Below are 243,226 nucleotides of genomic sequence, written 5' to 3'. Positions count from 1 at the left end.
TGCCTTGTAACCTCTGCATACTACAATAGACTTCTAGCGGCTCTCCCCACTTCAGATCTCTTCCAACTCTTTTCCATCTGCCCCTTGGCTGTCCAGTTAATTTCCCGAAAGCACAGATCTGAGCATGTCATATGGCTCCCTGTTATCTCCAGGATAAAATAGAAAATAATCTGTTTGAGGCAACTAGGTGGTACAGTGGAGAGAGCACCAGCTCTGGAATCAAAATGACCTGAGTTCCAATTTAGTATCAGAGGCTTAAAAGTTATGTGACCCTAGACAAATAAGTCATTTAACCCCGATTTCCTCAACAACCAAAAAGAAAGAAAATAAACAACCCTCTGTTTAGCTTTTAAAGTCCTTATTAACCTTCCCTTTTCCTAACTTTCCAGTCTTCCCATATCTTATTCACTTCAAGGCAGTAACATGGGCCCGTAGCTATTTCTTGCACAGCACACTCCATCTTCTAATTGTGCATCTTCACTGGCATCCTCTCTCTCTGAAAGGCTCAACCTTCTCATTTCTGCCTCCACATTTCCAGAGATTCCTTGAAGTCCCACCTTTTATAAGAAACTTTTCTCCATTCTCCTTAGTGCTAGTGTCTTCAATCTGTGGCGGTCTACAATCTATTCTATATAAATCTTGTTTGCACACAGTTCTTTTTTTAGATAGCACTTTATTTTTCCAAATACATGTAAAAAGTGATAAATTTTATCCCTTCCTTCCTTACTCCCCCTTCCCCAAGACAGCAAGCAATCTGATATAGATTAAATATTATACCTAGTTCTTTGCATATTTTCCTCCCTATTGGGAGGACTATGAGTTCCATGAAATTAGGGACTATTTTCTGTCTTTTTTAGTATCTCCAGGTCTTAGTATAATGATTGGCTCACAAAAAGCCTTTAATAAATTCTTGATGACTCAACAAGTTCTAAGTTCTGACCAAACTATACTCCTGGTTGATCCTAAACTTAACAGGTCATCTTCTATCTCCCCTTCAGTCACATCAGGAGTCATCCCTTGTCCCTCCTATTCCACCCCATGACTGGAATGAGTTTCCTCCTTATCTCTACCTCTCCGAACCCTTATCTTCCTTCAAGTTACAGCTCCTAAGCCTCTTCTCACAAATTATCCTTTATTTATCTATGTAAAAACCTTATCTCCCAGTAAAATGTAAGCTCCTTGAGACCAGGGATTGCTTTGGCTTTGTCTTCATCTGCCCATTATCTTGCTTAGGGCCTTCCTGTGATTTCATCTTCAGAGAACTAGTAACATAGATGAAGATCAAGAATTTGTGTATAATTTTTCTTAGAATGTGGCACACAGTGTCAGTGTAACTTCATTGGTTGATTTTGTTTAGCTGTTTTTCTTTGTTACAAGAAAGGGTTCAGTGGGGTGGAGGGAGGATGTTTAAAAGGAAATGACTATATTGTGTGTGTGTGTGTATTTTTAAAGCAATAACAAAACTAAAAACAAAAAACTTTAAGAGTGATTGGGTAGACTGATGGAGAGCCATTTGCACTCGGAGAGAGAACTGTGGGGATTGAATGTGGATCACAACATAGCATTTTCACCTTTTTTGTTGTTTGCTTGCTTTTTGTTTTCTTTCTCATTTTCTTTTCTTTTTGATCTGATTTTTTTTGTACACCATGACAAATGTGGAACTATGTTTAAAGGAATATTGGATTACTTGCTGTCTAGGGGAGGAGGTGGAGGGAAGGGAGGAAGAAAAAAATTTAGAACACAAGATTTTGCAAGGATGAATGTTGTAAACTATGTATATATTTTTGGGAAAAAGAGAGAGACAGAGACAGAGACAGAGACAGAGACAGAGAGACAGAGACAGAGAGACAGAGAGAGAGAGACAGAGACAGAGAGACAGAGAGAGAGAGAGAGAGAGAGAGAGAGAGAGAGAGAGAGAGAGAGAGAGAGAGAGAGAGAGAGAGAGAGAGATTGGGGACCCTAAGAGGATAGGTAACTTAGTTATAATCACAAGGTTAGAATGTTTTAAAGTACTAAGGTTTTTCTGACTCCAGAACCAGCTATCAATCCATTACTCCATGCTGTTTTTTTCAGCCTTGCCCATAATAGATGGGTGCTTAATAAATGCCTGTTGATTTGAAATGAAATGACATGTGTAACCTGTGCTCCAGTTCTCCTCTTCCCCTTACCATGAGGACCAGGTTAAATCTTTGGGGCTTCCCTGATAGGGTCTTCTGACTAGTTTATGGAATCTACTATAAAAAATGTACAGTTTCAGCTTAAGTCTAATTGGTGTATAGATTTCCTCAAATGTAGATCACAAGTTCCCCAACTTCTATACAAGCGATTAAGATAAAAAATAAATATGAGTAGGACAGCTTTCAATTCATTTTACAGAATATGAAGAAAGTACAAAGGTCTCACAAGAGCACATAAAAAGAGAAATACATAAAATATTTTAAAAACCCCCAAATTTTCCCCATCAAAGTACACCAATTTGAAGCTGTTAACAAAGCAGCAACCTCTTGATATTACAGTGGATTTCACTTCCTTACAAGATCCTATCCAGAATTCCCAAGATCCACAGTGCCCCTCTGATATATAGACTCCCCTCAGGAGACAAACACACTGTGAATGTCTCACAGATATGCCTTTCACATGCAGTATCCAAACAGCTCATAGTGACAGCAGGAGGTGGAACGATCGAGATCCCTTGCTCCCCAAATCATGTGCCCTACACTGTTTTTACATCCTCAGGCACTCTTAGATGATTCTCCTTGCTCTCCTAAAAGGATAGTACTCAAAAAATCCTTTTCACTCTTTAGAAGTCCATGTCTCCATACTTTTAAACTTGTGGCTATTCCCAAGGCAATCCCCAAGACTCACATTGCAAAGAAATCTCTCTTCCATTGCCAGTTTAGGTCCTGCCATCATAATGTCTAGAAAATCTCCTGTCTTTAGCTTGACATCTAATTTCTCAGTATCTTCAATTTGAAATTATCTAGCTAGGGAATCCCTGAGACTGATGCTACCCAAGACTTTTTTACCTTTTCTGGGACAACTTTGCCAAGGGAATCAAACCCTCAATACCTCTACACAGGAGAGGGAAGTTCACAAACATTGTGCACTGACCTAGCTTCTCAGGGCATTTGGGTGAGCATATTATTTTTGTTTTTGCCAAATGCCTCTTCAGGAAACTCTGTTAATCATCTGGCTGCTGCCATCCCTTGTGCTGGGAAAATAAAATCTAAGAAGCTCTATTTATAAGCCAAGCTCTGGACCAACTATATAATGCCTATGTGCCTCGGTCCTATAGCACCCATTATTGATTACCAAAGGAAGGTCTGGGCATACGTAAGCTTTCTCTACCCCTATAAAAAATTTAGGATTTTTCTATTTTATTTAGTCTGTTCTGAACAGGGAAAAAGCCAAAAAAGACACTTTTTATAATAGAACAGAAGGATTATTCCTAGGCAAGTGTCCATCTTCCTCAGCCATAACTCGCCAATCATTCTGAAAGAAATTCCAGTCTCTGGAAATCAAAAGGGAATTATACCTTTAACAAGGTACCAATGCACATGTTCATACTCTGTAGGGACAAAGATGCTAGGCTCAAATAGGTTGCAGGAAAGCCCTCTGACTTTTACACTTATACCAATAAGTAGGATAGAAAGTAGAATGGCATAGAATCAAGTCATGACTCAAAGTTCTCTAAAGAAATTTGATGAGGAGGAAAGCACTTTCAAGTAGGGGCACCAGAGTCCATCTATTTTATTCTCACTTCCCACCAATGATTCCCACCAAAAGTTTAATTCATATTGATTATGAATATTAACTCCAGAAGGGATTCTAAAGGCCACCTACTCCAACTTTCTCATTTGATAGATAAGAAAGGAAGCCTGAGGAGGGAAAGTGGCTTATTCGTGGTCAGAGTCAAAAAGTACCAAGCTGAGCCTCAAAGCCCTGTCTTTTAACTACAAGGACAGAACTCCTTCTCTTACATTAAGTTGTGGCAAACACTGGAAAAGTCAAATTAACAAGCACTTATTATTGTTTTGTTTGTATTTCATTTTTGAAGATGACCACTTGTATTCTCAGGTGATGTCTTAACTCATATGTTTGAGCTAGCATCTTTCCCCCTATAGAGTATGGACATGTGTATTGACATTTTGTTAAAGGAATAAAGGAATAGTTTTATTGGGATACTAATCTCATTCAGAAGGAACCATCAAATATCAAAGTGAGTGATATGGACTATGCTTGTTATAACAGGTCAAGGAAAGATGAGACAATAAAAACTCCTGTTTCTATAGTACCTTATGACTTACTTGCCTCATCACTACCTGGTAAAACTACCTGTTAAATAGTAAGGCAATTATTATTTCCTTTTACAGCTAAGGAAACTGAGGTTCAGAAAGTTACAAAGTCACATAGCCAATAAGTGTCAGAGCCGATACTCAAAGTCCTGGGCACTTTAAAAAATAATGATAATAGTTTTTTTTATTTTTCAAAATACCTGCATAGATAATTTTCAACATTTAACCTTGCAAAACTTTGTATTACACATTTTTCTCCCTTCCTCTCCACTTCCCTCCTCTTCCAGACAGCAAGTAATCCAATAAAAGTTAAACATGTGAATTCATCTATACATATTTCCACATTTATTATGCTGTGCAAAAAAAAAAATCAGATAAAAAAGGAAAAATGAGAAAAGAAAAAAAAAAAACAAGCAAACAATAACAACAAAAAGTGAAAATACTATGTTGTAATCCACATTCAGCCCTCATAGTCTCTCTGATTGCTGATGGCTCTCTCCATCTCAAATCTATTGGAATTGGCCTAAATCCCCTCATTGTTGAAAACATCTAAGTCTATCAGAACTGATCATCACATAATCTTCTTGTTGCCGTGTACAATGGTCTCCTGGTTCTGCTCACTTCACTGAGCATCAGTTGTTGTCTTTCCAGGCTTCTCTGAAGTCATCCTGCTGATCATTTCTTACAGAAAAATAATATTCCATAATATTCATATACCATAATTTATTCAGTCTTTCTCCAATTGATGGGCATACACTCAGTTTCCAGTTCCTTGCTACTACAAAGAGGGCTGCCATAAACATTTTTGGGCATGTGGGTCCCTTTCCCTCCTTTAAGATTTCTTAGCAATATAAACTCAGTAGAGATACCACTGGCTCAAATAGTATACACAGTTTAATAGACCTTTGGGCAGAATTCCAAATTTTTTTTTTTTTTTACAAAACACACGCAAACATATTTTTCAACATTCACCCTTACAAAACCTTGTGTTTCAAAATATTTTTCTCCATCCCTCCCCCTAGATGGCAAATAATCCAATATATGTTAAACATGTGCAATTCTTCTATACATATTTCCATAATTATCAAACTGCACAAGAATTGACCATTTATCAGTTGGGGAATGGCTTATACTGTTATAAATTTGAGTCAATTCTCTAGATATTTTAGAAATGAGGCCTTTATCAGAACCATTGGATATAAAAAAATTTTCTCAGTTTTCTACTTCCCTTCTAATCTTGGATGTATTTGTTTTGTTTTGTTGTACAAGCCCTTTTTAATTTAATATAATCAAAATTATCCACTTTGCATTTCATAATGTTCTCTAGTTCTTCTTTGGCCATAAATTCCTTCCTTCTTCAGAGATCTGAGAATTAAACTATCCCTTGCTTTCCTAATTTGCTTATAATATCACCCTTTATGTCTAACTCATGAACCCATTTCGACCTTCTCTTGGTATAGGGAGTTAGGTTTTGGTCAATACCTATTTTCTGCCATACTGTTTTCTAATTTTCGCAGCAATTTTTGTCAAATAGTGGGTTCTTATCCCAGAATTTGGAGTCTTTAGGTTTATCAAACACTAGATTACTATAGACATTAGCTATTTTGTCCTGTGAACCTAACCTCTTCCACTGATCCACTACTCTGTTTCTTAGCCAGTACCAAATGATTTTGGTGATCGTTGCTTTATAATATAGTTTTAAGTTTGGCACAGCAGGGTTCTAGACACTTTCCATGATTGTATACTAGCTCTCATTTATACACGACTGCCTAAACTTTCTGTAAATGGCTATAGTCAAGGAAAGCTTCCTGGAGGAGGTGAGCCTTGAGCAAGAAATTCTTAAAGGAGCCTTTAACCTTAGAGCAAGAAGAGATCACCAGCCCAGGCCACTAGGATGGGCCCAGGACCATCCCAAATTCTAGACATAACTGTGGCTATTTGAAGAAGCCAGGGGTTGGAGCCCTGAGCTCATGTTGCTATTTGAGAATGCTGTTTGCTCCCGGTGGCTCCAGATTCCAGGGGAAGCAGAGTTGTTTTCTCCAAAAGTACCTGGAAAGATTGAAGTTCCAGAATCTGGGTTCTTTCTTCCTCAGAACCTGCTCCAACAGGGTAGACTAAGGATGGGTGGGGGTGGAGAGAGATTTGGAGAATATAGTGGTAAGGGAAATTAAGGACATCAGAAAGGTAAGAAGAGAGGAAGAATAGAGAGGATAAGAAGATGGGAAAGTAGGGGAAAGCCATAAGGTAAAGAGAGGGAAAGCATGGGGGAATGGAAAATGTGTTTTCAAAGACCTGGATTTTAGAATCTGCTACTTACTAACTGCATGACTTTGATCAAGCTTTTGCTCTTTTCTGAACTTCTGAAGTGACAGGCTCAGAACAGATGATTTCTATTCCTTCTGGATCTGATATTCTAAAAGTGGAGGATGATGGGATGAGGATAGGGAGGGAGAATGGAAAGACTGGAAGGAAAGAAGTTGGAAGAATGGACAATGAAGAACTAATTAATTTTTATTTATTTATTTAAAATTTTTGCTAAGGTAATTGGGGTTAAGTGACTTGCCCAGGGTCACACAGCCAGGAAGTGTCTGAGGAGAGATTTGAACTCGAGTCCTCCTGAATTCAGCGATTGTGCTCTATCCACTGCACCACCTAGCTGCCCCTGACTAATTAATTTTAATTGACTTTTTAGGGTTCTCTAGAATGTGTAGTTTTGTCTCCTCTTTACTTATATTCAAAATTTTTTTTGACTCCTTGCTAATAGAGATCTGCAATTTCCTGTACGATCTTCCTTTGCTATCCAATTTTGTATATCGAAATATTCATTTCATTTGATGTTTGTTACACTCAATAATTGTTTTTTTAAAAAAGAAATTGGAGGAGTGGGGAGAGGGGGAAGATGAAGCATGGAGAATCGAGAGAGGAAGAATAGAGGAGGGATGTAAAGAAGATGCTGGGTCACAAAGCTTCAGAAACAGGCATAGGTCAGGCTACTATTTACAGCTTTTCAGTGCATTATGGGCGCTCACCACATACCTATTAGCAGAGACAACAACAAAAACAAGTCAGAAACCCAGGCAAAATAATGTGCAAGCCACAAACTTTGAGGGATGTATTAAAATTAAATACTGTGGGATCAAACATGAAAAAAATCCTCAGGAAATATAGGAGACAGATAAAGAGAAAGCCACCAGGAAAATAATTATGGAATGTACAGTAGCAGCAGGAACATCACAATAATAATAGCTGATATTTCTTTGGGAGTGAGGCTTGCAAAGTACATTGTCCCATTTAATTCTCACAACAATTCTAAAATAAGAAATAGAAATATTTTCAATGACAAATTTATAGATAAGGAGGCTGAGGCAAAGAGGATAAATGACTTGCTTTGTAATTATCTTAGACTAAATAAAACTCAGATCTCTGACTTCAGGTCCCCATCCCACCTCCAAAGACCATCCTTAGAAGGGGAGGGGGTCCTGCCCTCCCTGCTTACATACCTTCATTGTTAGAAAGCAGAATCAGGGAAAGTCCATTGTGAGAAACAGGTCAGCACAATAGACAGCAGTTATTGTGCTTGTTGAACTAGGAATTAGAAATTAGCCTGGGTTAAAACCATACCTCTAATACATTAGCTGGATGCTAAATCTTTCTCATCCTCAGTTTCCTCATCTGTAAAATGGGGATGATAATAATAGCTTGGGGGAAGGAGAGGAAGACCTCTAGGGGACCCAGAGAGATGATGTTAGAAACCCAAGGTTACACAGCATGCCATGACCAGAATTCAGGTCTTCCCCCAAACTAAGTATCTCCCGCTGAACTTGTAACTTCTCCATCATTCCAGGAGAAGCGTAAAAAGAGTTTATTAATGGCTAAGAAATGTGACGCTGGCCCCTAAAATGCACCCCTCCCACACCATAATCCTGCTCCAAGTTCTACATGGCACCTTCCCTCTAGTCAACCAGGGCCACAGCTGGTCAACCGAGTTGGGTACTGGGAGCACTTGCCCATGGGCAGGTCCAGAACGTGGATTGTAGCAGAAAAACTGATTCCTGCTGCCCCTTCTGCCCCACCTACCCCATTATCACTGGCTCTAGGACCCTGACAAGGAACAGGGGTGTGTGAAGGGGAGACTCTCCCCACCTTGGAATGCATCAGAAAAGAGGACCAGGAGCTGAGGGTCTTGGGCCAGTGGGGATGGGGGCAGAGGGGGGAGGATTTGGGAAAGCCTAGGAGAGGAAAGTGAAGGGGGCTGGTTATGGGGAAGAGGGAAAAGAGTAAATCTCTGAGAGGAGAAAAGGGATGGACCCATTTGGGAAAGTAGTAGTTTTCTTGGAGGAGGGAAGAGAAGCTGGTCAGTCAGGGAAAGGTTGTCGGGTAGGAAAGGAGGGCTGATTAAGGCTGGAAGAAGAGAATACTCAATCCTAGAGTAGTGGAGAGATGTCTGGGGAAGATGCAAGGGAAGAGAGAGGGAGTGAAAGGTCTTGGTAAAGGGATGGGATTGGTCAGATTTGGAGGAGTGGGGGCATTCAGCAAGCAAGAGATTACAGGGAAGCATATAGGGGAAATTGGGGCTTATTAGACTTATTTTTTTTTTGTATGATCTGGACTTCTTTGGCACTCTGGTGAAGCTAGGGGTCTCTTCAGAATAATGCTTTTAAATAAATAAAAATAAAATACATAGGATTGTGGAGAAAACCAATCACATGAAGATAATTAACACAATATTTTTAAAAACAAGTTCACAGAAGCCCTAGTAAAAGAAATTAGGGGAGACTGGTCAGGGCTGAAGAAGGAAAGCAAAGGAGTCTGGGGTAAGAGAAGATGGCTGGAGGGAGGGAAAAAAGTCCGAGGGAAACACTGGGCAGGCCATAAGTCATTCTGGGCAGTTTGCACCAAAAACAGCTTTTCTGTTTGCCAATGTGTAGGAAGGAAGAGGCTGTGAATGCCTCTTTGTGATGGCTCTGGCACCAACAGAGGCCCTGTGAGGGCAATGAGAATGTGCCCATTGAGAGGGGAGCTGCCCACTGGCCAGGGGGCTACAGTCCCTTCCTGTGGGCCCTTCATTCCCCCTGGAGACAGAGACCCGCTCTCAACGGCCCCTTTCTTCTTCCTCCTTTGCTCCTCCCTCTGGGCCCAGGCACCCAATGGACACAATCCATACTGCTGAGCCTGAGGGGCCATCCCACAGACTTTCCTGGGCTCCAAACTCACGAGAAGAGAGGGAGAGGGGGATCTACCGTTTTATCAGAAGCCCCTGGGACCCTGGCCCAGATTATTAGCTTTTTGAAGGCAGGGAACTTATCCTATCTCTATTCTGTTGCTTCCTTTTTATTTTTATCTCTAAGCTTCCTAGTAAAGGCCAAATGAAACAATAATCACTCAGATTTTTCTATAGCATTTTGTTAAATATTTTCCATGTAGCAACCATGCAAAGGAAGTACTGCAAATATTATCATGACAGGCAGTGTAGTGAATAAAGAGCTGAATTTAGAAATAGGAGAGAGCTGAGTAAGAATCCCCTTTGCATTCCTGCTAGCTCTCCACTGGCTAGGCAAATCCCTTAACCTTGCTAAGCTTCCTACCCAAATGGAAAAGGAGATCCTCCTACATGTCAATGCACTCCCTATCTCCAAGGGATGTTGTGAGGAAAGTGCTTTGTAAAGCCCTAAGCACGACATAAATGTGAGTTAATGTTAGCCCCATTTTACAGAGGAGGAAACAGACTCAGAGAGAGAAAATGATTTGTGAAAAGCGATATCACCTAATAAAATAAATATCCAGAAGGATAAAAATCACTCACATTTCTAGACAAAGCACTAGAGTTCGGGGCCAAGCTGCTAGGCCTGCCTGCTCTAGAGAATCCCTTCCTCTCTTCTCCTAGGACATATACATCAGCCACTTTCCTCTCCCTTCCTTCCCCAATCACCCAATCCAGCCCAGCACCTCAGTTTCATGATAAATATTTTCTCCGGATGCTAAGGTTAGGGATTCTTTCCCTCTTTTTAAGCCCCCCCTTTTCTTTATTAATTAATTTTTCTGGTTTTATATATATATAATATTAACTTTTAAAATACACATTTCTTTATGAGTCATGTTGGGAGAGAAAATCTGAACAAAAGGAAAAAACCACAGGGGGGAAAAAAAAACAAAAAAAGAAGTGAATATAGCATGTCTCTTGATTTATATTCAATCTCCATACTTCTTTTTCTGTATGCATTTTCTATCCAAAGTTTATTGGGACTGGGGCAGTTAATGGCACAGTGGATAGAGCACCAGCCCTGAAGTCAGGAGGACAGTGTTCAAATCTGGCTTCAGACACTTAATACTTAATACTTATTAGCTATGTGACCCTGAGAAAGTCACTTAACCCCAACTATCTAGCCAAAAAAAAAAAAAAGTTTATTGGGATTGTCAGGCTAGGGGGTCTCAATGAGATCTGGAACCTGGGTGCATCTTCCTGAAATTATCCCTGCTCCTCCCACTCTTCCCTCTCCCAGAGGGGCCATCCATCCATCACAAAGCACAAGCCAGGATGTACTAAAGCCTGTCCTGCATGATGTCAATCAGGCCTCTCAGTTAATTGGTAGTCTGGGTGGGGAAGTGGAGTTGGAAGAAGAGGGAGCTTCTGGCTGAGGACTTTTGACATGTAGAATTTTAAAGTTAGAAAGGCTCTTAGGACATAGAACACTGATGATTTTTAGAGATCCTTTAATCCAGTACTCTTTTACTGGGGATGAAATGGAAATCCAGTGACTAATAATTGACTGACTATTGTCAGAATTAGGCTTAGAACTCATGATTCCCTAAATTTGTAGGGATCCTGATCCTGATCCTGATTTTAATTTTGATTCTCTCACTTTTGGGTTGAATTCAATCCTGTTTCTCATTTTAGTCCTGATACTGGCATTGACTTTTCTCCTAATCTTAGCTCCTAGTTTAACCTTGACCCTGACCCTGACTCTGGTCTTTGTTTTGGATTTTTGTTTTGTTTTTGATTTGGAAGCATCAGGATTAATCAACTTGCTCAAAGTCATACAGCTAGTAGGTATTTAAGCTGGATTTGAATTCGGGTCCTCCTAACTCCAGGGCCAGTGTTTTTATCCACTTTACCACCTGGCATGGTGATGGCTCTGACACTAACTCTGGTTTTAAATCTTAAATTGAATCCCTTCTTTTTTTTTTTTTTTGAAGTTTATTTGTAATGGTTTATTATTATTACCATTATTTTAATAATAGCTTTTTATTTTCAAAATATATGCAGATATAGTTTTAAATATTCATCCTTGCAAAAGTTTGTGTTCCATTTTTTTCTTCCTTATTTCCCCCTTCTTCCTTCCCTAGAAAGTAATCCAATATGGATTAACCATGTCCAATTCTTCTAAACATATTTCCACATTTATCATGCTGCACAAGAAAAATTAGGTCAAAAAGGGGAAAAAAATGAGAAAAAAAGAAAGCAAACAACAGCAACAACAAAAAAGGTAAAAATATTATATTTTGATCCACATTCAGTGCCCATAGTCCTTGCTCTTTATGCAGATGGCTCTCTCCATCCAAGTCTATTTGAACTGGTCTGCATCATCTCATTGTTGAAAAGCTAAATCGAAAACAGCTGATCATCACATAATCTTGTTATTCCTGTGTACAATGTTCACTTGGTTCTACTTCACTCAGCATCAGTTTATGTAAATCTTTCCAGGTCTTTCTGAAATCATCTTGCTGATCATGTCTTATAGAACAATAATATACCTTGAATCCCTTCTTGACCTTTTTTTTTTTTTTTTAATTAAAGCTTTTTATTTTCAAAACATATGCACAGGGGCAGCTAGGTGGTGGAATGGATAGAACACCAGCCCTGAAGTCAGGAGGACCTGAGTTCAAATTTGACCTCAGACACTTAACACTTCCTGGCTGTGTGACCCTGGGCAAGTCACTGAACCTTAATTGCCTCAGCAAAGCAAAACAAAAACATATGTATAGATAATTTTCAAAATTCATCCTTGCAAAACCTTCTGTCCAAATTTTTTTCCTCTCTTCTCCTATCATGCTGTATAAGAAAAATCAAATCAAAAAAGAAAAAATTATAAAGAAAACAAAATGCAAGCAAACAACAAAGTGTGGAAATGCTATGTTGTGATCCACACTCAGTCCCTACAGTTCTCTCTCTGGGTATAGATGGCTTTCTTCATCACAAGATCATTGAAAATGTCCTGAAACAGCTCATTGTTGCAAAGAGCCACTTTTGTTAGAATTTATCATCATATAATCTTGTTGCCGTGTATAAAGATCTCCTGGTTCTACTCACTTAGCATCAGTTTATCAACTGACAAATGATGTCAATAAAAGACAAAATTGATCTTTTAAAAAATTTTAATAGCTTTTTATTTTTCCAAATACAAGCAAAGTTAGTTTTCAAGAATCACTTTTGCAAAACCTTGAAAGTTCCCAATCCAGAATGTCTCTGCTCCTTCTCTCCCTCACACTGATCTCCTTTCTTCTCTCAGAGGATTTTCTCCCTACACTTCTCTGTTGCTTGCTCTCCTCCTTCTCCCTCCTCCAACTCGGCTGCTTGAGGAGAGCCCTGTCCCCCCGAGTGCTAGGGCAGAAGGCTCCTTCCTCAGCCCACAGGCTGGACACTAGACATGGTCCCGAACGAGTTCCCTCCCTCTCCCAGGAGAGCAGTGGGAATATCTCATACAACCAGCCAGTGCTCAGGCTCCAAACCACAGATCAGGAAATGGGATGGCGGAGGACTGGGGCTAAAGAGGGAGGGAGGAAGGGAGAGAGGGAAGCCCAGACCAGATGTTGTGCAAGTCCATGTAAATCACTCCTGGCAGAAAACATCTGGAGAAGTAGGTCAGCCTAAAGCCATACACAGAAGCATTTGGGAGAGTTTCCTGACTTCAGAATCACCCACTTCCAATCCCCTCCACTCTCCCAGATCCAAACACATCCCAAACACCCCTGTGCTTACATTTCTTGTTTCACAAGTAGAGGACAGAGCAGCCGGATCATCTCACTGGCCATCCTCACTGCATCGGAGCCAGGGAGCCAAAAAGTTCAAAGCCTGGGGTCGGAAGAGTTGGGTCAGAATGCTAGCTGAGGCACTGGCACGTCCTTAACTTCTCTGAGACCGTTTCTTTCTCAGTAAGATGGGGAGAACCATGTTGGTACTACTTTCTGCTTCACCGTGTCACAGAGGAAGATGTTTTATAACCTTAAAGGACATAAGAAAAAGCTATTATTATTATTATTATTATTATTATTATTAATCAGTGTTGTTATTATTTTTCCTGAATACTACTATGCTAACCTTTTTTTGAAGGGGCAGAGAATTTAATCTCTTATTTCTGAATTCTCTCCTTACCCCTAGGGAAAGGAGGATATGGATATTCTAGCTTAGAGTATACAAATATAACATATCAGGCTATTGCTGACTCCTCTGGAGCTTTCTCTTCTGGACCTTTCCTTTCTTCCTTTTACCTTTTCTACTTTCCAGAATCGCTGCGTTAGCTAGGACAGAAGATTCACTATTGTCCTATCCCTCTTGCTTTGATGGCTGTAGAAAGGTGCCCTGTGAGGAATATGGACAAGAGCCTTGGGATCTAATCAAATCAGAAAGGAAGAATTTGAGGGGTAGACTTCTTGGGGAATTTTAAGGAGGAATCCTACGGAAGGAGTCCTAGATGGAAGGGAAGCAGCCCTCCTGACCATTTGGAGGGGACAGTGAACACTGTATTATGACCTGCACACTGACCTTAGGGGATATTGGACTGGCTCTGGGTATGGGGGATGGAAGGAGAGGAAGAGATGCCTCATTGTAGCCGAGAAAGAAATAGCTTCAGATATTGAGTAACCCCAAACCAGACTGAGAGGTCTGTCCCTGTGGCGATTATCACTTTAAGACACATCTCATACCCTACACTCCACATCTTCCAAATGTTCAGGAAAAAGAACTGGAGATGTTTAGCTTGAAGAAGAGTAACATGTGGCAGAAAGCAAAACAAGTTTTGTTTTGTTAGAAAAAGGTAGAACTGGGACCCGATGTTGAATAGTTCTGAGTCAATTCAATATAAGGAATAATGTCCTACATGGCTCTTTTCAACAGACAGGTGATTCAGGGCCGTTCCAGTGATCTTGTGATGAAGAGAGCCTTCTACACAAAGAGAAGATCGTGGGAATTGAGTGTGGATCACAACACAGCATTTTCACTCTTTGTTGTTGTTGTTGTTTGTTTGTATTTTGTTTTCTTTCCCATTTTCCCCTTTTTGATCTGATTTTCTTGTGGAGCAAGATATTTGTGGAAATATTGGCACATATTGGATTACTTGCCTTCTAGGGGAGGGGGAAGGGGAAGAGAGAGAGGAAAAAATTTGGAACACAAGGTTTTGCAAGGGTGAATGTCGAAAATTATGCATATATTTTGAAAATAAAGAGTTTTAAAAAAAAAAAAAAAAAAAAAGGAAGAATGTCCTAACCATCAGTTAAATAGGAGTCTTCCGGAAGGATTAAGCCCTATCATAGGAGGTGTTCCAAGTAAAGGCTGGATGATCACTTTTCTATGATATTTAGAGAAAATCCACAGTGAAAATGGGAAATGAAGTAGATGATGCCCCATTTCCCAGACCACCTATCAGACTTCCCAAAGACCTCACACCCAACTCTTTAACAGTCCCCAGAGCATTCTGATTCTTCAGCTAAAAGGAGCATGGTCTGGGTCAAAGAGAGGAGGGATTCACAAAAGCCTTAAAGCCTTTGGATTAAGTTTAAGGATTGGAGTGGGATGGAGTAGGGAGATCCAGAGCTCCCCAGATAAAGAAAGGACACTGTACTTCCTGAAGTCATTGCTTGGAACCCCTGGGAAAGTCAAGGGTTTGGGTACAGGACTATGGCTCCTTTGCCTACCCAAACTGGTTCTAAATCCCCTAAGTCCTTTCCCTGGGCTCCCTGCCAGAGCCTGATCTTAAAGGGGTCAAAGGTCTTGCTTTTCACATTATTTTAGCTTCCTGTGGTAGTGACAATCAATTTCTTCTCAGAAAGCTTTTTATAGTTGATTTTTAATAAGTAGCCTTCATTCTGTAGTAATTTTAAGCATTTATAGTTGCATAGAAAGTCTCAAAAAATAAAACTTGCCAGTCTAAACTCTATCATATTCATGTTTTCTGATTTGTGCTGATCTCTCTCTCTCAAGCCTTATCTCTCCCTATTCTTCTCTAAAGATTATGCTCCAGACAAACAGGCTTCCTTGTCAATCCCCCTCCTAATGGCCCAGGCCTTCCTGTTTCTGTGACTTTGTGCCTAATTTCCCTTAACATTGTGGTATTAGGAAAAGACCAGAGGATTTGGAGGCAGAAAATCTGGGTTTGATTCCAGCTCTGCCACAGACAACCTGAATGACCACAGGCAATCTCAAATGGATGACATGGGTAAGATCCAGGAAGAGCCTGAGAGATGTCCTTGAGCAATAGTCTAAATGGAACGAAATTCATTTAGTAGTTACATCAACATTAAAAAAAAAAAAGAAGAAGAAAGAGACCATATATTTAAAGCAACACTTCTTATGATAGCAAAGAACTGAAGTGTAAGGAGATGCCTGTCGATTAGAAGTTGCTTAAACAAATTATAGTTCATGAATGTAATGGAATTTATTTATGTCATAAGAAATGATGAATGTTATGAATATAGAGAATCATGGAAGGATCTCTACATGTCTGCATATATTTCCACATGGTACCATCCATCACAGTCACATAACACAACTTGCTGAGCCAAACTCCAGATGATGGGCATCCCCTTAATTTCCAATCCTTTATCATCACAGAAAGAGCTACTCCAAATGCTGTTGTACAAATAAGAACTGGGGCAGCTAGGTGGCCCAGTGGATAGAGCACCAGCCCTGAATTCAGGAGGACCTGAGTTCAAATCTGGTCTCAGACACTTAACACTTCCTAGCTGTGTGACCCTGGGCAAGTCACTTAACCCCAGCTTCACAAGGGGGGGAAAAAAACCCCAAAAAAACCCAAATAAGTCCGTCCCCCTTTTTTTGATTTTTTTGGGGATACTGACTTAGTAGTGGTACTGCTGGGTCAAAAGGTGTGCTCAATTTTATAGCCCTTGGGGCATTGTTCCAAATTATTCCCCAGAATGGTTGGATTGGTTCGCAATTCCACCAATTGTGTATTAGTGTCTCAATTTTTCCACAGGGCCTCCAACATTTTTCATTTTCCTTTCCTGTTATATTGACTAATCTGATAGTTGTAAGGCCGTACCTCAGGTAATATATATGTTTTCAGTCTTTTTTCAGTGTATTCAACAGTTATTACTATTTTCTCATTTTTGTCTTCAAAAAATATTATTATTATATGGCAGTGGTTGTCAAAATGTGATTTGGGGATCTCTAAAAATCCCCAAGACCTTTTCAGGGGATCCACAAAGTCAAAACTATTTTTATAATAATACTAATATATTTTAATCGCTAATAGTAGAATAATTCTTATAATATAATCTAAAGATAAACTCTGAAAGTCTTAAAAACTATGACCAATGTAGAAAACACCTATAATTTCATAATACTGTTTATGAAGCTTGCCATTTATCTCCTGACAGAGGCCAGTGCAGAATGAGATCATAGCCTATGTGAGAATTTGTTTTCCTTGACTATACATATTTATTATACTAGTTTTGTTTTTCTTGCTCTTTTCAATGAAATGGGATAGTAAGTGGGAGAAGAGAAGGATAAGGATAGGTTTTCCTCCCAAAAATGAAAAGAAAAGAGAAGGAAGACTAGCAGAAATTACAGACAAGCACATAGCAAATGTATTATATACTTTAAAAGAAAAGCAAATTCTCCATGATGGAATTTTGTAGTTTCATGTACAAGCTCCTCCTTTTCTACAATGTATATAGAAATACTTATTTTATTTGGTATTTATCAAATTCAGAATAAAAATTATTTAAAGTATTTTAAGGATTACATTGAGTAAAAATAAATTAACATTCTCAACTTGGGTTAAAAAAAATCAATTTCACAATTACAAGATTAAGGAGCCAGCTTAAAAAGTTAAGGAGATGATAGGCCATATATAAGTATATAGAATCTATACAAGAAAGGATAGCTATAATTCCCCCCACATGCACACACACACATATACATACATAATACTTCAGGGGTGTGTGTGTGTGTGTGTGTGTGTGTGTGTGTGTGTGTGTGTGTATAATGGGATAATCAGACAAGCTCCCCACATCTTCTGAACTGTAGCACATCCCCATACTCAGGCAAGGGGCTGGTCTCCATCATCCATACCACTTGAGACTATCAAAAATGATTGACAACTGACCAAGAAGAGTTACCCATTCAGTAAGCTCCAAAAGAGACTAATTTCTATTCTGGATCTCTACCTCATCTTTTGAGGCAGTCTGTTGAGACACAGCCAGTACCAGGCTTCTTGGACTTCTCTTGGTAAGGAGAGAGCATTTCTCTTCTGCCTTTCCCAACCCTCCCTCTCCCCATTAGCAGCTGGGGTAGTTACGTACATATGGTGAGATGGATAATTATAAGCTCTCAGTGGTTACCTCCTGAGGTTAAGAGGCCAGAAGTTCCAGGGTGCTGATGTCCCCAGGAGGTATGTTCTGAAATTACACTCTTCTCGGAGGAAAATATCAGTTAAGGGGATGTGCTGTGCACATCTGGCTGACCAGAAGATTCAGACCTCGAATTGCTGCTCAGGAGGAAGTGCAGACAAGGGAAAGTTAAGTCTGTTTAGCAATCCCACAAGTCTCCTGAGAGTCTTTATCTCCCAAGAGAATATAAGAGAAGTGATGGGTAATGTGTTTCTGTATCTATTTATGGGTTTCTGTGAACCCTTTGCATCAAATCTCCCAGATGTCATTCCTAGGAAAGAAGACTTTAGGAATGATAATCTCCATCTTTTAAGTACTTGTCATTTGTGCTGGAGGAAATAAATAGCTATCTAGTTGTACAGTGAGTAAGTTTCAAATCTGACCTGAGATATTTACTAGCTGTGTGATCTTGGGAAGTTTCCTCCATTATAAAATGGGAATAACAGCACCCATTTTCCAGGGTTGTTGTAAGGATCAAATGAGATAATATTTGCAAGATGCTTAATAGAGTGCCTGGCAGGTAATAGTATTTAATAAATGCTTATTTTCTTCCCAATTTGCTCGATATTAAAATATAATCAATAAGTTATATTACTGTCAACAATAGTCTAAAAACTGGGATTCCTAATATTAGTACTCTCTGCCATCTTGTCTACCATTCTGCCACTAACACTGAAAGGGCACAGTCTTTTCAACCCAGGACCATCATGCCATAATGAAGAAGAGGAAGACAACTTTGTGGGGCCTAGTGGCATAATAATATAATAATAATAATAATGGGAATCCTAGCCTCCCTGCCTTTTTCCTTTTTCCTACTTTCCTTTGAAGTAAAAAACCCAAAATATATATGTATTACATGAAAGGCTTAACAACAATCAACACAAACATTTCAATATACAAAAAAGAGCAAGAAAAGAGCTTAACAATCATGAAGTGATTCAGACCAATTCCAATAGACTTGTGATAGAAACAGCCATCTACCTCCAGAGAGAAGACAATGGGAACTGAAGGTGGATCACAATATAGTATTTTGATCTTTTTTGTGTTGTTGTTGTTTGCTCTGTTTTTTTTTCCCCTCACTTTTAAAATCTGATTTTTCTTGTACAACATGATAAAAGTGGAAATATGTGTAGAAGAATTACACATGTTTAATCTATCTTGGCTTACTTGCTATCTAGTGGAGGGGGGGAAAAGGGAGGGAGAAAAATATAAACACAAGGTTTTGCAAAGTTAAATGTTGAAAATTATCTTTTCATGTATTTTGAAAAATAAAAAGCTATTTTTTTTTTAAAAAGAAAATCAATGTCATGAAAAAAGAGCCTAATTTTATTTTTAATATGCACACAGAGAAACTCACTCTGATACCTATTCCAAACCATTCACAATGGAAAATCACTGTGCTTGGGTCTGAGAGAGATAGCAAGATAAAAAGTAGAGTCCCTTTCTTCGATCAGTTTATAGATTAGTAGGGGGGAAAAACCACATACACAAATTACTATCATAAGAAATAATGTATGATCGATATTGTGATACAAATAATGGACTCCTTGAGGTCTAGGGAAAGAAAAACCATTTCTACAACAAATATAAAGGAAGGTTTCAAGGGAGACTGTAGGAAATGACACTTGAATTCATCCATCTTTCTCTCTCAACTCTCTCTTTCAAGTATCCATCTATTTATTAATTTGTTTGTTTGTTTGTTTGTTTTGCATCATCTTCCTGGCCTTTGTTTTAAGCCCTTGCCCATCTCTTTGCTAACGGCATGGAAAATAGTCAAAACTGAGAGTTTCCAATCTCATTCCATTCTTTGTGTTCCAAAAATGTAGAGAACCATACACTAACAAAGCTGGAAAGGACATTGGGACATAAAATAAGGAATGCTGGAGTTAGAAGGGACTTTAGAAGGCGGAACATTATTGGAACAAAAATATGGAATATTAGAAATAAAGAAGACCTTTCAACTGGTTTTTCCCCACAGGTAACAGTAGCTACATCATTAGTTATTTGTTGATTTAGAAAATATATCATGACAGAAAAGTACTATGAATTTAGAAAGTCAACCTGTACTTTAATCAAGTCATAATAGGATTAACAGAAGTTTAAAAAAAAACAAAAAGCAGTTTGGAAACAGACTAAATGAAGACCTGTTGCTCCCCCTCTTAATATGAAGCCTTAGTTTTATTCTGAAGCCCTTGTTCTAATTTGAAAGAGAAAACCTTATCAGTCTTTTTCTAACTTTCACTTCTGAAATAAAGTCCAGTTAGATCCAGGCAAGACCAGTAGCCTCTTTTCCAATAAATTAAAAAGATTAACTATCCATCTTTTTATCTGGAGAGATAAGGGAGTAGATTAGAGGAGGGAGTCTCCTAATTTAGTTCAAGGGGCTCACTAAGAAGAGGGAAGAATACCTGTGGGGAGTAGTCACAGAGGGATTGAGTGGTTTTAGGAAAATGAGTCTCCAAGATTCAGTTACTGTTGTTCTGAAATGATGAAGCAAAATGTTAAATTTTAGCATTTAACCCTGAACTCTGTTAATATTTTATCACACCATAACATATTCCTTGTTCAAGAATCCTATAAATAAGGACTTCAAAATGATCCAGGTAGAGATAAGTCTGAGGACACGAAGGGACTTTGTCAGTTTGGATATCTCTCAAACAGAACAATGCCTGATAATAAGTTAATGAAAAATGTTTCTGTCACTTACTTGCACCTACAATGCAAAGTACAGTATTAATTTTTTTCAACAATTACAATGCATAAATAGTATATGGGAAAAAAGATAAACAGTACCTTTGCTTATACAGTAAATAGGTTCTTACAGGCCATGTCTGTATAGAGATGCATGCATGTGTACACATATGTATATCTGTGCATATGTGTCTATACAGTCTTATTTTATATCTAAAAGTGGTATGTCCTGCAGGCAATCATTTGAGTCATCACCCTTTACACTCTCACTTAGTCACCTCTTCTGGTAAGTTGGGCTATTAGCAGTCAGTCTGAGAAAATTCATAGCTAAACAACTTAATTGTCTTAATAAGAGCTTGGTGATAGCAGCAGCAGCAGCCATTGTAGCAAATGCCAATCCCTATTCTACCATCTTACTATGGCATTTGACCATAGAGAAATGTGTGTATGTATACACAACACATACATAAACACACAGACTGTATATATATATATATATATCCCTTGTGCCATCTATCCTCTGAGAGGAAGGTAGTGGCCCCCTGTCCTATGCTAGAAGGAAAGGAGAACTACACACCTAGATGGGGTCGTGTTATTCCATCCCTTCCCATGCCTCTGTTCCTTTTTCTTTCCACCTTTTTGCCCCTCTCTTGAGTCTTATGTTATGATTACTAACCATCACCAATGCAGGAGGTGCAGACAGCAAAGACCAACGGCAAATGTTCCAGTATTGATAGTTGGAAACATTTATTCCAACAAATACATTCCCTACACATATTTATGGATTTGTGAGTTTCTTGCAAAACTTGTGTGGCCAACAGCCTGGGAATCACAGCCCTAGATTAGAGAAAGTCAGAGACAGAAGAGATTTTTTTGCTGTGATTTAGTTCTATATAGATTAGGAAACAGGTACATGAAATCACCTTCCTCTTCGGATGCCCATCCTCTTTCCTAGCCCAGACTCCTCATCCCCAAACACTCAGGCTTTTCTGCTGCTTCTTGGGACCTTCATTTTTCCAACCATGGAAAGGGAAGCTCACAGAACTGACCTGGTACAAACTATTCTACACCCACACCCCCAAAACTGGGCCCCACAGGAAGGCAAAAGGAGAGGAATTGTTCCCAGCAGAATGGGGCTGCTGGAGGAGAGGAAGGAGAAGGAAACCCAGAACAGGAGAAGAGAGTGTTTACAGCTTCCAGAATGGTTATATTTAGTATTGGTGAATTTATGACACATTGTTTGGCTTTCATTCTGCCCTTCTGCACCCCCCTTCCCCCATGTGCCCCAACCTAGGCCACTCTGTTGACACAGGAAGTCAAATAATCATAGCCTACTGTTTTCTCCACCAGGTGTTCTCTTGCTCCACCTCCTCTCCCCCTCCCCAGTGCCCAAGTTCCCCTTCTCCACAGTTTTTCTGGACTGTTGCCTTGGGCCCCAGGGCTGGGCCCAGTTGGGATAGAAAGATAGAAAAGTCCCAAGGTATAAATCCATTAGATTTATAGCTGGAAAGAACATTAAAGAACATCTAATTTGACTTCCTTATTTTATTTTTCTCAATAGTATTCCACCTCTCCAAATACATGTAAAGATAGTCCTCAACACCCATTCTTGCAAGATCCTATACTCCAAATTTTTTTCCTTCCTTCCTTCTCTCCCTCTCCTCTCCTCAAGACAGTAAGCAATCCCACACAAGCCAAACATGTGTAATCTTTTTAAACATATTTCCATATTTATCATGTTGTGCAAGAAAAATCAGACTAAAACAGAAAAAAGCATGATGGAGAAAAAGCAAACCAACAAACAAATAAAGCCGAAAAAACTACTTCAACTCGCATTCAATCTCCATAATTCTCTCTCTGCATTTTGCAGATGGCATTTTCCATCCCAATTGTCAAGGAATTGCCTTGAATCATTGCATTGCAGGACTCCCTCATTTTAGGGATTTTAGGGCCCAGAGTTTTGTTCTCCCAGTCCCCAGTCCTTTTTCTCCATGAAGATGTGGAAGTTACACAGGCAGAACTTGGTGTCGTGGACTTCAAGTGCCAACCTACTGAATTGTAATTTACGGCAGGGGAGACTAAGAGTGAATAACTGAGTAATATAGGAAAGCTTCAACTAATGATGAAAAGATCTAAAACTTTGGAGTCATTGGATCATAGATTTGAAGGAACTGAGAGATCTAAGCTCGTTTTACAGGTGAACAAAATGACACTTCAAAAGGTTGCAACTTTCTCAAGATTACACAGGTAAATAGGTAGGTCGGGGCAGGACCAGTATTCAGACCCAGGGTCTTTGCCTCCAAATCCAGTATTCTTTCCATTTCCATTGTACCACACAAAATGTGGGCTGGCAAACAATGGGTTAAAATCCAAATTTGACTCCATTGACAATGGATTTCATTTCCTGCCCTCTGTAGTAAGAACTGCAAGTAGACTTCAATTAGGACATTCTGGTCCTCTCTTTTCTCACAATTAATTATTCAGTAGGAGGTTCAGCCACTTTTCCACCCAACAATTGGGCAAAATGGGCAAAATTTATGTCTGGTCTGGGATGCCCCAGGCTACATGGGTAGTTTCAGCTTCTCTAGGAGTCAGAATTTGGACTCCTGGTCATTACATAATTTTCCCTGAGAGGAGGAAGAGATGGTATGGAGAGGAGGAAGGGAAGAGAATGCACAGGTCTCTCACATTCATCCACAAATGCCCCATTTGTATTTTATTTACATGGACCCACATGAACTCTGAAGACTTATCATAAGACTATTACATTAAAGCTGGAAAAGATCTTGGAGATCAAAGATGATCAGATTTTTTTCAAAGGACTTCAGAATTACCGTGGAACTAGAGACTGTCATAGATATAAGAAGAAATGACATTTACGAAGTACTTTAAGATCTACAAAGCACTTTAGATATGCTGACTTGTTCAGACTTCACAAGGACCCTGAGGAGGAATGGCAGCCATTATCCTCATTTTACAGGAGAGGAAACTGAGACTCAGAGAAGCTAAATGACTTTTTCTACGGTCATATACCTACAAAGGGTGGGTCACAGGATTCCATACAGAATATCTGACTCCAGGTCCAGCATTCTTTCCATTATAATATTAATCAGTATTTCTCAAGTGCCATAATATTTACAAATATGATCTCATCCTCATAAACAACTCTAGGGAGTTTACAAGTTACAGATGAGGACTCAGAGGTGAAGTGATATGTCCAGAGCCATCTAGCCAGTATCTGAGATCAGATGTGAATTCATGTTTTTTGGACTCCAGTGATTTCAAGCCTCTTAAAATCTACTCTCTTCTCTGGACCACTATTCTTCCTTGAAAGAAGCAAACAAACTAACAAATTCTGTTCAAGAAAGCAACCAAAATTTTTCCTCAAATGACAAATATGCATCCAAACTCTTAGTTGCCTTTTGTGCTAATATTAGTGCCTCCCTTTCTCCACTATCTCTCCACACTGAAGCCATTCTGGACAGCCATCAAATTCTGGTCTGAATAAGGAACTTTGATATATACATTTCTTTCTGGAGTCTGTCAAGCGAATGCTGGTTAATTATGTATTCTAGAGGGGATTATTTTTCAGACACCATTTAGACTAAATGAATCTCAGAACATTATAACATAAAAGCAACACCTTATTTCTACAGTTGTTTCTATATTTAGATTATTTAATTTCTTTATTTCCTTACAGCCTCACTTCTTAGATTAGAAAATGGCTCATAGAATGCCAGAAATAAAAGGAACTTTGGAGATCATCCAGTCCAAATGCCCCTTTTACATATGGAAAAAGTGAGGTTTGGTGAGGGGAAACAATCTGCTTTGGGTTACACAAGTTGCTTCTGATGGAGCAAGATTCAGATCTAAGTTTCCTGAATCCCAAGTCTGTGTCTCTTTACTATAGTTATACTATAGTACAATTATAATGTACTGTCCTGAACAAACTAAGTGTCTTAAACTTTTACTCTGTCCTGTCCCTGTTCAACTACTCACAGCCACAACCCAAAATCTGTCCTCCCACACTTTGCCCTGGGAATAGAAGGGGGGATGTACTGTGGGGAGGAAGGTGGGAGTGGGAGGAAATGAAGTATAGTAGGGAAAAAGAAGGAGGGAGGAAGGGAAGAAGCCTCTGGCTCTGATCAGGTCCCCTGAGTTTCCTTTTACAACTTATTTTCTCCCTGCTTGTTCTATTATTAGTTTTTAACTCCCCTCTGACCAAAAAGCCCTTCTAAGTCTATTTACATCCTTCATTCTTCGAGTCTACATCTCATATTTAATCCCAGCACCCAAGCTTGCCCCCCTCACTGAACATACACACACACTTGTGACTTTTTAAACAGCAAATATCACATCCTGCGAAAAATCTGGACCTAGAGCTCCCTCTCCAATCTTCCATTGTTCCTTTCTCCTCCTCCTTTCTCTCTCTCACTCTTTAGCTTCCCTAGACCTGTTTATATTTCTCTAGGGCCTGAGAATAGGGCTTCTTAAGCATTTTCCACATGTGACCTCTTTTTGCCTGATAAATTTTTATGTGACCCCATGCATATAGGTATATAAAATAGGTATATCAATCAAACATTTATAGATAGTAAATCAAAATTTCACAATCCTCACATTCAGTTACAAGATCCCATATGGTTACAAAATCCCATAGTTTAAGAAGCTGGGCCTCGGAGTTTACATTTGTGCTTCATCCAGTCCAATGCTCCCACCTATAGTGACTGCCCTGTCATTGGGTATTAGTGGGTACAGCTCCCCTCTTTCAGTTTCATCCAATGGACATAAATTGGCTCCTATTAATGCAGGCCTCTATACTTGGCAAGAACTTTCCCCAGCCATGGGATTAGGTTTATGAGGGATTATTTTGGTATTCAAAACTGTCTTTCCAAATGGAGCAGACTAAAAAGAACTTTTCTTACAGGTAGGTGTTCAGATTTTCCTTTTATTGTGTGCTTTTTCACATGAGAACACTGGAGCTCAGAAAGGTTAAATGATTTACCCGTTGTCAAACACTACGTACCAGAGTTGGGATTCAAAAGCAAACATACTGGACTGAGTGCTATGTCAGTTAGAAACAAGAGACTGCTCTTGGTTCCCTCTCTTGGTAGTATAAGATTTTCCATGAATGTATGGAGAGATATCTTTCCCCCAATCCTAAGCACCTAGGGCTGCTCTCTTATACTACCAGCTGATAGAACAAGCAGACTCAATTAGGTGAGTTTGCTCTGGGTCCCTGACTGGCTTTTGTGATTTGTGTTTCCTGAAGAGGTTTGATCATTGATTTCATAATGGGCTTGCCCCAGCTTCTCAGTTCAAGAGGCCCCAAAGTCCTTGGGTCCATTACGTGGAACTGATTGGTAACAATGCAAAGGGAGTTTCTTCATCAAAAAAGATGTCTGGAATACAGTTGCAATGACTGATATAACCTACCAGAAGACAGCTGGGGAACAGTGAGGGGAAGAGTGCAGAATAGAAATGAAATATGGAATGCTTATCTGATCGTAAGACCAACTGCTTTATAATCTGAAGCTTAAAAATCAACTCTCTAGGAGAAGGTATTAGTTGTAAGTTAAGTTACAAAATCTTATTTTTAAGTCTTTTGTGACAATGCATATTTGTGTTTTATGTTGGCATTTTTTTTGTATACAAGAAATAGAAACCTGCCCTATACCCAATTCATATTGTACATTGGTTACCTTTATACTCTTTGCTTTGGGGAGATTTTAGATATGAGCCAAAACTTAAACTGTAAGTAGTTTTTTGCCCTCGGGTAGGCAGTTAGCAAACTAAAGTATGTGAGAAAAGGGAGTCAAGCTTCTTCAGGACTGTCAGATCCAAAACACTTGCAGAGGGTCAAAGGACAAGAGCCCCTTAATAGAGAAGGACGTTTGCACAATGTCATAGTCCCTTGGGCCCAGCAGTGGTTTCTCAATGTCGTAACAGATTGGAACCAGGTTTTTAAAAGGCCTTAAAAGCCGGGCTGAGGAGTTTATTTTTTATCCTTGAAGTAGCTAGGCAGCCAGACAGAGTTTTGGAGAAGTAGAGTGACATGGACAGAAGGGTGTTTTGGAAAGATTACTTTGGCAGCTGGTAAAGAATGGGTTGGGGAGGGGAGAGACTGGCAGCAGGAAAACCAATTAAGAGACTATAACAACAATCCAGTTAATAAGGATCAGAATTATGATTATGTGAGTGTGGAGAAGAGGATGGACACAGAAGATGTGGAGATGGAACTGACAAAAATTTGCAACTGATTGGATGTGATGGATGTGGGAGAAGAGTTGAAGATAATCCTGAGATAAAAACATGGGGGACTGGAAGAACAATCGTGACCTCAACAGAAAATGGGAAATTTGGAAGTCACTAATTTTATGATTAAGGCAACTGAAACTCTAAGGTTTAGGAGGGAGATGATAAATATTGTCTTAAATATGTCAAATCTGAGATAGCAATAAAATCTCTATGTGGAAATAAACCAGAAGTTACTTTGGAAGACAGAAATGAGTGGAGATTATTTGATGCTCCACTTTCTCTTTACAGAAAAGTGGGAGTGATTTGTCCAAAGTCACTAAATTTTTCAAGAACACATCTATAACCATCTACCTCCATACACATTTAACTCTACAGGCAAAGAAATAAGTAGGGATTTGGAGTCAGAAGTCCTAGTTTCTGGTCTAGGCAATGCCATTTACAAAACCTTAAGACCTTTGACATTTGAGAAACAGTATGGAGAAATAATCAGTCTAAGGTCCAGGAAAACTTGGGTTCAAGTCTAACCTCTGGCACATACTGACCTTAGGTAAGTCAACTAACATTTCAGAGCTCTTGGCCAAGGCTTCTTAAATTTTTTCTACTTGAAAGCCTTTTTTTGCTGAAGAAATTTTTATGTGACCCCAGGTATAGGCACAAAAATCAAACATTTACTGATAATAAATCATAATTTTGTGTCTCCACATTTAGTTATAGACCCAATATGAGGTCAAGAACCACAGTTTAAGAAGCGAGGCTCTAGGCAAACCTCCAAGATTATAAATTACAGAAAAAGTGTCAACCCGTATTGGAATAGGGTATTTCCTTATTGGAAGCTCCCTTTACTAATGATATCACAGGTCTACCTCATATCCCTAACCTTCATTAAACTATGATCCCCTTGAAAACAGAGACTGTTTTGAGCCTTTTTTTTTTTTTAATTCCCCAGTGCTTAGCCCACTTCCTCACACATAGTAGATACTTAATAAATACTTGTTAACTGACTGGCTACAACCTTTAGACAATAACACTCATTGAGAGGATAATAATCACACTCCCTTTCTCCCGGAATTATTGTGAAGAAAGAGCTTTGTAAATGATAAAGCATGATTAAAATATGAGCTATTATTACAGGAAGGGGAATGGGCCTTCCTTAAGATGAAGAGTGCATTTAGGGTTAAAAGTGTTGTGGGACATTCTTTGTTAAGGAAGAAGTCCCCAGGGAGTCAAGGCTTGGTGCTTAAATAAAATTAATACTGCGGTTCCCTAGGAATAAAGCAATCAGCTCCCAGTGACTTTGCCTCAGAGGTCACTCTAGCCTGGAGAATTCCCCATAGTACCACATCCTGTATGGTGGTAGCAGGAAGGCTGGGCTCAGTGTGTGCCAGGATCTGACCACTCTCATCAGCCCTGCCCACAGGGCAAGAAGCAGGAAGGCTGAGGGGATCTGACTATTTTCTGAGTCTGTGCATGACTATGTCTGTGTCTATAATTATGTGCAATCTGTCTGACCAGTAAGACCTATAGAACTTTTCACTGCCTACAGTCCAGAAAGATAGAGTCAGAAGAGCCAGAAGACCTGAGTTTAAATACTGGTTCTGTCTCCCTGTGTGACCAGTCACTTAACTTTTCTCATTCTTAATAAATACTTGTTAACTGACTGGCTACAACCTTTAGACAATAACACTCATTGAGAGGATAATAATCACACTCCCTTTCTCCCGGAATTATTGTGAAGAAAGAGCTTTGTAAATGATAAAGCATGATTAAAATATGAGCTATTATTACAGGAAGGGGAATGGGCCTTCCTTAAGATGAAGAGTGCATTTAGGGTTAAAAGTGTTGTGGGACATTCTTTGTTAAGGAAGAAGTCCCCAGGGACTTCCTTAGCTCTTATTGAGGAATTTGGCCTAGATAATCTCTAAGATTCCCTTTAGTTCTATTACTATCTATCCAAATTATCAAGATATTTAGAATCTGGAAAATTTTTTTTTTATTATTTTCAAGATGATAGATAAGATGACCGAAAGGTATCTTGTATTCTAAATTATCTACATAATTGTTCTCAAATCTACAGAATCTCAATTTCATAAAATTTCAGAGCTCAGAGGGAAATGACACTGTAATTAAGAGTGAATTTATGACAAAACCTGGATTTGAAGTCAGCCCTCTGGACTTCTGGTCTTATTTTCCCCTCTTTCTCTATCATATTGTCCCTATTAGTGAGAAGAGGGAAGAGAAAATAGAGATTTGATATTTTTGAGAACCCTAATTCTAGTGTTTCCTACATAGGCTTAGTTAGACAGGGAGAATGGTGTTTCCCCAGAAAAAAACGGCGGATGGGCATACTTCTTGGATATGTCTCCTGGCAAGTAGTTAAACAGAGGGGATCATGATAGGCACAATATTATAGTGGAGAGAACATTGGATTTGGAATTAAAGTCCTGGGTGAGAGCCATGTGCCTCAGGGAGGTCACTTTACTTTTCTGGGCTTTATTACCCTTTTCTCTAAAATGAGAGGGTTGGAATAGGTAATCTAAGTCCTCTTCGGTTCTAAATCTGTAATTTAAATTCAAATCTCTGACTCCAAATCTAGAGCTCTTTCCACTACAATGTGTCTATGAACCACAGCCCCTTAACTGTAAAATTAGAGAACTGGATCAGTCGATGTCCTGGCCCTACCTATCTAATTTTGTCCCCTCATTTCACCTGAGAAAGGGAAGGGTCAGAAACCTCGGTCCCAAAGTCACTCAGCTGGTGAATAACAGAGCCAGGCTTGGGACTCCACATTTGGTCTTCTTTCCATTAGGCTAAGAAGGCCCCTTCTAGCTGTAACTCTTACGGTCAGACTAGGCCAGGAAGGGGAGAAGTCCAACTAAAGAAAGATGTGGAGAATCAATGGGATTATTCCTGAGGAGAGTTCCAGGTTGCAACTCTGTAGGAAGGAAGAAGAAAGAAGAATCCCCTCTGGGAGAGCCCTACTCTGGGATTGGGAGAGGACACCAACTCAGAGAAACTGCGTTCCTGGACAAGAATAGGGAGGAGATCACCAAGGTGGCTGATATTTTCGGCTCCAGACCATTCCTTCCTTCCTTTGACCATCTTCAAATGTCCCTCATCCAGGAGCCTGCCTTCCTGTGGGGGCAGGTTCCTCCCACTCTGGAAGGAGATCTTTCTCCAAAGTTAAATACATCCATTTCCTGACATCTAAGAGGGGGAAGGGTTGGGGCTGCCTCTAAAGTCATTTCTCCTCTCTCCTCACTCCTCCCTCCCTCTACTTCCTCTCTGCGGCTTGCTTTGATCCCTTACAACACGGAAAGACTCTTACTGACAAAGTTCTCCTGCCTTCTCCCCTCCTTAACATCTGGATCTTGCTGGGGGTGGGGATTTCCTCTCTTACTTTGCTCCTTAACCATGACCCTGTGAAGGTAGCTTGAATACTGCCTTGGAACTGGAAGAACAGAGTTCAAGTGACTGAGTCTGAGTTTCTTAATCTGTGAAATGGGCTAATAATAACACCTGTACCAGATTGTGGAAAGTGCTTTACCTATAAAGCATCATAGAAATCTGAGTTGTTATGATCATCCTGGCTATCACCAATAATAATGACAACTGTATCTCATGCTTTGATGATATTTTAAAACTTTCGAAATGTTTTCATTAGTACCTGTGAAAGGGCACTGGAAGTATCAAGCCCATTTTATACATGAGGAAACTAAGGTCCAGAGAAGTCAGGTAACTTCCTCAGAGCTACTATTATATTCTTACAAGAATTGTGCTAGTCAAAGGATGCAAAGACAAGAAGAAAGAATCCTGCTCATTCTATTGGAAGAGAAAATACGTGTGAATAAGTACGCACAAAATATATACACATACACAATACAAGATGCAACATGTAATTGTACTCATGCACATAGACATACACACATACACATGCACATGCTCACACACACAGTGTAATTGGGTAGGGATCAGGAAAGACTTCCTATAGGAGATGGCTTTTGAACTGAGCTTTGATGGCAGCTAAAGCTTTTGAGAGTTGAAGGTAAAGACATTCTGGACACAGGGATAATTTGTACAGGGGAAGAGATAAGAGATGTTTTATGGGAATTACAAGCAGGTTGGTTTGGCTGATTGATAGGTGTGTGAAGGGGAAATCTATGTATAATACACCTGGGAAGGGGGAAGGGGAGCCAGGTACCAGATTTTGAAGGGACTTCATGTCTAAAACAGGAGCTTATTATAGTTTAACCTTAAGACAAGAGGGAACAAATTGAGTTTTTTGATCAGGCAGGTTAAATGCCAAAGTCAGATAGGTTTTTGGCAACTATGCAGTGGATGGAGCAAGGAGGAGAGAACCCTGAAACAGAGAGATTTCTCAGAGGCTCCTGCAATAATCCAGATGAACAGTGATAAGGGCTGGAACTGCACTGGTAAGCAATCTACTAGACCTGGCAACTGATTGTATGTGACAAACAAGGGAAAAATATGGAATCCAAGATGACTTTAAAATTGGGATCCTGGGTGACTGGAAGGATGGTGGTGTCCCTAACAGAAACAGAGAAAGGAATAAGGAAAAAGGGAAGTTCTGAGGATATGATAATGAGCTCTCTTTTGACATGTAACTTTTTTTTTTTCATTAAAGCTTTTTATTTTCAAAACACATGCATGAATAATTTGATCCTACTTGGAGTCCAGTGCTTTTATTATTATATTATTATTGCCATCCTGTCTCACTTCACAATTTTAATAGCACTGTATAATTACTGTGGGACTATAGTACAAATATTATCATTTTACATATGCAGAACTGAGACCTAGAAGAGTCAAGATCATATAAGCAACAAGTAGTAGGATTAGAACTCAAAACTGACAATTCTGCCAAAGGTGTCAATTCTGACAGTAACTTTCTTTTATGTATAATTTTAATGATCTTTGCCCCATATATATGTATATTTCTATATTCTCTTTCCCCTTATGAATAAATCTGGAAAAATTTATTCCAATGATCTGAGGTATGTAGAATTGGGGCTCCAATATAAGGAGAGGAATGGCAGATTTAGTATCAGGCACCCAGACTCTAAAGTGGGGGGAAAAAAAAGGATTTTAGTATAATTCATATGTGAATTCAGGGATCCAAATAGTTTCAAAGGCTAAGAAGGTCAGAAAGCAAGATTTCAGGAATTCAGTAATCTGGGAAGTTTAGAAAGCTGTGAAAGGTGAAAGTATTTTAGTTAAATAAAAATGCTAGGCTTCAGAAGGTGGTGCCCTAGAAAGCTGATTTGAGTGAAGCTTAAGGCTCAAAATAGATACTTCACAGATTTTGAAGAGGTAAGATCATATGTATGGCTGAGACACGGTCACGTTAGCTGAAGAGATTCTTCCATTCCTTAGCACATGAGTGATGGAAACTTAGCAGTACTCTTCTAGTACAGACCTCCTGTCTGTTCCTCATATATGACACTCCATCTTTTAACATTAGGCATTTTTTTAAAATCAGTTGGACCCCATACCTGGAATTCTCTCCTCATGTCTATGTCCTACCACTCTGGCTCCCTTTAAATCCCAGCTATAAAAATCTTTTCCAATCCCCCTAAATGCTAGTGCCTTCTTTCTGCTGGTTTACTAATTTATTCTTTACATATCTTGTTTATTCATTGGTTTTTTGGGTTTGTTTGTTTGTTCTTTTTGCGCACTATTTTTCTGTTAGGCTGTGAACTCCTTGAAAGCAAGGACTGTTTTTTTGCAATATTTTTAACACCTCTAGTGCTTAGGACAATGTCTGGCATATAAGAAAGTGCTTAATAAATGATTATGGACAGACCAATAGCAAAAAAAAAAAAAATTAAAAAAGCATCCACAAAACACAATTCCCTTTGTGAATTTCCCAGTCTACTTCATCACACAGAGGAAGAGGTTGGAGAACATGGGGAGAAGTCTGAAAATATAGTTAGGGCTGGCCCTGATCATGGAGGACAAGGAATATCAGATGGAGGGTATTATGATATAATGAAAAAAGTAATAAATTTGGAGGCTTCTCCTCAATTATTAGATTGGTAAAGAAATGTTGGAGGGACTGTGATAAGACAGGTAGAATAATGTTATTGGAGCTGTGAATTGATCCAACTGTTCTGGAACTCAACCTGGAATTACATCACAAAGGTAACTTTGTAGTATAATATCTCCACATACCCTTTTATCCATATATCACACTACTGAACATATACTCCAAGAAGGTCAAATACGGAGTAGAAATGTCCCAAATTCATTCAAATTTCATCGTAGCACTTTGTTGGTAGCAAAAAAAGGAAGAGATTAAAAGAAAAACCCTGAAACAAAGTTGATAACCTATTAATTGGGGAATGGCTGAACAAAACGTGTTCTATGAATGTAGGGGATGAATATTATTTTATTATTATGAATGTAGGTATGAATAAAAAATAAGAAAAATACAACAAAACTCGGGAAGACTGATATGAATTGATGAAAGTAACATAAGCAGAACCATAAACCTCTCCAACAATTTACACAATGATCACAATAAGTATAACACTAAAAAACATCAGAATTCTAATGAATAAAATGACCAATCTTGATTCCAAGAAGACTTATATTGAAATATATTTTCAATCCTACAGCAGAAGTGGTAAACATTGGTACAGAAGGTACAAAAGGATACAGAAACATTGCCTGATGTAGCCAACACGTCAGTTTGGCTTAATTTTGCTTTTTTCATAAAACTCTATTTTCATGATACAAAAAGAAGATTTTCCTTAAGAAGGAAGAGTGATTATTAAGAAGTAATAGAGAAGTGAGAAAAAAAATCAATAAAACATGCATATACATATAAATGTTTTAACATTTTTATTGATCTTTTTGTTTTACATTGCTTTCATTTCTAAATATGTTCCTCCCCATACCCCTACCTAATGAGTCATTCCTTCAGCAATGAATATTTTTTAAAAAGAAAAAAAGTAGTTCAACATGACCAGACAACACCTCTATGAGTTATAACAAAGTATGTAGTATTCTACTCCCAAAGTTCATCACCTCTGCAAAGAAGAAAGGAAGTGTATTTTTTTGACTCTTCTCTAGGGTCAAACTTTTTTGGTCATTATAATCATAGTTTTCACTTCAATTTTATTTTCAATTTAAATTGTCACAATCACTATATATGTGTGTATGTACAAACACATTTGTATATATAGACATTTTTATAGTTTATATATAGACATATATATGTCTTTCAATGTTTCATATTTATTGTATCTTATAGTCCACTATAATTCTATTATGTTCAAATATCATAATGTGTTCAGAAATTCTCCAATTAATGGGCATTTTCTTTCTTTCTTTTTTTTTTTTTTGCAGTTTTTTACTATAAAACATGCTACTATAAATATTCTGGTGTCAAGTACTTTCCTTTCTTTTTTGTGACCTCTTTGTGGTATATACCCGGAAGTGAGAGCTCAGGAATAGATGTTTTAGTTATTTTTTATGTATATAATTTTATTTGTTGATTTATGTTTTCACTTTTGACTATTTGGTTTAGTCATTTTTAAAAAAGCATAATTCCAAAATGCTTTCCAGATTTAGCTTGCCTAGTTTCCTATAACCCTTATAATATTAGTTATTTCCATCTTTGGCCATCATTTCCAATTTGAATTCCAATTGAGGCAAAACCTCAGAATTGTTTTGATTTTTATTTCCCTTATTGGTGATTTGGAACCCCCTTTTATTAGTTAATAGTTTGCAATTATTTTGAGAACTTTTTTATACCCTTTGAATCCTCGTCTATTAGTTAATAGCTGTTATTCTTATATATCTCTAATATATCTTAGATAGCAGACCCTTAAAGATATATGATGCAAAGATGTTTCCACAGTTAAAATTTTTCCTTTTTTTCTAGCTATATTGACTTTGTTTATGTGAAAAAAATTAAATTTAACATGACTGAAATTATCTATTTTATCTTTTAGAATTACCTTTATCTCTTATTTGTTTGAGAACATATCCCTTATTAAAAGTAAAATATAAGACAAAAGGTACATTTTTACAACTACCTTTATGGGAGAAATTCTTTTATTTATTTATTTATTTGTATTATTATAGCTTTTTGTTTACCAGATATATGCATGGGTAATTTTTCAGCATTGACAATTGCCAAACCTTTTGCTCCAAATTTTCCCCTCCTTCTCCCCACCTTAAATGGCAGGTTGACCAGTACATGTTAAATATGTTAAAGTATAAGTTAAATACAATATATGTATACATCTCTAAACAGTTATTTTGCTGTACAAAAAGAATAAGACCTTGAAATAGTGTACAATTAGCCTGTGAAAGAAATCAAAAATGCAGATGGACAAAAATAGGGGGATTAGGAATTCCATGTAGTGGTTCGTAGTCATCTGTGGGAGAAATTCTTATAGAAAAAGGAATCCTATGGACATGGAACATTTCATACACTTAGAGACTTGATCTATTGGGTGGTTAGTTTCACTAACAGGATCCCCCCCCCTTTTTTTTTTTTAATTCTTTATTATAAAGATGACTCTTTGGGTAGAGGAGGGAGGGATGTTAGGAAATGAAGGCAAAATAAAAAAAAAACAAACAAAAGGTTTTTCTAAAAGAACTTTTCCCCTCATCATAGCTGTAAAAAGTAGCTGATCTCATTCTCCTCTAATTTTTATGTCCTACCTTTGATATTCAGAATGTACCATCATTTGGAGGTTATGATGATGATATATATTAGACTAAATTTAATTTCTGCCAAAATTCCCAGAAATTATTGTCAAAGTGGGAGTTCTTCCCAAATAATTTATAGTTAGGTTTATCTAACAGGAGGTTAACTCAGATTTTTTCTTATTCTACTTGATTTAATCTGTTTCACTGATCTATTTTTAACCAGTACCAAATAGTGTTTCTGATTACTACTGAGATCTAAAAGTAGTTTCCCCTATTGTTCTTTCTTTTATCATTTCCTTGACATTCTAGACATTTTATTCTTCCAAGTAAATTTTGTAATTGTTGTGTCTGATTCTATAAAGCATCTCCTTGGCAATTCGACAGAGATAGCCCTAAAACCGTAAATTAATTTTGATGTTATAATTTTTAGCATGTTGGTTCAGTCCAACCATGATTATACAAATCTAGAATATAGAATATATAAAGATAGCGCTCAGTAGGTATTTTTTTGGTTCCCCTGACTCTTCTGCGGTATTCTTGCTTTTCCATTTCCTTCTGCAGCTCGTTTTGCACACGAGGCACCGAAGCAAGCAGGGCTAGGGGACTTGCGAGAGCCACACTCTGGGAGGTGTGTGGGCCTGACGTTGAACTCCCGAAGGAGGGCTCCTGATCCCAAGGGCCCGCTTTACCCACGCACCACACACATCCACATGTGTGCCATGCCCAGTGTGCACATGTATGTAAGTATATTGAATGGGCACTAGACCCAATGGGCCACATTTTCTGACATATTCGCTACGGATCCGAACAAATCACGCAATCTGTCTGAATCTCATTTTCCTTTTAAAATTTTTTTTCAATAGTATCTTCTTTTATTTTTTGTTAATTTTATAATTATAACATTTTTTGACAGAACAGATGCCTGGGTAATTTTTTACATTATCCCTTGTACTCCCTTCCGTTCCGAGTTTTTCCCTCCTTCCCCCCACCCCCTCCCCCAGAAGGCAAGCATTCCCATACATATTAAATGTGTTATAGTATATCCTAGAGTATCTTATTTCTTCAAAAACACGTACGAAAAGATAGTTTTGAACATTCATTTTTGTGAAACTTTGTGTTCTGAGTTGGTCTCCCCTTGCCTCCCTCCGTCCCAAGAGAGCGAGCAATCTGATTTAGATTAAACATGTTCACTTCTTTTAAGCACGCTTCGGGACGCCCCGCTCCATTCACACCCTGAGGGACCACCCTGCCCCGCCCTGTCACCGCGTTAAGGAAGAGCCTTCCGCTATCCTTCTCCAGCTGGAAGTAAGCTCCTCCCCCTCCCCCGCTTCCCTCCTCCAGGAGGCAGGGCTTGAAGGACGTGACTCCGCCCCCCACAGGATGCCCCGATGAGACGCCGCCCAGCGATTGGTGGGATATCGGCAGGGCGGCGGTGGCGGAGGCGGGGTTGCGCTTCTAGAGCTCAGGTCCCGGTCCAGATCCGGATCCGGTTCCTGTTCTGGCTCCGGCTCCTGGTTCTCTGAAAGGGACACCTCCTCCTCCTTCTCCTCCTCCTCCTTCTTCCGGGGTAAGAGGCCTAACCCTTCGAGACCAGACAGCCGCCTCTAAGATTTTCCCTCACTCTCTAAAGACAACTTCCACCCACTTCGCACACACCACGTGCACCTCTCGCCTCCTTTTCGCCCCCCCCGTTTCTCTCCCCCCTCCTTTTCTCCTAGTCCCGTTCCCCCTCCATCTCGCCTCTCCCCTCCCCCTCTTTTCCCTGCATCCGAGGGCCTCCCCTCCCCCAGAGCCCAGGGCCTCTATCCCCGGTTTCTGCAATCCCCCCTCCCTCCCCTCATAAAATGGCCTCCCGGGCCCACCCCAGCAGCTCCTTTGGTCTAACCCCCCTAGCCTTGGCCAAGTTTCTCGGCCGTTTGATTTCATCTTCCCCAGCCAGCCACCATCAGTGACCTATTCCCTTAAATCTTCCCCCTCTCTCTACTCCCTGATGCTCTCCACACGCAACATTTCTCCCCCAAATCAGACCTGCTATCCCAACGTTTTTCCCCTTTTGTAGAATTTCTGCTTTTCTTCCCCTCCCCCACCCAGGTTTCTACTGAGAACACCCCCTTCCCGTTTCCCCTTCACAATCTAATGATGCTTTGCGATCACCCCTTCCTCTTAAAGACAGCCTCTCACTCACTGCAGAGCCCTTCTCAGAAGAACGTTTTTTAAATGCACAAAATGAGGTGCCAAGATTACTGTTGTGTTGATGGAGTTGTTATGTGTATGTGTGTATTAAAACAACCACCACCAACCTCAGGGATGCCACATTAAGCCCCACAGTTCTAGAAAGGGAGGGGGGGGATAGTCATTCATTTACTCCTCGGTGGTGGTGTGACAACGGTCCCCTTTAAGGTGACATTATCGTACTGTTACTGCTCGGGCTGGAGGCCACCCCTCCTGTGTCAGTGTCCCGGCCTCTGGCCTGAGCTCTCCAGTGTTCGCCTCTCCTACAGGTGCCAGCCCAAGCTTGGATGCCCGCACCGTCTTTTCCAGCACTGCCATGTGTCCTTGGGCTGCCTAGGCCTGGCTGCTCTTCTGCCATCTTCCCACCCCTGCATGTTCAGGAAGGGAATGCCAGCTTTCAAGATGGCTCAGGTGAGTGGGATAGAAAAAGCCTTGGCCCAACTCCTGGAGCGTGTCCAAGAGCTTAGAAGTGACGGATTCTGAAACCTCTACTCTGTATGACTGAACAGAGGGTCATCCGGGGATCGGTTAGTCCAGCACACATCCTACAAATGAGGGAAAACAGGCCCAGATGGATTTTCCTGGCCGAGTTTAAACAGTTTTTAAGAGTCTGGATCAGAACCCAAATCTCCTAAGTTCTTTGCTTTGGAGTTGGGCTCATTGATGCTATTTTTTTTTTTTTTTTGCTCCTATTTTTTTCTGTTGTAGGGAATAGAGCTGTTTTGTATAAACTTTAGAATCACAAAAATTCAGAGTATGAAAGCACTTTGGATTTATAGTCACCAGACTATAGTTCATACAACACGTTTTTAGAGAAAAAGAAACTTGTTCAGAGAAGTGACTTGCTAGTCAGTAGGAGAATATTCTGACTTTCAACCACATAGCACAGTAACAATATTTGCAGAATGTTCCTGGGAAACGGCTAACCAGGCAAAGTTTGTTCAGTTAGTGCAACAAAATACAGATTTAGCATGACCAGAGATTATTTTTAATCTTTTTTCCTTTTTCTATGCACAAAAGGATCCTAGAATTGTGTCTTTGCCCTGATAGCATGATCTCAGAATTGTTGCTGGTCAAGTGGGCATTTGTGTAGGACATTTCCTTTCTCTTCACCTCAGTTTTCTTTGTAAAATGAGGGGATCAGACTACCCAATCTCAGAGTTTAATTTTCATCTCTAGGATATTGTCAGTCTCTGACCTTATGTCAGTAGGGATTCATTCATTCATTTATTCATTCATTGGTTGAATGTAGTGATTAAAATAGACTTAGTACCTATCATACAAGAAGAAAGGCTAGTATGGGGATATCAAATGTTTACATAGATAAATATTCCATAGATTTAAATAACCGCAAGTATATAATACTTGCAGCTGAGAGAGATTATGCCTTATTGTACTGAATAATAAACTATTATAGCTTACACATATATAGCATTTTATAATTTACCAAACACTTCACGAAACCTCCATGAGGTAGTAGTACATACATTACCTTAATGACGAGGTAAAAAGACTGCCCTTAATAAGTTTCCATTTCTTTAAACAAAAAAATGAGATCTTTTAAAAGAGAGAGTGAAATCTTTCAAAGGAAAAATCCACATAAATATACATTTAAAAATAATGTCAGTGGCTTCATCTGTGCTTATATAAGCCAGATGTTGGGGAAAAGTACTGCTTATATTTGAAGTGGGATAAGTATTTGACAGGTGGGAAAAAGAAGTGTTTTGTGTTTGTGTTTTGTGATGTAGGGAATTGATTAGGTCCCGAATCCAGATCTCTGCACAACCTCTGGCTTAATAAGTTGATTATAGATGGATTTGATTTTAATTTGGTTCCTGACAATGCCAAAAATGTTGCTGAGCCTATTTTGGGGGTTAAAGCTTACCTGACTTGCTGTTTGAGGTTGTGACATTTCCTATTTATGGAGTCAAAATTATGGTTCCTGGTGTTTCTGACCTTAACTTCGGTCTTCTGAGAGGAATCTGGAGAAGGGTAAGAGGCCTAGAGCTCTATTTCACTAGAAGAAAAGTAATTATAACAAACCTTTCCTTAGTGCCTTAGGTTTGCAAAATTCTTTACTTGCATTATTTACTTTTATTCAGACATATATGTAAGGTAAGCATTTTCATTATTTTTATCCTCATTTTACATGTTAGGAAACTGAGAATCACTTTAGGAAAGTAACTAGGCTAGAGTGACACTAGTAAGTCATGGAACTAGGATATGAACCCAAAAATTTGGTACTTTTTTACGCCACTATAGTATATTTCCTGCTTATATTTGAGGCTACAGATAATATAGATGGTATATAACCTCTGTAAGGTACTTTATCTTGCTTCCATTCGATTGTTTGCTGAGAGAAGCCACTTTCTGTCTTTTTATTAGTTTATGATTTGAGCGACTCCATTAGTGAAATTTGCAAGTTCATAGCTGTTGGCTTGGCCTCTCTTTGGAAGGCTGTCACTGAAGATTATTTGGTCTGTTATCCACTCAGCAGACTTCTAACTTGCACTGCTTCCTGTGGGAATGCACTAAACTTCCCTGGTGCCACTGGGACACGTGAAGTCTAGTCTGTCCAAAGGTTATTAATACTGAGTTGTATTTGTATCTTTTTATAACTTTCTATTTTTTGAACATGACTATAGTGAGAAAGGTGAAAGAGGATGATGTCGAGGGTTATGGGAAAAACTTTGCATAAGCAGTTTGTTGTACTGGAAAGCATGTTGGTGTACAAGACTTGTGCTCTAGTCCTGGTTTTTCCTCTTAGATGTGTAACCTCAAGCAAATCATGTAATCTATCTGAGTTTTGGTTTGTAAAAACGAAAAGGTTGACCACCATAATTCCTATGGTAGAGACTAGCTTAGATATTTGATTCTGTATTTTAATATTTTCTTCTAAGGCTTCTTATAACCTTACATTTTATGAACTTAAACTCTGTGAAGATAGAGCTTAATTTATTTATGTCTTTGTATCCTCAGTATCTAGCACAGTGCCTTGTTTATAAGGCTTATCAATGCTTGAATGGAATTGAAGTAAATTCTGTATGACAACAATCTGTCTTTTAGGATCTCTTCCTGTGTCTAATTTCAGGTGAAAACTCTGACCATCTGAAGTGGGCATTCAGTTCACCTTTCTGAGTCTTAATTTTCTTTTTTTGTAAAATGAATAATATCTGTCTTACTTGTTGGTTGTGAAATAAGTGCTTTACAAACATAACATGAACTGAGTTGTTCATGATCTGTATTCTAAGGTCCTTTCAGTGTTGGCATTCTAGTGTCCACCTCTTTGGAGATTCTTGGAGACTTGGAGATTAAATCAGAACATCTGACATAAGACCTATCTTAGTGCTCTGAAGCTTTGTTTTGTAAGATCATGAATAAATACTTTGGGGTGGGATTAATTAATTTACTTTCCATTTCCATTTATCTTACTACCTGCATGACTCTTAAATAATTCACTCAACTTTTCAACTCGGCTTCCTTATTTGTAAAATGGGAGGAGAGGAGTAAGAGCATCTACCTTACAGGGTTGTGAGGTTCAATTGGTATAATTTGTAGTTTAAAAAATTAAAAAAAAAAACAAAACATAAAAGAGTGTATGATTCCAAATTCAGTGTTCTTTCAGAGTGCTGCACTTGGAATCAGAAAGACACAAAATCAAATTCTGCCTCAGTTACTTAACTAGCTGCATGACTCTTAAGTAAGTTACCCAATTTCTCTTAACCTCAGTTTCCTAATCTGTAAAATGGAGTAAAGGCTCCTGACTCACAGGTTGTAAAGATCAAGTAAAATAATTTTCATAAAAAACACTAAATCTTTTAATTGCTATGTGTGTCAGCTCTTACTGTTATTATAGAATATGAAAGCTAAAAATCTTCAGAAGAGAGATGCCAGAGCTAGAAAAGAACTTTAAGATCATGTAGCCTATTTCCCCCTCATTCCCCTCCCCCTACACCCTAAGGAATTTTCTTCCCGATTATTCCTTTTAATGTCCAGAGATTGTCTTTATGACTCTCCATCTTAAATTATGTCAGGTTTGGATAACCTAACCTGAAAAATCTTTTGTTTAGATTGTAGATCTGTTTCAATTGTGAACCTACATAAATGTATCTAGCTTTAATTATAGGACTTGAATGCCTCGTCATAAATGCAATTTATGCATTTGGGAGGTTTGTAAAGGAATAGGAAGAAGGGACAGAAATGAATGTTGTTGTTGTTTTTTTTTTAATGTTGCAGATGGGGATTTCCATTTTTTCCATCTCTCTGCTTCCCCTTGTCTACTTAAATTTAAAGTAGTATAGGCATCTTGAACTCCTGCACTTTCTGAACCACCTGATTGCTCCTGAAGGTCTTCTGGACCTCACTGGAAACTCTTCACGGGGAAGTGGAAATGGAAATGGCATCATCTTTGGATTTTAAGATCTATGTGGACCAGGCATGTAGAGCCGCTGAAGAATTTGTTAATATTTACTATGACACCATTGATAAGAGGAGAAGGGTACTGACTAGATTATACCTGAACAGTGCCACTTTGATTTGGAATGGAAATGCTATTTCTGGACAAGATGCTCTGAATGAATTTTTTGAGATGTTGCCTTCCAGTGAGTTCCATATCAGTGTGTTAGATTGCCAACCTGTTCATGAGCAAGCTACTCAGAGCCAAACCACCATCCTCGTGGTGACCTGTGGGACTGTGAAGTTTGATGGGAATAAACAGCGCTATTTCAACCAGAACTTCCTGTTGACAGCACAAGCCACACCTAACAACACAGTATGGAAGATTGCAAGTGATTGCTTCCGCTTCCAGGATTGAGCTACTTAGTCTTGGCAAAAATTAACTCTAAAATATTTGAAATGTCTTCATTTTTCTCTTATTGTCTCATTTACTGTAGAAGTGTGAATAGTGTGCCAAAGTTGATGTATCTTTAAAAATTAGATCCCTAGCAACAACTTTTGTAGTTAGCCTTAAGAGCAGTGGAATTGTATTTGTATGTAACATGCCTTTTAAATACTCTGACAGTAAAGTTCTGTCCCTCCTACTTTGTTCAGAAATGAGTTTTTAAAGAGAACTACTGTAAACTTGATCAAAAACTGGAATTCTTTGTCCTCATAGTTCAGCATAATGTTCTGGGAGATAGTCTTTATAGTATACACACATACACACATACATGCAGAGAGAGAGAATACATATGGTTAATATAAAAATACTTGCAGCCTTTAGTAAAACTTAGAATAGTCTCAACTTAGTGACTACCTAAATTAGAACAATAAAACCACTGTATTTTTATTTATTGGATTTTCATCTCTACTCTGTTCTGGAAATATCCTCTGTGAAGAAATGTTCATATTGTTGTTGTTCTTTTTAAATTTAATTTGTTGAGGTTTTTTAGTTATATTTTGAGTTCTGAACTGTCTCCCTTTGTCCTTCCCTACCCACACTAGAGAAGGCCACCATTTGCCACAGATTTGTATGTGTGTATGTAAAAACCATACTATGCATACTTCTATTTATCAGTTCTTTTTCTGGAGGTGGATAACATCTTTCTTTATAGGTCTTTTGTAGTTTATTTGAGTATTTACAGTACTCAGAATAACTTAGTTGTTCATAGTTATTTTTTGAATGATAATACTGTTACTATATGCAATATGTTTTTTTAAGAGAAGGAATGATAATATTAACTTCTGCTTATGTGTGGGTTTAAGGTTTAAAAGTACTATGGATACATCAAATATTCCATTTAATCCCCTCAACAACTCTTTGAAGTAAATAGCATTAAGTATTCCCATTTTACAGAGGAGAAAATTTGACCCACACAACACAGCTAGCAAAGGTCAGAGAGCTCCTTCTATTATTACATCATGATACTTCCATATAAAAGCAGCTAGGAGGTACAGTGAATAGAGCACTAGGTCTGAGTTTATACCTTACCTCAGACATGCTAGCTGTGTGTCTCTGAGCAAGTTACTTAATCTCTGCCTCAATTTCCTCAACTGTAAAATGTGGATCATAATAGTACCTACCTCACCATGGTTGTTGGTTAATAATTTTAATGAATTATTCAAAGACTTAAGTTATTTCATAACTATGTAAATAAATGAACTTAGATAGTATAATTTAAAACTGCATTTGGAGCCCCAAAATATGTTTGTGACTTAGCTATGTTGTTTGTTGATGTGAATAAGTGACCAGGGAGCAAATCAGGTCTCTTCTTTGAGCCTCACTTTTGACATTTGTAAAAAATAAATAAATATATATATATATTTATATATTTATATGTTTCCTGTATAATAGGAATATTGTAAAGAAAATAGCAACATGCTATAGAAATGTAGGGTTTTATGATGGTAGTCAGATGTATATAATTTCTGGATAAAGTCGATGACAAGAAAAGAAAATGTATTTTTTCATTAAGTTCTTATTCCTATCTTTTATTTTTATATGACCTTCATTTCTTAGCCTATCTTTTTTCCTTCCCAGCTAGAGAGCCAGTTCTTAAAATAAAGAATAAAAGCGGGGGGAAAAAAAAAAAAAACTAGCACATCAGCTGAGTCTGACAGGGTATGCAGTGCCCCATTTCCATAGTTCCTACATCTGCAAAGAAGGAAAGGAAGTATATTCGCATGTCTTCTTGGTTGTTATAATTACACAGTATCCGTTTTTAAAAATTCCATTTACATTGCTGTTATTGTATTCATTAAAAAAATATACATTAAAACTTTCATTGACATGTCTGTCTTTATATCACCTTTTCTGTCTTTATATCACCTTCATTTCCGGTTATATCTCCCTTTCCCTTTCCCTATCCATCCTTTTAACAGAAGCAACCAGTCTATCAACAAAGTCTATTGACTGTTCACTATACATGCCCCTAATCCCCAGTCTAAGAACTGAGTTCATATTCCCCAGGCAAAGAATATATATATCTATGTAAGACTTTGTAAAAGGGAATGTTCCTTGTCAGAACTTGTGTCCAATTTATAGTATTCTTACCTACTTATCGTTCCAATGCTGCCTTGTTCATGAAATCATTCCTGTTAGGTCTTAAACTTATGTGGCATTTTCAGGGTTGTCAAATTCCTTTCATTATCTCAATCCTGTCAAGTAGGTAGCACTATTGTTACTGTCCCCATTTTGCAAATGAGGAAGTTGATATTTAGAATAAGAGATTTGCCTCTTTATTACCTAGCTACAAAGTGAGAATTGATATTCAAACTCAAGTTTTCTGATTCTAAGTCTAGCACATTCTGCTGTACCATATTGCTATTGATTAAAGTAGGAAATGTTGATCTTGACTCTTGTACTGTTGTCCTGTGTATTTTAGATACTTGGTTAAATCTTAAGTATCTGTGATTACCTTAATACAAGTATTTACTCACGTAAAATGTAAACACTATATATGCTGAATTGTCTTTGTGAACTGAAACAATGTGATATAAAACCTGTGTGTTGAGTTGTCTTCATGAGCTGAAACAATATAAATAAAAATCATCATCTGGTAGCCAACCTTCTTAGCTCAGCAAACATTTATCAGATACTACTATGTGCAAGGCACTCTGCTGTTTGCTAGTGATACAAAGACAAAAATACTGTCCTTGCCCTCAAGGAGTTTTACTTTCTACTGGAGGGAAGGCAACAATCATTTATTAAATGCCACCTCCTGCCAGGTAATGTGCTCAACACTATAAGTGTTACCTAATTTTGGGGGTAAAATAATATATGTACATACATGCATAAGAGTTGAAACAGTGCTAGGCACTGAGGGAAGCAGGAAAATTCTCCTTTAGGATCCTTAGAAGGGGATATCTGAACTGTACCTTGAAGGAAATCAAGAATTCTAAGGGAGAGAGTATATTCCAAGCATGACAGATTGGAGATGAAATGAAAACTTTTTGGGGAAGTCAGTGGTTCCTTTTTTCTATAATTTAGGACACTTGAAGAACAATAGTATGAGTAGAACTAGAGGAGTTAGTGTTTGTGAAGCACTCAGGAATCACTGAAAATTTTTGCAAAGATCAACGTGGTATCAAACCTGTGCTTTTAGGCAGATTATTTTGATAGGTCTGTGATTCATAGTTTGAAACAAGAATTGGGAAGCATTGAAGAATATTTAGGTTAAAACAGAGGATAAATTTGAGGCACCAGGACTAAAATGACTTTCTCAGGATCACACAATGAGTTATGGCAGTTGTATTAATAGAACCTGGGTTTCCTGACTTCCAGTCTTCTCCTGTGTTCTCCTCCTCATCTAGAATCCTCTATCTTACCATGCTTTTCTTTCTGCTACCCCTAGTATGAGAGCCAATATCAGGTTAGCTCTTATAGTGGATGAATGTATTTAAGAAAGCAAATTACACAGCCTGGTATTTTCTTGGTATGCATAGAATTAGAAAAAGGGAATTGGATATTTTGAAACATTATTTCTAACAAGTCTGAAGAATTGTCTTCTAGACTCTATTTCTATCTCAAGACTACTTAGTGAAGTGAAAAGAGTACTAAATTTGGAGACCTGGATCCCAGCTTTGTTAATTTTTTTTTTTTTTTTTTTAGCTGTTTAGCTATGGGTATGTCACTTTTTTACTCCTGTTTCCTTTTCTGCTAAATGAAAAGGATCTGCTTGAAAATCCAGGTTCCTTTTAGCTCTTAAGAATTAATTATGACCATTGACTTCTAGGTATCTTATCTTCTAGATTCAGTATATCCCTTCCTCTGGACTGTCAGGATTAGAAAACTGATAAATCAGAGGCATGTTATGAACGTTGTTGATCTGGATTTCTTTTAGACATTTGGCAGTCTTTTCAGATATTACTGCGAATAAGATGGAGAGAAAGGGACTAGATGATAGTACGATTAAGTAAAATTTGAAACAAATTGAGTGTGTAACCTACCTGACTCAAAGAGATGGTTAATGAATAAGTGTTAACCAAAGGGCAAGTCTCTTGGGAAGTGTCTTTCCTTAACCTTGTTCTGTAAATATTTTTTATTAGTGTCTTGAATAGACAACATAGTTATGGAATTTGTTGATGGATACAAATTTGAGAGTAGTTATTCATTGAATGGTGGAATAATGATACAAAAAATATCTTGACAAGCTAGGAGGATAAAGTAAATGAGATTCAATTTAATAGGGACAAAGGTAAAATTCAGAAAAAAATTCATTGCATAGATATAGAATAAGAGAAATGTGGTTAGACAAGTTCATTTGAAAAAAACTAATGATTTTTGTGGGTTTATGGATAATTTATAGAACAATAAGATTCCATTACTTTCATATGCCCATAACTTATTCAGCCATTTCCCAATTGATGAGCATCTACTCATTTTCCAATTCTTTGCTACCACAAAAAGAGGTGCTACAAAAAAAGAGCTAAACATTTTTGCATGTGTGAGTTGAGTTCTTTTCCCTCTTTTATGATTTCTTCCCCTCCTCCCCCCTTTGAGGCTGGGGTTAAGTGACTTGCCCAGGGTCACACAGTTAGGAATTGTTAAGTGTCTGAGACCAGATTTGAACTCAGGTCCTCCTGAATTCAGAGCTGGTGCTCTATCCACTGCGCCACCTAGCTGCCCCTCTTTTATGATTTCTTTGGGATACAGCTTTAAAAGTGGAATTGCTGGATCAAAGGACTTGCACAGTTTACAATCCTTTGCTCATAGTTCCAAATTGTTCTCCAAAATGGTTGAATCATTTCACAATTATACCAGCATTAGTGTCCCAGTTTTCCCACATCCCTTTTTAAGAAGGATTTTGGAAAGCCCAAGTACACATCCACAAAAGGAGGTGATCAGGATGGGCAAGTAAACCTAAACTTGTCTTCTCTCCCAACTTTACTGTTTCAGTTGATGGCACCAAAATATCTTTACCACCTTGGCTTAAAACCTCAAAATTCTCTCTGATTCTTTTGCCTTCTCCCTACTTTGCTCCTGTCTAAATAAGTCCTATTGATACTGTCTCTTCGATCTTCATTTGTGTCTGTCACTTTTTTCCTACTCACATGGTCTCAATCCCAGTTCATGACCTGGGTACCTCTTGCCTAGCCTATTGTAGAAGTTGATGCCCATACCTTATCATCTCTTTTTACCATTATTCACATAGCTATTAAGATAATTTTCTTAGTGCAAGATTTAACCACATCTGCTATGCTATAGAGGGAATTTGACTTCTTTTCCCTATTTTAAACTGTAAACTTTATAAGGGCAAAGATTATTCCTTATCTACATAGTATGTATTTCCCCCTCTTCACCATACTCTGATCGTACATAGTATATACAATTTTTTTTTGTTTTTTTAATTATAACTTTTTATTGACAGAACAAATGCATGGGTAATTTTTTACAACATTATCCCTTGTACTCACTTCTGTTCCGACTTTTCCCTTCCCTCCTTCCACCCCCTCCCCTAGATGGCAGGCAGTTTTGTACATGTTAATTATGTTATAGTATATCCTAGATACAATGTATATGTGTAGGATCGAACAGTTCTCTTGTTGCACAGGGAGAATTGGGTTCAGAAGGGAAAAATAACCTGGGAAGAAAAACAAAAGAAGCACAATGTTTTTCACAGAGTAGGCACAATGTTTGTTGAATGAATCTGAGACTTACACATAAGTCCCTTCCAATTCTGAGATTGTAAATGTTGATTCTAGCTTTTTTCCCCCTTTTACTGCTTTTTTCTCTCTCATTTATGACCTTGTCAACACCATTAAGTTTAATTATCTCGTGGTGATGACTCATTGATTTATATATCCAGCCCTAATTTCTCTCCTGAATTCCAGTTTCACACCACAAATTGCCTCCTGGACATTTTGAACTAGTTTCATATATATTACAAACCCAAACACATCCAAAACTGAACTTGTTATATTCCCTCCCCATCCCCTAAACTCCATGGCTCTTCTAAATTTACATATGGTGACATCCTCTACTCCTTACTCCCCAAACCCTACAAACCCTACTGAGTTTCCTCAGTATTAAAATAGAGATAATAACAATACTTTATTCTAGGGTTGAGGATCAAATGAGAAAATATTTGTAAAGCACTAAGATACTTAGCACAGGGCCTTGGCACATAATAGGCTTTATATAAATGTTATTATTATTATTATGATTACCAGGGAAACAGATTCCAAGAGATGAAATGGATAAGTCTAACATTTATCTGGATATCTCCTTTTTATTATAACTTTATTCACTTGCATCATAATGTATTAGAGATTACCCTAAAGACTATCTGTGTCAATTAAATACTAGTTTGGGCAAATACCAAACTGGAAGGATTTCAGGTATGGACTTGGTGACTGAGTCTGTGGTCTGAAAATCTCCAGAGGATTGATTATTGTCTAGGTGCTATAGCCACCTTTGAGGCCCAAATGCAAGAGGTAAAAAGTCACCTAAGATTGAAGCACTGAAGTATCCATTGTATTGCATTGTCTATCTACTCTGATTGAATAGATCACAGCTTTCTTCAGTTACATTCCAGTCATGCTTATCTAAGCAGATGGGAGGGTTGAGTGGGGAGAGGGATGTGTCTCAGTCTTTGTTTCTTTGCTTGATTCACAGCTTATCAATCATCAGTAATTCCTCCCTCTTGTGACACAGTTGAGAAGATAACACTTTATTTTCTTCTAGTTATTTTCAGATTGGTGTCTCCTTGAGAGAATTTTGGGGATATCTCTCTCATCCACAATCCATTTATAAATGATTTTATAGAATTCCTGGCTAAAACTTCCTTTTACAGCTGTCTATCCTGTCTATTTTGAGTTGATTCCTATTTAGCTTAAATTTCTGAGGCTCACATTTATCTTTTATTGTGCTCCCAAATGCTGGCAACTCCCTGGTTGGGACACCCAGTCCCCTTGTGCATTGACTATGGGAAATCATGTCTTATGAGACTAAAAGTTTCCATTTCTATAATGCTTATAATATAGTATATTTGTATACAAAATACACTATATTGTATATAGTGATATATATATGTATATATATACATACATATATACATATATATACAAAGTACTATGCTGCATTTTGATCTTAAAAAAGATACAGATGAAATGACAGTTCCTGAACTCAAAGACCATTTTTTCTACTGGGAGATACAATGCATGCATAAATAAATGTGTTACAAGAAAAATTGGGGGCATGAAAAGTGTTAACAATAAGGGGGAGAGGGAGCCAAATCTGAAATGATTTATCTGAGCATTGAGGGAAAACTAGGATTATAAGAAGCAGAGTTCTAGCCGAGGGACCTATGGGTTTCTGTGGCATGGACTTGTGATTTCTTTAGTGTGGGAATCTCCAAGTATGGAAACTTTTCCCACTATTCACTCCTGGTGAAAAAAAATTTCAACTACTTCCCTTCAATTTAAGAGTTCAAGAAATTTCCCATGACACTTATGGCAGGGTTTCTTAAACTTTTTCCATTTGTGATCCCCATTTTGCCCAAAAAATTTTTACATGACTCCAGTTATATAGCTATATAAAATAGATATACAAATTAGACATTTACTGATAATAAACCATAATTTCTTGATCCTCATATTCAGTTGCAAGGCTCAATGTAGGGATCCAAATCACAGTTTAAGAAGCTGGGACTTAGGAGTTAACCTGCTTGCCCTTGGTCACACACAGTAATAGGTGTCAGAAGCAGAACCTGAACCCCAAGGCTGAACACTTAACACCAAGGCTGGCCTTCTATCCACTAAAGCCTCATTGCTAGCATTGTCTCTGTCTTTGCAAAGACAAAATCAAAATCAACTCTTCCTTTAAAAAGCTTAAAGATGGAATCTATGCCATAAGTCAGCATAGAATCAGCAAATTTGAAAGTGCATATAAAGTGAGTCAAGAAGGAGAATGTGCTAATAAGTCTGTTAAGGAGAATCTGGTAAGGCCTTGTGCCACCTGAGCTACATCTGCTAGTATATTCCACATGGGGTGGCAGCCTGTGGGAAGGCAGAGGTAGGCAATGGACGATTGAGCTTAAGGAACAGCTAGTAGACCAGTTTAGTTGATAAATTTGTGAAGGAAAATAACATTATGTCAAGTCAATAAGCATTTATTAAACATCTACTCTGGGCCAGTCATTGGTAATACAAAGGTAAAAAACAGCCCCTGCTCTATAAGCCTCCAGTCTGATGGGGAAGAAAACACAAATCACTGAGAATACATTGGAAATAATCTCAGGAGAAAGGCGTGAAGGTTAAGGAAAACTGGGGAAAACTTCTTGCAGAAGATGGGGCTTTAGCTGACATTTGAAGGAAGCCAGTGAAACCTGGAGGCAGAGATGAAGAGGGAGAGAGTTCCAAGCCTTGGGGGTGGGGTGGGGAAGCTAGAGAAAATGTCTGGAGTCAGGAGATGAAGGCCAGAGTCTCTGGATCTCAGTATGTGGAGGGGAAAAAGGCATAGGAAAGGGACTAACTTCATAAAGCAGTTTAGAAGCCAATAGATTTTATATTTGATTCTACCTACAAGATAAGAGATAAATGTGAATCTCATATTGATATTTGATATTTAATTAATGGAGGTAAAAAGAAATCTGTTTGAGAGCCAAGTGAACTAGAGTGAGTGGGGAGAGATGAGTCAGGGAGACCAGCCAGAGAGACCAGGGAGACTTGCATGAGTGTGACAGCAGTCTTAGAAAAGAGAAGGGAGAATACAAGAGAGACATTGCAAAGGATAGAAGTAATAGGAATTGGCAATGAATTGGACATGGGTTAAGATCGAAGAGCTAGGTTGCAAGCCTAAGTGGCTGAGGTGGTAGTACCTTTGACAGTAACAGGGGAGTTAGGAAGAGGAAGGGGATTGGGAGATAGGAGAGGAAAAAGTAAGGACTTTAGTTTTGGACATGTTAAAATGTAAGATTTTTATAAGATGTCCAGTTCTAGATATCCAATAAGCAGTTGGAAATGAGAGAGTAGAGTTTAGGAAAGAGGTTGGTTCTGGACAGACTCCTCTTTATACATATGATCATTGAATCCATGGATTGTAAGTGGTATAGAGGAAGAAGAGAAGAGGGCCTACAGTAGAGCTTTATATTCTGTGGGGAATATCCACGATTAGTGGGTGAAATCTGGATGAAGATCCAGCAAAAGAGACGAAGAATGATCAGTCAGGTAGGGAGGAGAACCGGGAAGGAGCCATGTTACAAAAACCTAGAGAAGAGAGAATAACAAGATGAAAAGGGTGATTGACAGTGTCAAAGCCTGTTAGAGAGATCAAGAAGGATGAACTAGAATGATAAGTGGAAACCAGATTATAAAGAACGTTAAAAGCCAGGCTAAGGTTTTAAGGAACTTTAAAAGCCTGAGGTGTTTTTAATAGAGGAGCAACAGGATCAGGTCTGTCTTAGATTATTTAAGCAGCTGTGTGAAGAATGGATTAAAAAGTGAGAGACCAGAAGTAGGGAGACCAGCTCATAGACTACTCTAATTACTATCCCAGAGAGAGTATGAGGCCTGGAATCAGAGTGAAGGATGTGAGCAATATTGTAGAGATACTCATTTGGAGAAGGCTTGGGTTTAAGGAGAAGATAGTTCCATTTTGGACATGGCTTTTTTCACATGTACTTGAGACATCCAGAAATTAGATAATGAAGCCTGACTGGCATTCAGGAGAGTTATTAGGGATGATCTTCTGACTGGGTCTTCTGACTCCCAATCCAGTGCTTACTTCATTCTGTTCTGCTAACTCATCCGTAAAACAAGGATGTTTGTCTTTTTACCCTTACCCAGTTCATAAAATGATCCAATGAAGTCACAAATCCAGAGCTAGATCAGGGGCCACATCTCATTCACCTTCCTCTTTTTACAGATGAGGAAATCGAACAAATACTTAATTTTCTCTTTTAAGTCCAGCTGTGTTAATTATGATTATGATTATAATTCCTACTTTATGGATGGGGAAACCTATCTGCTCCTAATCACAAGGCTAGCAAGCAGCAGACCTGGGATTTGAACTCGGATATCCAGACTTTTACCCCAGTTTTGTTTCTGCTTAGCTGTTTATATTTTTTTAGGTGTCAAATACCCCTGTCCTGGAGATTCCAATTAGTGTTTAATAAATGGTTGTTGTATTGAATCAGAACAGTTGAAATGTCCGAGGAAAGTGCTATTATAGTTTGGAATGGTAACAGCCATCTTTTGGCAAAACAGCTAAACTCCAAATGACATCATGTAGTTGGGATGCTTAGAGAAAGCACTAGGACCATGGCCAGACTGAAAAGACAGGCACATCAGTGAGTGTTCACACTGGACTTCTGTGGCATTTTATGTTTAAAATGTAATGTCTTCACTTGGTTTAAAATACTGGTTTCTGTCAAAGCAAGCACTCCTGTAGCTCCAATGACTTGAGAGGAGGTATTTTTCCAATCCTTGAACATTCATCAGCCTTCTGTTCCCCTTTAATCTTCCCTCTTAATCGCAGCTCTGAGAATAAGTTTTGGTCTCAAAATAACTAGATTGTCTGGTCAGATGTTTTAGGACATGTGGCAGCCAGATGGACTGTAGTGAAGTTTATTCTTTCAAGAAAGTAATGGCTTTTGCTATGGAAAACTCCATAGCATTTAACTCTTATTCTTCCTGATGGTCCTTGGGCCCTTACCTCCTGCTGCTTTGAAAAACAGTGCCAATTGATGGAATACTTTGTACTTTTCCCAGTCATCACTGTTTTCTAAAGAAGGCAATTAGTAAAGAGCACTCACTAGACTTCAAGTCAGGACACCTAATGTATTCTCTGTCTTTAGAAAGAAATAATTTCCCTTCTCTGAATATGTTTTATAATCAGGAAAAGGAGGGACTTGTGTGAGATTGTTTCTTCTTTGCCTATATTCTTGTGTTGCTAGAGAAGTTATGGGTCTAGTTGGTAGCAGGACGGTGGTCTTTCCACTGTGCCATAATGCCCTTTAGTCTCCATGGAAATTTTTAAAAATAAGTTTTTATCGATGTCATCTGTTTTTCATATTATCACAGTTATCTCCTATATCCCTCTAGTTCTTCCTTCCAGAGAAATATCCTATATAACAAATCATAAAAAAGAGGGGAAAAAAATCACCGCAACTAATGAATACATTAAAAACATCTGTAATATGTATACTTGAGGACCTCCCAACTCCATGAAGGGGTAGATTGGAGATGTCATCTCATATGCGTTTCTCTGAATTCCTCATATTAGTCACTTTTTGCAGTAAAATAGTACTCCATTATATTCATGTTTCAGTTTGTTTAGTCATTACCCACTCACTGGGTACTTCCTGTATTCCTTTTTTGTTTTTTCCACCAAATCTGTTACTAGTGTTTTGATATATAGGGGACCTTTATCTTTGTCTTTGACCATATTGGGTTTTATACTTAGTGGTGGTATTGCTATGTCAAAGGATATGAACAATTTAGTGACTTGCATGGTTCCAGATAGTTTTCTATGATAGCTGGACCAATTCCTAGTGCCACAAATGATATATTGTGTTTATATCCCCACAGGTTCTCCTGTATTAACTATTTGTTTTATCATCCATGCTGAAATGATGATTTTTTTTTTTTGATTCACAGCCATATAGTGTCACTATGAGTATCCCTTTTAAAGGGATGGATTTCCAGGGGTAGAAGTTTAGCACTGTACTGTACATTTTCTCAAATGTAATACAATCTGTCCTTTTCCTCTTCCATCTTCAACTTATTGTTCATCTCCTCTGCAGGTCCAATATATATATATATATGGACTCATTTGATTGGTTGCCTTTCTATTTTCATGTCCTACTCTAAGTAATATGTATTTCTTGTCTACTTTATTTTTCTAGTGTGTAGTAGACTGTTCTCATTCACATTGCTGAGACTTTCTCTGATAAATGTGTTTAGAGTTCAGTGGCTTGATGCAATTAGTATGAATACATGAATGAATGAAAAAAATTAAGTGCTTATTATGAAGATACAAATAGCAAACCAAGATTGTCTCTGCTCTCAGAGAACTTACACTCTTATGTGGTAGCTAAGAGGTGTAATGGATAGAGTACTGGACATGGATTTAGGAAGACCTGAGTTGAAATATGGTCTTAGACTCTGGGCAAGTTTGCCTAAGTTTCCTTATATCTCAGGGTTGTTGTGAAGATAAAATGAGATATTTATTTATTTACTTTTCTGAGGCTGGGGTTAAGTGACTTGCCCAGGGTCACAGAACTAGGAAGTGTTAAGTGTTTGAGACCAAATTTGAATTCAGGTCCTCCTGACTTCAGAGCTTGTGTCCTATCCACTGTGCCACCTAGCTGCCCCTAAAATGAGGTATTTATAAAGTGCTCTGCAAACTTAGAAGTGCTATCTATAAATCCTGCCGGTTCTAATCATTCTTGTTATTGGGTGAGGGATAAGGTAGTCAGACCTGTACTTTCATTTTGGCAGCTGAATAGAGGAGAAATTGAAGTGGGGAAAGACTAGTATAGAGCGAATTGAGAAAGTAGTCATATAAGAAATGGTGATGGCTTGGACTAAGTTGATGTTGTATGAGTGGAAAGAAAGGAAAGTCTAGGAGAAATGTTATGAAGATGGAAGCAACCAGACTTAATAGCAGACTGGATATGCAGGATGAGTACTTGTGAAAAATTGAATATAACACCAAGAGTAATATATTGCCTGGGTGACTTGGTTGGTTGGTTGTTGTCCTTACTTCTCAAAGAAGACCAAAAAGACATTATTATATTAGAGTCAAATAAGTAGGTCCAACTGTGCCCAATCAGACTGATTCAAGCTCAGAGTGCTCTGCCATGGAATGGATACAAATTGTCCCTATGAATATTCGGGGTGGATTCTCTAACTTTGTGCATCTCATGTTTCTTCTGAGCTAACCCAATTCTGCTTTGCTCCTAGAGTACTGCACCTTCTCTGATGAGGGCTTACCATGCTGAGTGGTCCTGTGCCAGTGTCTCCCAGTCATACAATCAATTCTAAAGTTCTTCAGACCTTAAGAGTGTCCTTGTATCATGTTTTCTGATCATCTTGTGAGTTCTTGCCATGTGAGAGTTCTCCATAAAATAGTGTTTTTGGCAAGTATACATTTCACATTCAAACATTTTGCCAGCCCAGTGGAGTTGCGCTATCTGCAATAGAGTTAGAATGCTTGGCAGTTTAATTTGGGAAAGAACCTCAGTATCTGGTATCTTATCCTACCAGGTGATCTTCAGACTCTTCCTAAGACAATTCAAATGGAAGCAATTCCATTTCCTAGCATGGCTCTGGTAGATTATTCAAGTTTCACAGGCATACAACAATGAGGTCAACACAACAGCTCTGTTGATCTTCAGTTTTCTAGTCAGTCTAATATTTCTCTCCCACACTTTCCTTTGGAGCCCTCCCCAAACACTGAGCTAGCTCTGGCAGTGCATGTGTCAACCTCATTATCAATGTGGACATTACTGGGAAAGTATATTGCCAGGGTAAATGAGTTTATCCACAGCATTCAAAATTTCTCCATTTGCTATAACCCACAGTTCCACTTATGGATGATGTGGTGCTGACTGATGGAATACTTGTGTTTTTCTGGCATTAATAATTAATTAATTAGATGTTTTTCCCCGGTTTCATTCAAAACAAATTTTTCACATTGTTTTTAAGATTTTTGACATCTATGGGTTTTTTTTCCTTATTTCCACCCATAATTAAGAAACCACATGTGAAATTATGCAAAACATTTCCATAAAAGTCAAGTTGCAAAAGAAAACATACATCTTCCATTCTAATGAAAATAAAAACCCTCAAGAAAAATTAAGTTAAAAAGAAGGAGAGAGAGAAGTAGAGAATGCTTCAGTCTGTATTCAGACAAATCAGTTCCTTCTATAGGTATGGATTGGACTTTTCATCATAAGTCCTTCAGAGTAGTCATGAATGATGTAGCAAAGTCATTCACAACTGGTCATCCCATAACATTTGCACTACTTTGTATACAGTATATTTAATTTTGTTCATGGAGGACTTTCCAGGCTTTTTTTCCCCCTGAGAGCATCCTGCTCATCATTTCCCAGAGAACAATAATATTCTATACAAACACATATTTGGTGTTAATTATTAAGCCAAAATTAATATAAGCAGCAGAAAATCAATTAATGCTTTATTACATCTTAACCTTCAATGGCTGCTTGAGTACCATCTAGAAGAATGGTATTGTCTTCAACAATTATTAGAGAAGAGTGCATGTGAGAAGGTTTTGCGAAAAAAAGATAATGAATTCTGTTTTAGAACTGTTGAGTTTGAAATGGCTATGTGATATTCAGTTTAAGATATCCAGAAGACATCTTCATTATTACATTTTTTAAAAAATGCAAAATAAAGAAATGCATAATAGATTTGCAGTTTCACACATAGTCTTTCTTTTTATGTAATATGTATATTTGATATTTATCAAGTATAGGTAAATTTTTTTTTAAAATGAGAGGGCTGGACTCTGATCTCTATTTCATTTCTTTGTTTTAAGAACGCAAAGGGGTGAGGTAGATAGTATTGGCTTTGGCAGCACATATACTAAAATTATAATGAATTAGTGTGATCTCTATACCAGGATGATGTGAAAATTCATGGAGCATTTCTTTCTTTCTTTTTTTTTTTTATTGGGGATGGGAGAGAAAGAAAAGAGCACTTGTGAATGTACCCATATGTGACATAGTATTTGGCCAGGCCAGATTTAGAAGTCACCCCAGTTTTCCTATAAGCTATAGTTCTCAAGAAGTCTTATGTTCCTTCATATAGCTTCAAACACATTTCCTTACTGAGCCACTAGATTCCAGTTTGTGTTTGTACTATGGGAGACTTGTTGGCAGACTAGTAATGTGGGATCCCTGCTCTGTGGGAGGAGCTGAGTAGATTTATATTAATTTAATTTCTTTGAACTAGTTTTTCCTCATAAGATATGCCCTGCCTGTCTCCTTTTCATATAGCTAAAAAGGTCATGCAAAAATTTACTTTTTAAAATAAGTGCTTAGGATATTTATATAGTTATCAGTAGGAAGAGTGTGAAAAAATTGATAAATGATTGTTGATTTTTCCACACTTAAAGCAAAGTGATGATAAGTCTTTGGAAAGCTTTTCTTTTCTTTTCTTTTTTTCTCCAAACTGTCCTTTTACTCCCATTTCAGACTTTATAAGAAACAAAATTTAAAACTCCGTGTGTATGTGTGTGGGGGGGTTTTTGAAGCCACAAAAGGATTAGAACATATTTTAGGATGATCATTTATTAAATATGCTGGGGGAAAATCAGTTAGCCCCTCTGGATCTTCATTTCCTGTCTTGTAAAATGAAAGGGTTAAGTTAAACTGACTTCTTGAAGTTTCTTCTGGTTCTGACATTTTGTTATAGCTTAACATACTATGTTCTGAAATCTCTTCTAGTTCTGACATTTTGTGTTCTGAAATTCTTCCCAGCTTTAATACTCTGTATTGTAAGATTTAATTCTTTCCAGTTTCAACATTTTAAGAATCTTGTGGTTCCTGATAACCATTTCCTTACCCTGAGGTTTATCTGTGGCTTAACTCACTTGTTTTCTTGTTTATCTTTTGGGGACTGCTAATTTGAAATCTAGGCTGCTCTGCTGATACTCCCATCCCCACCCCAGAGTGGAAAGAGATTACTTTCTATGTATAAAGAGTTTTGTTTTTGTTTTCTTTTCCAATCCAGCTTTCTAGAACAATGCTGCGGAAAAAACCACGGTTATCAGAGTCAAAGGCCGGCCAGAGTCAGCCCAAGTTGGATTCCCTGGGGGATTACCCACTTGCCTCACCCAGGAGTCCTGCTCCAGAATACAGTATCTATTTCACTCGCCAGAAAAGCAACAGTTCCCGGCTGGGACCTGAGTTTTTTGATCAGCCTGCAATCGCCCTGGCCCGGGCCTTTCTTGGACAGGTAATTTGCCTGTAGCTCCTTCGATTTAGGACAAACCTAGAATTTGTTGAACCTCAATTTAGGACAAACCTAGAATTTGTTGAACCAAGATGTTTCTGCAGGTTTTCATTCAGCATTCTATAGTGTGTATTAAGATTCCACTATATGTAGCATGCTAGTTTCTGAAAGAGATAATAAGTTTAGATATGTCTGACCTCTCATGCATCTTATAATTTAGAAAAAGGATTATATATGTGTACACTGATAACTCTAACACAAAGTAAAATGTGATATGTATATAAAAGAAGAATAAATTTATAGCAGTCAGGGGATCGCTTCTCATTGGGAGAATCAAGGAAGGCTTCATGAAGGTGATCTTTGATCTGGGCCTTTCAATATGGATAGGATGTCAGCAGTTATGATGGGGTGGGGTGGAGTATTTCTGATAGAGGGAACAACATAAACAAAAGTGAGGTGGTGGGAAAAACTTAGGATGTATTTGGGGGTTGAACAGCTTGGTTAGGTTAGAGCAGTGGTCCTCAAACTTTTTAAGTAGGGGGCCAGTTCACTTTCCCTCAGACTGTTGGAGGGCCGGACTATAGTAAACACAAAAACTCATACTCTGTCTCTGCCCCTCAGCCCATTTGCCATGACTCGGTGGGCCGCATCTGGCCCACGGGCCGTAGTTTGAGAGCTCCTGGTAGAGCATCAATTGTACAAATGGGGATTACTGTGAGATAAGGTTGGTGTCATATAGTAGAGGCCTTTAGAGGCAAAGTATCATAAATTCTGAGTTAAAAAGGACTTCAAAGAGTCCATATGGTGTGAGTTATGGAGTTATGGAGTCCCCCCAAAACAGCTATCCCAATTTGCACATGTTCAGAGCCCAGAAGAAAAAAAGAAATAGATCCAGAAATTTAAATTGTTCTGCCTTACCCTTCTCTGGCTTTACTCTTTGATGGGAATTGAAGTGTAAAATTATTGAATTGTAGAGTGCTGGTGGTATAACAAACTACAGAGCTTATTGAGTTTAGTGCTTTTTCCATTTTTTTTTTTTTTTTTTACAATAAAGAAATGGAAGCCAAAGGAAAGAAAGCTGCTTGCCCTCAACTTGTGATCATTTGATAAGTGAATGCAGACTTGGCCATAGTCTTCTTGACTCAGTCCAGTCTGATGGTTCAGGTCCCCTTCAGGTTGTTAGGATAAGCAGAAGATACAGGAGGATTTTGGGTCTTGCTGTTGACACTTCCTAGCTATGTAACCCTTGGGCAAGCTATTTCCTCTTGAGTTTCAGTTTCCTTATTTGTGGGGCATGGTCTGTCAGCAGACAGGAAAGGAAAGGGTTAACACAAATTGAGAGTTTAATCTTGTCACCATAGGTTATCCTCTGAGATTGGTGGAGTAGAGGTGAGCCATTTTATCATCTGAGATTGGAGCAATGGAAGAAGACTATTTTATTCTCTGATATTGAAGCAATAGGGGAGGATTACCTTCTTTTCTGAGATTGGAGCAATGGAGGATGGGCATTTTATCATCTAAGATTGGAACAATGAGGAAGGCCATTTTATCATCTGAGATTGTAGCAATGGGGGCAGATCATTTTATCATGAGATTGGAGCAGTAGGGGAGAACTGTCTTATTCTCTGAGATAGGAGCAGTGGGGGAGAGTTGCCTTTTCTTCTGAGATTGGTGTAATAGTCAGGGTTAGGGAAATGGATGAATTCATAAGAATTTTTTGAGGTTGGGAGGATAGGAAATGAAAGGATTGAAGACAGCTGGGTAGGATTTTCAATCTATTTAATAAAATAGGAGGTAATGTCATCTGTTTGAGAGGGGACTATTGGGATAGAGTTGAGAGCTTGAAAAAGAAGATTTGCTTATAGCCTTTGTAAAAAGAATGTGATAAGGAATGAGTTAGAAATGAGTAAAAGAATTATTTCAATGTAGTGAGAGCCAATTTGAGATTATATGATAGGAATTTGTAGTGGACTCAATCAATAGAAATGTTATGACTTCCTTTAGCAGTTTGAGAATCACAATAAGGGTAAAGAACCAAATAGAATTAGTGAGGGAAAATGGGAGAACTCTAGTTCTATGATCCTAGGAGGAGATTCTGGGCAGAAAGAGGAATTTCAGCCTTGTTCTGAGACGTGGTAGGCTCTGTTGGTAGATATGGTATAGATGTGGAGGTCATGGGAATTTGTCTAGTTAATAAAGCAAGAGTTAATAAAGCAGACTGGTGGTAGGGTCATCATTATTAAGATGGAAGTTACCAAGGATGCAGTCAGGAATTGGGGTGGAAAGGAAGATTGAGACAGGTGGTGATGTCCTTGAAGAAGGACCTGGAATCAGTAGCTAGATTTGGACAGAGTGGTATGAATGATTGATATGAACTTCAGAAGCAAAAGGGTTATTGAATGATGGTGGCAAAATGAAGGTTTGAAACTAGCATAACATGAAAGTACAAAGGAAGGAAAGACAATTTGTAAGTAGGTTGAGGGACAGGACCAAGGAAGTGTTCATAAAGGAAATAGCATTGGAAAAATGAGCAGAATTTTGACCAATGGAGATAAGAGAGGGATAGCTTTCTGAAACTGTGTCAGCAAAGTTGCTCTCCAGACAAGAAATTGAGGAATATCTCTGGAGGATGATGAATGATTCACTGTGGTTAGTTCTGGTCTTATTGGAAGCCATCATAGGAAGCTCCAGCAGGAAGCTGATATAAGACTCCTAATCCTAACGTGATTTTGGGACCTTTTGCTCTTGTTGTTATAAATCAAGAATACTTATTGCTACTACAGAACTTTCCCATGTTTGAGGGCCTGTGATGTATAATAGATGAGTCACTACCTCAAGTATCTAGGCAGCACAGAAAGAGAGCTGAGTCTAGAGTCAGGAATTCCAGGGTTCTAATCTGGTCTAAGGCACTGACTAGCTATGTGAATCTGGGCAAGTTATTTAACTACTGTTTGCTTCGGTTTCCTCAACTATATAAAAATAGCACCCACCTTCCAGAGTGGTTGTGAAGATCAAATGAAATATTTGTAAAATGCTCGGCATATAGTAGGCACTTATTAAAAGTTTCTGTTTCCCCTCTCCTCTCTGTTCTCTTTTTTCTCTTTCCTTTTCTTTCTTCTTTTCCCCTTTCCTTTCTTTTTCTGTTGCTTAAGGAGTGGTTAATGATACTGAAAGTTCAATGTGAACTACCATTGTAACATGGCAACCAAAAAACTAATGTAAACTTAGTCTGACTTAAGAAAGGGATGGTATCCAAAATAATAAAGATAATAGTATTATTATCATCAATATTTTGTCTGTACTGGTCAGAGTGATTTGGAGTATTGCATGCCATTGTAGAAGGCCATGGACAACCTGGAACAGATGCCAAGGAGATTGAGGGGCCTTGGATCCATACCATTCTGACTGAAGGAAATAGGGATGAAAACAAAACTTGGGGGCCATAAGAATATTGGCCTCAATATGTCTGAAAGAGACTTGTTCTACTTGGTCCCGGAGTGAAGAACTAGGAGTGGTGGTAGAATTTGCATAGTGGAAGATTTCAGTTGAGTGTCAAGAAAAACTTATTCATGATTCCAGCCACTTTTTACGGAATAGGCTGCCTTGGGAGGTCTTCATTTAGTATCTGGATGACCACTTGTTGAGGAGGTTGTAGAGGATATTTCTGTTAAGGTCTGGTTTGGAAGAGATGGCTTCCAAGGTCCTTCCAACTCTGAGCTTCCATGGTTCTATTTCTGTTCACTTATCATAAGTTTCTTCCTGCCAGATAGTACTAGGAAGCCTATTGCCATTCTTTCTCCTTAACAGAGAATGAAATGTGACTCTTAAGTATCTCTGTTTGAACAGCCCCTTTCTTGGTTTTCAGGTGGACACTCCTTCCTTTATGTGTTGGGGTCTCAGAACTTTGATTACCAGCATTCAGTAAGTACCTTCTATGGATAAATCACTGGGATTAGTTCAGGAGACACAAAATTAAAAACAGTAAGTTCTGCCTTTAATGAATTTTAATTTCACTGGTAGAGATCTGGTGCATATTAATAAGTATGTTACAAAGTAGAATATAGAGTTCAAGGTAGGAAGGCGGAGTAGTCCAGGCATGGGGAATAGCCAGTGCAATGGCATAGTGATGGGAGATCTCATGTGTAAGGAACAACTGGATGACCACTCTGGCTTCCTGTATGTGGAATAAGTTGGCATTGAAATTGTGTTGTAGAAAGATTACAGGACTTTGAATCTGGAACACTGACACTTTAATAGTCATGCAGCCCTGGGAAGTCACTCATTCTTTACCTGCCTCAGTTTCTTTAATTGTTAAATGGAGATAATAATAACACCTACCTCAGAGGGTGACCACTGGTTGAAGGAACCAGGAATGAATGAAAACAAAACCTGGGGACCATGAGAGTATTGGCTTTAATGTATTTGAAAGAGACTTGTTCAACTTGATTTCCGAGTGAAGAACTAAGAGCAGGGGTAGAATTTGCATAGTGGAAGATTTCAGTTGAGTATCAAGGAAAACTTCTTCATGATTCCAGTCACTCTCTATAGAATGGGCTGCCTTGGGAGGTCTTCATTTGGCACCTGGATGACCATTTGTTGAGAAGGTTATAGAGGATATTTCAGAGTACTGGGCTAGGGCAGAAAGCTGGGACAATGGGACATTGTCCTTAGTTCAAAACTGGTTCCAGACACTAGTTGTATGACCTTGCAAAAATCATTTAAGCTTCTTTAACTAGTTTTCTTATCTGTAAAATGAACTAGAAAAGAAAATGGCAAACTACTCTAATATTTTTGTCAAGAAAATCCTAAAATGGGGTCAGAAAGAACTAGAAATTGACTGTACCAGAACCATAACCTCTTTGGATAATTGTGGAGATCGAATGATTTAACATATATAAAGTGCTTTGTAACTATAAAATATTATGTAAAGGTTAGCCATTGTTACTGTTCCTATTGTTAATGAGATGGAAAGAAGGATCCGTATTGGAAAGGACTTTAAAAATTGAAGAGAAGACCTTTTATTTGTTCATAGAGACAAAACCTCATTTCTTTATTACCTAGTCTTAATTATTGAATGGGTGCAACCTCAGTTAAACTGAGACCTGCTAAAGACCTTAGCTTAAAAAGGCCAAAGGCTCCCATGCATCTGAGACCATCTCCAGTCATCCTGGTCTATATATATGTTCTTGCCACTGGACCTAGATGGCTATGGAAGAGAAAATGAGGCAGGTGACTTTACACAGCCCTCCCCCACTTAAATCCAATTCCCTTGGCACTATTTGAGCTCCTTGAAGGAAGAGAAAAAATTCATTGGGAAGGAATATGTAGCATGTAGGAGTTAGTCTGGACCAAGGTATAGACACAGAAGACAAGAAAGGGTGGGGACTGGCTAGTTGATCAGGAATGTAAGGTACATGGAGAAATGTGAAGTAAAATGTAGGTTAGAGTCAGATTGTAAAGAACCTGAACTACTAGGTGAAAGACACTATTTATCCTAAAAGAACCTCTAAAGATTTTGAGCAGTGGAGTCAGATCTGATAGGAGTTTTCATACCAATTTGAGGGTCCTTAGGTAGGTGCCTTTGGAAGGAGAATAAATGTTAGGTTGAGCATGCTTATTAGTATCTCCGAAAAGTGCCAAAGCTCTCTCCAGCAGAAAGCAGAGCAGGAATAGAGATCTGGCCAAATGTCTATCTAAAGAGGCACTATCCTAAAGCAAAGGTGAGGAACCTTTTTTTCTGGCAAGGGCCATTTAGATATTCATAACATCATTCGTGGGCTATACAAAATTATAGTACTTATAGAATTCAAGCCGTGGAAGGTTGTTGTGCCTAGCTTTCAGCTTGTCATCACCTGCAGTTGCCTTAGCAAATGATTTCATGGCTCTTGTATAGTCTGTGGGCTGGATGTTCCCCACCCCTGGTCTAAAGGATGAATCCCATTTCCAGGCAGTTTTATAAAAGCCATGTGGCGATTGGAGAATAAAAGAGAGCTTGGATTAAGAGCAGAGGAGCAAAGTTCAAGGCCTTGAACTCTGGTGTTCTGTAATCAGTAGCCATTGGACACATGTTTGTTGGATAAATGAAGGAATTACTATTTTGCACAATGTAAAAACATGCTCCTACTGGCTCTCCCTCATTTGACGTCTTAATACAAAGTTAGATGGACAATTTTAAAGGATATCATAAAGGAAGTTTATGATTTGTGCTTTAGCCTGGAGATGTGTCAAATGAGGCTAATAAGTCATTTTCCTATCTTCTCAGGTGTTAATGAAGAGAGTTCTTTGGAAGCTTTAAAGTGTGGTATAGACATGTGTATTATTGCCTCATGCTTTAGGTTGTGACTCTGGCCCTCAAAGGGCACTTGCTCCAAGAAGTTAGTGTTAGACTTGATGGATTTTCCTAGTATGCCTCCCCGTGTAATGATTGTGCCAGAGAAAGACCTGTGCAGCTGTTGGGAATATGGAGCTCTAAGAGAGACTTCCTGGAATTTCACTTTAGGGGATTTTCTTTCTCTTCCGGCAATTTCCATTTGTTACATAAAAAGACCCTCTCTGCTGTTTTCTGTTTTCAGCTGAGATTGTTAGTGTTGGATCCTGGCTGAGCTTGCTAGGGGATGCTCCCTAGAGAGAGGCACGCCCAGGCTGGGCTGTCAGGCAGGCAAGGAGAGGGATGGGTATCACGAAGCAGATCTGGTGGTTTTTCCTGCCAGGCTGGTCAAGGGCACTGGGGGAGGTAGAAGCAGGGAGCTTCCTCAGGACAGAATCCTGGAAACAAGGGAATTCTGTGAGAGTTGTTCATGGCTGCTGATCATCTTCCCGGCCCTCATTATTGCTAAACCAGGCTTGTAGCGGTAACCTCCTGAGCACCCCCCCCTTTCTCCTTTCAGTTCCCCTTTCCAGTCCATTCTGTACATGCTGCCAGATACACCTCTCCTCCCAATAATAATAGCAGCTCACATGTCTCTAGTGTATTACAGTTTGCCACAGGCTTTTCTCACAAGAGCCATGGGAAGAATCTGTGGCCTATATTTACCATGTTGGTCTTTAGTATGCCACAGTGGTTAGAGGGCTGACCAAAATACCTTTAAGGTCCCTTAGAATTTTCTGCTTCTGGCTATGATATTTACTAATTTAGCATAGGTTTCTTAATTTCTCTGTGCCAAATGGGAATAAAAATACTTATGCTACTTATTACATAGGATTGTTATAAGGAAAGTACTTCATTTTTTTTTATTATAGCTTTTTATTTACCAGATATATGCATGGGTAATTTTTCAGCATTGACAATTGCCAAACATTTTGTTCCAATTTTTCCCCTGCTTCCCCCCACTCCCTACCCCAGATGGCAGGTTGACCAATACATGTTACATATGTTAAAATATAAGTTAAATAGAAATAAACAATATATGTATACATGTCTAGACAGTTGTTTTGCTGTACAAAAAGAATTGGACTTTGAAAGAGTGTACAATTATAGCCTGTGAAGGAAATAAAAAATGCAGGCAGACAAAAATAGAGGGATTGGGAATCTTTATAGTGGTTCATAGTCATCTCCCAGAGTTCTTTTGCTGGGTGTAGCTGGTTCAGTTCATTACTGCTCTATTGGAACTAATTTGGTTCATCTCATTGTTGAAGATGATCATGTCCATCAGAATTGATCATATAGTATTGTTGTTGAAGTATATAATGATCTCCTGGTCCCACTCATTTCACTTAGCCTCAGTTCATGTAAGTCTCTCCAATCCTCTCTGTATTCATCCTGCTGGTCATTTCTTACAGAATAATAATATTCCATAATATTCATATGCCACAATTTATTCAGCCATTCTCCAATTGATGGACATCCATTTAATTTCCAGTTTCTGTCCACTACAAAGAGGGCTGTCACAAACATTCTTGCACATACAGGTCCCTTTCTCTTCTTTAAGATCTCTTTGGGATATAAGCCCAGTAGTAACACTGCTGTGTCAAAGGGGATGCACAGTTTTATAACTTTTTGAGCATAGTTCCAAATCTCTCTCCAGAATGGCTGGATGTATTCACAATTCCACTAACAATGTATCAGTGTCCCAGTTTTCCCACATTCCCTCCAACATTGCGCATTATCTTTCCCTGTCATTCTAGCCAATCTGACAGGTGTATAGTGGTATCTCAGAGTTGTCTTAATTTCCATTTCTCTGATTAATAGTGACTTAGAGCATCTTCATATGACTAGAAATAGAAATAATTTCTTTGAGAATTGTCTGTTCATATTCTTTGACCATTTATCAATTGGAGAATGGCTTGATTTCTTATAAATTTTCTATATATTTTGGAAATGAGGCCTTTATCAGAACGCCTGTAAAAATGCTTTCCCAGTTTATTGCTTCCCTTCTAATCTTGTCTGCGTTAGTTTTGTTTGTACAAAAACGTTTCAATTTGATATAATCAAGATTTTCTATTTTGTGATCAGTAATGACCTCTAGTTCCTCTTTGGCCATAAATTCCTTCCCTTTCCACAGGTCTGAGAGGTAAACTATCCTATGTTCTTCTATTTTATTTATAATTTCATTCTTTATGACTAGATCATGAACCCATTTTAACCTTATCTTGGTGTATGGTGTTAAGTGTGGGTCAATGCCTAGTTTCTGCCATACTAATTTCTAATTTTCCCAGCAGTTTTTGTCAAACAGTAAGTCCTTATCCCAAAAGCTGGAGTCTTTGGATTTGTCAAATACTAGATTATTAAAGTTATTGACTATTTTGTCCTTTGAACCTAACCTATTTCACTGATCAACTAGTATATTTCTTAGCCAATACCAAATGGTTTTGGTAACCACTGCTTTATAATATAGTTTTAGATGTGGTACAGCTAGGCTACCTTCATTTGAATTTTTTTTAATCAGTTCCCTTGAAATTCTTGACCTTTTGTTTTTCCATATGAACTTTGTTGTTATTTTTTCTAGGTCATTAAAATAGTTTTTGGGGAGTCTGATTGGTATAGCACTAAATAAACAGATTAGTAGTATTGTCATCTTTATTATATTTGCTCGCCCTATCCAAGAGCGTTTAATAGTTTTCCAATTGGTTAGATCTGATTTTATTTGTGTGGAAAGTGTTTTGTAGTTTTGCTCATATAATTCCTGATTTTCCTTTGGCAGATAGATTCCTAAATATTTTATATTATCAGAAGTTACTTTAAATGGAATTTCTCTTTGTAACTCTAACTGTTGGATTTTGTTAGTGATATATAAGAATGCTGCTGACTTATGTGGGTTTATTTAGTATCCTGCAACTTTGCTAAAGTTGTGGATTGTTTCTAATAGCTTTTTAGTTGATTCTCTGGGGTTCTCTAAGTATACCATTATATCATCTGAAAAGAGTGATAATTTGGTTTTCTCATTACCTACTCTAATTCCTTTAATCTCTTTTTCTTCTCTTATTGCCAAGGCTAACATTTCTAATACAATATTGAATAGCAATGGTGATAGTGGGCAACCTTGTTTCACCCTTGATCTTATTGGGAATGGTTCTAGTTTATCCCCATTACATATGATGCTTGCTGATGGTTTTCAATAAATGCTACTGATGATTTTAAAGAAAAGTCCATTTATTCCTATACTCTCACTAGAGAGTAGTTTTTAATAGAAATGGGTGTTGGCTTTTATCAAATGCTTTTTCTGCATCTATTGAGATAGTCATATAGTTTTTGTTAATATGGTTATTGATATAGTCAGTTATGCTAATAGTTTTCCTAATATTGAACCAGCCCTGCATTCTTGGTATAAATCCTATTTGGTCATGGTATATTATCGTGGGGATGGTTATTTGTAATCTCTTTGCTAATGTTTTATTTAAGATTTTTGCATCAATATTTATTAGGGAGATTGGTCTATAATTTTTTTTCTCTGTTTTTGTCTTACCTGGTTTAGGTGTCAGTACTATGTCTGTGCCATAAAAGGAATTTGGTAGGAATCCTTCATTCTGTTCTTTTCAAGTAGTTTATATAGCATTGGGGTTAATTGTTCTTTAAATGTTTGGTAGAATTCACATATAAATCCATCTGGTCCTGGTGATTTTTTCTTAGGGAGTTGATTTTTCTAAAATGGGACTATTTAAGTAATTTATTTCCTCTTCTGTTAATCTGGGCAATCTATTTTTGTAGGTATGCTTCCATTTCAACTAGGTTGTCAAATTTATTGGCATAAAGTTGGGCAAAGTAACTCCTGATAATTGCTCTAGTTTCCTCTTCATTGGTGGATAACTTTCCCTTTTCATTTTTGAGACTAATCTTTCCTTTTTCTAATCAAATTAACTAAAGGTTTATCTATTTTGTTGTTTTTTTCAACTTTTAGTTTTACTTATTCATTCAATAGTATTTTTACTTTCAATTTATTGACCTTTCCTTTTATTTTTAGAATTTCAAGTTTGGTATTTGATTGTGTTTTTAATTTGTTCTATTTCTAGCTTTTTTAGTTGCAAGCCCAATTTATTGATCTTTTCTTTCTCTGTTTTATACAAGTAAGCATCTAGAGATATAAAATTTCCCCTTATTACCATTTTGGCTCCATCCCACAAATTTTGGTGTGTTGTCTCATTATTGTCATTCTCTTGGATGAAATTGTTGATTGTGTCTATGATTTGCTGTTTCATCCATTCATTCTTTAGGATGAGATTATTTAGTTTTCAATTTCTTTTTCGTCTATTTTTTCCTGGCCCTTTATTGAATGTAATTTTTATTGCATCATGGTCTGAAAAAAAAAATGCATTTGCTGTTTCTGCTTTACTGCATTTGATTTTGAGGTCTTTATGTCCTAATATATGGTCAGTTTTTGTATAGGTTTCATGAACTGCCGAGAAGAAAGTGTACTCCTTCCTTTCTGTCTCCATTCAGTTTTCTCCAAAGATCTATCATACCTCCCTTTTCTAGGGTTCTATTTACCTCTTTAACTTCTTTCTTATTTATTTTGTGGTTTGATTTATCTAGTTCTAAGAGAGCAAGGTTGAGATCTCCTGCTATTATAGTTTTGCTATCTTATTTCTTTTTGCAACTCTTTTAACTTCTCCTTTAGGAATTTAGATGCTATACCACTTGGTGCATATATGTTTAATTTTGATATTGCTTCATTTTCTATTGTTATGGACCAGAACTTGATAGAGACAGTGTTATCTAATTTAGCATGGTGCTTAACAGTTCTATAGTTCAGTATATGTACTTAGTACTTACTATAGTTCCACAAGATTCACACCTTTGATAAGAGACCACATAAGCTCGGATAACCTTAGCCAAGAGGAGAACTAGGGAAGACCAGAAAAGAGTGGCAGTCCTTCTGCCTCCCCCACAGAAACCAAGACACATTCAGGAGGACCTCAAGAAGCTGGCAGAAGCAGAGAAGATAAAGGACTGGCAGCAGGACCAAGGAGAGAGATAGTCCTCTAAGAAAGCTAACTGGGCCACAGGAAAGGAGACAAGACTCGGGAAGAGACAATAAAGGATTTAGACTTTAACCCCTGGCTGCACTTGTAATCATTGAACTGAAAGGAAGGCTGCCCTCAGAAGCCCCCCAAGAAACCTGCTCCCAGAGAAGATTACATTTTAGAGAAAAATATCATAATCTCTGGTATCCTTTAGCAAGATATAGTTTCCTTCCTTGTCTCTTTTAATTAGATTAATTTTTGCTTTTGCTTGATCTGAGATCAGGATGGCTACCCCTGCTTTTTTTTTTTTTTTTTTTTAACTTCACCTGAAGCATAATAGATTCTGTTCCAGCATTTTACCTTTACTCTGTATGTATCACTATGCTTTAAATGTGTTTCTTGTAAACAACATATTGTAGGATTCTGGCTTTTAATCCAGTTTGCTATCCATTTACGTTTTATGGGAGAATTCACCCCATTCACATTTATAATTAAAACTACTAATTCTATAATAAAGATGACAATACTCCCCAAACTAATCTATTTATTTAGTGCTATACCAATCAGACTAGCAAGAAACTATTTTAATGACCTAGAAAAAATAACAACAAAATTCATATGGAAGAATAAAAGGTCGAGAATTGCAAGGGAACTAATGAAAAAAAAGTCAGATGAAGGTGGTCTAAGTGTACCTGATCTAAAGCTATATTATGTAGCAGCAGTCACCAAAACCATTTGGTATTGGCTAAGAAATAGACCGGTCGATCAGTGGAACAGATTAGATACAAAGGATAAAAAAGGGTACATCTATAGCAATCTAGTCTTTGACAAACCCAAAGATACCAACATTAGGGATAAAAATTCATTATTTGGAAAAAACTGTTAGGAAAACTGGAAATTAGTATGGCAGAAATTAGATATGGATCCACACTTAACACCATATACCAAGATAAGATCAAAATGGGCCCATGACTTAGGCATAAAGAATGAGATTATAAATAGATTAGAGGAACAGAGAATAGTCTACCTCTCAGACCTGTGGAGGAGGTAGGAATTTATGACCAGAGGAGAACTAGAGATCATTATTGATCACAAAATAGAAGATTTTGATTGCATCAAACTAAAAAGTTTCTGTACAAACAATACTAATGCAAACAAGATTAGAAGAGAAGTAAGAAATTGGGAAAATATTTTTACAGTTAAAGGTTCTGATAAAGGTCTCATTTCCAAAATATATAGAGAACTGACCCTAATTTATAAGAAATCAAACCATTCTCCAATTGATAAATGGTCAAAGGATATGAACAGACAATTCTCAGATGATGAAATTGAAATCATATCCACTCATATGAAAGAGTGTTCCAAATCACTACTGATCAGAGAAATGCAAATTAAGACAACTCTGATATACCACTACACACCTGTCAGATTGGCTAAGATGACAGGAACAAATAATGATGAATGTTGGAGGGGATGTGGGAAAACTGGGACACTGATACATTGTTGGTGGAATTATGAAAGAATCCGGCCATTCTGGAGAGCAATTTGGAGCTATGCCCCAAAAGTTATCAAACTGTGCATACTCTTTGATCCAGCATTGCTGCTATTGGGCTTATATCCCAAAGAAATACTGAGGAGGGGAAAGGGACCTGTATGTGCCAAAATGTTTGTGGCAACTCTTTTCATAGTGGCTAGAAACTGGAAGATGAATGGATGTCCATCAATTGGAGAATGGTTGGGTAAATTATGGTATATGAAGGTTATGGAATATTATTGCTCTGTAAGAAATGACCAGCAGGATGAATACAGAGAGGCTTGGAGAGACTTACATCAACTGATGCTGAGTGAAATGAATAGAACCAGAAGATCACTGTACACTTCAATGTTGTATGAAGATGTATTCTGATGGAAATGAATATATTCAACATAAAGAAGATCCAACTCACTTCCACTTGATCAATGATGGACTGAAACAACTACACCCAGAGAAGGAACACTGGGAAGTGAATGTAAATTGTTAGCACTACTGTCTATCTACCCAGGTTACTTATACCTTCGGAATCCTAATACTTAATGTGCAACAAGAAAATGGTATTTACACACATATATTGTATGTAGGTTATATTGTAACATATGTAAAATGTATGGGATTGCCTGTCACTGGGGGGAGGAAGTGGAGGGAGGGGGGGATAATTTGGAAAAATGAATACAAGGGATAATATTATAAAAAAAATTATTCATGCATATATACTGTGAAAAAAATTATAAATAAATAAAATTTAAAAAAAATAAAATAAAACTACTAATTCTGTATTTCCTGCCATCTTATTAACCACAAATTATACTTTTTTCTTTCCTTTTCATCTTTCCCTCCTCCCCAGTATTTTACTTATGAGCACTACTTACTTCAGGCAGTACTCCCCCTTTAGAGACCCTCCCCCTTTCTTATACCTTTCCTCTATTATTTCTCTTTTTCCTTCTTTTTAGCCTACTCTTTCCCTTTTCCTCTCCCCCTCCCACTTTTCTATAAGATGAGAGATGTTTCTCAGTGAAACCAAATATATCTAATATTCTTTCTTTGGGCCAGATCTGATAAGAATAAAATTCACATAATATTCATCACCTTTCCTTCTTTCCCTCAATTATAATATGTTTTCTTTGTCTCTTCCTAAGATGTAATTTCCCTCATTTTACCTCCACTTTCCCCATTTTTTTCTGTTACAATCCCCTTTCCATCTCTAGTTCTTTTTTATAACAGTAAAATGATATTATACATGTACTCTCAATATATACCCATAATAGAAATACAGTTCTCAAGAGTTTTTTTTTTCTTTTTTCTTTTTACCTTTTTATGCTTCTCTTGAGTTCTATATTTGGAGGCCAAATTTCTTGTTTAGTTCTGGTCTTTTCTGGTCTTGTTTAGCTTCTGGTCTACATTCATTTTTTTAATACATAGTTTAATCATGTTGGGAGAGAAAAATCAGAACGAGAGGAAAAAAAACATGAGAGAAAAAAAAACACAGAAGAAAAAGAGAAAAGTGAATATACGATGTGTTGATTTATATTCAGTCCCCATAGTTCTCTCTTTCTGGAGTTTTCTATCCAAACTTTATTGCAATTGTTTTGGATCACTGAATGGCTGAGAAGAACCAAGTCTTTCATAGTTGATCATTGTACAATTTTGCTGTTACTATATACAATTATTCCTGGTATGTACAATCTTGCTGTTACTGTATACAGTGTATTCCTGTTCTGCTTCTTTTGCTCAGCCTCAGTTTATATAAATCTTTCTAGATTTTTTCATCATTTTTTATAGAATAATATTCCATTACTTTCATATACCATAACTTAACCAGCCATTTCTCAATTGATGGGCATCTACTCATTTTCCAATTCTTTGCCACCACAAAAAGAGCTGCTACAAACACAAAATGATTTTCTTAAAGCACAGCTTTTACTCCATGATTCCTTTATTCAGTGAATTCCTGTGCCTCTCTTATTTTCCCTAGGATCAAATAGAAATTTCTTTGTTTGGCATTTGCAACGTTTATAGCTTAACCTTATTATCTATTATTCCCCTTCCTGAACTCTCTATAGAGCCAAAATGACTTTCTCATTCATCTTCAAACATTAAATACTCCATTTCCCATTTGTGTACCATTGTATGGGTTATTTCCAGTGCATGGAATACACTTTCCTCACATTCCCCTTTTAGAATTCTTTGTTAACTTCAAGGCTTAGCTCCAGCACTGCTTTCTACAAGGAACCTTTTCTGTTCTTCCAGTTCTCTGTGCCTTTTCTGCCAAAGTCACCTTGGATCTATCCTGTATACACTTACTTGTACAAACCTTGTTGTTTTCCCAATATCCTGAAGGATATGAATTGTTGAGTTTTTCTGCAGCTTTCTAAACGGCAACTGATACATCATAGGTACCCACTAATGCTTTTTTGGTTGATTTATTAGTGTCATTATGATTCTACCTCCACAGAAAAGTTGTTTGTCAATGAAGGCCTGTTCTCTGTCTTTGAGCCTTCAGATAGAGTGAAAAGAGTCCCAAGAACAGCCCGAAATTTGAGCCTGACTCTACCCCTAACTAGCTAGCAGTGACCTTGGGCATTCTGACTACACTCCCTGCTCCTCCTTTGTTCTTATTTTCCTCATTTGCCCAAGGTTTGGGGGAGAAAGGGCCTTCTGACTAGATTACCATAGCTGCTGAGGGAAAGCTGTGGGGTTTCTGGGGGGAGTCCTTGGAAACTATTAATTCCTCTCGTTTGTGGTGAGATTCACAGAGTTTCTCACAAATGGTCAATGTTTGGTTTTAAGTAGATTTTGCATCCAGTTCTAAGGCATTAACAGGCCTGTTTTGAAAGCCTACTCACTGACTTTGATTATGCTTGTCTCAGACTGCAATGAACAGTCTCTCTGTTGGTCTCCATTTCTCTTTTGCCAGAAACTTCTCAGGCTTTTCTGAATGGTAATCCCACTTCACTGAATGCATTTTGTATTCCAGCAGCCTGGCTTTCCCTTCCTCCTTCCAGTGCATTTCTGATGCTAATGATATTATAATAATTCTCTCCTAGGTGCTTCCTCAGTCAGCCTGGGCCCCTTTCCATGGCCTTCAGCCAGAATGGTCTTTAACTCCTGGTAGCTAGCTGCCCATTGCTTTTCTGCCTAGTGGAGAAGCTGAGTGACTGCCCAAGTGATCTGTTGTTCAAAATTTCGAGGGCTTTATTATCCCCACCCATCCCCCAGCATTGCTTCTAACTGGAAAGAGAGCCCAATTGTGTTTGTGGGTCACTTTGATCGGCTTGAGAGTGTGTTCTGTTGACTAAGCTATTTTTGGTCTCCCTGTTTTGAATAATGACCATTTTCCACCTGCAGGAAGGGTGTTTTATTTACAAATGAACAATCATTCCCAGTCTGGGGGAGAGAGGGCCCCCTCTACATCTGCCTGGTTCTATCTAGGGGGAAGCAACTTGGCAGGTTTGTGTTTCAAGAAATGATTTTCTGTCAGTTGGAGACTGCTTGCAATTGTGGTGTTCAGACAGCAAGGGATGCTTTTCCTATGCAAAGGGGAGTTTGGAGGCAGCTGCAAGCCCTTATTTGTAGCTTCAGTACATTTGTCCCATTCTGAATAAGCAGGATAGCTTTCGAGGCTTGGACCTTTCCTTTAGAAACTTGGAGCAAAAGCTGATGCAGAAAGGGCTGTCAGATTCTCTATTCTTCTTCTTCCCCTCCCCCCTTCATACTGATTCTCTCTACTGTTACTTTAACTTCCTTTGAAAAGTTAACTTAGGTTTATATTCATTATTGAAGAATTTCATCCTGAAGCCAAATCTGGGAATTAGTTGGAACTCAGGAATTTTATCTGTTCTTTCTAAAACATATATATAAAAAACATTCAGTAAACACTTATTAAGCACCTAGTGTATTCCAGGCACTGGGGATCATTTATTTGCTCTTAAAATTTTTCTTTTTCATACTTTCCATTTTTTACCCCACATTTTACCACCACCAGCCCAACTCTTTGTTATGAAAAAAAATAAGTAAACAAAACTGGTGAAGCCATTGAGTATGACAGTGTATTGAACATCCAGTTCTCAAAAGTCCTGTGTATCTCTACCAAGAAGAAGAAGGTGTGTTACATCATCTGTTCTCTGGAACCAAAATTGGTCATTGCTTTTAATCGGAGTTTAGCTTCCTTTGAGTATTGTTTCCCTTTTTCTTGCCCAAGAAATTCTGCTTTCTTCACTCTTCCTCAATTCATTCAAGTCTTGCTATGTACCTCTGAATTTTTCATTTCAGTCATTTCTTCAACATAATAGTATTCCACTTTGCCCATCAACCTCTTTTCCTTTTAAACCAGAAACCAGAGGTTTAAAGCAGAGGTGGCTGGGACATGACACAACACTTCTTAGTATGGCCAGAACTGTATTAAAATGTAATTGGGAAATATTTAAAATAAACAAAAATGCAATTAAGAAGGATAATATTACGTTTTAAAACAGTATGCCGTGGCAGGGATCCTTACTGTGAGCAATCTATAGAATTGTATTTCTATATAGAAACAAAGATTCAGAGAAAGACCATGTCAGTTGACCTAGTTAATTGTACAGAATAAGATATTGAACCACTGAACTGATAAACTGATAAAAATCAACCTAAAACAAGAAGTGAGTGAAAGGTAATTATGAGCAATGAGGAACTTGCTTAATGAGTTCATTAATATATTAACCTCTCCTCCCCTAAGGAGGGGTTTTTGGCCAATTTTTAAATGTGTTGTATAAGGCTGAGGAAGGGGGAACATATCAAGGAGAAACATACAATAAGTGGGCTGAGAAGTCTGTTAACTGTCATCCTCAGCCAGTGGGACAGGATATGAGAGGCTTATTCTCGTGTCTATTAGGGTGCATCTTCCCAGGAACTTCCCCTTGGATGATTACCTGCTTTGTGCAAGAACCAGAAATAAACCAATTTACTTCATATACTCCTGAGTCCTTTTTCTCTTTGTAGTGAATTTCTGACACTTGTGTGTAGATTAATGGTCTCTGTTTCTGTTTGAGTTTGACACCACTGCCCCAGAGAACTTAACTCTTTCATTTACTGATTTCCTGCTCCAGGGACCCTGCTGTCCAGATTGATGGGTGTCTCACAACCCACTGAATCTTGTTTAGGTTCCTGTTACAATTCATTTTATTCATTAGTTGACATGTCACAGTTAGTGTACTCTCCTTCCTCCTGAAGTTTTCTAGTTTTGGAATCATAATCAATTAATCTCTGTCACTGCTTCCGAAAAGGTATGTCAGCCAGTCCCCTATTTCTGTAACTTTCTAGACCAAAAACAACTTTCAGGACCTCCTGCTCACCACTCCCCTCTCTAGCTATATATGATGTATGTTGTCTCCATCTATTAAAATGTAAGTTTCTTTCTTTTATTATAGCTTTTTATTTACAAGATATATACATGTGTAATTTTTTTCAGCATTGACAATTGCAAAACCTTTTGTTCCAATTTTTCCCCTCCCTTGCCCCACCCCTTACCCCAGGTGGCAGGTAGACCAAAACATGTTAACTATATTAAAATATATGTTAAATACAATATATATATATACATATCCATACAGTTATTTTCCTGCACAAGAAGAATTGGACTTTGAAATAATGTACAATTAACCGTGAAGGAAATAAAAAATGCAAGCGGATAAAAACAGAGGGATTGGTTGATCTAGCAGTATTACTACTGGGCTTATATCCCAAAGAGATTCTAAAGAAGGGAAAGGGACCTGTATGTGCAAGAATGTTTGTGGCAGTCCTCTTTGTAGTGGATAGAAACTGGAAATTAAATGGATGCCCATCAATTGGAGAATGGCTGAATAAATTGTGATATATGAATATTATGGAATATTATTGTTCTGTAAGAAATGACCAGCAGGATGAATACAGAGAGGCCTGGGGAGACTTACATCAACTGATGCCGAGTGAAATGAGCAGGACCAGGAAATCATTGTATACTTCAACAACAATACTATCTGATGATCAATTCTGATGGATGTGGCTCTCTTCAACAATGAGATGAACCAAATCAATTCCAATAGAGAAGTAATGAACTGAACCAGTTATGCCCAACGAAAGAGCTCTGGGAGATGACTATGAACCACTACATAGAATTTCCAATCCCTCTATTTTTGCCCGCCTGCATTTTTGATTTCCTTCACAGGCTGATTGTACACTCTTTCAAAGTCTGATTCTTTTTGTACAGCAAAATAACTGTATGGACATGTATACATATATTGTATTTAATTTATACTTTTAACATATTTAACATATATTGATCAACCTGCCATCTGGGAGAGAGGGTGGGGGGAAGGAGGGGAAAAATTGGAACAAAAGGTTTTGCAATTGTCAATGCTGAAAAATTACCCATGCATATATCTTGTAAATAAAAAGCTATAATTAAAAAAAAGAAAAGAAAAAAATATTTGTGAATTCACTAAAAAAAAAAATAATAAGCCCTCTTATGCTTGTAGTGGTTCATATTCAAAATGTAAGTTTCTTGAGAAAAGGGACAGTCTTCACTTTTGTTTTTGTATCCTTTGCTCTTTATATAGTGCTTGGCACATATTAAAGGCTTAATATAAACACTTTTGCTTTCATTCATTCATTCATTCATTCATTTATTAACATTTTCAGTCGGATTTTCATCAATGATAACCTACTTTCTTTCTATTTTTTGGTCCACAGAATATGCTACTATTTCTGTCACTTATTCATTCTTTCTAATGCATTTATTAAGAACCAACTATATACAGAGACACTGGGAGAGAACAAAAGTTTCCATACGATACAGCCCACATATGGAAGTATTAGCTTTGTAAGGGGATAGGATACTAATGCAGATAACTGAAATATATGTTTTATAGGAAAATATACTGAAGGGATCCAAAACTAAGTACTGCAGGTTGGCTGAGGAACAATGTGGTTCTTAACTGGGAGGATCAGGAACTGTAGGGGAAGGCATTTCAGTTGGCTTTATAGAATGGATAAGAATTTTGCAGATAAGGTAGAAGACTGAGGAAATTTCCAGCCTGTGGAATATTGTAAGCAAAGGTATGACATCCAGAGGGTGCAGGGTATGTTTGAAGGACAGGAAATCAGTATCATAGGTTTTAATGTGTTTAGAACTGGAAGGCACTTCATGTTCAGCTAATCCAACTCCCTAAGGCTGCTAGTGAAGTTCCAGGCCTGGAATCAAGAAGACTCATCTTCCCCGAGTTCAAATGTGGCCTCAGAGACCTCTTAGTTGTGTGACCCTTGGCAAGTCACTTAACCCCAATTTGCCTCTGGTTCCTCATCTGTAAAACAATATGGAGAAGGAAGTGTCAAATATCTTTGACAAGAAAACCCATATGGGGATGAAGAGTTAGATAGGACTGAGCAACAACAAAGTCCAACCCACTCATTCAACAGAGGAGGAGAATGGGAGCCCAGAGAGGTTAAGTGATTGCTCACAATCACACAGCTATTAAGTGACAAAGCTGCAAGTTCAATCCATTTTCTACTGTACCATATTGTATTCTGATTTAGCCAAACCTTAGATTACATGCGGGCGAACAACAGACAGCAAAAGTAGGTTGGTGTCAGCTTGCAGACAGGAATATGAGTCTTATTCAGTGGGCACAGAGGGCCACCCACAGCCAGCGAGTTAGAGGGTAGGGTGAAGGAGATCAGAGAGGGCCTCAGATGCACAAGGCTGTAGGTAGGGGCAAAGCAGTCTGGTGGTTCCTGGGATGTTCTCAGCACTTGACCAGAGAAATCAGTATAATTTTCTTGGCTGTCACGGTGCCTGCTTAGATATAGACCTTTCAGAAAGGTCCTGACCCTGGAGAAACTGCTTTCTCCCTACTTCCTGCTATTTCCAACATGTGTCTGAGAGGAAGAGATGGAAGTAGCTCCTTGATGGAAGCTGTGGGCACCAGAGCAGGCAGAACTCATCTCAAGCATAGTGTCTGCTCTGTGGCCATCTCTGAGCAATTCACTTTCAGCTTTCCTTGGGTTAGTCACTTCCCAGGCTGCCTTTGAGCAGGTGCCTCTGCTGCAGCTGGAGGCCTCTTTCTTAATTGTGTGAATCTGCAGACAGTGTGACAGGGCAGCCAGGAAAACTGATTATATGAGCATTATGTCCAGGATACAGAAAAAGATAACACTGCTGTCCACCCTGGTCAGGTCACGTCTGGAGTTCTCTGTACCTGACACCATAGAGGAAGGACTTTCAGAAGCTGAAATATATCCAGGGAAGGCTGTCTATACTGGTGAAAAGATTTGAAACTGTCACTTAAGGAAATAGTGAAAGAACTATATTTGTGCTGCCTGGAAAAAGAGTGTCAGCTTTGAAGGGTTGTTAAGTGGAAGAGAGATTAAGCTTCTCCTTCTTGGCCCTAAAAAGAGAAAGTAGGACCAGTTTGTGTATGTGCATGGGGATTGTTATAGGGAGGAGGACTTTGGCTTAATGTAAGGAAAAATATACTAATTGTTAGCAGGATGTTGGCAGGATATTGTAAGGGTATTGAAGGAGACTCCTAGTAAGGTGAAAGTTGGACTAGATCATTTCCAGGGCCCCTTGCAGCTTTTATGATGGTCTCTCCAAAGCAAGGCCAAGATGAAGATTTTTTTTTGCTGCATCTTTGGGCCTGTTTACTTTAGCTGTCTGAAGGGCTTTGAAGTAGAAACATAATTATAGCTTAGACCATGCTGCTGTCATACTGTGGGGAAAACCTAAGCCTAGGAGTCAGGGGTCATGAACCTGGTACATAGTAGGTCTTAATAAATGCTGATTGATTGATTGATTAACTGATTGACTGATTGATTAATGCAGTTCCAAGTCTGTCATTGATGGTAACTTTGGATGATTCATTTGATCTTCCAGAGCTTCATTTTCTCCATCTGCAAAATGAGGCCATGTTTCTTCTTGAAAGGGATATATATGTTTTTATGCTCTGAATTCCTTGTAGGAAGGACCCCAGGGCACTTAGTAATAGCATCGATTGTGATGATGATGTGATGATGTAACCTTTTACAGTTGACAAAGCACATTCTTCACACCAGTCTTGTGGAATGAGAATACAAATATCATTCATTAACTAGGTCTTACTGAAGCTGATAAAGGTGAAATGATTTGTGTCACCCAACTAAGGAGTGGTGGTGTTGAAACCTGAATTGGAAGATCTCTCCAAGACCAGCTAGTCCAGGCACTTCTGCAAAACTCTCCCCTGCAGCCCAGCAAAGCCCAGCACTCACCCAGTGCTTCTGGAGACTCTGGGGCAGGCAGCCAAACCAGGCCACCTTTGGAGAGCCTCATTGTTAGGAAGCTTCCCCTGACATGACAGAGCTTCTCTTCAGCCTTCCCACAGGACTCCTGATCTAGTCCACTGGGGCCAAACAGGATGAATCTTCTATATGACAACTCTGTAAATACTTTTCTTCTTCAGGCTAAATATCATGGTTCCTTCATTGATCCCCAGATTGCATGATAATGATATTGCATGCTATTCACACATCTCCTGGATGTTCTCTAGCTTAGCAACATCCTTCAAAAATGTGGTTTCCAGTTCTGATAACAATGCTCCAGGTGGAGTCTGACCAGCTCGATATACCTCCTCTCCTTATGAGAACAATTGTTACCCACCCGTGAGTACATAGCTAATAAGTTCATTCTCTGCTTTCTCCCCAATACTATACTGTAACTCAAAGGGGCCTTGCTGAGGTCTGTACTCCTATGGCCTCTCAGAGGAAGATCACCTTAGCTTTCATACTGGGCTTGCAAACCCCAAGTCTTCTGACTTTCAGACCCTTGGCTTTTTTCACTATGCCGCTGTTAGTTGAAGTGTAGCCTGGAGAGCAGCATCTGCCTCTTTGTCCACACACTAATTGAGAAGAGCTTTAGTCCATTAGTTCAGATTCTTCTTCTTCTTTTTGTTTTGAAATAGTAGCCTTTTATTTTCAAAATATATGCAAAGATAGATTTCAACATTCACTCTTGTAAAACCCTGTGTTCCAAATTATTTTCACCCTCCCTCCCTCCCTTCTTCCACCTCCTCCCTTAGAAGCAAGTAATCCAATATAAATTAAGCAGGTACAATTCTTCTATGTATATTTCTTTATTTTTTATTTTTTTTATTATAGTTTTATATGCATGGGTAATTTTTCAGCATTGACCCTTGTAAAACTTTCTGTTCCAACTTTTCCCCTCCTTCCCCCACCCCCTTCCCCCAGATGGCAGGTTGACCAATACATGTTGAATATGTTAAAGTATATGTTAAATACAATATATGTATACATGTCCAAACAGCTATTTTGCTGCACAAGAAAAATTGGACTTAGAAATAAGGTAAAAATAACCTGAGAAGGAATCTTCTATACATATTTCTACATTTATCATGCTGCACAGAAAAATCAGATCAAAACAAAAAAATGAGAAAGAAAAAAAGCAAGCAAGCAATATTAAAAAAAAGTGAAAATGCTATGTTGTGATCCACCCTCAGTCCCCACAGGCCTCTCTCTAGGTGTAGATGGATCTCTCCATCCCTAATCTATTGGCCTGAATCATCTCATTGTTGAAAAGAGCCATGTCCATCAGAATTGATCATTGTATAGTCTTGTTGCAGTGTACAATGATCTGGTTCTGCTTGTTTCAGCATGAGTTCATGTAAGTCTCTCCAAGCTTCTCTGAAATCATCCTGCCGGTCGTTTCTTATAGAACAATAACATTCCATAACATTCATATACTATAACTTATTCAGCCATTCCCCAACTGAGGGACATCCATTCAGTTTTCAGTTCCTTGCCACTATAATAAGGGCTGCATTAGCTAAAATTCTTACATGTGTTTTAGAAACTAAAGCTGCCTTTGGAAAGGAATGTTTCTAGACCATTGGCACCAGAATTTACATTGCAACTGTGTGTTCTTTCTGCCTTCTTTTTATAGTACAGCCTCTGCATTTGGCTGGGCTTTGGCACAATATCAAAGGGCCCCAGGTTTAGAGATAGAGGGCCTGAGTTCAAACTCTAGCAGCCAATGCTGCTTCTTCCTTATGACCTTGAGCCGGGCACTCCCCTCTCTCTGGGAGTCTGTTTTCGTTTTTTGAAATTTTTTTGAAATCTTATGATCCTGGAATCATCATCATAAATGGCAACTGACCTCAAATAACTCTTTTTTGTTCATGGGGATCCCACTACTGTTATTTTCTTAGCAGAGATTGGGATCACAAATGATTTTGGGTTGCATCTGTGATCTGTCAGGGTTCTGCTAAGTCCATTATGAGATGAGAAGGATCCTGGCTCTGGCTTTAGAATGAAATCATTTGAACACAATTAAGAGCAATCCCTTTGTGTGGTCGTCCAAAACCACTTGGGTTTGGTTTGATTTTATAATGGAAAGGTCAGAATGAGTCTAATTAAGTAGATAGAAAGGCTTCAGCCACGTGTCATTATGAAGATATTAAACACTGAAACAAAAGTTGTCTGGAAAAGAGTCCAATTAGCTGTTCAGAAGATTTGTTTCATTTGAGCGGTGTGTTGAATTGTTCTTTCTGGGCGTTCTGCACACCTGCTTGGGAGCCACATGTGGAGGGGCTGTTACTTCCCTATCCCACTCTGTCTGCTTGGTCTCTCTTAAGTGCTGGGCTGACATTATCTCAAATAGCTTTTCTTCCCTTTGGGCTTTTCTTTGGGCTCAGCCTGGCCCCTGGATTTTTTTCTCCTTGTGTGAGGACTTGGACAAAAAAGAGCTTCTTTCTTGGTTGGGCCTTTCTCTTCTTGTGTGTTAGGTTTTTTGTTGTTGTTTTTTGTTGTCAAAAGTCCAGAAATGAGATTGAGCTGATGAGCAGAGCTGGTGCTCTTTTCTCTCTGGCTCTTTGAATCGGGGTGGGGGGAGGAAGCAGTCAGGAAGGAGACTCATGTGACTTTTGAGGGATTAATGACTATTGGAGAGGTCTGTTCTAGGGGGTTTAGAACTTAGTCTCCCTAATTGTAAGTCAAAGACTCTTAATGCTTTGCTGCGATGTCCCTGACAGTGGTGTGCCAGAAGCAAAGGAAGTTCAGTGATACAGGCCTGCTCGGTTATTGTCAGCGATCACTTACATGACTTGACCCTTTCCTCTCCTGCCTTTCCTAAATTCTGCTCATTCATCCAAGAACTCTGCAACTTGCTTTTCAGATTCTGGTCCGGAGGCTGCCCGATGGCACCGAAGTTCGAGGCCGTGTGGTGGAAACGGAGGCATACTTGGGAGCTGAGGATGAGGCAGCACACTCGAGGGGGGGGAGGCAGACACCTCGCAACAAAGGCATGTTCATGAAGCCAGGGACCCTGTATGTGTATATCATCTATGGGATGTACTTCTGCATGAATGTTTCCAGCCGAGGTGAGTGAAGGCACAGGGAAAGAGCTGGGTCTAGGCCTGGGGCCTCCATAGCATCCTCCAGGGGACCAAACCAGGTGGCAGCCCTTAGGCCTTTTCCTTTTCTTTTTCCCAGAGAGAAGACTTCTCTTTTTGAGCTTCTAAAGAGACAGACTCTTTTAAATCCAGCCTCTTTCCTCAGCCAGCACTTCCAAATTTCTTCCTTTAGCTTTCACCTCTGCTAAGAGGCAGCATGGTTTTTAAAAAATTGGATATATTTTGTTTTTACACCACCTCAATTTTGTGTTTTATCCTTTACCTTTTTAAGGTGAAGAATTTGTTAAAAGGAAGAAAAAAGGTCAGCAAAATCAATGAACATATTGAATGTTATACACAGTGTTCCACACCCCTGGTTCTCCACTTGTGCAGAGACTTAGTGAAAGTGTATTCTCTTGTGAAAAGCAGCGGGATGTTGAGGAAAACAAACTGGATTTGGAGGGCCTTGATCTTCATCCACACCCTTGTTATTCACAGCCTGTGTGATTGGAGCATCCTTCTCACATCTGGAATAAAATGAAGGGGCTTGAACTTGATGATCTTTTGTACAAATCCCAGGATCTTAGCTTTCTGTGAATGCTCCTTCCCTAATTCTCTGTCCATCATTTCCCTTTCCTACCTGTCTTTTAGGAAAAGACATAGAAATAAAGAATGAATAAATTTAAAAATTCAAGCTAAAGAGAAAGAAGGGGTCAGAATGGAAGCTCCAGAGTTGGATGAGTAGAAACTGGCACAGATGGGATTTGATTCCTCTCTTTGAGTTTGCTTCTGAAAACGTCTTGATCTTCCCGTGGGCCTCTGGGGCATTGAGATTGTCAGAGTCCTAGGGCCCTGGATCCAAGGGTCAGTCCTCTGGACAAGGCCATTTCCATGATAGGCCGAGGAAAGTTAGCACCTGAGAGCCCTTTCAGGTGTGTCTTAGTTTAATACTTTTTAGGTGGGAAGTAACTGAGAAGGAAAGAGGAAGCCTAGTTGCTCTGAATAGTATGGTGAAGTGCCTACCTAAGAAATCTAGGAAGACGAACTAATGGTCACTTTAAGATTGTCCCTATAACTCTTAACCCCTCCTTTCCCCATTCCAAGAAGTGAATGTTTTTTGTTTTCTGCTTAACAGGAAGTTCAGTCTCCAGGCTGCCTTGAAGGGGCTGGCATTCTCTGTATGAGAAGCTCCCTTACTTTCCTCCCTGATCTTGCCACTTGCAGTAAGGAGGGAATTCTACTTCAGAATTTTAAGGACCAAATCCAGAGGGTTTGGAAAGCGGGGAGAAGGGGTGTGTCGAATAAGAATGTCAGGGAGTTTTTCAACAAATGGTGAAAGACATAGAAAAGAAGGTTTTTATCTAGCAGCCCACACTCTTGTTAGAGAGAATGAGGGAGCATTAAGTGTTTACTATGTGCTAGGTACCATCCTAGGGCTGGAGTTTCAAATACAAACAAGTAAGGTAATTTCTGCCCTCAAAGAGCTTACATTCTAACAAGGGAAGAGAACACATTTAGGGAAGTGATGGCTAGGGAGAGGGAAGGATGAGCAGTTACAGGGACACTGATGTGTTATTTCCAGGAATGGTGGGTAGGGTGGGAAGGTAAAGGAATGGTGTGATGTGACATGGTGATACCCAGGAGGTGGCTGCTCATCAGTCAAAGGCCAATATTATAAGGGCCAGGAAAAGGAGGAGGAGGTAGAAAAGGAAGATGCTGAAGGTTCAGGGAGGGTGTTAGGGACTGGCAAAAAAAAAGGAAAAAAGCATTTATTAAATACTTGTGTGCCAGGTACTGGCACATACATATGTATTGGCACATGTACACTGGCATATACCAGCATACAAAATACAAAAAGGAATACATTTCTTGTTCTCAGATAACATTCTAATAAGGGAACATAACACATCAAAGGCAGAGGTGGTCAAGGAAAGGTGATTTTATCTGAGTGGTCACAGGAACCATAGGGGCAGGCAGTTGATTGACATATCCTTTCCAGGAATAGTATACATGTGTCTCTAGCAGTACCAGATTGTATATGATTAAGACTAGCTGGGTAGGAAGGAAAGATGAATGTAGATTACAATATTTGCAGAATTCTCTGGGAAGAGATAGGTTTTGGAAGTAATTTATTGTTTGGTTCAGAGACATAAGGCTTCTTAATATCCAGATTGAGCCTAAGCTAGAGCCTCAACCACATTGGGAGAGTGACCAAGCCCTAGCCTGCCCTCACATAAAGGAGCAGGCCAAAGCCTAGACCAAGACACAGTGGCCCTGGCTTTTTCCCCTGACAACAACAGTCATGGAGACAGCATTCTTTTTTTTTTTTTTTTTTTTTTAATTATAATTTTTTTTTTACCCTGAGGCTGGGGTTAAGTGACTTGCCCAGGGTCACATAGCTAGGAAGTATTAAGTGTCTGAGACCAGATTTGAACTGGTGCTCTATCCACTGCACCATCTAGCTGCCCCCTTAATTATAATTTTTATTGACAGAACATATGCATGGGTAATTTTTATAACATTGTCCCTTGCATTCACTTATGTTCTGAATTTTCCCCTCCTTCCCTTCACCCCCTCCCCTAGATGGCAGGCATTCCCATACATGTTAAACATGTTATAGTATATCCTAGATACAATATATGTGTGTAGAACCAAACAGTTTTCTTGTTGTACAGGAATAATTAAATTCCGAAGGTAAAAATAACGTGGGAAGAAAATAAAAAATGCAAACAGTTTACACTCATTTCCCAGTGTTCCTTCTCTGGGTGTAGCTGATTCTGTCCATCATTGATCAGTTGGAACTGAATTAAATCTTCTCTTTGTGTAAGATATCCACTTCCATCAGAATACATCCTCATACAGTATCATTGTTGAAGTGTATAATGATCTTCTGGTTCTGCTCATTTCACTCAGCATCAGTTGATGTAAGTCTCTCCAAGCCTCTCTGTGTTCATCCTGCTGGTCATTTCTTATAGAACAATAATATTCCATAACATTCATATACCATAATTTACCCAACCATTCTCCAATTGATGGGCATCCATTCATTTTCCAGTTTCTAGTCACTACAAAAAGGGCTGCCACAAACATTTTGGCACATACAGGTCCCTTTCCTTTCTTTAGTATCTCTTTGGGATATAAGCCCAGTAGTAGCACTGCTGGATCAAAGGGTATGCACAGTTTGATAGCCCTTTGGGTGAAGTTCCAAACTGCTCTCCAGAATGGGTGGATCAGTTCGCAACTCCACCAACAATGTATTAGTATCCCAGTTTTCCCACATCCCCTCCAACATTCCTCACTATCTTTTCCTGTTATCTTAGCCAATCTGACAGGTGTGTAGTGGTATCTCAGAGTTGTCTTAATTTGCATTTCTCTGATCAGTAGTGATTTGGACACTCTTTCATATGAGTGGAAATAGTTTCAATTTCATCATCTGAAAATTGAGACAGCATTCTAATTCACTGGCCACCCAAACTGAACTCTCACTTCAGTATTTAATAAACTCCCACCACTTATTATTTTCCCTATTTTTCTATTAATTTGTAGCTACCTAGGAGAAACTGTCCCCAGCTTCCAGCTTCATTGTCATCCTATCATCAGCCCAACCCAAATCTCACTCCTATTCTTCCCTTACTTTTCCTCCCTCCTTCCCTCTCTCCTTCCTTCCTTCTCTCTTTCTCTCCCTTCCCTTTTTCTCTCCCCCTTCCCTTTTTCTCTCCCCCTTCCTTCCTTCCCTCCCTCCTTTCCTTCCTTCTTCCCTCCTTCTCTTCCTTCTTTCTTTCCTTTCCCCATTCCTTTCCCTCTCTTCCTTCTTCCTTCCTTTCAGCTTTCATAAGTTTCTATTAATGTTTTCTGTTTCTTACAGCACCACTTTTCCTTCCCATCCCAGAGAACCATAGTATAAATAGTATTTTTGAGAGAGAAAAAAATATATCAGTACATTGAAAAATTATTTTTTCATATCTCTTCATTTGAGTCCCACTTCATCTTTATTGCGCATTATCTTTCCCTGTCATTCTAGCTAATCTGATAGGTGTGTAGTGGTATTTCAGAAGTGTCTTAATTTGCATTTCTCTGATTAATAATGATTTGGAGTATCGTTTCATATGGCTAGAAATAGAAATAATTTCTTTGAGAATTGTCTGTTCATATCCTTTGACCATTTATCAATTGGAGAATGGCTTGATTTCTTATAAATTAGAGTCAATTCTCTATATATTTTAGAAATGAGGCCTTTATCAGAACCTTTGACTGTAAAAATGTTTTCCCAGTTTATTGCTTCCCTTCTAATCTTGTCTGCATTAGTTTTTTTGTACAAAAACTTTTCAATTTGATATAATCAAAATTTTGTATTTTGTGATCAATAATGATCTCTGTTCTTTGGTCATAAATTCCTTTCTCTTCCACAGGTCTGGGAGGTAAACTCTCCTATGTTCTTCTAATTTATTTATAATCTCATTCTTTATGCCTAAATCATGGACCCATCTTGACCTTATCTTGGTGGGCAGGAGCATCTTAAGAGGATTTTTTAAGGATGGCAGAGACTTGGATGTGTTGGTAAATAGCAATGAAGTCAGTAGAGAGGGAGAGTGTGATGATTAGAAAGGAAGAGGGGAGGATTGCTGCAGAAAGTGGGAAAGGGATGTGATCAAAGGCTGGTATAGAAAAGAGTCAGTCTCAGCAAAAAGTGCCATTTCATTATAAGGGAACAGATAAAAGGAGAGATTGAAAGATAATGTCATAAGGATGTGAGATGAGAAGAAGGAAGAGGGATGAATGGCCTCAGTTTTCTTGGTTGAAGTCCTCAACTAAGAGGCTTGGGGAGAAGAAAGTGTGGGAGGCTTAGAATAGCTTCTGTGGGAATGAGACTGGGAATCAATTAGGAATAAAAGGATTGCCTTGTTTTGGGAAAGCCCAGGTGAAGTTAGATAACAAATCTGGAGTATCTCCCAATCAGCAAGGCTGTATGACTTCTAGTTACTTCCAACAATAAATGGGTAGGAGTAGAAGATATACTGGTGGAAGTAATCCAGAGTTGGGGTTTCCCAAGGGATCAGTCATAACAGCACAAGGGGCCAGGGATTTGAGACCAAAGAACAGTGTGTACAGCTGAAGTGTTTAACTATAGGGTTGTTAACTCTAGGAAATGAGTAAAATGAAGTAGGGGCAAGGTCAATGTCCTGAGGGGTGGAAGAATTGGGTGAAGGATAAAGAATAGAGATGTGAACCCTGAGGAGAGAAGGAGTGACAGGAGACCATGACCAGAATGAGAATACCAGAGTTTTTGGCCATCCAGGCTGGACTTGGAGGAATTCCTGTCAATGATTGTTTTGGGAATGTGACAAAGAAAAGGAGAAAGATGTGAGGACAGCAGAGTGGGCCATCAGACCCCAGAAATAAACTTGCATATTGTATTAATATCTTCCTACAGGATCATTTCATGCTATGATTGTCTCAAAAAACATATCAAGAGCACAGGTAGTGGATATAACATGGCAAAGACCAGGGAGAACCATTTCACCATTTGAGATAAGGAGAGGATGAAAAACATAAGGCAGAGGAAAGGAAAGTTCATAGGGTCATAGAATTTAGAGCTGGAAGATTCCCCACCTTTTAGAAGATGAAATAAAAAAAAAAATTTCACAGATCCCCATATTATGGTAACTGCACTAATACCACTTGCAACTGATGACAAGAAGCTACTATGAATTTGGTAATACTTTAATCACAAGGCCATCTACATTCGTTTATTTTATTTTATTTTATTTTTTTAAGGTATTAAAATTTTTTTTATTAATTTTATAATTATAAATTTTTTTGATGGTACATATGCATGAGTAATTATTTTTTATAACATTATCCCTTGTATTCATTTTTCCAAATTATCCCCTCCCTCCCTCCACTCCCTCCCCCCGATGACAGGCAATCCCATACATTTTACATGTGTTACAGTATAACCTAGATACAATATCTGTGTGTAAATCCAATTTTCTTCTTGCACGTTAAGAATTGGATTCCAAAGGTATAAGTAACCTGAGTAGATAGACAGTAGTGCTAACAGTTTGCATTCACTTCCCAGTGTTCCTTCTCTGGGTGTAGTTGTTTCTGTCCATCATTGATCAGCTGGAAGTGAGTTGGATCTTCTTTATGTTGAAGATATCCACTTCCATCAGAATATAACTTCATACAGTATTGTTGTTGAAGTGTATAGTGATCTTCTGGTTCTGCTCATCTACATTCATTTAAAAGTAGTAATATATATGAGATTCAGGCCACAGAAAAGAATTATTTATTTATTTATTATACCAAGGTATGTGCATATTTTATTAGAGCTATGTATATTCTAAAATGAATGTTTTGTGAATCCCAAGACCTTTTTAGTAACTCTGTAGTATATACTTCTGTCCCTTCACCCCCACAGGGGTCTTTAGCCCAAGGATTGAGAACCCTTGATCTCTTCCAGTTCCTTTTTTTACAGTTCCTAATTTACAAATGAGAAAACGGAGGCCCAGAGAAGTTGACTTGTAAAGGATCAAGTCCGTAGTTAATAGCCTAACTAGGACTCCAGTCCAGATCCTTTGCCTGGAAGGAAGAAGATAATAATCTGTACACACAAAAGAACACTAGATACAGGATCAGACAATTGCGGGAAAGCCTGATTTTGCCCCTCTTTTTGATAGTCAATTTCCTCTTTTGAAAAATGTAGCTTTCTCCCCTCATGCACAGAATTATAATGAGGATCAAATGAAATAATGGGTAGAAAGTATTAATGTATTTATACTTCTCCCTTAAGAGAGCAAGTATGAAAGGAAGTCAAGGGAGTTGTAACCCTGAGAATGGAAAAGTTTATACATGGGACTCTGCTAGCTCCTAATTTTGTCTTCTGTTTAGGAAAGAAAACACCCAGTTTTCTTCTTGGGGCTTAGAATAAAAGAGCCCAATCTTTGAAAGGAAAGAAAGTTGTCTCGTCAGCACTTTGGCTCCCCAGCACCTGTGCATCAGGCAATATTCATGAGCTCTCTGTGTGTGGTCTGGGCTCCTGAAACCCTCAAACCCACAAGAACTGGAAGAGCCAAAGACGGGTGGGCCCCAGAGCCCTTAGGCAAGTACAATGGGTTTCTTAAAGGCGCTTTCAGTTACACTGACTCTTCCCAAAGCTATTTTCCCGGATGGCTAAGGGCCTTTTGTTAGACATATGTTATAAACTTTCTCCTCATGCATGGCTCTCAACCAATTCTGGGCTCTCATTCAGGCCCCCAGCTTTTGAGTTCTTCCTCTTCAGAGCTCATCACATTGATAGTTCCTAATTGTTGATTAGATTCTGGGATCCTCTTCTCTGCCCCCAGTGTCCAACTTTCTCATCTTCTAGCTCTCTCAATTAATCATTTCTTTCTTTTTACACAACTCCTTTAGAGACCCCGAGATCCCTGTTCCCTTCCTTCCTAGGCTAAGTTGTTCACAATCACCTCTGCCAAGGGTAGCCATTGAAAAGCTTTCAGAGACAGTTCACCTGCAGTTTCTTTTCCTCCTGTTCTAGACAATCTTTAGCTCTTGACACTATTTCAGTCCAAATGAACATGTGTGTGTTAGTCCTCAAACTCTCATGGCACATACTAGAACTCTATTAATTCCCTCACAGCTGTATAATATTGTGCAACTTATATAATGCATTACAATTTCTAGCACGTTGCCATTTTCATGGCACTTTCATGGCACGTTTTAATTTGAACCTTAAAACAGCTTTGTGATATAGACAAGGCAGGGCTTATTATCTTCACTTTAAAGAGTTCCAGAGAACTTTATCCACCACAAAGCTACTAATGAGCTATGGAGCCAATATGCCAGCACTTAAGCAAGAGTTAAGAAGTGCTTTCTGTTGGTGAAGCCATTCTGCTTCCTTCCCATAGACACAGAAGATATGTGATGCTGTGCTAAGTGCCGGGGACACAAAGGCAAAAAACTATCTTTACCAGTTTAATGAGGAAAATAATCTGAAAACAACTATACAGACACATACAAACATATATGTATGCATGTGTTTATGTATACAAACACATATATAGATGATATAGATGTGTGCATGTGTGTGTTTGATGAAAACCAACTGAGGGAAGCCACTTGTAGTAAGGGAGAATCAGAAAAGGCTTCTTTTAGAAGGTGGACTTTTAGATTTCAGAGAGGCCTGAAAAGACTTACATGAACTGATGCTGAGTGAAGTCAGTAGAACCAGGAGATCATTATACACTTCAACAGCAAGATTAAGATGATCAATTCTGACAATTCTGCTCTTTTCAAGAGCGGGGTGATTCAGGCCAGTTCCAGTGGTCTTGTGATGGGGAGGAGCCAACTGCACACAAAGAGAGAACTGTGGGAACTGAAGGTGGAACACAACATAGTATTTTCACTTTTTTTTGTTGTTTGATTATATTTTGTTTTTCTCATTTTTTCCCTTCTTGATCTAATTTTTCTTGTGCAGTATAATTGTGAAAATACGTAATTGCACATGACTAACACGTATTGGATTACTTGCTATCTAGGGAAGGAGGTAGAAGGGAAGGAAAGTAGAAAAAAATTTGGAACATGGTTTTGCAAGGGTGAATGTTGAAAATTATCCATATATATGTTTTGAAAATAAAAAATCTTTAATATAAAAAAGATGATGATGAACCTTTAGCTGGGACTGGAAAGAAGCCAGGCAAGCTAGAAGCTAGAGATGAGGAACGGAAACATTTTGGCACATACAGGTCCCTTTCCCTTCTTTAGTATTTCCTTGGGATATAAGCCCAGTAGTAGCACTGCTGGATCAAAGGGTATGCACAGTTTGATAACTTTTGGGGCATAATTCCAGATTGCTCTCCAGAATGGCTGGATTCTTTCACAACTCCACCAACAATGCATCAGTGTCCCAGTTTTCCCACATCCCCTCCAACATTCATCATTATTTGTTCCTGTCATCTTAGCCAATCTGACAGGTGTGTTGTGGTATCTCAGAGTTGTCTTAATTTGTATTTCTCTGATCAATAGTAATTTGGAACACTCTTTCATATGAGTGGATATAATTTCAATTTCATCATCTGAGAATTGTCTATTCATATCCTTTGACCATTTATCAGTTGAAGAATGGCTTGATTTCTTATAGATTAGAGTCAATTCTCTGTATATTTTGGAGATGAGGCCTTTATCAGAACCTTTAACTGTAAAAATATTTTCCCAATTTGTTACTTCCCTTCTAATCTTGTTTGCATTAGTTTTGTTTGTACAAAACCTTTTTAATTTAATGTAATCAAAATTTTCGATTTTGTGATCAACAATGATCTCTAGTTCTCCTTTGGTCACAAATTCCTTCCTCCTCCAAAAGTCTGAGAGGTAAACTATCCTATGTTCCTCTAATTTATTTATGATCTCCTTCTTTATGCCTAAATCTTGGATCCATTTTGATCTTATCTTAGTATGTGGTGTTAAATGTGCCTAGTTTCTGCCATGGAACAAAAATATTCTAGGCATGAGAAAAGCTGGAGTTGGAGTTGTTTTGTGTAAAGAGCAACAGCAAAGCCTGTGGCCCTGGATCACCGAGAATATGGTAGAACAGAAAGTGTAAGAAGTCTGGAAAGGTAGAAGCGGGCCAGATAGTGAAAGGTTTTGAGTCCCAAACAGAGCATTTTGTATTTGATCTTGGAGGAGCTAGGAAGCTACTAGAGTTTAATGAATTTTTATTGTTCAGTTGTTTTCAGTGGTGTTCAACTTTCCCTGACCCCATTTGGGGTTTTCCTGGCAGAGATGCTGGAGGGGTTTGCCATTTCCTTCCCCAGCTCATTTGACACATAAGGAAACTGAGACAATTAAGTGACCTGCCCAATCACATAGCTAGTAAGTGTCTTTGAGGCTGGATTTGAATTCAGGAAGATGAGTTCTTCCTGCCTCCAGGCCTGGTGCTCTATCCACAATGCCATGTGGCTGCCTATATATTGAATAGAGAGGGATGATAATAATCAGATTTGCACTTGGGGAAGACCAATCAACAGTTGAGTGGAGACACTGGGATGAAGAGGGACTTGAGGCAGGTAGACTCAGCAGTTACTATTACAATAATCCAAGTATGAGGTAATGAGAACCTGCTTGAGGGTGATGGCAGTGTCAGAGGAGAAAAGGGGGTCAAATTTGGGAAATATTAAAATCAGTAAAATTTGGCTGGTTCATTGGATTTGAGAATTAAGGGTAAGAAGTTGAGAATGACATCTAAATTTCAAGCCTGAGGTTCTGGGAACTCAACAATTCAGAATAGTAGCAAGTTTTAGGGGAAAGAGTTAAGTTTTGAACATGTTAAATTCTAGATATCTACAGAATAGGAGGTGAGGTGTGAGGTACATTGTCCTTTAAGCCACTGACTTTACGGGTTTTTTTTTTTAACCTTCAGATTGAAAGAGAGGGACAAACGCTGTAAATAGTGAAGCCTCCAAAGACACTGATTCTTTTTCTTTGTTCTTTTTTTTATTATTAAAGCTTTTTATTTTTAAAATATATACATGGATAATTTCTCAACATTGAACCTTACAAAACTTTGTGTTCCAAAATTTCTCCTCCTTCCCCCTACCCTCTCCCCCAGATGGAAAGTAATCCAATATATGTTAAATGTTAAAATATATGTTAAATCCAATATATGCATTTATATTTATAAATTATCTTGCTATACAAGAAAAGTAATGCTAAAAAAGAAAAAAAATGAGAATGAAAACAAAATTCAAGCAAACAACAAAAGACGTGAAAATTCTATTTTGGCATTCACAATCAGTTCCCACAGTCTGTTCTCTCCATCACAAGACCATTGGAACTGGCCTGAATCATCTCATTGTTGAAAAAAGCCATGAAGGACACTGATTCTAACAGTGCCTGTACAGATAAGCAAGGGAAAGACTGAAGATAGGGGCATACCCAGGTCATTCTTTCTCTCACCCCCTTTCCATTCCTGTGCTTCTTTTTGCCCCACGATCACCCCTCTTGGTGATGTTTGCTGTGATTTTCATTTTATCTGGGTAGATTCTTTCCTATTGTACCACAGGATTCAGAAAATAGTTTTGGGTTTTCCCATTGAGCTAAAGTCTTCATCGAGACCTATCTGTCCTTGGGCAAAATTTCTAGGGGAATATCCTAGAATATAGGGAATATCTTATATACCCTGTTGCTCTTGGAGTTAAGGTATCAAACTTCAGAATCTAGAAGAAATCAGGCAGGATAATCTAAACATGTGGGCCTGGAGTCTTGGTCCAGATATTGATCAGTTCTGGGATCTCCTTTAGATAAGTCATTTTTTTCTTCATGAGCCTGTTACTCTTTCTAGAATAATCCAGTTCATTCCTTTCCATGCTAATGTGTTTTCTACCTTTAAAAATCAAAAGATTGGAGTAACTACCATCTAAAAATAGCCTTTATGGTATGGGTAAATGTGAATGTTAGTTTCTTCTTCCTTATATTTCTTCCAAGAGACAGAGGGAGAAAGGCACCAAAGTCCATCTGATAAGAGTGGCTATTGGGCATTTGTTTGAGAATGACAATAGCTGTGTTGGAAGGAAGACCTGGTTTAATATCCAAATACCAGGATCACTCCTGACTCAGCTGCACACTTTACTAGGTGTGTGGTAAATCTTTTGGTAAACCCCGTCACTTCTCTGAGTTTCAGTTTCCTCACTATTAATGAAGAGAATAGTTGCATTATTTCCTTTTTGTGAAGAAAGTGCTTTGTAAACTATAAGACACCATAGGAATGTGAGTAGCTTTTATTGTAGAAGGTTTTAAATGCTGCATGACCTTAGCAAAGACATCTCTCTTGACTTCTTTAGGTCTTGGGCTCCCTCTGTTCAATGGGTAGATTCATCCCTCTTTCCAGGCATCTTCTAAGGGTCCAGGAGAAGGTAGAAGACCTTGAACCCTATAGGGGAAGAATCACAAAGTCTCTAATGGTGATAAAAAATGACCTTGATGATTACTAATTATCCCTTTGCTCGAGAATGATTAGACTCTTGATTAGACTCTGGTTTGAAATAGTGCCAAAAATGGTACAGCATGTTTTGTTTACTCATAAATTTAAAAGGGCCAAAGCTTTTTGGCTTCTTAGCAGGTTGGATCTAGTATATTGTGATAGTAGACATAAGAGATTGGCTGATAGGCTCCTCAAACACTGTACAGTGCAAACGATGTCTTGGGCCAGGGCTCTATGAAATGGATTGATCCCAAAGAAGGAGTCTGTTTTTCAGGAGGCCTCGCTTTTATGGCTTTTGTTAGCTCATTTTCTGAGAAAGTCCATGGAGTCTACCCCAGAACAGCTGAAGGATCAGAACCCCAAATCCTTTACCACCAATGCACCCCCTGGCCTGAGAAGGTTCTGAGAAGAAGTGTATATTCTTTCAGGATGCAAACTAGATAGAAGGCATGGCATTGGCAGCTGGCCTTTAGTTAGGGCAAGGAATGATTCTACAAGTTTTGGATATGCAAACAAAGTGGGGAAAATAGGGGAATAGTAAGACCAAAAGACCAAAAGGGGGGGGGGATGAAGTGTGTCTTGATGAGATTATAAGACCACCTAATTGGCAGGAATGGAATCATATATTCAGTGGCAGAGTGGCTGAAGCAAAGTCTGTACATCTCCTTTGTGGAGCCTTCTCTCCCCCCAGAATAATTGTGTTCTCTTTTGTTATTTGCATTTACTTTGTGCATGTGTTGTATTCCTTCAGGAGAAATCAAGCTCCCTGGGGGTGTTTTTTGCTTTGCTCTTTATATCCTCATAGTACTATGCCTTCCATTTATTTCAGAGAGGCTTAATTTATTGACTTAAGTAGGGTAGGATCAGACCCAGCATCTTAGACTTGAAATAGGGAGCCACTGAAGATGTTTGAATTGAGAAGCAAGATGACCAGAGTGGCTCATTAAGGTGGATTAGATAGCGAGACACTAGTGGAAGGGAGACAAATTGGAAAGCTATTACAAAAGTCCAGACAAGGGGTAATGAGGACCTCAGTAAGGGAGAATGTAATGGTAAAGATTGGATGATTTATGAGATGTTTGTTAGAGATAAAATCATTTTTTTTTTTAATTCACTTTACAAGTCTGAGATGATAAAGACATTTTATTCATAAGCAGGAGAGCATCCAGGTGCAACCTTAAGGGCAAAGATTTGTTTGTGGAAACTAGAGATGTTCATCCTAGATGAGACTTAAGAAGGAATCAACTTATTCTGTTGTACCCTAGAAGGCAAAACTAGGAGCTTGAAAACTTGTTAAGAGATTTGAGTTTGATGTAAGGAGGCATTTCCTCACACTTAGAACTATGTAGTAGCTCTAGTAATAAAAGTATCTGTCTTAGAAATGGCTTCTCCTTTTGGAGATCTTCAAGAAAATCTTGATGGCCACTTGTCATATTATGAGGGGGAGTCTATCATGAGATTTGAGAAAATTTGGCTTGGAGAGGAATTGTGATTCTTGGATTTGGGAATTTGAGGGAATGTTAAGTGGTGCCATTAACAGAGACAAGAAAGTTGGTGGGGTACTTGGGATCTGTTTTGAAGAGTTCACTAAAGGAACAAAGTAAATTACTTGAATGATATTGGGCAAGATCCCCATTTCTCGGACCTCCATTTGTCTGCCTTTTTCTTTAGGAGGTCCCTAGCTTTGGGGATGGGAAACTGATAAACAGAAAACTGCCCCAGTCTAAGATTTTATAGCGGATCCAGCAATAAATGTATTCTGCAGGTAGGAAATGTCCCCCATGGACAGGATTACGGCTCCATCAGGTGTGAGGTGGAAGTGAGGTGCTATTGTTATCCTAAGTCTGACTTCTTTCAGCCCGCTGGGCCAGGCACTGCTCTTCAATGCTCTGTCACTGCCGGACAAACTTGGATGTGAACAAGTAGTTGAGGAACTGCTGAAATATTTACAGAGGAGCTAGAATTTCAAGGCTGTGTTGGCCACGATTGTATCTTTACATTTTTTTGAAAACCAGCTGCAGAGGGGGCGTTTTCAGACGCATTCGGGCCAAGATCACCAGGTCCTTGCTATACTTTCCAGTCCGTACCAGTTAGAATTCACTCACTAAGAGTTTCCCAACAGATTTTAGCTTTGCTGGATGTAAAAAGGTAAAAGCGAAGTATAGTCTACTATGGGGCAGAAGTACTGGGCCCCCACAGGAGGCTGATGATGCTGAAGAAAGGAGGATAGGACAGTGAGTCACAAGGGTGGAGGGGCAGGAATATCCTGTTCTTGAGCAGCTCAAATTTGTCAGCCAGAGGCTGAATTGAACGTGAAAGCTCTCTTGAACTCAACTTGCCTGACTGTCCCCTAGGGGCTGTGTCCTCTGTCAGGAGACTCTCAGCCTGTCAGGGCAGCCAAGTGGGAGGGTGTTTGTAAGTTTATGGGAGAGTATGAATAGAGGTTCTGATTTAGTTGAAAACAAAAGGTATTTTGACATGGCCATTGTTTCCCTTCCCCCCATTACAGGTTGGGGTTTGTACCTTTCTACTTTCATATGTGACCCCTTTAGTTCTTGGCAAGTGGGCAAACCCAGAGGGATACCCTTGAGGAAGCAGGAAGGGGCCTTCAGGGAGGAGGTGGTGAGAGGAGCCTAGGAATGCTAAATTAGAAATCAGGACTATGGGGGTAGGGGAAGTGAAGAGGGGTCTAAATTATGTTCCAGATAAGGCATAGCCCATCAGAGAGTGCGATTTCTCATCTTAGCCCCATCCCTGCTGGTATTGATATGACACAATACTCTGGGCTGCATGAAGATAATACTTGCCTCAATAGCCCTACCAGCATCATCCTAATTTTATACATGAGGAAGTAGGACTCTGAGAGGAGAAACCATGAAGGATCGTAGGATTTAGAACTGGAAGAAGGAAACTTAGAAATGACTTGCTTGGAATTCACACCCAAGAGATGGTGCTAGAGCTTGAATTCAGATCCAAGCTTTCTGACTACAGCACTCCTACTTTTCTACTCAGGGAAGTACCTGAGATCATCTAGCTATTTTCTAATCCTCTAAAATCTTAAGAAAAATTCAGAAGAGATCCTCTCCTCCCATGTCCCAGCAAAGATTTCCTGCCTTTTTTTTTTTTAATCAGATTCACATGAATAGCCAGTGCTTATCAAAAAAAGGGGTACGTGATCCCAGAAGCCCTAGTCTAAATTCCAAGGCACTAGGGAGACATAGCACCTGCTTTTCTGTTCCCTATGAGGGAAGACATGTTTGTGTAGAGTTCCTTTCATTTGGGAAGGTGCTGGGAAAGAACCATCTTTTGATCGTTCCTCACTCTAGTGGCATTCTGAGATTTGATCAGCTCAGTTACTCCATTAGCCTGGTTAAGTTAGCCCAGTATTAGATGACATGCAGGTGAGACACACACTGGAAATCTTTTAGCCATTGCTTTCCCTAACAAGAAGGGCCTGCTTGCGGCTCCAGGTAGCTTTATTTCCTGGGAAAATAACTTGGGGTTGGTGAGTTTCAGGGCCAGACCTATAACTTCAGGGCTGGAGGCTGAGACCTTGGGTGTGTGGGCAGGGGAATAAGGCCTCTTGAGATCTGCCCTGCTGGCCCCCACAGATGGTATAAAGAATCCTGTGGGACTGACTCTCAAGAAGGTATGCTTAAAACTCACATGGAAGTTGGACTTTTCTAAAATTTGACCTCTTCAGACTGTAAAGAGAGGATTTCTGTCTATGTCACTGCAATGTTAGTGTGGGGTTTCAGAACCAGGCCTTTTGCACTAAATGAAACCTTATCCTTCTGACCACTCTTTAGTCCTCATTTTATAGCCAAGGAAAATAAAACCTGGAGAGAAATAGAGAATTGCATTGTCAGGTCACACATACATCACAGCCAAAAGATGCCATCCTGTTTTATGCCAGTCTCTAATGTTCAGGCTGTCTCTCTGCTCAGTCTCTTAACACAGAGGAGTACGACCCAGATTTGGGCATAGAGAGTTACGAGGCCATAAAAGCCTTATGTCACCTGTCTCATGCACCCAAGACTGCTGTGGCCTAATCTTCAGAGTTTTAGTTTCTTTCCTAATTATTAATTTGCCTCTTAACAGAACATTCCATACTGAAGATAGTTTCTTTACCAAAAGAATGAGAAAAGAGCTTTGGTCTGGGTTTCCCTCTTGTGTTGTCTGTGGCTCACTGTTGTATTTCCATGATAGAAGAGATCAGGGAGAGAAGTAGCCGAGGAGGTTTCGCTTTCCTGATTAGTGGCTCATGGTACTGAAAACTTATGCTTTTAGCTTTCTAATTAGTTTATATTTCACTCTTTTGAGAAAATAGGATAACAAGTCACTGCTCCTGCCAGATTAATTTCCCAACCTCTTCTAAGGACACCAGAGTCTACCTCTATCTCAAAGAAGGGATGGGGGAGGGTTCTGAACACTTAGCATTGTCTTAATCCACTTAATTGAAACTCTCCAGAAGTCCTACTCACACCCCTGTAACTCAAGGCTCATGCTTTCTGTCCGCAGGTGAAGGGGCATGCGTCCTCCTTCGTTCCCTGGAGCCAGTGGAAGGTCTGGAGATGATGCACCAGCTCCGGAATGCCCACCGTAAAGGAGCTGCCAGGTCCCTCAAGGACCGAGAACTTTGCAACGGTCCCTCTAAGCTATGTCAAGCCCTGGCCATTGATAAAAGCTTTGACCAGAGGGACCTGGCAGAAGAGGAGGACATTTGGCTGGAACAGGGCCCTGAAAGGCCAGGGGAACACACTGTGGTGGCAGCAACCAGGATTGGTATCAACTATGCTGGAGAGTGGGCCCTAAAGCCACTCAGATTCTACATCCAGGGCAATCCTTACGTCAGCGTGGTGGATCGAAAGGTAGAACAGGAGATGCAGACCAGTGGCTAGGGCCCAACTAGGGAATGCGAGCTGGTCCTGCTGCTGCTGCTGCTGCTGGTAAATTCAGCACTTGTTGGCTAAGCCCCTATTGTATCAAGGTCATGGCTTGGCTAGGCTACAATAGAGATTTTTAGAGATTTAGAAAAATAAATCCTTGATTCCATAAAATAATGTTAGGTGAGTCATGTACATAATTAGCATCTCATTTTTTTTCAGCATGGTATTTTCGGGTAGGAATGTTAGCAGCCTTCAGGGAGACTGTGGCTCTTGCCACTATGACCTCTAAGCTTCTCCTTAATAACTTTTTAATTATGGCCTTGCACAAAGAATAGGGCAGAAACCCTGGGCATCTGAAGGTACTGTCCAAGCCACAACCTGGGCCACAGTCTTCCTTTTTTCTCTAGTCCTAAATTGTTATCCTTGTTAATTGCCAACATGTCCTGGAAAGCCTTGTTAGGAGTCTGCATTGGGGACCAAAGTGATTTTTCCCTGGGGAACCTGAGGCAGGCATTGAACTGTTCTCAATGCTGCTGGCCCAGGGATAACCTAGTCAGCTATCCAGCTGATGCAAAAACCATCTAACATCAAGAGGCCCCAGTGTCACTGCCTAGTTAAGCATTTTACCATTTTGACCCTGAAAGTGTATTTATTCCACAGATGAGAGTCTGGGAGAGGCTCTAACAAAAAAGACCTAATTGGCTGTGAATCTCATCAGGGGTGACTGCCACAGTATGGAAGGAAACTCACGTTGTCCCATTGCTTTAGTGTTGCTGCTTATTAGTCTTCTGGCCAGCTGCAACCCCTCGTTGTCAAGGTATTCAGGGCACTCTGAAAATTTTTTTATGAGAATAGGAATGGGGGTAAGGAAGAACTGGATCAAGGGGCTGTATCTCTCTTTAAGGATGAGTTTCTTGGAAAAGCTGAATGATAATTATAAGGAATAGGAGAAAGGCAAGACATAGAGCAGCTAAAAAGCTGCCTCCTGGCTCTTCTATTTTCCTATCACATCCTCAGTGGTCCCTTAGGTCTGAGTCTAAATCATGGGTAGGTTGGGAAGAAGATTAGCCTTTAAGAGAACCTGACAAAAATCAGAGGCTACTCAAGCAGGAAAAAAGGAAGATTTCTCAGCTTCTCCCACCCCACTGACCCCAGATTGGTAACTAACAAGTAGCTAGGATGGGCAAAGGTCCAGGAATAGCTGATTAGGAAGAAGGGCTTGTGGCTGGAGTAACTCTTCATGCCAGGTCTAGCAGGAGGCTCAAGCTGAGCCAAAGTCTGTAATTGGTTCTAGATTAGAAAGCCAACATGGGAGCGAAAGGCATGGTATTATAGGGTATTGTCCTCAAGCTTAAGTGAGTTCCCAAATACCTCTTCTTTCACCTACATCCAGAATTCAAAGTCTAAGTAAGCAGACCTTTAGATCCCCCTAATAGTGTACTCCTTAGGAGCCCAGATAGTCACTGCTGCTTCTTGAAAGAAGGAATAACAGGAAAGGCCAACTTAGAGCCTGAGGGCAAACCAATCATGGTTCCACAATGGCCACCTCTTCGTGGGGTGCCTCCCATCCCCTCTGATCTGTGGTAGCCTGAATTCTCCAGGGTGAGTGCTTCTCTGAACAGGGAACAAACTTTCCACTCATTTTAGAAGAGATTGGAAAACTGAGATAACAGGATCCTCATGGTTGGTGACTACCAATACACTTCGGAACTTGTCAAAGAGCATCAGCAGTTGGGATCTTCGCATATTTTCATTGTACATGATCTCCTCCAGGTGATGTCGTCCCCGAAAATAATGTAATAGCCTAAGAGGAAAGAGGAAATTATTAAATAACACCTTCCTCAAAGGTCCTTAGCAGCACTTTCTACCTGAGAGGCCCTTCATAGGTCACAGTGTCATAGATCTAGAGCGGGAAGGTACCACAAAAACAATCTTTTGAGCCAACCCACTCATTTTACTGATGAGGAAATAATTTATCCATGGTCACAAAGGTAATAAAACATGAGAGGTAGGATGAAAATATAGGTCTTTTGACTTAAGGGTCAAGTCTTTTTACAGTATGGTGTTGTAGAGTGTTTGCTGCCTCCTAACAGTTGGTTCATCTCTAGGAAGTCTCTACCCAGAAAAATGACAACATTTATGTAGCATTGTATAAGTTTCCTCATTTGATTCTTAAAACTACCCACACTCTCAGGCAGACAAGTCAGGGATAATAGAAACTCAAATCTTTGCTTATTTTTTGCTTTCTTTTTATTTTTCAAAATACATGCAAAAAACTTCCAACATTCATCCTTGTAAAACCTTGTGTTCTCCTCCCCGTCTTTTTTCTCTCCTAGACAGCAAGTAATCTAATACAGGTTAAATATATGCAATTCTTCTAAATATATTCCCACATTTATCATGTTGCACAAGAAAAATCAGATCAAAAGGGGAAAAAATGAGAGAAAAACAAACAAGCAAACAACAACAAAAAAAAAGTAAAGATACTATGTTGTGATCCACATTCAGTCTTGACAGTCCTCTTTCTGGATGGAGATGGTGCTCTCCATCACAAGTCTATTGGACCTGGCCTGAATCACCTCATTATTTAAAAAAGCCATGTCTGTCACAGTTGATCATCACATAATCTTGTTATTACTGTATACAATGTTCTCTTGGTTCTACTCACTTTACTTAGCATCAGTTCATGTAAGTCTCTCCAGGCTTCTCTGAAATCATCCTGCTGATCATGAAATCTTATTTTTGGACTAAACTTGTGACTGCATTAGAGTAAGGAAACTGAGACATTGAAAATTAAAGTGCTTTGCCCAGGGACACCCAGCTAGGATGAATCACAAATTAGCCTTTAACTCAAATCTTCCTGAATGAGTCTGGCTTATCTAACCACTATGGCCTGCTGGCATTTATAAAATGCTTTTTATAATTTTGAAAATTGCTTGAACATATATCACTTCGTAATATGGAGATGATTATTTCCATCTGACATGGGGGAAATTAAGGTAGAGAGAAATTGGAACACTAATGCACTGTTGGTGGAACTGTTAACTGATCCATCCATTTTGGAGAACAATTCAGAACTATGCTCAAAGGGCTGTAAAACTGCATATACCCTTTGACTCAGAAATACCACTAGTAGGTCTATATCCCAAAGAGATTCCTCTCCCCCCCCCAAAAAAAAGAAAAGGATATATATGTACAAAAATATTTCTAAATAGCAGCTTTTTATGATGTTAAAGAATTGGAAATTGAGGGAATGCCTATCATTTGGGGAATGGCTGAACAAGTTGTGATATGTGACTGTAATGGAATACTGTTGTACTATATAAAATGACAAGGAAAATTCTAGTAAGATTTAGATGAACTGAGGCAAAGTGAAGTGAGCAGAACTAGAAGAGCATTGTATAGCATAATAGCAATATTATCTGATGATCAACTGTGAATGACTTTGCTGTTCTCAGCCATAAATTGATCCCAGACAATTCTGAAAGATTTATGATGAAAAATGCTATCCATCTCTAGAGGAAAAACCAGTGCAGTCTGAATACAGACTGAAACATACTTTTTTTTTTTTTTTTTTTTGGTATTTTTTTGTCTTTCTTTTGATTTTCTTTTGTAGTATGGCTACTATGAAAACATTTTGCATGACTACGTATAAATAATCTATATTAAATATTTTGCCTTCATAAAAATAAAATTTTTTAAAAAATAAATGCGAAAAATTATTTTTACAAGTAATTGGAAAAAATAAAAGAAATGAAAGGCATAGGAAAGTTTAAAAGCTTGCTCAAGGTCATATAGTTGGTTAAACAATAGTATGAGGATTCAAGTCTTTCACAGGTCTTTTAATGTTTTAGACTCCTGTTTTACTTTATGTCAGATGTCAAGCACGACAATAATTTATACATTTCTCTCCTTCAGAGCTCCAGATATATACAGAGACTAAGAAAAAATGGGTATACAATGGGAAGCAGACCCAACAGATACAGATCCAGCTCCTTGTCCCCTTCCCCAAAATGGAAGCACCAACACTTCCTCCAGACAGCTAATGCTGCCAGGAGAAGTTACTGGCCATTCCCCTGTTTACCCAAGAAGTCCTGGGGGCTGGAACTAAGCAAGCTTTGGATAAGGCCTTTTGATTTTCAGTTAAGTGGGGAGAAGAGTATTCAGGAGAATATTTCATGGAGAAAAGTTGACACCACCAGCTTTTTTTGCTCCTGTAAATTCCGTGTTTCCCTCCCACTTGCTATGAGAGAGGCACTTTGGGATTGTTCCTTTGCACTCATTCAGATTCCTCAGTAAGGCAGACACAAAAGTCACAGAGCATACAAAGCAGGCTCAGAATAATATCTATCCAAGTACCACTCAGACTAAGGAAAAGAGAAATACTTGAGTTGAAGAGCTTTGCTGCAGCAGGCAGAGAGTTGAGAGGAGGATATGAGGTAGAAAGAAAACTACTCATGGTCTGGAGATTTCTGTCAGAGCTCCTGATGGGTCAGTCCTCCTCACCCACAACCAAAGCTACATAATTGATATGATTTGGCTCAGAAAGTGTCTCCATAAAATTTTCCCCTAGTATCTGCTGGGCTCACTAGGCCTGACTAAGCAGTAAGAGACTAGGATCACAAAATAATAAGAAGGATCTTCATCCAATCTAATACTTCACAAACAGGGCTTATGGTCACCCAGTAAGGCACCAAACTGATATTCAAGGTCCTTTTGGGCTCTTTCCACTAATGCACATTCCACAGGTTCATGACTATGCTGGTTTTCCTCTGCCATTTACACACTGGTGGGTCTCTATCCTCTTTCAATTGGCAGATACTCAGGGAATGCAGATTGCATTAGCATGAAATAGGGACAGGGACAGGACTTGTGATTTCACTGGTGTAGGGAATGTCCAATGAGAAAAGAATTTACCAGTGCAGGCTAGCACCTTCTCTGTAACTTACAGTCTTAGGTGCCTGGAGCATTGGGAAGTTCAGGGACTTATCTTGGTCACACAGCTAGCTGAAGAGAATGAAATGACATCATAAAGAAATTGTGACTCATGCATGAATTGGATATAAGTGAGGCAGAATTGCAGTATCTTTTCCAGAGTAGTTGAAGTTGAGGCAAAAAAAAAAAAAAAAAAAAAAAAAAAGGCAGGATGCCTAGTAATAGTCCAAGATGCAATAGATGATCTTAGCTCTCTAAGCTCTCCATAGCATGCACTTCGGCTGTCTTCATGGCCATTGGAATAAATTGTTCTCCTGTACCCATTCCACTAAGGATGCTCTCACATGCCTGGGGTAAACACTCCTCCAACTTGCCAGTGGGTTTGAGGCCAGTCCCCTCAACCTGGTCTGACCCACCTGTGAGATCGTTTTACTGGGGTGTGGCTCCTTGGAACTGCAGTTTAGAGGTGGTGAATCCAGTGGGCCGCAAAGCAAGGCCACAGCCCTGAGATATCAGATGCTTGTCCTAAACACCCCACACAACACCCCACGCAGTCAGCATCTTGCACAAGCAGGAAACTCATTAGAGTTTCCAGGCTCTTAACTATAAAGATAATGACAATTTTAACAACTTTCTTATAGGTTCTCTAACTTGGTTAACTCTCCTCACTGCATTAGCATGCTTAATCCTATGGCTAATGAGAGTGGGTTGACATCCTTTATCTTGCCAACAAATACTATTTACTAAATGCCTTATTTTGATATAGAACATAATTTTTCCAAAGAGTTTTCTAAATTTATTTTCACCTATTTTTGTCTCCCTGGAATGTTTGGTCTGTCCCAACCTCTATTATTCCATTTTATCTTGAATTAGGGAGGGCAGAATCATCTTAAAAATAAGGAAAATAAACACTATCTTTTCCATTAGAATGTAATCTCATGGCAAATATGGCTTGTTTCATTCTTCCTACTTATACAATGCTAGCACAGTGCTTAACATATAGTAGGCACTTAATTATCAACTGACTATCAAGAGGCAGGAAGAGCTATGTATAGTTATATAACTATAGAAGTATAGTTCAATACAGGTACATTCCAAAACACCAGAATTTTGAATTCCATAACAAATTCATATTAACTACACTAGCGATGTTTAAATTTTGTGGCTGCAGTATGCCACGCCAATCTGCTTTTTATTGTACTGGTCCCAGTCTCAGGCAATCTGTGCAATAATTAGTTTTTATTAAATGCTACATGTACAAAGCACTTTGTTAGATGATATAGTTATAAAACAGAAATTAAAACATTAAAAAATAATAATAAGGAAAATAAGACTCAGAGAATAAGGAATTTTGCCTGAGGTTATACAGCAATTAAGTAACAGAATCAACACTAGAACCCATTTCTCTTCCCTCTTAATCTAACATTTTTTGTTTTTTTCCCCTAGGTCATGGTAGCATAGGGTTCACAGGCACATAGTTAAGAAGTCAGGCAGAGATGCTTATTTATTGGGGAGGGAAGAGGCAGGAAGGTGTTAACATTCCCTTCCTAGGTTCTTATTAACCAAATTACTTTTACAGAGAGACCCAGGATCACCTCTGCTGTACATATATATGTCCAGGAGAGTACAAACATACTTCACTATATATAACAGGTATGTTCCTAAGAAAATGAGTGGAAATCAAAATATTTGTTCCTTCATAACCTGGAGCAGCAGGTAAAAGATTTGAAATAATTTTTCTAAGATAGGCTAGCAAAGCAAGCCAATTAAATGTTTTTATGTACCTAAATTTTTTTTCTTTATTTTTATTTTATTTTATTTTATTTTTTTATTCATTTTTCCAAATTATCCCCTCCCTCCCTCCACTCCCTCCCCCCGATGACAGGCAATCCCATACATTTTTATGTACCTAAATTTTTGGTTTTTTTCCCCCTGAGGCTGGGGTTAAGTGACTTGCCCAGGATCACACAGCTAGGAAGTGTTAAGTGTCTGAGACCAGATTTGAACTCAGGTCCTCCTGAATTCAAGGCTGGTGCTCTATACACTTCGCCACCTAGCTGCCCCCTATGTACCTAAAATTAATTCCCCTTTTTATAGAAATAAAAATCTCAAAACTGCTAGAAATGAGGCACTGATATGTATTTTCCCCGAGGTAAACAGATGCTTATTACTCTGCCATTTACCTTCCAGTGAAAAATCAAATAGTAATTAGTGGGATCTGGACCTGATTAACAGCCTAGACCTTGGGTTAACTCATGTAGAAACAGACCTTGTAAGATTTCAATCCCAGTCCTATGAAATAGCTGGGAATTTTATTCTTTTTACTTTTGAAATGAAGGGTTAATTTTCCAACTGAACTATCCAGATTTTGAAAAAGGAAAATCACTAAATGTTAAGAACTATAATATTTTTAGAAATAATCTAGCCCAGAAGTGATTCAGGCCAGGTCCAATGCAGTGATAATGGAGAGAGCCATCTTTACCCAGAGGATGGTGGAGACTGAATGTAGATCACAACAACATAGTATTTTCAACTTTTTGTTGTTTGCTTGACTTTTGATTTCTTTCTCATTTTTTTCTTTTTGATTTGATTTTTCTTGTGCAGTATGATAATTGTGGAAATATGTATAGAAGAATTATACATGTTTAACATATATTGGACTGCTTGTTGTCTAGGGGAAGGGGAAATTTGGAACAAGAGTTTTTGTATGGGTTAATGTTGAAAACTATTCTGCATATATTTGGAAAACAAAAAGCTTTAATTAAAAAATATAATCCAGCCCAACCCCTTTGCATTACTTTAATTGTCCCTTCTATTCAAAGCACTTGTCCAAATCTGTTACCTCTCACCCCAATGCCAGGGCCCTGCAAAACTAATGATTGTTAAATGTAACTGAATTAATTATAAGCCAGATCTATTCTGAAACTCCACAGTTCAAAGTTAAGGTAGCTTTGATTTTTCATTTTCCTATCCTGTCTAGATTCTCAATTCTAACTCCAAGCTATCTCTCACTATTACATTTTCTTCTCTATTGCCACGCCACCAGACACAATGGATAGTGCGCTGGACTTGGGAGTCAGAAGGAGCAGAGTTCAGATCTCAAATCGGACACTTACCAGCTCTGTGAGATGGCCTGGGCTTCAATTTTCTCTTCTGTAAAGTGAGGGGATGGGACTCTGACCATTGAAGTCTCTTCCAACTCTTAATCTAGGAAGCTATGACCACTTTAGTTGAATCTCTACTACACTTTCCTGAACGATAGCAACAACTATCAAGTATGTTCTTTTATTTTCATTTCTCCCAAACTCCAGTTCTTTCATACTGCTTAAGTTAGTCTTACAGGCAGACATTTTGTCAAATCACTAATCTGCTCAAATTCCATTAAAACCCATTTAAGAGGCACATAAGAGAATTAGTCCCAATACTTTAGATTCACACTTCTTTAAAAGAAACAAATCCTAAACCTGTATTTCCTAGAATGATCCCTGTATCCCAGACAAATCTCTTCCCCACAGTCTAATGGGTAAAGTTCCAACTACTTGGTTACAACAAAGTTCCCACCTGGCAAACATGCGGAGATCTTCAGGATTCTGAGCAGCAGGGACACTGAGGATGGCTTCCCGCTCATGCTCTGACAAACTGGCCAAGAGATTCTCAGTCATCCTTTTATTCAGTGGTGAGTCTCCACTGGGGAGCAATTCAGCACTGGAGTTCTCCATGCTGGGACTTGTGAGGGTCATGTCGTCACTGCTGGCTACAGGGAAAGAAGCTGTGGTTAGGGAATAGAACCTTATACACTTCTCTTATAGGACTAAGTGAGGTCAAGGCCTCTCTCAGAACTAAGACAAAAGGTAGTGTGCCTTGTTTTATTCCTCTTGGCAGCATGTGCATTTACTTCAAGCCGCTGAACAGACATCTTTGTTAAAAACAGTACCAGAAAAAGCCACGTCCTGACTGGCCCAATTTATCTGCCCATCCCCATGAAAAGCCAACTCTTTGGTGTTCTTGCTTTTGCCATTTCTCTTAATGGCCTTTTCCCCTGAAGGCCAGCTGTTTTACACAGCCTTGTGATCTGGAATAAACAATTCCTTCTCTTGTGTCCACTAAGGAATTCTGATAGGGATGGGGGATAACAGGTACATGGGTATGAGGGTGACCAATAGTAAGGGAGGCAAGTAATATGAACTACAGAAGCCAATGTGAGGAATGTTTGATTAAGGTGAAGTAGACTGCAGGTAACAGGTAATTTTATTTTAGGATTTTTTCAAAGTCCCTCTAAACTTCTGAAATCCATGTAACATGGCAAAACATGACAAAAGAAAATGGAAAGAGCCCTGGATTTGGCTTTGTATTTGGCAAGGTATTTAATCTCTCAGGGTCTCAAGTCTCTTCTGTAAAATAGGGGATCAGACCAGGTTTTTTTTGTTTGTTTGTTTTGTTTTTGTTTTTTTTTCAGTTTTAAAGCTATGATCCTAAGAATCCCAGAGAAGTCCAAGAATGGAAAAAGTCCCAACCACCATCTTAACCATGGCTCCCATCTTTAGAGATAAGAAAAAGGGGCACAAGAATTCTGTATAAAGAGTTCAGAGTTGTTGTGGGTTTTTTTTGCAGACTTAGAAACAATGACTGATTTTGTAAGAAACATTCAGATCACTGTCCAGAAGGAAGCAGCAGCCAAAAGGGCTAAGCACACACTATGCTTTGGTTAGCCAACAGGTCTGGCCCTTGTAAGTTGCTCAAACTTATAATACTGTAGTGAAAATGTTGGTTAATCCCATAAAGTGTTCTTACTTTTTTAGGGAAGCTGTGATAAGTTATTTCTTGATATTTTAAATATGTACTTATATGTCTTTTGTGCTTTAATAATGTCTTATGGCAGAGGAAATAAATGTCTGTCCTATATCTTAAAAAAAAATTCCTTGTCTTTCCAAGTAGGACCTTTTGGGAAGCTATGCATTTAGCCCAACAGCTTCCTGCTATTACTCAGAACTTTTACAAATTCTATATGGGAATTACCTTTGGAGCCCAGTGAACCCTGAAATTGAAATTGTCTTCAATGAGAGCATACTTTCAGCTTTGATGGGGGAGAAGTTGCAAACAGCTATACACACACACACACACATACACACACATATATATATATGTATATACACACACACATATATATATGTATATGTATATGTATATACATATGTATGTATATATTTTGGAGTCAAGTCTGGGATACAGGGATCATTCTAGGAAATACAGGTTTAGGATCTGTTTCTTTTAAAGAAGTGTGAATCTAAAGTATTGGGACTAATTCTCTTATGTGCCTCTTAAATGGGTTTTAATGGCATTTCCGAGAATTCTGAACACCAAGCTCATGGATGGAGTTTCAGCACAGTTTCTGTTGGAAAGGAATATGTTCACAGAAACATATGTATTCTAGTGAGTTGTTACAAAAGCAGTCCCAGCTTAAATGAAAACACAGTTTGACTGGCATTTTTGCTGTTGTTGCTAAGAAGTACTTCTGGAAATCAGCATCTCCTCAAAAAAATTACTTTGCAAGAAGTTTGGTTCAACTGCTCCCTCTATGAATGTGAAGAAAACCTGATGGCTAGTTCCTTGTTCTCCAGCCCTTGGTTTAGCTGTTTCCAGGTTGTCCCTGGTTCAGACTTGGGACTTCCTGACATTCCTAGGAACCTGTTCTAGCAGTCCAATGGGATTATCTCCAGCAGCTTTGTAGAGAAGAAATGGTCCTGGCCTTGGAGTCTGTAGTCTTAAAGTCAAAGCCAAGCCTTGGTGCTTCAGAGCTATTAACACTACAGCCTAGTGACTTCATTCTTCTGATTCTCAGCTTCCTTGTCTGGAAAACAGGGATTAATAATCTCTACAACACCTATTTCCTGAGGTTATCATGAAGGTTATTTGGAGGTCTGGGAATTTTGTGAGTTATTATAAATAATAATAATAACATCTTATTTTTAGGGAGCAGATGCTTTCACAAAATGCTTTCTAACAATACTTTAGCCTGGTTTTATAGACTTGGAGCTAGACACATCCTCTATAGGCTGGAAAAAAAAAGAGGGAGGCTTTAGATCCAGGATGGGCACCAAGGTAGTAGAGTTTATACCTAAGATCAAAAAAGAGAAGACAAAGCCTTATACCATAGCAAGAGCTTTAGATGAGCCATAGCAGAGAACTTTGGGGAATATATAAAATGCTAACTGATCAATTACTATGGAATGCTGTAAATCCTTTCTTTAAAATGATTATGGCTCATTGGTTTGAAAGCGTATAAGCAGTGACAGAAGAAAGGCCCCTCTTCAGCTCCAGGAATTCCTAATGCTCTTGGAATCAGGATAAAATTGTACTCCTTCAGCCAACTTATGGAAGGGGGTAGGTCATTCAGATGTGACCAAAATAAGAAAACTTGGAGCCCAAGTCCAGGTTAAGAAAGAATTTGGCTTTACTCCCTCTGGAGCTCTGAGGATTGAGCAAAGAACTGGGAACTTTGTATACATATGTATACAAAGGGGAACATAGCCTGAGAACAGGCAAACATTGTAGTGAGCTTGGAAAGAATTCCTAAGACAAGTATTTGCTTCCTATTGAGTACATATCTGCACATACAAAATTATCCAGCTATCCAAGTTCCCAAAGCCAGGAACATGAGAGGTGGGAGCCCTGATGTCAAAGTATTCCTCACATCTTCCTGGGGTTGGAGACATTGAGAAACTCCCTCCCCTTTCTGAGGCAAAGCTAGGGCTTTAAGAAAGGTGATCCTACTTGGTGAGCCAAAGCTCAGGGCATTGGGCGTGCTAAGGCTCCGGCCTCCAACGCGGGCGGTGAAGGGAACATCTTCCTCTCGTGTTCGACTCTCTTCTTCATTGGGGGGCACCATCAGGCAAACATATGTGTGCAGTTGGATCAGAAGTCTATGCTGAAGCATCCAGATCACCATCTGGATGAGTTGTGTCTATAGAGACAGTAGGGGATTTCATAAGGGAAAACATAAAAAAAAGAAAAACCAGACTTCAGGGACAAGTCAAGCCCAGAAAAGAAAAATGATACTCTGACATCCAACAGTGGCCACATGCACTTTTAATCATATTTAGGCATCAATTGCTACCTCCATCTGTGTGGCCCCATGTCAGGCCCAGAATCACCTTCTCAGTTAAAAACCTCACCCCAGACTTCTCTAATTAAATTGAGTTCTTTATCCTCTGCATCTCCAAATTCCCTAACATCATTCCAGTCTCTTTCATTCTAGTCTGTGATGAAGAAGTGATTCTTCTCTCCAGGGCCAACCTCTTCCCATGGTTCCTTGATCCCATTACTTCTGTTCTTCTCCAACAGAGATCATTCCTTTTCTAATCTTCAATCTCTATCGATTCCTTCCCAACTTCCTACAAACATATGCAACTCTCCTCCAACCCTAAAAATCACTTTACTAGATTCCACTGTCCTCTCAGAATGATATTTGGAATATTTGGTCTCCCTGCCTCAAGGTTCTTCTCACTCCAATTCATTCTCCATACAGTTGCTGAAGTCTCTTTCCCCAAAAGCAGGTCAATTCTCCTGATCAATAAACTTACCATAACTCCCTACTTCCTTCAGGATCAAATATAAATTCCTCTATTTGGTTCTTAAAGCTCTTCACAACTTGGTTCCAGCCTCCTTATCCAATTCCCTTCCTCATACAATTTGGTTGAGCCACACTGACCTCCTTGCTGTCTTCACCCACCATCTCCCTTTTCCTCATCACCATTCCCCAGTACTCCATGCCTCTGTTTTCTCACTTCTTTTTACCTTTACTTGTCTTCAGAATGCACTCAAAGGCTGTTTGCCCAGATGCTAGAGCACTCCAGAAAGTTTCCTTGTTTATTTTGTATATTCTTATTTATGCAAAATTAAATGAATCTCTTAAGAGGGACCATTTCACTTTTGTTTCTGTATTGTCTGTGTCCCCCTCAAAAACAAAAAAAGCAAAGGAACCCTTTCCAACAGGCAATATTCAGTCTCAAATGCCCCATTCTAACTTCCTATGAATGGAAGAAAGCAATATGGAATAGTGGGTAAGTCCTGGACACAAATAATGCCTTAAAAACTTACCAGGTGTGAATGCCAGGGCTTAATGATTCTTCTATCTTTAAATCTACGATCTTATATTTTAGTGCTTCTCAATCCTTTGGAATCAGAAAGTTCCAACTAGTAAGGCCAACAAAGGCAGCACTTTCCAACCTCAAATGCTTTTACTGATTCTGAGTACAGAAGAATTCATAGAAAAGGCTTCTACCTGAGAAGGCCAATGTGTTTGAAGACACATTAGCAAGAGTCCTTGGGGCAGAAAAGGTAAGGGCATCTTGTTAATGTCCAAGGACCAGAGTCCCTAAGTAATATTCTGTATCTATAGCAGGAAATAGTCTGAGCCATTCTCCACACTGCCATCAGCTACCAAGACTGCAGAATCATTCAAATCGAACCCAAAGTTACCCAATCATGGTGGGAGCTCTTAGGCATTCATTTCTGTCTCTCACATCCTTTCTGTGAACACCTGATAGTAAGTATGAGGTAGCAAATGGGTTGGGCAAGTCTGGGAGGGAGATTCAACATAAGTAAACATTTTCTTTAATTCAATTTACAATAGCTAATTCACCTACTGAGAACTCAGAACCAAAATATAGAATAAAGTATGACTTAAGTCACACAGAAGCTATAAGTGGAGAAAAAAGCTGATTATGCCAAAAAGTATAAGACATTTAAAAAATTTCTTATCTTTACTTGATGGAAACCAAATTATCCCTTCACTCCTCACACTTTTGTTTTATTGTGTCAATTACATGTCAATGTCATCTCAGTGTGAAAACCTTCCTAAAAGGGGAGCAGCTTCAGAAAGGGGAAAAAAATAGGGCATGCAATGATGCCTTTTTTGTAATAATAATAAAAATAATAAAAGTATCCCCTAGAAATGCCCCATTTGATGTCTAAGTAAAAACTGTTTTCCACCTACAGAAATTAACATTTCTAACTGCTCCATTCCCAGACTTATTCAAAGTATCCTCCCTGGGACTTTCTACTTCAACCTCTCTTCTAGCCCTCCCAGCCAACTACTATGTAATGAATCTCATTCAAGTTCAGATAATATTTGATCTCTCTCTCTCTCTCTATCCCTTCTATCCCTCCCCTCCCCCCTTTCATCTCTTGTTCTAGAAACAACCTTCCCTGTAATCCCTAAGGCCAAAATTCCTTTATTCAGCCACCATCCCCCACTATATACTGTCTCCTCCTCTGAGAAAGGGACCGGCTCCTTTTTGTTTGTTTTATAACATAGTACTTGATACATAGTAAGCATTATTTTTTTTCCTTGAAATTGGGGTTAAGTGACTTGCCCAGGATCACACAGCTAGGAAGTGCTAAGTGTCTGAGACCAAATTTTAACTCAGGGCCTCCTGAATTCAGGGCTGGTGCTCTATCCACTGAGTCACCTCGCTGCTCTCATACATAGTAAATATTTAATAAACCATCCTTCATTTATCATCCATCACAGCAGCCAGGGTTAACAACATGCAGAGTGAGTCATATAAAATGGATAATTATTATGCTCCCCTCTTGATTTAAACACTTCTCACAATGGGGCACAGACTGATAAACAATCAACCAGAAGGCAATTCTCGGGGCCAAAATATGACAGGCTACTCTTGTACCTGGCATGCTGGCTCTTCTCACCAGCTTTCTCTTACAGTTCAGTTATGAATGTCTTTGTGCACCCTGAAGAGCAGGATACACAGTGCCAACAGCAATTCTCTTCTCTCACTGGAGCTGCCACAGCCTAGATTCAGTACTTTAGGCACAAGTGAAAACAAAGCTCTTTTTGCTTCTGATATTGATGGAAAAACATCCCAGGTCCCAGTAAGGAGCTGAACTCAAGCTTCGTCCTTTCAGTCAAAGGTCAATATCATCCTTCCAGAGGGAAATTTCCAGCACTTCATTTTAGCCTATAAGGGAGCCCCTTTGGTAGGAGGTACAGAGAAACCAACTAACTTATCCCACACTCTAATTAAATCAAGTAACCCCATTTGGGAAATCCACACTATGACATAGCTATACTCTGGGGGAATTTTTAGAATGTTAATGATATGGGCAGGCCTTGCCTGGCAAGTGGAGCCTAAAGAGCTAAAATGAATACATTTTTTGTCACACAACTCTAACAATATGGGCAACATGTAAAGTTATGCTTCCTTGAAACACTGCAAAGAAGTGAGTTATATAGGGGCTTTTAGAAATTACCTTCTTTAACCCTTGCCCTGAGGCCAACCCAGTGATGATCTCCAGCAACTTACCTCCTGCACTGGTGGAGCAAGAGGACTCTTGAATTCTGATAAGGAAACTGGCAAAGAAAATTTGGCAAGAACAGATGGCAAATCATGAGCAGGGAACTGCCGAGAAAACTGATCAGCCAGTGGAGAATATCTGTTGGAAACAAGAATAAGAAACAATCATGTTCCTCTCTCAGAAATGGGCACAATGATATTCCAGATGTCTGACAGGCAAAATGCAGTGGGATTAGAATCTCCTTTGTTCTGGACATCATGCTTTTACTGGTTAATGTAGGCTAAATTTATATTATCCTTATGTTCTTGGCATATATACTTCACACATTTTCCTCACTTTGTATTTTCTGGTCAAGGGCAAAGCAAGTTGCTCTCTTTAAAGATTAAGTGGGCTGGATAGGAACATAAAAGAGAATCATTTCTTGTTTTAAAGGTTGTTAGAGATCAACAAAGCATGCAGACTTTGGGATGGAACTATGCAAATGCAAAGTTTATGACTTTAAACAATCTTATAATCTAGGTTCTTTGAAAGGAAAGTGAGATAAATGAATTTCACTTTAACTTAAACATGCCACCACAATGAAAAGATTTGCAGAACTGGAGGGCCCCCATCTTTAAGGTACAGTAGATTCTGTGCACTTCTGATTTTCTCATCTTCCCTCTTCACGAATGTTCTGCCTTTCAGTTAAGCATATTTTTCTGGGAATGCTCCTTGTATGTCTTAGTTTCATAACTTTTTTTCCTGTGAACGTTTGGCAATGGGGATTACATAATCATAAAGCCGAGACTTGAAAGGGAGCTAGAGGTCATTTAGTCCAATTTATACCTAAATAGTTAAAACAGTCCAGCATATGGCCAATGTCCATTTAAAAATCCTCCAATGAGAGGGAATTTCCTCCCCATGTACTTCCTTGTCCCCAGACAGCCTATTCCACTCTTAGATGAAGTGAAAATCTGTTTCACTATAATTTTCTTCAAAAATTCTTCAAAAAAACTTCACAGTTTTGCCTTCTGGGCCCAAGAAGAACAAGTTTCATCTCTGTCTTATATGAGAGCTCTTAGAATATGTGAAGCCAGTGACAATATCCCCTTCTGAGTTTTCTCTTCTTTAGAATAAATATCCACCAATCCTTCAGCCCATCCTCATGTGCCATAGTTTCCAATTCATTTATCTTTAAGCTCTCCATACACTCAGGTTATTAATACCTTTCTTAAAATTTAGTGTTCATTATTGTATGCAATATTCAAGATGAGGTCTGACAAGGAAAGAGTACAATTAAACTATTAACCATTTCATGCTAGACACTGGAATCTATTAATATTGCCTAAAACCACACTAGCTTCTTTAACTGCTAACTCACATGTTTGTAGCTCACTAAAAAGCTCTTCGTCTTGTTATTAATTCCTCTAGCTATACTTCTCCCATACATATATGTGCAGCTGGTTTATTTAAACTCAAAGCTAATACTGCATTTATTCTTTATAAATTTCATATTATTGGATTTGGTCTATTATTCTTTTCAGAACTTAATGTATCATCAATACATTTTCCCCAGATTCATGTCAGTCTAAAATTTGATATGTGAGTCCTTTAGGTCTTCATACCTGAGATAATGGCCTAGTTGAAGCTGCAAAGCACCCTGAGGGAGAGACAGGAAGCAATATGTGCCAGGGAAGTCAAACTACCTCTATTCCCTTGATTGCTATCTTTCCTCAAACCCTGAGGAAACAGCCTAGGACCCTGAACTCAAGAGTCTCCTTGGAACCACCAGACTTGCTTCCATCTCAGCCGTCCCAGCTATCATTGAGGAGGGATATCATTGTGTAGAAGGGGCCACCTTCCTCATCATCACCAGCAACAATTGCTGACTAAACGTCACCAATAGGCAGATAAGCACAGAGGCCCTGTAAGTAGTACCCTATGCTCTCCATGCCACTGGTTCTGATCCCGGCCCAATCCTTCCAGCCATCACCTAGAGATAGAACTCTTGTGGAGGAGCAGGGGCCAGCCAATTGGTACATATAGGGCAAGTAAGCTAACTTAGTTGAACCAATAAGGCACCCTAAAGAAGAGACAGGAGGCAGCATGTGTTTGGCAAATCAAACCACCACCACCATCTTGACCACCATTTCCTCTCTGATCTATATTGAGACAGCCCAAGATCCTGAACCCAAGAGCTTTGGAATAGTAATGCTTTCAACCCACTACCCTCAGCTCATATTCCTGGAAAATAGTCACTATGGAGATGCAGCCGGGCAACTGCTTCTATAAAAAGTTCAGCCATAATTATTGAAGATCCAGAGAAGAAAGTTCTTAACAAAGTCCTTAACTCTATCAAATGGTTCAACAATAGAAACTGATAGGATTTTATCATATAAATGACATTAAAGAAGAAAAATCACCATCTTTTTTGCTGATGTACCTTAAGAACCATGGGACCTTCCCAGCTGACTTTAGCTAATACTTTCTATCAGGGCCATCTCCAGACATCCTGATCCATATCTGGCCACTGAATCCAGATGGTTTTGGAGGAAAAGGTGAGGCAGGTGACCTTGCACAGCCCTCCCTCAATTCATTTACATGTTATGGCATCATCTTCCCTGATGTCATGGTCCTCTTGGAGAATGAGGGATAAACAACATTTTCTATACATATGAGCTCCTTAAAATGGGGGGCTATCTAACTGTTCTTAAAGCACAGGACTTTGCACTTTGGTTGAGTTAGTTCTGTCTGAATCTTCGTGATCCCATTTGGGGTTTTCTTGGCAAAGACACTGGGGTGGTTTGCCATTTCCTTCTCCAGATCATTTGTCAGATGAGGAAACTGAGATAAACAGTTTAAAGTGACTTACTCTCTGTCACCCAGCTATTAAGTGTCTGAAGATAGATTGGAACTCAGTTTCTCCTGACTCCAGGAATATTTTTATGCTCTGTGCCACCTAGTGGTCAATTTTGCACAGTTTAAGTGCTTATTAACTAATTAGCATCACTACTAATACTAAAGACTTCTCCATCTTACACTTATATATTTACAGATACATCATTGATATATTTATCAGCAATCTTTGTGTCTAGTTATTCAATTTTAACCTTCAACTCATGCCCAACTCTTCCCTCTCCTTCAGACCTCCTCTGCGGCTATATTTTGTCAAGCTTACTGCCACAACACATCTGTTGCCTTCTTCCCATTAACACAGCCACCATCTTTGCTCAAGTCAAGTTCAGGACTTCTATTTCTTATCTGGACTACTGTTGACTTTTAACAGTTCTCGAAGTTGTCAGTCTCTCTTCCTGTTTAATCAGTGCTTCATGCCCTTGTCAAATTTATATTCCATTTTTATTTGGTTTTGGATTTTTGAACCAACCCAATGATTTTACTGGTATAGGGAATTCCTGGTGAGGAAACTCCTTCCACCATGCAAATCAAAACCTGGTTTGCAATTTATAGTGTTAGCAAGTTTTGTGGGCCATGAGAAATCAAGTGATTTGGGTGTGGAGAGATGGAGTGAAGGGGAAGTTTGCAGTTCATAGTCAGAATGGGTCAGAGGTGGGATGTGAGCCCTGACCTCCTGACTTCAAAGACAGTTCTCTATCCTCTGTACAGGACAGCTCTTCATCTAACAAATTGAGATTCTTAAAGCACAAATTAGCCCAGGTCACTCAGATGCTCAAAAAACTTCAGTGACTATCTTGACTCTAGGATAAAATACAAGCTCCTCAAAAGCCTTTGACTCCCACCTATTTTTCCAGAATTATGACACCTTACTCTTCATGCACACTGTGCCTAGCCTCCATGTTGTTTTCCAGCATTCCATTCTAAACATTTCAAAGTTGCCCCTGCCTCGCTCTTTGCTGGAAAGTTACAGAATCCTTAGCTACTTTCCAAGTTCAGCACAAGAGCTACTTCCCACAGAAATTTCCTCCCTCTCCTCTAGTTGCTAAAATCCTGTTTCTAGAAATTACTTTGCACATATTTTTCATTTAATTTCCTAAATATACTATTTCCCCAATAGAATATAAAGTCTTTAGGTAAAAGTCCTTTTATTTTTGCTTTTTCTTCATGCCTAGCAAAGCACCTAGCATATATAACAGGCACCTAAAAATAATCACTGAATAAGTGAATGAATGTATTATCATCTAGCTCTCTTTTCTTCCTCTTTTCTGTGAGTATAGCCAGGACTAATTTTGTCAAATGCTTCAGTGGCTGAGTTAAAGGTAATCAAGTGCAACAGAAGAAACAACTGGCCTTAGGAGTTTGGAGAGATATATATTCGAACCCCAACATATTTGCTAGCTAAAAGACAACAGGCAAATGGCTTAAATTACCTGAGCTTCAGATTCTTCTTTCCTGTAAAACAGATATGAGAATCATCTATACCACAAGGTTATGGGGCTCAAATGCCATGAGGTACAAGGGAACCATGAGTATACTTAGAAGTGTCATATAAATATCATCTATTATTAGAACTGGCATCCAAGTGTTCTGTTTCTATGGCATCCCCTTAGTCTACTCTGATCAAAAAGGAAATGTTAGTGGTTTTAATGAACCCCAGTAGGGTAACACACTAGAATCATGAGTTCTCTTCTACACAGCATCATCATCACTGAATTCACAACCTTTTTTCACATTATTGGTATGTGAAAACTGGGATTCTTAATACATTGTGGTATATGCTTTGAAGATATAATCAGATCTGCAATCAACCACCTGGCTGGAGCACTAAAAGCAGTACTTGAAACAACAGGATTAGAGTGAATGGTTGTACATGTGAACAAAATATTTCAAGAGTTGGTTGAGGTGAAAAACAAACAAATAAACAACCCCTCCCCCACACCCCCATCCCACCCCCCACCCCCGCCAAAGGTAGTATTAGCTAAAAGCAATACTACCCCCATTTTGTGTTCCAAGTTACTTTGTATTCCCAAAATACTTTCATATATCTCTTACCAGATTTCTTGCATGGCATTCCTGATATGTGAGGAAAGGGCATTCTTTTTCTTATGAAATAGATAGAGAAATTGAGGCTCTGAGAAGGAAGGAACCAACCAGTGTTTAATACTATTTCTCTATAGTGGACCACAAAGAGAACAGGCTATTTGAGGTCCTGGGTAGAATACATCCAGGAAAATGGCTCATGAAGCCGGAAAAGCATTGGACTAGAAGGTAAGAGATGCTAATTCTAACCCTAGCTTTACCACTGATTTGTGGTATGACACCGAATAAATCATTATTCAACATATTCCAACTGTGGGGCAAGTCACTTAACTTCATTCTGCCCCAGGCCACCTTTCAAACTGCAAGGTACAGAAGAGTTGCTGTTCTACTTTAGTAAAGGAAGTTCTACACACATATGAAATCATAGGTCTAGATAAAAAAAAAGAAAAAAAGTCTGTTCTCCACCTGGATACCCTATAGACATTTAAATTTCAATATTTAATTATAATGCAACAGAATTTATTATATTTCCTGCTAAAACAAAGAAAGGTAAAAGACATCTCCTGCTCTTAAGGAGCTCACAGTCTAATGGGGGAAAATATGAAAATAACTATGCACAAACAGAATAAACTGGAGGTAAACTCGGAGAAGAGGAACTAAAATCATAGGGGATTTGGAAAGGTTTCCTGTATAAGGTGGACTTTTGACTGGCACTTAAAGGAAAGAGTGGGGAAAGCGGAAGGCAGGGATGAGGAAGGAGGAACATTCCAGACATGGGACACAGTCAGTTAGCGAAAATGCCTAGAATTGGGAGATATAATATCTTATTTGAGAGGCCAGTGTTACTGCATCACAAGAGAGTGGCATAAGGTATAAAAAACTGGTGATGGGGGGCAGGTTATGAAAGGCTTTGAATGCTACACAGAATATTTTATATTTGATGCTAGAAGTAATAGGAAGCTGCTCAGATCTGCTCTTTAGGAAGATCATTTAGACAGTTGAGCAGAGAATGGACTAGAACATGGAGAAATTTGTGGCAGAGAGATCAACTACAAGACTCTATATATACTATGTTCCCCTAGTGGAATGTTAGCTCATTGGGAGAAGAGAATAAATAATTCATTTTTGTCTTAAAATCCCCACTGTCTAGAACAATGTCTCACCAATTGAATTGAACTGTGAAATGAAGAGGTTTATGTCTGTTATTCCATGAGGCAACATCACCAATTTATACTAAATGACCTGACTTACAGAGATGATCATTGGTGTTGTGAACAGAGCCCTGGATCTGGAGTCAGAAAGACCTGAGTTCAAATTCAGACTCAAACATTTACAATGTGATTCTGAGCAAATCACTTAACCAATCTGACCCTCAGTTCCTTCCACTGTAAAATAGGGATAACATTAATAGCAACTATCTCTGAGGACTGTTGTATGGATCAAATCAGATTTTTTAAAGCTTCTGACATAAAGTAGCTGCTTACTAAAATGCTTATTCTCTCCATCTTCACCCTTATTTCTTTCATTCAATATGATTTAACAAATATTCTTTCTGAACTCTGGCTTAAGCTGCAGAAGCAAATAGCTGGCATTTGTACATTAGAGAAACTAGGAGACTTCAAGTCCAAGACAACATTAGGAGTACAATTCTAGCTACAAAACCTGATCTTAAGATCATGGACTCTGATGTCAGGAGGCTAGACCGTACAAGGATTTACTCTTCGCTCTCTATAGGAGGAGGTAGTAAAGTGGTGTAGTAGATAAAGTGGTTAAGTCTCAAGTTAGGAAGACTCATCTTTCTGAGTTCAAATCTGAGTTTAGACACTTAAACAGCTGGGTGACCCTGGGCAAGCTACTACTATTTGCCTTAACATCTTCATCTACAAAATAAGCTAGAGAAAGAAATGACAAAGCATTCCAGCATTTCTGCCAAGAAAAACCCAAATGAGGTTACAAAAAGTCAGACAAAACTGAGAAATGACTGAACAACAATAATGACTAAACTCTACTATAGAAAAAAAGTAGATAAGGAGGATACAAGTGCCTTATTGTTTTTTTTTTGACCACTATCTTTTTAAACTGCTGTTTAAAAAAAGGTGGTGAGGTGGCTAATGCCTTCACTTTTGACCAAATGATTTCCCCCATGGCGTGATTCAAGTCATTCAGCCACTTCCTACTCACAGGCACACACTGGCATTAGGAGACAGCATGTAGACGTTGTTCTCACACAGTGGGTAGATGATGATGGCCTTGCCCCAGTATACCAAGTGAGCAGCAAGCTGGAAAACCTGCAGAGACACAGGAGGTAAGGGAAACAGGAAAAATAAGCAAATTGCAATTTGGGTTTCATTCTGGGTGAGAGGTGTCAGCTATTATTCCAAAAGAATAAGGGATCATCTCTGCTTCCTCAGGGGGTTATTATCACAGTTCTCTGAAGAGACCTCCCCACACAACATGTGGCAGGTAAGAATAAATCAGAGTTTCAAATGAAATAATGTGTTCTCAAGGGTTGTTTCCTATTTTGTACTGGTCCCCTCTTCAGTACCAATTTTTACATTTCCAATTTTCCTACCAAGTCCTAGTGGGCAAAAATTATGCAGATAGACAGAACCTCCCCCTAACTTAAACAGCTGAACCTGAAATTTGCTGTTTTGTATTCATTTCCTGTGTAGTTCAACACACTCCTATTTTTAAAAAGGGTCATATTTTTTCAATCAGAGGTCTCTGCTATCCTGGCCTCTTTGAGGGAAAGGGCTGGCTTCCTTATGACAGGTCATTTGTCACCACGACTACAGCGTAATGGTAGGAGTCAAGGGCCATGTGGCACTTCACGGGGATTCACGTTCCATACAAAGGCAGTGTCAGGCCTCGTCTGAGTTAACACTTTAACTTTACTCAGGACAGAGTAGGTTTAACAGTACACACAAGTACTTGTCAACATTTGAGAGTTTTAACACATCACAGTTGTTAGTTCGAAATACCACAGGGCATGTTTAATTTTTTTTTTTTTTTCCTGAGGCTGGGGTTAAGTGACTTGCCAAGGGTCACACAGCTAGGAAGTGCTAAGTGTCTGAGACCAGATTTGAACTCGGGCCCTCCTAAATTCAAGGCTGGTGCTCTATCCATTGTGCCACCTAGCTGCCCCCTGGCATGTTTAATTTTAAGAAAAAAACTGTTAAATTATTTTTGTTCTGAGAGGATGTCTGGTTTTTTGTTGGTTTTTTTTTTTTTGGTGGGGAGAGAAATCCATGAGAGTCAGGATAACTGAAGACAGCTCAAGAATGGGAAGACAGTAAGATTGGGAATCCTTGTCCTAGAAAAACAACTGGCAAATGGTACAAGGTTTTACATGATTCAAAACATGATAGTCATTTGAGAGACCACTCAAACAATCCTCCCATCCAGGGCATGGATTGCCACATGGCTGCAGTTCCACAATGCCCACTGGTATAGCACATCATGGTTACAAAAAATAAAACTGTTAAAATTTGATCTTTTTGATGGAATAAATTGATTTTTTTCCTGCAGGCAGTACAACTATCTCCAGTTGACTTATGAAGAAAGTAAGGTTCAAAAATGTAAGGTCACTTGCTTGAGGTCACCAGTAAGGGCAGAGCTGGATTTTACTTCCGATCTTCTCATTTCAAGACTAGCACTCCTGCCACCACCTAACAAGTGGATGGGTTATTTGGCCTCAGTTTAAATACCTCCAGCAAAGAAGAAATCACTTTTTTATAAGGAAACATTGTTCTGTTGTTGAATGGGTCTCGTTTTTAGGGAATTCCTCTTTATGACAGATTGAAATTTACCTCCCTATAACTTCCATTCAAGTTTTCTTCTCATGCAGCCAAAAAGAGATGACTAGGGACTCAGTCTTAGTCTCTTATATCTACTGAAAGCAAAGTAGATTATTTATGCATTCTTACTCTCCTGTAGTACTTATATATCTAAAAGGAAGCCCCATTGCAGGGAATTAGAATGAACAAATTAAAGAAAGCCCAAGCCACCAAAGATCACTTTGCTGTGGGAAATCGCTTTTATAGCTGCAATTCTAGGCATGTCCAAGTTTATAAGGGAAAATCAGGGGAAGTTGTACTTCTTATTTTTATCAGAGAAAGATCCTTACTTTAAATAGACAAAAAATAGGGAGGACCTCTAATTTACTTCAAACTACAATTCCTAAGCTTTTCTTTACATATCCATTCTCTTCATCTTATATTTGAATGCCTGTAGGCTATCATGTTTCAATTTATGCCCTCTGTAATATATTCACGAACAGGTTGAGCATATTTAAAAGGATAACTAAAAGTTGCTAGCTGTCTTTTGCGATATTCCCAATGAGCCAAGATTTCATCGGTATAGACAACTTCTTCCAGTGATGAAGACTTCCATACCTTTAGCAGATGATCCTCATGAGTTGCTGTGGGTGAAAAATTCATCATTTTGTGACTAACCATTTGATAATAAGCCCCTCCAAATTAAGCTAAAGTGGGTCTCCCAGATGATAGTTGAGTGACAAGCCTTTGCTCAGTTTGGTGGAATCTGCCAAAGCATGTGCTCTGTTGCCACAGTCTTTTGAGAACTCTAATGAAAATAATAGTATTATACTTTATTACAAGTTTCTTACTAGGAGCACATTTTAACTTTAGATACACTGAAGAAGACTGAGCACACCATTTGAACATTTTAGACTACACGACTTGGATCTTAACACAGAAAAAAAAGAGTATTAATGATAAGGGTGGGAGTGCAGCCTATACAATTTAATATCATTCATGGAAAAGCTTTAAGGAAGACATTATACCAAATCCTGAAGGCAATCAACCTGGCCATGGAGCACAGAACCTAACTCAACAAAATCCCAAATTTCCAAAAAGCTAGAAAGAATGAACTAAACTATGGCTAACAGATCAATAATAGGTTATTAAGGGAATCTAGATAAGCTGAAGTCATATCTAATTATATAAACCAGATATTCTTCACCTGGGGGCCATGAATAGAATTCAGGTGGTCTATGAATTTGGATGGAAAAAAATTACTTCTTTATTTTTAATAGCCTATGGTTTTTTTTGTTTGTTTTTTTTTTTTGTAATCCTATGTATTTTATTTTATGCGTTTGAAAAAATAATTCTGAGAAAAGGGCCCATAGGCTTGACCAGGCTGCAAGAGGGGTTCACAGCACACAAAAGGGTGAAGATTTGATCAAATTGTCTTTGGATGGCCCAGAGATTAGACATTACACTGTAGAGGACAGGTCATGAGTTTGTCCCATAGGGACATTTCATAAGTTCTACTGTTCTTAATGATCAGATTCTAGTTTCCTCCTTAACCATAATGACTCATGTAATTTCCTTCATCTATGTGAGCACACAAATAAAGTGAAAAAGCTAACTCCACTAACTCCAAGGAAACAACAGGACCCAAATTTCTGAGAGATTTCAGTTGAGAGAAAGTCAGTGACTGTCCCATAGCTGTAATGGTCCATATCTAAATGCACTGGTGGGATGGAGTTAGGGCTGGGGGTAGTAAGGGTAGAGAGAAATGGTAGAAAACACATTTGTATCCTATAAGAAGACCTTCATTTGGTCTCACTTGTCTTCAAAACAACTCCTTCTCTTTCTCAAATCACTTTTTTCCAAATTCTCTATTTCTTCACAATGGCACCACCAATCTCATAAATACTCAGGTTCAATCCATATTTCAAACATGATTAAATTCATCTTCTTAAAGCAACTCTTGTTATGCCTCTCTGTTATTCAAAATCCTTCAGTGGCTATCCCTTGCATATGGGATAAAGTCGAAACTCCTAACATATATGGCCCTCCATAACCTTGTCTCACTCTACCTTTGATTATGGTGATGTCAATGGTGACATATCATTAATCAGTCTACTACCTTAATCTTCTATGTAAACTATATTACTTTAGGTAGTCCTCCTTCTGGGACACACATAAACCCAACTTATTAAAATCTGGAAAGAATGACTCCCAATGCAAGGAAGGTACTAAGGAATGGCAATGAAAAGGTGAAACATACAGAAAATTAGATTTAACATTCTGAAGGATTGTCATATGACGAGGAATTAAATTGATTCCAATTAGCTCCAGAGAGCAGAATCAGGACTAATAATGGGAAGTTCCATGTAGGCATATTTGTGCTCATTATAAGAAATAACTTTCTAATAATTAAAACTATTCAGAAATGGAATGGGTTACATTGAGGAAGCAAGTTCTTCCATTACTGAAAACATTCAGTGAAGGTAAGATGAAGATATTTGGGAATCTGACAGGGGGAGATTCCTGATTCAGGTATGCATAGGACTTGATGACCTCTTCAACTTCATTTCAATTCTGAAATTCTTTGATTCAAACTGAACAAAGTAATTTGAGTGAAAATTTTTTAAAAATTAATGTAAAAATAAAATATATCAATAATTACTTTAAATTTTAAATTGCCATTTGGCAATTACAAAACTCCTTCTCTATGGGACTCAAACTTTAAAAGACATTCTCTCTTTCCTTCCTCATATTCACCTGAAAGCAAATTCTTTTTTGTGTATGTTTTTAACTTGAAAGCACTAGGAGGTAGAATGAAATACCTTAAATATAATCTGACTGCTAACTTCCAAGCCCAGGGCAGCATTACTTTAACCAGCCTGGCAAATGACTTGCATTCCTAGAGCACTTCCAGGTTTATTAACCCCCATTTTAACAAAAAAAGAAACAAAGGCTCAAAGATATTAATGTCCCCATGATCACATGTGTATTACACACAAATTACAACATATATGATCTTATAAGAGCCCTATAAATTAGACAATACAAGTATTATTCCCGGCTCTTTAGATGAGGAAACTGAGGCAGAGGTCAAATGAAATGGCCATAGTTATAATTCATCTGGGCCAGAAGCAGGGGCTGGCTGCAGAACTCTCTTTCTCCCAAGTCCTGTGCTCTTTCCACCATACCATCTTAATCTAGAAACTAAATTCTACTTTCAGAATTCTTTGGGCTTATCTCCCCAAAACCACACCAGTCCATTTCCTCTCCATGAAGTGGTTAAAGATATAAAGTCAATTTTGTATCTTGTTAAGCATTAATTAACCTTCTTTTCCAACATGTATATGCGCACAATTTTAAACTGGCCACTGGGAAGCATTGGTTCAGGTGCTGCTTCTTGCCTTAAGTGACTGCCTTGATGCCATCTATCCTTTTTCACGATCCTAATCAAAATTTATGAAAGTTCACAAAATTTCCCAGATGATCTGATGTTTCCAGAGCATCAAACATGTTACCCCGCCTTTTTTTTTTCTCCCTGAGGCTGGGGTTAAGTGACTTGCCCAGGGTCACACAGCTAGGACTTGTTAAGTGTCTGAGATCAGATTTGAACTCAAGGCACTGCACCACCTAGCTGCCCCCTGCTTTTTTTTTTTTTTTTTTTTTTTTTAAAGACTAAGAGAAAACATTAAAAAATCACATCAGATTCTTTAGGAGAGCCTATTGATATACAAACAGATTCACTGAAGCACATCTTTAAACAGACATTTCCTAGACTGCTTAAGTTCATTAGTAGTTGCTAACTGTTTTTGATGGAAAGTATATCAAGTAGAAAAATGAAGCTAAGTGTTAGGAAACACAGCCACTGAAGATCAATCTGAAAAGGAAAATGATGCATTCCTAACATAAGTAGTAGAGAGGATTTTATGTCAGGCTTGTCAAAAACACAACTATATACAATGTAGCGCCACTCAAAGCAACAAAAAAGAAATTATCCAAGAGTAGAATGTTAACTGTACCAGCAAGATATCAAGATGTCATTAGCATTAATAAATTTAAAATTTGTAAGGGATTAAAAATACTTGATCCTTATAATAATCCTGGGAAGTAGGTACTATTATTATCCTCATTTTTCATATGAGGAAACTGAAGAAATAAGCATTTAAATAGCAACCACTATGTGCCAATCACTGTTTGGCACCTGTTTATGAATATTACTTGATTTCATAACAATCTTGAAAGTCAGATGCTGCTATTATCTTTATTTTGTGGTTAAGGAAGCTGAGGCAACCTGAAGTAAAATGACTTACTTAAGGTGACACAGTTCGTAAGTATCTAAAATAAGAATGGAATTCAGATCTTCTTAACTCCAAACTCAGAACTGGGCAACCTGTGAGATGGAAGGCAGATGTCATACTGCAAACAGCATGAAACCTCAGTATGGAAACATGTTGTCCCAGCTCTCCTACTAATTATTTGCATCATGCTGGGCCATTCACTTCTTTTGGGGCTTTGGTTCCTTCATTGATAAAAGGGAGTTGGACTAGTAGTCTCAAAGATCTCTTCCAACTTTGACATTCTGGGATTCTATGAGAAAGGAGAACCATACAGTAAAAAAATAAATAAAAAAGTGTATCTGTCTCATATATGTAAAAGCCCAGCTGGGAAAAAGATTGCTCAGGGTGGTCCAAGAGTGTCTGACTAATGTGAGGAGAAGCAGGAGACAGCAGCCAAGGAAAAGTTTGGAAAATTCTACTAACAGAACTTTTCGGAAGAGTAGTATCAAAAGCAAGTGGTAGAAGCATCTTTAAAAACTGGTCAAAAGGACTGAAATAAAATGTTCCTAGGAGAAGAATCCAGTATTCCTCATCTCTCAGTTCCCATGACATATTACGAAGTTATAAAACTAATTAATGGAGCCTTTTCAGCGGATATTACTTCACTCATACAGACCTTCAGTAAGTCTGAGAGAGCCACTACAGATTCTTCACAGCAAAAATGGTCTTAGTCACTCTTACAAGGGTAGGGGAACAGTTTAGCAGGGTTTCTCAGTCTTCAAATCTCTCTTCTAATCTACTACCAAATAATCTTATTCTAATCCTTTCACCTTTTACATTCCTGTTCCCACCCATAACAATCTAGTAGTTTCCCCAGATGTTCAGTGGATGTTGCCTCTCTCACACGTACCTGCAGCAGTGCCAGATCAGCATCCTGAGCGAGCTGCTGCAGATTCTTCACAGCAGAGGTGGTCTTAATCACTCTCACGAGGGCAGGGGAACAGTCTAATGGGAGTTCACTGAGTAGGGACTTCTCATCATTGAGCAGCAGTAAGGCATGGTAAGGTCTGCCATTAGAGAAACCCACATGTTAACTGAAATCATTCCAGTAACAGACAAAGCAATGAGTAGCAATGGGGCAAGTTCTGCTTCAGCACGCAGCCTGCACAGACTAAACAGGGGACTATAAGAGGGAACATTCGGAAGCAAATCTGGACTTGGCAGCTTCACTGTCTGTACTCTAGTATATTGATTTCAAATTCAAAAAGAAACAGAGCTGCTAATCCATACATAAAAATCCTTGTGGTCTGCATATTGATTTCATTTTAAAATGTCACATTATTTATGTTTGCATTTTTATTTCTTTTATTAAAAATTAGCCAATTATCTTTCAACCTGTTCTGGGTAATATTCAGGAGTACTGTGGGTTGCAATAGCCCATAGGCCTGTGTTTGACACCTGTGCCCAGGGTACAATGCTAAGTCCAAACTGCAAATGCTAAGGAGGTATTAAAAAACTTAAAGGAATAAACAGGGGAATTTCAGTCAGATCTTGTGTCAGGAAAAATGGTAAAAAGGAGATAAGAAATGTGATAAGTACTTCTAAAATCAGCTAAAAATACTACTGGAGAATACAGTTCAGAGATACTAGACTTAAAATTAAAGACCTGGGTTTGAGTTCTGTAAAATAGGGATAATAACTATACGGTATGAGGAAAGCGCTTTGAAAATTTTTGAAATGTAAATGCTCCAAGAGGAGAGTTTTCCATCTGAGAAATAAAAACTAAACTAAAAGCCTAATTTGAAGAGGTTTTTAGGAGCAAGGAAATTTATTTAAGGAAAGAGAAGGATAATAATGCACATTCCCATTGAACTTCACTGTTGGCTTAGAACTTCTTTCACAAGAATTATCATATACATTTTACAGATGAAATGGCCTAGAGGGTTAAACTGACTTGTCAACAGTCTCAGACATAGGAGGTGTGAGAAGCAGCAGTCTTGGCAACAAGGCAAGCATCCTTTTCAAGGTACTACACCAACTCTTTGGTTTTCTGAGGAACCAAAAGAAGTAAGTTTTTATAACCTATTTCTTTGATGGAAATTTATAAGTTTGATGAAGAAGCCAATCAGAAACAACAAAGGCTTTCAGAAGACAGTCCGCAATGACAAAATCAGACTTGCAACAAGTTCAGCTCACTCCTATGAAATGTCACCTTTTTGAGAAAAAACAAATGGTCACTAGGCCTTGGGCTAAGATCACAGAGAAATATCTAAACCTATCCTGGATGTGTCAGGGATGAAGCAAAGGGAAGGGCATTTCAGCCACTTCTGGACATTGCCTTGTCTAAAATAAAAGCTTATCATATTTCAACTATGACATTTGGCAGAAGCCCATTTCTGAAGCAGGAAACAAGCACATAAAAGCACCTGGCCTGTGGACTCAATAGCTTTCAGAAGTAATGTGATTAGTAAAATATTTGGAGCACAGAGCAATTCAGAAAGGAAAACAATGATCTAGAAATTACTAGAGAGAAGGGGGAGCATGAGCCCCTTGGAAAACAAGATGTACTTACCGGATAGCTTTCAGGCTCTTTTCAATGGCTTCAGGAGGTATAAAATTTGTTGCAACATAATGGATTTTATGAGGCAGGCAGAAACTCACTTCTAGCCAATTATTGATGTGTAATCGTACCACACCAGTGGTACAGAGGCTGCAGAAAATCAAATGTTACAATAAGTTGTTTGTGAAACCTGTGTCCTGCTGCATCAAACTGTCCATAGGTTGTCTGGCCCTTTTAGTAGGATTTTCATAAATGGTTTTTGACAAGAGATTTCCTTTTACATGTTTAGTACATTGCAGAGACCCACTTATTTTACAAATCAAATCCCAACTTGGGTATTCTGTTTCTCATTCAACCTGCTCCTGCTTGTCAGAAGAAACATGAAAGTGGATATTAAACTTTCTCATACCATAGAAAAACCACAGGAGGAAAGTTGTTATTCCTTGGAAAATGAAGAAAGCACATAATAGGAATCATTCACATTCTTTTTTTCTAGTCTTGGGATCTACAGTTCAGTAACAATGCTAAAAAAAAAATCTACTGTAAGATCTTTAATCATTACTATCCCTCGATCAATGAGCAAAATGAACATATTTCACACAAAAGAATAAATTCAGCTATTGGGCTTTCTTTCAACAGCTCATCAGAGCTTGAATTTTGCCTCATTAACCATGACTTCAGCATCTATTCTGTACAGAATCTGAGTCAGAAGGACTTCAATGGTCATCATGTGGATCTCCACTCAAAGAATCCCCTTTATACAAGGGCTTCTTAAACTTTTTCCACTTGCAACCTCTTTTCTGCCCAAGAAAATTTTACACAACCCCAGACATATAGGCATATAAAATCAGTATACAAATCAAACATTTACTGATAATAAATCATAATTTTGTGACTCCTATACTCAGTGATATGACTCCATATAGGGTCATGACCCCACAGTTTAAGAAGCTTTGCTCTAATCTGGAATTATGCCCCAAAACTTATCAACCTTCTTTGATCCAGCAGTGCTACTACTGGGTCTGTATCCCAAAGAAATACTAAAGAAGGTAAAGGGACCTGTATATGCCAAAATGTTTGTGGCTGCCCTTTTTGTAGTTGCTAGAAACTGGAAAATGAATGGATGCCCATCAATTGGAGAATGGTTGGGTAAATTGTGGTATATGAAGGTTATGGAATATTATTGCTCTGTAAGAAATGACCAGCAGGAGGAATACAGAGAGGCTTGGAGAGACTTAAATCAACTGTTGCTGAGTGAAATGAGCAGAACCAGAAGATCACTATACACTTCAACAACAATACTGTATGAGGATGTATTCTGATGGAAGTGGATATCTTCAACATAAAGAAGATCCAACTCACTTCCAGTTGATCAATGATGGACAGAAATAACTACACCCAGAGAAGGAACACTGGGAAATGAATGTAAATTGTTAGCACTACTGTCTATCTACCCAGGTTACTTATACCTTCGGAAGCTAATAATTAATGTGCAACAAGAAAATGGTATTTACACACATATATTGTATCTAGGTTTTATTGTAACACATGTAAAATGTATGGGATTACCTGTCATCGGGGGGAGGGAGTGGAGGGAGGGAGGGGATAATTTGGAAAAATGAATTAAAAAAAAAAAAAAAGAAAAGAAATGACCAGCAGGATGAATAAAGAGAGGTTTGGAGAGACTTACATGAACTGATGCTAAGTGAAATGAGCAGAACCAGGAGATCATTATACATTTCAACAACAATATTGTATGAGGATGTATTCTTATGGAAGTGGATATCTTTGACAAAGAGAAGATCTAATTCAGTTCCAATTGATCAATGATGGAGAGAATCAACTACACCCAGAGAAGGAACACTGGGAAATGAGTATAAACTGTTTGCATTTTTGTTTTTCTTCCCAGATTATTTTTATCTTCTGAATCCAATTCTTTCTGTGCAACAAGAAATTCAGTTCTGCACACATATATTGTATCTAGGATATACTATAACATATTTAACATGTATAAGACTGCCTGCCATCTAGCGGAAGGGGTGGAGGGAAGGAAGGGAAAAATCAGAACAGAAGTGAGTACAAGGGATAATGTTGTAAAAAATTATTCATGCATATGCACTGCCAAAAAAAAGTTATAATTATAAAATTAAAAAAAGAAGCTTTGCTCTTTAACTTATCTGATGAGTAATCACCCAAACTCTTTCAAAAACCTTCAGTGAAAGAAAGCCCTATGCTACTTTGGGGTAGCTTAAATTGTTAGAAAATGTATCCTTACATTAAACCTAAATTTATGTTTAAAGCTTTGAGCTAATGCTCCTACTTTCGTTTGTGACCACAAAGAAAAACCCCTCTTTCAATTCCTCCTTCATATTACAGCCCTTCAAATACTTAAAGGTGAAGAGTCAATAGCTACTAAAGTAGGGAAAGAATGTGTCATGCATAGGATAAGGCTCAAAAACAGGCTAAAAGCTGAAAGTAGAAAAGACCTGAGCAAAAAATTAGTCTAGGTTCTGGGGGAGAGATAAAGGCCCCTCAATAGGATATATATTTTACCTGCAAGTTTAATATTCAGAAGATATTATTTTAATATTTATTACTTTTAGGAAATGTAGAAAAACGAAACAAGGAAGCAAAATATGCTCCTTTGTCTTAGAAATTTAACACATGAGTTATATTAACCACCTGCAAGGAGGATGTTAAAAGAAGTAGCTATAAGAAAATAGCGTGAGCGAAACTTTAAGATAATCAGAAAATGAACCCAAAAGTAAAACCACAAATGAGCTATATAGAGCAGTAAAATGGTTACTAAGATAGTGGAACTTGAACTTAGACAAAGAATATGCATAGCTATATAAATTATACTAACAACTGAGGCAGAATGTCTGAGAGCATCTAAGACTGAAGGAGAATGGGAAGTGGTTTAATCTATCCAAAATTGGTCACTGCATTCAGGAGAGGCCCATTTCCTATACCTTTTAATTGTAGTTACATAGAACCAATAAAATACTCAGATGAATCCAGGTTTCTTCCAAATTATACCATAATCTTGGAAAGAGACAAAGGGAGCAGGGGGAGAAATTGAGGTAAAAATTCTGAGAATCTTGGAGTTGGATAGAACAATAGTGCCAAGCCTTACTCTAAGAAAAATCTCAAAAAGTGGTCTTTTATCCTTTCATGAAAAATATCCACTAAGAAAGAACCCATTACTTTGTATAGACCATTCTACTTCTGCATATGTCTAATTGTTACAAGTTAAATTAGAAAAAATGAAAAGTTCCTGGTAATTTGGACTTTGTGTTCACTTTACAAGTGAGCCTCTAAGAAATAAGCCATCTCTAATTCCATAGATTGATCCTGGACATTGGAGGGCCATTTTGACTGTCCCTAATAGTCTTTTTAGCTACACACAATGGAGACAGGACACTAGTAGTAGGAATTGTATAAAGATGCTTTCATATTTATATTAGAGCAGGAGAAATCCTAGTTAGTTGGCTAGCTAGCAGAAGAGGTAAAATGGGAATCTAGGTCTCTGAATTCCTATCTCAGTGTACCTTTTTTGGGGGGGAGGAAGGGTTGTTCAGTTTTATTTGACTCTCTATAACCTCATTTAGGGTTTTCTTGACAAAGATATTGGAGTGATTTTCTATTTCCTACTCTAGTTCATTTTACAGATAAGTAAATAGGCAAACAGAATGCAATGCCTTGCCCAGGGTCACACAATTAAGTGTCCTGAGGTGGGATTTAAACTCAGGTCTTCTTGACTCCAAGCATAGTGCTCAATCAGCAGCACCTAGCTTTCCCAGTGCTCTCTCTACTAAACATCAACTCTGCAGAAAAGTAGAAGAAGAAAAAAGGGAGAAAATGAAAGAATAAAGACAGTTGGCATCATTGGAAGTTACCATGATGAACCTACTCCATTCAGACTTCAATGCCACTGGTAGGTATCATATCATTTTCCTTCTACCACGATCTTAATCATTTCTGCTGACTTTTTTGGCACTAATCTGGATATGTTATAATTGATTGACAATCACTGCCTAGGGTGAGCTCTATTTCTTGCATGTAACTGCTGCAAGATGGCCTCTATATTTTCCAAATAAGTCTCCAGTATGTTTCTACTTAAGAGACATTCAGAACTTTAAAAAAAAAAAAAAAGAAAGAAAGAAAGAAAGAAAGGAAAGCTAACAATATTCTTTTAAGAATGCTGCTAATGAAAGTTTCAGGATACAAAATAAACCCACATAAATCATCAACATTCTTATATATCACTAACAAAATCCAACCGTTAAAAAGAGAAATTCCATTTAAAGTAATTACCGATAGTATAAAATATTTGGGAATCTATCTACCAAGGGAAAGTCAGGAACTATATGAGTAAAACTATAAAACATTTTCCACACAAATAAAGTCAGATCTAATCAATTGGAAAAATATTAAGTGCTCTTGGATAGGTTGAGCAAATATAATAAAGATGACAATACTCCCTTAACTAATCTATTTATTTAGTGCTATACCAATCAGACTCCTAAGAAACTATTTAATGACCTAGAAAAAAATAAAAACAAAATTCATCTGGAAGAACAAAAGGTTAAGACTTTCAAGGGATCTAATGAAAGAAAAATCAAATGAAGGTGGCCTAGCTGTATCAGATCTAAAATTATATTATAAAGCAGTGGTTACCAAAACCATTTGGTATTGGCTAAGAAATAGACTCGTTGATCAGTGGAATATATTAGGTTCACAGGACAAAGTAATCAATAATTTTAATAATCTAGTGTTTGACAAACCCCAAAACCCCAGTTTTTGGGATAAGAATTCACTGTTTGACAAAAATTGCTGGGAAAATTGGAAATTAGTATGGCAGAAACTACGCATTGACCCACATTTAACACCAAGATCAAGTTAAAATGGGTTCATGATCTAGGCATAAAGAATATTATAAATAAATTAGAAGAACATAGGATAGTTTACCTCTCAGACCTATGGAGGAGGAAGGAATTTGTGACCAAAGAAGAACTAGAGATCATTATTGATCACAAAATAGAAAATTTTGATTATATCAAATTAAAAAGCTTTTGTACAAACAAAACTAACGCAGACAAGATTAGAAGGGAAACAATAAACTGGGAAAACATTTTTATAGTCAAAGGTTCTGATAAAGGCCTCATTTCCAAAATATATAGAAAATTGACTCTAAGAAATCAAGCCATTCTCCAATTAACAAATGGTCAAAGGATATGAACAGACAATTTTCAGATGAAGAAATTGAAACTATTTCTAGCCATATGAAAAGATGCTCCAAGTAATTATCAGAGAAATGCAAATTAAGACAACTCTGAGATACCACTACACACCTCTCAGATTGGCTAAGATGACAGGGAAAGATAATGTTGAATGCTGGAGGGGATGTGGGAAAACTGGGAGACTGATATGTTGTTGGTGGAATCCAGCTATTCTGGAGAGCAATTTGGAACTATGCTCAAAAAGTTATCAAACTCTGCATACTCTTTGATCCAGCAGTGTTACCACTGGGCTTATATCCTAAAGAGATCTTAAAGAAGGGAAAGGGACCTGTATGTGCCAAAATGTTTGTGGCAGCCCTTTTTGTAGTAGCTAGAAACTAGAAATTGAATGGACGCCTATCAATTGGAGAATTGCTGAATAAATTGTGGCATATAAATGTTATGGAATATTATTGTTCTGTAAGAAATGATCAGCAGGAAAACTGTAGAAAGGCCTGGAGAGACTCACATGAACTGATGCTGAGTAAAATGAGCAGGACTAGGAGGTCATTATATACTTCAACAACAATACTATATGATGATCAATTTTGATCTGGCTCTCTTCAACAATGAGATGAACCAAATTAGTTCCATTTGTTCAATAATGAATAGAACCAGCTATACCCAGCAAAAGGACTCTGGAAAATGACTGTGAACCACTACATAGCATTTCCCATCCCTGTTTTCATCCGCTTGCATTTTTGATTTCCTTCTCAGGTTAACTTTACCTTATTTCAAAGTCTGATTCTTCTTGTGTAGCAAAATCCATAGAGACATATATTTAAAAATATGGCTAATATAAGAAATCGTTTTCCTGTAGATAGGTACTGGAGGATATGGTTTATTTGTTTTAATTGTCCAGTGGGTGGGAGGGATAATAGCAGGAGCAGATTAATTTTTTAAAATATTCGTACTTGAAAATTTTTTTTAAAAACTATAAAAAAGTTTTATGCTTTGTACATAATCATAAATCAAACAATAATATTTATACCTGTGTCTATATTTCTAGCTCCTCTTTATTGAAATCCACTGGAGAAATGGAAAAGTCCTTTATTTAGATTCTCTGCAACATCAACATCTCTAAAATATATTACTAGATTTATGACTAAATTATGTCAGTCCTGCTGGTAGAAGGTGGTTATATTAGGAAACATTTCCTGTTCTGCTTATGTTCAGGCCCAAATTTGGGAAAACAAAGACTAAGTGTCTTTTAGATCCAATTTCATTGCACTTGGAGATCAAGTACAATCACTGCCTTGTCTTTTTCTAAATGCTAAAAATCTGAAGAAATGCAGTACCAATGAATGTAAAGTAGGTCCCCTGAATGTCAGCAGAGAACAAGACAGGTATGCTATGAAAAAAAACCCACAATCTACCTTTTGCATCATGTCTGTAAAGAACTGAAAGCCATCAAAGAAAGAATATGCAGGATTCTAGAGTTTCACAAAGACACTGACCTTCCAGTCAGAGGCACACAAATGACCACTTAATTACAAATAGAAAAAGCCAAAGTATCAGGAAATAAGTATGGCATGGAAAAGCAGCATGCTGTATTTGAAAGAACAACTGGTTGGAAGTCTGAAACGCTATTAAAACTTAAAACTCTTCTATGATTTTGGAACACCCTGTGTTTAAGTTTCAGTTCTGCCATATTGATTTATGTGACTTTGTCTAGTCACTCAACTTCCTGCAGCCCCAGCTGCCTCACTTGTAAAAGAGAAAAAAAATAATAATTTATAAGACTTATCTTACAGGAATTGTATGAAAATCAAATGAGATAACATATGCAGTATCCTTGTTAAACAAAAAGGGCTATATACATGTGAGCAGTTACATAATCTTTTACTTCAAACTCACGTTTTCAGCCTTCAATGCCAGAGGTCCCCAAAGTTTCCTCTAACCAATCCACATCAACAAAGTTGGTAAGATATTGTGGTTAGTTTAATTACAGGTAAAAATAAACGAACCTCTTTTGTCTCTGAAAGAGGCTGCATAATTAAGAGGGAATAACAGATAATAGCTGGAAGATATCTCATTTAGATCAATTCTATAGATGGAGAAATTGAGGGCCAATTCCAACACAGATCCTAAATTCAAATCAAGTACTCTTTCCACTGCACTAAAATGCTTCCCCAAAATATCAGCAAAAGGAGAAATAAAAGCACCCACCAAAACCTACTTTCTTAAAGCTCCTTACTGCATGAGTTGACTCCTACTATGAGAATTCTTTTTTCCTAGATGGCTCACTTTGGTCAATATTTACCTCTTGCCTATAATTAAAAAATAAATAAAAATTTTTATTTCCATAGCATTTTGTAGTTGACAAAGCACTTTCCTTACAACTCTGACACTTTGGTAGTGCAAGTATTATTACCACAAATGATAAAAAAAAGACTCAAAAAAGTTTTAATGACTCTTCCATTAAAGAACTTTCATGGAACTAATTCTGGCCTTTCAAAGACCATATCATGGAATGCAAAGTCTGCTGGGTCACATCAAGAAAGAAAGGCTTCAAGTATTATCTATGGACTAAACATCTATTGCTCAAAGACTAACCTTGCTAAATTCAAAGACTAGAATGAGATTTTTAGCTACAAAAACAAAGATCATCATCTAAGATCTATAAGTAAATCCACAATAATTAAATCACAGAACTTCAATATAGTATTGTGCCCAAAGCAATGCTATATGCTATAAATAGCAAAAGCAATCTTCTGATCTCAAATCCAGGGCACTTCCTATTATATTACATTACTTCTCTGAACAGCACAATAGCTTTTCTAGCCCAATGTACTCTGATAACCAAGGCATACCATTTTGCACATGGACATTTTGAAAACCTTAAGACATTTATGCGAAGTCAGCTCTGAATTTTTTAGTAGTTTCCTCTTTTTAATGCATCTCCTCCATCAGGATATTTAATGATGTTTTTTCCCCCAGAAAAGCAAAACAACCAAGAGTAATCACTATGACCTAAAGTAAAAGTGAAGCTAGTGTGAGCTATCATTATGATCTGAGAGAAGAAACAGATCTAGCCTTAACACTCATATTCCTAAAGGACTGCATTAATAAAACTGAGCTATTGTTATAGGGCCTGAGGGCCTGGGAGGAAAAACAGACTATTGTTCTTTTTTTACAAAATCCTTCAAAAGATGAATGTATAATAATAGGATTTAACAAGGTACAAGAGTTTGGTGGGGAAATCCATGGGTTTCTCCCCTATATTTCAATGCCCTGATCTTGACTTCATTAGAGAATAAGTATTAATAAAACATGTCTGGAGCTGATAAAGTCATGCTGTAGGCTGTTCCTTAGCTTTCAAGAGTTCTGCTTGTATCTGATTTGGGGTATTCCAGGATTGTGATTCATATATTAAAGTCTGAAAAATGGTTTCAGCTTCTTAAAGAAACAAAGTAGAGAATAAGTAATCTATTAAGTGAGAATCATGTTAAACGGTCTAAATTTTAACTGTTATGATTTCTGCTATTATAGAACTGAAAAATTAGTTATAACTGTTTCCTCAGTTGTAAAATAGGCATAAAACTTGTCCTACCTCATATCTCCCTGAGCAGTTGTGAGGTAAAAAACTGTAAACCAGAATCCTATAGGGGCATCTAGATAGCATGGTGGATAGAGCACTGGCCCTGGAGTCAGGAGGATCTGAGTTCAAATGCAGCTTCACTTAACACTTACAAGCTGTGTGACCCTGGGCAAGTCCCTTAACCCTAAATGCCTCCCCAACCAAAAAAAAAAAAAAAAAAAAAAAAAAAATCAAATGAGTCTTATAGAAATGTGATTAGGACCCCTCTGTGAGGAAGGGATATACCCAAGTTTCTACCTAGTTGCTATTAAATGTCTAGTTTGTCTTTTTCTGTGTACTCTATTTGCACTGTAGCTGCCCTCCACAAAAAAAGATTCGGAACTAGAAGATAATGGCATACAAATATTGCACTAAAAAGGAATGCACCCTTGAAACTGGAGGCTTTATACTCCATCCAAAACACTGCTGAAACACCAATTAAAGTACTGCTCCAGACCTTAAAAAAATGAGGAGAATGTAATTTTCAGCTCTCCTCTGGCTACTGAGAAAGTCCTTGAAACTCTTCATAGCAACAGGGTAAACAGAAAAACCTGACAATGGAGGAATCACAAGGCAGAAGAGAAAGGAGAGGAAAAGGGGAATTTTTTTTCCTCCTTTAACAGTCATTTTAAAAGTCTATAACCCACTCTTCTGAGCAGGACTTTATAACCTAACTGGTTTTGATCCCCAGTGTTTTTCTTTCCATTCACTTTGGTATTAATGGCATTGTCTGAAAAGGCTTTGTAGGAAATAAACTGTCACTACATGCCAAAGGCAGGAAGGGCCTCCTTGGAGATGATCCAAGCCTTCAAATAACTATGTAAGCATACTGAAAGCCTTGGCCCATAATGTGGTGACTTGGAATGATTTACTGGGAAATTAAGACTCCTCAACAGATGATTTTGCACTGGGGTATAAGGCCCAGAGCACTGGTCGTCACAACACTATGTTGACCAATCTGTTTTATAAAACAAAGATAAACACATACATGCATTTACATTCTTTAATACAAAGCCAGAACTTGTTTAGGAATTTAAAATGTCAAAATCATGGTCTAAGGCTGAACACATGATTTTCCTCTCATCTTCCCTCTGATCACCTCCTTACTTCTACCTTGTTTTCTTCCCCTCCCCACTTAATAGTATTTTTTCCAATTACATGTAAAGATAGTTTTCATCATTCACTTTTATAAAATTTTATTTCTAAATTTCTCCCTCTCATTTCTTCCTCAAGATGAAAAGCAACCTGATATAGGTTATATATTCTACCTTATTTTCTTAGAACATAATGTTGTCTCTGAATATACATGCATTTCCTGCTCCACAATATTTAACTCTAATTTTAGAAGGATTAAAGAAGATCCAAAGTCATAGAATTTGTGGGGAACATGAAGATCCATTTGTGGTAAGATCCTGACCTGAAGCATAATTTCTGATAAAGGGTCAATCAGATTTAACTTGATATCTACCAGAAAAATGAGGAATCCACTGCCTCCCAAGCAAATACATACAGATAATCAAAAGTATGAAGGAGCAATGTCAAAGCATGAGGTCTGCACATAATATCTGAAAGCTTCTAGTCACTAATCCAGGTTGAGAGCAGAATTCTTTTTATTTTACATCTAATGAACCTACCAAACTTATTAATTTAGAGACTTTATAAATGAATTGTTTCCCAAATGCTTTGGGATCTGTATCAACATTATTTGCAATTTAAATAAAGGACATTGAGGCCCAAGCAATAGTAATAAAGAGAAAATGGATAAGGGGAGCTATTATTCTTCTCCATCTAGGTATCAATAATAACTTACATTAAAATGGAACTTAAAGGTTAATGAAACACTGCCGGAGGCAGGCAGGTAATACCAGTATCACTATCCCTCTTCTGCTTATGAGGAATCTGAAGCTCAGAAAGTTAAGACGACTTGCTTTCCCCTACCCAGCCAAGCGTGAGGACAAACACAAATCGGGGTCTTCAGACTCTGAGTTCAGTCCTCTTTCTACAATGCTACATTCTGCTCTTCTTTATGTGTTAAGAACACACCAGGTTTTCTCAGTTGCACTAAGGAAATGCAGAGCCTCAAAGAATCAATGCCCTAAGTATATCTTTCCTCCCTAGTCCAGCAACCTCTGCTTTCCTCTCCACGTCAGCCCAGGGAGAACACAAGAGAATGCAGAACAGGAAGGACCTAGGAGTTCACCTAGTCTAGTTTCTTTCATTTTATAGTGAAGAAACTCGAGAGACCTAGTCGAAGTAAGCTGCCCAATAACACCCTGACAGTAATGATGCCTTTTCTAATACATTATACTTATCAGAGAACCCCAGCAAAAACCTGTGCACACCCAAAGCAGTTTTATTATTGTTTATCATGGTCCTCATTTCTTCTCTTATAACTCTTGGATTTAATTGGCACCAAGGTTCAAGGAAACTCATCTCAATACTAGTACTTCAAAATAGCCATCAAAATGTTGGTATAATCCAGGATCCCCACAGCAAAAACTTTAATGCTTTCAATTCATTTAATGAATATTGAGAATATATAGTATTCAAGATAACACAGACAAATGTAACACACACACACACACACACACAAACACACACACACACATATATATATTAAAAAAATACATAGACACATAAATACATGTAATAGACAAAAGCTTCATGAATTGTGGTCACAACCCCATATCGGATTCACATAATTGAATGTGGAGGTTGCAAAAAATTTGGTATCAGACAAAGGTATCAAATAGTGCACCAAGATTTAATTATGTATTACATGTTATATAAAAAAGCACATCCATCTCATTAGTATGCAAATTTGCTTTCATTTCATAAGTAGTAAAATTATATATATAGCAAAGAATTGTCTTTGATTTGTATATCTGTTTTATACACCTATATACCTAGAATATATGTATATATACCTAGGGGTGCATAAAAATTTCTCAGGGAAAAAAAGGGATTGCAAGTGGAAAAAGTTTAAGAATCCTAGTTAATAGATAACACCACATATTCAGAAGTAGATAGATGAAGAGAGAACCCTAACACATAGTTTGGGGAACACAGAGGGCTTTTACCCTATTTAGGTAAATCACTGCAAAGTGGAATGAGCCATGAATTTAGAGCCAAGTTCAAATTTAGGCTCTGTTATGAATTGCCTATGTGATAGCAGGCAAATTGCAGACTATTCCCTTTGAGCCTTAGTTTCCGCCTCTGTACAAAAAAGGAGTTGGACGAGATGATCTGTAAGTTCCCTTCCACCTTTAAAATATTATGATCCTTTGATTTTTCTCATGCAGCATAATAAATATGGAAATATGTTTAGAAGAAATGCACATGTTTAACTTGTATTAGATCACTTGCTGTCTAGGAAATAGAGGAGGTGGGGAGAGAAGGAGGAAAAATTTAGAACACAAGGTTTTTCAAGGGTGAGTGTTGAAATCTATCTTTGCATGTATTTTGAGAAATAAAAATCTATTATTATTAAAAAAATAAATAAAATACTATGATCCTAAGATTCATGGTTTAATAATTTGCAATGCTGCTAGTAGCCTTTGACATTTAGTGAATTTTTAACTTTGAGTTCAAGAAGGCTGCCGCTAGATGGAGCTGTGCTACTGTAAGTGCTGAGGGTCTCTCCAGACACTCTAAACTTGTTCACTATCCCCACCACGCCCTCTATTCTATACAACAAACAGCCAACCCCACAGAGGAATCCTCTGAGAGGATTAATCCCTTTAATTTTTCTACCATCAATTAATTAGACAATTAATAAGAAAGAAGCTGGAAGTGGCTTTCTGATTATCAGTTAGTGTAATTTTTAATAAGAGCCCAGCTTTAGAGGTGGCATAGAATTGGAAGGGGCATTATAGATCCACAGGTAAATTGAGACTGAGAAGTTCAGTGGCTGACCTAAGAAGGGGGAACAGAGCCCTTCTCTTCCACTGGTGCTTCCTTGGTGAGATCGAGAGGACCTCACTGTTCTACCCACTGAAAGTCCTTGATTGCCCCTTCCTTCTTCTTCTTCATTCCCAAAGCTGCCCAGGCTTGTAGGCTCACGAATGAATGAATGAATGCTTTAAGCAGCATTTATTAAGCACTTGCTATGTGCCAGGTACTCTTGTGTATGTTGAAGCTACAAAGGTAAAAGAGGCAGCTAGGTGGCTCAGTGGATGGTATCCAATCTGGAATATGAGTTCAAATCTGACCTCAGATACTTCCTAATCATAACTGAGCAAGTCTTTTCAGCTCTGCCTGCTTCAGTTTTCTCATAAAATGGGGATAGCGAGATTGCCTGTCATCTAGGGGAGAGAGTAGAAGGAGGGAGGGAAAAATCTGGAAAAATGAATACAAGGGATAATGTTATAAAAAAATTACTCATGTATATATACTGTCAAAAATGTATAATTATAAAATTAATAAAATAAAATGGGGATAGCAATAACACCTACCTCCCGATTACAAGTAGGCACTATATAAAAGTTGCCTATTATTACTTAAAATAAGGAAAGAATTCCAAAACAGGAAAATCTTAATCATATTATGTTGTAGCCTGTACTCCTGTAGTGAAGACAAATTCCATGTATTGAAATTCTTTCCTTCTCCTGAGCTGCTCCCTCATCTGTGAGATTTTCCCTGATCTGTCTCCATCCCACAGCTAGAAGTTTTGTTTCATAGTCTCATCTCTCATAGTATGTTTTCACTAGAGCCTTCCTTTGCGCTGATCAGATTCTAATTTATTACAGTTTTTGTTTGTGTTCTTTGAGGGCAGAGTTTTCCAGGTCTTTCCTCAATGACAAACACAGAGTCTTGCACTTAGTTTGTACTGATTACTAAGTTGAATCAAACATGAAATGTAAACTGTTCTAAAGGCTGCACTGAACTAACAGCTTTTCAGAAGCTCACTGCTCAGGAGCTATTGCTTATAGGAGAGGTTAAAAATCTATATACAACCATCTTTGTGGGACCTAAAATCAAAGTTTAGGGGGATTCCATTTAGGTTAATTAGACTAATGTCCCATGTCAACAAATACATCAATGATGGAAAGAACTCCTTTGTTTCAGGTCTCCAGGTTCAACAGGGACCACCTAGAGCTTCTTGTAGGAGCAAGGAGGCCCAAGGAGAGGAGACTATGTGCCTGCAACACTAGCAAGGAATCAGACACTCGTCTTGACTTTACCATTTGATTTGGGGAAACTTACTTTTCCCTGATCTGTAAACAACAGATAATAATATCTCTCTGTTTCTTCCCTCCCTGAGAAGACATGAGGATGAATAAGGTATTTAGAGAGTACTCTAGGTTCCCCAGAAGGAACCAGAAAAATATAATTAAAAAAATATGAGAGTCCTCCTCTGAAATCCTTCTGCATTTATTTCCAAAAGCTCAAAGGATCAAGAACTATAAGAAAAAGTAAGGGATACATGGAGAAATGACTTAATAAGACCAGGAGTCATTTCTCCATAGATAAGTGGTCAAAGGATATGAAAAAATAGTTTTCAGAAGAAGAAATACAAATATCAACAACCATGTTAAATAAGAGAAATGCAAATTAAACTACTCTGAGGTTTCATCTCCTTAGGCTTCTTAAGGATAAGGACTGTTTTTGATTTTGTCTTTGTGTTTCCAGTGCCCAAAACAAAGTAAATACTTAATAAATTCTAATTTAATAAATTATTTTTGTTTTATTATTAAATTGACAAAAATAATAAAAGAAGTAAGTGTTGGAGGGGTCGAAGAACATCAGGCACACTAACCCAACTGCCAGTTGAATTATACAGAAAATACGTCAATAAAAATTTAGTTTATGACTTTTGGTTTGGACAACATGCTACTGGACATAAATCCAGGCCAATGACATAAACAAAAACTCATGTATACCAAAAAATCCATAGCACTATATTTTGTTGTAGCAAAAAATGGAAACAAAAAAGGAGGCCATCAATTGGGGAGTAGCTAAACAGATTGTAGTTATAGAGAGGAAACAGAATATTGGGCAGCAAGTCACAAATGAATATGAACAATTCAGAGAAACATGGGAATACATTTATGAACTAATGCACAGAGAAGAAACTGGAAAACAACATGTACAATTATAAGCCAAAAACAGCACTAAAAGGAATATTAATTACAATGACCTCATTAATTTCAATGAAGTCAGATTAAGTGCAATGACTAATCTTGGTTATGGAGAAAGAAAATGAAGTAAATCACTCCTCTTAGTAAAGGGTGAGAGTTTACAAGTTGGGAAAGTTGTATATATTGTCAAACCTGGTTGCAAATAATTTTTTCATTATTCTTTTTTCTTTGTATAAGGCAATGTTCCTAAGGAGCAAGTAATGATGGTGAAAAGATGCATCAACAAATAATAATGGTACAAAATACAAAATGTAACCATAAAACTTTTTTTAAAGGAGGAGCTCAATATATATTGGTGCTTTTATGGTCTTGTATCTGTACCCAAGTCCCAAAGCTAAAAGTGACTTTAAAAATTCACTTACTTCAATAACCTACTTCATCGGCTGCTATGGTTGCCAGAATACAGTAATGTTACCTGCTAATGACATTTAAAGCTATTGCTGTGGGTCTCCCCTCAGAAAGAAACTATTGGCAGAAACAGGGAAAACCAGAGCTGCCATATTCATCTCTGTCCAGGGTATGCATTGGTGGTCTCAAAGCATCCCAACATAGGAAAATATGACTTTATCTCAATTTACAGTCCTCATCTGTAAAATGGGAACAATATTACCACATCACAAGGTTACTGCAATGCTTAAAAATAAGATAATAAATGTGAAAAGACTTCATAAATTATAAATATTAATATTTTAGAAACATTATTAATTCCAAATATTCAGAAATATTAATAATAAGAACATAATAATCACCCTGACTGCTTCACTAAGACCTCTAAATATTCTATTTATATTCAAATAGTCACACTTATTAAACATCTTTCTTACATTATCTTTAAAACATAGTGCAGACAACTTGCCCATCCAAGAGAAGTTTAATTATATTTACAACAGAAAACTTAGACATCAAAATAAATTATTCTACAAGATTGTGCTGCTGTGCAGGAAAACTCTTGGCTACCAAGATTAACCCTCCTGAGGATATGCTAATGAGAAAGCAGTACACCATTAATTTTATCTAATAATCTACCTACAAAATTCAGGAGAAATTTCAGGGACAATTAAATTAAAACAGAACATAGACTGTCAAAGCTAAAAGTGATCTTAGAAGTCATTTAGTACAACAATCTTATTTTACAAAATTGGAAACTGAGGACTAGTGAGGTTAAGTGATGTCCTTAAGGTCACATAAGATAGGAGTAGAACACGATTAAAAATGTAGATTTCCTCACTTCTGGTTCAGAGTTTTCCAATGTCCAAGCTGTCAAAATCACAGCACAATATAGTGCATTTGGAAGGGATTTTACCCAATACCTAAGCCAAACCTTTCATTTTACAGAAGAGGAACATGACAAAAGGGGATGTATCCTTTAAGGCCACACTATAGCTCAGTAGCAAAACTAAAATTAGAATCTAGGCCTTCCTATTTTTTTCTACCAATGACTCAACTAGCACTTATTAAGTAAGCAATATGCTAAATGGCATCTCTTGTGGTAGAAGCACATATATAATGTCTACTATTTAAATAAGAACTCCAAAAGACCAAGTAACAAGCAAGATAGATGATGCTGACTAATTTGAAGAGACAATAATGATGCTTTTTTTCAAGTTGGTTGAGGAAAATTGCTTACCTGTCATAAGCTTCTTTGAGATCTCTGGCCAACTTACACTTGGGAAGAATGTGATGAAATGGAGACTGTGGACCTTTGAATAAAACAAGTAAATGAGTAAGATTTTCAAAGTAAAACCTTTAAAAAAGCAGAATAGGAATACTTTTTTTAAAAAAGTTTTGATATTTGCATCCTTAATTCTCAATGATTTACGGACATAGTATTACAGATTTTAGAACTAGAAGGGTCATAAACATTTATTATCTACTTTAACAGTCTCCTTTATGGACGAGGATTGAAATGGACACCTAGAGAATTGAAGCAACTCACTCTTGTGTCACAAAAGTAAGAAGTAGAATAGTTAGGATTAAACTGAAGTTTCTTTGATTCTAAATGCAGAATATGTTCCACAGTCCAGTGAAAGAATTTTTAAAACAATTTTAGTTGATAAAAAAATAAAATATTATTCTTCCGTATTGATGTGATTACTTTGAACCCTGAGTTAAACAGAAATTAGAGTTCATTTGACCAGCATTTGTAAGTATTTCATATGAAAGACATGCCTTTTAATCCCAGTAGCTGACCAATGCCCCAACAATGAGGCAGATCACCCGAAGGGATATAACATAAAATAAAACAGGAGAAGCACAGGGCAGTCAACTAGACTCCCAGATGCCAGTAGGAAATGAATCTGACTTCCTTTCAACCACCTACTTTGCTACCTTCCCCCAATATATTTTCTGGATAAAGAGTCAGAGATTTTCAGAAAAGAGAGTCCTGCAGTGCAGATTAGCATAGTCAGGGGTACCTGGGGCCACCGTGAAGCTTTAGCAGCATTGCCATGTTCATTTAAAACAATACCATTTATAGAATATTACAAAGACAATTTCATAAAACATGAGCACTAGAAGAAACAGCAGCACACAGAGTACTTAGAACTTTCAAGATCACCTCGTTCAAGATTCTCAAATTTAAAGGAACAAACTGAAGCCAGAAAGAGGAAGTGATTTGTCACTCTCATTGTGACAAAATATATCTGAGCACCTCGTTAGTGGGAAATAAAGCAAATAAAATGGTGCCTAAATCTTTTTCTCATTAATGTTATGACTAAACATAATTATATAGATAAATGAAGCAAATTCCCTCACGTGCTATGGTTTTTATTTTACATAGTTATGACTGAAGCATACAATTTGATCTATGAATCCATACAATGCTAGAATATGTTCTAGAAGGGATATAACTGAATAGAAATTTTCTCTAAATGTTAATTTTTCATATTTTGCTTTTCCATTAAAGGATACAACAGAGGTTTATCCAATTTGGCCAAGATGTAATATGCCAACATGGTTTAGGACTATACCACATTTCCCACTGTGGTATGAAAAGCTACGGTACAATGGCAAGAGCCCTAGATTTGAATTCTGCAGAGCTAGGTCCAAGTCCTAACTCTGCTAGATGTATGACGTGAAGTAAATCCCTTCACTTCATTTTATTCATCTATAAAATGGAGTAACAATAATTATATAACCTCCTCTACAGAGGTGTTATAAGGATTGACTAAGCCATTATGTAAATGTGAGTTAATTATTATAAAAGTAGCAAATTTTACTCATTGCCCCAAGTCAATCTTTGAATGAATTATTTTCAAATAAGGAAAAAACACACGTTAAAAGGTTCCTTGCTAGCTAGCCTCTTGGAATCTTGGGTCTTAACCTGCTATTATCTGCAGCATTAATGTGTTAGCATAGTCAGAATTTTAATCCACTTAGATTCATTCAATAATCTAATTGAATATTAGACTCAATATCAGAGTTGAAAGGGACCCAAGAGATCAAAGTGAGGGAATTAAAGTCAAAAAAAAGAAAAGAAAAGAAAAAAAAAAAAAAAAAAAAGATGTGATCTGTCCAAGATCATATAGCCACAAAGTAGCCAAAACTGAGGCTTAAACCCGGGTCTAAATTCCAAATCTAGTGATTTTCCCCACCGTGCCACATTGCCTCTCATTTTAGGAAATATTTAATCAAACCACTAAAAACTATCACACACATCTGACCTGCTCCTCTACCTGAAACCCGTCTTCTACTTAAGAATTTCCCTTTAGGTCTGCTAGGGCTGGGAGGGCAGTAAGCCCAGGACTCACTGTCAGACATAGCAGACACTTCATCCTGAATGGCTAAGATCAGCTTAGCCTCCCTGGTCAGGTACTGGCAGCGTCTCTCTTCGTGCTGCAACACGATGGCAATTCGACGTGATAGGTTATGCAAACAGTTTATCACAGAAGGATCTGCATTGGCCTATAAAGTAAAAAAGCCACTGAATGGGAATTTTATATACACATTATAATTATAAATAAAACATGTGTGTATAATACAAACAGATATACAGATATATAAAAAACATGTATAGAGGTGCATGTTGTATTAAGTTATATCTTCCCTGGAGGTTGGTGATCAGTTCTTCATACTACATTTTAAGAAAAACATTGATGAGCCGGAGCATGTGCAGAGAAGGGCCATCTGATAGAGATGGGACATAAAATCATGTAAAATGATGCAAGAGCCAACTGAAGTAATTTGTATGGAAGAGCACTATTCTGAGATCTTCAAATATTTAAAGATTTCTCATATGGGAAGGGGTTATTTGGTTTGGACCCAAAGGGAGAAACTAGATCCAGTGAAAGGTCTGCACAGGCTCAGATCCAATTCAATAGAAGAAAGAAGTACCTAGTTATTAGAGTTGCCTGAAAATGAAATGGGTTTCCTTATTGGGTTATGAATTGTTCTTCAAAGAGAGTCTGGCTAATCGCTTGTGAGGGATGTTGTAGAAAATACTCTTGCTTCAGTTACAGTTTAAGTATGATGATCTTTAGGGTCCCTTTTATGTATAGCTGCCTGTCTTGGAAACTCAGTACAACAGAAAATAATTACAGAATTACAATGCAATCTCTTTTTAATGCTGGTATAAATTTTTTTAAAAATCCTACAAGAGGCCTAATTACCTCTTATGCTATGATTTTTATTTTATAACGTTATCCCTGAGGATTTAATTTGACCTATGAACTCATACAATACTAGGATATATTAGGAAACAGGATGTATTACATAACTGAATAGAAATTTTCCCTAATGTTAATTTTTCATATTTTGCTTTTCCATTAAAGAATACAATAGAGATGATCTTACCCCTGGCTTAACATAATTTTACCAAATTGGAATATGCCAACATGGTTTAGGACTATATCACATTTTCCACTATAGTGTGAGAAACAGCTACAATGTAACAGCAAAGACCCTGGATTTGGACTATGCAGAGCTGGGTCCAAGTCTTAACTCTGCTACTTACTAGCTGTGAGACTTGGAGCAATTCCCTTCACTTCTGAGCTTCAGTGTCCTCATCTGTAAAATGGAGGAAATGATGCTTATACTGTACCACAGGGTATTGTGAAGATAAAATGTGATCATGTATATAAAGTTCTTGGTAAACCATAAAGCTCTATGGCTATGTCCACTATTATTATTATTTCTCATTTGTAATTCCTGTATATATTTTACTTTTAAATGGTGGGTTACAGGTATCTCTCAGTACTAAGTGATATTAGTAAAATTTATTTGCTTTTATTCATAAAAGCCTGAAAACTATCAGCCTTGTACATGCCAGGGTGGAGCATCTGCCCTAGGTCAGACAGGGTGGAGACAACAGCTGTTGGATGTTTGTGGAGATGCTTAAAGGACCATCAGGCTTTAGAGTTAATAGATAAATGAGCAAACCATGACTTAGGTTTTCTGAAGGCTAAGGGTGCCTGCTGAGTCACTGGGGGTTGTAGAGTGGAGGGAAGGAAAACAGAGAGAAAGATGGATCCTGCTGATTATAACATTTGGGGCCTTCTTTGTTTTGCAACAGGTGTTCACTCTGTTTATCTGTCACAAGTAGCCACATGCAATCCCCAAGCACAGTAAATCCTTCTGAGTCCGAACCAAATATTAATATAATGAACCCAGATATTACCTTTCTTCATAAGAAGTTATTCTCTTTTATATAATTTTAGGGCTATCAGTGCTCCCAAGTCACTCCCAAGCATCAAGTCACTTATGAAAATAGAGAATTATCAGGCATATGACATTTCAGAGTCTCAAAGGATATAAACATCACAAATTAGTTGCCAGAAAAATTGTCAAGAATTACAAACAAGTACAGCAATTCATCTCCAAATGGCATCATTAAAGAGCACTCCATGACTACAGGTCTTTCAATGTGAGATAGACATGATTTAGCAATAATTTTTTATGCAGCTGGAGTGTCACTACCACCCTCTTTTAATAACTTTCTTCCCCATGTTATATGAATTAGTTTAAATAATATCCATTCTTTGGTTTATGGAGCTTAGAAGATAAGAATTTGAAAGACAAATCCAGGTAGCCTCAAAATAAAATTAATATTTGTAAAAATGTAGAAAAAAACACCATAGCCAGTAGACCTGCACAGGAGAAAATACATTTTTCATTCTGCTCTAATATACAAAAAACAATACATTTCGGTAGCACTTGAAGGGGTTACAAACAGCTTTCCTCACAAAAAAAAAAAAAAAAAACCTTACAAAAAGGGTAATGATGCAAGCATAATGAACCAAATCTGTCAAATGAGGATAAGGAATACCAATAGTAAAATACCAGTAATAGATAGGAAGAGAACCAGGCAGTTCTCTGCTGTATCAAGGAGAGAATGTCATGAAGGATGAAGCCTGAAGAATGAACAACAGTGAATCCCAAATAGAGTGAGAATGGATAGAGGCCAGAGAGTGAAAAAGTGGAGGCAAGGACACTGTTTTAATAGAAAGAATACTGAACTTGGAGACAGGAAGCCTGAATCTGAAGAGAGACTGTGTGTAATATGCATTGACTAGCTATATCTCCTTGAGCAAATCAATTAATCTCATTCACTCTATTTCTTCAACTATAAAATGGAGATGATAGTATTTACACTACCCATTTCAAAGAACTGTTGTAATGAAAGTTCTCTATAGACTTCAAACTACTACAGAAATGAGTTGTTAGTATTATAAGAAGCTTAGCGGTAAAGACTGAATGTCCACCTCACAGATGTTGTATGGTATATTATATTAAACACAAGAGCACATTTGCCTATGATTTCTAATGACCTCTTTTGTGTGTGTGTGTATGAGACAACTACGATTAGATGACCTGCCCAGAGTTACATAGCCAGCAAGTATTAAGTATCTGGGTCCTCCTGACTTCAGGCCAGTGCTCCATTATAGTTGACCTTGTAGATGCCCTGGTAGTATGATTTCTAATGGCAAAACATTTGCATTCCATACATGAATGGTAGCCTCCTTTAACTATTAATCACATCATCTTAGAACTAGAAACTAGAAATCTTAGAACTAGAACTAGAAAGGCCCTTTAGTGATCATCTGATCCAGGCTCATCTTTAAGAAGGTGAACATCTAAAATATCAAGACAAAGCTGTCTGGTCTATTAATCCCTAAGAACTGAGACATCAGACCCTCCTTTAGTCACTCATTTTAATCTCTCATTCTGTTTAGCCTTAATGAGAAAGAAATCACAAATTCCTTCTCTCCCAATAATTTGTATATGATGACATGAAAAATTACAAAGACTACCTTACCCTTAATGCAAATACCACATTAAAGAGAATCATTGTAGGCATCTCTCTTTTTGGAGATGGATCTGTTTTGGATACCTGTGAAATAAATAGAAATCTATTAAGTAAATGAAATTACTTTCAAAAAACAAAGGAAAAAAGATAGAGCAGGAAATAATTTGATGATGAATGGGAGATTGATAATGGGACACAATGGAAAAAGAAAAATGTCAAAACTACAGTGGAACAAGAGAGCTAGTGAGAGATCACTGAAATCAGCCATGCTGTATCTGAGGTATCCACTACCATTAATATTCAACTAGTGAATTTATTATGGATTTGACATGGTACAGAGCTGTGCTTGATCACAACACCCACTTTACCATATGACAAAACTTCCCTGACTTTGGAGATTGTTCTGGAGATACAATGATACAATGCAATACAATCAGATCATGTTTTGGAGTCTTGTTGATACACTGAGTATTACACTATAAATGTACTATTCCTATAAGCTTACCTAATAGCTCAATCCTCTATCACACTTTATATTTGTAGGACACTTTACATTTCTATAGCACTCTTTTTGTGCATTATTATATCTTTGTGAAGGATCTTGTTTCCACTTTAATACATAAAGAAACCCAGGATTACAGAGGACAAAGACTTGCCCAAGGTCAGATAGCTAATATAATAATAAAAACCCAGGCCTATAAGAGTCTTCAGGCTCCTAATTTGGGTCTTTGCCTCTCCATTACAGTTCTTCTCAAAAACACTTAGAATTATAGGATATTATGAGAAGAGATCTTGTAAATTATCTAGTCCAACTGCTCATTTTTAAATGGGGAAACTGAGGCCCCAGGATATTCCTCAAGTGACTTGTGCAGTTAAAAAAATTGGCTGATGACCAAGCTGGGACTAGATCTCCAAGGCCTCTCCACTACACTGCCATATCCAGGTTATTATAACCATCAGAATAATGTGGACAAATCCAGCAAAACATGATCCAATTCAATAAAATCTGATTATCTTTATTTAGAATTTTATGTCTCATACATTGAGAAGAGCCATGAAAAATTACTGAATGACAAAGGTTTTTAAAATAAGTTTTCTGCTCAAATACAAGTCTGGCCTCAAAACATCATACAACCTTAAAGGCCAATGACGTCAGTCCCTTCATTTTACAGATGAACAAACAGACACAAAGCCATTAAGTGACTTCCCTAACATCACACAGCTTGTAAACATTTGAAGTACTATTTGAAGTGTAGGCATTTACTAAATAATGTATATTTTCTATATATATATATATATATATATATATATATATATATATATGTCTTATGTCCTCTAGTTCAATTGTCAATTCCAAGAGGACAAGGACAATACCTTATTTAAACTCATCTTCTCTAACATAACAGGCATAGAACACAGAACTATCCTTCGAGTCAGAAAACTCTGTGTTCAAGTCACATTTCTGACATACACAGGCTGGGTGACCCCAGACAAGTCACCTTACTTCTCAGTACCCTAGACAACTCTCTAATTCTTTAAGTTGCAGGAAAGATGCCAATCTGCCTTGGTAGAGAAATTTCTTCAACTGTGAGTTATAACAGTGAAATTACAAGTACATTTCCTATCCAATGTATAAAATAGGGCACTGATATAAATATGTAAAACCAAAAGGTATTCTCCCAAATAAATGGTTAAAGAATAGGAAGTTTTCCAAAGATCAAATGCAGACTAATAAGTTAGAAAAAATGCAAATTACTATAACTCTCAAGGGTTCATCTTGCTCATTAAATCGGCAAAGATGATCTGAGACAGAATTGCTCAATGTTGGAGGAGTCATGGAGAAACAGTCTCACAAATACACTGTCAGTGTAGTTGTGAATTAGTCCAACCATTCTAGAAAACCATTTGGAATTATATAAAGAAAGCAAATAAACTTCTTATGCTCTGATTCAGTTATCCCACTATAAGACATAAATCCAAAGAAGGTTAATTAAAAAAAAATAAGGGTTCTATACACAATGAAATATTACTAGCAGCACTGTGTGAGTGTTCAAAGAAACAATATAAAAATCCACTGACTAGGAAATGTGTGAACAAACTGGTATTTAAATATAATGGAATGTGTTATAAGAAATGACAAATATGGAAAAAAAACTTATAAAGACTAATCTGAACAGAAATGGAAAAAAAGAACTAAGCAAACAATATATGCAATGATTGCAATAATGTTAAGAATGGCAAAAATGTTGTGAAACCCTGATGAACTGCAATGCCAGTCTTAGAACCAGAAAAAAAGAGAAGGAAACACCTAGCTCCTCCCTGGAGATAAGTAGTTTGCAGATATACAATATTTACTATCAGAAGAACTTTGTTGACTGGGTTTTAATTAATTTTTCTTTTAATGAGGGATAATGAGGGATGAATCAATTAGATAGAGGAAAACTAATGATTCTGTTTTTTAAAAGGAGAAATTTTTTTAAACTGTGCTAAGACAAAATAAACACATAAATAAAATCTGACATCATTAGATCTTAAAAAATAATTAAACTATACCAAGAAAAATTAAATATATAAATAAAATTGAATTAAATGGATCTTATTAATATATATATATATACACACATATATATACGTATATACATATGTGTGTATATATATATATATACATATATATATATATATACACACATAGGATCATTCTTACACTTTCCTTATCTCAGTTATTACCAGTTCTTATTGCCTCAGATAATTGAAAACTCAAAATATATCACTGATAGTTTATAGGTGTATAAAAAAAGGAAGAAGAATGAAAAACGGAGTTAAGACAATCTTTCAGGATGGTAGCAATGGTATAGTAGAAAAACCAATGGCATTAGAATAATAAGAACTGGATTCAAATCATGTTTATGATTTACTCATTGAGTGACCTTGGGCAAATCAATATACTTCTCTGACCTTCAATATTATTTACATGGGAATGATATATTATCAACTTTGGTTATTATGAGGATCAATTAAGATAAGGTATTTTTTAATTTATAAGGAACTATAGAATTATAATTATAAAGCAATATTCATTAGATCTTTGACTGTATAAAAGTCAACACATAGCAGGTGCTTGATAAATGTTTCTTGAACTACATAGGTCCTTTAACATTTTTCTACATCTCACCCTCAACCTGTACCTCTACTCCAATCCTTTAACTCTGCTGTTCTTGACTACTAATCACCATTTGTCCCTAAAAAAATTCACTGTGAGAAAAATCACTGTGAGAAGCCAGAGGAGCCAATTGGCATCTGCCAGGCAGATTTATTTTAGATGTCAACTTATTAGAAATAAAATGGTCATTTTCATGGGTAAGTGCTACCACAAGGTGGTACAAAAGCTCTAGCACAACCATAGAAGGTTTTTTATCACACATTGCCAGACAGAAGCAATGAAACTTTTTTCTAAGAAAAGATAACTGTAAACAAAACACACCCTCCAATTTTTGAATCATCAGAAGAAGCTCATTCTCTTGGTAGAATTTCATCAAAAATTTGTGACTAGATGGGACATTTGGTGATTATTCATTCACCTGTGCACACTTTCTGATGGGAAGTGCCCAATCCCAAAAGCAAAGAATATAAGAACTGGAACCACATTTAAAGATCATCTAAAGAGCTTAACTGTTTTCATGCTCTGTATTCCTTTGACAGTCTAGTGAAATCTATGAGCCTATCATCAGAAAAAAAAAAAAAGTTTTTAAATTCATTAAATAAAAACCTATTATAAAATAGATAAAAATAATAATTTAAAAAACAAGTTGAAGGATCTTAGGTTAATAATTCCTGATCTAGTCTAATTCCCTTATTGTATAAATAGGGAAACTGTGTCCCGGAGAGGGGACCATACTCATAAAGTTACAATTTATTAGTGGTAAAATGGGGACTAGATCTTAACTTTCTTGACTCTGAGTCCAATAAATGCCCAGAACCTTTTACCCAATCTACATAATTCTTAAATAAAAGCAGAGCAGAAGAAATATAGGATTAAGATAACCAAATTGAAGATGATCCCCAGAGATAGAAATTGAAATTATTAAAAGACTTCTTCTAAGCTACATGTTTAATTTCTCAAAGGCCTTACCCAGTGCTTTATAAACAGTGTTTATTAAATGCCATATGAAGTGAACTTACAATGAACCATGTGATCTTTACAACTCTGCTAATTTTCAATACTAAAAATAAATATGATTTATTTTTAATTCCTGCAGGTTGGGTTACAAAAACATTTTTCTAATAAATAACATTTATTTAGATTCTCCTCAATGCTTCCAGGAATATGGTCTCTTAGTAATAAGAGAAATGCAAATCAAAACAACTGATGTTCTCTCTTATAATCCACAAACAGATAAGTGTAACAAAATAAGAGAAAAGCAAATGTTGAAAGGACTGTAGAAAGACAGGCAAGCCAATATTCTATTGGCGAAGCTATGAACTGGCACCTTTCTGGAAAGCAATTTGGAATGCTAGTACAGTGACTAAAATGTCTTTACCCTTTAACTCTGAGCTTCCATTGCTACAAATTCACTCTGAGGAGGTCAGTGATAAAAAATACAAAATACACCAAAATATTTTAAAACAACATTTTTTTTTTTGTGGTAGAAGTGAATCAAAACTTTGACAAAGTTAAGTGAACATCATTTGGGTTCAGGCTAATCAAATTATCATGCATGAATATAATGGAATATTACTGTGATGTAGGAAATAATGACTATAAAAATGCACAGAAGCATGGGAAGACACATAAACTAATATAAAGCAAGCAGAAATAGGTAACTAAAGACTGTAACAATGAAAAAAAATGGAAAGAACAAAGAAATCAAAATAGAATGCTGTAAAATTATGAACAAACAGCCTCAGATATATGAGAATGCATCTCCAACCCTTTTTTGAAGAAATGGAGGACTGTGAATGTGGAACAATGTAAACTTGGCTGCTGTGTTGGTTAGTTCTGCTGAACTGTTGTTTTGTTTTGTTTTTTTTTCCTCTTTTAATTGTTTTCTTATAAGAGATAGCTCTCTGGGAAAGGGAGAAGGAAAAGACAGGGAATTAAACTGATGCAAAACAAACTACCAATATAATTAGATGTTTGTTTTTTAAGGTGGTTCCTCAAGTATACTGGACTTCAGCGGTCAGGAAACCTAGAGTCAATTTTCTGTCTGCTTTTTGGGGAGTTCTTTGTCAAGTTAACTAAAAGTCTGTGTACTTTAGATGTGTCATCTGTAAAATGAGGGATTACATTATCATTCACAGAGATGGCTTCAGAATGTTCTGAATAACTAGAAGAGTGATATAGCTACATCAAAATCTATTTTTTATGATCTTTTGTACCATTGACCATACCTGTCCCAGAGCATGCTGCAGTAGTGTGGGATGACCAACAAATCGCACATTATCAATCTTCAGCTCAAATTTCTGACCACACATATCAGACTTAGTTGCCAAAATCGTTGCTAGAATTACATCTGAAAATCTTCAAAGAGAAGATGGAAAAAAATTACAAAAGTAATTGATAGCACCATAACCCCAACTGCTTCTAGAAAAAAGGCAGACAATAATAAACTAGAGCTTCATTTAGTTTTTATTTTATTAAACTTCCAATTAAATTGCCCAATTGTTAACCTTATTGATTTCCAAGGATCTACCTTTTAAAAGAACTTCCCTAAGATTATATATTTCAAATCACCACAATTATAAGATGAAAGATGCTAAGAAGCAAAGATTGTAGGCACATGCTGCCATTTCATGACATGCTTTATGGAATACAGGAGAGAAATATAAGTTGCAGTTTGCTTTTTTAAAAAAGGCAAAAAAAAAAAAAAAAATTTGGAAATAGCCACTGCCTTGCTAGAGCTACATGTTAATACAGTACTAAGCGATTATTTACTGATGCAGCCTTTTGCTCAAGCAAATGAAGAATAGGTATTAGCCACTGTGGGATTTTCATAATTTTTTAAAAGAATACATGAAAACCACCTCCTTTCTCCCCACCTGCAACAAACACTCAACTAACTCAGCAACAAAGTTCAGCATTCCTGAATGAAGAGAATTGAACCATTTGATATTCAACATTATAGTCACACTTTGCTAAGTATTAGTTTAATTTTTTTCTTCACAAATAAATACCCCTTATATAATGAGAACATTTTAATTTTAGAATTATTATTTTGTAGCAAACTATATATGCATATGTATATCTATATAAGCATGTTCACATGTAGATATATAGCATGTCTGGATTGTATATTTATTTCTTAATATCATATATAATATTTGTCTCAATATATGTGTCACTTTCCCCAATTCCCTAATGCAAGGATTACAGATAACAGTATCACTGAAAGAAATGAGGGTGACTTATGGGTGTGTCTACTACATTCTTTTATCTTTTGTAGCTCAGACCTCTAAAAAGAACCTAGGTCCTAAAAATAGGAGCATCTTTGTATAATTTAAAGAAGATAAAAAATATTATTTCTGTCAATAAAAACCTCTGTAATTGGGCAAAATAAAAATCTCTATATGTAAAACTGGTTTTATTAAGGTCAAATATATTCTTGTTTCTTTTGAAATACTAATATCAGACTGTTTGGGGGAAGCCAAATACAATGTTGGAAAGAACTACAGGTTCATATAATCCAATTGCCAACCCCAGACATCTGAATCAATAATGAATGATTATAGAATCCATTTTTTCCTATAGAATCCATTTTTAAAGATTAATGCAATACTTTTGGTAAAATGTTTAGTAACTGTGGTAGTGTACGATTTTATAGATTTGGAACTGAAAGGAACCTAAAAACTCCTCTAATCCAATATTCTCATTTTACATGTGAGGAAACTGAGGATAAGGGAGGTTGAGTACTTGCCTAAGGCCACCCAGATAATAAATGACAGAGTTAGAACTTGAATTCTGATCTTCTGACTCCAAACCCAGCACAAGATATCACTGTATTTATTATTATAATTATTAGTGCCTCAGAGTTGTTCTGTCTCTTTGAACATTGCTTTTGTGATAGAAAAATCTACTGGATAGATTTTACCTGAGGTTTGGAACTGATGCTTTATTTAGTCTGGACTGCTTCTACAAGTTAAATTGTTTTATAATAAAAAGGATTCTCAAATTCTAAATCAATGATTCATTTATTTTAAGCAAATATCTTTGCAATTTAGACAGTTCTCAATGTGTATATATATATATATATATATATATATATATATATATATATATATATATATATATAAAATGAGATGTTACCTATATTCAGTAGAACATAAGAATCTCTCTACCTATGAATAATATACTGAAATAAATGTAGCAAGTAGGACAATTGCTCAAAAATTCTTTTCATATTTAGGTCAGTCCTGCTCTACAGCATAACAGGTCTAAAAAGTTTTCAAGGACCATTAGGAGATCAGATTAGTTCTGGAAGCACTAAAAGTTTGGGTTCCCTGATGGCAGATTTGAGGTTGTTTGAGTGATTCTGAATTGCTCACTGGGTTCATCTATAACTGGAAGTATCAGAAACATAGAATTAAGTACTAATATTTATTTCTTTCACCATCAAATGAACCAGACACAATTTCCCCATGAAAATACTGTGTCTTTGGATATGTTAAAAAAAAAAAATTGGTGAAAACTTGCAAAAGAACAAAGCAAAACACCTTTCAAGGTCAGAAAGCTTTAAGGGCTCTTGACCAGCCTTTAATGAAAGTTCCCATCTTGGATGAGGTCAAAATATTAATAACATCAATCATTTGTATAGGCTTTACAATTTACAAAGCACTTTTCTCATAACAACCCCGTGAGGCAGGTGTTATTATCCTCTCCATTTTACAGATGAGGAAGTTTAGGCCAAGAGGTTAAATTACTTATCCACAGGGCTAGAGAAAGATATCATAAATGGGTCTACTTTTAAAAGTACTTTACTTTAATATATGATATACAACCAAAATAGAGGTAAGAATTTAGGTACTCTGATCAAATTTGATCAAAGAGCAAGTGAGAAAGCATCCAGGCAAGATTTATATCTTGCATGTCCACTCACATAGTGGACTTCCAGGTCCTATTTTTGATGAAAATTCAAAGACAGATAGCTTTTTACCTATGTTAGCCATAACATACTTTATTTCAGGAAGCACAAGAATCTCATTCTAAATATCATCAGGCTGTTTGAGCTTTATGTTTACAATTTGGAATAACAAGAGAGGAAGCTAGGAGCATAGTAAAAAGCTGTACAGCTTGCCTTCCTTTCCACCCTCCTACACTCTTTTGATCAAATTTTGAACAAAAATACCAAGCATATACTATAAGATGTTTAATATGTATGGGAATGCCTGCCTCTAGGGGAGGGGGTGGAGAGGAGGGGAAAAATTCAGAACAGAAGGGAGTACAAGGGATAATGTTGTAAAAAAAAAAAAATACCTATGCATATGTACTGTCAAAAAAAAAAAGTTATAATTATAAAATTAATTTTTAAAAAAATTTGATCAAAAACTGATCAAATATTTATTTTGCACAAGTAAATTGCCTCTTTTCTCTACCACCAGGTAGCTAGGGGAAGACAGAGGGAGAAGCTAATAAAATTAACTCCACCTCATTCTAGAAGGTTTGTTTTTTTTTTTTTTTTTTCCAAAATTGTGCTACTTAGATATAATTTTGCAAGAAGAATTTAGGTGTTGAGTGTAGCTCAAATTTTTAGCTTTTCCATAAAGACCTTTCACTCTTAAACTAAAACAGCAACTTCAGGCTGCTAAAAGGCAACTAAAACTACTTTTTTTTTTTTTTTAAAGCAACTGTATTTAGTTCAATATTTTAAAAAATTTTAAACAAACCAGATATAACTATAAAAGAAGATCCTGAATATTTAAGAGTCAAGCCACATCTCCTATAAACTCAACACTGTGTCTACAAGGTACAGGCAATATCTTCAAGAAGTCCAAGAAAAGGTGCTTTTTCCAGAATCTAGATGGAAGCAAAGAGTGTAACAGGGGGCCTTAGTCTTTTTAATGTATAAGTCATTTTCAAGACCATATTTTAAATAATTTTGCTTCAGATGGGACTCTTGATTTAAATGGGTCTCTCTAGATTAAATGTTTTGTTTTTTCTGAGGCTGGGATTAAGTGACTTGCCCAAGGTCACGCAGCAAGGAAGTGTTAAGTGTCTGAGACCAAATTTGAACTCGGGTCCTCCTGAATTCAAGGCTGGTGCTCTATCCACTGCGCCACCTAGCTGCCCCAAGATTAAATGCAATATAGAAGAACTGAAATTTGTTGTTATAGAAAATTCTTTCTATTCTGTCATCATAGCTTAAAAAAAAAAAAAAAAAAGAATTATATTCAGTCCCTAAAAATCACTGTCAGATAAATATTCAGATATACTAAAAGGGTTTTGGTTCAATAGTACATATTCTGCCTTATAAACTGTTTGGAGATAACACATTTCTGCAAATAAAATAAAATTATTAAATAGTTCTGGCAAAATTCATGGTAAGTGGGTAATAGTAAAAAATAGCTGAATGATTATAATTAATACTATACATATCTTCTACCATTTCCATTTCTCTTTAAATAAAAAGAGTTGCCATTTGGGCAATAGTTAAAAATGTTATACAATATAATATGCAAAAAACCCCATCAATAACAAGGAATTGTGAAATTAATGAGAAATTTGGGCAAAATATCCATAGGGAAAACAAAATAGCCTGCCTGGGGAAAAAAAGCCAGGCTACTTACGTGCCCACTAATTCATGCTGGCATCCTGATTTGGTTTGGTTTGACATCTCAAGAAGCAAAAAAGCAAAATGGACAGGATGAGAACAAAAGTGCCACCAAAAGCAAATGTCCTAGTCTAATAGTGCCACCTCTGAATCTTATGTACCATAGGAACAGTGCCATCCCTCTGTGTACTGGGTAAATTCTGCTTTCCAACTTCATCACCTCAAGATCCTAGAAAGTAAACAGTACTTGTGGTAAGAGGATCTTCAGGGGAAAACATGAAGATTGTCACGTATGAAATCACATAATTCATTTGTATTTTAGGAGAAACTGGTTATAAATACTAAGAAGAAAAAGTATTTGTCTCTTCTTAGCAGCCAAGACAGGGAACACAGAGATACTGGCATCAGCCCCACTTAATTCCCAGAACCTGGATGGTAAGTGTACCTTTAAAAAATGCCTGAAGAAACCAGGAGGAAAACTTAACTAATGAAATGTACACTACTGGGACTGTGTATATAGAAATAATCTCTGATCCCCCACTACAACATAATTATGCTGACAATAAAACCGGATGCCACATTCAACCATAATTTGTCAGAAAAGATTGATTAAGGGTTTGAATGTGGTTGGTATCCACTTGGGCTCTCCTGGAAATACACAATAGCTAAACACCTCAGGGCTCAGAAGAGAAAAGAATCCGCGTTGGAGGAAAGCAGAGAAATGTTAGCAGGACCTCCTGTTTCCTTTGGGGAGATCTGAGCACTGAGCATCAAAGTGATGGCTGTCGTTGTTTCGTTAGTTCATTGATCAACATCAAGTGAAAAATCAGAAATTAAGCACAATTATAAAGAGAAGAAGAAGCATGAGTTGAGGCAAAAAGACAGTATAGAATGCTTTGGTCTTACCCTGCAACCAATTGTTCATCAGTTAGAGGACATTGCTCGCTGAAATGGGAATATGACCATCAACACCAAACAAAAATACAACAGAAGAATAAACCATGAAAAGTAACATGAGATTGTTTTGGCTTTTTTTTAAAGACAGCATTAAAAACTGGAACATGTACCAAATTGTTAAGGGTTAATTGCTGTAAAGCAAAGATAAACAGTTGATGAGGGAAGAAACTATTATATATTTTAAAATTTTTAAAAATATTTTATATATATATATATATATTTTTTTTTTTTTTAAAGTTTTACCTACATTCAACTACAAGGCTTACAAATATGTCTTCTTTTGAGAATTCTGTAATTACACTCCCACCCATCCGCCCAACAAAAAAAATCCTATTTGAGAGGCAGGATGGTAATATATGAAAAAAATTAAGAGTACGGAATTAGTTCTAATTCTTCAAAAAGCTTGATTTCTTCATCTAAATGTAGCAGCTACATATATCAATATCAGCCTCTTTCCCTAAAGCCCTTTACTTCCTACAACAAATTTGTAATACATCTGCTATCTTTCTAAAGCTACTTAAGAAAGATACTCCAAAACCACAGCTACTAAGAAAAAAAAAAATCTTATATTAAAAACACATAATAACCAAAAACATACTTAACAAAATTTGCAGGATTATATCTTTTCGTTTTTATGTTCTGAATTTGTCAATGAGGAAGAAGTTACAAATAATAATAATAGTTGGCATTTATATAACTTACAAAAACTTTACATGTGTTATCTCACTTAAGACATGATAATCCTAGGCAACAGAATACATTACCCCTACTTTATGGACAAAAAAATTGAGACTCAAAGAGACGAAATATAAGGGGTGGGATGTTATAGAAGAAAAAGCACTAGCCTAAAAATCAAGAAAAATTGGGTTCAAATCTTGGCTCTGACACTAATATTTGGTATAACCTCAAGCAAGAAACTCCATTATTCTAGCTTTAGTTTCTATAGCACAATTAGATAAATTTTAAGATCTCATCTGGAGTTCAGACCTGTGAGTCACTGGTCTAGGATCTACATGAAACAGCAAGACTGAAAGGTAAAAGAAACTCCCTCTGTCACAGCAGGGCAGACAACCTGCAAATTGCATGGCCCTGATCAAGTCACCAAAGCTCAGCATCATAAGAAACATTCTAAGACTATAAGTTGTCAAACAGGTGTTAATATGCAACATTCTAGCACAATTATACAATTCTGTGAGTCACCTAGTAAGTGACAAAGCTGAAATCTGAATCTAGACCTTCTTATTCCACATCATAAAGCTGTTTCCCATGGTAGGATACTCCTTCAAAAAATGAGTGCAAAGAAGACAAAACTCCACAGTAGTATCTAGGACACAGTAGGTATGCAATAAATATAAGTTGAATGAATGAATCAATTGGGCAATTCCCAAATTAAACAAATAGGAGAAGGATCTGAGATGGTATAGTTTTATTGAATATAATACTTCTAGGGATATGCAGTCTCTCCCTTACAGTTCAAATTCAGGTTATCTAGTAGAAAAAGGAAAAAAAGGGAAAAAAAGTCTGAAAGTTTCCAAAACTTTTGCTGACTTTGGACCACTGATATAGAAAACTAAAATCAAAGTGAAAATTATAGTATTACCATTACACACTATCATGTTATAACAAATAAAGATTGTTTTGGTTCAGTCTTACTGTTTTACATAGATATTTTAATAGGGAAAAAAACCACCACAAGGGGCTTGATGATAAAGAGCCATGTACACTGTGAAGAGAAATGCAGAGTCTAAAGATCTCCAATTTCAAAGACACTCATGCTTTATCTCATCAGGCCTCACAGTGTTGAGAATTATCTCCACTCAAAGGTAAAAGGGTGTGACATAAAACACGGGAATCACCAAGACCTCAGTGTTCAAAGAAAACATCCAGTCTGAGAGAAGAATCTATATCTCTAAGATCACAGAGGAAAATCAGGAATAGAGACAGGTTTAGAATCTAGATCTCTGACACAACTAAAAGTGGTTTATTATATCACAGTATTGTAGAGTTAGAGTTGGAAAGGACCTAAAAGGTCATCTAGTCTAATCACACCTCCTCTTTGCTTTTTTTTTAAAAACAAATGAAGAAACTGAGATCCAGAGAGTTTAAGTAACTTGCTCAAGATCACAAAGGTGAACAGAAATCCTGACTCTAAATTCATCATGTCTAAAATGAAATGGTCCCAACAGGAACTGATCATTTTTTTTACATTAAACCTACCCTCAAACCTTCAGAGAATGATATTTATACTTAAAAGTCAACAAAACCACTATACAGGCTGACAATTTCAAAAAGCTAAGCCAAAATATTTCTCACAGGGCACTCATTAGAAAAATTATCCAAACTTTCAGGCATATTATTACAGAGATCTGTAAAATGTTTTGATAGGGAAAAATAATGAAAATGTCTTGAAAACTGTGAATCAAATTAGTTGGCATGGCAGTGTAAAATTGGAGAAAAATCTTGTGTTTTTTTTTTTTTGTTATTGTTTGTTTGTTTGTTTTTCTGTGAGTCTTTTAGAATTGGAGAAGCCCAATTAGAGATATGAATGGCCCAATCCCCCAGGGGAGATCAGGGCTGAGTCTCTTTTCTCATTTCTGCTTCCCATCAGATTTGTTTCTTTTGAAGGAGAAGTTTCATCTGGGTGGGCAGTTCTTGTAGAAACTCCATCTACAGATGAAGTCAGGGAACCTGTAAGTCTGGGTTAACAAATTTCCTGGGGCTCTAAGATATTTAGTGTGTCCAAGGTGACAGGGCTGTGTCCAAAGCAAGATTTGAATTGAGGTTTTTCTGATTTCAAGGCTTTATCCACTATTCCATGTTGCCTCTCCATGATATTTATGGCCACCTGAATGAGAAATATTATTATTTTGAAAAAGGCAGAATCTGGGGCAGCTAGGTGGGTACAGTGGATAGAGCACCAGCTCTGAAGTCAGAAGGACCTAAATTCAAATCTGGCACCAGACACTTAACACTTCCTTAACAAACACAACCAAAAAAAGAAAAAAAAAAGAAAAAAGCAGAAATTATGTTGAGATAGAATCCTGAGTACTCTTACCCTGTATCAAAATTTTATAGTTCTTTCCAAAGGAAATCACAGCTTCTAAGTGCTGGAAAGCATTCATTTTAAGCTTAGATTACTTCCTAGAAAGAACTTCACAATTCAAACCTATTCTAGAAGGAACAAAGCTAAACTTGGTGACAGATTTTATCATTTTTTTCAATTAAATTGGCTATGGAAATTAATTTCATAAAGGATTTTCTACTTTTAAAATATTTCTCTGAGAAATAAAATAGATGGTTCTCCCAGAGCTCTTAAATTAGAGAGCAGCTAGAGTCCTGTACTTCTTTGACTGCACATGGATTAACAAATGTGTAAAGTCATCTCACCTGTCATACACTGTTGTAAATAATGAAACTGAACTTAACAAATATTTATTAAGTGCCTACTACGTGCAAGACATCATGTTAAGTACTGGGGCTACAAAGACAAATGCTAAACACAGATCTTTACCTCAGTAAGGTATATTCTAAGATATAGAACATTTTACCTTAGAATTTCCCATAGTACTTTGTTTTGCAATTTACTATACCTTGCATTTAACTATAATATCCAATAATATATGATAGTTACATTTATGTCTATTCTCTCTATCGGATATAAATACCTACCATTAGTACAGGAACAGTTTCTTATCTAAATTTTGTATCTCTCCTCATGCCCAGCACAGTGTTCTATATATAGTAAGTACTTAAAAAAAATGTGTGTTTAAAGAACAACTAAATTAAAGATATCTGAAAACACTATATAAATGTTCAATATGCCACAAGGACATTATCTCATTAGCTCTCCCTGAAACAGAAAGCATCCTTTAAACCCAGAGTCCTATGAACAACTATAAAAAAAAAAATCTCACCAGGTGACTAGCCTTTCAGTAAAGAGCCTTCCCAACACTAGGTAGGTTAGTTCCATGAGATCAGGAAATGTTATATTTTTCACTTTATATCTCTAGCACCTAGCACATTAAATGAAAATTAAATTAAATACTGTTGTATGCGGCCAAGTCCATACATAAACCTTTTCAATTTAAGTCCTTCCAAAGCTTACACTCTTCTGGCAAAAGGCTCTAACAGCCCCATCACAATGAAGCATCAAGGAAGTGACAACCTAGATTTACAGTTACATCAAACAGTGAGAAGAATTGCCAAAAGTCAACCAGTCCCACATCTCCAACTACCTAGGGAACATCTCTACTAAGATGCTCTATCAAACATCTTAAATTCATCATATCTAAAAAAAATGTCCAAACAGAAACCAATTGATTTTTGCATTAAACTTAAACTTCTCTAAGCTTCCCTCTTTCCAGTGTGGTTATCAAAACTGCCAGACAACTAGATCCATAACTTTACAGAAACAATTTCCTTATAATGTCTTAGTGATTACATATGCCTTATCTCAAATACCTATATGATCCTCTCCATACATAAGGCCAGCATTCTAAATGAAGCCCTTATTACCTTTTACCACAACTATTCTAATAGCTTCATACTTGGTCTCCCTGGTTCCAGACTTCCTTGTCCAGCCCACTTTTCACATGGCTTCTATAACAATCTTCCTGAGGCACAATCCTGTCCATGTTGCTCACTTGATCAAAATTCATCAGTAGTTCCTAACTGCTTCTCACTAGGAGCTTATCACCTGGGAAGTTAAGACCATCTACAACCTGGTTCTAATCAACTTTTCAAACCTTATTTCCAATTATGCTCTTTTATAAACTACATTACAGGCAAAAAGGACTATTAGTTTTTCTCAAAAACCAATACTCTACTTTACACCTCGGTGCAACATCCCTCAGAATTCCTACTTTCCTTCAAGTGTCACCTCCTCTCAGAAGACAACTTTTATGCCCCTCATTGTTAATGTTCTTACCTCCTCAAATTATCTTGAGTATACTAACTTGTGTACGTATTATATCTCCCCAGTGGAATGTAAGCCCCTTGAAGGAATATCCGGAACAGGGGCTTAAATACAGTGATTACTTAAGGATCAGAATGGGATGAAATGGGATGGGATGGGAGTTGTGTACTTTTCTGCCATCTAATTTTTTTTTTAATCACTTATCCTTTCTGAAAGAATAGGAAGGTCCTCTTACCTGGAATCTCCATCTTGGTCATCTGTATTATCTCCTGTATTATTAACAGCATATCGGCTACGTGGCTTATCTATAGCAAAAGGAAACAAAACATCTTACATTAAATACAAGTTAGATCTACAGCTAACACAGACAAATGAACTCCACAGAAAATTTCCAAATTTCTATTTTAATAATAGGTTTCCAACTTTTCCTTCACAAGGTGATGTAGAGGAGAAAACACTAGATATGGAGTCAAAAGATTCTATTCCTGATTCCACAACTAACTGACAAATCATAATTTCTTTGGGCCTCAGTTTCTTCAACCATAAAATGGGAGTAATAATTCTTGGCATACTTATCTCATAAATTTATAGTGAGAAAATTACTTTGTAAACTATAAAGCCTTAGAGAAATGTAGGAACTATTTTATTAATAAACTGCTGACCAATGTTATTGGCAGCTGCTTTTCATTTTCACTTCCCAGATACAGGCAAAAGTGTTTTTAAAAAGCAATGAATTTGACAATGGTAAATAATGAAAGAAGGAAGAAGTCACCAGAACTCTATAGACGTCAGGATGGTTAAATTCTGAGAAGTCCTACTTGTTCAATGACACCATCCCTAACCCTTTCAGCTCACTATACTTTCCCTCTTCTCAGATTCTTATAGAAATTTAAAAGTCTATACTATGTAATTTAGTCCTTAATTATATGCTATGTAACAACATATATATTACACATGCAACAGAGATAATTGCATAATTAGTATGAAACTTCAACTACACTGAAAAGTTCTTTGAGAACAGGAGTCATATCTTTTTTTTTTTTTTTTTTTTTTTACTCTCCCATACCATTTAAAATAGTACTTTAACAATTCCAATAGAGTTGGGATGAAAAATGCTATCCACATCCAGAGTAAGAACCATGGAGATTGAATGTGGATCAAAGTATAGTATTTTCACCATTTTGTTTGCTTTTTCTTTTGTTTTCTCCCTCTTGGTCCAATTTTTCCTGGACAATATGACAAAGATGGAAATGTGTGTAAATGGATTGCACATATTTAACTTATATTAGATTGCTTGCTCTCTTGGAGAGAGGGGAAAGAAGGAAAAAATTTTGGAACAAAAAGTCTTACAAAAATGAATGCTGAAAACTGTATTTACATGTATTTGGAAAAATAAAATATTATTGAGAAAAAAAAATAAACTAGTGCTTTATATTAGTAGATGGTGGCATATTGGATACTTTGGAGTCAGAAAGACCTGCATAAAAATTTAGCCTCAGACACTTATTAACTGTGTGACCCTGAGCATACCAATTAACTCTGTGTGCCTCAGTTTCTTCATTTGTAAAATGATCTGGAGAAGGAAATGGCAAACCACTCCAGTATCTATACCAAGAAAACCCCAAATGTGATCATTGAGAGTCATTCATGGCTGAACAATAAGAGACATACTTGTTGATTGATTTGTGACAAGAAAATTTTATGAATAAATTTATCTGGGAATATATTGAGCCATTACCTTATCTTCCACTCAATGCTACCTGCTAGTTCATTAACTAGTCATAATATAGAATTAAAATATGTTTTGAAATATTTGGTATAGTTATGTTTTCCATTAGTTTAAACATCAAATGACTGACTCTTCTCTCTAAAAAAAAAAATTAACTATTTTTTATTTCCATGGTACCCCTTAATTTTTTTATTAGTCACTTTGTCAACAAATAAAAAGGTTCCCAAACTCTGAACTACATATGACATATGATAGATAATTAAACTCAATATATTTAGAATTGATTGCATAATAAAAGCTTACATTTACAAGGTATTTTAAAATTTGCAAAGCACTTCACCCACATTGTGGTACAACATCAAACATCAAAATCTTTACAATATCAGCATATACTTTTAATATTATTATCCCCATTTTATAGATGAGGAGGCTAAGATTCAGAGAGGTTAAGTAATCTGCTCACAATTACACATGTAGTATACAACAGAAGCAGAAATTAAGTCTGACTTCAAATCCAGCACTCTCTCTAATATACCACAATGTCTCTACATAATAAAAAAAATGTGATGGTCTGTATCAATTTTTTTAAAAAATACCCAAATTGTAAGGCATTCCTCTCTCTTTCCTGTGAAAAAGGAACTACTAGTACAGAAAGTTATACATTTTCAAATAGAGTAATGTTTTTGTTTGTTTGGTTTTCTTTGCTTTTATAAAATAAGGTTCAATTGGGAGGGCAAGGTATTTCCACAAGAACTGCAATGGAAAAACCAGAAGGCATCAATTAAACGTTTGTTTTTAAATGTTGAAAACAATGAATGGGCAATTTTCATCACAGTAGTAAGTTCGTTAAAAATAATTTATTGAGAACTAATGTGATGCAACAGAATGAGAACTGTATTTAAAGTTGAAAGATAACAGTTTAAATTCTTCCTATGATACTTTACAGCTATGTTATTGAATTTCAAAATTAATATTTCCAAGCCTCAATTTCCTCAACTTTAAAATGTGAATATTTTAAGCATTTATAAAATTTAAAGTAGTTCTCACCATTTCTAGTATAAGAACCCCTTTAATGAAAAAAAAAATGATGAAGCTCTGTATATGCATTATTAGTTGATTAGAAAACTATATAAAGCCACTATAAATTCATAAGTGAACTTTTATTAATTACAATGGCAACTACATTTTAAAAATAAACCAATCTACAAAATATATTATCTGTTCAGTCTATAGGACTATTTATTATACTAATTCATTCAGAGCACTTTGTTAGCATTAAAAACAGATTAAAATGATAAAGCTTTATAGACATATGACTTTGAAGATATTTTGCAATAACACTGGAATTTCTGAGTATACAACATCAGAGGCTAGAAACTAATGATAGAGGATCTTCATCATCTATGTGCAATTTTAAAACTTGAATTTAGGCATGATAAAAACTATCAGAGTAATCAAAAGCAAATTTATTACAGTTATATATAGTCAAATAAAAATTACATGTGTATACATACATACATAGAGAAAGACTGACAAACAGATGACAACTGTATATGGAAAGATTTATTATTCTAGGACATAATTGGTTACCATAGTCAAGAAGGCAAACTGTGTCCTATGGTAAGCAAAATTCCAAACATTATCAACTATAATTTTAAAAATTCAATATGTATGTCTATGCTTTTAAAAATTATTTCTACTATGGATATAACATATATTGCTAAAATTTTAAAACTGTGAAGAACACCTGGTATATAAACAGGTAACTTTGTTTATCTGAGTACTGTGGTGATGGTAGGAAGTGTATCAAGCTGTCAATTACTATTACCCCTATCTAGTGACAGAGAAACAAGATAACCATAGAGCCAGCTTCACAATATTCTGTACTTCCAGACTGCCCTGGGGCACTTTTAGATGGAGGACTAAAGCCAAATAAAAATGCATGAATAAATGAACACTGTTTGACTAGCTTGTAACTTATATTAAAATCAGAAATCTCAAAGTTCTATTATCATACCTCTCTGGTTGGGATTGGTTAATAGTGTTACTTTCATGTTACTAACAAAAATGGAGAAGCTTATCTTTACAGAAGTGAGAGACAATGAATTTAGAACATTACACTTAGGTGATGTGTTGGCTATCTGGATAGCAGTATATGAGAGGGAAGGAGAGGAAAATATTTGGAAAAAGTTATGTAAAAATTAAAAATTCAAATAAAAATTGTTTTTAATATATTACTCTACTATTACATTTAAGTAAACAATAAAACAAATTCAAGAGGAACTCCTAATGTAGAGTGTAAACCTATGAGCAATGCTATCCCACAATTCAAATGTCCCAAGGGCAAGTAGTACAGAACAACAAGGATAAGTATTCAAATAGTGGCTTCCAATTCTGGAGAGCAATTTGGAACTATGCCCAAAAAGTTGTCAAACTGTGCATACCCTTTGACCCAGCATTGCTGTTATTGGGATTATATCCCAAAGAAATACTAAAGAGTGGAAAGGGACCTGTATGTGCCAAAATGTTTGTGGCAGCTCTTTTTGTTGTAGCTAGAAACTGGAAGTTGAATGGATGTCCATCAATTGGAGAATGGTTGGATAAATTGTGGTATATGAAGGTTATGGAATATTATTGCTCTGTAAGAAATGACTAGCAGGAGGAATACAGAGAGGCTTGGAGAGACTTAAATCAACTGTTGCTGAGTGAAATGAGCAGAACCAGAAGATCACTATACACTTCAACAACAATACTGTATGAGGATGTATTCTGATGGAAGTGGATATCTTCAACATAGAGAAGAGCTAATCCAATTCCAATTGACTAATGATGGACAGAAATAACTATACCCAGAGAAGGAACACTGGGAAGCGAATGTAAATTGTTAGCACTACTGTCTATCTACCCAGGTTACTTATACCTTCGGAAGCTAATACTTAATGTGCAACAAGAAAATGGTATTTACACACATATATTGTATCTAGGTTATATTGTAACACATGTAAAATGTATGGGATTACCTGTCATCGGGGGGAGGGAGTGGAGGGAGGGAGGGGATAATTTGGAAAAATGAATTAAAAAAAAAAAGAGGAGAACCAGAAAAAAATAGTGTTTTGAAAATCTGGAGAGAAAATTAGTTTCAAAAAGGGAATGATTAAAAATGTCAGATTTTTTTAACAACTCTATTCTAATTAAATTTAAATGTTATAATTAAAAAAAAAAAATAGTGGCTTCCAGCTCATGTGACTTTGAGCAAGTCATTTTCTCTCTCCTGGACCTTAGTTTCCTCATTTGTAAAATGACAGGTTTGGATTAGATGACTCTAAGGTCTCTTCCAACTCCAAATCTCTGATCCTAGGAACTAATGACCACAACTAATGGCATAGCGCATTAGATTCCCGGTGGTCAAGGACATGACTAGGGAATTCACAAGATAAGCAGCCAGAAATGGATTAGGATTTGCTTATGGAAGGGAACATTCATATCAATGAAATTATAAATGCATACAAATATCAAAACACAGGAATAGCTCAGGAAGAAATGGCATATTGAATAAGTAAGTTGAATCAAATATTTTCTTATAGAGAAATAATTAGAAAAAATTGATTATGAAATTGGCAATTTCATTGTACCATATTAATTTTTAAAACATTCCTTGAAAAGAGTCCTAGTAATGCAAAGTAAAAATTCAACTAACTATTGAGACTTTAAAAAATGGTTTCTTATACAACAAGGGCACAGAGGATAGAGTGTCAGGCCTGAAGACAAGAAAACTTTATCTTCCTGAGTTCAAATTTGGATTCAGACACTTACTAGCTATGTGAACGTGGACAAGTCACTTCACTTTGCTTCAGTTTCCTCATCTGTAAAACGAGTTAAAGACATGGCAAACCCCTCCAGTATCTCTGCTAAGAAAACCCCAAATGGGGTCTGGAGACTCTGACATGACTGAAACAACTGAACAAAGAAAAAATCCACAAGAAACATAAGAAGATAGTATCTCAGTTTTGGAACAAAACTCAAGGAACATGTAGTCTTTAGAGGAGAAAACTCAAACACCTGACTGACATGTCACCTGCCACACTCCTAAATGTGGTCCTAACCAATTAAAATGGAATCTACAAAAGGAAAATAGAACATAATGTTAATGTGATTTTCTAGGAATCCTTAATATACAATTTAGTGAGCCCCCTTTTCTGATTTGAGTTTCATGCCTCTGCTCTAGACAATCTAGTTTTAGATCCCCTAATATTACACATGAGGAAACTGAGACCCTGGGTGTTTAAGTGATCTGCCCAAAGTCCCATGGGTTAGAATTGTGATTTAAATCCAGCCTGTTGGACTCCATAACGAGTATTCTTTCCACTATCCCAACGTTTTTCTATTTTAATCCATTTAGAAACTTTTCATTCTCAAAACTTTTCAATATATGATTTAAGAACCATTCATGAAAAGTATTCTCTGAAATAAGCATGAAATTCATTTAGAAAAGAAGCTCATGAAATATCTGCCATCATCATTTAGAATACCAGGCTCTATGATCCGTGACCATTAAACAAACTTTTTCTCAAACTGTAAAATGTGAAGAAAAATAAAAATATTTTCTTAAAAAAAGAATCATTAATATTTTTACTATAAATGTTTGTTTAAAAGTTTCCCAACAAATAAAAGTAACTGGTTAAAGTTTTTTCATTGTTTCTTGATTCAGGCTTAAAAGTATTATTTGTAACCTTTTTTTAAAAAAAAGAGAGAAAGGTAGAGCATCACTTGGAGGAAAAATGATTCCAAGGTCATAATGACATGAATTTTCCAGGATCTTGAAGGGATTTTCATTTTTGTACCCCCCCCCCCATACACAGTGTGGCACTTTGGCGGAGCCTCAGACAATGTCAGATATTCTTGTTTTCACCCCAAATGAGCTCACTGTTCAATTCCTGCACAAACCGTGGAGGTTTTTCAGGGCTCAAGGAGAGAAGAGCCGCTGTCACCACTCTCCCCGCAACCTTAAGGAGCCAGCTCCAGGCTCCCGGGAGGCCCCTACCGCACTGCCAGCACTGGCTCACTTACTTGTCTGGGACGCGGGGTGTTCCTGGTTTCTCTGAAATGGGTACCTGAATAGTAACTTATTGCCCCTGCTCCCTGAACTGACCAGGATCACACTGATGGGGCTGGTGTTGTCCCCCATGCTGGATCGAGAGGAGAGAAAGGGCGCGGGAAGGGGGAGGGGAGGGAGGCGCGAGGACACCGGTTTAGCGAATGTAAGAGGCCGGGATTTGGAGTGGGGGCGTGGGATCTTGGGGTGACTAGAATCGGGTCTCTTAGATGCTAAGAATTTGGGGGAGGAGGGTTGGAGCTGAAGGTGATGGAAAGGGGAAATGAGGGGTTAAGGGTGAGAGGAGGTGGGGCCGGATCTCGGAGGTTGATCACTTGGGGAGTGGAAGAGGGAAGAATCTAGGCTCGGGAGAGACAGATGCAGCAGGCCTAGGGGTGTGGGGCTCCTCAGGCTGAGGAGGACCCGGAGGGAAAGTAGGCCTGGGAGCCAGGACGGAACTTGGACTTAGAGGGGCTGGAAAGGGATCCGTGGAGAGGTGGGATTCAGAGGAGATGGAAAGTAATAGAGCCCCTCAGGAAAGACGTAATATCGTATTCGGGAGTAGGAGGCGAGGAAACCCCCCGGGACCGCGGAGGCGGAAACATCCACTTGCCCTCTCAGGGTACACGGGGGTCACATCCGGAATTGCCTCCCATCTCCAACAAGCCTCGCGAGGCTTCCCGTAGGCCTGGAGCGGTTGCCCTAGCAACGCAGCTCTCCCAACCGGAAATTGTTTCTCGCGCGTGCGCAATTGCTAGTCGACAAGGGCATAGAAGACAGCCGGAAGTAGGCTTTGACAGTTGTCTGTAGTTGTAATTTTAGGTAATAACTTCTAAAGGCACTTGCGACCCTCCATCCCCACCCCAGCAAGGCTACAGCCAACCGCAACTGAGACCGTGATGAAATAGAAAGAGCTCTGCATTGGAGTTCTGGCTTCGAATTCCTTGCTCACTTCCTGTGCGGTCTCCGGCAACTCGCTTCCACTCTCTGGGCCTTTGCATTTTAAAACCTAGTGGGATTGGTCAAGATAGCATCCAAGTCAGGTTGCTTGGAAGTATTTGTTCAGAGAGATGCTGAGCGCTGCACATAGAAAGTCAAAAGACACTCCCTACCCTCGAGGAGCTTACTGCCTAATAGGGGAGAGTATGCAAACTACTATGTACAAATAAGCTACAAACAGGATAAACTGGAGATAATCTTACAGGAAAAGCCCTCCTATTAAGGGGAATCAGGAAAAGCAGAAGATGGAATTTTTTTTGAGGGGGGGTCAGAAAGTCAGGATCCCATGTTCGAGGAGCCTCCACCCGCTAGATTTATATATTGTTACGCACTGGGTATGGAAGAAAACGGCCTAAACTGGAATCTCATGCGCCACCTTATTGTCATCTGGCGAAACACTTCCTCTCTAGGTTCTTGGTTTCATTCAAAAGAGATCTTCCACAGTTGCAAGTCCTATTAACTTACTATAATGTGTGGGAGGGAAAATGTTGGATATTGAGTCAGGACACCTGACAACAACTCCACCCACAATGCATCAGTGTCCCAGTTTTCCCACACCCCCTCCAACACTCATCATTATCCTTTCCCCTCATCTTAGCCAATCAGAGAGGTACAAGGTGGTACTCAGAAATTTTTTAATTTGAATTTCTCTAATCAATAGTGACAAACTATAGATGCCATTTCTTCATATGAAAATTGTCTGTTCATATCCTTTGACCATTTATCAATTGGGGAATGACTAGTATTTTTATAAATTTGACTCAGTTCTTTATATATTAGAAATGGCTCCCTAGCCTGGGTGGCCAAGCCAAGATGGGTAGCCAAAAGAGGTAAGGAGTTTGGTAGTGAACACATGGGTCTTCTGACCAGGTGTTCACTAGGGAACCAACAAGTCAGGGCATCAGTCAGGGCATTATGTGAGTAGGTATAATAAAGGCTTTTAAGATTACACGTGGCTGTTCTTGAGCGCGCTACCGGTTATTAAACTATAGATTCAAGAAATCGTGGCCAGAGAACTTTGAAGGCCTCAGAGGAGGTGAGCCGGGTAGAGCTGACACTGCAAAGGTCAGTGGTCAAAGGTACTCTGTTGGGCCTAGGACAGACTAGTGATTGTAACTGCCAGGAGGGCATTATATATTTATACATTAGAAATGAGGCCTTTACATTTCCAAAATATATAGAGAACTGACCCTAATTTATAAGAAACCAAACCATTCACCAATTGATAAATGGACAAAGGATATGAACAGACAATTCTCAGATGATGAAATTGAAACTATATCCACTCATATGAAAGAGTGTTCCAAATCACTACTGATAAGAGAAATGCAAATTAAGACAACTCTGAGATATCATTACACACCTGTCAGATTGGCTAAGATGACAGGAACAAATAATGAATGTTGGAGGGGATGTGGGAAAACTGGGACACTGATGCATTGTTGGTGGAATTGTGAAAGAATCCAACCATTCTAGAGAGCAATTTGGAACTATCCCCAAAAAGTTATCAAACTGTGCATACCCTTTGACCCAGTATTGCTGCTATTGGGCAGCAGGACCTGTATGTGCCAAAATGTTTGTGGCAGCTCTTTTTGTTGTAGCTGGAAACTGGAAGATGAATGGATGTCCATCAATTGGAGAATGGTTGGGTAAATTATGGTATATGAAGGTTATGGAATATTATTGCTCTGTAAGAAATGACCAGCAGGAGGAATACAGAGAGGCCTGGAGAGACTTGCATGAACTGATGCTGAGTGAAATGAGCAGAACCAGAAGATCACTATACACTTCAACAACAATACTGTATGAGGATGTATTCTGATGGAAGTGGATATCTTCAACATAAAGAAAATCCAACTCACTTCCAGTTGATCAATGATGGACAGAAACAACTACACCCAGAGAAGGAACACTGGGAAGTGAATGTAAATTGTTAGCACTACTGTCTATGTACCCAGGTTACATGTACCTTCGGAATCTAATGCTTATTGTGCAAAAATGGTATTTACACACATATATTGTATCTAGGTTATATTGTAACACATGTAAAATGTATGGGATTGCCTGTCATCGGAGGGAGGGAGTAGAGGGAGGGGGGGGATAATTTGGAAAAATGAATACAAGGGATAATATTATAAAATATATATATAATAAAAAATAAAAAAATAAATTTTAAAAAAAGACATCAGGGAATTACAAATTAAAAAAAAAAAAAAAAAAGAAAAGAAATGAGGCCTTTATCAGAAACACTGGCTGTACAATTCCCCCCCCCCCCAGCTTTTTGTTCCCCTTCTAATCTTGGCTACATTGGTTTTGTTTGTATGAAAACTTTTTAATTTAATGTAATCAGTTATCTATTTTGCATTTCATAATGTTCTCTGGTTCTTTGGCCATAACATCCTCCCTTGCTCTCCTAATATTACTCTTTACACCTAAATCATGAACCCATTTTAATCTTATTTTGATATGTGATATGAGATGTAGGTCTATGCCAAGTTTCTGACATATTATTTTCCAATTTTTGTCAAATAGTGAGTTTTTATCAATGAAACAGGTTAGATAACACATGACACAGTGATCAATGATTAAAGTAATCTCCGATTTGATAAACCCAAAGATTCTACCTTCTGGGATAAGAACACACATCTTGTTCTTAATCACTTGGATAATTTCAATCGCCTCCTAATAGGTTTTCTTGCCACCTCTCCCTCCAATCTGACCTTTATAATACTTTCAGATTTATATTCTTTGTGGATAAAACTGTTATTATCTCATTCCTCTTCAAAATACTTTCAAGGACTTCTTATTGCCTAATGATTAAAATTCAAATTCCATAGCAGGAAATTCAATATCCTTCAATGTGTCTCTACTTTTCTGTCTTCTCTCATGATTTTTTAAAAAGAGTTTAAAAGTTAATTTGCAAGCAAGTGACCAACTATTGTTTTGTTTGCAATTCAATTTGACCTTAAAATGACTTAATAATAAAATAGTTGGTCTAGCTCCTTTATACCATGTTGATACATTGGCCAGGTGTTTGACTATTATCTGTAATACTAGACAAACCCCCCAAACCATTGTAACCATTTTGGGGAATTAATTTGGTCTGTATATTTCACTGGATTTAGCCTAAGCAAACTACCACACATTAGTATCATTAATAGTCCAGTAATATTGTCCAATTTGCCATTTTTAGTTTAATTTAATTTAACTTCAAAATAAGGTTGTTAACATGATTTTAGGCCAATAGAAAAAAAAAATGAGACAGTAGATAGAATTAAGTTCTGAATGACACCTTCATTATTGTGCCATTGGTATTTTATGGAAAAAAAAATTCAAAAGAAAAATATCCTGCTTGTAAAGAGGGACAAATCCAAAAAACTTGAACTGACAACATTTAAATGAGGTACTAACATTCATTCATCTCAACATAAGTCGGGTGGGAGGGAGAAGAAAAATTTGTTTTGCAACAGAGTCTGCTTGAGATACACATTATCTGAAATTGAGGGAGATCTGATGATTAATATTCAGTGTCACACATGTTTTTTCTCTTACTGAAAGGGAAAGTTTGACACTTTACCCCCTTGACATCTACATGTGCTTTTGACATTCTGAGAACTTCCCAACTATGGGCAAGGTAACAAGCCTCTTTTTCACTACCTACCCTCAGTCTTACAAAATTTAAGCAGAGGAGTTCTCTTTTGCTACATTTACCTCTAAAAGTCCTCCAGGATGGAATTTATGCAGAGTCTGTACTTATGTTTTAGGTCTTCTGTGGGGAATTCTCCTATAAGGTAATATAAGTTGGTCAAAGTAAAGTTATCCAAGTTGGTATGTGCCTTTTACTATCTGACAAAACTGTCTACACATACCTAGAGTTTAGCTACTTGAATATTCACATATCCTTAATCAGGGTCTGGATCTCATCTGCTTTGGGGATGCTATCCAAGCCATGATATGACAACAATTTAATAAGTTCCATGTAGTAAAGACTAGGCTTTGTAATAAATGGTTCCTTCTTTCTCTCTTGATCTCATATCACGTCCAATTTTTCAACATACATTTATTCACTTAACACGTCTGTATATGTCAGGCAAAGAGGTACTTCCACTATTAAACCAAGATAAGATGTTCCAGGCCTCCCTGATGAAGATCTTAACCAGATTGAAATTAGGGATGATAATGATCAGCTTCGTTTCAAGCAGGACCTCTATCTCAACCAAGTCTAGTCTAGAGTCTTCCCAGCTATCCTATAATTGAAGTACATATTCAACTACACAGGACTACTTGCTGCCCTTAGTGTATACATTTCTTCTCCTACTTCTTTGTTCATTCTGTGACCTAGACCTGAAGGACCATATCTTGCCTTCTCAATCTGTTAAAGTTCAATTTAAGTACCATCTCCTCCAAAGACTTCCCTTACACCTCTACTCAATAATGATCTTTATCCCCTCAAAAGCATTTTGTATCTATCTTATGCACTTGTATTCTAGTTATATCTTAGCTAAATATTCTATTCCTTGCAGAGCTATCACAATAGGTAGCAAATAGTTGTGATTTAAAAAAAAAACTCTAAATACAACATGCTTTCTGCCAAGAGAGCTTAGACTATGTGTGCTGATAACTATAACAGAAATTAGAATGTGAAAAATAGAGATCAAATGGGCAGATGTGCAATTCAAAAAGGCAGGGATCACTTACAACTAGAGAAATTTAAAAATATTTCACAGAGGAGTTGTCATCTTCTCTGAGCTTTCAAGGAAGGAAAGGTTTTTTTTTTTAAATTTATTATAGCTCTTTATTTACAAAACATATGCATGGGTAAATTTTCAACATTGACCCTTGCAAAACCTTCTTTTCCAACTTTTTCCCTCCTTCCCTCCACTCTCTCCCCTATATGGCAGGTAGTCCAATACATGTTAAATGTTAAAGTATATACTAAATTCAATATATGTATACATATTTATACAGTTATCTTGCTACACAAGAAAAATTGGATCTAGAAAGAAAGAAAAAAAACACAAGAAGGAAAACAAAAATGCAAGCAAACCATAGCAGAAAGAGTGAAAATGCTATGTTGTGGTCCACACTCATTTCCCATAGTTCTCTCTGGGTGCAGCTGACTCTCTTCATTATTAAACAATTAGAACTAGTTTGAATCATCTCATTGTTGAAGAGAGCCATATCCATCAGAATTGATCATCATATAATTTTGTTGTTGCTGTGTATAATGATCTTCTGGTTCTGCTCATTTCACTTAGCATCAGCTCATGTAAGTCTCTCTAGGCCTCTCTGAAATCATCCTGTTGGTCATTTCTTACAGAGCAATAATATTCCATAATATTCATATACCACAATTTGTTCAGCCATTCTCCAATTGATAGGCATCTGCTCAGTTTCCAGTTTCTTGCCACCGCAAAAAGGACTGCCACAAACATTTTTGCACATGTGGGTCCTTTTCCCTTCTTTAAGATCTCTTTGGGATATAAACCAAGCAGTAACATTGCTGGGTCAAAGAGTATGCATAATTTGATAACTTTTTGAGCATAGTTCCAAATTGCTCTCCAGAATAGATGGATTCATTCACAACAATGTATCAGTGTCCCAGTTTTCCCACATCCCCTCCAACATTTGTCATTATCTTTTAATATCATCTTAGCCTATCTGAAAGGTGTATAGTGGTATCTCAGAGTTGTCTTAATTTGCATTTCTCTGATCAATAGTGATTTGGAACACCTTTTCATATGACTAGAAATAGTTTTAATGTCTTCATCTGAAAATTGTTAGTTCATATCCTTTGACCATTTATTAATTGTTGAATGGCTTGATTTCATATAAATTTGAGTCAATTCTCTATATAATTTGGAAATGAGATCTTTATCAGGGTCTTTGAATGTAAAAATATTTTCCCAGTTTATTGCTTTCTTTCTAATCTTGTTTGCATTAGTTTTGTTTGTACAAAAACTTTTTTAACTTAATATAATTAAAATTATCTATTTTGTGATCAATAATGATCTCTAGTTCTTCTTTGGTCACAAATTGGAAAGAAAGGTTTTTAAGGAGAACAGACATATGGATGTGACAAGAGGTAGGAAAAAGTAAAATGAGATTAGAGAATTGCTAATAATCCAATATGTCCAGAGCATAAACATTATGAAGGATATTACTACGAAATAAGATTGGAAAGGCAAATTGGAGGCAAACCATGAAGGGCCTTTAATACCAGAGTAAGGAACATATATTTTATCCAGTAAACTAATAATTTCCAAAGTGAAGTTAGGGAATTTTGAGGATTGAGGTGGATGGAATACAGTCCAACACCGTCAATTCAAGGTCAGTACAGCAGTAAGCATCAGGGGCAACTGAATCAGAAGCTTTGGCTTTCAGAGCTTTCAACACATACATAGTAAGGAGGCTGAGCAATTTATCAGAAGGAGAATACAGGGAACCTTTGCTGGCATTGAGTGCAGGACTCTGGTGCATTGTCCATATGTAGATCCAGCTTGTAGCCACAACGGAGTAAGGATGCTCATCACAGTTCCAGGACATAAAAGAATGCTTATGGTCACTCACACACCAGAACACAAGCCCAGGGAACAGTAAATATATCTCTCTGTAGATCATATCACCTTGGAAGAACTGAAAATTTTAAACCCTCAGAACTAGCTCTGAAAACAGTTGCACACACACACACACACACACACACACACACACACACACACACACACACAAAACCCTGAAGTTTAGGGGCAGCTAGCTGGTAGAGTGGATAGAGCACCATCCTTAAATCAGGAGGACCTGAGTTCAAATCCAGCCTCAGACACTTAACACTTCCTAGCTGTGTGACCCTGGGCAAGTCACTTAACTCCAATTGCTTCAGCAGGGGGAAAAAAAAAAAACTTGAAGCTTTGGACAGTGCTTCCTATACACTGGCCGTATAGCCAAGAAACAGATTGGGAAGATGAGCAAACAGGAATAAAAAAGAACCCCCCCCCCAAAGAAAAGGACTTGGCCATGAAAAATATTATGGCAACAGGGGAGATCAAAATACAAACACAGAAGACAACAAGCCTCAGAGGAAAATGTGAATTAATTTCAGCGGCCCCCAAAATTTTGGATCATTGTATAACTGAGAATAGCTAAGTCATTCACAGCTGATCATCCTACACTACTGCTATTACTTTGTACAAAGTACATTTTACTTTGCATCAGCCCATGCAAGTCTTTTTTAGTTTTACTGAGAGCATCCTGCTCATTGTTTCTTTTAATTATTATTATTATTATTATTATTATCATCATCATCATCATTATTATAGCTTTTTATTTACAAGATATATGCATGGGTAATTTTTCAGCATTGACAATTGCAAAACCTTTTGTTTCAATTTTTCCCCTCCTTCCCTCCACCCCCTCCCCAAGATGTCAGGTCGACCAATACATGTTAAATAAGTATATGTATATATATGTATACATGTCTATACCGTTATTTTGCTGTACAAAAAGAATTGGATTTTGAAATAGTGTACAATTAACCTGTGAAGGAAATCAAAAATGCAGGCGGACAAAAATAGAGGGATTGGGAATTCTATGTAGTGGTTCACACTCATTTCCCAGAATTCCTTCCCTGGGTGTAGCTGGTTCAGTTCATTACTGCTCTATTGGAACTGATTTGGTTCATCTCATTGTTGAAGATGGCCAGGCCACATCCATCAGAATTGATCATCATAGAGTATTGTTGTTGAAGTACATAATGATCTCCTGGTTCTACTCATTTCATTCAGCATCAGTTCATGTAAGTCTCTCCAGGCCTTTCTGAAATCATCCTGCTGGTCATTTCTTACAGAACAATAATATTCCATAATATTCATATACCACAATTTATTCAGTCATTCTCCAAATGATGAGCATCCGTTCAGTTTCCAGTTTCTGGCCACTACAAAGAGGGCTGCCACAAACATTTTTGCACATGTGGGTCCCTTTCCCTTCTTTAAGATCTCTTCGGGATAAAAGCCAGTAGTAACATTGCTGGATCAAAGGGTATTCACAATTTGATAACTTTTTGCTGCTCATTATTTCTTATAGCACAATAGTATTCCATCATAATTACATACTGCAATTTGTTCAGCCATTCCCCAATTGATGGTCATCCCTCAATTTCTAATTCTTTTAGGCCATAATTCATTTACAGTTTTTTGTTGTTGTTGTTTTTTGTTTTTTTGCTACTATACAAAATGCTATCTAGAGCTCAAATTAATCAAGAAAAGCTTTTATGATTTTTATTTGAGTTCAATTCCTGATAGCAATTTTTGTGCTGTCCTTTCCAATACAAAATTTATTCTCTTTGGAAAAAAAAAAGATGAAATGTGAAATAAAGATTTAGTAGTTCTATTTTCTCTTTGTCTCACCCACCCAGAGCAAATTTCTCTTCCTTGAATTGAGTATAGAACATAGAATGTTAGAGGTGGTAGGGGTATAAAATACAGACTGATCTAAAGGATCTTTAGACTAGGTAATGTCAGAGGTAGAAGGAACAATACTTCATTCTATTAGAGAAGAAAAGATTCGTTCTTATGGCATCAAGATTATTGATTTTATCTACTATTTTAATGGAGGTTGAAATCACACCTAGTTCTTGTCTTGTACATATTAGGCACTTCATAAATGTTTGTTGTATTATACTGAATTGTATTGAACATAGACCTATATTGCTGTGAGGACTGAGACCCAGAAAACTGATTATGTGGGAGTTAGAAGGGTGTGTGGGTGTGGTAGGAGTATGGCTGTTATCTCTCCTGCCATTTGACTGGGGGTGAGTGATAGACAGAAGAGGCAATGTGATCATAAGAGTCTTAGGCCAGGAATGATTAAGGAGTAGCTACTCTATCTAAGAGCAACAGCCTGGCTACTTGTACCCTGAGCTTTAGCACTGAAATATCTCAGCTGACACATGTACTCTTCCAGTGAAATTTTAAGTTATTTGGTTTTTTAAAAAGCATTACTCACATATGGATATGAATATTTGTATGTGTATACACATATGTTTTACATCTTTAACATCCAACAAAAGGCACCTATATATGTACGTGCACATATATACATGCATATAGTACAGCATATACACATACATGTAACCATACACATATGTATATATGGTATACATGTATGTTTGTATGTCATAGGAATCACCTCTTTAAGATCCAACAAAAGGCATGTGTATGTATGTATAAATGCATACACACATTGTATGTGTACTTATATGTGTGTATTGTGAATATATGTGTGTATATGTTTGTTGCCTCTTCATTATCCAGCAAAAAGGCCAGAATAATTCTGCAGAAGCATTCAAAAATGTTAGGAGACTTGATTTATAGGACCTTGTCTGGCACTAATTTATATGTATCCCTCAGCAATTCATAAAATAGTTTTAGGACTTTTCTTTACCTGTAAATTGGGTATAATGATCCTTGTTATTGTTACTTTGCAGGGCTGTTGTGTACACCAAATAAGATATGGTTATTATTATTGTGTTCACAATTAACAATTTTAAATTAAAATTAAAATGGGCAATTTACAGTTTATAGAGCACCTTTCTTACTTTGACAACCCCATGAAAATTTTCCTAGAATTGAGAATAAAGCTGAAATAAACCAAAGGAAACCAAAATTGAATGAAGAATAGTATTTGTATGTATATGGGAACTGTGCATAACTCTGACATGAGGTCCTAGGCTCAGAAGATCATAAATTTAAAGCTTCAAGGACCATTGATTCCAACTCTCTAATTTTATAGATAAATAAACTGAGACACAGAGTGGGTATTGCTCAGATTTCTAAATCATATCAAATCAGCAGGAAATTCTCTAATGTTTCAGTGAAGGAACAATAGGATATTTATCGAGATCCTGTGCCATGGATCCTGTGTGAAGGAGATAAAGGTCATTGGGACCAGAACCTCTGAATATTCATTTCTGGGGCCTTACCTCTTGGGAATCTACTCAGCCAAGACAGACTGGAGAAGAAGGGATAGCATCCAGCCTTAGTGGGGAATGTGAACTTTATTATGTTATACATATCTACTCTGGTTATTTGGGAAAAAACCCCACAGAGAAGTGTTGCTCAGCTGTTAGAAAGCTGACCATTGCCCTATAGTAAGATTCCAAAGATCCCCAAATACCTAGAAAATTAAAGATTGTTAAACAAATTCCTTTTGGTAGCATCTTCCATGGAAATTCCCTGAATTTATACCATCCCTAGTCCTAATGATATATCATCATTATTACTCCCACTAGCAACATAGTTGCCTTCTTTTGGATCTATTCCAATTTATCAATGTCCTTCCTAAAATGTGGTTTTCAAGAATGAATACAATATTCCAGCTGTGTTATGATCAAGTTTATTGTCTAAATATCATCCCTTTATGAGTGTAACATAAAACCACATTAGTTGTTTTGGTTACCATGTCACTCTGTTTGTTTATTCTGCTTCCTTTTCTCCCTATCAATGATCAATTATTTTGTATTCTAGCTATATATTGTCTTTCTTGAGTTGTCTCACAGTATCAACTTGCCTTTTAGCTAATTCCCTAAAGACATTCAACATGTCCAAAATGGAACTCATTATCTTTCTCCGTAAACCTATCCCTCCTCTAACTTCTTTGTCATCCTTTCAGTCACTCATTTTTACAACCTCAGGACCATCCTTTCCATTTCTTCATCTCCCATTTTTCAATAACCAAGACTTGTGGATTCTATCTCCACAATCCTATTTCAGGCCTTCATCTGCTCTCACCTGGATTATTACAATGCCTCTTAACTTATGCCCCAGCTTCCTATTTCTCCCACTTTAATGCATCCTCCACAAAGTTGTCAGAATAATCTTTTAAAAACATAAGTCTCACCACGTCATTCTTCTCCAACTCCACTCAGGAACCCTTAATAGCTACCCATTTCCTCTAAAATAAAATGCAAACTCCTTAGCTTGGCATTCAAAATCCTTCCTAATCTGTCTCTAGCTTACTTTTTCAAGCTTATTTTACATTACTGCCCTTTACACTATACATTCTAGCTAAACTGGACTATGTGCTATTCCTTAAACTTAGCTTTTCATCTCTTACATTCAAGCCTGTTTTGTTTTCTACCTTTAGATCTCATCACACAACTGAAATTGTATCTTTTTTCACCTTTACGTCCTAGAATTCTTAGCTTCATTCAGGATCCATCTCATATGCCACTTCCTACAGGAAGAATCTCTTTCCTGATCTCCTTGGTTCTTAAATCTTATTCCTCATTACTACATAGAAAGACAGACAGATAGATAGCTAGACAGAATGATAGATAAGTAGATGGATGGTTGGAAATAGATATTCAGTACAATAATAAATATATAAATAGCTTACTGTGGTCAAAACTGTGGGAGGAGATAGACGGTTTAAATAAAATTGTCTCTATCCATTTGAAGTTTTGATTTAGTTGATAGATAAGATAAAAATTCTAAAATGTACAATACTACATGTTAAGTATGTTAAGGGAGTTATCAGAGTGCTAGCCTAAGAAGGAAGGTCATTACTCATGAGAGCATCAAAGAAGACTATGAAAGAAGTGGCATTCAAGTTAGGTTTTGGAGAATGAATATGAATTCAATAGTCTGTTACAATTTATAGGCTAGATTTCTTTCTTAAGGATCATGCCTTCTACACACATATATTGTATCTAAATTATACTGTAATATATTTAACATATATAAGACTGCTTGCCATCTGGGGGAGGGGTTTGGGGGAGGAAGGGAAAAAATCTGAATAGAAGTAAGTGCAAGGGATAATGTTGTAAAAAATTACCCATGCATATGTACTGTCAAAAAATGTTATAATTATAAAATAAAATAAAAATTAAAAAAAAAAAAAAAAAAAAAAAAAACTAGATGCTAGAGAGAAAAAAGATAGCTGGGAATACTTAACTAAAAAGAGCAAAATAAATTACAACATGAAAAATAAAAAAAAAAAAAAAAAAAAAAAAAAAAAAAAAGGATCATGCCTTAAACCAAAACCACTCTAATTCTCATTGATTAACAACCAAAAGGTCTCAGCCAAGCCTCATTTGATCAGTTTGAGTCTTAATTGACTCAGATTGAATGTAAATAGTAATCATTTCTGCTGTGTCCAGAAACCCTGAGGTTCTTCCCCTCCCAAATTTATTTAGATTTTTTTTGACTAAGTGAAAGAGGAGATTCTTTGCCTCAGTTGCTATCTAACCTTAACCACTGAATGGGTGTACCCTCAGTCAAATTGAAACCCATTGAAGACCTTAGTTTAAAAAGGCCAACATCTCCCATTACTTCCAAGATCATCTCTAGTCATCCTAGTCTATATTTTGCCACTGGACCCAGATGGCTCTGGAGGAGAAAGTGAGGCAAGTGACCTTGCACAGCCCTCTCCCACTTCAATCCAATTTACTTGCATGGAATGGCATCACCTTCCTGATGTCATGGTCCTCTTTGACAATGAAGGACAAACAACAATAACCCACCATTAGGTATTTTCCTTCCAAGATGGAAATTAGAATGGAAGCTCAATTGTGGACACAACTTAGATAAGCTACATGAATCTTATAGCTCACAACCATATTTGATGCCTATTTGTATATACTGTAAATACAGGACCAGCAATCAGACAAGTCCTGTTCCCATGTGCATAGCCCTATACACTGTTCTCACCATAATAGGAAGTGTTAAAATAAGCACTATGGTTCCACAGACTCTCAGCCTTTACATTTTCCATACCCCACTCTCTTTTTATGCTTAAACTCATACTCATCATAACTACTGCTTCTCCTTCTACTCATAGCATACCAAAGCCACATATATTAGCCCTGTACCTACTTCCTAATGACCACAAATACCAGCCTCACTCTTCATTCATCCAAATGGTAATTCCCTACTCTTCCTAACCAGTAGGGGATCAATCAACAAGCATTTATTAAAAGGTCAACTTTGTGCCAGGCACTTGGTGTACCCACAAGGATATGCAAAAGACAGTCCCTGCTTTGAAGAAGAACAGACTGTAGTCTGTTGGGGGAAAATGTATTTTAAAAAACTAGTTCAAATAAAATATATACAGTATAAACTAAAGATAATTAACAAAGGATAGACACTAGAATTAATGGCAATAAGAAAGTAGGATTTTAACCAAAACTTAAAGGTAATCTGGGAAATCAGGAGATAGAGATTAGGAGAGGGAAGATTTCAGGCAACAGCTGGTGAAAATGCCCAGAGTTAGGAGACAAAGTATATTTTTGAGAAACAGCAAAGAGCCCATTGTCACTGGATTGTAAAGTACATGGGGGTCAGTTGTAAGAACACTGGGAAGGTAGGAGAGGGATCAGATTGTGAAGGGTTTGAGATGCCAAACAGAGAATTTTATATTTGATCCTAGAGATGATAGGGAGTCATTGAAGTTTATTGAAATCAGGGGTGACATTATTCTACACGTTAGGAAAATCAATTTTCATTTGAGTGGAGGATGTGCTGGAGCCAATCAGAAGGCTATTACAGTAGTCTAGACTTGAGGCATAAGGGTTTGCAACAGGGTGGTGACAGTAAATGAAGGTAAAATTGGCTGACCTCAATAATAGATTAAACATAAGGGTCACAAGACACCAAAGAATCAGGGATTTCACCTAGGTTGCTAACATGGGTAATCGAGAAGATAATAGTACTCTCCATAGTTAATAGGCAAGTTTGAAACAGAAGAAACATAGGAGAAAATAGAATTAAACATAGATTTGAGAATCTTCAGCATAGAGATGATTATTGAACATCACCAAACAAAATAGTCTAGAGGGAAAAGAAAAAAGGACCAAGGATAAAGTCACGTGGGCACAACCATTCATTAGCAGGAGTGCCCTGGATAAAGACACCAAGTGATAGATAGTGGTAGATAGTGGTACAGTAGGTAGGAGGAAAACCAGAAGAAAGCAGTGTCATGAAGAGAGGAGAATGTCAAGGAGAAAAGGGCAATTGATAATGTAAGATGCTGTAGAGAGATTGACAACTGAGAGAAAAAAAAATTCAATTTGAAGATTAAGAAATCATTGTTAACTTTAGAGAAAGTAGTTTCAATTGAATGATGAGTTCAGAAGCCAGACTGTAAAGAGTTAAGAGAATAAGGAGAAGAAAGGATCTAGAGGCATCTATATTGTAGATGACTTTCTCAAGGAATTTAGCCATAAGAAGAAGGGGAGAAGCAATATGGAACAATTACTAATCGCAATGAATCTAGGAAAAAAGGGGTTTATTTTTATTTTTAGGATAGGAGATTTAGAATAACTGAATTGGGAAAGGTATGACCTGGTGGGAGTTTCTTAATCACTGAAGAATGAATTCAGGCAGATTATCAACAACCCTAGTCACTGATGGCAGTATCAACATATCTCTTCACAGCTTTGCCATATAGTGTCTCAGATGTGGAGAGAGAATTAGGTTTATTTTAGACATAGAAAATAAAGGGAATAAAAGCATAGAACTGGAGACTTCCTTAACATGACATAAGAATGGAATGGCAGTGTAGCACCTGATTGTGGAGAACTTTGAATGGCAAGTAAGCCTGAACTTTATTCAAAAGGCAATGGAGTACCATCATCAGATATCTGCAAAAGAGAGCTCACAGAGTTGTTGTGAAGGTCAAATGAGATAATATATAAAAAGCATTTTGCAAATCTTAAAAGTATGACATAAATGCTAACTATTATTATTAATAATAATATATATGACCTTTCTCTTTCATCTGTTACAAACTCTTGAGATAAAATGGTCATTTCCTTCAATGTGTCTACCTCAGTAACCAGTTCATCCTTGTTGATCAGAATCACATATAGTCTCCTTATGGCTTCCTCTACTTTCTGAAGTCCTTATGAAATTATAATTAGGACAATCCAAGAATTTACCAGCTCTACGGGGACTTGAATACCTGTTTATAGAACTAAATGACTCTGTGTCCTAACCAACACAACCTTCTCAGGCCTTCTTTTACTCTTCTAAAAATAAGAATTAGCTAGCTAATCTCTTGAAAGATATTATCTAGATTCTTTATTTGATCATGGCGTGCCCCACTGAAACAGACTTCTCTTGAAGTTCTTCTAAGATATCTTAAGCTGGAAAATTATTGTATTTTAAATGTTGTGGATTCTGTCACTCCAAAACTATTCAGAGGCTTGATTTAAAATTGATTCCGAGGGAACCTGCGGAGAGTTCAGATAATGTTCTGGCTTCTCTCTGCCATCTTGGCTCTGCCCCCAGCTAGCTTATCTCTTAACTTCCTTTCAGCTTTAATGTTCTATTATTCAGTAATTGAATGGGTCACTCATTGGACAAGTTAGTTGTCAGAGGACAGAAAAAATTGAGAACATAGACCACTGGGATAAATGGGGCTCCATAGACAGATGGGCAGAGAACAGCAGAGAGCATTAAACAGTTGGGATAAGAAGTTAACAAAAGGGGATTATTGCTTTCCAAAAGGAAAACAGAAAAATGTGATATGCAAACTTTGTCTTCTTCCTAAGTCTTCTGAGGAATTGATTCTGCTTAAAACATTTGGGGCTAGTCAGTAAGCTGGAGTTTCCTTCTGTCCTCATCCTACTTATCCTGCTATACTCAATTTAAAAAAATCTTCTCATTTCCCCTTCATACCCTTCCCTCAGCACTTTAGAACTCCAGAGCTCTAAATCATAGGGTCAGAAACATGAAAAACATTAAACTAGGAATGAAACTTAAAGACCATTTAATCTCTCTCCCTCATTTTTGCACAGAGAGGAGAGATGACTTTTTCAAGGCCATTCAACTAGTAAGTGATGACTCCCTGATCCCACCACTATCTTGACATTAAATCACATAGGATCTGGGAGAATGGGGGGAGAGTAAAGGGAGGCACAGTGGACAGAGTACAAGTCTTGAAGTTAGAAGGACTTAAATTCAAATCCAGCCTCAGATGGTCACTTAACTCTAAGTACTTCTTTTTTTAAAAAAAAATCTCCTAATTGGAGATTAGATCTCTTAATTTTCAACTTCATCCTCTTTCCACTCAGCCATCTTGCAACTATCTTTTAAGACAGACAAAAATCAAAATGATTTTTTACCATTTTAAGATGAGGAAACTTGAGGCATAAAGTAAGGGGCAACTTCTCAACATATCAGAAGCATGACTGTTCATACTCTCACAATTTTGCTCTTACTCTGTATAATGTATTCCTGCTTGTTTGGCTCAGCATTAGTTCATTTAAATCTTTCCAGGCCCTTCTAAAACCAATTTGCTCATTATTTTTAAAGAACAGTAATATTCCATTACTTTCATATACTATAATTTATTCAATCATTCCCCAATTGATGGGCATCTATTCATTTTCCAATTCTTTGCCACCACAAAAAGAGCCTCTACAAACATTTTTGGACCTGTGGGTCCTTTTTCCTCCTCTAATGATTTCCTTGGGATATAGATCCAGTAGTAGCACCGCTGGATCAAAGGTTATATATACATATGCACTTTGGGCAGAGGTTCAAATTGCTCTTAAGTTTGATCATTTCACAACTCCACCAACAATGCATTAGTCTGACTCAATTTAATACAAATAAAACAGAGTCCTTATATAAGAACTAAAAGGGAACTTAAAACATAGAAGACTAAAATGGGAAAGAATCTTAGAACATAGCCCACATAACCAGAAAACATTTGGCAGTTTTCTGGTCCAATCTATTCATTTTACTAATTATGAATCTAACTTCATTTTCATCTGGTCATCCATCATGTCTAAAAGAAAATCAAAAGAAACTTCTTGGAAACACAAACTGTCTTGGATCCCACAATGAGTCATTGTTATAACTCCATTAAAAAAAAAAAAAGAAAAGAAAAAAGAAAGAAAATGGAGTTAGTCTGGCAGGAGTAGACAGCCATCAAATCTCTCATTGCTTTTTCTTTTCAACTTTTCACCTAAAAGTCCCATTAAAGAAGCATCTTGGAGTCAGATTACTTCTCCCTTTCCCCATATCCCACACCAAACTTATATAGTCACTGGAATGGAGTTTGGTGTCCTATCTTTTAATCCAGGTCTTTGTTCTTCCACTGAGAGGCTGACCCTAACCAGAAACTTCCTACCCCTTAAGGAGGGGCAGGAGTGGGGGTGAGGGGAGATAAATCGGAGAAGAATCCAGGGCTTGTTGTGATCAAGGATACAAGACCCAGAAAGGCTGATGACTTGCCCAAAGTCACTGCTTCTAAATCTGTGAAAACAATTTGAAAAATTGGCATTTCAAATGCCAAGGATTGTTTACCATTATTTTTATTAATGTCAGTCCATGTGCAGAAAAATGAAAATAATTACACATTTAAAAGTCCACAAGTATATGTAAACATCATAAACTTTATTTTCTTTTTTTAATTTAATATTACTATATTTTTTCCAAATACATGTAGAGATGGTTTTCAACATTCATTTTTATAAGATTTTGAATTCCAATTTTCCCCCCTCTGTCTCTTATTTTCCCCCTCCCCAAGATAGCAAGCAATATGATATATATTAGATTGTACATATACAATCATTTTTAATCTATTTCCATATTAGTCATGTTGTGAAAGAAAAATAAGAACAAAAGGGAAAATTCACAAGAAAGAAAAAAATAAAAACAAAAAGTGAAAATAGCATGTGTCAATGTACATTCATTCTTTATAGTTCTTTCTCTGGATCTCTGCATCTCTCGATGCAGATTGCATTTTCTATCCCCTAATGGAATAGTTTTGGATCACTACATTGCTGAAAAGAGGAAGGTCCATCACAGTTGATCATCATACAATCTTGTTATTATTGTGTACAATGTCTTCTGGTTTTGCTCATTTCATTCAGCATCAGTTTATATGTCTTTTCAGGCTTTTCTGAAGTTAGCCTGCTTACCATAATTTATTCAGCCATTTCCCAATTGATGAGTATCCACTTAATTTCCACATCCTTGCCACCACAAAAATGGCTGCTACAAGAATTTTTGCACATATGGATCCTTTCCCCTCTTTTATTCTCTTTGGGATACAGATCCAGTAGTGACGCTGCTGGATCAAAGGATATGCACAGTTTTATTGTCCTTCAGGCATAATTCCAAATTAAAGCACTTTATTTTCATGATTTTATTTGTTAGATAACCCATCTTCCCATTGATGTCCAACTTACCTTCTTGTTTATAGATTTGGACACCTTCCTCTGCTCATATTCCTTCAATAGTTTTCTATTGCCTTCTGAGTAAAGTTCAAACTTTCTAGCCTGGCATTAAATGCCTTTCCCCATATGATATCCTCTTACCTTTTGAATCTTTTTTCACACATGCTGTAGGCTCTATCCAAATTAGGATACTTGTTATTTGATGTGAAAATCCCTCTATAATTTCTTTTTTGCCATTACTCATGTTGTTTTTTCCCATACCTTCTCTATACTTGTGTTGTCAAATTCCTACCCATCTTTTAATGTTCAATTCAAATGTTATGAGTTATAACTCATCTTTCCCCAACATTCTAATAAGTAAGGATCAGATGTCACTTTTTTAAAAAGCAAATATCAATTACATATAAAGATAATCTTCAACATTAATTTTAAAATAAGATTTTGAGTTCCATTTTTTCTCCCTCCTTCCTTCCTACTTGCTTTCCCCAAGATGGCAAGCAATCTGATAAAGATTTTACATGGTCAATCATGTTAAACATATTTCCATATTAGTTATGTCATGAAAAAGGAAAAAGAACAAAAGAGAAAAAAATATTTTAAAAGTAAAAATAGCATGCATTCAGACTCCATAGCTCTTTCACTAAATGTATGGAAGATAACATCTTCCATAATGAATTTTTTGGAATTGTCTTGGATCGGATATCATTCTTGAACCTACATCTCTTGGGGAATTAATCACAAGTGACTTAGTAATGTAATTATTACTGTACTATGATACATATCCTTCTACTACACTACAAACTTCATGAAAGTAAGGATCATGTTCTATGCAAACTTTGCATTTGTTCCAGTGTGTAGCATGATTTTTTTGGTAGACAATGGATAATGAGTATCCTTTTTTTTTTACAGATGAAGAAACTAAAACCTAGAGAGATGAAATGACTTTAAGTGTCAGAACTGGGACTCAGACTCAGGTTTAAATCTAGCAATCTTGCCACAAAGTCTCCCCTATAGCATGTCATCTTTTCTCTATTCTCTTCTTTCTTTCTCCTCTTTCCTCATTCTTTTTTCCTAAGAACTCAATCAGTCTATCAGCAGCCTCCTGGATACTGTATTACTTCAAAGATAAATAGATCTTTAAAATCTTCACTGTAAAGGAGATATCTAGGATAATTCTAGGCAATCTGACTAGGGTAGCCAAGTAGCACAATGATTAGAGAGCTGGGTTTAGCATCTGGAAGATTTATCTTCTTGAGTTTAAATCTGGCCTAAGATACTAGTTGCATGATCCTGGAAGAGTCACTTAACTCTGTTACCTCAGTTTCCTCATCTGTAAAATGAGCTAGAAAAGAAAATGGCAAACTGCTCCAGTATTTTTGCCAAGAACACTCCAAATGGAGATCATGGAGAGTTGGACACAGTTGAAATGACTAACCAACCACAAAAGACAACTTTTCTCCTCAGCACTCCTCTGGTGAAAATGGATTTATAGATTATGGGAATGATTTGGGACTTTTTATTCTCAGATCTGAGTGATTGAGATAAATACAAGAGGTTTGACTCTCAGTCTAAAGACAAGAAACAATAATATCACTTATTTTCATGGCTATAACTAGAGAATTATAAAGTAAAAATCAGGTCCTAGAATCATCTATTCTGGACAAGTCAGACCTCATGTGAATTGTTGAGTTCAATTTTGTGCACTATACTTGAGTAGAACTTGTATCCAATTGTATGTATCCAGTGTAAGTCAACCAGGATAGTGATGGGATGTAAAACCATGCCATATGAGGTACATTTAAGAAAAGTGGGAATTCAGCAAAAGAACTCTGGGAGATGACTATAAATCATTACATGAATTCCCAATCCCGCTATGTCTGCCTGCATTTTTTATTTCCTTCACAGGCTAATTGCACACTATTTCAAAGTCTGATTCTTTTTGTACAGCAAAACAACTGTTTGGACATGTATACATATATTGTTTTTAACTTATACTTTAACATATTTAACATGTATTGGTCAACCTGACATCTGGGGGAAGGGGTGGAGGGAAGGAGAGAAAAAGTTGTAACAAAAGGCGTTGCAATTGTCAGTGCTGAAAAATTACCCATGCATATATCTTGTAAATAAACTCTTTTTATTTACAAGCTTTTTTAGCTACATGCCCCCCAAAAAGTGGGAATTAACCATTCTGGAGAGCAATTTAAAATTATGCCCAAAGAATTATACATAGCCTTTAATCAACAATACTACTGTTAGTTGTTTTTTTGTTTTGTTTTGTTTAAGGAGAAAGGACCTATTTGTACAAAAATGTTTATAGAAACTCTTTGTGGTAGCAAAGAATTGGAAACTAATTTGAAATACAAAGTTTTGCAAAGGTGAATATTGAAAACTATCTTTGCTTGTATTTGAAAAAAATAAAATAAAATACTATTTGAAAAAAGAATTGGAAATTGAGGGAATGCCTAACTATTGGAGAATCACTGAACAAGTCATGGTATATGATTGTGATGAAATACCATTATGTTACAAGAAATGATGAACAGACTGATTTCAGAAAAACCTGGGAAGCCTTACATAAATTGATGCAAAGTGAAGTGGGCCAGAAAAACATTATGTACAATGATTCACAAAGTGAATAATTTAGCTATTTTCAACCATAAAATGATCCAAGGTAATTCCAAAGGACTCATGATGAAAAATATAACCTACTCTAGAAAAAGAACTGGTAGAGTCTAAATGAACTTCAAATTACACATTTTTCACTTTTTTCATGTTTTTTTAATCTGTTTCTTCTTTTACAATGTAACTAATATAGAAACATATTTTACTAGGAGCACACATGTCATTTATATCAAATTGCTTACACTCTTAGGAAGGGAAGAGGGGGAAAGAGAAAATTTGGGACTCAATTTTTTTTAAATGAATGTTTAAATTATTTTTATATGCAATTGAGTAGAATATAATTAAGTGCTAAGTTGTATGCTGGTAGAGTCTTAAGTTCTTTAGGAATTCAAAGGAAAGAGATCAATGTGGACTATAAGACCAAAAAGGACTTCTTAGAGAAGATAGACCTTGAGCTGGGCTTTTATCCTCATCTTTCTGTCCTTTTTTCATCTCCAGGTCCTTGAAGTTTTGCTTCTATAAGAATACATTGAATATCATTTATCATGTATCAAAGGGTCAGCGCATGTGGCAGGTATACAGCCAGTCTCAAAGCCAAGAAGATCCTGCCTCAATGGTTATTTTCTACTAAGCCATGGTAGCTATGTGACTAATAAAGCCATTCAATTTTAGTCTGTAAGTTGCAGAGAGGGTGCCAATCTGCATATATGGGGATATATGTATGTATGTATATATATATATGGAGTTTTCTCATCCAAATGAAAGTTCCCTGTACCATGAAAACCTAAGTCCAGTCCTATTCCTATATGCCATATAATCCTTGAATGGTAGAACTGGAAAAGACCTGAGAAAACTCTTGTTCCAAACTCACCTTTTATAAAGGAAAAAGCAGAACCCCAAAGAGAGAATTTTTCCAAAGTCACACAGCTATAAACTAAGTTTAAAGGTCAGGCATAAATTGTTAATATGCTGATATGTGCTTGTGGGCTTTCTGAGTTAATAAATTCAATTATGATTTTGGGTCACTGGAACCTGGGCCCCTGAAACTTCCATATCTTCCCCTTGGACCTTGTAACCAGGGTTGTGGCCAACACCTTCTTTCTAAACCTTTGTTAAGATGGTAGAGATTGATAGACCACTCTTGCCCTTTGCCTTTCTCCCCACCTCTTGACCCATCTGTCCATCAGACCTCTGTCTTGGTCAGAGATAAGATGACCCCACCTCTTTGGGCTGTCCCCTCACCGCTCCTGGCCAATGGTTAGGGGCAGCTGTCCAGCCCTGTTCTGGTCATAATCGTATATAAAGAAAGCCTTGGAGAACAGACACTCACACAGGTTTGTCCTGAGTTTCTACTGCAAGCAGAACTCAAGCTCAACCCAAACCCAGCCACCATGTCTCTGACCAAGACCGACAAGACCATCATTGTCACCATCTGGAACAAGATTGCCCCACAGGCTGATTCCATTGGTACTGAGACTCTGGAAAGGTAAGAGTGGGTCCCAGGGCTAGGGATTCCATACTTTTCCCATTCTTAATAACATTAGGGATTTGAGTTTCTTAGTCCCCTAGAACCATCAGAAAGTTCTAAGCTATAAGTCTACTACCACTTGCCTTTGGGCAATACAGAAGTCAGAAGAGCATTGTCATTTCCAGGGATTAGTAGAATATCAGACTTAAGATTGGGATGCTTAGTGGATAAAGAGTTGATTAAAGGTTATATTATTTGAAAAAACTACTAAAAGAAATTGAGTTTAAAGCAGTATCATCAACTTTGCATTTCCCCATCCTGACCATAGTACTTCTGTACACACAATGACGAGTTGAACAGAATGGAGATCAGGGAACCACATGGAAGGATGGTTCCCTTTTCCTTTCTCTCAGCCTCAGCTAAGACTCTACCTGCTCTTCTCCCCAGACTCTTTGTCAGCTATCCCCAGACCAAGACCTACTTCCCCCACTTTGACCTGAGCCATGGCTCAGCCCAGCTGCAAGGCCACGGCTCCAAGGTGGTCAACGCTATCGGGGATGCTGTTAAGAGCATTGACAACATTTCAAGTGCCCTGTCTAAGCTCAGTGAACTCCATGCCTACATCCTCCGAGTGGATCCTGTCAACTTCAAGGTGAGAATTTGGGATCAGGAAGGGCACTGGATTTGATATCCTCAAGGAGTGGGAGTGGGTGCATCCCCCATTTCTCTGTCCCCCTATGTCTCATCCTTTCAGTTTTCAATTAATCCCAAGACCTCATCTGTTTCTCATCCTACCCCTAATATATTGTCCCCTGCTCTCTTAATGATTCAATTCCTTCACTTATCCCAGTTCCTATTTTCTCATCTCCTTTTCTCTTGCAGCTCCTATCTCACACCTTCCTGGTCACTGTGGCTGCTCGATTCCCAGCTGACTTCACTGCAGAGGCCCATGCTGCCTGGGACAAATTCCTGTCCATTGTGTCTTCAGTCCTGACCGAGAAGTACAGATGAGCTCCCGGATCTAGAGCTCTGGGAGGACAGAAGGGGCTGGGTGGTTACCCATTCCCTACCCTGGTCCAGGCACCCTTCCCTCCTGGTGCCTGTCCTACAGGCTTGTCCTCTATGACCCTCAAATAAATGGATAAACTTCATTTTCTGTCTCTCTGGTTATTTTTTCTGGGTTTTAGTCATTACTTTACTGACCCTTGGTATAGATCCAAGGCAGAGATGGGAAAGGGATAGCCACAATTACAAACATTTTATCATGATTTTAACCTGTAAAAGTGTTTCTTCGTCCATTGTTTCACTTTTATTCCTAACCATAGATTTTAACTATCCAGGCCAAAACAGAAAGAAAACTTAGGATTTATGGCCAAGCTGTGGGGTATATGTGTGTGGGTGTGAAATCTAGACAAATATGATTCAGATGTGGATAAGCTCACTATGCTTCAGTGAGTTGATCTGATGTGTATGCATAGGCAGGGTTCTCTGTCCCCCACTTGTAAAAGCCAAACCTGTCAGTAGGGCATCTAGTAATATTACAATTAATATGTAAACTATTATTATCATAATACTTCAATTTCAACGTTGAAAAGAGAGGAATCCTTCCTGAAATGATGTTCATTACAATCTCTCCATGCCTTCTAATTTCCATTTTTATTCATGCGCTCCCATCTTTATAAAGAATTTCTAAAAAAAAAAAAAAAAAGAAAGAAAGAAAGAAAAAGGGGGCAGCTATGTGGTGCAGTGGATAGAGCACCAGCCTTGAATTCAGGAGGACCTGAGTTCAAATCTGGTCTCAGACACTTAACACTTCCTAGCTATGTGAACCTGGGCAAGTCACTTAACCCCAGCCTTGGGGGGCGGGGGGGGGGGAAGAAGAAGAAGAATTTCTATTTATTTGATTGTGATTCCATTAGTAAAGGGAATTTCTGGGGAGGACATTCCTACAAATGCATTCAGACACTTGCTCTGCAATGTATAATCTTAAAAATGTGTCACCTACTGAAGGATTAAGTCATGCTGCCTGTATGTTTCTTAGGAAAAGTCTTCCTGACTTCAAGACTGGCTCTCCCTCTCTGCCCACTATACTTGGCTGCCTCTTATAAAGGATTACTCAACGTAAAAAATTGTTTGGACAAGATGTTTATACTTACTTTAATTATAGCTTGTTAACATACTTTTGATATATTTATGCCGTTTTATTCAATTTACATTTGATAGCATTTGTGTATTTTTAAAATCCATTTTTTACATTATTACAAACTTTTAATATGTTTTAAAAACAAAAAGAAAAATATCAGTGATCTATCAACTATTTTAATCTTAAAATGTGAATTGTTTGTTTGTGGCAACCCTTTTCATAGTGGCTAGAAACTGGAAAGTGAATGGATGCCCATCAATTGGAGAATGGTTGGGTAAATTATGGTATATGAAGGTTATGGAATATTATTGCTCTGTAAGAAATGACCAGCAGGAGGAATACAGAGAGGCTTGGAGAGACTTACATCAACTGATGCTGAGTGAAATGAGCAGAACCAGAAGATTGTTGTACACTTCAACAATGATACTGTATGAGGATGTATTCTGATGGAAGTGGATATCTTCGACAAAGAGAAGTTCCAATTGATCAATGATGGACAGAATCAGCTACACCCAGAGAAGGAACACTGAAAAATGAGTGTAAACTGTTTGCATTTTTGTTTTTCTTCCCAGATTATTTTTACCTTCTGAATCCAATTCTTTCCGTGCAACAAGAAATTCGGTTCTGCACACATATATTGCAGCTAGGATATACTATAACATATTTAACATGTATGGGACTGCCTGCCATCTAGGGGAAGGGGTGGAGGGAGGGAAGGGAAAAATCGGAACAGAAGTGAGTACAAGGGATAATGTTGTAAAAAAAAAATTACCCATGCATATTTACTGTCCAAAAAAAGTATAAAATTTAAAAATATTAATTAAAGAATATGAATTGTTTTTCAAGTATATTCATAAAGTAAAAATTCTACAAAAGGTAACAGGAATGAGGTAGGGTAGAATCATAGTGTATTAAGCCTATACTAATAGTGTACAGGTATACTTGTGCCATACCAAATAGCATACTCATATATATCTTTTTGGTTTCTTCCTATACATTGTCTCATCTATAGATAAAGAAGACAATCACTTCATATTAACATTTTACATGCAGTAAAATTGTTTGTTTCTATTTTAGCAACCTGAAACTTTATGAATTTCAAAATGAAATTTACTGTGTAATATAAAACAGCATAAATTTAATTTACTTGGTGCTAATTACAAGAGCATAGAACACATTAAAATATAAATTTTTTTAAAATCTTGCAAATAAAATAACAGAATAGTAACTATTTCATAGTTGGTTTTCAAGAGAGACCTTTAAAAGCTTTTTTTTTTTAACATGATAGCATAAGTTTCTAAAATTGCAAACTACTTGGAAAAGCTTTCATGGTCTTGGAGCCTCAAAGTTTCAAAGGAGCTGAATTTCCCATGTTCATTAATTAAGAGTTAGAAGGAACCTTGGAGATAACATAATCCAACTGCTTCATTTTACATAATAAGGAAACTAAAACCCAGGGATATGAAGTCACAACTAACATTATATATACAGCTTCAGAGACAAGACTTATTCTAGTTCCTCTGACTTTGAATCTTTTCATTATATTATATTATATTATCACATTATATTAATTATCATTATCATTATAAACCTGGGGAAGAGGATAAGTCTCAGTCAATATTTGTTGATTGGAACATGACTAATGTGAAAATATGTTTAATATAATAGTACATGTATAACCTATATCAGATTGCCATCTTGGGGAGGGGTGAAAGGAGAGAAGGAGGGAGAAAAGGAGGGAGGGAGAAAAAATGGAAATCAAAATTTTATAAAAGTAAATGACAAAAACTAATACATAAATTAAAAAAAAAAACAAAAAGAACAAAAATGTCAAAGAGAAGAGGTGGCCCAAAGTATCACTGCTACTGAGAGGAGGCATTGAAGGGAAGTTCCTTTAGGGCAGAAGGCATTTTTTCTTTATCCTTTAACTAATATTGCAGCACCTCGTGCATGTTGTGTTTCAAATTTTTCTACCTCCCTTCCCCCTCCCCAAGAAAGCAAACAACCTGATATAGGTTAAATATGTACAATTCTTGTAAACATATTTCCATATGTTTCATAATATGCAAGAAAAATCAGACCAAAAGGGAAAAATTTACAGGAAAGAAACAAACAAACAAAAGATGAAAATAGTATGCTTCAATCCACATTTAATCTCCATTGTTCTCTCTCCAGATGGGAATGGCATTTTCCATCACAAGCCTATTGGAATTGCTTTGAATCACCACATTGTTGAGAAGAACCAAGTCCATCACAGTTGATCATCATATAATCCTGTATTATTGTATTATTGTATGTATTGTATTGTATTATTGCATATCCTTTTGGTTCTGGTCATTTCACTCAGCATCAGTTCATGTAAGTCTCTCTAGGCCTTTCTGAAATCATCCTGCTGGTCATTTCTTACAGAACAATAATATTCCATAACATTCATACACCACAATTTATTCAGCCATTCTTCAATTGATGGGCATCCACTCAGTTTCCAGTTTCTGGCCACTACAAAGAGGGCTGTCACAAACACTCTTGCACATACAGGTCCCTTTCCGCTCTTTAGTATTTCTTTGGGATATAAGCCCAGTAGTAGCAATGCTGGGTCAAAGGGTATGCACATTTGATAACATTTTGGGCATAATTCCAGATTGCTCTCCAGAATGGCTGGATTCTTTCACAACTCCACCAACAATGCATCAGTGTCCCAGTTTTCCCACATCCCCTCCAACATTCATCATTATTTTTTCCTGCCATCTTAGCCAATCTGACAGGTGTGTAGTGGTATCTCAGAGTTGTCTTAATTTGCATTTCTCTGAACAATAGGAATTTGGAACACTCTTTCATATGATTGTAAATGGTTTTAATTTCTTCATCTGAAAATTGTCTTCGTATCCTTCAGCTATTTAGAAATTGGTGAGTCTAATAGGTCTTGAAAGGAATTAGGAGGCAGAAGTGAGGAATAAGTGCTTTCAAAGCATGGGGGAAAGACAATATCAAAAAACAGAGATGAGAGATGGAAAATAGTAAGTGAAATATAATAAGAAAGCTAGTTTGCCTGGACTTATTTGTCCTTTGTTCTCAAAGAGGACCATGACCTCAGGAAGGTGATAACATAACTTGCAAGTGAATTGGATTTAAGTGAAGAAGGACTGTACATGTCACCAGCTTCATTCTCTCCTCCAGAGCCATCTGAGTGAGTACAGCGGCAAGATATAGATCAGAATGGCTGGAGATAGCCCTACATGCTGTGGGAGATCTTAGCCTTTTTAAGCTAAGGTCTTTAACAGTTCTTAGTTTGACTGAGGCAACACCTAAGACTAGGTTAAAAAAAAAAAAAAAGGCAAAGAATGACCTCTTACCTAGTCAAAAAAAAAAATATATATATATATATATATACACACATATATATACAGCCCTAACAATGACCATGTGAAGCTTGGGATGGATCCATATAAAAGAAATCTAACCAATAAAGATATCTTGCTAGGTTTCAGCAAGCAAAATGTATATTCCTTTGGATAGAGCACCCTCTGGGAAGGATATGATTCCCTAGGAGGAGAAGAAAGACAAGAGGGAAGAAGGGAAGGAAGGAAGGAAGGAAGGGAAGGAGGGAGGAAGGAAGGAAGGGAGGAAGGAAGGGAAGGAAGGAAGGAAGGAAGGAAGGAAGGAAGGAAGGAAGGAAGGAAGGAAGGAAGGAAGGAAGGAAGGAAGGAAGGAAGGGAGGAAGGGAGGGAAGGAGGGAGGAAGGAAGGAAGGAAGGGAGGGAAGGAGGGAGGAAGGAAGGAAGGAAGGAAGGAAGGAAGGAAGGAAGGGAGGGAAGGAGGGAGGAAGGAAGGAAGGAAGGAAGGGAAAGAGGGAGGAAGGAAGGGAGGAAGGAAGGGAAAGAGGGAGGAAAGAAGGAAGGAAGGAAGGGAGGGAAGGAGGGAGGAAGGAAGGAAGGAAGGAAGGAAGGGAAGGAGGGAGGAAGGAAGGAAGGAAGGAAGGGAAGGAGGGAGGAAGGAAGGAAGGAAGGAAGGGACGGAGGGAAGGAGGGAAGGAAATCTCATGCTATCCTTGTGAACAAGATGTCCTATGACTGGAAAGATAGGCCAGACCAGGTTGTGGAAGGATTTTAAAAGACAAAGGACTTTGTTTTTGATCCTAAAGGTAATAGGGAAATACTGGAGTGTATTGAGTAGGATAGTGATATAGTTAATCCTGAACTTTGGTAAAAAATTACTTTTCACGCTTTCTCAGCTTTCATACCCAATCACTTTCTAAGCCCTGGTCAGTCAACTTCTAATATATCTGTCAAATCCTTCCCCTCCTTTTTATGTACCAGGCCACCAAGCTAGAACAAACTTCTCCCCTAGAATATTAATTGCCTTTCTAATTGGTTTTCCTGCTTGTCCCCTTGCTAATCCATACTATAATTGTCATATTAAACCAAAATTCAATGTTGTAAATGGGAATAGATGTGTTACTGTTCAAAAAGCCCAAATTTTATGATGCAATTCAATTTTTTTCAGAGTTTGTAAAAATATATGGGCCAAGTGGCTTGGTTGGAGGGGATAGGAGAGATAAGGTTTATTGAAGAGGGAGACTAGACAGGGAGGAAGGGCAATAGAAAAGTTTGATTAGTCCTTTGAAATCCCTAGGCTTTTTGTTGGGTTTTTTTTTTCTTTCTCATGGTTTTTCCTTTTTATTCTGATTCTTCTTTCACAACACGACTAATGTGAAAACATGATTAATATGATTGTACATGTATAACTTAGATCGGATTGTTTTAGGGAAGGGGAGGGTGGGAAAAAGATTTGGGACCCAAAATCTTTTTAAAATATATGTTTTTTACATTTAATTTTTACATCTAGTTGAAAAATATATATATATTTTAAGTGGGGAAGAATGCTCCAGTAAAATTTTAATAGAAACTTTACAATTCTCAGAGAATCTCAAGAAAGGCTTTTGAGAAGAGGTAATACTTAACAGTGAACCTTGAAAAAAAGAGAATTCCAAAGAGATGGGGCTGAGGCAAGAATATATTCTAGACATAGACATCTCTCTGGGCAAATGTACAGACTTGGGAAAGGGTAGAAGGAGATTAGGGGTCAGCTAGCAGTTCAGTTTAGCTAGAACATAGAAAGGGTTTTAGTATAAAATAAAAATGAAAAGGAAAATTGAAACCACACTATGAAAGCTTTAAATATCTCTTTTTTCTTCTCCCTTTTTCTTTCTTTTATCTTCTTTTGTCGCCTTCTCCTTTCTGTCCCTTTTAAATTTTTTTTCCATTTTGCTTCCCTAGTTCTCTCTATGTGCCTGTCTCTGTCTGTCTCTGTTTCTGTCTGTCTCCTCTTCTCTCTCTCTGTCTCTCTCTCTCTCTGTCTCTCTCTGTCTCTGTCTCTCTCTGTCTCTCTGTCTCTCTGTCTCTGTCTCTCTGTCTCTGTCTCTCTCTCTCTCTCTCTCTCTCTCTCTCTCTCTCTCTCTCTCTCTCTCTCTCTCTCTCTCTCTCTCTCTCTTGTCTCTGCCTCTTTGTTCCTCTGTCTCTTTTTCTCTCTCTTGTTTTCTGTCTTTCTCTCTCCCTTTCTCCTCTCCCCTCTTCTTTCTTCTCTTCTGATTTCCTCTCTCCTGCTTTCTCCTTTTAGTTCTCAATCATTCCATTTGTAGATATTTCTTTATCAAATTTTTATTATAACCTTATGCCTTAAGTGAACTCCATTGAGAGACAAAGGAACATAACCCAAAAATCTTGACAGAGATCTCCAAGACTTGTTGGGGAAGCACATGTTATATTGGAAACCACCACAAGATAGCATGAAATTAGACATAAATCATACAAATGATATATAAAATACAGGGGTTCAAATGAGATCAATGTGTGCTGGGTACTGAGCTTTGAGAAATTGGAGAAGTGGATTTCAAGTGGAGAATTTTAATCAAGCCCACTCCCTCTTTGTGACATTCTTTTCCCACTTATATCCAAAGCCTCCCAAGATCTATCCTTTGGTACAATCATATATTGTTAATGAGCATGTGCTCTTTAACTAAGTGCATGAACTAACAAAATGTTAATCCTAGAAGGTCTCTTAGAGATCCTCTAGAATTTGGAACTGGAAAGACACTCAAAATTATCCAGTGAGCAGGTCAATCTCCTCACTGAGGCCCAGGAAAGTTAAAGCATTGGGCCACAAGAAATAAATAATTCCTGACTTGCCCTTGGTGGATAGATACCCAAATATTTTATACTATTGACAGTTATTCTAAATGGAATTTCTCCTTGTATCTTTTGTTGCTGGACTTTATTGGTAATATATAAAAATGCTGATGATTTATGTGGATTTATATCTATTTATATATATTTATTTTATATTTGCTAAAGTTGTGAATTGTTTCTAGTAGTTTTTAACTTGATTCTCTAGGGTTCTCTAATTATACCATCATATCATCTGCAAAGAGTGCTAATTTGGTTTCCTTATTACCTACTCCTTTAATCTCTTTAAGAAATAAATAGTAAGTGGGCTTATATCCAGAGATTTTAAAGAAGGGAAAGGGACCTGTATGTGCAAGAATGTTTGTGGCAGCCCTCTTTGTAGTGGCCAGAAACTGGAAAATAAGTGGATGCCCATCAATTGGAGAATGGTTGAATAAACTGTGGTACATTAATGTTATGGAATATTATTATTCTGTAAGAAATGACCAACAGGATTATTTCAGAAAGGCCTGGAGAGACTTACATGAACTGATGCTGAGTGAAATGAGCAGAACCAGGAGATCATTATATACTTCAACAACAATACCATATGATGATCAATTCTGATGGACGTGGCCCTCTTCAACAATGAAATGAACCAAATCAGTTCCAATAGAGCAGTAATGAACTGAACCAGCTGCACCCAGAAAGAACTCTAATTGTACACTATTTCAAAATCCGATTCTTTTTATACAGCAAAATAACTGTTTGGACGTGTATACATATATTGTGTTTAATTTATATTCTAATATAGTTAACATGTATTGGTCAACCTGCCATCTGGGGGAAGGGGTGGGGGAAAGAGAGGAAAAGTTGGAACTAAAGGTTTTGCAATTGTCAGTGCTGAAAAATTATCCATGCATATTTCTGGTAAATAAAAAGCTATAATAAAAAAAATGTTAAATTCTATTCAATTTTTGTTTCCTCTTCAATTAATATAAGTTTTTAATGAAATAAATATGCATAACTGCCTCATAAATTTAGTATATTTATTTTATTAACCTTGTTGTTTTTATTTTGATGTATACTTTATTGTTTCCATAATTTATTTTAATCACCATTTATGTATTTATCATTTGGTCACATTTGTCTTATTGAGTAATATTCTAATTATAGCTTTTTCTGTATAATACTTCAATTTTCTGCACAGGTTTTGTAAATCTGGTGAAACTAAATGACTTATGTAATAAATTTGTATGTAAATGACTTGTGTAATAAATTTATTTTCTTCAACAACAAAAAAAAGAAAGTAGTAGAACAAGCATTTAAACTGAACTCTTCTCATGCCATGCTTTTTACAACCCAGTGATACTTCCCAAGTCTATTCAATCTTATAGAGGAGCAAACAGACTCAGAGAAGGGAAGAGACATGCTTAGAATTAAAATTAAATTAGCCACAGAGCCAGAACTTTAGCTCTTGACTTGCAGTCCAGTAAAACTACAAGTTAGCAGGGTCTGGGACCCTCCGGCCTCCATATCTCCCCCTAGGACCTTGTATTCAGGGTTATGGCCAACGCCCCCCTCTGTGAAGATGGAAGGACCTGATAGCCCCCTGTCTTACACACCCTAACTGCCCCCCACCCCATCAAACCCTAGCCCTTCTGCCCACCAAGTCATTGTCTCTAAGGGAGATAAGATGACTCCACCTCTTTGGGAGGCCTCCTTTCCACTAGCCAATGACTATGGGCAGCTGTCCAGCTGTGCTCTGCTCCTGGCCCTATATAAGGTTGACCATAGGGGAGAAGAAACCAACCAAGGTTTTTCCTGAGTTTCCACTGCAGGAATAACTTGAGCTCACCCTTCATACAGCCACCATGTCTCTGACCAAGACCGACAAAGCTCTCATTGCTGCCATTTGGGCCAAGGTCAGCACCCAGGCTGATTCCATTGGTACCGAAGCCTTGGAGAGGTAAGAATAATCCCCACCTGTACTTTGTAATTTGGAGGAGAGGCTATTTTGGGGGATTGTTAAGGAGCCTAGGGACTTTGATAGTGATACTCAGGTCCTTCTCAGGTCCTTTTTCCACCTTGCCAAGCTGGCCCTGACCTGGAACAAAGAGGGCATAGAGTTATATTTTATCCTGGCCTTGTAAAGCCTTGAACCTTAGTTTGAGGTTCTATTTGAAATCATTTCTAGGAATCAGACCTGGGAATATAAGGATGGTGAAGAGCCAGGATAATTTGTCTAACTTTGGACAAGTTTCCTCTTAACTTCTCTAGGTCTGGGTTGTTGGTTTTTTTGTTTTTTTGTGTTTTTTTTTTCTATTCATAGAATGAGGTGTTTGGAGTCAATGATCTCTCAGGTCACCTCCATCTGCTTTTTCACTCTAGTCTTATAAAGTATCTCTTTAGAAAACCATAAGATGAGACCATAGGTGAAAATGAAATGTACTCCCAGTGATTGCTGCATTGCTATGCAATAATTTTTAACAATTCCTATGGCCCTTAATTATCAGATTATAGAAATACTTTAAAGTTCTTATAAAATATCTTATACTTTCTGATTCTGCATTCTAAGCTCTATCTGTGAAGGTTTCTTCCAGTTCTTAACATTCTATATTCTTATTCCAAAATCTCTACCAGTTCTGACATTTTATGCTCTAGAGTTCTATAGCACATTACAGTCCTAGAAGTCTTTCTTTTATGAGGGAGATAGTGTCACTGTAGCTATTTCCATTTTAAAGATAGAAACAGTGATTGTCAGAGAGATGAAGGTCATGGGAAAGAGCAGATCACAGCATTTGCACCTTTCCCTCAGTCAGTTAAGACTTTACCCTTTCTTCTCCCCAGACTCTTTGTCAGCTATCCCCAGACCAAGACCTACTTTCCCCACTTTGACCTGCACCACGGCTCAGCCCAGCTCCGTGGCCATGGCTCCAAGGTGATTGGTGCTATTGGGGATGCTGTCAAGGACATTGACAACCTGGAGAGCTCCCTGTCCAAGCTCAGCGAACTCCATGCCTACATCCTCCGAGTGGACCCTGTCAACTTCAAGGTGAGGAACTGGGCCCAAGATGGGCAGTAGATGTGGCCATTGTCTGGGCCCTAGAGAGAGAGAGTTGATCTCAAGAAGTAAGAACCAAGTTCATGAGGGGTCCATTCCATTCTCCTTGTTCCCCAGAGGCTCATTCTCTTTTTTCCTGCATCCCCTCAATGTTCTCTCCACTTTTCTTCTATACCTCAATATCTCCCTGCCTTCTGTACTCCATCCCTTAATGTCTTACCTCTTTTCTCTTCTAACCACTCAATAATTCCTCTGCTTCTCTTCCGTCTCCTCTGTCTCATCCCTTACTCCTCTAGTTTTTGATATCTCTTCAATTCCTAACTTTCCCATCTCCCCAACAGTCTTGTCACCTTCTCACCCTTCTCACCCTTACTTGACTAATTCCTTGCCCCATTCATTCTCCTAGTCTACCAGTTTTTCATCCTGTTCTCTTTTTTGTCTTTGCAGCTTTTATCTCACACCATCCTGGTTACTATTGCCGCCCACTTCCCTGCTGAATTCACTGCAGAGGCCCATGCTGCCTGGGACAAATTCTTGACCAAAGTGAGCGCCATCCTGACCGAGAAGTACAGATGAGCTTTCTGGACCAGAGGCCTAGGAAGACAAAGGGGATTTCACTGTCATTGAGCTCTAGAGTTTCATCTCACCTTTTTTTCTTTTGTACTCTCCTCCTTCCCCAATACAGTTTTGTCCTTCATGACAGAATGGACAGTTAATCTGCCTAATAAATAGACAGATAAATGAAATCTCAGTCTCTGTGTTTATTTTCATGACTTTTTTTTAATGGTTTCCATTCAAAAAAAAAACAAAAAACAAAACAATTAAAGATAAAGAAAAGTCTCAGATTCTTTGAAAAAGGGAAAAAAAGGAATAAGATGTAGGTTTGAAGTCAAAGTTGTAGTCCATTAGGGCACCCAAAATAAAGCTTTACCAATGTTTTTGTTTGGAATTTTTTTTTTCTTAAGGCAAAATCAAACTCATCTAATTTATCAGTGGCTACAGAAGAAGTGACAATGGTTCTGAAGGGGAATTATTGATGATAGGAGGGAAAAGCAAGAACTGAAAGCCCAGTGGGGAAGAGGTCAGTGGACAGAGGTAGGAGATAAGTGAAAATTTGGACAGAACCATACCCCACAGAATGTTAGAACTGGAACTTAAAATACAGAATACATACTATCAGTGCTGGAAGGGACCTTTGAAGACAAAAATGTCAAAACTAGAAGGGGGCAATGAATTGAATGAGACAGGAATGATTATTTCTCTTTAGTTTCCTCATCAGCAAAATGGGAGTAATAATAATGGTACTATCTACTCAATAGGAAGAAAGATGTTTTCTCACTTATAAAGAGCTGTATAAATGTGAGGGATTAAATAGTCAGCTCAAAAGCCCCTTAATAGTGTGTGGCAGGAAGTTTCTAGATTTCAGTTCCAATTTTCTTTCCACTAGGAGGATTAAGGGCAATCAGTGTTTATCCCAATGCAATCCTATTTGTTTAGCATTTACTTTGACTAAGGCACTGTGCTAGATGGGGGGGATATGAAGAAAAAATAAAAATAGTTCCTGACCTTGGGAAGCTTACCTTCTTTTGAGGGGATACAAGTTTAACTGCATAAGTTGAGGAGGCAGAGCACACCAACATGATCTTTCAGAAGAATCTTGAAGGAATCTAAGGATTCCAAGAGAAAGGAGTCACGGGAGAGCAACATGGAATATTGAATTCAGGGAACACTAAACCAGTCTAGTGGGAACAGAGAATGGAGTATATAAAGAGGAAAAATGTGAAATAAGCTTACCAAGACAAGCCACAGTCTGATTGGAAAAGACTTTAAATGCCAAACTTTATTCTAGAAATAATAAGTTTCTCACTACTGTTCAGCAGGCAAGTACCATACAGTTTTAGGAAGATTGCCTTGACAGCTTTGTGGAGGATAGAATCTGGGAATCCATTTAGGAAGCAGTAGCCCAGGTGAGAGAAATATAACGAGGGCTCTTCTTGGAGTATTGGTTGTGTGAGAGTATAAAAGGGGACCAAGGAGAGATATGGAAAATGTTGTAAAGAAAAAATTGTTCAAAGCTTTATTACTGATGGGCTCTGGGAATAGGGAAGATGCAAGGATGACTGTCAAGTGTAATATTTGGTTACCTGGAAGAATAAGGATGCTCTCAAGAAAAGGGATGGACTGAGTTTAAATAAGCATGGACATTCTCTTAATGACTTCAGAAATGTTCAGTCTCTAATCCCAATTCTGACTGACCCTTGTCCCAGAGTAAGGTACATTTGGACAGAACAGCAGAATTAAAGATGGGATTAAGATGGTTTAAATTCCAGATTAAAGGGCTGAATCACAAAGTGGGGACTGCAGGCTAGGGCAAAGTTTCAAGTGGGTGGAGAAATGACCAAGAGACTCTCTCTAGAGAAGGCTGTATTTGAGATGTGGGTTGTGGTCTTGACCCCAGACCTGGGAAGTGGGAATGCCACTTGTGCTTTTCTTGGAAGAGCCCAGAGCCCAGAATCAATGGTACAAAGATTCCTTGGTTGAGGACTCATGATACCACAGACCCTGTTGTGTCACTTTGGCCCCAGGTAAGTTACTTTCACTGTCTAGACTTGAATTTTCTCTTCTCTAAAATTGAGAAAAAAATCAGAAATAGAGGACAATATAAAGTAGAGTGATTAGACAGGAAAGTAGTTATACAGACTGGGGACATAGGGTCTGAACTTGAAAAGGGCATGTGGGCAACTGCTTTGTAACTGTTTATTCCAGTTATCCGGGGCACTGAGAAGTCAAATCACAGCACATTGACCCAGTCAGCATCTTCCAAACACCAAGGGCAGCCCTCTACTTACTAAACAAGGATGCCTCACTATCCTGGATACATTTTGTATGTATATATACACACACATATATATACATATGTAATATTAGATACATATTATTAGAATTGTTAATGAATTTCAGAATTGTAAGAGATTTGTAAACACAGAATGTTCCCAAGAGCCTTAGAGTCCATCTAGTCTAACCCTCTTATTTTATAGATGGGGAAACTGAGGCTCAGAACAATCAAAAGACTTAGAGCCATCATTCTAATGAAAGAGTAGCGAATACCTCGCCTATTTTTTATTGGAGACTCCCAAAAATAGGACTCATTCGTTCATTTTTTATTTTCCAATTTATTCTCTAATTTTATTTAGTTTATTCTCTAATTCATTCATTCTCTAATTCAAATTCACAGTGATTTATCAGTTCTCTTATTCATTCATTTTCCTAGAGCACAGAATGTCCAAGGAACTGAGGTTTGTTTTAGTATGGATCTAAACTGTTCCCCCGGAACCACAGCAGGAAGGCAGTGGGTTTCCTAGGGCCCAGAAATGCATTAGCTGGGCGGGAGATAAGAGGTAGGCAAGCCAGGGTTGGCGCGGTGATAAATAGGGCTCTGACCGCGGTCGGCGCCCCTATATCTTAGACTACAGAGGACTTAGAGCGGGCACGGGTTCGAAGCCATGTTCAGCGCTGAGGAACGGAGCCACATCGTCCAGATTTGGAACTACATTTCTGGTCATGAGGCCATTTTCGGGACTGAGTTGTTGCAGAGGTGATGCTCAGATAGGGTGGGGGAGGGAGTAGGGTGGGATACGGGGGCGGGGCAAGGGCAGGCACGAAGTCCGCCTCCCCCAACCCAGGAGATGAGAGAGAAGGGCCTAGGGGACAAGGGGAGAATGTCCCAGGTGATCTTGGGGGAAGGACACCCAAGGGAAATGAAGAGGGATGAAGAAAGGCGGGAGGGAGCATCCCGAGGTCTCTAGACTGATGGGGAGGATGCGGCTAACGAGAGCTAAAAGGATGCGGATCCGGAGGATGAAGAAAGGAATCTGGTACCGCTTTGGGAGCCTTTTCCCTGGGAAGGGTTTAAAGTGTGTCAAGTTAAAGCAGCTAAGATTAAAGGGAGTAGACCCTGGGGGCAGGCGTCGCGAGAGGGGAGCAGTCTCACCTCCCGAGGGGAGCTGGTTGGGACCAAGCCAGAGAGAATAGAAAGGAGATCGCGGGGAGAATGGTAGTGCTCCCACTCCTGCTCACGTTCCTTTCTTTCCTCCACTATCCACAGGTTGTTCACCGTATATCCCAGCACGAAGAGCTACTTCCCACCCTTGATCCCTGGCCTGGAACTAGCCCAGATGCAGAACCACGGCGAACAGATATTGATGGCCGTGGGTGTGGCCGTGGATCACATGTATGATCTTCGGACTGCCCTGAGCGGTCTGGCGGATCTGCACGCCTATAGTTTAAGGGTGGAACCGACCAACTTCCATGTGAGCCTGGGAGCCCTTCTCTCCATCCATTCATTCTTCTTCCCAATCTTCAGGCTTCTCACTCAAACACTGTCAGTTCACCAGCCACTCTGACACCACTGTCTTTTCCCATCCACCCGCATGAGTTAGACACAGGAATTGGAATCTCATCAGTCATAGGGAACTACCGATTCTATCTGCTTTACTGTAAATGGGGAAAGATGGGGAACGCCCAGCCCAGACACCCCTGGCTTTTCCCATCAGGATGGATGTTGGGGCAGGAATTAGTATTCAGAGAGAAAGTCATGGGTTCTAAATGGTCTCTGAGTCTTAATGATGCCTTCCATCCTCTCTGCCCTGCTGCAGTTCCTGATCCATTGTTTCCAAGTGATGCTGGCTTCCCACCTGCAGACAGAATACACTGCAGAGATGCATGCAGCATGGGACAAGTTTCTGACCAATGTGGCCGTGGTCCTAACAGAGAAATATCACTGAGGAAGCCTGAGTTGCCCTAAAAGAAATTGTCTTCTTTCATCCTCCAAAACAAAATAAAATCCTCAGTTTTCTCTAAAGTGTCATTGCCTTGTCTTGAATAGGATGAGCTATGTGGGATTGGTCAATAATTGGCAAGGAAAACAATCTGGAAATAGGAGCAATCTTAGCAATGTGGGGTTGGACTGAGCAGGAAAACTCCTTGTCCCCCCTCTTTTTTTTTTTTAACCAAGAGGATGGAACAGAGAATCTCTGGAGATCCAGTGACTGGGAGGAGCTACAGAGAGTGGATTCTGTTATGCTTAGGGGACCCATTTGAAGGCTAAGACCTTTAAACCAGGTACGGTTGCCTGACATAGTAGGTGCTAAATAAATGTTTATTGACTGACTGACTGGTGAACACTTTAAAGAAGAAAGGCCCAAGAATACCTATTGGATTCTTAAGGGATTCTTGCATTCCAACCACTCTTTTCCCACTCCCAATTCTCAAAATCAAAGGACCACAGTGTTTTCTCCAAGTCAGGAAATTAATCCTAGATAGAAAAGGCAGTCAGATTACAGGATCATAAATTAAAGCTAGAAAAGATTTCTTCTAGTTTAAACTACCATCTTACAGAATAGAAAATTGAGGTCCAGAGTGGCAAAGTGGCACAGAGCTGAGTCTGAATCCAGGTTCCCTGCTTCCAAATTCATCTTCTTCTCCCCCCCCCCCCCCGGAACTAAGAATTGTCACAGAATATCAAAACTATATGAGAGCTTAAGCCATAAAATGTTAAGAGCTAGAATGTACCTAAGATCATTTTATTTTATAAAAGGAGAAATAGATATGGATAGAAAAATGGAAAGATCTTTGGCCCAGAGATCCCACTAAATAGCACCATGATCTCAATTGCCTAATTTGTTGTTTCACACGGTTCTTTTTTTTATTATTATTATAGCTTTTTATTGACAAAACATATGCATGGGTAATTTTTCAACACTGACCCTTGCAAAAACTTCTGTTCCAAATTTTCCCCTCCTTCCCCCCACTCCCTCCTGTATATGTCAGGTAGTCCCATACATGTTAAATATGTTAAAGTATATATTAAATGGAAAATATGTATACATATTTATACAGTTGTCTTGCTACACAAGAAAAATTGGGATTTAGAAAGAAGGTAAAAATAACCTGGAAAGAAAAACAAAAATGCAAGCAAATAACAACAGAGTATAAATTCTATGTTGTGGTCCATACTCCCTTTCCAGTTTTCTTTTGCTGGATGTAGCTGGTTCTGTTCATTACTGATCAATTGGAACTGATTTGGTTCATCTCATTGCCAAAGCGGGCCACATCCATCAGAATTGATCATCATACAGGATTGCTGTTGAAGTGTATAATGATCTCCTGGTTCTGCTTGTTTCACTTAGTATCAGTTCATATAAGTCTCTCCAGTCCTCTCTGTATTCATCCTGTTGGTCATTTCTTACAGAACAATAATATTCCATAACATTCATATACCATAATTTACTCAGCCATTCTCCAACTGATAGGCATCCAATCAGTTTCTAGTTTCTTGCCACTAAAAAATGGGCTGCCACAAACATTTTTGCATATGTGGGTCCCTTTCCCTTCTTTAAGATTCTTTGGGATGTAAGCCCAGTAGTAACACTGCAGGATCAAAGGGTATGCACAATTTGTATCTCTTGCTGTTACATTTTGTTGGTGATATATAAAAATGCTGAGGATTTATGTGGATTTATTGTGTATCCTGCCACTTTGCTAAAATTCTGAATTATTCCTAATAGCTTTTTAGCTGAGTCTTTGGGGTTCTCTAAGTATACCATCATGTCATCTGCAAAGAGTGATAGTTTGATTTCCTCATTTCCTACTCTAATTCCTTGAATCTCTTTCTCGGCTCTTATTGCGAGCCTAGCATTTCTAGTACTATATTGAATAGTAATGGTGATAGTGGGCAACCTTGTTTCACTCCTGATCTTACTAGGAAAGGTTGCAGTTTATTTCTATTGCATATTATGCGGACTGACGGTCGTAAATATATGCTCCTGATTATTCTAAGGAATAGTCCATTTATTCCTATACTCTCAAGAGTTTTTAGTAGGAATGGATGTTGGATTTTGTCAAATGCTTTTTCTGCATCTATTGAGATGATCATATGGTTTTTATTAATTTGATTATTAATATGGTCAATTATACTAATAGTTTTCCTAATATTAAACCAGCCCTGCATTCCTGGTATAAATCCTACTGGGTATGCACAATTTGATAACTTTTTGGGCATAGTTCCAAATTACTCTCCAGAATGGTTGGATCTGTTCACAACTCCACCAACAATGCATCAGTCACACGGTTCTTATAGGCAATCAAAATATGTGTCATTAAAGTATTAGCTTTATTCTCCTTCCATAAATTATTAAGGATTATTAATAATGGAGTTTTGGGAGGCAACTAGGGTTAAGTGACTTACTTGCCCAGTGTCACTCAGCTAGTAAGTATCTGAGACCAGATTTGATATCAGGTCCTCCTCACCTTAGGACCAGTGCTCTATCCATATATCACCTAACTGACCCCAAAAATATTATTAAAAGGTTTTTAGGATCCTTCTAAAAGTTTTTGCCCAAATAGTATGAAGCCCTGCCCTGATCTTCCCTCTATTTCACAAAATTTCACAAGTTTTGGAATTCTTTCTTTTCACTAGAAAACATGACTCTAGAAGGATTATGGGTTGACCACACTTATTGTGAATGTCTTTGATTAGATTATTTCTCTTTTAACACTTAGCTGAAGTTCACAAAAAGTGAACTGGGAGATGTGAACTAGAGAGAGGGAGAAGAGTCCAGAACATTCTGAGGACCCTAACTACCAGGGAGATGTGGTTTCTAATCAGAGGTATCAAAGGCCCCAAACACAGTGCCTTATATACAATATTGCTCCAAATACATTTGTTGAATTGAGTCATAGAACCTGGTGTTGTCCTGGGATAGGAGGTCAGTGGGACATCTAGGGATTAGGCAGCAAAGAAAAAATAGAATTGGAGATGAGGTGGAAGAAACCCTGCACTATTAATGGAGTTACATCTGTAGGGGCTTGTAAACTACCATATTAAAGGAGAGGTGATACACAAGGTTATCCTTAGAATCTGAAGTAGTAATTGACCCCTATGGGGACCCAATCTGCTAAATTAAAGGGCTAATTTGAGAAGAGATACTACAAAATTTCTTTCAAAGATGGGGTGATATTTGGGCATGTTTGTGAAAGCAGTAAAAGTCAGTGGATAAAAAGAGTTTGTTAGTTAAGGAAAAGGGGGATCTGAAAAGGCAATCTGAAAAAAAAAGATGAGAGGAACAAGAGCTAGTATTGGATAGAAGAATAACAACTTCATCTTTTGAAATGGGAGCAAAGAGTGTCATGTTAACATGATTTAAAGTGTGAAATTGGGAAGAAGGAACTGAATCTGTGGAGAGGTTGAATTGGCTTAGAGACATTCCATTGGGAAATGCTTACAGTTGTCATTCTGGTGTGACTGGACCAATTCACAGCTCCACCAACATTATATTAGTGTGCCCATTTTCCTGGAGCCCCTCTAACTTTGCTCATTTTCTCACTGATTATTTTTGCTGTCTGATGGGTGTCTGACGGGTGTAAAGTAGTACTTCAGAGATGCTTTAATTTGCATTTCTCTAATCATTAGTAAATTGAAGATTTTTAAAAATACAGTTGATAGTTTAAATTTCAGCTTTTGAAAACTTCCTGCCAAACACAGATTTTCTGTTCTTGAGTTTTTATTACCTTACCCAGATAATTATAATGATCCCCCTGACTTTGGCTGCCCTTCTCCTATCAATCCTTCCTACAGGTATCAAAACAATTTCCCTAAGGTATAGAGCAGAACACTTTACTCCTCTGCTCAAGGACGCACAGTAGTTCCCTTTTGCCTTGTTAATAAAACATAATTTTCTGAGCTAGGAATTTAAAACACTTCACAGCCTTGTTCCTAACTATTCCCCATTCAGTTCCCACTGTCCTCTCTCTGGGTGCAGATGGCTTTCTTTATCACAAGACCATGATAACTGGTCTGAATCACCTCATTGTTAAAAAGAGCCACGCCATCAGAATTGATCATCATGGACGTGGCCCTATCCAACAATGAGATGAACCAAATCAGTTTCAATAGAGCAGTAATGAACTGAACCAGCTACAACCAGCGAAAGAACTCTGGGAGATGACTATGAACCACTACATGGAATTCCCAATCCCTCTATTTTTGTCTGCCTGAATTTTTCATTTCTTTCACAGACTAATGGTACACTGTTTCAAAGTCCGATTCTTTTTGTACAACAAAACAACTGTTTGGACATGTATACATATATTGTATTTAATTTATACTTTAACATATTTAACATGTACTGGTCAACCTGCCATCTGGGGGAGGGGGTGGGGGGACGGAGGGGAAAAATTGGAATAAAAGGTTTGGCAATTGTCAAAAAAAAATTAAATTAAAAAAAGGAATTGATCATTGTATAATCCATCTATCCTGATCTTTCAAGGAGCTGCATATCATAGATAGGGATGGCAGCCTGAGTGAAAACTGGAAGGACCTTAGATGTCACCTATACTAAATACCTCTCCTCATTTTATAGATGGGGAAACTGAGATCAAGGGAGGTTAAGTGATTTGCTCAAGTTGATACAAATAGTTGTTGAGAGAGTCAGATGATTTGTAGCCACATCTCATTATTTCAGTCAATATCAGTCTACAGCACTACTCTGCTTCCAAAAGTTGGGGAAGAATGAAATGGGAGGTAGCTGATAAATGGGGTGCACTCCAACCTGATATCAAAGGGAAAAAAGGGCCCAGATCCATAGCCTGCCAGGGTCCCATAAGAGTTCAGATCACTAGAGGAAGCACAGCTCCTACCCTCAGGGGGTGCGTATCTGGCCGCTGGACTCCTGCACCCTAACGTGTGAACTGTGCTAAAGAATGTGTGACACCCACTGGGAGAATTACTCAGGGAGTGTTCTCCTGGGAACCCTATAAAAGGTACATGGGGGCTGCTGGGCCTGCATATTTCTGGTGCTGCAAAGACCCGAGAAAGAAGTTGAGATGGCGCTCACTGCAAATGACAAGAATAATGTGAAGAGTATCTGGAGGAAGGTGGGTGGGAGGCAATGCCAGTGCTGAAGCCCTTGTCGAGGTGAGGGCCCCCCTTCTCTTCCCTGTCTTTGCACTTCCTACATTTTTTATAACCAACCCCCAGTCCCATAGACACATGGATGCCCTTCAGAATCCAGAATCCCAAATATGTGCCTTCTCCGACCCAAGCCCAACAAGTCCTGGGGCATCTTCTGAGCTCAGAATCCCTCCTCTTCTTCTTAGCCTGGACTGTCTCCCCCATCCTCAACCCTGGGTCTAGCTCCAGGTGCCCAGCGACAATGCTTGGGATGTTATTCCAAAGGAGATTTCTTTCCTCTTTCCTTCCCACAGGACCTTCCTATCCTTGCCCACTACCAAGACCTACTTCTTCTTACTCAACACGGCCCCGGCTCTAACATTCAGCACCATGGTCAGAAGGTAGCTGTTGCCAACCTGGATGATCTGCCCGGGACCCTGTCCAAACTGAGCCCTCAAGCTGAAAGTGGATCCTGTCAACTTCAAGTTGAGTCAGAGATCAAGGGACCCACCAGAGCTGGAGATTGGGGGTTGCCAGTAATGCTCCATGCTAGCAACGCAGCTCCATTGAGGTGTAAGGAAGATTTGGTATGAATAGATTACTGGATTCTGGATTAGAGTGGTGTTTGAGCGAGGTCAGGACCAGCGCAGTGGGCGGGTAGAGTACAAGATAGGTAAGGGAATAAAGCAGGTAGGGGCAGTGGGGGGAGGGAAGTGTGGGTGCCCACCTGACTCGGGAGCTGTCCCTTCTCTCCCAGATCGTCTCACTGCCTGATCGTGACTCTGGCCTGTCACCTGAGCAAGGACTTGACTCCCAAAGGGAACGCCTGTATGGATAATAAGTTCTTTGCCTCTGTGGCTGCCTCCATGCACTGACCTCGAAGTACCGTTAGGTCTGTGTCAGAGACAAGGAACATCCCCTGCCCTGCCGCCACCAACCGGGCTGCGGATTCCTTGGTGTCCCATCCAGGCTGATGGACGTCTCCAAATAAAGTCTGCCACAATTTGACTGTGTGCATTTGTCTTTTGCATTTGGGGCTGAGCTGCTGGTCTTTGTGGGGTGGAAGAGGTGTTGAGAGAAAGGGAACTCCATCCTGACTTAACATTCCTTCCACAGCCCTGAAGGGGTGGAAGTGGGCAGGGAAAGTCTTGCAATAGAAATTGGTGCACTTGCACCCAGATCAGCCTCCTTATATTCCTCAGTACTCTTATAGCCCACAAGCATCTTCATCCATTTTATTTGTTCCATTCTGTTAAAATCTCGCCTGTATAAATTTTGCCTGTCATCTGAGTGAACAAGATTGGGTTTTCTAAATGTGGAAATGAAAGATTTTAAAACTTTGTCTGGCCATAAGAGAAGCTCCTTCACTAGAACTCAGAAAGTGCACGATTCTCCCCTTAGCCTAGTTAACACCATAATTGGCATGTTTGCACAGTGGCTTTGTTGCCTGAATATACAGTCTGATGAGATCGGAAGGAGATGATAGACTGAGAAGTGACATCACTCTTCAACTGATCTTTCAGACAGAGTGAGAGAGGTCAGCCCAATACAATCTAGTTTCTGCTCATTCTGAGGAAGAGCAGAGTATAAACCTTGCTATACCCTTGGCTCTCCTTAGCAACTTTGAGACAGTCTATAGGGAAACCAGAGACAGGTCATTTTAGGGAGGGACATTTCAAGAGAGTCTCAGATGCCTTGAGCCTATAGACAGACTATCCCTGCACCACCACCCCCAAAAAGCAAAATTTTGACTTTCCCCTTTCCTTTTCTTCTTCTTTTTCTTGTGTTTACTTTTGCTGGTGTTTTTTGGCTTCTTGCATTCCTCGCTGAGTTTGCAAGGGCATGTAGGGAACTTGGGAATGGGTTGGAGCCAAAAGGTTGATATAAATTGAATAGTCATGTTTCTTTTCTGATGCTATGACTGGACTGAGAATGACTTTCTATCTCTACCCATAACACTTTCCATTCCTTACCACCAAGTTTGGGCTCACTCATTTACACGCTTCATCACTTGCAATAAGCCACTTCCCTGTTCTGGGTTTCATTAGTCTCTCTGTCATGAGGGGCTTAGACAGGGTGATCTCTAAATAACCTCCACCACTGCTAGGCTAAGCTCCCCAAATACATTTCTCCTCTAACATTCTATCGATTCAATTTCCCACGCTTAGATTGTAAGATCCCAACTCTAATAGTTAGCATGCTGAGTAGGATCTAGAAAAACAACTGAGCAACACTTGAGTAACAGTAAAACAACAACGTTATCTATGTGAATATCCCTGTCTTGCGTGACAGAAGCAGTACAACAGCACCATATGGATGTGGAATCAAAAGATCTACCTACCAGGCTCAGGTCCTTCACTTAACCTTAATCTCCCATCCTCTTTGAGCCTCAGATCACTCATTCTGAAAATGGAGATAATGATCTTTGCCAAAATTCTTTCATAAAGTGATTAACTAGTTCAAATGGGATCCTTCCAAATGAGTGCATTGTAAGCTTCAAGCTCATATTCATTAGTCAACCAAATTGTTGTTTTTGTGTTTGGTTGTTTCAGCCATGTGACTTATTGTGACCCTATTGGAGGTTTACTTAGAAGAGATAATGGAGTGGTTGGTCATTTCCTTCTCCAGTTCATTTTACAGATGAGATAAATGAAGCAAACAGAGTTAAGTGACTTATCCAGGATTACACAGCTAGTAGGTGTTTGAAACAGATTTGAACTCAGAAAGATTAGTCTTTCCGACTCTGGACTCTATACACTAACCCATCTAGTAGAAATGACGAGGGGAACCCCGAAACTCTCTTTCTGACTTTGGGGGGGAGGAACGCTAAGCTCTCCCTTGAGAGACTCACCCCACGGAATCAAGATAAAGTGGTTTCAATCTGTTTTCTAGGTGGGGCTAGTTGAGTACAGGACCATTTCTACTTAGCCTGAGCTGGAGATTCCAACTCTATTGAGTTGGAAATTAACCCAGAGATGCTCATTCCATTCCAAGATTTTCTATTCTGATTCCAACTCAAATCGCTCCCAGCCCCTATCAAGAGCTTCCCCCAGGTTCTAGCCAAGGCTTCAATTATAAAAAGAGGAAACTCGGAGCTCACTCCTTGCAGAAGGCCTAAAGTAGCTTGCTCATCTGCAGCCCTCTGCCTGCTGAAATGATACTCTTTCAGCGTTACCCCTTCTTTATCTTTCTCACCTATTTCCTTTACAAGACCTTATTCATCTTTCTGTCTACTAGAAACATTCTCTCTCTCTCTCTCTCTCCCTCTCTCTCTCTCTCTCTCTCTCTCTCTCTCTCTCTCTCTCTCTCTCTCTCTCTCTCTCTCCTCCCCCCCCCCAGGGCTCCTCTACTAGAAACTTTACTTCTCTGTCAGGACCTGCCACCAAGGAATTCAGTCTTTCTAGCAAAGGCTGACTTCCCAATGCCAATAATAAATTCCTTTTTATCAGTCTAACTTTTTGGGTTTGTAAATTCCTTTACAAAGGACCTCTATGCCACCAGAAGGGGTTCCCACAACTCCCTGCCTTGCACCAAACCTCCTCATTTGGGGACAATCCAGAACCTCTTCATTTGGCTCTGTGACCGAGAATCGAGGGGAGCTGAACCTCATCAGAAAGACTTTATGGAGAAGATGATGCTTGAGTTTTGTCTTGAAAGAAGAGAGGAATTCTATGAAGCAGAGGTGAAAGAGAGAACATTTGAGGCATGGGGTATAGTGAATGAAAAGGACACAGGCAGGAGATGGAGCACCATGTGTGATGTGACTCTTATGAGTGGAGGGCAGGCAGGAACTCCAAAACCAGGCCAGTCATCCCTACATTTCCCACCTGATTCTGAACTCTTTTGAATTTCTTTGAACTTCTCTATGAATTATGTCCCTGTGTTGGGTCCCCTTCTCTTCACCTCCATTCCTGCTCCAGTTTCAGCTTTCTCTCATTAAACTGAAAGCTCCCTGAGGACAGAGATGGTTCTTTTTATATTTTAATCTCTAACTTTTAGCACAGTGCCTAGTACAAAATAGGCTTTTAAGAAATGCTTGTTGACTGACTATGAGCAATATGAAAAAACCAATTTGTCTAAATTAGAGAACTAATCTGGGGAAGTAATTTCCATTTTATAACCTTTAATATTTACATAGAACTTTAAATAATAAAATTTAAGTTGATTAAGTCTTTTTTTTTCCAAAAAATCACCTAAATTATATGAACACAATTACAAAACACTTTTCACACAAATAAAGTCAGATCTAAACAATTGGGAAAATATCAATTGCTCATGAGTAGGCTGAGCCAATAAAACAAAAATGACAATTCTGCCTAAACTAACTTATTCAGTGCCAAACCAATAAAACAACCAAATACCTACCTGATAAAGCAACCAAAAATAACAGCAAAATTCATCTGAAAGAACAAAAGGTCAAGAACATGAAGGGACTTTAATGAAAAAACACAAAGAAAGGTAGCCTAGAAATATCAGATCTCAAGCTATATTATAAAGCAGTAATCTTGAAAACAATCTGGTACTAGCTAAGAAACAGGGTAGTGGATCAGTGGAATAGACTTGGTATGCAAGAAACAGGAGTCAAGGAAAAAATTAATCTAATTGGGGATAAGAACTCACTATCTGACAAAAACTACTGGGAAAACTGGAAAGCAGTAGGACACATTATCTCATAATGCATATCAAAATAAAATCAAAATGTGTTCATGATTTAGACAAAGGGTGACACTATAAGCAAATTAGAAGAGCAAGAAATAATCTACCTGTAACATCTATGGGAAAGGAAAAATTCATGATCAAACAAGAGAGAAACCATTACATAATGCAAAAAGAGATAATTTTATTATATTAAATTTAAAAGCTTTTATACAAACAAAATCAATATGACCAAAATTAGAAAGAAATCAAAAAGCTGGGAAGCAATCTTTACAGCAAGTGTCTCTGGTAAAGGTCTCATTTCTCAGAAATATAGAGTGAACTGAGTCAGACTTATCAGAATACAAGTCATTCCCCAATTGACAAACTCCCCAATTGATCTCCAGGGCTTTACTTATGTTGAACCTGGACACAGTTCATGGAAAAATCAGTCAGAACTAGAAAAGGACAACGAATAAGTCAAGGAATAGGAACAGACAGTTTTCAAATGAAGAAACTAAAGCTATCTATAGACAAATGAAGAGATGCTCTAAATCACTTTTGATTAAAGAAATGCAAATTAAAATAACACTGAGATATGACCTCATACCTAAGAAACTAGTTAATATGACAAAAGAGGAAAATGATAAATATTGAAGAGAATGTGGGAAAATTGTGACTGTCAGGGAAATAATGCATTTTTGGTGGAGTTGGGAACTTGATCCAACCTTTTTTTAGAAAGCAATTTGAAACTATGGCCAAGGGCTATAAAAATATGCATACCCTTTGACCAGTAGTGTCACTATTGGGTTTTTATCTTAAAGAGATCACAAAAAAAAAAAAAAAAAGAGAGAGACAGAGAGAGAGACAGAGAGAGAGAGAGAGAGAGAGAGAGAGAGAGAGAGAGAGAGAGAGAGAGAGAGAGAGAGAGAGAGAGAAAAGAATCCACATGTGCAAAAAATGTTTATAGCATCTCTATGTTAGCAAAGATTTGAACATTAAAGGGATGCCCATTAATTGAGGAATAGCTGAATAAGTTGTGGTATGCAATAAGAAATTAACAGGCAGGTTTCAGAAAAATCTGGAAAGACTTGTAAAAATTGATGCTAAGAGCAATGAACAGAACCAGGAAAGTATTGTATACAATATCAGCACTATTGTGTGATTATCAGGTTCTGCTATGATTCATTCAGTTCTTCTCAGCAACACAATGACTCCAGCAAATAAAGAATTGATGGACTCAGAATGCAGATCAAACTATGTTGTTTCCACTTAGTTTATTCTTTCTCATGGTTTTTTTCCTTTTGATCTGTTTCTCCTTTCAGAACCATGATAAGGATAGAAATATGCTTTATGTGATAGCTTATATATAAACTATATCAAATTGTTTACCATCTTCAAAAGGAGAAAAAGGAGGAAAAGAGGGACCAAAATTTGGAATTTTCAGATTTCAAAGGACTTTTTAGAGAAATATAAATAGAATCTCATGGATTAAAATTCCCCAGAGAAAGTCAGTTCAGGAGGGAGGAGAGATGCTTAAAAATGAAATTCTAATACACAAAGGAAAAGAGTTGAGGAAATTGAGGGGATTAAGGCAACAAGGAGTTAATCATGAGAAATGGATGAACCACATTGACTCCATGTTGTGGCTCAGTTTTGTAATTAGCTCAGTTCCTCCCTCCTTTTATTTTTGTTGAGGCAATTGGGGTTAAGTGACTTGTCCAGGGTCACACAGCTAGGAAGTATTAAGTGTCTGAATCCAGATTTGAACTCAGGTCCTTCTGATTTCCATTGCACCACCCAGCTCTTCTTGTTGTCCTGTGGAGTTGTTCAGTTTGGTTTGCTTTATTCTATTTTTCTCTATATTGCATTTCCTATTTTTCAGCATATCCTTTATGGATAAGGTTTCTCCACACCTTCTATTCAAAGTCATTCTTTCTCCTTTCAATATCTCTCTTTGTTCTTATCATTGTTCTTTATCATTTTAAAAACTTCGTTGGAGAATTTGTGGAAGAGCTGAACTCCTGCAGGGCCTTTAATGTCATCATCTAAATTGAGCTTCATGGTCTTTCAAGTCTAACTTACAGGAACTCAGCAAGTCCCTTTTTCAGTTCTTTCAGTATTTAAGGATAATGTGTGCCAGGTGATAAATTCATCAGAGAAGCTGAAAGGCTTTCTCACCATAGACTTGCTTATCTTTGCTAGCAAATCTTTGATCATTTTTGTTTTATCATTTCCAATGCAGAGAACATTCTCCTTGGCAGAGAAAACAGAAGCAAAATCAGAACTGAACATTTCTATCTACTCTCCAGTGGCAATTATGGGAGTCCTACTTTCTCCATGCAAAAGTCTTCCTCTCTGCTCTGTGATCCTCCATTTCCTATTAATGTATCTTAAAAAGTCAAGTCCTTTGTTGTTCTGAGATTCTCTCACTAACTTCCATTCATTCTGAGTTTCAGCTGTTGGGATTGTTTTTAAAGGACCTGTCTTTCTGTTACTTGTTCTTAGTCTCACCTTCTACACTTTTCTTTTTTTCTTTTTCTTTTTTTTTTTTTTACACTTTTTTTTTTTAGAAATCTAAGTTGGTCAGTTCGTAGGGGAAATCTTATATCTAAATGCTTACATGAACAAAATAGAGGAAGAGATTAATGGATTGGGTATGCAATTAAAAAAAACAAATAAATAACAAATAAAAACCCTCCAATTAAATACTGTGACTTGTGAGTGAGCCCGAGCATATGACTGGGCTGTCCTTGGTCCTCTTCTATACATATTTGAGCCTCATAACATTCCTAAGGGACAGTTTGCTCAGATGACAAAGTGACTCAGCGGTAGAGAAGGAGCTGTCCCATGTCTCCTGCTCTTCAGGACAGAAACGCTGCCCAGGGTTTGTCTTCATTTGCCTCCCAGGTCACTAGTGTGAGCAGACAGAAAGACCCCTAAGTGAATGTGGGCCAGGACCAGACCCTCCTACTCAAATGCAGCAGGGATCTAGGTTCCCTTCCCCTTTCCCTCCTCAGTCTTTAAATCTGTAGTATCTGAGGATGGAACTGTCTGATTCTTCAGTCCTGATTTGTCAGGGAGCTGCACACCATAGGATGAGGACGACAGCCTGAGTGAGAGCTGGGAAGGACTTTGGATGTCACCTGCACCAACTGCTTTTCAGTTTACAGACGGGGAAACTGAGATCCACGAATGTTAAGTAATTTTTCCCATAAAGTACTCATTGAGAGAGCCAGGTGATTTGTATCCAGATCCCTTCTTACAATCGACATTCAATTGAAAGCCCTCACTCTGCTTCCCATGGAAAGCTGCAGATGAATGAGATAATGACCATTTACAAACTTTCTATGTGCTACATTGTGCTCAACCTTATTTCCGTTATTATCTCTTTTGATGTTCACAGCACCCCTGTGAAGTAGATGCTGTTTTATCCCTATTTTCCGGAGGAGGAAACTGAGAAAAAACAGAGATTAAATGACTAGTCCAAATTCACCCAACTAGGAAGTTCCCAAGGCCATATTTTAATCCAGGTCACCCTGATTCCAGGTTTCGTGCTTGGAGTTGCCCCACCTGATAGCAAAAGAGAAACGTCCCAGACGCAGAGCCTGCCCAGAACCTCTTCAGAAGTTGGGGAGCCCGATATAGACGGCTGTGCGGCGCCCTCTACAGGGGGTAAACAGCTTCAACGCTATCTGGGGCAGTGACTCAGCTGGGCTTCTGGCACCCCAAAACGGGCACTGTGCCAACCAATGAGCGACGCCCACTGGAAGAACTACTCGGGGCGTGCCTTCCAGGGAACCCCATAAAAGCACTGTGGGGCTCCAGGCTGCATATTTCTGGTCCTGCAAAGAACTCAGAAAGAAGTCAAAATGGTGCTCTCTGGTGCTGACAAGGCTAACGTGAAGGCCATCTGGGGCAAGGTGGGGGGCAACGCCGGTGCCTACGCAGGTGAAGCCCTTGCCAGGTAAGGGACCCCCTCTCCTCCCCGGCCTTCGCGCTTCCTACCGATCCCCAGTCCCATAGATCCACGAGTGCAGAACCCAGAAACCCAATCCAGGTCTGCCTCCTCCGACAGAAATCCGTCGAGTGTCCCGGGATCTTCCGAGCTCTGAATCCTTCCTCTCCTTCTTAGCCCGGACCCTCTCCCCCGTCCTCAACCTGGTTCTAGCTCCAGGTGCCGGAAGGACAGTGCTCGGGATGATGCTCCAAACGCATCCTCTTTCTTCTTTCCTTTCCGCAGAACCTTCCTCTCCTTCCCCACTACCAAGACTTACTTCCCCCACTTCGACTTGTCCCCCGGCTCCGCCGACGTCAAGGGCCATGGTCAGAAGGTAGCCGATGCCCTTTCCCAGGCTGTCGCCAACCTGGACGATCTGCCCGGGACTCTGTCCAAACTGAGCGACCTGCACGCCCACAAGCTGAGAGTGGATCCTGTCAACTTCAAGGTGAGTCAGGGATGGAGCTCCACCAGGGGAAGCGGAGGGACCCAGGGCTGGTGACTGGGTGCCCAGTGCCGCCAGTAATGCAGCTTCTTTCAGTGTAACGGTCCTTACAGTGAACACTTGGCGTGCGGGGGCAGATTACCGGATTACGGGGTAGAGTAGGGTTTGAGCGCGGTCAGGACGGGCGCAGTGGGCGGGTGGAATACGAGACAGATAAAGGAATGAAGCAGGCAGGGGCAGTGGGGAAGGGAAGTGTGGATGCCCACCTGACTCGGGAGCTGTCCCTTCTCTCCCAGCTCCTCTCTCACTGCCTGATCGTGACTCTGGCCTGTCACCTGAGCAAGGACCTGACTCCCGAAGCACACGCCTCCATGGACAAGTTCTTTGCCTCTGTGGCTACCGTGCTGACCTCTAAGTACCGTTAAATTGTGTCGGAAGCCAGGGATTTCCACTGCCCTGCAGCCATCGCTGCAGGCCCCTCGTTGTCCCCAATCCCTTCCACTCCGCATGGGCAGATGGACGTCTCTGAATAAAGTCTTAGTCTGCCACAAATTGACTCTCTGCGTTTGTCTTCTGCGTCTGGGGCTGGGATGTGTGCGGGGAAGCTGGAGCTGGAAGGGTTGGGGAATGGAGGAGGTGGGAAGAGGACTGGGGAATCACATCCTCATTTCCTGTTCTCGTACAGTAGAAATGGGAGAGCACTTGCATCCAGATCAGCCTCCTTATGGTCCCTAGTATTCTTGGGGCCCCACAAGCATCCTTACCTATACTCCAGTCCCCTTTTGTTCCTTCAGTTCTGTTATAAACTTTGGCAGTAATCCAAGTGAACAAGACTGAATTCTTTCTCTAAATGGGAAGACAACATATAATAAAAGTTGATGTGAGCTCTTTCACTAGAACTGAGAAAGGGGACCATTTCCCCCTAAGCCTTGTTGGCATCTTAATTGGCATATATTTGCACAAAGGCCTTTTTGCCTGAATATACAGTCTGATGAGAATGGAAGGAGATGATAAACTGAGAAGTGACATCACTCTTTAACTGCTCTTTCAGATAGGGAGTGAGAGAGGCCAGCACAGCCCAGCCCTAGTTTCAACTCTTTGTGTGGACAAAGAAGACAATCTTGCCCTAGGCTCTCCTTCAAAACTCTGAGATATCTTCTAGGGAAACCTGAAACAAGACATTTTAGGGAGGAATGTTTCAAGTGAGGTCTCGGTCCTGGAAAGTCTTTTACCTAGATCCCTGCCTATACCATTACCCCCAAAAAACAAAAATTTGACTGTCCTCTTTCCACCTCCTCTTCTATTTCTTGTGTTTACTTTTGCTGGTGTTTTTTGGCTGTTTGCATTCCTCACTGAGTTTGCAAGGGCATGTAGGGAGCTGGGGAATGAGTTGGAGCCAAAAACTTGATATAAATTGAACAGTCATGTTTCTTTGTTGTATTAGGACTGAGTCTTCATTTCTACCCATAGCACTTCCCATCCCCTACCACCAAGAGTTCTAGATTGGACTCACTCATTTATATGCTCCATCACTTGCAGTAAACCACTTCCCTGTTCTAGGTTTCACTGGCCTCTCCCATCATGAGGGGCTTAGAGAGGGTGATCTCTAAATATCCTCCAGCACTAGGCTAAGCTCCCCAAATACATTTCTCCTCTAACATTCTATCGATTCAATTTCCCACATTCTAAATTTTAAGGTCCCATGCTAATAACTAGCATGCTAAATAGGATCTAGAAAAACAACTGAGCAACACTTGAATAACAGTAAAACGACAACATGTTATCTATGTGAATATCCCTGTCTTGTATGATAGAAGCAGTACAACAGCACCATATGGATGTGGAATCAAAAGATCTACCTACCAGGCTCAGGTCCTTCACTTAACCTTAATCTCCCATCCTCTTTGAGCCTTAGATTACTCATTCTGAAAATGGGGATAATAATATTTGCCCCGAATCCCTCACAAAGTGCTCAACTGGTTCAAATGGGATCCTTCCAAATGAGTGCATTGTCAGCTTCAAGCTCATATTCATTTGTTAACCATATCGTTGTTTTTGTTGTTTAGTGGTTTCAGCCATGTTGGATACATTGTGACCCTACTGGAGGTTTACTTAGAAGAAATAATGGAGTGGTTGGCCATTTCCTTCTCCAATTCATTTCACAGATGAGGAAAATGAGGCAGAGTAAAGTGACTTATCCAGGATCACACAGCTAGTAGGTTTTTGAGCCCAGATTTGAACTTAGAAAAATTAGTCTTTCTGACTCTGGACTCTATCCATTAACCCACCTAGTAGAAAGACTTTATAGAGAAGATGATACTTGAGTTTTATTTTAGGAAGAGAGGGATTCTGTGAGGCAGAGGTGAAAGAAAGAATATGGGTGAATGAAAAGGACACAGGCAGGAGATGGAGTGCCATGTGTGATGTGTCTCTTATGAGTGGAGGGCAGGCAGGAACTGCAAAACCAGGCCAATATCCCTAACTTTCCCACCTGACTCTGAACTCTTTTCAATTTCTTTGAGGGGGCAGCTAGGTGGCACAGTGGGTAGAGCACCAGCCTTGAAGTCAGGAGGACCCGAGTTCAAATATGATCTCAGATGCTTAACACTTCCTAGCTGTGTGACCCTGGGCAAGTCACTTAACTGCAGCCTCAGGGGGGGGAAAAAAAAAAAAAGATTTCTTTGAACTTCTCTATTAATCATGTTCCCATGCTAGGTCCCCTTCCTCTATTCCTGCTCTATTTTCAACTTTCTCTCATTAAACTGAAAGCTCCCTGAGGGTAGAGATTGTCCTTTTCATATTTCTATCCCCAATGCTTAGCACAGATATTTAAGAAACGTTTGTTGGCTGACTGTGAGCAACACAGAAAAGGCTAGTTTGTCTAAATCAAAGAACTCAGCTAGGGAAGTCATTTCCATTTTATAACCTTTAATATTTACATAGCACTTTAAATAGAAATATATATTTGATCAAGTCTCCCGAAAAAGTCTCAAAGTATATAAATACAATTACAAAATAATTTTCAAATATTTTTTAAAATTGCAATTATAAGTAGTAGAATTTATTATTATTATTATTATTATTATTATTATTATTATTATTATTGCTGAGGCAATTGAGATTAAATAAGTGACTTGCCCAGGGTTACACAACTAGGAAGTGTTAAGTGTCTGAGACCAGATTTGAACTCAGGCCCTCCTGACTTCAGGGCTGGTACTCTATCCAACAATTTTCAAATATAAACAAATTGGAAAAATATCAATTGCTCATGGGTAGCTTGAGCCAATATAATAAAAGATTCTACCTAAATTAATTTATTTATTCAATGCCAAACCAAACTATGAAAAAATTATCCAATACAACAGGAAAAAAATAACAAAATTCATCTGAAAGAACAAGAAATCAAGAATATCAAGGGAATTGATTTTAAAAATACAAAGGAAGATAGCCCAAGAATACCAATTCTTACATTATATTATAAAGCAGTAATTCTGAAAACTATTAGGTACTAGCTAAGAAACAGAGTGGTGAATCAGTGGAATAGACTTGATATGAAAAACATAGTAGTCAATGACAAAAGTAATCTAGTGTTGGATATACCCAAAGACTTCAGTTTGGGAGATAAGAATTCACAATTTGACAAAAATTACTGGGGAAACTGGAAAGCAATAGGACACAAACCAGGTAGAGAGTAACACTCCACATTGCATACTAAGATAAGGTCAGCATGGATATATTATTTAGATAGAAAGAAGACACCATAAGGAAATTGGAAGTGTAAAGAAAAATCTACCTGTCAGATCTATGGGAAGGAGAAAAATTCATGGTCAAATAAGAGAGAGAATTACGGAATGCAAAAGAGATCATTTTGATTATAATAAATTTAAAAGCTTTTGTACAAACAAAATCAATGTGACCAAGATTAAAAAGAAAGCTGGGAAACAGTCTTTACAGCAAGTGTCTCTAGTAAAGACCTCATTTCTCAAATATATAGAAAGAATTGAGTCAAATTTGTCAGAACAAATTCCCCATTTGATAAGTGGTAAATTGTATGTTTTCAGATGAAGAAAATAAAGTTATCTATAAGCAAATGAAGAAAATTTTGTTTAGAGAAATGCAAATTAAAAATTCTGAAATACTTAACCTCACACCTAAGAGACTGGCCAATATGATAAAAAGGAAAGTGATAAATATTGAAGAAAATGTGGGGAAATTGAAACATTAATTCATTGTTGGTGGAATTGTAAACTTATCCAACAATTCTGGAGGGCAATTTGCAACAATCCCAAAGGACAAGCAAAATATGCATACCCTATGACCCAGCTATAATATTACTAGGTCTATATCCCAAAGAGATCATAAAAAGGTAGAAGGACCAACACATTAAAAAATAATTTGTAGCACATTAAAAAATATTTGTGTTGGCAAAGAACTAGACATTGAGAAGATTCCTATAAATTTGAAAATTACTATATAACTTTTTTTTTTGGCTGAGAAAATTGGGGTTAAGTGACTTGCCTGGGGTCACACAGATAAAAAATATTAAGTGTCTGAAGTCACATTTGAACTCAGGTCATCCTAACTTTAGGGCTGATGCTCTATCCACTTTATCATCTAGCTGCCCCAGAATAAGTTTTGATATATGAATGTAGTGAAATACTATTGTTTTATAAGAAATGATATGGAGGATGGTCTCAGAAATACCTGAAAAGACTTAAACTGATGCAGAGTGAACTATACTTTATACACAAAGTAAAATAAGCAGAACCAGAAGAACTAATGTACAAAGTAAGAGCAACATTGTGTGATGATCAATTATGAATGACTTGACTCTATTCGGCAGTGCAATAGTTCAAGACAATACTGGGTTTATGATGGAAAATGCTATCCTCATACAGATACAAATGGAGTCTGAACCCAGATCAAAGCATGCTCTTTTCACTTTATTTTTTTCCTTTTGGTCTGTTTCTTCCTTCATAACAAAAAAACTGATATGGAAATATGTTTTTTATGATTGCATATGCAATTTTTTAGGAGTAGGGAGAGGTAGGATGTAGGAAGAGAAATTTTTTAAAGTAAATGTTACATATATTTTAATATATTTAACATGTATTGGATTACCTGCTATCTAGGGGAGAGGAGGGGAGGAAGGAGGGGAAAATTTGGAACACAAGATTTTGCAAGGGTCAATGTTGAAAAATTACCCATGTATATGTATTGTAAATAAAAAGCTTTCATAAATAAATAAATAAAGTTTTAAAATCCTCATCGCTGCTCTTTCGGGAATGATGGGGCTGAGAGGAGAGCGCTCCGGGCCCACGTGCCTCTCAGCTGGTCCGGCTGCTCCTTAGAGAGGTCCCAGGGAAAGGAGCCTCCAGCTTGACTGCTGCAATGACGTATGAGTGAGCCAGAGCATGTGTACATGTTTGAGCTTCATAACATTCCTAAGGGAATGTTTGTTCAGATGACAAAGTGACTCAGCGGTAGAGAAGGAGCTGTCCCATGTCTCCTGCTCTTCAGGACAGAAACGCTGCCCAGGGTTTGTCTTCATTTGCCTCCCAGGCAAGTGTGAGCAGGCAGAAAGACCCCTAAGTGAATGTGGGCCAGGACCAGACACTCCTATTCAAATGCAGCACGGATCTGGTCCCCTTCCCCTTTCCCTCCTCAGTCTTTAAATCTGTAGTATCTGAGGATAGAACTGTCTGATTCTTCAGTCCTGATTTGTCAGGGAGCTGCACACCATAGGATGAGGACGACAGCCTGAGGGAGAGCTGGGAAGGACTTTGCTTCTCCTCGGTTTACAGACGGGGAAACCGAGATCCACGAATGTTAAGTAATTTTTTTTCCATAAAGTACTCATTGAGAAAGCTAGGACCCTGCTTTCAATCGACATTCATTTCCAAGCCCTCACTCTGCTTCCAAAAGGGAAGAGAAGAACGTAATGGGAAACTGCAGGTGAAAGGGATAATGATTGTTTACAAACCTAATATGAGCCATACTGGGCTCAACCTTTTTTCGATTATTCTCCCTTTTGATGTTTTACAGACGGGGAAACTGAGAAAAACAGAGGTTGGGTGACTTGTGCAAGTTCACATAGCCAGGAAGATTCTGGGGCCATTTTTGAACTCAGCTCACCCCGACTCCGGTTCTCCTATTTGGAATTGCCCCAACCTGATTGCAAAGGAGAAAAGTCCCAGACTTGGAGCCTGCGCAGAGCCTCTTCTGCGCCTTTGGGGAGCCCGAGATAGACGGGAGCCCAGCGCCCCCTGCAGGGGGTGCACAAACTCGACACGGTCTGGATCTGTCACTCAGCTGGCATCCTAAAACAGGTACTGTGCCAACCAATGAGCGACGCCCACCGGGGAGCCAACCCAAAGCGTGACTGTGAGGCTTGGGACTGTGTATTTCCGGACCTGAGAGAGCCCAGGAAATCAAGATGTGCCCTCTGCGAACTACAAGGCTAACGTGAAGGCCGTCGGGGCAAGGTGGGGGGCAACGCCGATGCCTACGCAGGTGAAGGCCTTACCAGGTAAGGGGCCCCTCCTCGCCTTGCTTTCTCCCCCTCCCTATAACTGATCCCCAGGCCTATAGACTTAGACGAGCCCTTCGGCAGCTATTAACCGAATCCAGGGCCAGACGCTTAAATACTTTCCTTCCCCAACCTGGGCCCGTCCCGGGATGTTCCAAGCTCACAATCCCTCCTCTCCTTAGCCCAGACCGTCTCTCTCTCCCCTCCCCCCCCCGTCCTCAACCCTGGGTCCAGCTCCAGGTGCCCGGTGACACTGCTCCCAACGCGTCCTTTTTCCTGCCCTCAGGACCTTCCTCTCCTTGCCCACTACCAAGACCTACTTCTTTTTACTCAATACGGCCCGGCTCTGACATTCAGCACCATGGTCAGAAGGTAGCCGATGCCCTTTCCCAGGCTGTCGCCAACCTGGACGATCTGCCCGGGACTCTGTCCAAACTGAGCGACCTGCACGCCCACAAGCTGAGAGTGGATCCTGTCAACTTCAAGGTGAGTCAGGGATGGAGCCCCACCGGGGGAAGCGGAGGGACCCAGGGCTGGTGACTGGGTGCCCAGTGCCGCCAGTAATGCAGCTTCTTCTTCCAATGAACACTTGGCGTGCGGGGCAGATTACCGGATTACGGGGTAGAGTAGGGTTTGAGCGCGGTCAGGACGGGCGCAGTGGGCGGGTGGAATACAAGAGAGATAAGGGAATGAAGCATGCAGGGGCAGTGGGAGAGGGCAGTGTGGGTGCCCACCTGACTCGGGAACTGTCCCTTCTCTCCCAGCTGCCTGATCGTGACTGTGGCCTGTCACCAAGGACCTGACTCCCGAAGCACACGCCTCCATGGACAAGTTCTTTGCCTCTGTGGCTTCCGTGCTGACCTCGAAGTACCGTTAAGTTGTGTCGGAAGCCAGGGATTCCCACTGCCCTGCCGCCATCGCTGCAGGCCCCTCGGTGTCCCCAATCCCTTCCACCCCGCAGGGGCAGATGGACTCTCTGAATAAAGTCTAAGCCTGCCACAGTTTGACTGTGTGCTTTGTCTCAAGCTTCTGGGGATGGGATGTGGAGGTGGAGGAGGTGTGAAGAGGGGCAGGGAACCCTATCCTGAAACACTGTTCCTTCCACAGCCCTAAAGGGATGGAGGTGGGTAAAGAAGGCCTTGCAGCAGAAATGCGAAATCACCTGCACCAGGGGTTTCCTGCCCTATCCCCTGCCCCTTTTGCAGATCCTCTTAAGCATCCTCACTTATACTCCATTTTGTTTGTTTATATGTGTTACAGGCAATGACTGTGATCTCTTCGTAGTGAGTTTGGGTTCTCTAATTGGGGAGATGAAATTGGTCTGGCTCTGGAAGGAACTCCCTCAAGAGAACTGAGAAAGTTCAGTGTACCCACTTTATTCTACTTGGTACCTTTATTTAAGTGTTTGCATTGAGACCTTGTTGCCTGAATATACTCTGATGAGACTGGATGATAAAGTGAGACGTGACATCACTCTTCAATGGCTTTTTCAGACAGGAAATGAGGGAGGCCAGTCCAGCACAACCCTTAGGTTCAATTCACTGTGGCAGTTGCAGGGGGGAAAGAATAAGATCATTGGTACATCCTGTGGTCTTGTCAAGAACCTTGAGATATTCCATAGGAAAACCTCTGAGATGGGATATGGCAGAGGAAAGGCATTTCGGGGAGGGGGGGGGCGGCATTCAGGCTAGAGTCAGATGCCCTGGATCTGGAGTCGACTTCTTGCTTATTTCACTATCTGTACCTCTCTTCCCTCCCCTGCCCACCCAAGGAAGGGAATTACAACTACTAAGTCAATGGTCTTTTCTCCTTTCTTTACCTCAACATCTGTGCAGCATTTGAAACTTTCAACCATCCTCTCTCCCAGATGTTCTGTCTGATTCTCCTCCTATCTGAATGCTCTTCCTCAGGTTCCTTGGCTAGTTTTTCAGCCATAAACCTGCCTTCTAAATCTTCTGTCCAGAGTCCAAAATTGTTTTATGATCTCTTCTCTTCTCTCTCCACACACTAACTGGGTGCCTTCTGGAGTTCAATGGTTCAATTATAATCTCTATGCAGGTGACTCACACCACTACAGCACCAACTCATCTCTCTCCTGAGCTCTATTTTCAAATCTAATAAAACTTTTGAATATTTTAAACTGAATATAAATAAATTATATATGATAAACAAGCAAATAAATATATCCTCAAAGATCTCTCAAATTCAACATATCCAAAACAAAACTCATTATCTTCCCCTTCTGCTAAATCACCCTTTTTGAAAATTCTATATTTGAGTCATATAGCAACACCATCTTTCCAGTCCTCCAGGTTCACAGAGTGTTATCTTCAGCTCCTCACTCAGGTTCCAAATGTCAGCATTTCTATCTCCACAGTATCTCTTGTATCCATGTCCTTATCCGTCCTCACCAGAAGGAACAATGATAAATAATATCAAAGAAATATTGACCAATTAAAAAAAAAAAGAATTAGAAACAAAGTTGAAGAATGACTAAATAAATTATAGTATGTGACTGTAATGTAAACCAAACATATTTTGGTTGAAGCAGACAAAGTTAATTTATTAAAGTCCATTTAGCATAGGGGTTGGTGTGGCCCCAAGAATATAGCTGTGTGTTTTCAGTTCCATCAATTTTCTGCCCTTTTCACTTCAGTTTTCTAGGGACAGGAATACACCTCTTGCAATGATCCTCTGAACTCCACACTAGCAACTTGAGATTCTTGGGGCCCACCCTCATTCATTCTATTTTTTTAATGAACAAGAAAGATAAAAATAAGAGATACAATATCAATACCTTCATAAAGGTGGAGGTCCAAAAGTGTACATATTTTGCACATATTTTTGGTCTTATTCAATGTATTGTTAGTTGTACTAATTTTTTCATCTTTTTTTTCCTGTCTGAAAAATACTATTACATAGGATGGCTCTTTGAGAAGGACAGGAAGAAGAATACTGGGGGAAATTATGGTGATATAAAAGACACTTAAAAATATTTATTTTAGGGGAAAACAGCCAGGCCAGCTACAACTTCCCCCTCAGGATTCTTGGATTACCCTAATGTAACTCTTCTCCATTGCCATCTGCTCAATTCTCCATTATTTATGGTTCTACTTTAAAAAAAAAAAAAAAAACCCACGTCCATTTGTATTAGTTACTACAAGTAATTACAAGCACACTAACTGCCCCCGCTAGGCCTGCCCCCAACTCAGGGACAGCAATCCCCAGTCTTAGCCTCTTAGGAAGGACCCCAACCCAGGAGGAAGGGCAGACATTGGGGTGAAGGTTCTGGAAGATACAACATTCTCCTCTGCCCAAGATGCTTGGGCCAGGGAGGCTGGAGAAGAATTTGAACCTGGGGGACACTGACATGGCTGGGGCACAAGAATAGGTAATCATGGCTAAGAAGACAGGAAAAAATAATGATAAATGTTGGAACACTAATGTATTGTTGGTGGAGTTGTGGACTGATCCAAACATTCTAGAGTTTGAAACTATGCCTAAAGGGCTATCAAACTATTTATACCCTTTGATCTAGCAGCGTCGGGTCTGTTTCCCAAAGAGAGCATTAAAAAGAAAAAAGAACCCACATGTGCAAAAATGTTTATGGCAGCCCTTTTTGTAGTGGCAAGAAACTGGAAACTGAGTGGATGCCCATCAGTTGGGGAATAACTGAATAAGTTATGAATGTAATTGAATATAATTGTTCTATAAAAAATTATCAGCAGACTGATTTCAAAGAGGCCTGGACTACATGAACTGATGCTAAGTGAAGTGAGCAGAATCAGGAAATCATTGTACACGGCAACAACAACATTATACGATGATCCACTGTGATAGATTTGGCTCTTTTCAACAATGAGGTGATTCAGGACAATTCCAATAGACTGTTTACAGAGAGAGGACTGTGGGGATTGAATGTGGATCATGTCATTAGTATTTTCATCTTTTATGTTGTTTGCTTGCTTTTTTCCTTTCTTTCTCATTTTTCCCCTTTTGATCTGATTTTTTTTTTTTGTATAGCATGATGAATATGGAAATATGTTTGGAAGAATTTCACATGTTTAACCTATATTGGAGATGTCTAGAGAAGAAGGGAAGGAAGAAGGGAGGGAGAAAAATTTGAAACACAAAAGTTTTGCAAGAGTGAATGTTGAAAACTATCTTTGCCTGTATTTGGGAAAAATAAAAAGCTATTATTATTTTTAAAAAGAGAATAGCCAATCATTCAATTGAGAAAAGATCAGAGTGGGGAAGTTCCACTGTGGACTCATCATCTGAGTCCCATATTTGAAGCAGAGGCTGGGAGGTGGACATAGAAGTGAGGAATGAACCAGTTACTGACTTTTACTTTTGTCTGGGCCAGGAATCAATAATAAAAGCCCTGGGGTTCTGAGGTCCAGAATGAAGAGCTAGAAGATTGGTATCTATCACCCAGGTGTCATAGGCTGGGAGGTCTGAAGATAAGACATTGCCATAGCAGAAATGGAGAGCATGAAGTTGCTCATCATCTGTTTGGTATCTTCAGAGTTTTGATAGTTCACAAAACTGATAAAGGAACAATAGGCAGCAATCCAGACACAGCACTTCAACATGAGGTCTTAAGGGCTGAGGATCATTCCCAGAAGGTTTATGTAGTCCAGAGTGGGATATTCCAAAGTCGGGATGTTCTCTATGGCTGGAAACTTGTACCTAGGATCACAAAGGTGATATTTCAAAGCCCAGGGAGCAGAATCAACAAATAGATATTTTTGGAATCACTTTCCTTTCCTAAATCTCTAAGCACAGGGAACAAGTTGTGAAGGAGGCTTTCCCAACCTGGGATCTATAAAAGCTGGGATCAGAAAACTCAAAAAATCGAGCCAAGAAAAACAGCTTTTCAACACAGATTCTTCAAGCACAGGGAAGACACCTAACCAATTTGCCTAACTCCGATCTTTAAGTGCAGGCTGAGGAGTCTAGGGAAATAATTTTCCCTCATAGGATTTCTAAGTGCAGGTTGCAGATATGGAGTGTTTGGAAATCTGAGTCTGGGAGGCGGAGGCAGGGCTGGTTTTTCACCTGAGCACCCTGCTGGGCCAGGGATAGACATACTGTTTGAGGACATTGCCTGGCAGAGTCTTTCTACTTCTCTATTCCAGTTACTAGTACTCTAGATCTAATTTACCACTTAACATCAATGAACTTTTACCAAGCTGGCTTGAAAGATTTTAGTAAAGAACAAAAGGACAAACATTTCATTTGTTAACAAGCAAATTAGAGGAGCAGGGAAGGGAATATCTTTTATAACTACAGAGAAGGGAGGAATACTTTTACCCAAAAAAGCTTCTAGAGAGGTACACAGGAAATAAAATGAACAGTTTTGATATGACAAAAATTGAAAAAATTTTTGCACACAAAAAAAGTCAATGCAGGTAAAATTATAAGGAAAATAGTTAACTGGGTATTTCCCTGTTTTTCCCCAAACTTCCCCAAAATGTATTTGATTATGGCCTGCTATACAAGATATATAGGAAATTAATACAAGTGTGTAAGAACAAGAGTCATTCCTCAATGGTAATTTAATAAAGGATCTAAGCAGAGCATTTTCTTTTTCTTTTCTTCTCAACAGTATTTTATTTTTCCAAATATATGTAAAGATAGTTATTAATATTCATTTTTGTAGGATTTGGGGTTCCAATTTTTTCCTCCCTTCTTTATATCTCCTTCCCCAAGGTAGAAAGTAATCTGATATATCGGTTGTGCATTTACGATTATTTTAAATATATTTCCATATTAGTTGTGCTATGAAAGAAAAATCATAACAAAAGTGGAAAACCATGAGAAAGAAAAAGAAAACAACAACAACAAAAGGTAAAAATGGTATGCTTTGATCGACATTCAGTCTCTATAGTTCTCCCCCTGGATGTGGATGGCATTTTCCATCCCAAATCTATTGAAATTCTTTGAATCACCATGCTGCTAAGAGTTAAGTCTATCCTAGTTGATTATCACATAATCTTGCTGTTACTGTGCTCAATGTTTTCCTGGTTCTCCTCATTTCACTCAGCATCAGATCAGGGAAGTCTTTCCAGGCTTTTCTGAAATCAGCTTGCCTATCATATCTTATAGAATGATAATATTCCATTACATTCATATTCTATAACTTATCCAGTCATTCCCCAATTGATGGACCTCCACTCAATTTCCAATTTCTTGCCATTACAAAAAAAAACAAAAAACAAAAACAAAAAAACAAAAAACTACTACACACATTTTTTTTGCACATGTGGGTCTATTTGCCTCTTTTATGATCTTTTTGGGATATAGACCTGAGTCTATAGTGACATTACTGGATCAAAGGGCATGCACAATTTGTTAGTCCTTTGAGCATAGCTCCAGATTGTTCTCCAGAATGATTGGATAAGTTCACAATTCCACCAAGAAGGGATTAATGTCCCAGTTTTCCCACATCCCTCCAACATTTATCATTCTCTTTTCCTGTCATCTTAGCCAATCTGTAAGTTGTGAAATGGTACCTCAGAGTTTTCTTTACTTGTATTTCTCTAATCAATAGTGATTTAGAGCATTTTTTTATATGATTATAAATGGCTTTAATTTCTTCATCTGAAAATTGTCTAAAATAGACCATTTTCAAAAGAAAGACAAGATAAACAATCATGAATATATGAAAAATATTCCAAAGCATTAATAATAA

General features: G+C 38.0%; 7 protein-coding genes and 1 pseudogene across 12 annotated transcripts; 7 read left to right on the top strand and 1 right to left on the bottom strand.

Annotated features, from left to right (window-relative positions):
- Window positions 1-37,044: 37,044 nt before the first annotated feature.
- MPG (N-methylpurine DNA glycosylase) lies at window positions 37,045-108,551 on the top strand. Its single transcript, XM_074279844.1, has 5 exons — window positions 37,045-37,116; window positions 38,051-38,192; window positions 58,422-58,646; window positions 83,753-83,957; window positions 100,465-108,551. Exons 2-5 carry the CDS (start codon window positions 38,154-38,156, stop codon window positions 100,842-100,844), a joined length of 849 nt encoding a protein of 282 aa, XP_074135945.1. The 5' UTR covers window positions 37,045-37,116; window positions 38,051-38,153; the 3' UTR covers window positions 100,845-108,551.
- On the top strand, window positions 38,056-44,509 carry LOC141549854 (NTF2-related export protein 2). Its single transcript, XM_074279845.1, has 2 exons — window positions 38,056-38,192; window positions 42,018-44,509. The coding sequence occupies exon 2, from the start codon at window positions 42,172-42,174 to the stop codon at window positions 42,592-42,594; it is 423 nt and encodes a 140-aa protein (XP_074135946.1). The 5' UTR covers window positions 38,056-38,192; window positions 42,018-42,171; the 3' UTR covers window positions 42,595-44,509.
- NPRL3 (NPR3 like, GATOR1 complex subunit) lies at window positions 102,461-177,000 on the bottom strand. 5 transcript variants are annotated; one of them, XM_074279839.1, is made up of 14 exons: window positions 176,304-177,000; window positions 169,743-169,812; window positions 164,542-164,580; window positions 159,263-159,392; window positions 153,884-153,958; window positions 150,381-150,534; window positions 148,259-148,331; window positions 131,642-131,779; window positions 129,980-130,136; window positions 123,201-123,307; window positions 116,093-116,222; window positions 112,539-112,728; window positions 109,329-109,521; window positions 102,461-102,636 (listed from the first exon to the last, which is right to left on the bottom strand). In XM_074279839.1, the coding sequence occupies exons 1-14, from the start codon at window positions 176,419-176,421 to the stop codon at window positions 102,471-102,473; spliced, it is 1,740 nt and encodes a 579-aa protein (XP_074135940.1). In that variant the 5' UTR covers window positions 176,422-177,000; the 3' UTR covers window positions 102,461-102,470. The 5 variants fall into 5 exon arrangements, with proteins under 5 accessions (XP_074135940.1, XP_074135943.1, XP_074135941.1 ...); XM_074279842.1 differs by lacking the exon at window positions 176,304-177,000 and adding an exon at window positions 175,050-175,208; XM_074279840.1 differs by lacking the exon at window positions 164,542-164,580 and having other exon boundaries at window positions 176,304-176,999.
- A 22,456-nt stretch (window positions 177,001-199,456) lies between these two features.
- LOC141549851 (hemoglobin subunit zeta-like) lies at window positions 199,457-200,755 on the top strand. The gene is made up of 3 exons (XM_074279838.1): window positions 199,457-199,622; window positions 200,052-200,256; window positions 200,487-200,755. Exons 1-3 carry the CDS (start codon window positions 199,528-199,530, stop codon window positions 200,613-200,615), a joined length of 429 nt encoding a protein of 142 aa, XP_074135939.1. The 5' UTR covers window positions 199,457-199,527; the 3' UTR covers window positions 200,616-200,755.
- An 8,955-nt stretch (window positions 200,756-209,710) lies between these two features.
- LOC141549850 (hemoglobin subunit zeta-like) lies at window positions 209,711-211,717 on the top strand. The gene is made up of 3 exons (XM_074279837.1): window positions 209,711-209,876; window positions 210,758-210,962; window positions 211,419-211,717. Exons 1-3 carry the CDS (start codon window positions 209,782-209,784, stop codon window positions 211,545-211,547), a joined length of 429 nt encoding a protein of 142 aa, XP_074135938.1. The 5' UTR covers window positions 209,711-209,781; the 3' UTR covers window positions 211,548-211,717.
- A 2,699-nt stretch (window positions 211,718-214,416) lies between these two features.
- Window positions 214,417-215,832, top strand: HBM (hemoglobin subunit mu). 2 transcript variants are annotated; one of them, XM_074286440.1, is made up of 3 exons: window positions 214,417-214,566; window positions 215,077-215,281; window positions 215,627-215,832. In XM_074286440.1, the coding sequence occupies exons 1-3, from the start codon at window positions 214,475-214,477 to the stop codon at window positions 215,753-215,755; spliced, it is 426 nt and encodes a 141-aa protein (XP_074142541.1). In that variant the 5' UTR covers window positions 214,417-214,474; the 3' UTR covers window positions 215,756-215,832. The 2 variants fall into 2 exon arrangements, with proteins under 2 accessions (XP_074142541.1, XP_074142532.1); XM_074286431.1 differs by lacking the exon at window positions 214,417-214,566 and adding an exon at window positions 214,676-214,846.
- Window positions 215,833-228,370: 12,538 nt separating this feature from the next.
- On the top strand, window positions 228,371-230,552 carry LOC141549849 (hemoglobin subunit alpha). Its single transcript, XM_074279836.1, has 4 exons — window positions 228,371-228,442; window positions 229,105-229,522; window positions 229,799-230,003; window positions 230,297-230,552. The coding sequence occupies exons 2-4, from the start codon at window positions 229,428-229,430 to the stop codon at window positions 230,423-230,425; spliced, it is 429 nt and encodes a 142-aa protein (XP_074135937.1). The 5' UTR covers window positions 228,371-228,442; window positions 229,105-229,427; the 3' UTR covers window positions 230,426-230,552.
- Window positions 230,553-235,391: 4,839 nt separating this feature from the next.
- On the top strand, window positions 235,392-237,530 carry LOC141550072 (hemoglobin subunit alpha-like; annotated as a pseudogene).
- The last annotated feature ends 5,696 nt before the right edge of the window (window positions 237,531-243,226 follow it).

Source organism: Sminthopsis crassicaudata, chromosome 1 (genome assembly GCF_048593235.1).
Source record: "Sminthopsis crassicaudata isolate SCR6 chromosome 1, ASM4859323v1, whole genome shotgun sequence".
Taxonomy (NCBI): Eukaryota; Metazoa; Chordata; class Mammalia; order Dasyuromorphia; family Dasyuridae; genus Sminthopsis; species Sminthopsis crassicaudata.
This window is presented reverse-complemented; position numbering and strand designations above follow the sequence as displayed.

Excerpts from the sequence above, each read along its gene's own strand:
- LOC141549850 (XM_074279837.1), top strand. The coding sequence starts at position 209,782 with ATGTCTCTGACCAAGACCGACAAAGCTCTCATTGCTGCCATTTGGGCC. Across the intron at positions 209,877-210,757 it reads GGTACCGAAGCCTTGGAGAG|ACTCTTTGTCAGCTATCCCC; the intron begins GTAAGAATAATC and ends TCTTCTCCCCAG. Across the intron at positions 210,963-211,418 it reads TGGACCCTGTCAACTTCAAG|CTTTTATCTCACACCATCCT; the intron begins GTGAGGAACTGG and ends TTGTCTTTGCAG.
- LOC141549849 (XM_074279836.1), top strand. The coding sequence starts at position 229,428 with ATGGTGCTCTCTGGTGCTGACAAGGCTAACGTGAAGGCCATCTGGGGC. Across the intron at positions 229,523-229,798 it reads GCAGGTGAAGCCCTTGCCAG|AACCTTCCTCTCCTTCCCCA; the intron begins GTAAGGGACCCC and ends TCCTTTCCGCAG. Across the intron at positions 230,004-230,296 it reads TGGATCCTGTCAACTTCAAG|CTCCTCTCTCACTGCCTGAT; the intron begins GTGAGTCAGGGA and ends CTTCTCTCCCAG.
- MPG (XM_074279844.1), top strand. The coding sequence starts at position 38,154 with ATGTTCAGGAAGGGAATGCCAGCTTTCAAGATGGCTCAG. Across the intron at positions 38,193-58,421 it reads CAGCTTTCAAGATGGCTCAG|CTTTCTAGAACAATGCTGCG; the intron begins GTGAGTGGGATA and ends TTTCCAATCCAG. Across the intron at positions 58,647-83,752 it reads CCCGGGCCTTTCTTGGACAG|ATTCTGGTCCGGAGGCTGCC; the intron begins GTAATTTGCCTG and ends CTTGCTTTTCAG.
- NPRL3 (XM_074279839.1), bottom strand. The coding sequence starts at position 176,421 with ATGGGGGACAACACCAGCCCCATCAGTGTGATCCTGGTCAGTTCAGGG. Across the intron at positions 153,959-159,262 it reads TGCAGCATGCTCTGGGACAG|GTATCCAAAACAGATCCATC; the intron begins GTATGGTCAATG and ends TTTATTTCACAG. Across the intron at positions 150,535-153,883 it reads ATGTGGTATTTGCATTAAGG|GCCAATGCAGATCCTTCTGT; the intron begins GTAAGGTAGTCT and ends TTTACTTTATAG.
- LOC141549851 (XM_074279838.1), top strand. The coding sequence starts at position 199,528 with ATGTCTCTGACCAAGACCGACAAGACCATCATTGTCACCATCTGGAAC. Across the intron at positions 199,623-200,051 it reads GGTACTGAGACTCTGGAAAG|ACTCTTTGTCAGCTATCCCC; the intron begins GTAAGAGTGGGT and ends TCTTCTCCCCAG. Across the intron at positions 200,257-200,486 it reads TGGATCCTGTCAACTTCAAG|CTCCTATCTCACACCTTCCT; the intron begins GTGAGAATTTGG and ends TTTCTCTTGCAG.
- HBM (XM_074286431.1), top strand. The coding sequence starts at position 214,740 with ATGAAGAAAGGCGGGAGGGAGCATCCCGAGGTCTCTAGACTGATGGGG. Across the intron at positions 214,847-215,076 it reads AGGATGAAGAAAGGAATCTG|GTTGTTCACCGTATATCCCA; the intron begins GTACCGCTTTGG and ends CACTATCCACAG. Across the intron at positions 215,282-215,626 it reads TGGAACCGACCAACTTCCAT|TTCCTGATCCATTGTTTCCA; the intron begins GTGAGCCTGGGA and ends GCCCTGCTGCAG.
- LOC141549854 (XM_074279845.1), top strand. The coding sequence starts at position 42,172 with ATGGAAATGGCATCATCTTTGGATTTTAAGATCTATGTGGACCAGGCA.